We start from the raw sequence: 285,461 nt of genomic DNA on the forward strand, positions 1-285,461 counted from the left end.
CCGTGACCACAGGCAGGGGCCAGCCCACCCGTGCTCGGCCGTCTCTCGGGGCACTCACCACGGTCGGGCTCAGGGCCACCCACTTCCCAGAACTGGGGGGACTTCAGCAGACATTGTGAAGCAGCTGCCCGGGGCAGCCCACAGCCCAGGGTCTCTGTGTTTGCAGGTTGGTGGGCAATCACCAGTGCCCCGAGATGACTGTGATACTCACTACTGGGGTTCCCGGGGGCTGGGAAGGACGGTGCCCACTCAGCTGAGTGGAGAAGACTTCCAGGAGGAGCTAGCATTTCAGGCGGGAAGAACTCACCAGCTCAAATGGACAGGGCAGCATCGCCTCACACTGTTGCCCAGGAGCACAGGGGCCAATGGCCAATGAGGCGGAAGGGGCAGCTGGACCATGAGGGGCTCGAAAGTCAGGTCGTGGCCCCCGAGTAAGCCCCCCAGAACCTGTGCCAGCCCTGACCGCCCCTCCAGGGTAGGGCTCCGGGCGAAACCCCACGGCCCCTGGGAGATTCCGCCAGAACCGCTGCAGCCTTCACGGCCTCGTGTGCCGGCAGGAGGCCCACTGCGAGGTGGCCCGCGGGTTGCCTCCTCAGCCCCACACGGCCAGCCACCCGGACCAGCTGCCCCCGACCGAGCCACTGGGCTCGTGCTGGTGTGGCAGCAACGTCTGCCTTCCCACCGCGGGGTCTAGGCTCTCCACAAGCAAAGCAGGCCTCACCCAGCAAGTTATCGCTTAATTCTTTTCTTTTAATTCATAAGTACAATGTTTGTAGCAGTTTAAAAAATTAAAATGTACATCTCACGTCAGACCTCCCTTTCCTCTCGCAGACAGTCACATCTGGGACAGGCTCTGGGACAGGCTCTGGGATGCACCCATCACAGCCCTGCTGGTGCCCAGCATGGCAGGGACGGCGGGGACAGTGGCGGCGGCGCAGCATGAGCTCAAACCCCTGCCGATGGCCACTCCGCCATGGCTCAAGGCAGCAAGTACGGGCAGGTGGCCCCACTGAGCTCAGAGCCCAACCACCTTCGGCAGGTCCACGACGGCCACAATCCTCCAGGGCCAGGGGTCACCCTGCAGTGACTGTCTGGGGCCAGATGCTCCCACAAGCACTCGAGGGAAGTGGGTTGCTTCAGCTGCTTTAGAAAGTGCCAGGCAATGGGGAAGAGTGCCCCTGAACCCTCCAGGCCCCTTCCGGTTGTCACCAACATCTCAGCGGTCCCTGCTGAGCACATGCCCAGGCCCGTGGTCCCCTCCTCGCATGGGCACCCCGAGCTCCCCAGCGAGCCTTGGTGGCCTTCGGGGTGGTTTTCGCATCCCTGCCTGTTGCTCCAGCGGGCAGAACGGCCGAGTCTCACCCTGGCCAGGAGCTACATTTTCGGCCACAGAGCAGGGGGACAAAAGCCAAAGTGAGGCCACGTGCCAGGAAGAGACATTATCAAGATGGAACCGAGTCCACACCTGCAAACCACAGACAACTGGCCCACGCCACGCGGCCCCGGAGGAGTTTCCCTGCAACACGGCCGAGCGCAGCTCTGTGAACCCGTGCCGACAGCAGGGGCTCCCCTCGGCTCCATGGATGAGCCGCCCACGCCCCAGGGCTGGGCAGTGACGCCCGGCCACGAAGGGGGTCCTCTGGGGTTCAGGGCCTCCTCTGATGCCACACTGGGGGTGTCTGGAGGCGCCTCAGCGTCTTCTTTCCTCCTGAGAGAACACAGGGCTGCAGGGGTGGGAGAGCCAGCAGTAAAGGGCAGTAGGGGCCTGGAGAGCCCCTGCCTGGCTCAGGGGTCCGCCCGGGAGGCACGGCTCCGAGAAGGTGCGCAAGCGCATCGCCCACCAGCCCTACCCTGGTTTCACTCAAGTCTTTCCTGTGTCACCAGCAGGAAAACAAAAACACCCCCCCCCCAAAAAAAAACAGAAAACAAACCTGACGATCAAATCAACGATACTTTCAACACAATTTGGATCGGCAGTATGACTGGTGCTCGCCGTAGACTTTCAGGAACTTGGTAAAGTCAGTCCCTTCTGCAGAGAGCTGACAAGGGGGACTATTTTCTCCGTGGGATTTTAATGACCCCATGCAGCCAACTCCACAGGGCAGGTCTAAGGAAGGTTGGCTTCTACAGAGAACTGACGGCCATTCTTAGAGGCCTCGCCTGTCTGTGTCTTGATGAATATAGATACATACAAACACAGTACACACATACTCATCCACGGGTAAAGAGATTTCACTCATAAACTCATATCCATTTCGGGGGCACACTGGCAAGTCTTTGGGTTGGCACCTAGGGCCAGAGCTGGGCTCAAGCCCCCTCATTAAGCACTGGCTGTTACATGTCACGTGGTGACAAGGATGACCCACCAAACTCAGCTGAGCCTGGTGCTATGACTCCCAAGGGGAACGGTTCCCAGTTTTACATTCACAGTGCTATTTCTAACAAGCGTAAACATCTAAGCAGGGACGTCAGCCTGTGATGCGTCTATCTCAGAGCTGCTGAAATAACGTGGGAGCCCAAAGTGAAAAGGGAGAGAGAGCGGTGACTTTCTCAATTCTTGTTCAGAGTCAGGAGTTCCTCCCCAAGGTCCTACTTGGACCTCTGACCCGTTTCTACTGTTCACGCCCTGGCCGGGCGAGGCCTCTGCCGGGCGCTGGTGGGGCAGGCAGGAAAAGCCAAGGGCTGCTCTGAGGAGGGGCTCCCACAGCCTCCCGTGGCCGCACACTCTGACCCCAGCCGGCCTCAAACCCAGCAGCTCTGGGGGTGGGAGCGGCCTGGGTCTGCGCCTGCAGCTGTGTGTGCCGTGGTGAGACGTCACACAGACAGACGTGAGGGTAGCTAACCGTGCACCGAAGGACCCCTCCCCTTGGCAGACTCTGGAAGTCAGCTTCACAGTCATCTCCACTTGCCAGTGAAACACCCAAAACCTGACTGCACTTGAGCTCATGACCAAACTGGCCAGCATGACGGTGACCAAATGACTGGCTGCCTCTGGGGACCTGAAGAGCCCCACCCGTAAGCGCTCCACCAGCCCCTGGCCAAGGGCACTCGACTGTCCACGCCTCGTGTGCATTTGATGATGTGGCTGCTTTGGGCCCAGAAACAGCTGGTCCAGGGGCTGGGGCCTGGGGTAGAAGTGGCAGCCCTGGCTGGCCTCATTCCTGCCCCACCACTGGTCCAGTGGGCACAGATCCGCACCCTCCTGTGCTGAAAGGAGGCCCCGCGGATGGACTGAAAGGGAGCCGAGGAGGTGCTTGGGCCCTTCTCAAACAGTTGCCAGGACTCCAAGCTTTGCTCTTGACCAAGAGGGGCGCAGACAACTAACGCTGTTACACCCTTGGGGCTGCCAGGCCAGGCGAGCATCTGGGCCCCACTGTGTAGGAGGGACACGGGGGACTCGGATCCCAACACCCATCGGCCAGCCCCTGGGTAGAGCGCAGCCCCGGTCAGGACAGGAGCGGGGGGACGACAGTGTTGGTCAGGACAGAGGCTGCTCATGGCCAGGCGGGCCGGCCTGGTCGGCTAAGTGCCCAGGAGCCACCCGTCACCGGTGGGAGAGCCTTGAGAGCTGTCTGTGCCCCAGAGCTGACTGCCCACGACCAGGACAGCCACGGGGGAACCTTCCCAACTCGTAAGGGGTCAGGGGGAACTCCCGGTCAGACATCAGCACGCCAACACCTTCCTAAACTCTAACTAAACGTGAATGCACAAAAAAGGGCGGCGTGTCGGGGGACTAGGGCTTGGGCGAGAGGAACGCCAGAGTAAGTCTCGTGGAGGGAGAGGGAGGGGCTCCTGTCAACCTCCTCGGAGGCTGTGACATGCAGCACAGACTCAGCAACGCACAGACTGTACACGGGCATAGAAAGGTACCTTAAAATTAATCTCTTTACTGATATAATTAAACTTTAAATCCTGAGAAGAAAACAGACAGGGAAGAACGGCGCGGGCCGTCGTGCTCCCAGCCACCCCGCCCTGCCCAGGCCCGACGCCAGCGCGGCACGCAGGCCTGCGGGAGCCAGTGAGACCCCAGGACCCCATGCCTCACTGGGGAGATGTGGGCGGTGCTCTGGGAGGCCCGCGGTGTCACCTCCCGCCTGCGGGACAGCAGAGGGGCTAACGGCCGACCTGCGAGAGCCGAGGCAGGAGCAGCTGGGACCCGGTGACAGCGAACAGGCCGCACGCGAGGAAGTACACACCGGGCGACTGGCATTTAACGCTAGCTCTAGCACGGGGGGTCAGCAACGGCTGCTCTTGCCCCTTGCAAGGACTCAGGCTCAACCCCAAAGATTCCTGCATACGTTCCCTGCACGCGGTGAGGCCGAGCCGCGCGGTGCAGGCGGGGCCCCGAGTCCTGGCGCCACCTCGCCTCTGCCCGCGTGGGCGCTCAGGACATGGCGACCTTGTGGACGTTCCGCAAACAAGCCAGCAGGCGGTGATACGGGTTTCCTGGCACCGCGACCACCTCGAACACAGACTGGAAGGCCCTGCGGTCGAGCTCCTCCTCTATCTGGTGTCTATAGAAGTCCGCGGCTACCAGGCAGAAGAGGTGCACGTCCACGTGCTCCAGCTTGCCCATCCTGCTCACGACGTGGGGAAGGCTGCCAGGGCAGTTAAGGGTGCAAGGCTGCAAGTGTGGGGGGACCTGCCTCCCGTCCTCCCCGGGAACCCCTGTCCCGACACAGGCCTGCCAACGACCCGGGAGCGCCGAGTGCCAAGCCAAGCCACGGACGGGGTGGAGGCGGCAGCTGCCTCCCACCTTGGCTCCGGGAAGCCAGAGCCCCCCGCGGAGGGCGCTCCTCTGGGCAGCACCTACCTGGCCCGGCACCCGTGCACCGAGGGCAGAGCCGAGCTGCCCTCCCGGGCCGCTGACAGCGCCAGCACGGCTGTCTGCTCTGCGGTCTGTCTTTTGGGGCGGCTTGACAGGAGGGGAACGTCCCTTTGGCAGCCAGCATCTTGGGGGTGGGAACTGGATCTTCAATTAAGCTTTTACCCAAGAGAGTGATAGAGGCACGTGACAAAGAATAACGAGAAGCAGCACGAGGGACACACCCAGCTGCACAGGCCCAGGAGTGGGCGGGAGGAGCTCTTTGCAGGGCCGCCGGCGCCCCTGCACTCCACAGAGCAACACCCCGGCCCCGCCCCTCCTGCTCAGCGTGGGGAACACACGGTTTTCTGTCTCCTTGTCCATGGCTTACTCTCTTGGGGCTTAAGGTAAACAACACCTTGACACCTGGGCTTCCTGCAGAGCTTAGGTTTCCAAAACCTTAACGCAAACGTCAGCCTGGATGTTGATGGAAGTGCTGCCCCTGTGGGTGCTACGTCCCGCGGGGCCCCAGGACCCAGGGAAGGATACATCGCCGAAACCCACGGGCTGGTGGAAGCGCTGACAAAGAAGCAGGAGAGGCTCCACATGGCCATGGCAACCGGAGTCCTCTGAGTGAAGTTGGAGAGGGACAGCATGACCCAGTCCCGGACCATGGACGACTGCCCTGTGCTGTGCAGAGTCTGGAACACCTGCAAGGGCGGAGAGCCCCGGGGGGCCACCCCGTCAACACCAGCTTCGGGGGAAGAGCGGTGCCTGGTTTCAAGGGGAGGAACTGGCAAGTCCCCGGGGCTGGCACGTTCAGAGGGTAGCAGGCACCTGGTCTGGGGCTCCCCTGCACTGGGCCCTCACCTGGTATACTACGGTGGCCATGAACTGTGGGTACGGTTGCTGGTTGGACAGAAACTCTCCAATGACCTTGTTCATGACGTCCTGGGGCGGGAAGAAGTCATCTAGAAACTGGGGGAGGATCCGCGCCACCACTCTGGCTTCACAGGGAAACCCCTTCCTGATCCTGCAGGGAGGAGACACGGATCAGAGCCCCGACCTGCCCAGGGCTCCCCACCTGCGCGGGGGCCCCCAAGCCAAAAAGGGGTCCTGAAGTACCAAGCAGAAATGGTTGGGGCAGTGGCATTATGGGGGAATTAAGTCAGTCGTAACAGAACTGCGTCCTCGTTAGGGCCTGCCCTCACCAGTGTCCACACGCTCCTGGAACCTATCGGCGTCTCGGCCAGGCTCCCTTCTCTCTCGCCTGTCCCTGGTGCCCTCCTGCCACCTCCCCTCAACACACCCTCAGCGGGCATCTTGGGCAGCATCCTTCCAGGTGCCAGCTGGGAAGGCGGCCAGCAGGCTACTCATGCTACCGTACCGTTAGCACACACCGTTGGCCCTCCGTATCCATGGGTTCCGCACCCGAATTTCAATCGCGGTTGGCTGGATGAAGGCAGAGCCCGAGGATACAGAGGCAGATTGTACTTCACTATTTTATACCAGGGACTTGAGCATCAGCAGAGTTTGGAATCCGTGGGGGGTCCCGGAACCAATCCCCGTGGATACCAAGAGACGACTGTACAGAAAAGCTATGTGTGACTGAAAAGCACCAGAAGGGACCCAGAAACTGGCCCAGGCGTGCCTGACCCACCTGCCTGCGGACGCCAGCCGCTACCCAGCATGGGCGACACTCACAACTGAAAGTCAGCTTTGTCAAGCCACTGTCCCCCCGCGTGTCTGGAGGGTGGTCAGGCTGAACGCCGGCACTGCACTGGCTGAAGTGTTTATCCCACCAGCAGGCATGGGAACGCAAGCCCCACGTGGGCAGGGGCCTGAGCATGGGCGCCTCTGCCCACCGTGGAGGGGCCCAATGAATGTGAGGGAAGAATGACTGTAAACGCTTTCAACGCTCAACGTGAAAACAGCCCACGCGCTCAGCTTCCCACAACCCCTCACCTGGCCAGAGCAGACGGACAAAGTCCTGCTAAGTGTGCTCTTGTGAAACCCCAAATGGCCACCTGCTGACCGAGCTGACCAGACCTGCAAGGCTGAGTGGTGCAGAGTCGGCTGCCCCAAGGCCACAGACACAGCACGTCGCCTGGACCAGGAGGCCTGGGGCAAAGCCCGACGAGGCCCCTCACCCATTCTGCAGGACTGCAAATTGAGCCAGTCCTGGACACAAGGGCACACACGTCGGGGGCAGGCTCTCAAAGATGTCTGTCATTTAAGTCTGTACCACGGTCTACTGAAGACTCCTGAGCCACTGCTAATGTGGCTCCAAGACTCCTCTCACAAGGCAGCAGGTCTGACCGCCAGTCCCATTACTGACCAGGGCTGCACGCCCAGTCTCATTACAGGCCCTCCCGACACCACCACATGGCCGGCACCGCCCCTCGCCTTCAGCAGACACGCCAGCACTGGGGACAGCCTTGGAGCCAGTCGAGTCCAAACCCGGGCGCTGGGGTCCTAGGACTGCCGGCTGGAGCAGAGCCCGAGGGCAGCGCGAGCACACTCAGGGCACAGGCAGGAAGCAGGCAGCCCCCAGCGGCGGGCTGAGAGCAGAGCGGGTGTGTAGGAAGCAGCAGCTCCCTGCTAAAGCGGCAGGGCAGGGCAGGGCGGGCTCCATTCTTACCTGTCAAAAAGAACAGACACACGCTCCATGGCCACAATCACTGACTCGCTGTCAGGGGCGGCAGGGCTGGGGTCTGAGGTTCTGCCTGGACTGATTTTCTCCTTTCCTGAAACAAAGCCGTTCAGTTCTTTTCATTTGTAAAACTGGACAGGCTCTGTAAATAGGGCCTGGAACTCACGCAGGAGTTTACTAAACCCCTAGAGATGATCTGAGACCAGGTGGCAGGAGCCCCCAGCACCCCAGGGCCCAGCCCAGCCATACAGGGCCCAGGGGTCTGTCTGCAGACCCTCTCCCAGGCAGGGTTCCGACACCTGCACAGCTCTGCAACCTTGAGAACTGGAGGGGCCTGTGGTCTGCGTCCTGTGCATCCGGAGCTCGGCGGCACTGACCCGCCGGGCACAGGTGGCCCCCTGCTCACCTGTGTACATACAGGTGAGCATCAGGCCCAGGGCCGCCATGGCGCGGTGCGGGCTGTGCACGCTCACTCTGTCCACGCTCAGCTTGACCAGGGACTCCGCGTCCAGCCGGGAGAGCTGCTCGGAGAGCAGGAGGCGCTCCAGGCCCCTCAGGACACAGTGGTAAACGATGGATGGGGTGGACTCCTCGCTTCCAGACAGCATCACCCCACACATCTGGACAGGAAGGAAGACCTCCCAGTCAAAGAGCCACATCTGGCCTCCTGTCGCTCATGCTACTTCCCCCAAAAGAAAACAACCAAGGGCCCACTGCACAGGTCCAAGAGCACGGAGCCCACGCCCATTCCCGCTCACCTGTATTATGGATGCCGAGAACTCTGGCCCGACGTCCAGGGGGTAGTTCTCAATCAGGTAGAAGGCCGTGGCACACATCACCAGCACGTGCTGCTGGCTGTGGATGTTCACGCAGCTGAGAACGAGACGAGGGCCAAGCTCAGCCACGCATGGTGGCTACTCCCACCTGATGGCACGTGGTGTCCTCCTGTCTCAGTGACCTCAGCCACTGTCCCTGTGAGAAGGGTGGCCGCCTGGGTTCCTGCTGACCCCTGCCCATGATACGGCCGGGGTCTGACATACGCTTTGAAATGTGCAACATCACTTCTCACAGCCCCCCACCTCTGGTCAGACAGAAGCCCTGGAGGGAGACAGCAGTGGGAGGTCCTGGCCGCTGCCACTCACTGGGCTATGCCTCTGAGGTTGGAGAGGAGATAGTCGCTGATGACCGGGATGAGCTGCTTTGCGGTGTCGTCTAGGAGGTCACACTCCAGCACGTAGAGGACGCCATGCAGGGCTCCGATCTTGCTGGGCAGGTGGCTGCTTCTGAGCGTGCTCTCCAGCAGCCGGCTGACCGGCTCCGCCACAGCCTTGTCCTAGGGTGCAGCACACGCGGAGGCTAGCCTCATAGAGCCGGGGGGCGCCGAGAGAGGCTGGCCTCACGATGCGGTCGGGCCGCTGTGCAGAACAGAGCCCTCTGCGAGGCCTGTGTGCGGGGCTGGCCCCGGGCTGGCGTCCAGGAGCTGGGGTGTTGGGATGGGGTGCTCCCTGGGCCTACCCTGCTGTGTCTGTGCTGACACCCTTCACCCCTCCCCGGGGCTGGAGTTCAGTGTGTGCCCAGCAGAGGGGCCTGCGGAGCCTGCGGGCCTGCAATGAGAGCCCCGGTTCTGAGTCTCTGACGAGCTTCCCTGGGGACAGCGTGTTGCTTGGGGGGTGGAGTGCAGCCCGCGTGACTCCACGGGACGAGGTTCTGGAAGCTGGCGCCTGTTTCCTCTGGACCTCGCCCCCGGGCCCTCTCCCTTCAGTGGTTCTGCTTCACAGCCCTTCACTGTGATGGATCAGAGCCCTGAGTGTATGTGAGCCCTGCATGTCCTCCTGGTGTGGCCTTGGGGACCCGCACAGTAGCCTATGCTAACTTGTATGAAAATGGTCTTAGTTTCCCTCGGCAGCCTAAGCAGGATGGAGAGAGGTAGGAACCTAAACACTCAGCACCACACTCTGCACTTCAGATTGGCTTTTTATCAGAGAAGAAGACACCTTCACAAGGCAGAGATGGCGACCACTGCTTTTCACAGACCACCTTGCCCAGACACAGGCGGCCACCGCTGGCCGAGGACCTTGTCTCGCTCTGCAAAAGCCACAGAGGCTGCCCGGCCTGGCAGCACCCCCGGAACTGTCCTGTGGCCCCGGAGGAGGTGACACTGCTGAGACTCCTACCTCTCCTGCCCGCACGCAGGGCCGCCACCACCACAAGGACCCGCTGCAGGGCGCCGCTTCCACCACACTGGGCAATGGGAACACCAGTGCTGCACGGGGGTGCAGGGGCACAGGCCACGATGTGCAGAGAGACAGCGACCTGAGGGAAACTGCGCTGCCCTTCACACCGGGCCGGGAGTCCGCGACCCGTGCCATCCTGCCTAAGCCTCTTCCTGAAAACCACCATCACTCGTTCCGTTTACTGACAACACAACATTCACCTCAGGGATCTAGGCCAGAGCACAAACACAACTACCATGAAAACAGACCCAGCAGTTGAAACTCCGGCAAGGACAAAAGGACCGCTTCAAGCCTGGCTGCACATACCTCCCTCTCCACACCCAGAGGGCCGACACTTGGAAGAGCTGTCTGCTCAGCGGAAAGCTAACGGACTCATTGTTTCTGTTCCCTGGACGGTGGCCCCAGGTCCGAAGGCCACCCAGGATGAATGGTACCTGCTCTGGGCCTTGGCTCGGAGGGACAAATTCAATGGGGGAACAGTCAGGAAGGAGGGGACGGTCAGGGCTCCGTTCGTAGACCCCAGCTCACACCCCACGTCTGCCCCGTCCTGTGCGACCTGGAGCAAGTCAGCAACCCCCTGCCTCGGCATCCTTGGGAGCAGGTGGGATCATGGTGGCCCCATCTCCACCAGCCTGTACACAGGGTGTGTGGGGCGCGAGGGGGAGCTCCGCAAATGGCAGCGCAGTCAGGACAGACAACATGGGTGTGGGACGTGGGAGAGGCACCTGGGTGCCACCTCGCCCCTCGCCGATGGGCCCAAATGCCTGGCTCACGGCGGCCACCCCTGCGTTTGTTCAGGGAATGGGTCTCTATTCTAGCATAGAGCTGGATTCCAGGAGACATCTGAGTGAGAAACAGCAGTGACCGGCTGATGCCACGTGGCCTGGAGTCACGCTATTTGCCTCCAACGGCAGGGCTGGTATTTTAACATGCTCTAAGAAATGGCAGGGCCCGCGGTCAGTACTTCCTGTGTCTGTACTGCGTGGTGATGTGGCCACAGAAGGTGGCGAGTCCCGATCAGCTAGAGGCACAGCTACGAGGCTCAGGAGAAGGCCTGCCCAGGCCCTGGGCTCAGAACAGAGCACAGGATCCAGCTCCGGGGTGGGAGTGCAGGGTCACCGAGACAAACGGCCCCGGGAGGAGGCCCTGAGGACCGGGAGCACGGGGGCTGCAGCACACGGGGACGGAGAGTGGGGCGCTGTGGGCCGCAGGTGACCGTCCAGGAGGAGCCAGCTCCGCTGCCCCCGCTAGCACAGCCGAGCCCATCCGGGGCCAGGCACCGGGATAACCTGAGGGACCAGGGGACAGGAGCCCCAGCCGAGGCTCGCCCAGCACCACACACTCCACAGCGACGTGTGCCAAGGCCCCACGCCGCCTCCCACTCACCATCCCAAGGACAGCGGCCGCCTTGCAGGTGGCGGGTACCAGGTACTGTTGGAGAATCTCGTCTTCCGAGGGGTGCACCCTCCGTAGCTCTGTCAGCGTCAGGTACATCGTCTCAAACTGGCTGCGCTCCGTAAACAAGTCTGAGACCACGAGGAGCTGGCGACGGGACATTCGGGCGGGAAGGGGTGAGTTACACTATGGGAAGTGCGCGGCGCAGGACTTCACAGGAGCCCTGACCGGGAAAAGCAACCAACACCACCTGGAAACCTAAACTACACTGTAACCCTGTGTCCGCACGTCCTCCTAGGGCCTGTACGCACACAATGCTGCCGTGTGGGAACCCGCACCCAGGCCGCCGCCAGCAAATGGCTACCCAAAGCCCCGGAACGGAGAAATGGGTGATCATTTCGGAAATTAATGCTTTGGCGATGATTCTTTTTGTCTCCCTGAAACGTTCAGGTTTCACATTAAGTCTAAAAACAAACTTTGATTAGGCATGAAGGCCCTTTTTCTTTAGGAGTGTGAGGGAAGGCTGGGGTTGGCCCTTTCTCAGAGGCCCCAGGCGAGCTGAACCAACAAGCCAGCAGGACACTCAGCAAATCATCTAAAAGAGCACTTCTTAGGTGAGCCTCTCAGGGCCACAAGGTCAAAACTATTTTCCTAAAAATGCTAAGACCCTACTTGCATTTCTCTCCTGTGCTCTCCCAACTGTACAGTGGTATTTTCTAGAAATTACTTAATATTGACAGACTGAATGCAGAGGAGATACAAGAGTCTTGGCCGCGCCATGCGGCATGTGGGATCTTAGTTCCCTGACTAGGGATCGAACCCTCGTTCCCTGCAGTGGAAGCGTGGAGTCTTAACTACTGGACCACCAGGGAAGTCCCCCCAGGGGACTTCTAATGAGCCAGACATTAAAGAGATTTGCAAAAGTGTACAAAAACTAATTTAAAAAACTTATTTTAAAATAGAAATTGTTACCCTTATTATTTTTAAATGGATAACTTTTTAAAATTTAATATCTTTAGCAGTACTTAAACTTGTTGACTTTTTTGAAAAAATCAATCTGTAACTTACATTACAAATTAAAAATGAGGTTCTTAAAAATCTCAACTTGACCAGATATGAAACAATTTAGAAAACTTTAAAGGAGCATTGAGAAAAACAGACTTGAAAAAAAAAAAAAAGTTTGTCATTACCTAAAAGAGACATCTTTCGGTAAAAATAATAAAAACCCTGTGCTGAACAGGAAACAAGACGGTTCCAGTAACTGGGCATCTCTCCTTGCTGGATGGCTAACCTGGGTGACGTAGAGAAGCCAGCACTGAATAAGTAACTTTTAAACCTTCTCAGATGTGACTTCCAATACTGCAAGCATGGATGGATGTCACCGACAGACACCAACGCTCCTTGGGGTCCCCACCAATCTCAAGGATGCAAAGAAATCCCCGGGCCAACAGCTGGAGAACAACTGCTCTAAATTGGTGCTTCTCAAGCACCAATCGGTGGCTGGGTGATCGGTGGGTTGGTGGTCAGGGGACCCTCTGTCACAAGCCCCCGAGGAGACAACATGGGCAAGGACGGTGACCCTTCAGACCTTACAGTTAACGTGCCGTCCCCACGACACTCCCACTGGACTGATGGGTGTCAATGCCAGGGACTGGACCAGCGGAAACCGCTCCTTCACTGGCTCCAGAAGTACTACATCCTCCACCTGTGTCTACGCATCCCCGCACGGGTGCCCAGAGACCGGGAACCCCGGGCGGGGGTCGAGGGGGTAGGCAAACTCACCGACCGCACCACCTCGCTGATCAGGATGACGGGGGTCCTCCTGGCTGAACTTGACGGCAGGATCCAGCGACTGTACAACTCGAGCAAAAACTGCGAACAGGAATGGATGTCGACTCCAGCCCGGTGTTTCCTGCAATTTCCCCCCAACAGAGATGAGAGGTTCATTTCCAGAGGCACCCCAGAAAGTCAAGTGACTAATCAGAGCTCTCCGAGCTCCTGAACACAGAAGGCAGACAGGAACCTGGCGCTGACTGGAGACGTGGGCGGGGACGATGGTGCGGGGGCCTCAGCCTCCTCCTCCTCCTCCTCGGCCCACTCCTCCTCTCTCAGGGGCGTGATGCTGTTCCCCAGCCACACAGAGCGGATGGACACCTTCAAGGGGCACAAGACAGGGAGCCGATGCTCAGGGCCGGAGGCAAGGGGCACTGAGCCGCAGGTGCTGCCCAGGGTCCCTGAGGCGAGCAGCTCCCAGCACTCAGCAGGACTGTTCAGGGAGCTCTGCCTTCAGGACTAAGGGCCTGATGAAGCGCCGGGCGGGAGCAGCCGAGAGGGAAGGAAAGAGCCTCTAAGGAAGGACACTTTCGCTCCTAAGGGACATCTGCGTGAAGTCTCGGCACAAAATTGAACCAGAACGTGGGATCTCTTTTCAAAACTTGTCCTCACTGGTAGTCACTTGAGGACCCCGCTTTTCTGAATTACTCGCTTAACAAATCTCCCCACAAATGCAACAGAATGCCATGCTTATGCTGCAGAGGGTGCGGTGGGGAGGAACTTGAGAACCCGGACAGGCCCCCCGGTCCCCACGTGCCCCATGGGGCCTCGCGCTGGACGGAGGCCGGGGGACTGACCTGGCCGAGGCTGTAGCTCGTGCTCCCCAGCTCCCGCTCGGGGTTGGCCTGCAGCAGGAGCTTGTCGTGGCTGATGAGGGCACCTGCGGAGCAAGGGCGCGTGAGTGCCGCCCGCACGGCCGCCAGGAGCTCGGGGGTGTGCTACCCCTTCACAACCCATTAAGCTGGCAGGGCCAGTGGGGCGATGCTGAATTACCACTTTTTCTCTGTAACAAACCAGCTTCAGACTCTGAACAGGAACCGGTTGTGGGCTGAGGTGTAAAAGCTAAGAGTCAGTAGCCGCGAACGAGGCGACTACCCAGCCGGCAGCCCTCTGGGAGCCCAGCGACAGCTTTGGCGGACGGGCCCTCCTGGGACCCCGCCTTGGCGCCAGGACTGTCCAGCTGTGCCCACCAGCCCAGGGCATAGGCTGACACCCACACTCAACCCATCCTCCCCACAAGCCCCAGGGACACCCAGCCCTCTCCCCACAGGTACCTGTAGTAGCTGGAGACAGAGAAGGGATGGGGTCCCATGCCTGGTACAAATGATGGGTGGCGATATTCTCCCTCTTTGAAACCATCGCTTGAATTTCCTGCTCTACGATTCCTCTGATGATGCTCAACTTCCTCCCAAACCTCAAGTTCAGAACAAAGGTTATAGAACATCTGGTTCCTCCGAATCTTACAAGTGAAAACCACCAGGCTTCCCCCAGCTTTGCCTCAAGGAAACACAGGCACCTCCAACCCCAGTGCCCACACCCTCTGTGGGCGGTTCCCGTCTGTAGGCCCTGCACAGGTGTTCTGTCAGCTCCTTCGGAATCCGCCCTAAACACTGGACGCCCGAGTCATCAGGCCTCAGCCACCAAGCCACTTTGGATCTGCACCCCCTACACGGGGTTTTTGTCTTTAATTCTGGCAGCAAAGGAAAGGGCACCCTGGCGCCTCCCTGCTCCCACCACGGCCATCCCAGGAGACACACAGCTTCTCGGGCGAACCTGGTGTCGAGAGCTTTCAGGGGCTTGTTCCGGGGCTGCTGCTCCAAGCAGCTCACGGCTGGGTTGCCGGCCACGGGCACAGTCATCGCGCTCAGCACCAGGGAGGTGATGGCCTGCACGGCCAGGACGTGGATCTGGGTCCTCTCTGTGTCTTCCTGGAAGGAGAGCCCACGTCACCAAGTCACAACACAGGCAGCCACCGCTGCCCCACCTGTGGGCAGAAGCTGCGGGCCGTGGATGTCCAGCCACGTGGCCTTGAGGGCGGGGGCCCCCGAGTGCAACAGAGGGATGTGCCTTCCCAGCCAGGGTCCTGTTGTGTCTGCGTAAGTTCACCAGAACCCACACACATCTGTGATTTGAGATGAATCTGATGGGTAAATGGCTGCTTTTGAAAGCAAGGTCTCCTACAGGCACAAACCTCCAAATATGAATGACTTTTTAAGAAACTGTCCTTAAATTTCCTCACTGATTTTAGGGACTCTGCATATAACAACCTGTTAGTTCCACACCTGTGAAAGACAACTTTGATGATTTCTGACATATATACTCTTTGAACTGCCATTTCTGGACGTTTAATTCATGTCAGAATTAAAAATGTATCTCATGACTTAATGATTCAGGCTTTGCTTTATCTGAACATGCTTTTTATTAATATTAAAGTGACATAATATGCATTAATACCCCAAGAAGCCTGATAAAATTTTCGCAAAACAGTCAAGAGAAATGAACACAGGTACGTATGTGTGGCCTTTATGACGTGCCTTTTCATTTTGATGAAATGTTGCTACACACTGTACCCTGAATATTGAGAAACAAAACTGAAAAATATTTTCAAGAAAGGACGTAATACTACTGACCCTGAAAGGGCAGTGCACTGTGATAAAGGCACTCTGGCCGCGACTCTAGGGTACCCAGACCTTGGGGAGACTCATTCCTGCTCTGGAACACCAGTCATGACATGATCTGGCTACCTTTAAAAATACGGTGAGACAGAAAAGTAAGAGCTTGCTGCCCTGCCTCTCCCAGCACGCACGGCTCGCGAGCTGCTGTAAGTGCCCGTGCGCCGGCCAGCAGACACCGGCGCCCGCCCGCGGCCTTACTTCGGGGGGGCTCTCCTCTTGCTCCATCACGAGGGGCTGAGTCACCAGGACACCGAGGAGAGTGGCCCACGTTTCCTCAAACTGGGTACGGCTGGTCCACCCTAGAAATGCAAATGTCACTTTAGACAGAGGGTCCCCTGCTGCTCAGACTTTTCGATGCCATGTGGCAGCTGGGCCCTCTGGCTCTCACTGGCCCAGGCGCCACACACAGCCGCTCCCTGGACCCTCATGGCAGCGCTGCGACGCGGCAACACTGCCAGCCGAGCCCAGTGGTGACGAGACCGAAGCACACAGGTCCAAAGGCACACAAGAGGCCAGGCTGAGTTCAGACCAGGTAGCCCGGTGAGAGGCACCCTCTGGAGCCCTGCTGTGTAGACGCAATGAAGTAAAGGGACATCTGAGCAGGCTACACTCAAATGGGGTCTGAGCCGCTTCTGCCCTGCTCACCAGAGGGCTGGACAGTCCTCCAGAAATCACATCCCCAGACTGAGTGCAACACCCCAGACCACAGAACTGCACTTCTGAGTGGGTGAAGGGTGTGCTGTGTGAATTCCACCTCAGTACAGCTGTTAGAAAAGTCAAAGCGCTGGTCCATCTGACCCCACCAAGAAGAACAGTAGGTCAAAAAAGAATGTAAAAAAAAAAAAAAAAAAAAAAAGAATGTAATCCTAGCGGGGTGGTGGTGGGGGTTGCTCAAGCCCTCGGGGAAGGCATCTCTGAGGGGCCACCCTCAAGCACCATCGTCACAAGCTGCACTCAAGGTGCTGTTTGATGAACGATTGTTTCGAGGGCTGCGCTAATGTCCCCACCCGTGACCTTGGAGGTGGAGGCGGCCATGTCACTTGTATTAGGGCTACAAGTGACAAGAATGGGGGTGTTGAGGACAGGAAAACCCAAAGGTTAAAATGACCTGCCCCACACTACACAAAGCCCAGTGTTGTCCACCTAAAGCCTACTTCCCCCGCCTCTACCGCTGGCTCCATCTCACCCAGGCTGCTGGTTCTGCATCCGAGAAAAGGGGCATCAGTGACGACACAGGCAGCACTGAGAGGAAATCACTGCTGCCCTTCAGCTTAGGTGCTATACAAAGGCTGAATCTGGCTTAGTATCATCAATTACTAGGGTACCCTTCCTGACCTGAAACACGCCTGACACATGAAAATTTGGCATTAAACTCACACACACACACACAAACTTGGATCAAACTTTTCACCGTGACAGCTTTGTGTACATTACAGAACGTATTCACGATTATGTTATGCCTTAACTCTTTTGCGGAATAAAAGGAGAAGATGGGTCCCACTACTGCAGCCCTGGCTCCCCCAGGGCAGGCACGTGACGACATGTAACCACGCCGGAGGGGAGACTCGGACTACCTAGCGTATTGATGCGGTAGATGAACTCTTTGAAGACTTCCTTTTCCTGGAGGAACTCCACGGGGATCTCGGGGAACACGGTGCCAAAATCCCCTCCTGGTTTGGGTGACCATCCGAGTTTCCACACCTGAGAGGATGAAAGAGACATAGTCTCCCGAGTCAAGTCAGGATGGCTGAACTGCGAGGGAGCCAGGAAACACGCTTTCTCTAGGCACAGCTCCCTGGCGGACCACCTCTTCCTGAGCGCAGACACGGTGGAGGGAGGGCCCTGGGCGCCGGTGCCGCGGGGGCTCCCAGACCTGCCCAGGGCCGCCTACGCAGGTGCCTCCAACCCTTAGAGGCTGGCAGGAGCACGTGAGGTTCGGCCGCACTCAGCAATATTTACCGCGAGCGGGCACGACAAGAGCCACGCCAGCCGTTTGTAAACTCCGTCAAGTCCAGCTCTGTCGTCTGGTGCTGCCACGCACACCAGAGGGGCCGAGGCTGCCCCGGCAGCAGGAGCCCAGATCCCAACCGGCTGAGCCGACCCCCTTGGAGGACACAGGCCGCCGCCGGCCAGAGCTCGCACTCTGGATCCCCGAAGCCAGCCACGTGGGCCTCGAGGAGGTGGCCGGCTGGCCCCCGCAGCCCCAGCGCCCACTGGCCTCTGGAAGACGCCCTCTCTCAGCCTCTCACCTGCTCCCCGAACCCTCCTGCACGTCCCGTGGGAGGGTCGTGGAGCCGCGTGGGTTCAAGCCCATGCTCGCGGAGTTTCATCTATGGCGTGCGTGGTCTGGGCGGCTCTTCCCACGTCCGGGCCAGCCATCGAAGCCTCTGGACTGTGCCCGCCTGCATCGGCTCCCCGCTCCCACCCAAAGGTGAGCCGTCTCGACACCTGCAGCGATGGCCCAAGCACGGCGCTCGGGCTGAGACCCACACCTGACTCCCCAGCTCTCCCCACCCTGGGGTGCCGGGCTTCGCCAACGCCCACAACTCCCAGTTTCCACGGCGACCCCAGGACAGCACGTCACTGGGCTTTTCCCCAGAAAGAGCTCCCACAGCGAAAGCCTCTGCACCCTCGGTGTCGCGGCGTATCACGGCCTTGGTGCAGCCGCTGCGGAACCTTGCACGCACAGAGGCTGAGCCCCACCAGCGGGCACGCGCCCTTCCAGGCAGCAACAAGCGCCTGCCTCTCGGTCCCAGCCCATCTCCCCCTGCCGGCTCCAGCCCGTGGATGCCAGCCCATCGCCCCACCTCTCCCTCCAGCAGGTGTGAGGGCAGCAGCACAGCCTCCTGCGGCCCGCGGCCCGCCCACCCAGGCCCCTCTGTGATGTGGAGCCGGGTCCCATTGATGACGCCCACCTGAACCTGGTTCCGAAGCCAGCTTTAAAAGAGCAGAGGAGCTGCCCCCGAGGGTGACTACCTAAAGGGAAACGCTCACTCCAGGAGGCACAATTTCTGCTCTCCCGTTCGACAGATGAGTCTGAGGACCTTGGAATCACATCCAGCATCATGGGAGAAAAAAAATCTCATTTAGTCATGGATGATGCCCCACCCCATTTCGGAGCATTTCTACTCATGACTGAGCCACATCACGCCCGAGGAAACCAGCCCGGTGTCGTGAATGCAACCAAGGAAAGCTCTGGCCACCGCAAGTGGGCATCTGAGCGGTTTCGCGCTCTCAGAGCCCCGAGCCTGGGGCCTGCCTGTGCGTCCCCATCACCTGGGTCTTGTGTAAAGGGAGGGACAGACTCACCAGGGGCGGGACACGTGTGTAGCTGTTGACGAGGGGCAGGCGGGCCAGGCTGACGACGATGTTCTTGAGCACGGGCGTGAGGAATGCAGGGGCGCTGCTGTTCCTTTTATGACCCAAGGCCAGCACCAACGGCAGTGCCTCCACCATCTCGGCCACCATCCCACAGGCTGCAGTGACATACTGAGGGTCTAAACAGGCACCGTGGGTGACAGAGGACCATTCTGTCAAAACACACCCCAAACCCACCACCCCTCCCCCTGACCTTCCCACCCTCGCAGATAGCAGGCACAGCCCCACTGCCGGCCAGGCCCACCAGAAACGTGAGACTCTAGGCGGTCGCTGAAGGCCTACAGATCTCACCTCCTCCACATCCATCTAAACAAGCAGTCCTCTCCACATCTGTCAAGACTGGCACAAACACCTGGAACCTGGTCCCAGTCTCCCACCCATCCTGCATGTGCAGCCAGCTGACACCCAGGAGGAGGCTGCAGCCCTTCCCCAGGGCTTTGGCTTTCTCTGGCTCTCCCAGGACCCTGTGCTCACTCGCCCCTAGGCTGGCGTGTAGAGACCCACGCTGTAACCCTCAGTTCACCGTTTCCCCAAGATTAGGGGTTCTGGTGGCTGGTGGAGGGATTCTAATGGGCTGCCGAGTCCCACCCGAGAAATCCTGAGACAGAATGCTGAGGAAAACCCCATGTGCTGAGGGTTTAAGAACCACTACACCTCGAGGGCAAGGGCACATTCTTCCTCACTTTGAGTCTGGCATAGAGTATGTGCCAGAAAATTATTTGCCAAGTTCATAAATGTCTAGGGTTGTGGATGGATACTATCCACCGTCCATGAGATTCAACAGTCTAGGCAACTTCTTTATAGAGAGAAGGAATGACTAGTGGACTTAAGGAATCGAGCCCTGAACTAAGAGAAACAAGGGTGACTTTAATACAGTTTCCGGGACCATCTTTAAGAGGTACCATCCTACTGAGGTGATAAAGAAAGCGAGCTTCCTCCTCTGGCCAGGATGAAATTAACCAGCCTAAATGGGGCCACGGAGAATGAGCACAATTATATTAACCCAAACTAAATATGCTCCAGCCAGTGGGCCTGCCTGCTCTGACTCAACCACATGAAACGCCGCAACTATTTTCAGAGGAATGGAAATTCAAATTACAACTAAAATACGGTGACACTCCCTGAGCACTTATAGCAAGCCTGGCACTTGTCATGGGTTCTTTATGTGGATTAATTTACTTAATCCTATGGCAGCCCCATCAGGTGAGTACTATTCTTATAAGTACTGCAGAAGCACAGGGTAGTAACTTGCTAAGGCCACACAGCCACAAGGTGGCTGAGCAGGAAGTGAGTGTTTGCACGTTCCTCAGTTATCAGTAAGGAATCATTAAGTCACAAACTCGGGGATGGCAGAACCAGAGTCTTGAGATAGAGGCTCAGGGAAGAGCTTGGCTGTGAACAAAACACCACTGCTTCTAGATGCTGTGCAACTGTAAAACCTTGAGTGGGTAACAAGAAGAAAAATTCCTATCTTAACACCACCGACAGGAACACTCTTGTCATTAACTGGGGTTGAGCAAAAGCTGGCAAAAAAAAGACACAAAGCATTTATCTACCTGCTATTAAAAAGGCATGTTTCTTAAGCCAACAGAGCATGGATAAGATTTCGATATTCCAAGTAAGAGTGTTCCATAAGAAAGACAGCCAAGAACCGCCAGGTGGGGCATTTGCTTCCCCGCTTTGTGGGACAGGCTGCAGGTGGGCATTCCCACCAGACCCTCTGGGGAAAGAGCCTGGAGGCCCCTGGTGACAAGAAGCTTTCCTCACACATGCCTTGCCACCATTTTCAGAGTAAAATACCTGAATCAGGAGAAAGTACATGAAAAACTAAGGTACATGGCTAAATCTAGGTTTGAATGATTTTGAATAGGTTTAAATGAATGAGATGTATTATTTTTTCTTTTTCTTTTTTTTTCTTTAGGGAGAGGAGGAATTTTGATTTAAAAGTCCACCAAGGGCTTCCCTGGTGGCGCAGTGGTTGAGAGTCCGCCTGCCGATGCAGGGGACACGGGTTCGTGCCCCGGTCCGGGAAGATCCCACATGCCACGGAGCGGCTGGGCCCGTGAGCCATGGCCGCTGGGCCTGCGTGTCCGGAGCCTGTGCTCCGCAACGGGAGAGGCCACAACAGTGAGAGGTCCGCGTACTGAAAAAAAAAAAAAAACTCCACCAAAATATATGGCTGAAACAGACACTCAGGTTACCCAATAGTCACATGGTATTTCCACTAACTTTAAGTTTCTTAGTATTTTTATTCATTCATTTGTTACTCAACAAACATGTGTTGATCACTTACAGCAGTGAGAACACAGAGAAGGAAAACGGACGCCCTGCCCACAAGGAGCTCGGAGTCTGAGGTAAAGGACACAGAAGCAGCAAGTGCAGGGTGAAAACAGAGGCGAGGGGTGGCGGGGAAAGCGAGCAAGGATGGAGGTCAGGAGGCTCCCCAACGAGCGCAAAAACCCCAGCGGAGTGTGGGATTCACGGGGAGCCAGACGGCAGAGGGTGCCTGCCAGCGGGATGCGCGAGGCAGCCCCTCGAATCGCCCCTGCACCCAGGGACCAGCACTAGGACGCAGCCAAGTGAAGGCAGGCAGCTTCACACATCCACACTGACCGCTTTAAAGGTCTCTTCTGTGAATGAATTTCAAGCCCCCAAAGACACTAGGTAAGACGTACTCTGTGTGTTTGAATCCACTTCGTCCTCTCTGGCGGCCTGTGGGGTGTTCATCGTTCTTTCTGGACTAAGAAGCTGGTCCCCAGGCTGCACCACAACTAAAACCACAACAGAACAAACAGAAGAATTCCCATCCTTTCATTCAGATTTTCACATTCATGCAGCCTCATGAAGGTTTCAAAGTGACAGACTATGTCAAATGAGGTCTAGATTTCCTAGAATCAACTTTAGACCATTTTAGATGCACCAGACTCAGGTATCAATCTCTTCGTTAATCCAAAGTGCACAAGGATTTGGATTTCTACACTCGGATTTCCAAGTCCTTCCCACTGTCTGCTGTTTGCCACCTCTAACCCGGGAGGTCTTTATCAGATGGTTCATGATTCATTACTGCTAAAAGCATCAATGCAACCCCCAAGAAGTCTGGCTTTGATAAATTAGCCCCTGGATCTTTGTTTTCAAGTTGACTACAAATGCACAGATGAAAACAATTTAAACAATGACTCTTCAAAACACCACTCTTTAATGCTTAATTTAAAAATACAAAACTTCAAAACACCCTCTAACATGTAAACTATAATGTCCAATTTTTAAAAAATTGTGGCTAATGATCCTTGTTAAGGACATTGTCCCTTGAAAAGAGTAAGTCACTTTTATTTTTCAATATACTAGCATTACAATGCAGTATAGAAACAAGCTTTTCAACTATAATAGAAAACAAGTAATTTTTTGAATACAATCTTATTAATCTTGTGATCATCTAGGACTAAAAGGATGAAACAGTTAACTAGGACCAGAACTCAAAGGGACATAAATTAGAAGTATTTTTTATGAAAGCTAGAATTCCAAAATCTAAACAAAATGACTGCAAAAGCAAATTCAAGTTAAATTCTAGTGTAGATCCCAAGATACTGGAGATTGAGGCAAGGCCCATATTTCATCCACCTCTTCACCCCCAATTCCCAACTTAGCACGTGGCAAACAGGTGGCACAAAATGAACGTCTGTGACTACATTTGTGGAGCTGATTACTGGTTCAAGTGACAAAGGAAAGAAACCGTCATGGTCATGGACTCACTGGCTTCTAGGATGAACCGCACACAGTGGATGAGGGAGCAGGCGTGGGTCACCATCTCAGGGGAGGAGAGCAGGCTCCAGAGGCCGGGCAGCTGCAGAGCCAGGCAGCAGCAGTCCAGGCCCGCCTGCAGGTCCAGACTCAGTGGGATCTGCTCATGGATCAGATGCCACGACAGGGCCTGGAGGGGCAGGTGCGTGTTAATGCAGGTTTTACCCACACCTCCTTCCTGCCACAGGGGCTGGCAGGGAAGCTGAGAACCCCCTGCCGTCGAGGAACTGTCCAAAGCTCCCTCCAGAGGGATGGCTCTCGGGCCACCATCCCCAGTCCCTCTGGTTCAATCCTGACCCACCTGCTCACTGAAGTACTCCCCTTCCCCTCCCACTCTGGGAGTGGAACGCAGAATGCCCAACCTGATGTGGCTACCCGCCCCCAGCATCCTGCCCTGGCCGCATAGCCTGCGGGCTAGGCTCTCCCTCGGGGCTCCCACTGCCCAGGGCCTCGCCTCAGCTGCAGTCACAGAGGCTGAACCTGACAGCCGCGCTGGGGTTCAAATGCTGGAATGGCTACTTCCCGGCGGGTGAACCCGGTGAAGTCGCTGAGCCTCTTAAGCCCTGCTTCTCTTGTCTGTAAAACGGGGATAACAGCCCACCTCACAGGGTTGCAGTGAGAACCTGAATGAGATGCAGGGCGTATGGTCCTGCATGCAGCGGGAACGTGATGGCTGGCAGGGGTCACTCTGTACTGTAACCGTACACTTGTTTGCCAGCCTTCCTACTACACTGAAGCCTAAAGGGCACGGGTCACAGCTATCTGACTCGGCCTGGCTCAAGTAGGTGCTTGTCTGTTGCCTTCTGAACAGCTGTGCGAATGCCCTCTGGACGCTCCCCCTCCCTGCTGGGAGGCGGCAGGGGGTGTCGGCACTGGGTCATCCGTGTCCTCTGCCTCCAAGGGTGCAGGCCAAACTCTCTTCTCCAGAAGTTGTACAAAAAGGCAATGCACACACGTATGTACACGTTTTGGGGGGTGTTTATAAGTATTAACACAGAGTGTTCAATTCCCCACAGCTGAAATATCAGGTTTATTGCTCAATTTAAAATATAACAAATTTCTCAGATTATTATTTACTAAGTATCTAAAATTAGGATACATACTACATTTGCACGGCTTCTTTTTCCCTGGAAAAATTTTTTAAATGGATGGTTTATACTAAATCAGAAAAGTATCTTAGCATCAGGGAAACAAGATTCACATATAAGTGCATGACGACTCCCCATGCTATGCTCAGGAGACCCTGGGCGGGAGGGAGCCCAGGCCCCAGACCTGACTCTTCAGAGTGCCCCCCTCCCCTGCCCTGAGGCAGAGACAAGAAGGGCTGTGTTGTCAACCTCACAAGGCAACCGTGGGGAATGGAGCAATAAGGGGCGTGACAGAGCCCAGCAAAGCAGGGGACGGATGTGACATGTGACAGCGGTCACTGCTGGAAGGACAGGCCGCAGGCACCGGGCTGCACACAGCTCTGCATTTTCAGATGGAAGAGCTTCTTCCCTCTGCACTGAGCACCAAGTTCCCAAGCTGCCTCTTACCTCAAGGGTCATGACCACAAACTTCACGGCATCCCTCTCCTTCTCAGGAGGAAGGTGCAAGTGGCCGGGCAGCCTGGAGAACACCAGCAGGTACTGGGCCAGGGCCTGTGCCAGAGTGGTCAGGGTCCGATACAGCACGGCATCCCCTGAAACAGAAGGCCTCCATGGGGGCAAGAGCCTTCAGTAGAGGCTCTGACCTTTGAAAGACAGGCAGTCGGGCCCCCATCCGAGAATCTGATGGGGACTAAAGACATGGCTCCCAGAAGCACACAGGCACACAACCCACCACCCTGAGAGACCAGGACCCACATTCCCGAGGCTGAGCCTGCGTTCCTTGCAGGCCCAGAGCCCAGGCCACGTCAAGGAACAGCCAAGCAGCAAACTCACCAAAAGACACGTAGAGCCAGGGCCCCAGTGCAGGCTCTCGGTGGCCTCTGTAAGTGCCTTTGGTGTATCAGATTGACAGTGTTGACTGTATTTTCACTCAGTACAGAGCATGGCACTGGCTCTGCAGCATTTTTTAAAAATAAGGGGACTTTGATTTTAATTACCAAAGAGATCATCCAACTTGCTCCAGTAGGCAGTGGGCTCTGCAGGCAGGAACGGCTGGAAAACGTGGTGGACAGCGGGCAGCTGCTGAACCACACTGGTCACGCGGTCTAGAGTTGCCGTGCGAGCTGCTGCAAAAAGGGGGCTCTTCTGGCCCCCAAAGATCTCACGCACGCCCAGGCCCAAGCACGGGGCTAGCAGGCTCAGGTTGAACTCCTGAATCGGGGCATTAAAGGTTCAACAATGACAATTACGAGCTTTCAGTCGGGCAAGAGAAACACAGCAGAGGAGAATGCAAACATTTCTGAGATAACAGATTAGTATGCCATCCAAAACATTTGAAAGAATACCTTATTCTACTTCTGTTATAAATAAATGAACATCTCCATTTAACATATGATCAGTGAAGTATATTTCTGGTCTCTTTTGGGTACTTTAATTTTAAAGAAATATTTTTTTATGTCTTCAGATTTACTTAAAATCAAAAATTTAATATGAAGAAATTTTAATTGATGAAGATACAAAATCAAGCTGATGTGCCATCCAAGAAACAGTGAAACACCAAACATCTCAATGTTTGAAAAAGACAAGTTATGTTCAAAAGCAGCTGAAATAAATCAAAGCAGTCATATAAATGCCACAAGTTTGATTGGAAAAACAGCATTTCATACGATACTGTTTCAATTTGTACTGTGCTTTGCCAACTTTTTAAAGCCATTTAAGGATCTTTTTGGCCAATCTTAATTTAGTTAATATTCAGAAAAGCACATGTCATTGTCAGCGACCAAAATTGACCCCTAGCCGTTGCAGCTGAGCCTTTCTTTAATGCTGTTAAAAGTCTAATGAGCAAATTTGGAAAATTCAGTTGGTTATTAAGCAAATTTATCACTTATTAGCAAATCAGCTTTCACTGAATGGCTCTTAAAATGAGTTTGGCAAACTGGTTTTGGGCCAGTTCTCCTGTTTTCCCCATGTAGCTCTTACTTTCAAACTGAGGGAGGGTCAGTGCTTGGGAACACTGTGGCTGCACCCTGAAGCTCTCTACGCCACACCTGCTGGTCCTTGCCATCCCCCACATCCCTGCTTCACTCCCACTTGGCATATCTCCCGGCAGCACTATTAACACCTAAAGGTTTATCGGCTGCTGGTCCCAGGAGGTCTGAGAAGGACCCTGCCAAGGCTGTGGCTGGACAACACCATCAAGGGGGCTCCACCCCTCACAGCGCTGGTCCAGCAGCTGAGGACAGGAACACGGATGCCCTGCCAGGGCTCCTGGGCCAGCTCCACACAGCAGGCCTGTGTGACATCTAGTGAGGGTGGGGGCCCTCAATGCACACAGTGGGGGAGGGGACCCCGCTCCAGGTAGGGAGGGGCTTACTAACTTCCATAACATCATGAAAAAGTCAGTTAAATCACGCACCATGGCACCACCCCAGTACTTTTGCTCATGAGCACGAGACAAGCAATCAGAACTCATTATAACCTAAGGGAACCTATTTTCTTTCTTTTTTTTTTTTCCTTCTTTTTCCTATTTTCTTTAAATGCACGAAAAAGTGAGTTAAACACAATTCCCCTCCTTTTAGACTCTAACGTGGCTGAAATAACATCCTGTCCTGTCTGGATTAGGGTTTCTGCTGTTAAGGCACACAGGTAAGTGGTGCACATTGCTATTAGGTCATGTGACAATGAAACAAATCTAACACGTGTGAGTAACAAGAGAAAGGGTTCCCAAGGGTCCCGCGGCCCCACTGTACCGAGTTCATCATGAACGCGCTCAGGTCACCCGGAGGGATCCGGTTCACCAGCTCTGCCCCTTCCAGCAGTGCAGAGTCTGACCGCGTCCAGCACTGGGATTTAACCAGACGTACGTACCAGTCCTGGGGAGAAAAGGTGGATGACGGGATGCGACTGGGCAGGCTCTCAAGGGGCTTCAACTTGACCGGATACACCTTGTTTCTTCTCCTACTGACCCTCATGTCCTGCGGCCCCAGACCAACGGACAAGTGGCCTCCCCGGAACATGAATACAGCTTTGGTAAAACTGGACGCTGTCGCTGTGCGGGCTGCTCAGCACCCCACAGGCCTTTTCCATGGGAACTGGTACGAGGGCTGTGTCTTTGGACTTGCTGTTACCTGTCTGGACCCCCTCTCCCCTCACCTGGTGAATGCTCCACTGTCCCTCAAACTCAATAAAGTACTGAGGGTAGCGGGCCCACCTCTCTGTCCACCCCTTGTTGGGCATCGTGCTGATCATCTTCTACTGGGGAGTCTGCTTTGCTCTTCTCTCCCCAGGGCCAGTGCAGTGGAGAGGCTGAACAAACCATGCCTGAGAACAGTGGCCCAGACTCTGCTATCTACGCCTGGGATTTTGGACTCCAAGTTCATATTTAAAATGAACTCTCTCCAGGAAAGGAGCACACCAAGGCCCTACCAAGGCCCCACCAAGGCCCCAAATGGGCCCCCGGCTCTGAGGTGTGAGCGGTGAGGGTGATGACAGGGTACCAGGTCCCCTGGGGTGGTGGGGTCAATATGCAGCAGGTCAGCAGGCGTAAGGAGAGGGAGACAGGCCAGGTGGGCAAGCCGTGGCCACCCGTCTCCTGATTCTCCATTAATCACCATGACCCTCAGCCCCCTACTAATGACCCGAGTCAGCATTCCTTTCTCACCCCATGCCCCCGCTAAAGACCCAGGCTGGACCTCATGGGTCCTGTCGCTGATGTGACTGTGCCCATTGCTGGCAAGAAACAGGGCAGGTCAAGAGCCCTCAGGGGCTGTGCTGAGCACCAGGACGTCCTGCCGCCTGAGCCACCCGCTGCAGAGGCACTCAGTGCACCGAGGGGGCCCTGTGTGTCACACCCAGACGTGCTGGACACTTACTTTGTCAGGACTCACTGTCTCCAGTGCCAGGGGCCCGTCCCCGTCCAGCGGGTGGGGCGTGACCGGAGGAGCGGGGCCACGCGACGCCGGTGCAGTGGCGAGACGAAGCCTGTCCAGCAGGGAGTAGAGCCTTTGGTGTCTGGAATCCAATCACACACAGGTTAGGGCACAGCTGCACGGGAGGGAGTGAGGCGACACGTTCGACACTTTCTGTTCAGAGCTACTTCTCATCGACACTCAAGTCATGATGCAAATTCAGGCCCCAGTTTACTGGTAACAACCACAGTTTATGTCCCATAAGTATTTTTCAGAAATTTCATTTATACTCAAACACTGCAGCAGGCAATACATGGCGTAACAGCGAATGCAGGCACTCTTTATAAACACAAAACACACCACCTAAGATCCCAGTGCACAAAATCTCCTACTTTATCTCCCCACAATATACAACCTATACCAATTTCCATTCATTTCATAAAAGAATCACCTCATCTGGCACAAAATATTTTTACCCCTCCTCGTCTGCCTGAATAAGTCTAGGGTCGAAAATAGGGATAGTGTCGCCTCTCACCACCTTCTACGAGAACAACAACTTCATGATGCAAATTACAACATAAGTCACCCAGCATACTGACAAGTCACCTAAAGCCTCGTGCTGCCCAAGTCCTACCCCTTCTCGGTTAAAGAAACCAGCAACAGCTACTCTTAAGACTGAAGTCACAGTACAGTAACCAGATTCTCTCTCACACACGTTTTCCTGCTGTGGAGGAGAGAAGATAAGGGCTTCTCTTCATTTATTTTGCAGTCATGGAAATACACTCATGTAACAGACATCAGGATTTCTGGTAAAGGCCTCAAAAAGACTTTGCAAACAAAATTAGGTGATAAACAGCCATAGAGAGACAAAATGTTGACAAGATGTAGAAACAATTCTCGCCGAGAACTAGGTAACGTCTCTCAGCTCTGCCAGGTCTTATTTAGCAATTAGATCACAGGCTTTGATTTTTGCTAAGACAGAGCTGATCGATGACTCATCGCAGGTGGTGAGTGGAGGCCACAGGAACACCCGCCACCCTCACACAGCCACGGCGCATTATCGCGGCAGAGCTGACGCTGCCAGCTGGTCCTCACTGTGCACATGCTGAGATCCAACTGTGTTAATTTCAGAAGGCTCTCTCTCAAGGCCCTTCTGCAGTGAACCCACCAATACAGCACGCCAGCCTCTCATCCTGTGAGTCTGTGCCCTCACAAACCCTAGTCTTTACACTCAAAAAGCAAGGAGCACCAGGCCCCGGCGTTACCTCTGCGCTAACCCGCTGCTCTGCAGGTGCTCTTGGATCCTGCTTAGCTCTTCCGCCGGCAGCTGGGCCGTGCTGTTCTAAAGCAGACAAGAACACGTCAGTGGGGTTGCAACGCACAAGAGTCAAAGTCACCTGTGCTCATTTACAGAAGATAAAGGGGCATGTCCGGCTCTGGTAGAAAAGGCGGACTAGAAGAAGTACAGGAAGCACCCATATCGGGCACACAAGGAATGACCAGTTCATCCGTGTTGCACGCTCCCCTCGGTGGCCACATGAAGACTATCCCCGTGGGGGAGGAGCCAGCCAAGTGTTTCGCCTGCCCTGCCAGGTTTTCAGTAAAAAACGATATCCGTGTTTTCTCCCAGTACCTGTAAATTTGCAGCCAGAAGCATCTCCACCCGGCGACAAGCAAGGGTGTCGACCATGTGAGCCAGCACACGGAATGGAGTACACAAAAGCTTGTCCACGTACAGCGTCAGCACGGCGCCCGACTGGCTCAGGTGGATCCCTTCCAGGCACTGGAGGGTCTTCTTCAGTGTGGTGGGCTGCGGTTTGAGAGAAGGAGAGAAATGAGAGCAGAGGGTTTTGCCTGCTGGAAAGAGCAGTTTAAAAATGCCAGCCCTCCATTTTTAAGGCAGAGGAAACTGGTGACAGCTGGCACCAGGGAGACTTACAGTTGAAAGATTTTCACAACGAGACTGAATTGCCTGGATGAAAAGGCCACTGGCCGCAGAATTCCGATGGACAGCACTAATGAAGTCCTGCACGGGAGGCTCGTGGGACAGGCTGATTAGGTCCTGAATGTGGTTGACGATGAGCCATGTTAAGTGCTCTGAATCGTGCAGGTTCTGGCACTGAGGACAAGACAACAATGAAAGGCCATCTTCTAGTGGACAAGGCAAGAGCAGACACTAGCGCCATAGAAAAGGCCAGAAGTGGTAGGAAGGAGAAAACCAACTCTGAATTATAATCCTCACTGAAAGTATTTAGTGTTTGAGCACCATAACCGACGAGGTGACGACACACTTTACAGAGCCGACACCCGCAACTGTGCACTGCAGCCGAGCTGCCCAAAGTCAGGCCCCAGGGAAGTGCGCCCCAGCGGCACAGCTCAGGGACACAGGAGGAGAAAAGCGTGGCCCAGGGCCGCGGGGGGTCTGGGGCACCTGAGAGCCCGGCGCCTCCCGAGGGCAGCGGGAACGGCGTAACTGGCCCGAGCTGAGACACGAGAGCAGGTGGTGCTCCCGTCCAGGGCAAGTCCTGCCTCGCCCAGGCCTCAGTCCAGCCTCCTGACGGGATTTCTCCAGTTACCCTCGCTGCAGCTTTGTGACAGGTCAGTGGAAAAAAAGAATTTCCTGTAACTGTCACAGTTTTGATAGATTTCCTGAATCCAAAATATGAATGGTTCCCATAGATCAAATGGATCTTAAGGGAAGAAATTTCATGTAAGATTTATAAGGAAATGAGAAAAATACAGTTTTAAATTTTGGGTTGGCCAAAAAGTTTGTTTGGTTAATGAATACGTTGTTCAGTAAAGTTCTTGGTGGGACGTCCCTGGTGGTCCAGTGGGGGCGGTCTGCGCTCCCAGTGCAGGGGGCCCGGGGTCGATCCCTGGTCGGGGAACTAGATCCCACATGCTGCAACTAAGAGTTCGCAAGCCACAACTAAGAGCTCGCGTGCCACAACTAAAAGATCCTGCATGCCGCAACTGAGCCCTGGTGCAGCCTAAATAAATAAATAAATATATATATATATATATATATTTTTTTTTTTTTAAAAAGTTCTTGGTGAAAATGAAAAATGTTATTTTTACTTAACGCTGAACAAACTTTTTGGCCAGCCCAATACATATGTTGCCTTTTCATTGTAATTCCTGACCCTAGGCAGAAATTATAAAACGAGATAAATTTTTTGGCATCTGGTTAATGTTTAATACTTTTCCTGTGGGATAATTTGATAGTATTAACTTATAAAATAAATATTTTTCTTACTTTTCTGTGAAAACAGCATTATATAACTATATCAAATTATTTCTCAAAAGTGGAACAAGATAGAAAAACTATTTCAACATCAAGAATGTAAAGCAAGGGGCTTTCCTGGTGGTGCAGTGGTTAAGAATCCGCCTGCTAATGCAGGGAACACGGGTTCAAGCCCTGGCCTGGGAAGATCCCATATGCTGCGGAGCAACTAAGCCCGTGAGCCACAACTACTGAGCCCGCATGCCACAACTACTGAAGCCCGCGTGCCTAGCGCCCAGGCTCCGCAACAAGAGAAGCCACTGCAATGAGAAGCCACACTCCACAACGAAGAGTAGCTCCCGCTCGCTGCAACTAGAGAAAGCTCACGTGCAGCAATGAAGACCCAACGCAGCCAAAAATAAATAAATTTACCAAAAAAAAAAAGAATGTAAAACAAAACATGAATATTAACAAATTGCTATCATGGCCAAAAAGATCTCAACAAGCAGCTCAGGTGAAGAAGTCTAGTCCTTTTCTGACGCGCTACTAAGTGACAGCGGCATTCATGGCACCGTGTCTGCACCAAAGGAAGGCAGCGCTTTCTATCAGCCTGGAAAAGGTATCAGATCCCAGTGAGAGTGGAACAACGGGTTCTCTCTGAGTAATACGATTACAGATTTTATTTTCTTCTGTTTACTTATTTGGTTTTTGTAAATTTTTTGTATTAAACAAGAGATGTTAGTTTTATGGTCAAAAATTCCACAGAAGTTATTTTTAAAACGAATGTCATTCAAATAGGTATCTAAAAATGCAGCAATTAACATTCTAACACCTTTTCCACAGATTAAAAAAATGATTTAATCAGAAGCTCACTCAGTCAAACCTGTAACTTCTTTTTATTATTACTGTTACTCCACGGTGCCCCTCAAAACAACAAAGGCGCCCAGCACTGCGAGCGGTGCAGAGCAAGTGACTGCCCACGGAATCGTTTACAGACAAACTTAAACTCCCAGGCTGGACGCCAAGCCTGATTTCCAATTATACTTGGGAGCAGGATTCAACTTTAATTTTAGTCTTTCATTCTGGTGGAGTGACGGACAGTGGAAATCAGACTGTAGAAGTATCATCCGCACGAGGTGTTTTCCAGCCCCCAACACTCCCCTTCTCACAATTTCAAACTTACAACATAATCGCAGAAGAGAATGAGAGCTCCTCTTCGTACTATTTCTCTATTGCACATTCCCAGTTTGGAAGCCACATCAGAATCCTCGTCCTCTCCAGACATCTGGGGACTAAGTGACTTCGTGCTGGACAGACTGCGTCTTCTAGAAGGAGCAACAGAAGCTCTGACAGCGTTTCTGAGATGACAGCAGCTTATTTTCAAAACACTGAAGATGACTGTCGTTTAGTCCCAGTTCTAAAGCAGACAGTTACTTTAAATACTGCCACATCAGCATGATGTGTAAGATCTACTCTTAGTGGTCTCTTTCTGAGCTATGATAAAGCACATATGGAAAACTAAAATAAACAGAGGATCTAACAGGCAGAAAATTTAAATGCTTGACTGAAAGGCAAAATCCACCACAAAGTTGCACATTCAATCAGCGCTCTTATCTCACTGGCTATGTCTGATGGCACAGCTATTGCTTGCTTTTGAAATTCCTGGTTTTAGCTTGCTATGAAAGCCGTCAAGTGACAGAAGAAAACCTTTGCATTTCCATACTTTACTCTTCAATTACCAATGAAAAGTTACAACCCTAAGCATGCCCACAGTGTCTATGCTATTATGGAAACCCTGTTTAAAAGCATTTCTGCAAAATTAATTCCCCACTAGTGAAGGTTATTTCACTTCATCTTTATTTCTTCTCACCTTGTCTTTTTTCTTTCTAAGGAGATGAGAATTGCAAACTTTGGGACTCTCAGTACTGGCCACAACTCTTAAAACACAGTAGCTGCCATGCTCACAAACAGCCCTCTGACTTGAGTGTAAGACAATTCCCTCGCCTCGGCGGCCAAGAGCCTAAAAGTCTCTGCTAAGGCTTAGTGGAGACGAAGATGACACCAGGACTAGAATATTCTGAAATGTGCCAACTCTTCCTGTTAACACCTCAGGATTTAGAAGAGAATTGTTTAAAAACTTCTATCACGACAGAACATGGATCAGTGGTTACCGAGGGAGGGGCAGGGGGAGGGGGTGGCTGCACAAGGGACAGGAGGGAATTCTCTGAAGCGATGACACTGGTCTAACTCTTGATTGTGGTGGTGGTGACCTGACTATATCGGGTACAAAAGAGTACATTCTACTGTACTGTAAATTATATGTCAATTAAAAACTAACAAACAAAAAACCTTTCCTTTCTCAGTCAGCCCTCCTGCCAGCCCCAACATGACTTACATTCAAGCTGTAATTCTGTGTTTTGCAATAGTATAGCTATAGGGGGAAAAAGCCTCTGAAAGAGAAGGGGAGAATTTGCAGTTCAAACATTAGCAGTGGACACAAAGAAGGTCCAACGTCAACCCAAATTTAGTCCTAGTTTGTAGGAGGGCAAGCCCCCAAGACCTCAGGACAGACACTGCCAGCTACTGATAGCAAATGAACTTCCCAAATAAAAGATGACTGCGTATGCAGGACCCTAACCGTCCACCAAAAGGTAGGACAGGTAGAAAGCAAATCATAAGACTCTGATGATTTAATCCCCAAAATAAGAAGCAGACAAAAGCAGACCCCACTGTGGCAACCATGGGTAGTTCCAGGAAGTGTGGCCTGGGAGCCCGTGCTCATCTGAGAGCCAGCACTGAGCTGCATACAGAACCTCTGTAACAATTGATAGAGCAGTTCTATATCTGCTGAGTACACAGATAGAAAATAAGGACTTGTACTTTTGTATTCCAAACTTCTAGTAATTCATTTTTATTATCTTTTGGAAAGAGACACTCATCATCAAAACCAGACAAGGACACCACAAAAAAAGAAAATCACAGGGCAATATCCTTGATGAACATAGATGCAAAAACCCTCAACAAGATATTAGCAAACTGAATTCAACAGTACATTAAAAGGATCATATACCATGATAAGTGGGATTTATTCCATGGATGCAAGGATACTTCAGCATCCATAAGTCAACTGATAAAATACATCATGTTAACAAAATGAAGAATAAAAAATATATGATCATCTCAATGGATGCAGAAGCATTTGACAAACGTCAACATCTATTTATGATAAAAACTCTCAATAAAATGGGTACAGAGAGAACGTACCTCAACATAATAAAGGCCATATATGACAAGCCCACAGCTAACATCATACTCAATGGTGAAGAGCTAAAAGCTCTTCCTTTAAGATCAGGAACAAGACAAGGATCCCTACTCTCGCCACTTTTATTCAACATAGTATTGGAAGTTCTAGCCGAAGCAATTAGGCAAGAAAAAGAAATAAAAGGCATTCAAGTCAGAAAGAAGTATAATTTTCACTACTTACAGATGACATGATACTATACATAGAAAACCCTAAGGAGTCCACTAAAAACCTGTTAGAAGTAATCAATGAATTCAGTAAAATTGCAAGATACAAAATCAATATACAGAAATCTGTTGTATTTCTATGTACAAATAAAAAACTATCAGAAAGAGAAATTAAGGAAATAATCCCATTTACAATTGCATCAAAATAATAAAATACCTAGTAATAAATTTAACCAAGGAGGTGAAAGAACTATACACCGAAAGACACTGATGAAAGAAGCTAAAGAAGACAAAAATAAATGGAAAGATATTCCATGCTCATGGATTAGAAGAATTAATATTGTTAAAACGTTCATACCACACAAAGCAATCTACAGATTCAATGCAATCCCCATCCAAATTCCAATGGCATTTTTCACAGAACTTGAACAAAAAATTCTAAAATTTGCATGGAACCACAAAAGACTCCAAACAGCCAAAAGCAATCTTGAGAAAGAAGAACAAAACTGGAGGTATCACGCTCCCTGATTTCAAACTACACTACAAAGCCACAGTAATCAAAGCAGTACAGTGTTGATGTAAAACCAGACACACAGATCAATGGAACAGAAAACAGAGAGCCCAGAAATAAACCCACACTTATATGACAATTTCAGCTATAATAGGTGAAAATAATTGAGTTGGGGGATCGTGCATGCACACGTCTGTTAAGGTGTGATAGTGGGCAAGTTATTTAACTTCTCTGGGAAAGAAGTTTCCTTGTCTATAATATAGATGCATTTCGAGAGATTTTAATAACTTATCATAGTGGAAAGCCCACGGAACAATATCTGGCACATAATGCTATATAAGTGCTAGTGATCTATATATAAAAGGTCTTTACCAATACATTATTATTATTTCTATTATCAGGGTAATTAAATCACTAACTCATGTTAGTGCTGGGAACACAATGAGGGCCCTTGTGGGAATTATGATCTAGAGGGAGAGATATTAACCAAATTATCACACAAATAAATGTCAAATTACAGTCTCAACACATGCCACAAAAAAGAGACAAAGGTTGGGGTAAGAGCAGATAGTGAGACTTCACCAATCAAAGAGAAGTCAGGAAGGCTTCCCTGAGGAAATAATGACTGAGCTGAGAACCCAGAATCAGTGAGTTTCCCATATCTGCTAATATATGGAGAGAAATCAGGAAAATGTAAGTTGAACTATAAAAAGCTGGCAAAAAATATATCAATATCATAAAGCCAATGTCTGTCCCTTAGATCCCATCTGCTCTTGCCAACTCTAGGATAATGCTCTCTTCTGTAAGGGGTCATCCATGCCATTCGTTCTCTCATCTAGAAACTCTCTCATGTCCTCATTTCCCATGTCTCTATTTCCCTCCAGAGCGAACCTCCTCCTAACCGTTGTGTAGAGCTGCTCTCTAAATGTCCCTCTTCCGTCATCTTTTTTCCTTAACTTTTATTTTGAAAACTTTCAAGCTGATATAAAAGCTCAAATAATAAGTCAATTAACAGTGACATACTCTTCACCTAGATTCAACTACTACTAAGTCACCACCTTTGCACTCAGGCACGCACGCCACACACATGCACATGCTCCACACATACACACATACCCTACATACACTCGACACTCATGTACACTGTACACACATGCAATTTGGGGGGCTGTACCATTTGAGAGTAATCCGCAGGTCAAGAGACTGCACCCCTAAATATCTCAGCAAGTGCGTCCCCTAAGTACTACTCATAACCAAAAGCAACAGGTTATGTAGAGCTCACATTCAAATGTAGCTTGTTGACCCAATAATGTCTTTCTAGTGGTTTCATCCCCCAGATCCAGAATGTAATCAAGGATCATAAAACTGTACCTGTTTGTCATGCACTCTTAACGTCTTTTCATCCAAGCAAACAGTTCTGTATCTTCCATGACACTGACTGACACTGCTGGAGAGCCCATGTGAGTCTTCTGTGGAAGGCCCTCCATTCATCACACTGGGGTCTACCCTCCCATTTCCTCTTGAACCCACTCCAGGTCGGCCTCTGCCCTCACCGCCCACCATATGTACAAAGGCAGAGGAAGAGGAGGAGGAGAAGGCGGAGAGTGGGGGAGAAGCTAAGAAACACTGGCTGAGGGATCCATTTGGGTGGTGGATGCCTTCTCACTTACCGTCCACCCACCCAACATCTGTTAGTATTATCAGCTAACTCAAGTCCTGCCCTTGGTGTCCAGGGAGGCTACTGGGAAGGCTGCAGTAACACAAGAGCCCAGGACCCTAATTCCTACGGTGCCCAGCCATCTGGTCCGACAGTGGGCTGGAGCATAGGCTTGGTCCTTGGAACAAGCCCCCTAGGTGCTCTGAGGCAAAATCCTCCAGGACCCAGGGCCTCATTGCTCAGAGCGTACTCCATGGATCAGAGCACTGGTACCCCCAGGAGCCTGGCAGAAATGCAGAGTCCCAGGCCCCGTCAGCCATCTACTGAATCAGAATCTGATTTGAACAAGCTCCCCAGTTGATTTATATGCACAGTGAAGAAGCTCTGAAGTAGAAGACACCGATTTTCTGTTTCTGACTCTTACAATACTTAAGTCATCATGACAGGCTTAAACTGTTCTCTAAGCATGTCAAATGTTTTCACTGCTCTGTCCTCCCCAACTAACTGTAAGCACTTGGAGGGCAAGAAGCAGCGATTATTTTTCCTTTGCATATCCCACAACATATAGCACAGGGCAGAGGTGTAATACTCCTGCTCACGTTGGCTTTTCCACCTGAGAGCACTGGACCAGCCAATGCGGGACCCATGGCCTCACTTGGCTGTCTTTCTATGCTGAGCAGAGAGGAGCTGACCTCAACCGTGCAGCCCCTGCAGTCTCCTATTTCCAGAGCTTTCTCTCCTCGCCATCGGCTCTTGAGTCTTCCAGAAACACTGCACGGAGGACTCAACTGCGGGGGGATGGGGGAATCAAATCTTTTCTTTTCACATATGTACAAATGGCTGAGCAAGAGGGTGCCTAGAAACAGAGACTCAGACCTGACAACTTTTTGCAAAAAGAGGGCCACCCACAATCAGATACTTAACAAGTCTTCTTGAATGATTAAAAAATAAGGTAGTTCCAAGTAGTTTTGAAAGGCTGCTAAATAATTTCTTCATTATCTAAGAATAACCGGAACCACATTTAACTTATAACGAAGTTAAGCCATTGCAACATGTCTGGCTCTGGAACCAATTTAAGGATGAGAACCCAGCAGGAGGGACAAAGCATGACAAAAATGGCCCGTGAGATGGAACAGTGTCAAAGAATTTGTCAAAGAAATCACATGTGAAAAGCAGCGGCTATTCTGAATGCCTGTAGTCGGACCACATTTTCCCTACAATAGTGTGTCCATGAAAGAAAGATTAACATGCAGTGGAATCTTTACAAAGCCTCGTGAAAATGGAGACAGAGCTTAAGCTGCTCTGAGCCTCGGCACACGAGCCCGGGCTGGCCTCCCGGGGAGCAGAGCGCACGTACTTGGGGGTCTGCTGCACCTCTGCCCACCAGCGGTAGTCGGTGTGGCTGACGAGCAGCAGGATCTGACACCAGAGCAGCACGAGGGCCGGGTGGGTAGGGACCATGGAGCGCACCCACGCGTTCAAGCTCTCCAGGCCATAGAAGCTGCCGTCCGCACCGTCTGTCAAGAGTCTCGAGGCAGCTGCGGTGATTCTCCGGAATGTCCCTAGAAACAAACCAAAAATAAAACCGATTACGGGGAAACACATCACGGTCCAACACTTCGCAACCACGTGAAGCTTTTACACAAGAAAGATACACACAGGGCTCTTTCCTACATTAACACGTTCACAGCCTTTGGCACTTAGAAAATTCCAGCTTGACATTCTGCTTCCTTAATGGAGCAGCCAAGGAAGCCAGTGCTCCCACTGTCCCGTCCTCCCCACTGAGTAACCAGGCTCTCCAGGGGCTCCAAGCCGGGAGCCTCAGTGGTGCTGACCGTGGACGCAGCTCCACCGAGAAGGCAGCAGCCACCATTCAGCCCATCAGGTCACAGTACCCAGGACAGCCCAAGCCACAGCCGCACGGGTGGGAACGGCAGGTCCCTGAGAGCCGAGGGCCAAGTGGCCTCTGCACCCAGCACGGGGTGACCACCCAGGGCAAGGCGGCCACGCAGGCAGGCACCCATACTCAGACCCGCACATCAGCAGCAGACCCAGCCAGGCTCTGCCCCGGTTTCCCACAGCATCCTCCTTAGGGCCGGGAAAACTCTCCCCTAGAAGAGAGTGCGTTCACGACTTCATTCTATCCCACCTCTGGAACGACATGAAGCCAGCTCCACAGGCCTGTCTCTCCACCCTGCCCCGGATGCACCCAGACTGGCCCTCACCCCAGGGACACGGGGACACGTGCATACTGTGACGTGCAGCCTGGGATGCAGCAGGACTGGACATGACAGGAGGTGGCCAGGGGCTCCCTGTCCCCCCAGCTGAGGACTCCTGGCATCACTGCTGGCGAGTCAAAAGCTTATTTCTGCTCTAAATTTCAACACATCCAAACACAAAAGGGCCCTACATCAGGCAGAAACAAACAGACCACAGACTTCTTCTCACTCCTCATGACTGGTTACACCTACGCCCTGAGACAAGGGGAGAGCTGACAAAAGCTAGCCAAACAGAAACCCGACGAGAAGTTTTCCAGCGTTCGCCTCCTCTCTGGCCACGCTGGCTGGGTTCTCTCCAGTTGCTGCCGTGCCAGCATTGCCCACCTCAGGCCCACCCAGCCCTGGCCTGTTCCCTCTCATGCCTCCGTCACTGAGTGGGCTCCCTGTGGGTCATGGACACGAGCGAAGAGCCAGGTGCTGCCCCAAAGGAACCCTGGAGCCAGGCCAAGGCACGCGGGGAATGGCAGACCACGGACGTGGGGTTTTACTGAACAGGGAGCAGGAAACCATGGTCAGAGCTGAGATCCAGTGACGGAGTGTCGAGGTGGGCTTTGAAATGAGACTGTGGCTCTGCCATGCCTGCTCAGTGACCCTGGCCGTACGTCCCCTGCGGCCTTAGTTTCCTCGCTTGTAAAATGGAATTCAGAGCACCAGCCGCTCACAGGGCTGCAGTAAGGATCAAATCATAAAACCCAAGTGAAGGGCTCAGTACAGCGCTGGACAGAGCCAACGACCAGCAAGCGGCTGCTGCTGCCGGAAGGACGTCAGGGAAGTGCCCGGCCTTGGGGGGCAGCGTCCCGACAGCAGGAGGAAGCCGCTGGCGGGACAGGACAGGAAGTTAGGGGTCCACCGGGGGGCGACAATGACGCTGGGGTTTGAGCGTCTCTAATGACAAATGCCGAACAAGTCAACAAGAAGAGGAAGCTGGAGAAGAGCAGCTGTGCCAGGTGACAAGTCCAACCTTAAGTGTAAGTCTGAGGTGCTGGCAGGACATCAAGCATGTGTCTAGAGGATGGAAACGAGAGACCAAGGCAGCCATGATGGTGGAGTGACAGGACCTAAGGAGGCAGTTACCAGAGTCATCTCTGCAATAACCGAGGCAGGTCACAAAGGAGGCAGCCCCATGGAGGGTGAGCAGGAGGGCGGGAGACAGGGAGACAGAGAGACAGAGGGCGGGAGGGGAGAACAGAGAGAGACCAACAACACTCAATGGATGAAAGACAGCCCCTTCAACAAATGGTGCTGGGAAAACTGGGTCTTCACATGCAAAAGAATGAAACTAGACCCCTAGCTTACACCGCTCACAAAAATTAACTTGAAATGGATTAAGGACTTGAATGTAAGACCTGAAACCATAAAGAAGAAAACATAGGTATTAAGCTCCCTGACATTGGTCTTGGCAATAATTTTTTGGATATGACACCAAAAGCAAAGGCAACAAAAACAAACAAACAAAAAAAGTGGGATTACATGAAACTAAAAAGCTTCTGCAGAGCAAAGGAAACCATCAACAAAATGAAAAGGCAACCTACAGAATGGGAGAAAACTTTGCAACCCATACATCTGATAAGGGGTTAATTTCCAAAATATATAAGGAACACATAAATTAATAACAAAAATAAATCCAATTAAAAAGTGGGCAAAGTGGGATTTCCCTGGCGGTCCAGTGGTTAAGACTTCGCCTTCCAATGCAGGGGGTGTGGGTTCAATCCCTGGTCAGGGAGCGAAGATCCCATATGCTTCATGGCCAAAAAACCAAAACATAAAACAGAAGCAATACTGCAACAAATTCAATAAAGACTTTAAAAATGGTCCCCATCAGAGGACCAATGTGGTGGGGCAGGGGGACGGGGAGCTTGGAGGGTGGGGGACCAGGCCTGGGAGCCCAGCAGGCTCTCCGGGCCCGAGTGGGCGGGGCGAAGCCCTCCGCTCCTTCTCCTGCTCCTCAGGTCCTGGAGTGCTCTCCCGCCTGCCTCCCTCCTACGCCCCCAAGACCAGCGCAGCCCGGAGGGGAACTCTGAGGGCGTAGGCCCCCGCCCGAGAGCCGGGCAGACTTCCCCAGCCAACTGGGCAGGGGAAACGCTGGGTGCGCTCCCCTCACCCCCCGATCTGAGCCCCCAAGGGTCCCTCCAGGTGTGGGAACTCCTCGCCCCTCTCAGCCACCCCTCAGGGGTTCCGGTCCTGTCTGGCCTCCACTTTTCTCCCCCCCTCAGTCCCCCCACGTCCTACCAGTTTGCTTGGGGGTTCCTCCCATCTCCTTGGGCCTTGAGGTCCCCCACCAGCATCCACCAGGTGCCCTAGTTGTGGGGAGACGTTGTAGGGAGATGCAAACTCCGTGTCTTCTCACACCACCATCTTGACTCCGCCCTCTTGAGAAGCTCAGGATTTTATTTTTAGTAATTTTCCAACAGTACATAATCTGCTTACTATGCCTCCTGTTCACTATGTCTCTCCCCCTAGAAGCAATGGCAGTCAGGCCTGGAGAGGAGACCATGTACACCTCAGCCTCCAGGGGCCTGCCCCCCGGGGTCCCCGCTCAGGACCCCGAACCCAAGGAGGCGCTGGGTCTGGGCCAACTGTCATCGGAGCTGCTTGTGATGGTGCTGAGCCATGTGCCCCAACATATTCTGCTCGGGCACTGCCGCCAGGTGTGCCGGCACTGGCACGACCTGGTGGACTGCCAGGCCCTGTGGCTGAGAATCCTGGCCCAAGGCCACGCCACCCTGTCACCCATCCTCCACACCTACCTGCCCCCGCCAACGACCCCAGGCCCTGTGTCCTGGGCCGCTTCTGCGAGGGCACACCCATAGGACGCAACCTCCTCCCGAACCCCAATGGCGAAGGCTTCCTGAAATGGATGGTGCCGACTGGAGGAGATGCCTGGGGGGCAGAGGAAAACTGGGAGGTCACTCCCAGGGCCTGTATACAGACCAGCTTCCTGTCTTCCTACAGGTGGTGTCAAAAGAAGCAGGTGTCGGACCTGGAGGAGGAGGGTCTGTGGCCGGAACTCCTGGACAGTGGAAAGACAGAGATTTGTGTCTCTGACTGGTGGACAGACCAACAGTACACTGACAGTTTATACAGGCTAACTGTCCAACCTCCAACCTCTAGATGCCAACCAGGCCATCCTGCATCATTACTCTCCTTTGCCTTTTCCCATCCAGCAGTGTAGAAAGAGTTTCTCCTTTGAGGCTAGTCATGTGTTCTCCAACCTTAAGAAGGTTGTCCGCTTTGTGTCTTTTGAACACTTGGCCCAGGACATTGATTTCTGGTCTGAGCAGTATGGAGTCTATCTGTCCCACTCCAGTGTGATTGTGCGGGTCCATCTGCCCTAGTCAAGGGCTGCCCTTGCAAAACTACCTGACCGTGCCTTCCAGTAGCTGGGCCATCTCAGTAATCAAGGGCTTGTAGCTCCCAGGCATCCGGGGATCTCATGAATCCAGTCAAAGTTCCTACTGGGCCCTGTCTTCAGGTTCTGGAAGCTACTAGGAGAAAGTTCCTCCATCAGATTTACTGGCTGCTGCTGCTCTAAGGCAGCCCCTGTTCTACTGACTGGAGACGCAGGGGTGAGCACAGGGAAATGCTGGATCGGGAGAGGGCTCCTCCCCCTCCCCCCACGACAGGCCCCTCTGGTTCAGCCGCAGTGCCCTCTGCCCTTGCTTCCTCATGTTTCTGCATCAGAGGCTTTATTGGTCCCATGCAGAAAGCTCTCTCCTCCCATATGAACAAGAACCTCATCCCTATGGCTGAGAAAATTCCAGCCCCTAACTTTCTGTGGTTTCAAGACTAGGACCAGGACTCAGAGCTGAAAGTTAAACTAGCTCAAAAAATGTTTGGAGACAGAGGGTTCTGCCCACACTGTGAGCAACGAAATGGTCCCGAGCCCAATCCTACCCTGAATTGTATGGTGTATAAAATTATTTTGTTATTTTGAAATTCTTTTTTAAACATGGAGAGAATAAGTGAGCACTATATCTGCCAAAAAAAAAAAAACATGGTCCACAGCAAAAAAAGTCTTCAAAAAAATTTTAAAAAGTGGGCAAAGGATCCGAATAGACATTTTTCCAAAGAAGATATTCACATAGCCAAGAGGTACATAAAAAGGTGCTCAACATCCTTAATCATTAGGAAACTGCAGGTCAAGACCACAATGACATATCACTTCACACCTGTTAAAATGGCTATCATCAAAAAGACAAGAAATAACAAGTACTGGTGAGGCTGCAGAAAAAAAGGGAACCCTTGTGCACTATAATAGGAATGTAAATCGGTGCAGACACTGTGGAAAACAGTACAGAGGTTCCTTAAAAAATTAAAAATAGAACTACCAAAGGAGGAGTCAAGGTGGAACGGTGGGAAGACGCGGAGTTAGCCTCTCACCACAACTAGGGCGCTTGCCAGCCGCTGGTGGGGGACTCTGACCCCCAAGGAGACAGGAGGAACCCTAGAGTAAACCAGTAGGATGTAGGGGGACCATGGGGGGAGGAGAAGTGGAAGCCAGACAAGATCGGCATCCCTGAGGCTGGGGAGATCAGGAGAGGCAGGTGGGAGGGACTCTCCAGGAAGAGCAGGAGAAGAGTGGAGGGCGATCGCCCGGTCTACTCGGGCCAGGGAGCCTGCTGAGCTTCCAAGCCGCTCCCCCAGCCCCCAAAGCCCCATCCAGGCCGCATGGGTCCTGGGGGCATAGGAGGGAGGCCAGGGAGATCAGGAGTGGCAGGCGGGAGGGGCCATCCAGGAGGAGTGGGAGAGGAGCGGAGGGCGATTGCCCAACCCACTGGGGCCGGGGGAGCCTGCTGAGCTCCCAGGCCAGTCCCCCCTGCAATGCAAAGCCCTCTCCAGGCCGTGTGGGTCCTGGGGGCATAGGAGGGAGGCCAGGGAGATCAGGAGAGGCAGGCGGAAGGGGCCCTCTGGGAGGAGCAGGAAAGGAGCAGTGGGCAATTGCCTTGCCCCCTGGGGCCCAGGGAGCCTGCTGAGCTCCCAGGTCAGTCTCCTGTCCCCCAAAGCCCCCTCCAGGTCACATGGGTCCTTGCGGACACAGGAAGGAAGCCGAGGGGAGAACAGGAGAGGCAGGCCCAGGACCAGATGGCTTCACAGGCAAATTCTATCAAACACTTAGAGGAGACCTAACACGAATCCTTCTCAAACTCTTCCAAAAAATTGCTGAGGGAGAAACACTCCCAAATTCATTCTATGAAGCCACCATCACTCTGATACCAAAACCAGAAAAAGATATCACAAAAAAAGAAAATTATAGACCAATATCACTGATGAACATAGATGCAAAAATCCTCAACAAAATACTAGCAAACAGAATCCAAGAGCACATTAAAAGTATCACACACCATGATCAAGTGGCATTTATCCCAGGGATGCAAGGATTCTTCAATATATGCAAATAAATCAATGTGATACACCACATTAACAAATTAAGGAATAAAAACCATATGATTATCTCAATAGATGCAGAAAAAGCCTTTGACAAAATTCAACACCCATTTATGGTAACAACTCTCCAGAAAATGGGCATAGAGGGAATCTACCTCAACATAATAAAGGCCATACATGACAAACCCACAGCAAGCATCATACTCAATGGTGAAAAACTGAAAGCATTTCCACTAGGATCAGGAACAAGACTCTTGCCACTTTTATTCAACATAGTTTTGGAAGTCCTAGACACAGCAATCAGAGAAGAAAAAGAAATAAAAGGAATACAAATTGGAAAAGAAGAAGTAAAACTGTCACTATTTGCTGATGACATGATACTATACCTAGAAAATCCTAAAACTGCCACCAGAAAACTACTAGAACTAATCAATGAATTTGGTAAGGTTTCAGGATACAAAATTAATGCACAGAAATCTCTGGCATTCCTATACACCAACAATGAAAAATCAGAAAGAGAAATTAAAGAAACACTCCCACTTACCATTGCAACAAAAAGAATAAAATACCTAGGAATAAACCTGCCTAAGGAGGCGAAAGACTTGTACTCAGAAAACTATAAGACACTGATGAAAGAAATCAAAAATGACATAAACAGATGGCGAAATATACCATGTTCATGGATTGGAAGAATCAATATTATGAAAACGACTATACTACCCAAAGCAATCTACAGATTCAATGCAATCCCTATCAAACTACCAAACTACAGAATTAGAACAAAAAATCTTACAATTCGTATGGAAACACAAAAGACCCCAAATAGCCAAAGCAGTCTTGAGAAAGAAAAACAGAGTTGGAGCAATCAGGCTTCCTGACTTCAACCTATACCACAAACCTACAGAAATCAAGACAGCATGGTACTGGCACAAAAACAGAAATATAGATCAATGGTACAGGACAGAATGCCCAGAGATAAACCCACGTATATATGGGCATCTGATTTATGACAAAGGAGGCAAGAACATACAATGGAGAAAAGACAGCCTCTTCCAATAAGTGGTGCTGGGAAAACTGGACAGCTACATGTAAAAGAATGAAATTAGAACACTACCTAACATCATACACAAAAATAAACTCCAAATAGATTAAAGACTTAAATGTAAGACCAGACACTATAAAACTTTTAGAGAAAACATAGGAAAAACACTCTTTGACATAAACCAAAGCAAGATCTTTTCTGACCCACCTTCTAGAGTAACAGAAATAAAACAAAAACAAACAAATGGGACTTAATTAAACTTAAAAGCTTTTGCACAGCAAAGGAAACCATAAACAAGACAAAAAGACAACCCTCAGAATGGGAGAAAATATTTGCAAATGAAACAACAGACAAGGGATTAATCTCCAAAATATACAAACAGCTCATGGAGCTCAATATCAAAAAAAACAATCCAGTTAAAAAACAGGTGGAAGACCTAAATAGACATTTCACCAAGAAAGACATACAGATGGCCAAGAGGCACATGAAAAGATGCTCAACATCACTAATTATTAGAGAAGTGCAAATCAAAACTACAATGAGGTATCACCTCATGCCGGTCAGAACAGCCATTATCAAAAAAACTAGAAACAATAAAAGCTGGAAAGGGTGTAGTGAAAAGGGAACCCTCCTACACTGTTGGTGGGAATGTAAATTGATACAACCACTATGGAAAGCAGTATGGAGGTTCCTTAAAAAACTAAAAATAGAACTACCATATGACCCAGCAATCCCACTACTAGGCATATACCCTGAGAAAACCATAATTCAAAAAGTGACATGTTCCACAATGTTCACTGCAGCACTATTGACAATAGCCAGGACATGGAGGCAACCTAAGTGTCCACTGACAGATGAATGGATAAAGAAGATGTGGTACATATATTTACAAGGGGATATTACTCAGTCATAAAAAGAAACGAAATTGAGTTATTTGTAGTGATGTGGATAGACCGAGAGTCTGTCATGAAGAGTGAAGTAAGTCAGAAAGAGAAAAACAAATACCGTATGCTAACACATATATACGGAATCTAAAAAAAAAAAAAATGGTACTGATGAACCTAGTTGCAGGGCAGGAATAAAGAGGTAGACATAGAGAATAGACTTGATGACATGGGGTAGGAGGGCGAAGCTGGGGCGAAGTGAGAGTATCATTGACATATACACACTACCAAATGTAAGATAGTTGGCTGGTGGGAAGCAGCAGCATAGCATAGGGAGATCAGTTCGGTGCTTTGCGATGACCTAGAGGGGTGGGATAGGGAGGATGGGAGGGAGGATGGGAGGGAGGCTCAAGAGGGAGGGGATATGGGGACATGTGTATGCATATGGCTGATTCGCTTTGTTGTGCAACAGAAACTAACATGGTATTGTGAAGCAATTATACTCCAATAAAGATCTATTAAAAAAAATAGAACTACCATATGATCCAGCAATCCCACTTATGGGTATATACCTGAAAGAAACAAAATCACTAACTCAAAAACATACCTGCGGGACTTCCCTGGTGGTGCAGTGGTTAAGATCTGCCTGCCAACGCAGGGGACACCAGTTCGATCCCTGGTCCGGGAAGATCCCACATGCTGAACAACTAAGCCCGTGCACCACAACTACTGAGCCTATGCTCTAGAGCCCGTGAGCCACAACTTCTGAGCCCACGTGCCACAACTACTGAAGCCCGTGCTCCACAATAAAAGCCACCGCAATGAGAAGTCCGTGCACTGCAACAAAGAGTAGTCCCCACTCACCACAACTCGAGAAAGCCCGCGTGCAGCAACGAAGACCCAATGCAGCCAAAAATAAGTAAGTAAATGTTCCTTAAAAAGAAAAAAAAAAAAAGATACCTGCGCTCCCATGTTCACTGCAGCATTAATCACAGGAGCCAAGACACGGAAACAACCCAAGTGTCTACTGATGTCAGAAGCCATCCTGGAGCCATTGCACCATGACAAAGTCATGAGCAACGGAAGGCGAAACTGCAAGGCAGCGCCGTGCCAGGAAGGTGGACTACAGCTCCGTTGTTATGTTTTATGATAATAAATTTACATCCAGGGGCAATTTTGGGGGGATGTTGCTCCACGTGAAAGAAAAATTCCTCTAGGACTCCCCCTCCTGAAACTACCATAGAATGGGAAGTACCCACTAAAGCCCCGGGGAAATGGGTAAAGAATTAAGAGCCTGGAACTAAGGGGATGTTTTTATGAAAAACACCCTCTAGTATGGAGTTATGGCCATGGGCCGGAGTTCCTGATGACATAGGAAATTTATGGTTCTATTATAAAGGAAGATTAATTATAGAAAAGCAAATGACTAGAGCAGAATTGGTTGCCAGGATAGGGAGAAAACACTGTCTCAGTTGAAGGAAACAATGAGAAAGAGCATGCAGGTACATTGTAAATATTTTCATGGAAACATTGTAAAAGGTTGCCCATGCAAGAAGAGAAATAGGAACAAGTAGCTCCAACTTTTACAATTGAAATAATCATATAACTGCTTGGCTTGGTTACTAAGAAACAACCTGTGATTAATGGGAACTTGGGGAAATATTTTAATAGGACATCTAGAAACTAGGGGATATTTAAAAAAAAATCTTTATAGAACATTTTGAGGTTTGATTGTGCTAAGATTGTTTGGCCACGTACCTGGTAATGTAATCAACTACAATATATAAACCTGTGATTGTAAACAACAGAAGAAGAATGAAGAATAAAGACATGAGAAAGAGAAACATGCAATGCTGATACTTTAAGTGTAATAGAATTATTTCCTTCGCTGACGCTATCCATCCCTCGGGTATCCCTGGACTCGCTGGAGCTGGACTCCGGCACACTGAAGCATGAGTGGATAAAGAACGTGTGACACACATACACACACAGGAATATTATTTAGCCATAAAAAAGAAGAAAATCCTGTCATTTGCAACAGCATGGATGGACCTTGAGGGCATGGTGCTAAGTGAAATAAGTCAGAGAAAGATGAATACTGTATGATCTCACTTACATGTGGAATCTAAAAAAACCAATCTCATAGATATAGAGATCAGACTGACAGTTGCCAGAGGTGGGGGCGGGTGGCTGGGGAAATGGGTGAAGGTGGTCAAAAGGTACAACCTTCCAGTTACAAGTGTGGAATCAACCACAGAAACCTCAGCTCAAGTTGGACTTGGGACAGGACTGTAGGGGAAGCTCTCACGTCTACTGAAGAAGGTCTCTCCTTCCTGCTGGAGAGTAAGTAAGGGACGCCAAGTAGGCGCACATCTCCTCCTGTTTGGGGTGATTGACAGTGCACAAGAACACATGCAATTAAGAGGCTGGAAAGAGAAGACTGAAGGAGAAGTCAAGGGACGAGGGAGTTTCAGCGAGCAGAAGTCTGTCCACGGAATTGGGCTGCAGGGTCCGGGAAGATGAGGACCTGGGAAAGCCCACACGTGGCCTTTGCACAGGCATTTCTGGTAATGAGATCAAGAGGCAAACCGCTGAGGATGGAGAGAAAGAGGGAAAGCAGAGCACTAGAAGCAACAACAAGAAACTCCTGAAACATTTCTTTTGAAAAACTGTGTAGTAAACAAGAAGAGGAGGACAATTCAGGAAGCTGCAAAGAAAGGGTTTGTTCCGCCTCGTAGGCTGGATCAGCAGCGCAGCTCTAGGTGAGAATGAAAGACAGACATATATGTCTTGCAGCGTGGAGTGTGCAGCGAAGACAGCGTGAGTGAGTGAAGGAGACACTCAAGACACAAACTGGAAGAACTGATCATGGGAAGAGCAAACACAAGAGGGGATGGGGACCAGGATGGGGGACGAGATGTTAGACGGAGGAACTGGACAGGCACTGGTGGTAGCCTGGGGCTAGACTCTCGCGGGGGAACCGGCACTGCTGATGGTGTGCGACGTACGAGGACTGGCCCAGGCTCTAGACACCTCCCCCCACCATCCCACCACCTGGGAGCTCACACATTACGACCCCCGTGACTCAGTTACTTCAGCTAGAACATGGATATCACGGTGTGTGCCGGGGCCACAGCAAGTGCTCTGCAAACATTAGCTGCTACACTTACCATCACCACCCCAAGAAGCAGCATGACATAATGGGAAACAAAAAATTCTTGGGTTTTCACTCTTGGTTTTATCATATGACCGTTCAGAACCTGAATTCTCTCGTCAGTAGAAATGGGGAACTATCTCATAGAGTTGTTCTAAGGGTTGATGGGGATAATCATGTAAAAGGTACCACACACCCCTAAGAGAACACCACCAGCAGCCCCATCCTGGCCCAAGCATGAATCTGAATCAGTACCCATTTTATCACTGCAGGAAGACCATTTTCTCCTCCTTCTAGTAATCCTACTTTGACCCACACATAAAATACTGGGAAGAGAGCTTTGCCTGCAAGGAAGGAAGGGAGAGGGTCAGGAATGGCTCCACCGCCCACTGCTGCCCTCGGCTGGGTGAGCCCTGGACGGCAGCGGGGAGGGCACACGGTGGGGGCTGGCAGAGGTGCGCGGGGGACTGGAAAACATGGTGAGCAGTTAGGAAGCCTTACTGTGGCCACAGGCCGGAGGACTCAACCCAGCCCTGCCTGCAACAAAGCAATGGACGCTGTCAGCCTCCTGCCGTGGCTCCACCTTCTGCTTCTATCTGGCCTGTCTCAGTGGAGAGGACGAGGTGTTAGTTACCCAGAACCTATAAAATGGAGACTAGGTAACTTTCTTGGCTCTTCTGTTTATGCTGGATTGAATGTGAAATAGGCAAACGACTTTGGGATTTATACCCCGCCACAACAACAGGGGTATCAGAAAATGAGAGGTCAAGGCCATTACTCAGACTAGTTCCTGTTCTAAGAAATGATACCTGAAATGGGCAAATTCAAAGATCTCAATTTTCAACGGAGGGGTGAAATTATTGTCATTGTTTAAGCAATGCATAAATAAAAATTACCAACTTTAGATGCTAAAGACACCTTATTTATATAAAAGACAAGATGATTTATTTTATCTCAAAACCAACCAACACAGTAATTCTGCTGCCTGGTGTCTTTAAAAGAAATGGCATCAAAATACACGAGGAGATAGAAACAGACATTTGTACACACCCATACACCCCTTATTTACAAATACTGGACCAACTGAACAATGTCCAAAGACACGAGTGGCAAAACCCACATGCCCCGATACCCAGCCCGGGCCCCGGAGCTGAGCACGGCCTTCTCGATATTCCACTCCATGCATGGCTGTTCAACTTTAACCAAAATTAGATTGAATAAAAGCTCCTCAGTCACAATACCACACTTCCAGTGCCCATCAGCTATGTGTGGCCAGAAGCAACTGGGTTAGTGCAGACACAGAACATCTGCACACTGCAGGAAGCTGGACTCGACAGCACTGCAACAAACCATAAAAGTATTTCCCCTGATTTCTGAGAAAAGGAAGAGGAAGTTAGAGCAACGGGTGAGTGAACAGCACGGAAATCCACTTGGATGCGCCTAAGGCCGCAGAATGCACTGCTCTTATCCAAAGAAGGTAGAAAGCCGTCCTTCGATGTGAACTGGTACCCTTCTGGTGTCAGATCCAAACCAACCGATGGCCAAATATTAAAATGGCCCATATACTAAAAACAACTTATTCTTCATATGGCTTAATTATTTCCTCAACTTTACACTTATCACAGTGGGTGGGACATAAATCAAAAGATCCTCAAAAAGAAAATTATTTCAATGGTAAGTAAACAAGGTGGCTTGAAGCTGTAAACCATCATCAAAATTAAATTCTGGCCACACTCTTGTGCCGAGGGCGACAGCAGGTACGTGAAGCAACCATGAAGAGGTGTTCTTCTTTATCGCTCCCAGGCCGCGTGAGCCCAGGTCCCTGCCCACCTCCTCAGCCCCTCCGAGCCCTCACCCCTCTCGGCAGGAACACTCTCTCCGAAGGGCCAGCTCCTTCTCCTTCAGGCCTTAGCTCAGCAGCCCCCTAGGAGAACCAGCCCCTACTGCCCGCCCCTGTGCTGGCTGTCACTGTGCTTTTGTTTCCTTCTCAGGAGATAGCAAGACTTGTGGTGACATACCTGTGTATTGTCTGCCCTGCTAGACTGAGCACCACAGAGGCAGGAATCACGTCAGCTGTACTGACTACCGCACACCCAGGGCCCAGCGCAGTGGCGGCAGACTCAGGGCATCTTTGTTGAATGAATAAAGGTTGACAGTGGTAACTATCTTCTGCTCTAATGGTATGTATGTGGGTATGTGTGTGTTTTAATTTGTATTAAAGTAATACACACACATGATTTTTAAATCCCATAACAGACGGGGTCTTCTGATTTTACAGGTGCCCTGCCCCATCCCTCTTAAGGCGACTATTTGTTATCGTTCTGTTTTCAGTTGTGGTGGTTACCTCCAAACTTGCCTTGGTATGCTTTCATCACTTGCAGTGGACGTCAGTTATTCCGTCTGCTCCCCTTACCTTACTACTGGAAAGTAACCATTTCTCCCAAAGGAATGCTGTCCAGCCTCTCACCCAGCCCAGGCTGGCCAGAGCACCCAGGGCTCACGAGTCCCTCACAGGACTCCCACAGGGGCTGAGACCAGAGGCCATCCTTTCTGCCACGGGGAAGGAGCCCCACAGAAAACAAAGCCAACACAGTAAAAGAGCTGAGACGTGGAAATACACGATGCGGCAACAGAATTAAACACACCAGAGGCAGTCACACCCAAAGAGAGCACCTACCCCCACACTTCCAGGACTCAAACCACCTCCAGATTTGCTTCATATTTGGACCATGACTTCCTTGCTGTTTGTTTTTCCTAGAGATTAGAATTGCCTTTCATTTTTCTTGCTGAGAAAAGAAGGATATGCCTATAACTAGCAAGACATTCCTTTTGAAAACACTCATTCCTGTTGAAAAACACTGACTGTCCTAAGGTGGGCTGGTTGCTTCCTATGCTTGCTACATGGCTGGGATCTTGTGACTTCTCTCTTGAGTGCACTGTTTTTTTAAATCCAAAATCGTATGTAAAGGTAACAAAAACATTTTGACTTTCCAAATCTTTAAAACAGGAGGAAGCACCCAGGTTTACTGTTTTCATCAGCACAACGTCTTCAAAGGCACACTGAGCGGAGCAGAGCTCACACTGGGCAGCACCTCCTTACATCCTGAGAGTGTGCAGGGCAGGGCAGGGCAGGGGATATACAGATGCTCTAATAAGACTAGTGTGATGCACCTACCAGACTTGAAGATGTGGATCAGACACATGAGCAGCGTGCCTAGCTCCTGGCAGTAGAAAGTATGCTGCTGTTCACTCATTTCCACTCTTAGCTGTTTTGTAACAATGTCCTCTAAAAGGATGCCAACCAGTTGTAGCAGAAACCTTCAAAGAAAGGGAGGAGGGTGACAGTGAAGTAGGTGCCTATTGTGGAGCACTTCTGGGAGGCACACACGTGAAAGTAATATACACAGTAGATATGGGTAGGGTAAAAATGCAAGTACAGTGAAGTGTTCAATGTCAGCCCTCTGGATTAAGTCACTTTACCTCTCTGCGTATCACTTTCCTCACTAATGAGATGGCAGGAATCATACCACCTTTAAAGGACTGTCAGGAGGGTAAAATGACCTGCAGTGTTTCTTCAAAACTTTATAAACCATAAAGTAGGCTGATAACCCACCACAGGAATTTAATGTATCCTCCACTTTAGCCCCTTGCTTAAATGTAACAGCAGGAGCCACAGGCTGCCTTGCTGAACCTGCGGACAAACGGGTGTCGTGCAGTTTCACTGGATTTATCTCCACAAACACAATGGCGCCCCAGGCCCTGATGACCAACCAAGGGCAGCTACATGGACATTACGGTGGACCCGGCAGGAAGGAGCAGGTTTTCAGGAACTGTGCTTCCTGGACACGCTCTACGAGGTATAAGTCAGCGTGCACCCCGAATCCAGCAAAGGTGGATACACACTTGTCTACACAACAAGCCTTTTCAGTGCCTGAGCTGTGATCGGCACCCTCAAGGAGCTTCCCAAGAACTGGTAAGGGCAGATGTGATTTGATGCCACAAGTACACCCAGGGGAGCACAGTACAAGCGTTCCACCCTGGCGGGGAAGGGGATTTTACTACTGACAGTGTTTAGGGTGGCCAGCACCCAGTGGGAATAAACATAAGACTGACTTTTAGTGGGTTTTCCTAGGTTTTCAAATTCTCTGCAGGCAACCACGCCCTTATCGCCTGCACCCACCCGCTACCACCGTGCAGTCTTAACGAGGGTCTGATTCAGGATGTGACAGAGCCTGCAGACAGGCATGACCAAGGGCCACAGGTGAGGCTGGGCAAAGAAAACACACCGACACAGACTCAACCCACCTCGCAGAGCCGAAGCGAGACTCAGTGATCCCAAACACCGCACGACGGCCTGAGGACATGGACTAGCGGAAGGCTCAGATTTAGAGCATACCTGGAAAATGTTTCTTCTGGCAAATTCTTCGTTTGTCTCCCTTCACTGTGTTCTTCCAGTACTGAATTACTGTCCCCATCTCTTAACCTATTAATTATCGGACAGCAGAGTAAATATGGAGAGAAGGAAAGCTCCTGAATACGAGAAAGAACAATATCTTCAGTTGACTGGGAAATCAGAACCCTCAAAATGGCTAGGATTCCGGATATCCATAGTTGAACAGTGCTCACAGATGCCTAAAGGAAGGAAAATAAGTAAGTTATAGCTAAAGAAAAAAGAGGATTAAGTTTTTCCTGATTGCCAATTTCATTTATGAAAATCATCCTGATTTTACATTTCCACCAGTAAGTCTGTCTCATTGGTTCTCAAAGTGTGGTCCCAGACAAGCAGCATCAGTACCATCTGGGAACCTGTTTAAAATGCAAATACTAAGGCTCCACCCTGGGCCCAGCAGAAACCCCCAGGTGCCCACACAGTGGTGAACCCAAGATGCCATCAGGAGGCTGGATACTCACCAGGGTATCTGGGGTGACAAACATACTCCGTAAAAGCATGTCCACGGGACGGAGGGAGGAAGGGGCCAAAATCTCAAATAACGTATTTAACACTCCAAGTGCTTCGTGAGAATCAATGTGCATCTGTTGCAATTAAACGTCACAGATGTTTCCCCGTAAGCCAACTGAAATGCCAACTTTTATATCTCATATCAGTTGTCTCAAGGTCAAATGACCTTGACCATGCATCATTCCCACCCCCACATTTAAATACATTTTAACTTCAGTAGTGAACCAAGTAAACGTTTTTTAGAACAACACTGTAACACAGCTGTATTTTTTCCACGATAGAAATCTTTGCATTTAGATTTTTATTAAATAAACCACAGATGCTTTGTGTAAAAAATTCAAATATGTAAAAGTATGAAAAATATCAACTGAAACCTCACCGCCCTGACCCAGTCACCATCCACACTTCAGGAACCAGCCTCTCTCGCATCTCTTTACACACATGTAATGTACCTAAATGGGTATCATACACACTGTATCTTTTTTCTTTCTTTACTGGCACCCCATCCCTACCCCACTATGTAGTAACAAATGTTAGCAAATTAGTGTATTTCTCATTAACTTTCTCCACATTCCTATACGTGTAGAGAGATTTTTGTTTAAGTTGTTTTGAAAAATCATGTTATAAATGTCTCTGCTTTTTTCCATTAAAAATATAATGGAGAACTCCGAAGGCAACAGGTTTTAAAACCTAACATTTTTAAAATTTTGTTGGCCTCTCCGTGCGGCATGCAGGATCTTAGTTCCCCACCCAGGGATCGAACCTGGCCCCCCCAGCAATGGAAGGGCAGAGTATTAACCACTGGACCGGCAGGGAAATCCTCCTAACATTATTTTTAAAGGTTGCAAAATATTCCAAATTAAGTCTCTACCACAGTACATTCAACCACTCCCCTACTGATGATTTTCATCACTACTAACGAGTGTGTATACACACAGTAACATCTCCACAGAGGGCAATTTTCTCAAGGTGCAGGTCTGAGCCCTGCCTGGCGTGGAGCCGCCCCTCTGCGGTGGGAAGAAGCCTCTTCCTGGGGCCCACCCACCGGCTATGACCCTCTGGCTATGACCTGTCAGCTACGCAGCCACGGAGCCCTGGGTCTGGTGGTGCTCAGGGACGCCACGACGGCACAGCCGCCTGTCCTGCAGAGGCAGTTCCCCTCTGCTCTTGCCCTCGGGGTGGACACTGGCCCTCGTCCCCCCCAGCTTGGCCGGCTGCCGCCACGTCTCTCCCTCTCTCCTCCTGCTCTCTCACCAGCGCATGCTGGCTGGGCTTCTGTTCCCTCCGCTCCACCAAAGCCGCTCCCCAGGGACCTGCATGCGGCCAAGTGCGGGTCAGCTCCCAGGGCCCGTCTGCTTGGCTCGGCAGCAGCTCCCAGCGATCAGTCCTTCCTCCGGGAAACACCTTTTCTTCTCGGTTGTAAGAATACCACGCCGCCTGCTCCTGCCTGTCTCGTCCATGGGCCCCCTTGCCTCCCGAGGCTCGGCCTTCTCCCACTGCCCAGCTACCCTGGGCCCCGCAGCGACCTCGTCCACCCTCAGGCCTGCCCTCCAGTTCTCACCCCAAAGGCCTCCTCCAGCCTCCCTGGCGCCACCAGGTGTCCCAAACAAACACATCCAAACCAGGCTCTGACCTCCTCCCGAAACCCGCTCCTTCCATGGTCCCCCCAAAGCCATCACGCTACAGCCACCTGCCCGCCCCTCCTCTCACATCCCTCACCCCACCTAAGCCGTCAGCAAAGCTCACTGGTTCTGCATCCGAGCTGCGTCCAGCAAACGCCCCTTCTCGCCCCTTCGCTCCCACCCCTGGTCCACACAGGCCCTGAGCCACGAGTGGCTCTCCCTACAACCCCGTCCGCCTGTTCAACTCTCAAGTTCACCCTGACCCCCTTCGTACCAAGCCCTCCGAGGGCTCCCCCAGTCCTCCACCCGGAGAGCTCTTCCCCAGGCATCTGCTTGGCTCATCCCTCACCTCCTTCAAGTCCCCGCAGATGTCACCCATTCAACACTGTCACCCCCAGCCGACACACCTCCCCTCCCTCCAGCACGCTCGTCTGACATTTTCTACACTTCACTAGTTTACACCCCTCTGCTGTCTCCCCACCCCATTCCAACTAAACGCTCACTCTGAGAGCGCCCGCTTCCCTAGCCGGGCCGACCCAGATGAACAAACAGGCATCTGCTGACTGTACCCAAAGTGCTTCAGACCCAGAGCTCTGCCAGCAGCTGGGACGGTTTCCTGGGGGGACCGTCCTCAGCGCGTCCCTGCTGCCTGGTTCCCAGGGTGGCACAGCACCCGGAGCACGGCGTCCTGCCCTCAACGCCGGGGGTTGGGGGGACGGCGGGTGGGGGCAGAAGTGGTTCAGAAGGCATGCGACTACTGGGCTCCATCCTACACATACAGCCAAACCAGTGCCGTCCACTGCGCTTGTGGAAACCACTGGCTGCATCATTTGACCACAGAAATCTTGATTAAATGACAGATAACTGCCAACTTACTTTATACGTGATAAGGAAAAACACTCCCCTACAGAGCAAACAGAAGACGTTTGACTGAGCAGAATGAGGGAGACAGGGTGTAAGCAGGAAAGGACGCAGCCCTGGAGGCACTTCCCAAGGGCGCCTTGGGACCCAGGGGACGTCTCTACCTCTGGCCTCACACTCGTCCAGATGGCACCAGTAACGACCATAAAATGTACCCACCATGATCCGACGAAAAGCCCACCACAAGCGCCCACCTCTCACGAGCATCTTCACCCAGTTCCATGGTGCCACAGTGACCCCACACGCGGGGGGAGGGGGACAAACCTGTTGCCTGGCCAACATCGGGAGGATGATGTCGGCTACCTGCCGAGACAGCCGCTTCCACTTGTCCTCGCTCTCCTTGTGGCACTGCTGCAGGACCAGGATGAACATCTCCAACACCTGCACAGAGGGAACGGCTGGAAGACACTCGGACCCCAGCCCACGTGCCCCCAGGAGGGCCAACGCAGCCCTGGCCCCGGGACACGCAGGAGGACCACGGCACTGTCATCTCTATGGCTTTACAAGACTCACAACCAGAGGAAAGGCATGAAAGGAAAGCCAAACTCATCTCAGCCTTTGGCAGGACACAAGCACAGCCTTGACTAAACTGTTGTGCAGACACCTCTGGCTTTTGTGTGTATTAACATCTCTGCAAAGGTCACCTTCTACTGAGGACACCATACTTCAGAAGAGTTGGCCTTGGGTGAGCACGAGTTTGTTAGTGATCCCTTCTAAACAGAGACCCCTAAAAGCCTGTTTTGGTGAACACGGTCTCCCTGGCACACGACCACCGTGAAAATGCTGCCAGGAAGGCTTCCAGAATGACAGCAGACACGAGGAGCTCCTGCAAAGCTGAAAATGCTTATCACCCGCCTGTTCGCAGAAAAGCCTGCAGCCTGATCTATGAACGTACTGGCCAGGCTGAGCCCGTTCCCTGGAAAGCCGCCCGGCCGCCTCCACAGCTACCTCTCCCTTCGAGAGGCACTTCGGGCAGCACTTGCGGGACAGCGGCCACTCTGCACTCATCCCGACTCTCCTAACCCAAGACCCGCCCTCTCCGTTCCGTAAACCAGGCCGGGAGCTCTGGGGACGCTGCGCTGGCTGAGCTGCCCTCCAGGCCTCCCACTAAACTGCATGCTTGCCAAGAGCCGGTTATTGGTTCTCAAACCTCTTTATGGTAGTCATACTTTTTATTGTAATTACGGGATTTAATTAAACACTAAGCATTTAATTAAACATTACCTAGATTAACCAAAATGAGAATGCACAAAGAAAGTGCTTCTATGAGAAAATCTTATGATTTTATAAAGATTCAAAGACAAATAGCTAAAAAGAATTACCAAAATAAGTGAGGGCTAGGCAACTGTACCAGCTACAGAAGAGAATTCATTAAAAAGCCAGACTTCTGTTTTCAGACTGCCTCACACACCACCTGAAATTCCTACTCCACCTTAAGGAAAACGAAGCCAGAAATCAGCACCAAGAAAAAGACTCTGGCCCTCCCTCAACATAGTGGTAAATAAATGTACAAATAAAGTCATTAAATTATTTCACGTTTTTAAAAAAATCATTCTTTAGAACGCTACCATTTTGATCGACACTGTTGACTGGTATTTGATCCTCATTTTGGAAAAGAGGGCCTCCACCATGTTTACCGCCTTGAACGACCTTGTGACCGTCGGCCAGGCCACACTGCCTTAAAGACAGACACCACCAAGCCTTATGTCCCCCTGCGTCTTCCCGCCCGAGAGCCCAGGGCTGGCACAAAGCCACACTCACTGACAGCAGACAGCGGCCACGTGGCATTTCCTCCTGTCCCTGCAGGGACAAGGAAGGGTCAGTGACCACCCCACACCTCCTCTTACCTGATGGTACTGGATGAGTCTCAGTAACATTGACACCACCACCTCTTTCTGGGTTTCGAGCTCTTTTCCTGCATCAGCTTTATTGGTTCCTCTTAAAACGAAGAGGTCGTGGACTATAGGCTGCAGGGCTGGTATGGCTGTAGGCACAAAAGGGCCCACTGAGAAGGAAGTATGTGACAGATGCATTCGGAAGACAGCACTAACACCTCCAAATTATTTTCAAGAAATAAAGAAAACCCTGACCCATACTTGGCTTTGTGATAAGAGATAAATTAAGGTTATCAATGAGTGCCGTGAAATTACCTGTATACCATCCTGGAAGGCCATGGGTCTTCCTCTGACACTTGATAATGTTGTGAAATTTTTAAAAAACTAGGGTTTCTGTGACATAACATTATTTCTGACACAAAGAGACACAAATTCAAAATAATAAAACCTAACTAACCAAAATAGCAACATTCTATCCTCATGCATAATCTACTTAAAGATTTACCTGAAGAGAGAACAAACGCTTTTTCAATGGAAAACATTTAGTCAAAGTATTAGATTTCTATACTGTTTCAAGCAATTAAAGTCACTCTCTCAAATGTGTTTTCCCCCAAGTCGTGTCTTTCTCCAAAAGAGCAAAGTAAATTATTTTGCCTCACACCACCACTTGAATAAACTAAGAAAGGCCTTTCATTGAGAAGGATCAGCCCAGTCATGTCACCAAGATTACTGAAAGGCACACTCTCTCACCCTCAGTGACGCACACACACACGACACACTTGATGAGTTTTCTACAGACAACCAGGCTTCCCAGTAGAGAGCAGGGTGGTCTGGCTGCCCATCAATTTTCTATCCAAAGACCCTCTGATCTGGGAAACCTGAGTCATCCCTCTATTTGCCGTTTGCACTTTCAACTCTATCCAGTGACCCCAAGTCCATACGTGCAGTCATGTACCCCTGTGCTGAAGCATGGATTTGAGCCCTAGCAAGGCCATGGCTAAGGTGACCGTCTTGCTAGTGTGGAAATGGTGATTGCCGAGCCCCTCCACACCCCCGGCACCATGGCTCACTGGTCACCCTACTGCAGTATGCGGAATGGGGACCCTGGGTGCAGCAGCCAGCCGAGGTCTTGGGAGGCACCCCAATCACAGTTCAAAAGCCTACAGATTCCTGACGATGGAGCCAGAGAGGAGTCAGTAGGAAGTGCAGTTTAAAAAGTGCAAAAAAAGATTCACAGCTCCTTCCTAAACCACACCACCTCATTCCACAGGTGGGAAGGAGGCTGCCTGAGCAGCTGACTGTCACCTGTGGACCTCACTTAACCTGCTATGAAATAACCAGGCAAAACAGAAGGCCCTGAATCAAGGCCAAACTATATCTTCTAATACCACTGGACGAGAAATCCCATGTCCTTACAGAAGCTGGACTTTAAAATTCTTTGTTTCACACGGATAGACAAGAGTATTTATGTCAGACTCTATGTGCACCTTAGATTACCTCACTGTCTGTGTTTACCTAAGTGGATCATACACTCCTGGGAGTAAAGAGTGTGCTCTCTCCTTTTTGTAAACAACTCTAACCAGAGTGCACATGCGCACGCGTACACACGCACAGCCTACAGAGCACTGGGCAGCTGTCCACACAGGTGGAAGGTGGTGTCAGCACATGATGACCACTGAAGACCACAGTGAAAGGCTGTCCCGTTACCGTGTGTCACAGCTTTCCTCCCGCTGGCCATGATGCCGTCACAGAGCTGGATGATTTTAGGAATTCCAATGATCTGTTTTGAGTGATAGCGTTCATAAGATAGTAATACCAGGAAGAAAAAGACGTTTGGAATAATTGCCTCTGACTCCCTAGAAACAAAAACATCCATTTAGATGCTTCCTTTTAAAGTGAAGAAACGTAATCAATATAAACAGCATGAAATTACTCTCGATTCAGAGTTGAGAGAGCACATGTGAGAAAACGGAAGAGCACGAGGGGGGATGAGCGGGCACTGAGCTAAAGGACCCTCGGGACCCAGTTTAGTCCAGCTGACGTCCCCTCCGTGTTCCCGGCTTGAGGTGGGGCCAGCATGTCCTCTGGGGTGCCTGGGCTAAGTGAGGGCCTGGAGAAGGCGCCCAACAGCAGAAAAAGTAACTGACACCCAAAGGAGAAAAAGTAACCTCGAATCACATGGTCGAGAACAAGAAACTGGGCCTCCAGACCCAGGGGACTCTCAGAACACTTTCCTCTGCACTATGTTTCCCTAACTACTTATCAGTTAGTTCAGAAACTGAAGAATTTTAATTTTCTATAATTATACTTATAGGAGGAAGTATTCAAACCTAATAGTCTAGCAAAGAAAAACTGCAATTAATATAAATACAGTGCATAATAATTACCTTTATTAAAGAAAACTGCATTCAAAAACTGTCTTCTCTAAGATTAGAAAAATTAGTGCTCTATCAAGTGAGATTTCATTTAGAAAACTATTATAAATGCTTTGAAATATGAAATGAAAACTGACAACACATGTGATTATCAGACGCAGAACTACTTCTCAACGCGTCTTGAGATACTTATTCATTAATTTTTAGAAGAAACAAAAATCCACAGCATGTTAATCAGATTTCCATTAAAAATAATGCTTAGTAAAAATGCCTAACAATCCTTTAAGACAAATGCTCATCCTACATGTAGGGAATTCCCTGGCGGTCCAGTGGTTAAGACTCCATGCTTCCACTGCAGGGAGCACGGGTTCGATCCCTGGTCGGGGGAACTGAGATCCCGTATGCCGGGCGGTGCGGCAAATAACATAACATAATATAAAATTACATGTAATTATGTAACAAGGACAAGAAATCTAAAATAACAAAACGCTATTACCTGAACTGGCCTACTTCAATGTATTCAAACTGCTTCAGCACAAATCCAATAAACACCTACAGGCAGAAGAATAAAATTTTTACATCAATAATTAAAATGTGCAAACTAGGTTATTTTTCTTCATACTCGTTTGTATAAACCTTTAACAAGTTTCCTGACAGTAAATTCGTTTGTGTACAAGAATTCAAATATATTCTACTGTCACAGACTAGATAATTTCAAGACACTTCCAGAAATCCCTCTAAACACATTTACTGAACACTGAGGTGAAACCTGTTGGGAAACACAGATGATGAATTCCAGGAGCCACCAGGCAGCACCCAAAAGGCACACCAGCAGGCCTCATTCGCTCCAGCTCACGGCAAGCCGCACAGCACGGATTTCCTGAAACTGGCTTAGGAATAAAGATGCCCAAGTGAGTCCAACTTCTCCCCCCGCCCCAACATTCAAAGGAGCTGGGTACCGAGGGGTGCGGAGGGGAGGGTGGCCTTGAGAAGCAGAGGCAGGACTTCACAACTGGCTTACAGCCAGTTCTGTGTCACGTTCCAAGTGCCCAAATTCACTCTCCAACCTGAAGCATGGAGCTTATCTCCAGTTTCCTCCTCGCCCCCGGGTGTGATACAGACACACAGCAGGTGCTCAGTAAATCACTATCTGAACTGAGTTAAATCACTTGCCTGTTCTATTGATAGTTTTCTATCCTTGTTCATAAAAACTGTCAAGGTACTGAACCCTAAGAATTGGGGGGAAAGGGTGCTGAGTGACAGAAACAAACCGGAACAAACGTGGGGCGAGAGTACCCATGGCAAGAAAACCTAACGCCACCAAGTAAGAGGCAGAAAGTGCTGGGTTCGCGGTGAGGCCCGCGCGTCAGACCACCTGTGCGCGTGCGCGTGCACAGAGACGAGCACAGCACGGAATTCTCTCTCGACGCTTACGTATCAGATGGGGACTTTAGAAAGATAGAAGAAAGCAACAAAAATCATTCCGTTTTGGAGAAGCGCTCTGTGTAGAATGACTAAAGACAGAATTTGATAAAGGCCTGTCTGACCAGGGTATGGCCGAGTGGGGAGCTGTGCTCTTTCTCTGTCCACTGACAGCAGCCCCAGCAGAGACCGACCACCACCTGAGAGAATCAGTTTCCTCCCACAACGAGTCAGAAGGGGGAAACCGAGAAAGGCGGCCCGTGTCCTGATGAGAGTGCAGCCAGCCCGGGCTGTGCTCTCCCCTGGAGCAGCAGGTGCTGGGGAAGCCCTGGGAGGCCCCACCTTCCCAGGCTCCCCTCGCATGCCCGCGCCTGCCTCCCTCTCGGCCACGGCTGCCCACCACTTCAGGTGAGGGCCTCTCCCCACCCAAGCCCCTGCATCAGAGCACGGGAACCGTCCCGCAGTGAGCGTCGTCCCCAAGGAAGAAAACAGCTCTTTGGATGATTTTCCTCGGAGAACCAGAGCAGAGGGCGGGACAATGAAAATGCTGGGTCAAAACAGAGCCCCTGCCCCAAGCCCGCTCTCATCAGGTGACCCCCCAACACCACCTGTGGGGAAACGAGCGTCCTGAATGTGTTTGCTTGCTTCTCCTGGTGAGTTTCTCAAGGTGCGTGGCTGGTGGGTGGTTAGAGACCAGTCTCTGCTAGGGCTGCCGTCAGTGGACAGAGAAAGAACACAGCTCTCCACTCAACCGTACACTGGTCAGACAGGCCTTCATCAAATTCTCTCTTCAGTCATGCCACATAGAGCCCTTCTCCAAAACGGAGTGATTTTTGTTGCTTTCTTCTATCTTTCTAAAGTCCCCATCTGAGGGCCTCCCTGGTGGCGCAAGTGGTTGAGAGTCCGCCTGCCGATGCGGGGGATACGGGTTCGTGCCCCGGTCTGGGAGGATCCCATATGCCGCGGGGCGGCTGGGCCCGTGGGCCATGGCCGCTGAGCCTGCGCGTCCGGAGCCTGCGCGTCCGGAGCCTGTGCTCCGCAACGGGGGAGGCCACAACAGTGAGAGGCCCGCATACCGCAAAATAAATAAATAAATAAATAAAGTCCCCATCTGATACGTAAGCGTCAAGAGAGGATCATCTCAACAACAATGCTACACCACAGATACAGTGGTGTCTAGAAGGGAATGGAGAATTGCAGTATTTCCTATCTCATAGGAAAGTAGCGCCAAATCACAGCCCAACAATGACAGTCACATCTTGACGACCTAAAGGCAAACTTTCTTTGCAGTGAACTTGGCTGGCATGACGCTTGCTTTAAGAGAATTCGCATCACAAAATGATACAGCTTTCCAGAGTTGTACCCGCCAGAGGAAGGCGTGGCAGGGAGGTCTCACTTGGTGGAAGCAAGCACAGACACTCAGGGCCGGCTCAGACAGCCGCCATGCGGGGACCCAGGGGCCAGGGGTCAGCCACTGCCCAACAGATCACATTCCCTTTTAAATAGGTGAGCTAACTTTAGATCGCTTGAAATTGATCTTCCTTGATAAGCTGTTTAAAATAAGACTCTGGATCCTGAAAATATGTCCCCCCAACAGTAAATCTCAATTACAATTTAAGTTCGAATTAACCTTGGAGTGGGGGAGGGTGAGTGGAGGGGAAGAGCCGTTGGCAGATTTGTAAAGGCTGACCCTAGCCTGGAGAGCTTGGGTGAGGGTGCAACGCTTGCTGAGGCCTGTGCACGCCAGGCCCTCTGTGTCAACCAGTGAGTGAGACAGATGAGACACAGCCGCTGGTGGGGGAAAAAGAATGGCGCATTTCTTCAAGGTAGACTTCAGTGTCTTTTTAAGTTCGTTTTTATTAAATTATGAACAGGTACAGTAGATGAAAGATAAAAGCGACAAACCTGATCCGAATCCAGAAGGCAGTAATTAACCCGTAACTGAACCAGCTGTGCCAGCAAATCCAAAACCTGCTTCTGTAACTGCACAGAGGTTGTTGTCGTGTACTGTTTTAAAGCTTTTATAACAAGAGGCTCAAATAAACGAATGTGATTGTGAATAGCATTCTACGAAAAAAAAAGAGAAAGCAAGAATCCATAAGTGAGTCTTCCATTGCAGCCAGCTTGAAGCCCCCACCCTGGAACGTGCCCAGCATGCAAAGCGTGCACCTGTCAGCTCCCAGTTACCTTGTCCGCGCGGTTCTTTGAGACGCTGGTGAGGTTTGTCTTCAATTGGGTAGACACTTTCTGGAGTACGTCAAACCACCTGCCAGGCAGAAAGAAAGGTGAGCAAAGAATACCCTTAAATACTCTCCTATGTATCCAGCTATAGTCCAGGTCAAACTAATTCAAATTCACAAAATCAGAGCGTTTTAGAGTCAGAAAGAACTACAATAGCCACTCAATGTAGCAGCATCAAACTCTTCTTTTAGTGAAGATAATTAGGTGAAACAGAGTTTACAGCTGACCAACAGCCATCAAACCTTGTCACTTGTATGTAGCAGGCTACCCGAGACAGAGCTTTCCTCTGCTACAGGAAACTCATCACTCAGCCCCGTGTGTAGTGGGGCCAGAGAGGTGATGGTCATTTGAAAGATTCAGTGATTTAGAAGATACCACTTGATTTCCTTGGGAAAAAATTTCTTTACATCAATTATACCCTTTTCTTTTTAAGAAACACAATATTAAATGACAGTAATCAGACACTTGCTTGTTTTATTTATACCCCATATTATTAGACAAAGTATTTAAAGAACTTATTCCTGAGACTTGGAAAAATAGTAAGTACATGACCAATTAAAGCTCGAAACGTGGACATTTTCCTAAAATACTCTAGTATTTTAACTGTAGCTGTTTCATCACTACATCTATATAAAGAAAAATCAGGAATTCTATTGTTACTACAGAGTGGTAACTCAAATATGCACTAATAATTGATGGTAATTTAAGAAACAACTACTGTAATTCCAGGCACCATAAACAACTATAAATTTGAGTGAAAATAGACTTTTAGCCATAAAGTTACAAAACAGAGAGTAATAATACCTATGCCCTCTACACACTAGCACTACTGAGCCACCTGAGTTACAGGCCCCCAAAGCGCCACCAACACACAGGAACTTACTCTAAAGGGAAATGTCACGCACCCTGGGGAATAGAGTGTCCCCTTTCTGGCTGGCTGACGAATCAGCAGTGAGTGCACTTCCCGGGAAGCCCGCTCAGCACTCCTCTCCCCTAGCCCAGCCCTGCCAAGACACTGAAGTGCTCGCAATCTCGCCCACTGGACCACATGCTTCTCTAGAGGCAGGGCCATGCCTTCAGCATCTTTGCAGCAACCACATTTTCTAGAGTTCTCTGAACACAGGAGACTATCAGAAGGTTACCCTGAGGTGTCGTGGTCCTGTTCTGCCTGCACCATGTTCCTTAGGCTGGCGTCAGCTAACGCCTGGGTGAAGTGGGTGTACGGAGCCATGAAGCAGTAGTGGTACAAGCCCGGCCTCACGCTGGAAGAGCCAAGGCGCTGAGCACGGCCTTGAGACTTGCTGGGGTTGGAAGATAAGCCATCAAACTGGGAGGCCAAGTTTGTCCCAAAGAGAGTCTTCAGCAGCTACAGTGGAAGAATTGAAGCCATCAACATCTGAAGTAACACAGAATCTCCCACACAAATATCAAACCCACCTATACATAACTGGGTATGTTAGCACAACTTCAGATTGCGCAGGACAGGGGAGGGATACTAGGACACCAGTTAAGTGATGAGAGGCCAGCACAGCTTCCAAGATCCTCTGCCCCTGTGAGGGCGAGCCACCTCCTCCTGGACCATGAGGGAGGAGCACCCCTCTTGGCCGGAGCACAGCGGAGTGAGCAAAGGCGGGATGGGGGCTGCTGGACGCGCCACCAGCACCACCTTCTGAACGACAGGCAGCATTACATCAGCATGCCGGGTTGAAGGGCTTAAAAGAAACTACTTTCTGACCTGCTGGACACAAACAGTTGCCATCACTGGTTCTCGACTGAAGCAGGATTTCAGGTACCCCAGGATCTCTTCAACACACTGCAAAGGACAGGCAGCAAGACATTAAAGAAAGCAATTCACAGATACTTGTTGTGAATTCTGCATGGAGAGCAGGACACAGGACAACTTCCGTTTAAACTGTGTACAACAGTACACATCAGAGGACAGTGAGAAGAAGGTTTTCATGTACTGCGAGCAGAAGAAGTCAGTAAAAAGCATGGAAATCTAAGCAGCCATGTCTCACCCTTCCTTTCATGTGTTTATACATTCTTTCTTTCTCTCACTCATCCAGGAACTGTGCATCCAGGATCTGCTGTGCCCTCGGCATCCAGCCCTGTTGTCAGGGCAGGAGCTCAGCGTCTACAAAGGAGTGAAAGCCCTGCATTTGTGGGGCCCCTGCAGAGGTTCAGCTGAACGTAGCACATACTACATCAAGTGTGATTTACCATAAAAAGCCCTAGACATTTCCCTTTAGCGTAAGGTCCTGTGTCCGACAGCAACCTGCAAAAATGACCAAAATGACTGCCTTCAAATGACTGTTCTCACAAACTATTTTTACCAGCCTCAGAAATGAGGTCCATGTACAACCTGGAAGAAATGGACAAATTCTTAGAAATGCACAACCTGCCAAGACTGAATCAGGAAGAAATAGAAAATATGAACAGACCAATCACAAGCACTGAAATTGAAACTGTGATCAAAAATCTTCCAACAAACAAAAGCCCAGGACCAGATGGCTTCACAGGCGAATTCTATCAAGCATTTAGAGAAGAGCTAACACCTATCCTTCTGAAACTCTTCCAAAATATAGCAGAGGGAGGAACACTCCCAAACTCATTCTACGAGGCCACCATCACCTTGATACCAAAACCAGACAAGGATGTCACAAAGAAAGAAAACTACAGGCCAATATCACTGATGAACATAGATGCAAAAATCCTCAACAAAATACTAGCAAACAGAATCCAACAGCACATTAAAAGGATCATACACCATGATCAAGTGGGGTTTATTCCAGGAATGCAAGGATTCTTCAATATACGCAAATCAATCAACGTGATACACCATATTAACAAACTGAAGGAGAAAAACCATATGATCATCTCAATAGATGCAGAGAAAGCTTTTGACAAAATTCAACACCCATTTATGATAAAAACCCTGCAGAAAGTAGGCATAGAGGGAACTTTCCTCAACATAATAAAGGCCATATATGACAAACCCATAGCCAGCATCGTCCTCAATGGTGAAAAATTGAAACCATTTCCACTAAGATCAGGAACAAGACAAGGTTGCCCACTCTCACCACTCTTATTCAACATAGTTTTGGAAGTTTTAGCCACAGCAATCAGAGAAGAAAAGGAAATAAAAGGAATCCAAATGGGAAAAGAAGAAGTAAAGCTGTCACTGTTTGCAGATGACATGATACTATACATAGAGAATCCTAAAGATGCTACCAGAAAACTACTAGAGCTAATCAATGAATTTGGTAAAGTTGCAGGATACAAAATTAATGCACAGAAATCTCTGGCATTCCTATATACTAATGATGAAAAATCTGAAAGTGAAATCAAGGAAACACTCCCATTTACCATTGCAACAAAAAGAATAAAATATCTAGGAATAAACCTACCTAAGGAGACAAAAGACCTGTATGCAGAAAATTATAAGACACTGATGAAAGAAATTAAAGATGATACAAATAGATGGAGAGATGTACCATGTTCTTGGATTGGAAGAATCAACATTGTGAAAATGACTCTACTACCCAAAGCAATCTACAGATTCAATGCAATCCCTATCAAACTACCAATGGCATTTTTCACAGAACTAGAACAAAAAATTTCACAATTTGTATGGAAACACAAAAGACCACGAATAGCCAAAGCAATCTTGAGAACGAAAAATGGAGCTGGAGGAATCAGGCTCCCTGACTTCAGACTATACTACAAAGCTACAGTTATCAAGACAGTATGGTACTGGCACAAAAACAGAAAGATAGATCAATGGAACAGGATAGAAAGCCCAGAGATAAACCCACGGACATATGGTCACCTTATCTTTGATAAAGGAGGCAGGAATGTACAGTGGAGAAAGGACAGTCTCTTCAATAAGTGGTGCTGGGAAAACTGGACAGGGACATGTAAAAGTATGAGATTAGATCACTCCCTAACACCATACACAAAAATAAGCTCAAAATGGATTAAAGACCTAAATGTAAGGCCAGACACTATCAAACTCCTAGAGGAAAACATAGGCAGAACACTCTATGACATAAATCACAGCAAGATCCTTTCTGACCCACCTCCTAGAGAAATGGAAATAAAGACAAAAATAAACACATGGGACCTAATGAAACTTAAAAGCTTTTGCACAGCAAAGGAAACCATAAACAAGACCAAAAGACAACCCTCAGAATGGGAGAAAATATTTGCAAATGAAGCAACTGACAAAGGATTAATCTCCAAAATTTATAAGCAGCTCATGAAGCTCAATAGCAAAAAAACAAACAACCCAATCCAAAAATGGGCAGAAGACCTAAATAGACATTTCTCCACAGAAGATATACAGACAGCCAACAAACACATGAAAGGATGCTCAACATCTTTACTCATTAGAGAAATGCAAATCAAAACTACAATGAGATATCATCTCACACCAGTCAGAATGGCCATCATCAAAAAATCTAGAAACAATAAATGCTGGAGAGGGTGTGGAAAAAAGGGAACACTCTTGCACTGCTGGTGGGAATGTGAATTGGTACAGCCACTATGGAGAACGGTATGGAGGTTCCTTAAAAAACTACAAATAGAACTACCATATGACCCAGCAATCCCACTACTGGGCATATACCCTGAGAAAACCATAATTCAAAAAGAGACATGTACCAAAATGTTCATAGCAGCCCTATTTACAATAGCCCGGAGATGGAAACAACCTAAGTGTCCATCATCGGATGAATGGGTAAAGAAGATGTGGCACATATATACAATGGAATATTACTCAGCCATAAAAAGAAATGAAATTGAGCTATTTGTAGTGAGGTGGATGGACCTAGAGTCTGTCATACAGAGTGAAGTAAGTCAGAAAGAGAAAGACAAATACTGTATGCTGACACATATATATGGAATTTAAGAAAAAAAAATGTCATCAAGAACCTAGGAGTAAGACAGGAATAAAGACACAGACCTACTAGAGCATGGACTTGAGGATATGGGGAGGGGGAAGGGTAAGCTGTGACAAAGTGAAAGAGCGGCATGGACATATATACACTACCAAACGTAAGGTAGATAGCTAGTGGGAAGCAGCCGCATAGCACAGGGAGATCAGCTCGGTTCTTTGTGACTGCCTGGAGGGGTGGGATAGGGAGGGTGGGAGGGAGACGCAAAAGGGAGGGGATATGGGAACATATGTATATGTATAACTGATTAAATTTGTAAAATAAAAAAAAAATATTTTGAGAAAAAAAAAAAAAAAAAAAAGAAATGAGGTCCATGTTATCCAAGGTCCCGGAAGACATGAACCGGTCTAGGCACCAGCATCAGCAGCTCTCCCCTCACCGCCCACCTGGTCCCCAGACACTGCTTCTATCAGACCAACTACATTGAAAAGGCCCCTCACTTCATTTGTTTGGTATATTTCCTGCACTAAAAAGCAACAGATTTCTGTAGATTTCACATACTCAAGACCATGTATTTTTAAGATTCTGATTTATTCCTATTAGACTACATATCCAAGGCTATACTCTGCAGGGTTGAATTTGTTCCACGTCACCTTGTTTTCACTAGCTCATAGCAGGCAACTAAGAAGTGCAAACCAGAAGAATTACAACCAGAGCCTTCACATCACAAGTTGCCTAACGAAGAACCATGTCTCTTAACAAACACGTATGAAATGCTCCATGTGCAACAGAACTGAGTTAGGCGCTGAAAATAGGTGAGAAAAGGATGCTGCTGTTAGTGGCCTTCAAGGAAACAAGTCCCAGGCATGAATATTAACATACAATATAATGAAGGGAGACTTCCACTCCTGGCCAATATGGAGTAAGAGGGACCACGTTTACCCTACAGCCAAACAACCAAAAAAACCCAATATATGAATATATGAAACCATGGTTCCAAGACAGTGACCAGGAGGCACTGGAGGACAGGGATCCCTGAGAAATGGGAAACCAGCAAGTCAGCCCTACAACTGCCCCAGCTCACTGCCCTCAGAGAGCTCCTGGGTGGTGGCACAAGGGCGAGGGACAGAGCAGAGCTCAAGGGACCCCCCGAGTTGAGGAGGAGCTGAGAGTCCGGGGAAGCAGAAACAGTGAGGGTTCCAAAGAAGAGAGAGCTCCCAGAGAGGACTCTGTAGACCGGGGGAGGCCCTGGGAGCCGCTTAACATGTGCGTAAGGAAGGGTGAGAGGGCACAGCGCTCCGAACTCACACAGGGCTGGAATGGTGACTGCTCTCCTCACCAGGGTTTAAGGGGCACTGGCTAGAACCAGGGAGGTCTTACTTCGGTGATGGAAGAATTAGCCCTGGACTAAGCACTGCTCTGACCCACTGAGTTGACATGTGGAAAAAGTACAAGGGACAGTGAGGAGAAACAGAAGACAATGTGTACAATGATTAAAGCCAGATAAGCTTTATGCATATCGAGAAAAAGATGGAGAGAAATGAAAACACAGGAACTTCACTGTATTCCACTTCTAAGAGACACACGTTTAAGGAGGGCTATTGGTAAACTCACTTTGAAATTCATTAGAAACTAAGATGCCCCGGTAGCTGGACAGGTGGATCCAAACACAGCAGAGCAAGTGGACAAAACGGTAACTGCTGGATCTGGTCGTGGACACGACACGGGCACTCACCACACGACCTCTTAACTCTCCTGTGTGCTTGAACATGTCCCCACAACATGAGGGTGGTGCAGGAAGGTTACTGGGCTTGGAACCGAAGTCCACGAGCCTCAAGCACAGCTCTGCTGCTTCCTGAGGCACCAGAGGAACAAGCCACACCCCAGAGACTGCTCTGACCTCGCCATGTGCAAAGGTCAAATAAAGTAAAGGACTCTGCCAACAGTTTTAAACCCACCAATTTTTTAATTCATCTGGGTCTGAGCTAATTTACAGCAAAAAGTGAAAACAAGACACAAATAGAAGCCCGCCCCCGGCAACTTCAGGCTAAGATGAGAATCAGACCCAAGTGCCCAGACCGCAGAACCTTCTCCCACTTTGTGAACATGCCGGGATGGTGGGGTTTCGCCCTGGGCACTCAGCCCAGGGTACACTTCAAGCATGCCAGCTACAGCTCAACGAGAAGAAAGGAAACACAAACCTTCCCGATGTCCTGCAGTGTTGCCAACTCTAGAAGCTGAGAGAGAACATCCAGGGCAGAGCGCAGAAAAGCCCCAAACTTTTCGGTGTTGCTCTGAAGATCCAAGGTGACCTTGGGAAAGTGGAGGGAGAGAAGGAACACATGATTACTGGCGGCATCCGGTCACCTGACACAGACACACATGGTCTGCTGTGCTGTGTTCCGCTAGGCAGCGCGACACTCACCATGGGCGGGTGGGCTGGGGGGGGTTCTGTTTGTTTGCTTGTTTTTAGCACTGGGAAATGCCTTGGAAAGGAAATTACTCTTCCAGATAGCTATATAAACACTATTTTCAAAGGCATCTTCCAACGTATACTGACGCTACTGAAAGAAATAATTCCTAATCTTCTATCATAATGAGAAAAAGAATGTTTAATGCCCGTCATAACCAGTGCCTGATAAGCAGCATATCAAAAAATATAGAACACAGGCCCTCTTCCACCATTAAGATCCCTGGGGGAATCATTAGCAAGTTCAGACACAACCTTTTAGTCTGGCTACAACAAAACATTAAATTAGTCTTAAGAGGTATTAAGATCCTAAAGGACCCAACTGAATTAAATTATGTAGCAATTTCCCCCATTTAACAGACTGAGAGAAGGGTCAGGGCCAAAGATATAATATGTAAGAACAAAGGTGAGGGGGAGGGATTGACCGTGAAAATAAAAACTGGCAAAAATCCTACAAAAACATTACAATAAGAAGAAAGGAATTTGCTCAGTGAAATAAAATCTAACCACCCCTGATGAAAGAGAAAACACTCTCTGGGCAAAGGGAGAGGAAAGCAGGTGAGAGACAGACACAGAAAAGGAACAGTAAGTGGACCTCAGCACCGTGACCACTGTCACGTCAACCTGAGGGTGTTCCCAACAGGCCAAGGAAGGAAGGAAAACTCTAGGAGTGAGACCCCCAAAGACCCAGGGACAGGCGACTGCACGACGCCAGGTCCCAGGGAAAGCAGGAGGGCAGGGGCTCACCTCCAGCAGGCACAGGATGTTGAGTGGGGGTCGGGGAGAGAGCAGGGAAGGCCTTTCCTGAATAGCGAACAGATGTGAGAACTAGGGTCAAAGGGCTCTGAGGAGAGCTGAAGAAGGACTTGGAGACTGGAAATAAAGCAGGGGGGAGCCCAAGGGTCAAGCAAACAATGGAGAGCAGGACACCCAGTGGGGCAGCGGAGGAGGTGAGGAGGCAGTGGTGAAAGATCTCAGGACACGCCAGCCGCTCCAAACACACACACAGTCTGCGCACAGCAACTCAACCAGGAGGCGGGACTCCGAGACTCCAGGGAGGCCAAAAGTAAAGGGGTCCACCCTGGAGTCCAGGGCATTCAGGAAGGGAGACGATGGAGAGGGAGGAGAGGATGGAGGGATGCTGCGGAGAACATGGGTGGGGGGTCCCCCAGAACTGAAGATGACATACACTGAAAACAGGTGGAAAGAAAACATCTCCTCTGTGTGGGATTTTAAACATACCCTCCTCTACTTTAGAGCTTGACATGAGAAACATCCAGCTAAAGAGAGCCTCAAAATCTTTTATCTTTAAAAATTATCTATATCCTTCAGAAAACAAACCAGATAAAGTTTGTAAGTGGTTTTTAAAAAATTGAGATGTATCTATTAGTAATAAAAAAAAGGATGACAACGGTCACATTTATGAAAAAATGTGCAAGATCTATGTGAAGTATCTTTTAAAATTACTTTTAAAATTCTTTAAATTTCATGTGCTTCTGAGGCACATACAGGAAGTTTCCAACACAAAAAAAAGCATCTCATACTCTGGACAGGCAGGCTTAACATCTAAGATATCAGTTCTCCTCAAATTAATCTACAAATTTAACACAGTCCCAATGGAAAAACTCTCAACTTTCTTTGGAATTAGATAAGCTTATTCTCATGTCCATATGCAAAAATAAATAAGAATATCCAGGGAAATTCTAAAGTAAAATGGGGTAACTGATCTCCTCAAAAATACATTATGAAGCTACAATAAACAGGAAGTGTGCTTCTAATGGATGAACAGATGGACAGACTGATATAATAAAGCAGTAAATGGAAATATACAACTATGAGAATTTAGTATGTGATAAAGGTAGTATTTCAAAACCCATTAGTGGGGGCTTCCCTGGTGGCGCAGTGGTTGAGAGTCCGCCTGCCGATGCAGGGGACACAGGTTCGTGCCCCGGTCCGGGAAGATCCCACATGCCGCGGAGCGGCTGGGCCCGTGAGCCATGGCCGTTGAGCCTGCGCGTCCGGAGCCTGTGCTCCGCGACAGGAGAGGCCACAACAGTGAGAGGCGCGCATACCGCAAAAATAAAACAATAAATTAAAAAAACCCATTAGTGCCAGAAAATGGACTATTTGGGAAACTGTAGGGGCAACTGGTTAGAGAGCTGGAAAAAAAAACCTGTTAGATGCATATAGTCTAAACACAAAAAAAACTGAATGGAAGAAAATAATGAAAAGCCCTAAATGAAACCATGGGAGATTTTCCTTAATAATCTTAGAATAAGAGGAGTTCCCTGGTGGCCTACTGGTTAGGATTCTGGGCTTTCACTGCTGTGGCCGGGATTCAATCCCTGGTCAGGGAACTGAGATCCAGCAAGCCATGCGGCGCAGCCAAAAAAATAAATAAATAAAATATAATAATAATCATCCTAAGTAAGAAACATACCTATGCAAGAGAAACAACAGAGCAGACCGCTATCCTTCCAGAAAGCTGCTTGCAAGGTTGGCCCTCGGGGGTGCCGGGAAACTCAGCCACTAAACAGTTCCCTAGACTGACGTCAGACTCGCCCTGAGCACTAAGGGTGGCTCACTGTGCCTGGGCTGCCTTAGCAAACAATGTGTTGATGCTGGACCCCTGCTCTCCTCTGCGAGTGTGAATTTTGGTTTGTGAAGGCAGAGGGAGCCTCTGTAACCAGCACGCAGCTGCACTTTAGTTGAGGGCGGGGGCGGGTGGGGCCCTCCGAGTGGCCCTCATAGGGAGCAGAGGTTGCTCCAGACTCTGCCAGCATCCTTCCCCTCAGGGGCTGGCTGTGTGTCCTGTCCGCCCTGCCGTGAGGAACCCTCGCTGTGAGTACAACCACATGCTCAGTCCCACAAGACCTTCTAGCAGATCTCTGAACGTGGGCCAGAGACGGCATCAATAAATCATAAAGACATCACTTTTCCAATGAAAATCCCAAACTTTTGTATGATGGAAGCTACCGTAAACAAAGCTGAAAGACAAAGTTGAAAAAGCTAACTGTAACTCATATCCCAAAGGCCTAACTTACTTACTTATATATGTATGTCTATAAGCTACAATCTTAAGAAAACCATCCACAATCCTCTGAAATGTGTGAATGAGTGTATTTTTACAAAAGAAGCAGTACCTTGTAGTTTGCATGTGTAGCTTTCAGGACATCGTGCAATTTAAGGTAAGAAGGAAGGTGACAGAAACTCCCCAGTGACGAGGACTTGGTTGCGGCAACAGGCCCTGAGGTTTCAGATGGTCGAGAGGCTTTAAACACACCACACAAAATAAACTTTTAGATCAAAAGTAAACACACACCAAGTTTAAAAAAGATTGCTAGTAATAATTATTTTTATAGTATTCTAGTAGGATAAAATTCAAATTTTTCCTGACTTTTTGATTAATTCACAATAACAAGAAATTGACTAATGAACATAAGTAGACTCTGAGTACCGCCCAAAAGATGACAAATAAAATAGAAAGAAGAAAAAGAAGAAAAGCAGTGTGGTGCTATTATGTGTTTGCTTTGGCCTGGCTGCCTGTTTGTGAGTCAGAGGAACAACTGACGTGACCTTCAGTCAATCTCAAAACCTCTCGGAGCACAAGGCTCCCAGGGGCACGACGGGGTTGACCTCTGGTCGACTTAGGTCATGAGCCCTGTAAGCAATCAAACAGGGGTGACGTGAACATGCTCTGAACACCGTAAGGGTACACACACTATCATTAAGCTGATATTAAATGCCAAGCACCGTGTAAGGTTTTAAAGATTTGTGATTTGGGGTCCTTAGTTTATTTAATCCATCAGAAAGATGATCAGTCACATACTGATAACTTTGCATTTATAAAGTTCTGAAGCTTTTTAGTTGGTATATCTTCCACTGGTATCGTCATCAATACTTAGAAAATAGTTTCTTTTAAAATGCTTTACTGCTGAACTGAATGAATAAGAAAAAAAAAAAAAAAGTTTGACATAGGGAATTCCCTGGTGGTCCAGTGGTTAGGACTTGATGCTTTCACTGCTGGGGCCTAGGTTCAATCCCTGGTCAGGGAACTTAAGATCCCACAATTCATGTGGTGCAGCCAAAAAATTAAATAAAGTTTTAAAATTAATAAAATGCTTAACATAAATGCTTTATAAGCAAAATGAACGGGAGAGTCATGTCTGGCCCCGGCACTGTGAGGTGGCATGTGAACGGACTTGGTGGCAGCACAAGCAGACAGGCGTCTGGTCGCCTCTGCTCTGTGCCCACCAAGAGTGGCATGGACCGCATACGTCATAGGCAAAGTCACATGGTCACTCTGGCCCCTTCTATTCCAAGATCTTCCCCTCCAAGTGTCTGTCAATTTCTCAGGTTCGTCTCACTCAGATGATTTTATCCCCACTTTACTTCTCCCTCAGCCCTTCCACAGGTAAAATTTCCATTTCCTATTTCAGAATTCTCCACACATCAGAATCAATGATGTCACCCCACTCTATTCCTAGCCATCTACACCCCCTCCCTTACTGAAAGTCAGTGAGAAGAGGAGAAGGGAGGAGGCACAGCATGGGAAGCACGGGGCACAGCGCCTTGCTGTGGGCCAGACGCCTGCAGACGACTGGGACCTCACATTGGCAAGCAACACTCAGACCAAAATGTGGTCTGTGTACACTCAGTAAGTAATATTCAATACCTGAAACCACACCTGGGGAAACCATTTCTCTGGCTTCATTGTTATGTATTTTATTTCCAAAAACTACCAAGTTGTAATATTAACCTTGACACGAACATAAGCTTTAGTCCTAAACCACTGTAATACAGACAGGCACCCCCAAGTCCGCCCCCTCCCCCTCTCCCGCCGTGGCCTCACACCTGGACTGGCTTCACCGCCTTTCTTGGGACTCACGGGTACAGACACCTGCTCTCCAGGTTCCTTCTCTTTTCCCTTCCGTCGGATTGGACTCAGGGAAGGCGGGTTTGTTAGAGACGGCAAGGCTGCCTAAAATAGAAAACAAACTGTGAAGGAAGTGTAACCAACACAGAACTGAAAACTATGGTATGTGCTTCTACCATTCACCCGTGCAATCCATTTCTCTTCTCTGAATTCACATTTATGGAGCTCAGACTCCGTACACGTACCATCCACTTTAGCCCACACAACAACTGCACGTGGTGGGAACTGACCCAGCACTTCCTAACGGGAGCACCATGAACGCTCAGAGATGGAGGAGCCCTCAGGCAGTCAGGTGGGGTCTCAGGAGGCCCCCGGAGCCCCGGCATGCCACCTCCAATAGCAAGCAATGGGGCTCTCTCTGGGAGCCAGGGCGTGAAACGGTACAAAGCAATACTCTGAACTCCGTTTTCAAATGAAGAAATAGGCTCAGCGATGATGAAGTGACTTATTCAAGGTCACAGATAACAAGCAGCAGATGTAGGAGGCATCAAACCCGGACCCTCCACAAAGCCCACACTCTGCACACACAGGACAGTAGAGAACGCCCCAGGCCCACACGGCAGGAGGCAGTGGCGTGGGCGCCTCAGCTCTGCTGCTCACCCCCTCCGCGATCTGACAGAGGCCACCCTACACCTCGGAGCCTTGTCTGCACAAAGGGCACAGTGGCTGACAGGGAAGGGCTAGAGAGACCGGGAAAGAAGCTGCTGCACCTGGAAAACACGCTATGTGAAAGGAGCCAGTCACGAAGGACACCAGCTGTGTAGCTGAACTGACATGAAATGTCCAGAACAGGCAGATCTATAGAAACAGAAAGTAGCTTAGTGGTTGCCTGGAGCTGGGGGGCATGGGAGGGCTGGGGGGTGACAGCCAAATGGTACAGCGTTCCTTTTTGGGCTCTAAAATGGATTGTAGTGATGGCCAAATAACTCTGGGTGTACTAAAACAGTCATACACTTTAAATGGGTGAGGTGCATGGTATGTGAATTGCATTGTACCTGTCTGATATGTTAATAATGTTGTTTCAGCAAGGCCACTGCAGTGGTGCAAATGAGATACTACATCAGCTTGGACCAGAACAGCGGCAGTGAGCACAGAGAAAAGTGTGTATATGTGTGTGCACCTACATGTGCATGTATGTATATATGTAAATGTATATGCATGTATGCATATACATATATGGGCTTTCTGCAAGATACTTAGGAGAGAAAACAAAGAATTTGGTGAGCAATATGAAGAGTTGTGATGACTCCCATTTTCTAGCTTGAAAAATATGGAGTGAGAGACGGGGAGAAGCGCCAGCTGAGGAGGAGACCAAGAAGTCCAGATTTAGACCAAATGAGATTCCTATGGATTGCCCAAGTAGAGGTGACCCGTGGCAGCTGGCCACACTGGACTCTGAAGACAGGTCTGGGGTCTCCCCTGCTTAGATACTGAAGACCTGAGAGTAGACCTGACTGCACTGAACTGCCCGGTCCCACGCTAGAGCCACGATCTACATGTGGCTACTTAAATTTAAATTTAATGACAATTAAACAAAATTAGAAGTTCAGTTCCTCAGTTGCCCTAGCCGCATTTCACGTGCTTGGTTGCCACATGTGGTTGGTGGTTACTGTCCCGGCTGGTGTAGATGGAACGTTTCCAACCTTACAGAGAGCTGTACTGGAGAGCCCTGGCCCGGAGAATAAGGAGAGGGGCCAACTGAGAACAGAGCCCTGGAAAGCGCGAATGGTGGGAAGAAGACTCAACTAGGAAAGTGCCCAGGCAGTAGAAGGGGGTGAGAGAATCCGGAAGCCAACCAGAGAGAACGTCTCAGTACAGGAGAGGTGGTCCTGGGAGATGCAGAGGGGAGGTGAGACAGGGTCTGCGAAGCACCGACGAGAGTCAAAGGCGGGTCTTGGCAAGGAGCATTGTTATGGGGAGCTGGCAGAAATCAGGCTAGTAGGGGTTAAAGAATCGACGGCCGAAGCAGTGGACTGAGTCCAGGGCCCGAGAGGTTTTGCAAAGAAGGCCAGCGTCAGAGAAGCAGTACACTAATTCAGGGGTTAAGCTGGGAGAAGGGACTCGAGAGAAGCTTGTAGCAGCAGGGGGACCAAACTGGCAGCTAGAGGAGAACCTGAGCTGTCAAGGTGGAAGAGACAGGAGAGAGAGTGAACCATCAGATACAATTACAAGTGAACTGATCCACCTTAAATTCACTGCGTGAATAGTTTTCACTGAACTGTACTTCAAAGAAAAGCAAAACATTTCGGGAGAGACCAACTTCAATGCTGAGCTTTCTTGGCCAACGTTGAAAGCCCAAGAATAAAGCCAGGTATTTCCCTCTCAGAGGTGATAGTAAATGACAGACGATACCAAACGGGCTGTAAATTGGATGAGCACATCTAGGTGTTAAATCTAGTGTCACGATATGAGAAATTTTGTTTATTTAAAGCAAAAGAGGATAAGGAAGGGACAGATGAGCAAACAGAGGCATGCTTGGAAGCCCACGGAGCCATCTGGACCAGCTGAAACAGCTGCCCAAGCAAGGAGTTACCTTTATTGCTGGTCCAGGAGCCACATCATCCAGGACGTGTGCACAGATGTTGACCACCTTCAGCAGGTGGGAGAAGAGCTGTTCCACCATGGGCACCAGGGTCCGGTCACCCAGAGCCGGCCACACCTCTTCCTGCTTGATGGCTGCAGGGCTGGCCTCTTCTTCGGAGGCCCACGAACTCCTCAGAGATCTGGGGGCACTGGCTGTGATACGGGCACACAAGTTACCTCCCCAGCTCCACAGCATGGGGCCAAGACGTAAGTCCTTCAGACCCGTCTACGTCGAGAGTCTGCTGGACACCTCCACCTGGGGGCCCACTGATGCCTTAGGTTCCACAGGAAACCAGCATCTCCCCCTGAATCTGTGTCCCCAACCTCCATGAAGGTCACCATCACATACCCACCCAGGATGTGACAGTCCCCCTCCTGATCTTTACAACTGAAGTTCAACTGGTGATCCAGACGTGCTGACTCTGCCCCCTTCACTCTCTTTTAATGGGCTTCTTCCCACACAACCCACAGCCATTATCTTGTTCAGACTCTCCTGATCTTGCCTTAAGCACGGGTTTCCCTAACTCCTCCTCCAATCCACATTCACGTCAGCCGAGTGATCTTTTTAAAACACTACCCAGACTGTTTGTCCCCTTCATGAGGCTCTTCGATGACCTCCCAGAGCAAGCAGACTAAGTCCTCATTAACGGAGACGGATCCCTCACCAGCCACATTTTCCATCGTCGTCCTCGTCCTCGCCCTCACACGATATCCAAAATTACTTAGTTCTCAAATGTCACACAATTTCTCACGTCTCCATGCCTTCACATGTGCTGTACCCTGTCTGGTGTTCCCTCTCCTGCCAGCCCATAAATCTTGCTTCCTGTCCTAATCCCCAACAGAGAGTGATTACAGCCGCTCTGTGCGGCCACTGAACTTGTGTTGACATGTGTCGCTACAAACTACATTCAACTTGAGAATGGAGCCCACACACCATACTTTCTCATGGCCCCCGTGCCTGAGACAGTACCTGCACACAGTGCCCGCTAAAATGAAATGAGAAATGAGTTTACCTATAGCTAACTGAGGGGCTAGATTGGGAAAGGGCTGCTTTAAAATACTCGGCACAGGATAGCTGCCTGCAGTACACGTTTATGTCTGTCGGTAATGTCTGAAATTCTGACTAAAGGAACAAGCCATCCCTGGCAATGACCTCAATACTTTTCCTCCATGCGCTCACTGCCTCCACCCCGCAAAGGAAATCAAAAGTTAAAGACCTAGAATCCCTCTTTCAACTCAGTACCAATACCTGCAAGCAAGTTCCCAGCTAAAATCAAAGCATCTTGATGGGCTGAGAGATCCAGTGGGAACCAGGCTGATGAAAGCAGGGTCAGGATCATCGTGACCATGCCCACAGTACAGCTCTTTCTAGACTCATCAGAGGCGCTCAGTGGGGGCACTCTGAAAGCAGACGTTTGCAAGATCAAATTACAGAAATATTTTAAGATAACAGCCTTGCTTTCTCTTATGAACCAAAAGGAAGGCACATCACTGTTCATTTCATGCCAGCTCATAAAGCGATTTTACTACTGTGAACTAGCATCTTTCTTGTAACCATAGTCCCATGAAAGTCATCCGAGAGAGGAAATCAGGTAGCAGATCTGACTGGAAGTATTGGAACTGGTTACTCTGGTAACTTTTACTCTCTTTCGACTCTGACTAATTAGCACGTTTACCCCAACACCAGAGTTGCTCTGAAGTCAGGTCTAATGCTGAATCTATGACACAGGAAAGCCATCACCCAGGACCAGAGAACGCACCCACTTCAAGCAAAGTTAGTTGGCCCGTACGCTGACACACACAAGAAATCTGCAGATTTCCTTCCAAATGTGACGGTGAGTTACTAACTTTCTCTCAGTTATCAGTATACATAACAAAAGCTTACTCCTTAATGCTACAGAAGACTCAGAATTATTTCACAGATGAGGGCCATCTACTTGAAGAAAATCATTTTTAAATGAGAACTGCTAATATAAATATAATAGTTCCTAAATTACTCTTGTAATTGATTACAATTTTGCACGATAGCTCACATTTGATTTCAAACGAAAAATGTTTCTAAATTTTTAATACATAGTGAATAATTTTGGAGAGAATCAAGCCAATTAGAAAAGTCTTTTGCCAGCATATGCAAATTCCCTTAAATTAACCTGCAAATCACACCCTCAGATCCTCCAAAATGCTTAAGAGTGAGCATCTGACATCCATTAGAATTACAAGTAATTCGGTATTTCCCAATAGCTCCTTCTCTAGCTTCCCACACAACTAACAGGGCAGAAGCAAATATTCCAATTGGTATTTTTCCAAAAGGTGAAACTGTTAAGGTGAGACTTAAAAAGAAAGAAAGAAAGGGATCCGTATAACTATGTTTGTATCACATAATTGTAGACAGCCATGCGCCGAGGAAAATACATACCCACAATGCCAACCTAAACTCCAGATGCAAACTGGAAAGGCAGTTGAAAGAAGACACAGAGCTTCACAGCATCCAAACTAAAGGAGAAAGGAATGAGAAAATCACACTCAAACACCAAAAAAGTTTATTAAATTGAACCTCCTTTTTCCCTTTATAAAGAGTATGAACAATGAAAACAAAATTGGGATCTGTATCTAACGATAAGACATCTGTCCTCCCATGATACAAGTTCACACCTTAGAAGATACAGCTGGACAACTGAGATACAGGTTTAAGGAGGGTCTATTATAGCCCAGTGAGGAGAGGCCAGGAGTGATGCACCTCCTCTGCCTCGAACTTTAATCATCGTGCTCCCCGCCCCCACCTGGAATGCCCTTCCTACCCCACCTCACCCCACCCCATCTGCTCCAGCGCTTGAGCTAATTAATGTCCATCTTCCTAACCAGACTGAAAGAACCACAAGGGCAGGGGTCCTCTTTGTTTTTACATCCCAAGCCTAGAACAGTGTCTGACATATGTAGGACACAATAAATACAAATAATGTTTATAATATTTTGAACAAATCAAGGGAAGACCAAACTGCAGACAGCCTAAACAATATTTAAGTTTGAAAGGCACTTACATACTTATCAAGATAGTCTAATCATAATTGTCTGAGCTTTCACAACATGAAAGCATTCCTTCTGTCACATAAAATAAATGACAAGATTTAACCTGGTAATCAGCAAATTGGCACTACTTTCGTACAACATTCTTTTTTTCTGATTATGGATGTTAGACTTGTTCATTTTAGAAAATTTGGGAATATCTTAAAAAGCATAATCATTCATAATCCTAAAATTTATTTTGGAAATTTTCTGCCAATCATTTTCTTGAGTATGTAAGAAATGTGTTTAATGTGAACATTATTTATCATAAGCAAGATCTGTCTGTACACAAGCATACACAGTTTTGTACTGTGCCTTTTTTCACTCATTATAATCCAGATGATCACTCTACAGATGGTTAAAAATCCTCCAAAGCATCATGTTAATAAGTGCATAATAAACATATCACCATCTATATAGAATTTAGTTATCATCAGAATTTAATCAGTTTTGGACTCTTGGACATTATGGTTCTTTTACAATTTCAGCACCACAAATAATGATACAGTTAATCACATTACACAAAAATCTTTGTTGGCATTTCTGATTTTTTTTCCACTTCGTGTGTGTTATAAAGTCACTGAGTCAATTATTCTAGAGATATTTTAAACTTCTGATATACTACCAATTCAGATTATGGTAGTTTTTCTTTTCTTTGTTATGTCTTCCTAGCCTGGCTGATTGACTGATTGATTGATTGATTTTAATTTTTTGGCCGCGACGCGCGGCTTGTGGGATCTTAGTTCCCAGCCAGGGACTGAACCCAGGCCCGCGGCAGTGAAAGCGCTGATTCCTAACCACCGGACCGCTGGGGAGTTCCCGTGGCTAAATTTTTTTTACGATGAACATATTTAATGTTCAGAAAAAAAAAAAGTTGTTTCCATTCCCATTGGAATAAACCCAGGTTTTATTCACAGAAGCACAATTTCTTAGTAAGCCGCACATATAAGAGCTCTAATACAAGCATCCTACCGTTAAGAATTGACCACACAAACTACTGAAAAGTAACCTCATTAAGACCAACCAAAAGAGTCTTACTGTGAGCGCCCTCGTGGTTGATGTGATTAGCTCATGAGAAACTGCTGCAATGACTCTCGAAAGGTTATTTTCCATAGTGACGTCTGTTATGCTTGGTAGTAGGTTATAGCCTCTATATATTCTAATGAGAAAGAGACGTGGAGACTTATAATCTACCACTGAAGCTTATGACATTTTCAAAATTCAAATGGCACTTAAAATTTTAAGATTAAAGGCTACAAGAGGTTAAAGCAGTCTTGACTTTTAAGTTAAAGAAAGACTGGGAATAAATGTGGTCATTATTCTAGGAAAATGGCTGAAATCACCCCTCTCCTCCTCCAATTCCCAATACCACAGCACTGGAGCAATGCTCTCTTCAACACAGCCTTGCCTGCAATCTCTCTACGTGTCCAAAGCTGCCCATTTTTCAAGCTTTAAGTTAAAAGAAATCCTTCATGACTCTACTCCTGATTCAGGACAAAAGAAAGTCCTTTCCCACTACAGTACTGCCATTTTTCCATACTCCATTCATGGCACATGTCAATTTCAATCCCTCCTTGTAGCTACATACAAATTCTAATTCCCCAACTATATAAATGAAGCCCAAGCAGGATTAGCATTGATTCACTTTTGTTTCCCTCAGTGTCCTGTCTTCAACAATAAAAAACATAGTCTATGTTAGTCTTCTAGTCTAAAAGACATAGAAAAGAATGGGCTGTGTACAACCGTTTGAAATTGTATTTAAAAGACTCTCACAAAAAAATGTGAATAATAATAATTGCACATCACTGAACTAGTGATAACCCTAAATAACACTGACACTCTTTAACAACCTGCTCACCTAAACATTAATGTCATGACATAACTATACTCTTCATAGGAAATACAAATAAAGTGAAAATTTTAAGGACAAGTTTTTAGAGAAGACATAGCATTAGAGTCCTAGAGAAAAATACAGCTGTCGGTATGCGGCTCATAACAAACAGATCATACGATTTACGAGGTCACTGCTGTGTGGCTGCAGCAGAGCTTAAATAAAGAGGCGGGGTGGTAGACCCTGAAAAAGAGAAGCGCCCCATCAAGGGAGGAACGCCTATTCCAAGCGTTTTCTCTAGAAAACATGAAGCTTTAGAGTGAGCCCAGGGCACGCTTTCTTCGGCTAGCAGGGGTACCTGGTTATGGTGCTGGCGGAGAAGTGAGATGGAGGCTGCGCCTCGTGCATGAGAGGCTTCAGGTGAACGCTGCTTTGACCTCTCGCCATGGCCACGACTGCGTCAGCCTGTCCTTGGTCGCACTTATAAAACAGCTTCGGGACAAGCCTGACATAAAAGCAAGGTTTATTTCCCTTAGAAAGTACCTGAAACCCACCTGTGAGCCCCTCCCTCCGGCTACCCACAGACACTTCCTTCGTCAGGGGAATTAAGAGCAGAGGCACCGATTGCAGGGCCACTCCCACACACACCTGCTCTGAAAAGACCAGGCGCTGGACGCTCTTCCTGTCTTTCATACAGTTACGTACATCTCTCTACACATAATTAAATGCTTTGATTTAAAAAACCTTGAAAGGTCTCTTTCTAACCATCTTGATCAGCATCAACAAGTGCGTGAAGCCAAGGTGCACAGGAAGCACTGAGTACAGGGCAGATCTGAATGCCAGGGGCTGTCCCTTACTCACTTCTGCAATTTTGTCTGCAAAACCATCCCACACACTCCCAGGTGCAGAGCTCCAGCTGAGGTCCCTCACAAATCCAAAGTGAACTCAGAGGCAGAATGCAGGGGGCACATGGGCTCCTCCCTGCAATCAGCACTCGGCACACACCCTGTGTGAGCACTCACACACCTACAGACGGGCCCATAACTTTTAGAAACAGTCAACTGTTTTATCATATTAGTTTGCAAACCCAGTGTCTTTAGTTAAAGTCTCTTTCCTCCATGAAGACCTGGTCATAAGTGTAATTTTTTCCTAAGGTTTAATAAACTACTATCATTCACAGAAAATGGTAAAGATCCAAGATCTTTGATCAAGTAAGTCATATAAATCCAGTTAAATCCATGAAAAGGTACACCTCACAAGTAATCAAAGAAATGCAAATGACCACATTGAAAACCAAAAGAATATCCACCGAAATGTAACTGGTTTTCTTTTGAGTAGTCTGATTACAAAGATTTTTATTTCCTTCTTTACATTTTTCCTAAATTTTGTTCAGTAAACATGCATTACTTTTAAAACAAGATAAAAGTTATTTTAGTAAGAAATACCAATGACTGCCTGAACAACTGACACATATTTAACTTCTTTTGAAATACTGTTTTGGTGAGAAGAATCAGGCACAATCATATTCTGGGAGTGGGAGCATAAACTGATCTGTTTCTGGAGAGTAATTTCACAGTAAGTACCAAAACCCATAAAAATCCACTTTAGGTATCTACCCATGAGAAATAAAAAGCAAGATTCATAGTAGTCAAAAAGTGGAAATAATAATACCACCTGGTGAATGTATAAATAAAATAGAGTATTATCTATGTAACAGAATACTATTCAACAATGAAAGGAACAAGCACACCATGTAGCATGGATGAATCTCAAAAATAAGCAAAAGAAGCCAGATGCAAAAGTCCCATCTATTTATTATGTGATCTCATTTATATAAAACGTGTAGAAAAGGCAAATCTTTAAAGTCAGGAAGTAGATTAGTGGTTGCCTGTGGCCAGGTGGGAATTGGGAATTATTGCAAATGGGCACAAAATATCTTTTTGAGATGATGGAAATATTCTAAAATTGGATTGTGGTGAAGTTTGCACAACTCTGTAAATTTACCAAAAATCATTTAATTGTACACTTAAAATGAGTAAATTTTAAGAGATATAAAATTATACCTCAATAAAACTACTAGGAAAAAAAATCAAAAAGCTTGCTTGGCCTAGTAACTCAACTTCCAGGAATTAATTCTAAGAAAAAAAATTACACATAAACATTTATGTATAACAATAGTCACTGAACCATTATTCATTATTTAAATCAATAAAAATTTAATATCCAACCAAACAATATTTATATAAAAATTTATCACAACTACATAGTGAAAAAGTGGCCACTAACTAAAAAAAATTTTAAACAGTATTTACAGGCTTTACTTATCTCACGCTATATGAAATGTCATGCACTTCAGTATGGAAATATGAATATATTAGAATAGAGGGTGCCGCCCCAGACAACAATGCCAGTTAAAATTTCTTTTTTAGAAGAGTATTTCCAACAGGAAGATGCTAATAATACATTATGTGGAAATTATCAGATAACAGAACTGCATGTACATTTTGTCCCAATTTTGAAAAAGAAACTTGTACATAGGATATACAGGAAAAAATGTTAACAGTGTTTATCTCCAATGGTAGAACTGAAGGGGATTTTTCCAGTGCTAGTCTCCATATTTCAAAATTCTGGCCATGAAAGTGCATTACTTTTATAATATGAAGCTAGTACTTTGTTGTTTAAATTTTCATTTTAGACCCTTGAGGTAGTGAAAAATATCTTTTTTGATAGTTTAAGAGTAGCTGACAGTGAGCTCAAAAGATTTAGGAATACTGCCTCACGTCCTCTGAATTTTACCCTCTCTTCCCATTCTCACATCATTTAGTACTTTAACCAAGAAAGTGAAAAGAGATAAAATACTTGGTAAGTACCTCATTAACGAAGCCGCAGCAACATGGCGCACCCTGGGGTCTTCGTCCCCAAGCAAGTAGATGACAATGTTATTGAGCGCTCGTTCTTGCAGCTTTAGAAGCTTTGGAAAGAAGGAAAATAAAAACAGATGTAATCTCTGTGTTTAACTAAGTTTTAGGTCAGATACTTTGGAAAGCCAGTGAGGAAGAACTCAACATCACTAGTCCTAAAGTCACGCATACAATCACAACTTTCATGATGTCAATAAATACTTCATGTGAAATAAATCTAAGACAGAATGCATTCCAAGACATTCTACTCCACTAGGAAAGTGCACTTCCTGGAAGGTAAATCACGGCCTCACAAAAATGAAGGGCTTACCCCTGTATAATGATGGGCCCTTCTGTGTAGGTTTTCTGCTTTTGCCTCCAAAAAGCTCACCAACCTAACACAAAAGAACATATTTCACAATGAAACAATTTAGTTACTGAACAAACACCCGCTGATGGCCTGCGCAACTGACAGAGCAAGGAAGACGGCCGGTTCCAGCACATTAACCAAGAGCCAGGGAAGGCTCTGAGGCAGCCTTACTTAAAACAGCAGAAAGACATGTTTTCCAAACAAGTAGAATTTACACTGCTCTCCTGACTCCAGACTCAGTCAGACACTACTCAGGAAACTATTTTTCTTCAAAATGGATATAAACAGCTGTTATTTTGAAAGACCCCAAGTGCCCTACAGAGTTAGCTCAGACGCCTACTGAAGAAGGCGGGAGGGCAGACTGTGGGGAGGGGGCTGAGACTCTGGCGCCTCCCGAAGACCGGAAGGTCCCCACCCGCCCCGCTCAGGGTCCTGTCTGTGAGACGTAGGTGAAAGCAACCCCGAATTCATGGAGATGTTGTGAGGTTGAGAGAAGGTAACCCACAGAGGGCACCTAGCCCAGCCTGGCACGCAACAAGCACTCTATAAATGGCGGCTTAAAAGCACAATATTCCTGGACAATAAAGGACAATTTCCCGTCTAAAAGAAAGAATAGAGAGAAATCATCTGGAAAGAAGACTTACTCTTAGAAAATGAAAAACTGCAAGGCATCAGAAGTTATTTTTAACTGCAACACAATACACATCAGCTAAGTTCAGTACAGTGCTAAGTACACTCGTTTAAACAAGCACAAGTGACACAAGCTTCACTGTCTTAGAAGTTCGAGCTCTTTTATTCACACCATCCGGAACTTAGATGACTAAGACTACCGGAAAACTCCATTCCTCTGTCTGTACGTAAACATTCCAGGAAGGGGGCAAAGTCGAGGAGGAGACGGGCGGCGGCAGCCGTGCAAACCACTCCAATGCTGACACGGGTCACTTGATAAGTGTCACTACTGGCACCAGGGGACCGGGCCTTCCAACGCCTGTTCAGACTTGGGAGCGGCTGTGGTTCGCCGACCCGACGAGCCCGACTCACTCACCTGAAGTCGATCTCTGCCACAGTCTCCAGAAGCTCCGTCCTCACCAGCCAGTAGGAGCTGCTCCGCAGGGCCAGCACGTCGGTGAGGAGCTGCAGCCCCCACTCGCTGTAGCTGCTGCTGCAGAGACTCATGACGCAGAGCTGGAAGGCACGGCGGGCAGCAGGTGGGCCTCCGCCGACCCCTCCCACGCTGACCCCTCCCACCGCCCCTGCTCCATCTTCCTTTAACAGCGACAGGGATGCTGCCCTGTTTCCACATCTCTCAGAAACGCTTATCATATACACTCACCTCCGTAAACTCGAGTTGCAAAGTAAATGTGTTCCTTCCACAAAACTGTTTTCTTCCCCCCGTCTCTGCCTCTACCCTGGCCTCTCCTCCCAGACACCAACCTTGCCATCACCGACCACACGCCACACCGCCACCGCTAAACCCAAGCTCAGCTGCAGGCCTGGCACTCGGGACACAGCACCCGAGACCTTCCTGACGTGACCCTGCCCTTGGCTGCACGAGCAGACAGGACGGGGCTTCTGAGGCTGCACCCTCCCCCGAGCCCTGAGCACACTCGTGGGCAGTTCCACACACGGCCTGCTGCCTGCTGCCAACCCCCTTCCTTCTGCTCCAGCAAAGACAGACTGACTGAAACTTGGCAAACAGCTCAAACTAAGGAACAATTCTGGCCAGGCCATGAAATTTTAAAAAGGGATGGTATCCCATAAATCTGACAATTGTAGGGTTTTTGTTTTGATTTTTACTGGTTAACTTGGACTGTTGTTGACTAGCCAGCTGTGATTTATGAACCAGCTGATAGAAAGTTTCCTACCACATAAAGGACTGGGGCTCTCCCTCGACATAAAAAACAAAGGGGATTAAATAACCCCTATGTCTCACTTTAACTCTATCCATTCTATGGGCCTGAAAGAGTTGTTGTTTTTTTAATTCAACAGGTTTTACACTTAATGTGAGCAAGGTATAGACACCCTTTAGAGAAGGTATACTTCAAACAAATATTCTGAGATTTAAATCAAAGTCTATTAAACCTTAACTGTTGGCAATGTTTTCCTTCTAAGGCTGAGTGGTGGATACACAGATGTTTATTATCGTTTAGAATGTCTGGAAATATTTAATGTTAAGCTCCAATTTTAACTGTAACATTGGTAAAATTTCCATTAATCAAAGAAATGATTTCCACAAATGATTATGCTCACCCTCACAGCTGTACAAGCCAACTTGCAAGTAACAGAAGATTCGTCCTTCAAAGTTTTCTGCAGCAGGGGAATGCAGTCCGCCAGAGAAAATGTATTTCCTGATCGGAAGAGCAAGGAACAAACACCTTCATGTGAACCTGAACATGAGAATGCCATCCGGAAGAGACAACACTGAAAACTGAACACTCGATGTTACCTGTCAGAGTTCTGACGGTGCCCATCCAGTCTCCCACGTGGAAGCGGGACCTGCTGAGGATGGAGGAGATAAGGGTCCCACAGAGGATAGCTGTGGCTCCTCTGACCTGTGGGTCCCCATGGTCGATGTAGTTCAAGATGTCTGACACGTACTGCTCCTCTGTGGAGAGAGACAGCCGGCCACTGTACAAGTCCCTACCGTCAACTTTCTAACTCAGGGCAAAGGCTGAATTCTCAGGAAAGAAAAAGAGGGCGAGGCAGTGATCCTAATCTAGAAAAGACTTGAATATAATAACCATCAGTGGTAAAAACGTTTCGGGGTTTAAAGATTCTATATTCATCCTTCAACACAATAGATTTTCTGGATTATAATTCCAGGTTGCCAGCCAATAATCAAAATTCCAAGGTTTCATCTCAAAAAATTACTAGAGAACCTCAAACTTGTCCATACTTACCTAATATAAATTCAAAAGCATGGGTTGTCCCCTTGCCCAAGGAAAGACAGAGAGCAGGCAGGAGGATAACTTTAGGAGAGCAAGTCTTCCCACCGTTCACCCCACCGTGAGAATACGCCCCAGAACATGCATGACAGGAGACTGGCTTGCTGCTGCCCCAGCTGGTCTCAGTGCCCACTGGCTCTGAGTGTGAACACCTGGCCTGGGTGGTGTGGCCCAAAGCAATTTTGATTATATACAATTTGTGTTTTTGGTATAAATCCAATTCATATGCAAATCAGCTCTGACGTTCCCAGATTTCTATCACTTTATTGTATGTGTTTCAACTAAACACTACATCTATAGGGAGTCCAGGAAGCTAAGAACATGACTATTTATGTGTTTTATGGAGAACACACCTCAAATGCCACAAATTAGCTCAGAAAACTTAGTGCTCTAAAACTAAAATAGTCAAGACGGTTTGAAATAGTTTTCAAAATAATGATTAAATGTGAGGAATAAGATACAAACTTTGAACGTACCAGGGTATTCCATGGTGTCAAGCGGTGCTCTGTAAAGTCTGCCGAAGAAAGATTCAGGGTGAAGGGCCACAGCAGCTCCAACACAGCTGAGTGCCAGTGCCTTCACGCTGACCCTCACATCCCTATCCGGAACCAAGGCTGCAAACAAATACAGATGGGTCACCTTCAGCTTCAAAGCAGCACATGTCTAGCTTCCAAATACACAAAACTAGACCCACTAAACCAGCTGCTCCCGTCTTCCCCTCCCTCCCCCACTGGTCAGTGAAAGCCAAAGCTCGTCCCCAGATTCTACTCTTTTCTGCTGCAAACAGGCACAAAGCTGGTTCCCAAGATGACCTCTGAAACCTGAAGTCATTCCCTTCAACTCTGCACCTGCCTTTCTACACTTACCGTGTTTTTCCCCAGTTAGCAAAAATGAAGCGGACAGAAGGCGGACACAATGGACAAGAGGAGCAGAATCTTCATCACTGGACTGGCCAATGTCGCCTTTGATCCGGCAGGGCTGGAACAGAAAAACTGACACTTGTTTGTCTTATAATCATGGAATCCACCCATTGATTCGTTAGTTCATCCAACAAATAGTTCCATAACAGCAGCTGTGCCAGGCGCTTGGGATTCAGAGACGTCTACCTTCACCCAGAGGTGCCCAACCTCACGGGCCATGGCAGAGCAGAATCAGACCAGCCAGAGGGAGTCCTGACCTGGGGCCATGTGGGCTGTGGCAGGGATGAGCCCAATGTGCAGGGAGGGAGCCACACAAGAGGGCAGCTGAGACCTAGCATCCGGGGGAAGCTCCTCGGGCAGAGGAAAGAGCCTGGGGGAGCCCAAAGCTGCGAGGGGTGGGCCTAGTGCAAGGGGGCCCAGAAGGAACAGCCGAGGTCACTACAGTGACTGAGCATCCAAGGAGGGACTAAGTACGAAACACTACTTCTTGCCCTCAAGGAATTTAAAATTAACTGGGAATACAGGACACTTACATGGAAAAGGTAAGCAATAGAGATAATTTTAAAATAGTTCAATGGACAATTGAGCAGCAACAAAAAACCCCCAAACAACCTGATTAAAAAATGGTCAAAGGACTTGAATAGACATTTCTCCAAAGAAGGCATATGAATGGCCAATAAACCCATGAAAAGATGCTCAACATCACTAATCATCAGGGAAATTCAAATCAAAACCACAATGATACACCACTTCACACCCAGTCTGATGGCCACTCTCAAAAAAAGCAGAAAATAACAAGTGCCGGCGAAGATGTGGAGAAAATGGAACGCTGGTGCACTGTGGGTAGGAATGTAAAATGTTGCAGCTGCTGTGGAAAACAGTACAGTGTTTCCTCAAAAAATTAAAAACAGAACTATCACATGATCCAGCAACTCCACTTCTGATATATACCCTAAAGAAATGAAATCAGGGTCTTGAAGAGGTATTTGTACACTCATTGATAACAGCATTATTTACAACAGCCAAAATGTGGAAGTAACCCAAGTGTCCATCAAGAGATGAGGAGAAAAGCAAAATGTAGTAAACACGTTCTGACACCTGCTACAACATGGATGAACCTCGAGGACATTCTGCTGAGTGAAACAAGCCAGTCACAAAAGGACAAATCCTGCATGATTCCACATATATGAGGTCCCTAGAGTCATCAAATCCATAGAGACAGAAAGCAGAATGATGGGTGAGAGGGGCCGGGGGCCGGGGGAACGGGAGGTTAGTGTTTAATGGGGACAGAGTTCCAGTTTGGGAAGATGAGAAACGTTCTGTGGACGGATGGTGGGGATGGCTGCACAACAATGCGAATGCACTTAATACCACTGAACTGTACACGTAAAAACGGTTATGATGGTAAATTTTATGTTATGAGTATTTTACCACAATAAATAAACAAACAAGTAAATCAATTCAATGGAAAAAAACCAAGAATGTTGCAAGGCCATGCATGACCACCAGATGGTGAGGACGCGCTCACACCTGGAGAGGCAGAAAAGCAGAGCAGACCCGGGAAGAGGTCAATATGCGAAGGGGAGACAGCTGAGCAGAAGCTCAGCGACGGGAAAGCCAAGAGCTCGGTGGCCAGGCAGCAGCCAGGGCGGAGCTGACCACTCACGGGAGCTCGGGATGCTGAGCAGTCGCGGGCCTGAGTGTCTCACCTTGTTTTCTTGATCTCCTGGCTCAGCAGCTTCATCTCTGGAGACAAATTTATCCATACTGCTGTCAGAGGGCTGCCTGCTGTGGCCCATGCTTTTCAACAAATGTGCTTGTTGAAGGGCTTCAAAATCAGAGAAAGAGAGGTTAATTGACAAGTTTCCAATTAAAACACAAATACACATATTTACACAAAGTCAATATGAAACCACAGGATTTAGATCAAAAAAAGGATAATAACTTCTCAGCTGATTTTCCTCATTTGCTCTTTACACCTCAGGAAACAAAGACACCAGAAGATTTCTTCTCAGAAGCTGAGATATAAGAGGTCAGGGTTGAAGACAAGGCCGCTCCGTAGTACACAGCCTGAAGTCAACGTACCGATGGAAGAGCTTCTGAAAGCCTCCGCGTCTTCATCAGGAAGAACCACAGCAGCGTCCTCGTCCTCGTCCTGGGGCTGCCCCGCCTGCATCCCTAGGTACTGGCTGTCGGCACCATCTAACACCTAAACAGTTCAAGAGGGGCTGTGAGGGTTCTGAAGTGCGACCACCGAGGGGCAAGCCCTCCAACGTGGAAGGCAAAGGCAAAACCCCACAAATAACACAGACCACATCTCACACGCCAACACGAAGGTCACTTCTTCAAGCACACATGGGTTCGTGCGTGTACATTATCAAGAGCTGACTGACCATGCATTACTGCTACATTACAAAAAGCTTTCGTAACTCTAAAAATTCCAAAACAATTCCAATCTGAACATTTCTCTTTTTGATTACAAAAAGAAAAAAAATCCAAACAAAAGTCTTTGTGTTCACAAGCAAATTTTACAGTAAGTCAAAAATGAAGAAAAATCTTTTAGACAAAAGTCTACCAATAGGTTATCCCCTAAACTGCTAGAAATTACCCAACTAAGTTTTGGGAGCAATATTTCATATATTTAGCCATATATGTGGGTTATGGTTTCTTACAGCAAAATTTTTCACATCCAATTGTAATTGACCTGAAAAACTGAGTGATGTACCTTCAGTATGCTAGTTAAATTATTACTGAAATAAATTCTATATCGTTTTAAAAATCATCCCAAATCCCTCCAATTAAATTAAAAAGAAACTGAGCTACTTGCTCAAAAACAACCAAGAAGGCTTCCCTGGTGGCGCAGTGGTTGAGAATCTGCCTGCTAATGCAGGGGACACGGGTTCGAGCCCTGGTCTGGGAGGATCCCACATGCCGCGGAGCAACTAGGCCTGTGAGCCACAACTACTGAGCCTGCGCATCTGGAGCCTGTGCTCCACAACAAGAGAGGCCGCGATAGTGAGAGGCCCGCGCACCGCGACGAAGAGTGGCCCCCGCTTGCCACAACTAGAGAAAGCCCTGGCACAGAAACGAAGACCCAACACAGAAAAATAAATAAATAAATAAGTTAATAAACTCCTACCCACCACATCTAAAAAAAAAAAAAAAAAAAACCAAGAAAGAAATGATTTCCTCCACTCACCACAATAAAAAACAACATTTTTTGAATATCATACTACACCCCAGGCAGGCTCAAAAGTACTTACATGTATTATTTCCCTTATCCTCATAAGTCTTACAACATAAGTACTGTCAACATCTTCATTTCATGGATAAGAAAACCGAGGCAAGAAGGGCCATAACTGTGGTAGGCTACACAGCTAGTAAATGGCTGAGCCAGAATTCTCATCGTGGTGGGCTCCCTCCAAGACAAGCCCCACACTGGGCTATCTCATGAGGACAATCCTGACCCCCTACAGTTGGCTTATTGTTCTCTATGGCACTTATTGCTATCTGACTATGTGTTTATTTACCTGTTGATTACTGGCTCATCATCTGCCCCACCCACACAGGCACACACTCTAGAACAGAGGCAGGCAAACTACGTCGGTGTGCCAAACCTGGCCCACCAGCTGTTTTTGTAAATAAAGTTTTATTGGAACACAGTCATGCTCATTCATTTATATATCTACGGCTGATCTGGCACTTCAACAGCACAGATGAGTATGCAACACAGGTCATATGGTTCACAAAGCCAAAGATATTTACTATCTGGCCCTAAATGGGAAGAGTTTGAGGACTCCCACTCTAAAATATTAGCTTTGGGCTTCCCTGGTGGCGCAGTGGTTGAGAATCTGCCTGCCAATGCAGGGGACATGGGTTTGAGCCCTGGTCTGGGAAGATCCCACATGCCGCGGAGCAACTAGGCCCGTGAGCCACAACTACTGAGCCTGCGCGCCTGGAGCTTGTGCTCCGCAACAGGAGAGGCCATGACAGTGAGAGGTCCGCGCACCGCGATGAAGAGTGGCCCCCACTCGCCGCAACTAGAGAGAGCCCACGCACAGAAACAAAGACCCAACACAGCCAAAAAATGAATTAATTAATTAATTAATTTAATTAAAAAATAATAATAATAATAAAATAAAATATTAGCTTTGTGTGAGCAGTTTTGTATGTTGTGCCCTCTACTTCACCTGCGGCTTGTAGGACAATCCCTGGAACATAACAGATGCTCAGTACATTTGTTCAGCAAATAACTAATGACTAAATAAAGGACATGGAAGCACCTCATAAATCAGAAAGAACTCTGCCAGTGTGAGAAGCATCAAGGGAAGAGGTTTAGCTCCCTGCAGGCCACAGCCCGGCATGGGTCCCTGGCCCAGCCCTACCACACAACACACAGCTGCTGCAGCACTCCCAGACGGGACACTTTTGCAACCTCCTATGGTCATTCAGTCCTACTTCTAGCAAATCTGCCCAGAAATTATCTACTGTAAAAAGGCAAGATGAAAGCCGGGGCAATAAGCAAACAACAGAAACGTCCTCCGCACACTTAACATGCTACTGAGCCCAGCACTTTCCCAACCTTCTCTTCTCCCGGCCTACTGGTTAGCACTCTTCACCCTTTCCTGACTTAAAATCATTTCCCACCGTTCCCGTTATCTGTCCTACCCTCCTCCAGGTCTTCTAGTTAAAAACCCCAACCGTGAGCCCACTTCTCCAGCCGAGTAAGTGGCAACCCACTCAGTCATTAGGAACCACATCCACATGACAAGTGGAGAGCTGCCAGTGCTTTAGCTCGTGATTTGTAATGCACAGTTTCTGTATTTATTTAAGTAAAACATATATATATATATATATATATATTCTTAATAAAATACATTCAGTAGTAGCAAAACAATTAATAGTACAAACTGTTTCAATAAAATGGGGCTGTAAAATCTGGTATATACCTGGACCAAACTTTAGACCACTCTTGAGGTGTGTTTGTACACTAACTCAGAGACAAGAGGCACTCAGATCCGTGCTCAAGATGGGATACGTTGTAAAAGGTTTTGAGAAGTCAGAAAGTGTTAAAATAATGCATAGTATTAATGTTATTAATCATACTGCATTAAGACCACAGATCTGTTAATAATAGGCTCCTCAAGGACTTTCAAAATAATGACTTAACCTGTTCCCAGCAAGATATTAAGAAATTTTTAATGCACTTTTGACCCCCACGTTCGACACAAAAGACACTGGGCTGTTTCCTTCAGTGAAGGACTCAGATGGGGCCGAGCTGCCTGTTAAGGATCTGTACTGGTGACCTCTACACTATTATCAGTGGGTCAAATGAATGGAGGGAACCAGCAGGAGGGTTCAGGTCTGGGCCTCCAGGGAAGGTCCCTCTGAAGAAACTGGGCTGCACCCTCCAACCACTCACAATTTCAGAACTGTCGGAAGGGGTCACGGCTGAATCGGGCCCCTCGGTGGTGGTCTGGGAGCTGTCACTGATGGGAGAGGAGGCCTGGGTCCCATCGTTCAGGTCCATGGCAGGGTCAGATGGGATGGCGCTCATCTGGCTGGAGCTGTGGCTCAAGATGTCCTCCTCATCCCCGTCAGCAGCACCACTCGACAAGTCACAGCCAGTCAGATCCACCGAGTCCGTCTGAAGTGTGTGCTGTGACCGGGGCTGCTCAGTGATGATGTCGTGACCCACAGAGTCGGCAGCTGAGCCAGGAGTGGAGACCCCAGAAGAGGCAGACAGCTCACCGCCAATCTCACCCTTGACTGAGGCTGAAGACAAAGAAACACTCACTCTTCAAAGGGTCAGGAAAAGCATTCAATATGGGACCAAATATTTGCAAAATACCCCAAAATTCACTATCAGCAAATGTTTTAACTGCAAGAATCCCTGAAATACAGTGAAAATATGAACTACTCAATTTCAAAAGCAAGACAACAGTGCATCCTTCAAACATGTCTACTGTATTATTTACTTACCTTTTACTATATTACAGTATTGATAAAATAAGGATCACAAGTAGGTATTTTTTAAGTGCTGTGAATATTCTCAAATGGCATTTCAGTGCAAAACCTGAACCCTGCCCAGCAACATTACCACCTCCAGTTCTTAAGCAACTGCTCCAACCTGAGCGTGGAGCAGCAACGAGACTTTGGCGATTCCTAGGCAGCCTGGTCAGGGGCACAGGCTGGGTGGTCACAAATGCCTGGAGCAGGGCTTCCCTGGTGGTACACTGGTTAAGAATCAGCCTGCCAATGCAGGGGACAGGGTTCGAGCCCTGATCCAGGAAGATCCCACATGCCACGTAGCAACTAAGTCCGTGTGCCACAACTACTGAGCCTGAGCTCTAGAGCCCAAGAACCACAACTACTGAAGCCTGTGTGCCTAGAGCCCGTGCTCCACAACAAGAGAAGCCACTGCAATGAGAAGCCCGCGCACAGCAACTAAGAGTAGCCCCTGCTCGCCGCAACTAGAGAAAGCCTGCACAGCAACAAAGACCCAACGCAGCCAAAAATAAATAAATTTATTTTAAAAAACCAAAAAACAAAAAAAAAAACCCAAATGCCCGGAACTCTAAGCAAGCAGTGCTCTTGGAGGCGGGCTTTCCTTCTTCCCAGACCCTGTTCAAGAACTCTAAGCCAGTCCTACTCTTCGGTAGCATAAAGTTTCACATTTTCCTAGTTTAGTTTTTAAATTCCCATTAAAAAAAAAAAAAAAAACCCATCATTATGGGGACTTCCCCGGTGGCCAAGTGGTTAAGACTCTGCACTCCCAGTGCAGGGGGCTTGGGTTCAATCCCTGGTCAGGGAACTAGATCCCACATGCATGCCTCAACTAAGAGTTCATATGCCACAACAGCTGGCAAGCTGCCACTAAGGAGCCCACCTGCTGCAACTAAGACCTGGTGCAACCAAATAAATAAATAAGTAAAATTATTTATAAATAAATAAATAAATACACCACCACTACATAAAAATCTACACCAAGCTGTCGGCAATGTCACTCCTGTAGGCCAGTGGGTCAGTGAGCACTTGGGCTTTATAATGTTGTTTATAGCTGTAATTTTTTTTGTTGTTTTAACTTTATTTCTGTAAGTTAAAAAAATCAATTTCTATTTTGTAGACTAAATCAATAAATAAGTAATCACCACTGAAATTATTCAGATTTTCCTTCCCCAGTATTTCAGCCTCATTTTCAGTTATCTAAAAATATTCTTTTGCATAGGGTTATATAACCCAAACCACTCTCATTTATCCAATTATTAGTATCTTACTAAATACTCATCTTTCACAAGATGAATAAAGGGCTTAATTAGATAACTATTTGTAAACAAATGTATATTTCTTTCAAGTTCAATTATCCTCAGACGATTTTTTTAAATTGAGGTATAGTTGACTTACAATGTTTCAGGTGTACAGCAGTGATTCAGCTACATGCATATATATATATATATATATATATATATATATATATATTTTTTTTTTTACAGATTCTTTTCCATTATAGGTTATTACAAGACATTGAATATAGTTCCCTGTGCTATACAGTAGGTCCTTGTTTATCTATTTTATATATAATAGTGTGTATATCTGTTAAACCCAAATTCCCAATTTATCCCTCTCCTGCTCTTTCCCCATTGGTAACTATAAGTTTGTTTTCTTTGTCTGTGAATCTATTTCTGTTTTGTGAATGAGTTCATTTGTATCATCTTTTTAAGATTCCACATATAAATGCTAACATACGATATTTGTCTTTGTCTGTCTGACTGACTTCACTTTCATCAGTGTCTTATAGTTTTTGGAGTACAGGTCTTTTGCCTCCTTAGGTAGGTTTATTCCTAGGTTTTTGTTTTTCTTTTTTTGATGAGATGCTAAATGGGATTGTTTCCTTAATTTCTCTTTCTGACATTTTATTGTTAGTGTATATTAATTTTGTATCCTGCAACTTTACCAAATTCATTGATGAGCTCTTGTAGTTTTCTGGTGGCATCTTTAGGATTTTTTAAGTACAGTATCATCTGCAAACACTGACAGTTTTACTTCTTCCTTTCCAACTTGGATTCTTTTTTTTTTTTTTTTTTTTTTTTTTGCGGGTACGCGGGCCTCTCAGTGTTGTGGCCTCTCCCGTTGCGGAGCACAGGATCCAGACGCACAGGCTCAGCGGCCATGGCTCACGGGCCCGGCCGCTCCGCGGCATGTGGGATCCTCCCAGACTGGGGCACGAACCCGTGTCCCCTGCATCGGCAGGTGGACTCTCAACCGCTGCGCCACCAGGGAAGCCCTCAACTTGGATTCTTTCTATTTCTTTTTCTTCTCTGATTGCTGTGGTTAGGACTTCCAAAACTATGTTGAATAAAAGTGGCGACATTGGGCATCCTTGTCTTGTTCCTGATCTTAGACGGAATGCTTTCAACTTTTCACCATTGAGTATGATGTTGGCTGTGCGTCTGTCATATATAGCCCTTATTATGTTGAGGTATGTTCCTCTATGCCCACTTTCTGGAGAGTTTTTATTGTAAATGGATGTTGAATTTTTTCAAAAGCTTTTTCTGCATCTATTGAGATGATCATATGGTTTTTATTCTTCAGTTTGTTGATGTGGTCTATCACATTGACTGATTTGTGGATACTGAAAAATCCTTGCATCCCTGGGATAAATCCTATTTGACTACATCTATGTTTGTCAATGATATTGGCCTGTAATTTTCTTTTTTTGTGGTATCTTTGTCTGGTTTCAGTATCAAGGTGACAGTGGCCTCATAGAATGAGTTTAAAAGTGTTCCTTCCAATTTTTTTGAATAGTTTCACAAGGACAGGTGTTAACTCTTCTCTAAATGTTTGGCAGAATTCACCTGTGAAGCCATCTGGTCCTGGACTTTTGTTTGTTGGGAGTTTTTAAATTACTGATTCAATTTCAATACTGATAATCGGTCTGTTCGTATTTTCTACTTCTTCCTGGTTCAGAGCCTCAGACAATTTTTAGTCCCATTTTCCCCCTCACAACCCATGCAATTCATGAGACACTTTACCCACTATCCTCTTATCAAAAAGACTTATACTCAGGGAGTATAAACCTAATTTTAAAACAGCTTAAACCAGGGAAAACAGCAAACACCTGATGCAAGAAAACATACACATTTCAAAGTGAACACTATAAAAGACGCCTGAATTATCCACCATTTGAGCAAGCTGGCTTCACTGCTGCCTCCAAGGAGCAAGATCCATGGAGGTGCAGGGGAGGGGAAGAGGTGGGGGCAGCAGGGGAGAGCAAGGAGGACACCACGGTCACTCCGAGAGAGCTACCTGCAAAGGTGGGGCTGCTGCCGTCTGACCTTGACTCAGGGTCATCCTCCAAGGCTGCTGCTTCTCCAAAGAGCACTTTCCCTAGGAAATGATGTAGCGAGAGTCCTTTTAAGCTTGCTAAAAGGACGAACTTTGAAAATCAAATAAATGTACATTCCAAGAGGAATATCATAAGTATATTTAATTCCTGCTCTCAGTCCGTCATTATATATAAGTTCCTTTATATCTCTAGAGTGTGAAACACAAAAAATGCAGAGATATCATACTTAGAGTATTATTAAAGTCAATAAACCTACATGGAAAAAGAATTAAAAGCAATGATTCTCAATCTGTACTACAAAGTACTTTAATAATTAATATTTATTGACTTAGACTACTGTTAATGTTAAATAATTTATATTACTATTTAATCTTAAAAATGGTAAGTTATGGCTAGAACCAATTCTATTAGCCTTTAGAATATTCATGTCATATCTCCAATGGCACATCAAAACTTATATATAAAACTTTTATAGCTAAAAGTCACTTTTATTTTATTATCTTTTAATCTGCTAGATTTCTATCATTGATAATCAGTACTCAGGTACTGTTATGATCTGCGAGGATGGAATAATATTTCATCTTTTGCAAAATCCTAAAAATACATTTTACAGTTCATGGTTTCTAAATTATATTAATAAGAAAAAAAGAAAACAAAAGTCTTAACATGATTTAACTGGGATCATTAAATCATTTTGGTTATATTACATATAAATGTCATTAAACGACACTATCAATATAATTACTGGTAAGTTCCAATTTCTGATTTCACTGCTCTTCAAAGATTAAGTCATAAGGGTGATAACTTCCAGAAATTCCAGAAATAATGATGAGACATTAAAGCCCTCCCCCCACCCCAGAAAAAAGCAAAGGAAACTCAAAATCTAGATGAAACTAACACAGCAACTTGGCTTATCTACTAAATAACAGGGTCCTTTATTACAGAACAAGTGATTTACCTTGAGAAAGCAAATAACATTCCAACCTGTGAATTCAGAGTTAATGAAAGCAGTCTCTGTCTTTGGAAACAGTAGTTTGCAAATCTGTTCCAAGGAGTTCTCCCGAAGAGGGGGCAAGGGCCAGGCTGCTGCCAAGATGCCAGGCCACAACCCCCAGCCCTCACCCTTACATCCAACAACAACAACTCTGTTTTTCTCTCTCCTATGTACTGGCATATTTCACTTGAAAAAAAGAATTCTGCAGCTATGACAGGTAACTGTGAAAACTGCAGCTCTAAATAAAAACAACAACAACAAAACACTGGATAAACAAAAAAGAGATTGAGGACAAATCGCATGTCCTAGCCCCAAGAAAACAAAATACATCTCTACCAGTCAATGAGTCATCTTCTCATCATCATCAGAAAGAGTGACAGAGAAACAAACAAGGCAAGTGCCGGAGAAATCTAGTCACATGCCTGAAAATCTCTTCCTAGTCCAAGAACAGAAAGGCTAGCTTTTCCTAGAACCCTTTCAGTTTTCAAGCAATATCAGTGTTTTCACCAAAATCTCAAACTTGACTAAGTATCCCACACTATGACGGCCCAAATATTATTAATTCTAAGTACTTCTAGGAAATGCTTACTTAATCCAGTTAAGGCTACAATATTATTCCTGTTACGATCCCAATCAATACTACAAATAATATTAGGCATTAGGCTCTCAATACTCAACTCATGACACACAAAAAAAATTAGTATGTTGTATGTAAAAGATTAGCTGTTATATGTCAATTATACCACCAAAAAAAAAAAAAAAACGGTATAAGTCTTTTAGGATTTCAAAATAGAAAACACCAGCAATTCTTCCCTATGGAAATCTAGACTGGAACAGAACATCATTGGTGCTATAAGTGATGACGTGTACCAAAGCTATCAGACCATGTCAGACACACTTCGATTAAATAAAAATAAACAAACTGTATCAGAAACTTAGGTATGTACAAAGCTAAATATGTCTGAAAAATGACAACCAGGCCCAAATTCACCAAATAATTAACCAAACATTATTGCTAATACTAAACAAAATTCATTGGGAAGATGAGTTACCTTTATAAACATAACATTCCCTAAAGCAGGAGAAGGCAAACTCCAGCTCGCCCAGTTCTATAAAATAAAGTTGTACTGGAATAAAGTTGCACCCATTAGCTTAGTATTGTCTATGGCTGCCTTCCTGCCACAGGACAGAGTTGAATCATTGCAAAAGAGACAGTAAGGGCCACAGGCTAAAATGTGTACACCTGGCCCTTCACAGAAAACATTTGCTAACCCCTGGCCTAAAGCATTAGAAATTTATGACAGGGAATTCTGTGGTGGTCCAGTGGTTAGGATACGGTGCTCTCATTGCTGGGGCCCCAGGTTTAATCCCTGGTCAGGGAACTAAAATCCCATAAGCCACGTGGTACAACCAAAAAGAAAAGAAAAGAAAAGAAAAAAAAATGGAAATATATGACAAACCAATTCTGATACAGAAGCAACTTTTAAAACCCATCCTAGGCACTTCCCTGGTGGCACAGTGGTTAAGAATCCACTTGCTAATGCAGGGGACACGGGTTCAAGCCCTGGTCCGGGAAGATCCCACATGCCGCAGAGCAACGAAGCCCGCGAGCCACAACTACTGAGGCCTGTGCACCTAGAGCCTGTGCTCTGCAACAAGAGAAGCCACCGCAATGAGAAGCCCGCTCGCTGCAACAAAGAGTAGCCCCCGCTTGCCACAACTAGAGAAAGCCCACACACAGCAACAAAGACCCAATGCAGCCATTAATTAGTTAATTAATTATTCTTTAAAAAGCCATCCTACAGGACTATTCAGGCCTGGTTATCAGATTCCAGCAACATTTATACATATAATCACCCTGTTGAGAAGAGTTATAGGCATAGCCAATTACATTACAGAAATACGGAAAAAGCAGTAAGATTCAAAATAAGAATAATTTCTGAAATAATCACCTTTTTGTTTTCTTGAAAGGACTGGGCTGCATGAAGAACCCCCTCCAGCTGTAAATCATAGAAAATGACAGATGAAAGTAAGGTAACAAGCCGCTAAAATCCAGAAGGAATTAGAAAATCTTTAAGGTTGATTCAACTTTAAAACTAGAAAATATGTGAACATATTTCTACAGGTGGTGCTAAACTACCATACTGTAACGTGAAAACTGCATGTTACAATTTTAATTTCAACGTGAAAATTATATTAACACTCAAATATACAGTTCTAAAGATATGACCTAAAATGCAAAAGAGCTCAAAGTGCATTTAAAAAGTGAAACTAAAAACATTAGAAATCTCGGATTATTTGGTCAACTAATAATTAAATACAAATTTTCATTAGAAACAATCATTAGAAATTAGTATTTCCAGCAATCATTTGTAAAGCATGCATTCCACAGAGAAAAGGATTGTTCAGTACGAAGGACAGTGGACAGGCAGATCAACATTTTCTACTCATGGTTCAGGCAAACACTTGCTTTCAAACGAGGCAGCCCTCAGACTTCCTGCCCACCTTCCCTGGTCTGCAGATGCTGTGGGTAAAGGCCACACCGCACCCACGCTGCACTAAACGGACCCTATGTGTCACGCCTAGTCAGCGCAGTCAGTAAAGGCTGCAGAAAGAAGCCTCTGCCACTGTGCCAAACCCAGTTCTAGAGGCTGCGTGCGACTCAGGAACCCATCTCTTCCAGCTCCCCAGGGGCAACTCCACATTAGACTGGTAGGTCTGCAGCAGCATCCTGCGCCGGGATTAGGGCCCAGTGCCCAAGAGCATGGGGAAGAAGAGCAGAGATGGGGCGGAGGAGGTGCCATGAGAAGAGGGACAGAGGGGTTTTCTAGAATCAGGCGCGACAGCAAAAAGGGCCCAGAGGGCAGAAAAGGAGTCCAGAATTCCAGGAAGACTTGAAGACCCCACCTTTGGCAAAGGGACACAGGGTCTGGAAATCCCTTCCCGAATGCTTCCACTTCACGACAGATGAAATGCCGCGCAGAGTCAGCCCAGTCAGATGCAGGAGGCGGGTTTCACGTGCTGGCCTCACCCTGCCACCTAGCCTTCCCACCTCAGCCCTGCCCTGTCTACACAATAAGAACGACACCTGCATCTACACAATAAGAACAACACCTGCATCACAAGTCTCCTAAGGAACTGAACTGTCCGTTGCTCAGCATGGCATCGGAGCAAGGGTCAGGAGAGGGGCCAATAACACTGCAGGGTGGACTCCAAGAGTCACCTTCCTAACGCCTTACCTATAAGCTCCACGATACTTCCGCTACGACTTCGGCAACCGGGCTCATCCTTAGCAGCGGTGAGCTGCCTGATGCCGCCCGCCGTGGTCAGCGCTCGCAGGAGCTCAGGTGGAGGCGTTCTGAGCAGCTGCTGCAGGAGCTCCAGTGCCCCAGTCACAACATTGTGGTCTTGGTGCTGAGTATAATGCAAGGTCAATTCATACACCTAGAAAGAGAAACACCAGTGTTATTCCCACGGTTTTTAAAATGTGTCCTAGGTTTCAGGTTTTTGTTTTGTCTTACATTGGGAAAATGTGTGCCTTAATTTCACTCTCTAAAAACTTCTCTCTCCCTTCTACCAGTGTGATCATAGCTTCCATGCTGTTTTCTAAAGTCCCAGGATTTTTGTCACTGTTACATTAATTCCTTAAAAGCAAAGAGAACACTTCCACAAAAGCAGAAGCATGCTAATGAAGAGCTCCAGCTCCCTAAACTGGTGACTAGTAAAGGAGAGTAAAGCCCAAAATACACGGGGCGCACAGCTAGTTGAACACACACTTAAGAAGCAAGAAGTACTGTCATGAGTGCCACTGAGAAAGGGTTTCCAAAGCTTTTAAAGGCACTACATTAAACTTTATTAATGCTTTCAATGCTATGTCACATTATATGAACATAGTGTATTTATCCTTTTCCCCTTTAATTAGAGGTGCCAGATAATATACAGAGCACCCAGCTAAACCTGAATTTCAGATAAACAAATAATTTTGTAGTGTAACTGTGTCCCATGCAATTTCAGGCATACTTACACCACAAGATTACTGATGATTTATCTGAAATTCAAATAACTGGTACCCCCTATTTTTATTTACTAAGTTGGGCAGCCTTATCTTTAATATCATAAAAGTCATATATACGTTTTTTTTTTAACAGACAGTACAGCAGTTTATAGAATAAAAAGTAAAAGTCTCAAAGGTGGCTACTTTGACTGACTTTTTAGTTCTTCTGATGGTTACCTCCATAACTCTAGGTCACAGATCTGCAAACTACAGTCCACAGGCAAATCTGGCCCTCCATCTGTTTTTGCACATAAAGTTTTACTGGAACACGGCTGTGTGTGTACTGTCTGTGGCTGCTTTCCTGCTACAGTGCTGGAGTTGAGTAGTTGGCCCGTGAGCCCTGCTCTAGGTAATCAGCTTGACACCGTGATTTCTGAGCCGTCTACTCTGAGCAAAGAATCTCTTGACTTCTTACTATGTAAATGGGGGAAAAAAGCACCCAACCCACACTCCCTCACCTCATCTGCCTCCTCCCAAATTCTGTTAGCAACCTGAGTGCTTTTATATTAAGGGTTACATTTATCTACTACGATGTAACTTTTAAAATCACATGTGCTTTGCCTAGATGTTGAGCATCTGTCATACAGAGCAAAGTCAGTCAGAAAGAGGAAAACACATAGTGCATATTAATGCATATATGTGGAATCTAGAAAAATGGTACAGATGAATCTATCTGCAGGGCAGGAATAGAGACGCAGACGTAGAGCACAGACGTGTGGAAACAGTGGGCAGGAAGGGGAGGGTGGGATGAATTGGGAGATTACGACGGACATAAGTACACTACCATGTGTAAAACAGATAGCTAGTGGGAACCTGCGGTACAGCACAGGGAGCTCAGCTCGGTGCTCTGTGATGACCTAGATGGGGGGGATGAGGGGGAGGGGGAGGTCCAAGAGGGAGGGGATATATGTATATGTACAGCTGATTCACTTCGTTGTACAGCAGAAACTAACACAACATTGTAAAGCAATTATACTCCAATAAAAAAAAATCAGTATGTGTCTCATCATGTGTACATTAACATCCTTCACTGCAAAGCCTATTAATGTGACTGGACCCAAAAAGAAAGAAGTATTTCATTATTACTAGTCCTGTGTCACTTGAAAGAGAATGTCCCAAGGATAACCATTAAATGGATTCTCTTTTATCATAATCTCTTACTTGCTTAAAATTATTCAACATGTTGTTTCATAATTGGATAACTTACTTTTATAAATCTTCCTGGTTTTCCCCTCCTTTTAACATACACACATGCCTTCCCTTTTTCCCAGCACTTAATCATAACAATGGTCACAGGGAACTCCTTGGACTCCCTGTTTCTAATCTGAATGGCACACAGTACCAGTCATCTTAGAATTGCTTCTAACACATTCCTGGGTTAGGTGCTTTGTTTCTTGGACTTCAGGACTTCTTTTTTTGTTATCTATTTCTCATTTTGCTGGAATACATCTTCAAATAATTTTTTCAAAAAGCATACATGAAAAAAGTAAGTGCACGTGAAAATCGAACTGAATTCTTACATATCTAGAAGTATCTATATTTTGCCCACACTTGCTTAACAGTTTAGCCAGGCTCAGGATTATTTTAAATTCTATTTAAATATAGCTAGCCAAACTATTATTACATTAGCTGAGCTGAACTTCTTAATCAAAATAATGTAATTCAAAATGGCCAACAGTCAAAAGAAAATAGATTAGATATGTTTTAGAGACAATCTTATCTAGCTTGCTAATGCAACAAGGTGCCATGTTGTTTAACCATGTGGAAGAAACATTAACTATTAAGAAAATCTGTAAGTAATTAAGCACCACATCCCATACCCCTTCACTCCATCCTCCCAGGATTACTGCTCTCTTAGTTTAACACAGTTTTCAATATCCCTCTAGCCGCATCTTCCCCCAGCACCCCTACTGACCTGTGAGAAAGCCCGGAGACCTTTACAGGACCCAGCTCACCCTCACCCGCACACTCTCACTCTCTCACTCTGTGGACTTGGCAAAGGCTGTAGCTTCCGTCTATAAAACTCTCTTCTCCCAACTCCCTGTGTCTGGTCAAATCCTACTCACGCAAAAGCATCAGCTTGTAACAGCCTGCCCAGCATGCCTCCCTGACCTTGGTCATGCACACCCCCTGCCCCCCGCCATGTACTCTACAGTACCCTATACCCCCTGCCTTGCTAGTTAGTAACTGTTTGCTTGCTTCCCCCACTAGACCAATGGTCTCCAAACTTTTGACTAAGCAGTCTTCTTTTTTAAAAAAATCAGAAAAAAATTCTGAGCATGCAACTCCAATAATATATATTTTAAAATACTGTACAGGTACTACCGAACTCAGATATTACGTATATTATAAAATATGCACCAAATCTGACAAGTCTCTAGCTCCAGTTATTGGTTTACAGGAAATACAGACAACAAAGAAACATGTTAATTTATACAACGGAGAGTCAATTAATAAAAAATCAGATTGCCGGGAGTTCCACAGGACAATCTGTTTCTTCAAAAAATGAACTCTAAGGGAAAAATGGGGATAGAAGGCAACCATAAGATCAAAGAGAATCACAATCCTTATCAACCAATCTTATTTGGATACTGATTCCGAAGAGCAGAAGAAAAAACTGACAGGGGATACGTGGGTATTTGATGTTAAGAAAGTGTTCTTTTTTTTAGGTATGACAAGGGCATTGTCATTAAAATTTTTAAAAAGAGTCCTCATCTATAGGGACACATATGAAATAGTTGCAGATAAAATAATACGATGGTTGGGGTTTGCTTCGAGCAGGTCTACGTAAACAGTACCCTCGGTGACCTTGTAAAGGGACGCCTTCATTTTTATCTGACATCACTACCACACACAGGTCGAGTAGCCGGGGTCATGACCTAGGATCTGAACCACGGGGTAAGGCTCCAGAGTCCACACTCTTAAGCCTCGGCTCTGCCACTTCTCTTCCAAATTAGTTGAGTCTCTGAACGTTGGTCACGTGTGCACAAGCACTAGAGTAAAGCACGGGGTGCCTACCTGGACAAGCTGCTCCGTCGAGGGAGAGACCTCCATCTCTTTCCGTGTCACCCCAAAGCTGCCTTTCAGGCTTGTGTCCTTGACCTGCTGCTGCAGCAAGGGCACCAAATACCTCAATGTGAGCAGCACTCCGAGAATCAGAAGGGTGGAGTGCTCCTCCTCCACGGGAACCAGCAAACCTATAAAGGCAGCAACAAGATTTTGTCACATCGGATTCGCTGCTGGGAGACTCGTGGCATCCTTTGTTAACAGGAAGAGATCCAAAGCAGAACCCTATCGTGAGGCTGGCAGGGAGGGATACAGATGGCACAAACATTACGGTAGCAGCCAAAATCCAGGAGTGGCTCTACGGGGCAACATTTAAAGCCGCAGCTCAGCAAGGTCCTGCACAGTGAGTGAGTTTCACTGCCTCTGAAAGCCAGGCAGCTCTTTCACGTCGACTGTCCACGTGCTCCCGGCAGCACCTGCCAGCACGGATTTCCACAATTGCCCCCAGTAGAGAAGAAGCCTTCACCAGGCCTACACCCGTCCAGAGAGGCCCCTCACAGGGACCTGAGCCTCCATTTCCGGCCACAGGGACTCCCTGCACTCAGGGCCTCCGCAGAGGTGGTGCGGTGTGCTGCCCAGAGGGCCAGACCCGGGAAGGCTCCCGCCCACTGCCCCGCCAGCTGTCCGAGGGCCCAGCCGCATCCACACCACTGCACCGAGGAGGAGGAGCCTTCTCCGGACCCTCACCAAGACCCCATGGGGGCTCGTTCACATTTAACAGCCAGCCAGGGCTAAAGGGCCTGGTCCAGAAGTTGAGGGGCTGCCTGATTTTAAAGAATTTCAAAGGCCTGTCTCAAGTAAACACTAGTGACCACCCCCGCACAGGGAGAATCACTAACAGGCCTGCGCCTTACCTAAGAGCACACTGAGCAGCCAGCTGTAAAAGTACTGCGTCCTCCTGGAGTGCTGGCAGATGCTCACCGCCGAGCTGGCCGCTGTCCGCCGCACGGTAGGAGAGCTGGACTTCAGATTCGCTATGAAAGCCTTTAACAGAACCTGTGGAAGCAAAGTCCAAGTAGACAGAAGATGAAGCTCCTGTGAAACTCAGCATGGGCTTCCCTGGTGCAGTGGTTAAGAATCCGCCTGCCAATGCAGGGGACACGTGTTCGAGCCCTGGTCCGGAAAGATCCCACATGCCGCGGATCAACTAAGCCCATGCACCACAACTACTGAGCCTGCACTCTAGAGCCAACGAGCCACAACTACTGAGCCTGTGTGCCACAACTACTGAAGCCTGCCTGCCTAAAGCCCATGCTCCATAACAAGAGAAGCCACTACAATGAGAGGCCCGCACACCGCAACGAAGAGTAGCCCCTGCTCGCTGCAACTAGAGAAAGCCCGCACGCAGCAACAAAGACCCAATGCAGTCAAAGATAAATAAAATAAAATAAATAAATTTATTTTTAAAAAAAAGAAAAAGAAACCATCATGTATTTCAAAAAGCATAACTTGCTCCAAATTCTTGCAGAGTATAAAGTATTAACAATATGAGACCTTCCTAGAGCTGAATGGAAGCACACCAAATCTGGCATATGTCAGAGCAGTTTGCAAATATGTAGTCAATTTATTTCCTTATAAACTGAGTAGGGACTTGCTCAGCATCTATGTCCCTACACGAGAGTAAAAGCCTTCACTTCTAGAAAAGGTGTTCCCACAATAGTTGGGGCCAGGGTCAGTGTATAACACTATGTAAAATAAATGCAGTAAAAAAAAAAAAAAAAAAAAAACCCACAACAAATAATGAAGTCCAGGAGAAAAGCGCTAGTCAATCACAGCAAGGTCCCAGCCTGAACGACGGCTTGTAAACGTGCTGCTAATGCCACCAAGAGACAGTCTCAGGTCTGGAAAACGTGTGCAACGTAACTGAGCTGAGACCACACACTCCTCACAGCTATTTTCCTAAGAAATCAGAGAATAAAACTTGTTACCGTGCCTCCAAGAAAACCCAAAGGAGGGGTGCTATAATTCTAGGGGTGCTATAGTGCTAACGATGACCGTTTAAGTCTTCACAAAAATATCCAAAGAATGAAAGGGGGTGACCATCCAGCTGCAGGAATTTGGTGACTACGTTATTTAAGAACGTCTATTTCCCTTCATTCTAAACTATGCTCTGAGCAATGATTTGGCCCAGTTACTGTTGGGCATGTACGGAGCCTCGCTGAGCAAGTCAGGGACACCACTGGGGCCCTACCGGGGGAAGTCTAACCATCGGCAAAAGAGCAGCCAATTAACAGACTGGCATCTGACTTAAACAAGCTTCTCCCTAACTGCGTGTTGGCATAAACTGGTTCTCAGAGGCTCATCAACGCTCAGTGAATTCACAGATTAGACCTCTGGAACCAGAGAGGTGGAGGACCAGACCCCCGGCCACAGGACACCCTTAGTAGATTGTGGCCTCCAGTTTCTCCCCAGAGACAATACCCAGAGAAACCATTCAACTTATCTCTGACAAACTTTTTTAGCTTCAAGGAAAGACACATCTTAAAGAACTCCTTTGCGTGAGAACACACACACACACACCAGTGAAACGGTAAATAAAGAAACCTCCTATATTAGTCCAAACTTCTAAGCAGAATGAAAGCTAAACATTACTATGAAGAGTCAGCCCATGGTGAACTTAAAGTTTGGAATAATAGTAAAATGGAATGAGAGCTCGAGGGGGCTTTCTTGGGTCTAAGTCCCACAATCCTGAGAATGCCCTGTAGAAGGCTGCTGGCCGGAGGTTACCTAGACCATCCTTAAAAGCTCTTCTCATAAGAGGAGGAAGTGCGCTAGACTACAGGGCAGATAGCTCCACTTTTCTAAACATAGGCAGGACATATATTTAAGAGTACTTCATTCCACTTCAGAGTCAAGAGAACTTAGTGAGTGTAAATGGAAATTAAACTAAACTGTGACTCCAGAACACACTCAGCAGATGGCTAAACTTAAAATGACCAAAATTCCAATTCTGTGAGGACAGAGAGCTGCTGGAATTCGCACACACCACCGATGAGGCGTAAGCTCGTGTGTCCACTGAGAAAAGCTGTTTGGAGGCATCTACCGAACGTGACATATACACACCCCACAATCTCCGTTTCTAGCCATCACAACCTGTGCTCCAAGAGACACGTACAAGGACAGGCACAGCAGCGACGCTCGCGACAGTCAATACTACAAACGACCCAAGGTCCAGCTGCAGTAAAATGCTGAGCTGAAGCACATTCGTCCGAGGGAACAGTACACAGCTCCGAAAAACCGCAGGATCTAGCGACACACGCAGTGACATGGGAGAATCTCACGAGCTTAGTGCTGAGCAAAAGAAACCAGATGAAAAGTATACATACTGTATGGTCCTACATATTTACAATTTAAAAACAGACCCTCTGGCATTAGAAGCCAGGTCAGTGATCAGCCCTGTGGAGGAAGGAGGGAGTAGTGACAGGGAGAGGGTGCGGAAGCTCCTGGGTGCCGGTAATGCTCCATAGGTCCAGACCTAGGCAGTGGCCGCAAGGGCAGATTTGCTTTGTGACCACTCATCAAGGAGTACATGTATGATTTACATGCTTCTTGTATGCACATTACACACCAGTCAAATAAAAGGTTCGGGAGTCTCAATATTTAACAGGCAACCCTGAGAATAACACACCAGGGCCCCTGTTAGGAAACTTCTGATCAAACATGCTGTACTGGACATGAGAACGTCTACTTCCCAGACACCCCACCAGAATCACATGTACAAGGTTTAAAAAGCATAAACTCACAAGGACAAAAAGAACAGAACAGGGACAAGGGCAGGCTAGAGGCATTAGCAAATTTTGGAAGCTAGAAAGTAAACAAGTGGTAACTGACTGATTTGCAGCCCTCAGGCAGAAGTTCCCACCAAGCCTTTCTGGGAGCTGGGGAGAAGGGCTGAAAGCCACCAACCAAAGGCAAGCTCACTCAAGCCACAGAAATCCAAGAAAAGCTCAGGCTTAGGAGTACCAGAGACATCTGAAAGTGGCGTGGATATAGGGATGAAACAGCTGCTCATCTAACAGTTCCTTGGGGAAACTGCCAAGCCCCTCTCCCACCCAGGCAGCCCAGGATGTGGTCTTCACCTCCCCATCTCCCGCAGAGACAGGGAATCCCCAGAGATGCGGCCACAGCTGAGGACAGACACGAGGCACAGACAGAAAACAGAAATTAGGAAGAAGTCTGCATTCTGACCAGTGAGACTGTTAGCACCATTCCATCCAAGGGTCTCAGGACAAATGCAGCTGGGCTGATGCCTCCAAGCAGGAGAATGAGGGATTTTTCTATAGAGATATTGACTGGCCCAAGAGGAAAAGACTTACTGACACTGACATTTAAAGACCCACAGTGTAAAAGCAGGTTCACCACCCATTACCTGAGGAAGTCCACCAGGGGACAAAGCTTGCCACACACTTGCTTCCAATAAGCTTTTTAGGGGCTCACTCAAATCTATGCGGACAACTGCTGACATAAAAGAGAAAGGCAGGAAATAGAACAGAGGAAGTCAGAAGAAACATACAACGTGGAGGTCAAAGGAAGTTGTCAAGCGACTATCATCAGTATCCTCAGAAAGATAAAAGAGTGTATTCATAAAACAAGAAGAGGGTGCCAGAAAACATGAACATTCTGAACAGAAGAAAGCTCTTAGAAATTAATAACACAGCAGGAACAAAAATTCCAGAGAAGAGTTTGAGGTGGACATCTCCTAGAAAAGTACAGAAAAAAGAAATGGAAAATAGAAACAAAAGATAATACAAATGTACATCAGTCCAGGAGGACCAACAGCTAACTAACAAATTTCAGAAAGACAGCACAGAGAAAATAAAGGGGGGAAATTGTCAGAGAAATATAAGGACATCTTCCAGAACTGAAGGCTAGAACGTTCCAAATTAAAAGGTCTATCAATCACCCAGCACTCCCCCCTACACAGAACAGTAAAAACCTTCTAGAGAAGGACACATTCAGAGGCTAAGAGATCAGGTCATTCGACTTCTCGGATGCCCCGCTGGAGACTATGAGACAAAGGGGCAAATCAAAGCCTGTACATTCCTAAGGGAAGACAATTTCCACCCTAGAACTCTACACCCAGCCAAGTGTGAGGGAGAAATCAAGGCATTTTCACTAATGCAGAATCTCAAACAATTTACTTGCCAGTTATCCTTTCTCAGGAAGCCCCCTCTCCAGGAGTAAGCCTAGAGAGACAAAGACATGGCAGCCAGGAATCAGGCATCGGACAAGGGAGCCAAGACACGACTGTGCGACAGACCTAAGGGGCGCCCTGACCAGGCTGGAGCAGCAGCTGCAGAGCCCAGGACGACCCCAGTGGAGGAAACGGGTCCAGGAAACTACCCATCATGTGCACAACTGAACTGAGACACACAGCGCCGGTGGGAGGTGTGAGAAGACGGAAATTGCCAAAGAATAATAAGTAAATGAAAAAGAGGCAATTACTGACTCTGGAAATACCAAAAAGTTATACAAGGAAACATAACCATGGCACAGAACATAACTAGCTGTGACTATTTACTTAGGCGTAATAATGTACACAATGAATACTGATATAACTGTAGTAAAAAGAGGGAAGAAGGGTTAGAGCTGAATTCATCTTTTCCATTGTAAAAAATAAAAAAATCCAAAACCAGCAGTATAAGCAAGTTATTTAGAAATGTGGCGGGAAATACCAAGAAAAACACTAACAAAGGACTGACCCACTAAAAGGAGGAAGTCAAGAATCTGTAATCCTCAGACCATGTGACAGGGTCATGATTTCTGGACATTATAGACAAAACACTGAAGAGGGTTTGAAGGTTGCTGGTTGGGGCAAAAACAAACAGGAAGTTGAGTGGTCCCCGACAGCTGCAGGGCATTCATATGCACAAGGCATCATCGGTGAGCTTTCTCCTACCTGCAGTCCAGGGACAGTGGCCTTTCTTCAGCCAGGCTAAGCAGTCAATCTTATACCCCCAAACCAGTCTGCTCTGGCAAAATGCCTTTTGATTTTGCATCTATAAACCATCTCCCTATTCCTCTTTTTTTTTTTTTTTTGGGGTATGCGGGCCTCTCACTGTTGTGGCCTCCCCCGTTGCGGAGCACAGGCTCCGGATGCGCAGGCTCCGGATGCGCAGGCCCAGCGGCCATGGCTCACGGGCCCAGCCGCTCCGCGGCATATGGGATCCTCCCAGACCGGGGCACGAACCCGTATCCCCTGCATCGGCAGGCGGACTCTCAACCACTGCGCCACCAGGGAGGCCCCCTATTCCTCTTTTCACCCCACAATAAGAAAGCAGAAGTGGAAAGAAACTCTCAGTGTGCCTCCAAAGAGCTCAAAAGATTTTAAACTAAATTATGAAGCACAGCCTAACTCAAGAAGTACTCTCAAATGCCTGCCTGTGCAAAAGCCCAAATCCCACGCTTGCGACTTGAGGCAGTAATCATACCTTAATTTCATTGTCGTTTGCAAAATTGCCAAAAGAAGCCATAATCTTAGGGACAGCTGCAGCCAAGGTCTCCTGGACAGACTCCTCGGGTCTCTTGCTTGTGCGAGTCAGGCAAGGCAAAAGGTTTACCAAGTAAGGCCTGCACATGTGAGAGGGACACTAATTACTCTTCCAGGGCCTACCTTAATGAGAAACACAAGCGATTAGTTCAGTGTCTGTTAGGGAAAAACCAGTTTTTACATGCAAAAGAGTCCTTCCTGGAAGGTAAACAAACCTCTGCTAGAAGACTAAAGGCAGATGAAGCCCAAATGCTGGGAGGCTCTCATCCTTCATTTCTCCTCTAGTCACACACGACTCTCAAAAGCTTGTTTTAAAAATTCTTTGCAGTAAATTATAATAGTTATTAAAATAATCAGATTTTAAATTAGAAAATAACATAATATAAGAAAACACCATTTAAAAAATAAAGAATTAAGAATAAAGCTTTCTTGAAAAGGGAGCATTACAAAATTTTTTCTAAGCATTGAAACTGAATAAGGCCTTAGAGAGAAGCCTGGCCCTCTACAGAGAAGTAGCAGACCACGCAGGACTGAAGAGGAGCAGTCACAGGACAGATAAGCCGAAGCCACGGGACAAGCACTCGGTGGCGAAGGCGGCGTCCTCTAGTGGCAGAGACGGGCAGCAAGCAGGCGTACCCCTGGGACTGTACAGGGAGGGAGGCAGGCCCTTCTAAGGAGATGACCCAAGGGAAAACAAAACAGACATCAGAAGGAAGACATGCCCAACTTTTCAAAGAAGTCAGGCCAATGAGTCAACGGAGTGTTTGAGGTGACGGGGGCCACTGGGGGCCAGATCTCCCTGGGCCTTGGTAAGGAGTCTGGATTTATCTGAACTGCTCTGGGAAATGAGTAAAGAGTTTAAGTAAAGGAATGACATGACCCAATCATATTTTTTTAAGGTCACTTCGGCTTCTATGTGGAGAACTGGGGATGTGTTGCTTCAGAAATATAACAAAGTTTTCAAAACAAGGATAGTAAAAGAAAAAGGTTATATAAAAAGAAATTTTCTTAGTGACTGTATGTCCGCAATCATGTAAGACTCTTATTACAGTCAGGCTCAGTGGAATAGATCACTGTTTCGTATTAAAAGAGAGGGTTTCTGCCATTCCACCAGTTCCTCGGGGACAGAGCCAAGGGCTCCACGGATGTCAGCACGTCTTGCCAGTGAAGGAGAGAAGGAAGGAGTTGAAAACTGTGGCCCTTCTTTTGTTTTTCAATCCATTAAGATACAACTGGTTCACTCAGTCAAAACTTTATTCACAGTTTAACACTCATATTTTTAACCCACATAATAGACAAAGGCATAGTTTTCTATAATCCCTAGAGTAAGCAACAATGAGGTGGTACTCAACCTTCAACCACCTGGCAAGTATCTTTTCGGCAAGTACCACGTGCAGACGCCGTTATCAGTGTTGGGCTGCAGCAGGGACCAGACAGGGATGCCCCCACTGTCCTGAGACGTGCATCTCCTACAGCTCTCGGGGGAGGGTGGGATAGAAAACGAACAAGCACGCTGATGAAGTGTGCGACAGTATTCCTGAGAGCCGTAAGTTTTACGCAGGAAAAGGATCAGGACAACCTGTACTGCAGCTGGAGAGGCAGAGGTGGGCAGCTTCAGACAGAGTGGACAGGGAAGACCTTTAGAGAAATGACATTTCAGCCAAGATGGCAAGAATCCACCGGAGCTGGTCCCCCACCCAAAATAAGAATAACAGTAATAACCCAGAGTGTCCACTTTACCTGCATTTCTGAGGCCGAACGAGGTGAGCCAGCTCGGCAAACCTCCACAGGGCAGCGCGCAGGCTCCGAGGAGCGCCGTTCTGAGGGATTTAAGAAGCAGCGTGTTACATTTAAGAGTCGCAGACACGAGTCACCAAGAGGACTTCAAATAAACAAAAGCATTTTTTTCATTGCTAATTTCTATTTTTAGAGAAAAGGCCATTTAAATGTGTAACTACTTTTGAAATGTTAAGGTCTAATGGGATGCAATTATAAAGATATTTTTTAAAGCTACCATTTTAATTCCCATCCCATCTAATAAATAATGAGGAGCAACCTTTTGAAGAAAAGTAAAACAATAAAGTCTACTTTACCAAACAGTATTTATTTCCTTATCAAATAAAAGATAAAATTTCACATACACTGCTCAATACAGTGAATCAGTAGCACTTTTTCAATGATGGAAAACAAAAGCCTACCTTTTTAATTTCCTTATAGAGTTCTAACTGTAACCTTGGAAGATTAGAATCCATCAAAGCCTACAACAAAATACAAGAGATTTGTTCACGGAAGACACATTCTACTAGCAATTCTAAAGAAAGCTAAAAGGCAGCTAAAATTTCAATTTTGGGGCAAAGTAGAATATAATAGCAACTAAACTAAGAATCTATTCTTTAAGAAAGAAGCATATGTATGCAGGAAGTTACCAAACAGACTAGATACAGGTCATTCACTTTAATTTTAAAAATGGAAGGAAAAAATTTAACTTTCATTACAATCAAATACTACACAATATCAAAATTAAACAGTAGATAGTTCAAACTCATTCTAAAGCTCTTACATTCAATTAAAGCACATTCTGTTGGACGATCCAACATTAGCAATGCCCTGGAGTCTGCAGGGCCAGCAGGGCGGTGGGTGGGCATCCCAGATCAGAGCCCCTAGCTCTGGCGTGGGAATACTCCTCTCCACGCAGAAGCCCAAGTCCTTTCCAAAGGTCTGGTCCACCAGTGATACACGGGTGCTCCCCAGGGAGCAGCAACGCTCCGAACCTGCTGGAACCATAGGCTCCTCAGAGCCATTTCTTGACCCTTCTGCTCACTTATGGGCCAAACCAAAAAATGGCCACACAGCCAATTTCAACCCAGTAAGAACGGCTGATGGCAACCACCACCAGTGACACAAAGTCCACGTTGGAGACGGCTTCTCAAGACAGAAAGGAGAGACTTCTGTGCCCTGCTCTCAGCCATGGGAACCCTCTCTTCCAAAACAGTATTGCCAATGTCTCGTCCACAAGAAGAGCAGAAAGACGTAACCAAGCCTCCATAGAAAAGCCCTCCTCCTTTCCTAAGATGTACAGCATGTGATGTCTATAAACCAAGCTGGTTTTAGTAAAACTCATGGAGGTTCAGCAAGCTTGAGAATCAAGAGAGTCACTTTCTGGGAGGTTCCAAATAATGTCTCAGAAATTTTTAAATCCTAATTCTGCTGTTTCAGTGTGTACTGAAATTCCTTAAATGAGCACACCAAAATGGACAAACATATATTAAAGCACTACTTTGCCAATAAAACCAGAAGGCATATCAAAGTTTTGTTTTACTTTATAAATGTTTTATAAACTAATATCAAACCTATTTTATTACAGGAGGAAAGTAAACCTCAAGCCCCTGCAACAGCACTGAACGGGCCCTCACAGTCATGGGTGATGGTAAGATGCCATCTGATCCCTCCCTGCTCCTGACCCAACCTTCACACTGAGGCGAACACACACAGCAGCCAAGTCCAGCCCATGACGGCCCCCTGTGCCTCACAGGCCTCCCTGGTTAAAGGCCCCCATCTCTCCTCCCCGGGTTACTCAGCCTCCCGCGGGGATTCTGGGTACACAGTCTTTCTCCATTCCAAGGTAGGCTACACGGCATCCCCAGGCTACTCTTCCTAAATAAAGCACTCCTCTGACCAGGTTAAAGATCTTCACGAGCTCTTCCTTTTCTTCATCCTCTACCAAATGAAGTACAAACCCCTTGAATGGATCCTCAACACCTCCCATTCTCTGCTAGCACACACGTTCACCCTCCTAGGTGGGTCTGCAGGGGTTAAGAAAGTCCTGACCTCCTCACTCACCTAACAGCCACCACCTCCAGGAAGCCTCCTCTGCCTCGCCAGACAGAAATCACCTCCACTTCCTGACCGCCACGATGAGTTGCCAGCATGTCTCGGAACTTACACCACGCATTAAGCCATTCCTGTACAAACATGCTTCCCCCTCCCCAAGACTGTAAATCATCTGAAGGCAGGAGCATGCTGTCAGCTGAAGCACATCCCCAGTGCATCTGCTACACAAGTGAAAAGCAGAGCATGCCCCATTTTCTTGGGTCCTTATCCTAAGCATATAATGATACTCTGAAAAACAGAAGGCTCAAGTCTAGGACCTGACTCCTAAGCGACCATCCATGTGTTCCTGTCCACCTCTGACACCCAGGCCTAGGGCCATCCAAGTTCTCCCAAGCCTGTCCTTCCTGTGCCACCGTGAGAGCACATCAGCCAGACCCTGACCCCACCCCCAGCCTGCCAGCCTTGAAGACCAGCGCATCTGAGGAAGCAGACATCAGAGCACAGCCAAAGCCCGGGATGTCCGACTTTAAGCAGAAAGAAGAGGTTCCGAGAGACTGACCTCGTCTTACGCTCAGGGGTGTAACATGAGCAGTTGGAACCTCTGCCCTGGGAGGCCAGACACAGGCAGAGGAAATAGGAAGGCAGTAGGGAGGTGGCCAGGAAGAGAAGCCAGCACCTAGAGCTCTGACCAGGCCATGGCCCAAGCCCCCAAACACACACACCAGGCTAGCTGGACAGCAGTTACAGAAGCAGATCTCTCTCTGCAGCATGTGCCTCCATGTAAAACGACCACCTTCTTTGTTTGTTTGTTTGGGGTCATATTGTCCTCTCTTCCCTCCTCACCTGTTCTTGTCATGACCAAGGCAACCTGTGGTGACTTCTTTAGGTTTCCTGATTCTAAAGATCAGAGTTCAAGAACTGAAATATCAGAAAAAGCCTAGCCTGGTCCTGCCAGTGGGAATTAAAAAAAGCAGCAAGGATGTTGAGACCTAGAGAAAAGCAAGTGTAACTGAAAAAGTCCACCTCCAAACGTGCTGTGGACCCATCACACCTGAGTGGTACCCACACACTGCCGGGCAGAGAACAAGGTCAAATGGCCGTGGCTACTACAGCACTGTGGCGGAGGGGGTGGCGGGCGGGCGCGTGGTGACATGAAATGCAGGTGGAGGGAGCAGACCAGGCAACTCCCAATGGAGAAGCCAGAACCCTGTGTCTGCAGGGAAGCCGGCACCCGAGCACAGAGAGCATGGCCCACAGATCCACATGCCAGAAAGCGGGGAGCAGTGGGGCTCTGGCATGCCCCTCGCCCTCTCTGGTTGAGGAAGCAGGAATCTCACTGTAAAAGCACCCCTTACCACTCCAAGGCCAAGCAAGGGGCAAGATGACGCTAACCCGTCACACACGTCACTGCACTCGATCCTCACACTCACGCACACCTCAAAACGGTGTCCGACTCCCTCTATGGTTAAGGAGACTGAGGCTCGCAGAATGAAGCACACCTCCCGAAGCCGCTCAGCAGTGGGCAGCAGAGGCCAGGTTCAAGCGCAGGCCTCCTTCACTCCAGGACCTCCCTGCGCTCCACCTCCTTAACGCAGGAGTAAAGGGTGATCGTCTTCCCGAGGAAGCTGGACCCGTGACAGAAGAATGAAGGACAATTTCTTGGCCAATGTAAAATGTGACCACTCTCCAGAGAAAGCCCTTGGGGAGACTCCAAAGAATAGTTTTGGTTTTCAAGATCCTAATAAGGAGGGAAATATTCAACTAACCTATGTTAGGCTGGACTTCTTGGTTCATCTGGCCAAGTAAGTATTACTAGGAAGAGAGCCTTCAAGGAAAATAAAAAGATGTGGCCTTATCTAAATTTCATGGGTGGAACTCAAAACAGTAAGGGAAAAATCAGGAAAAACTGGAAAGATCCAATAAGCAGGGATTCCATGCAGAGAAGGGAACAAGATACATTTTCTCCTTAACCATCATCAAGAAATCGTTTTTGGAGAGAGCATCAAGAACTATGTCAGTGAACCTTCCTCAGCAATGGTTAGCCTATGGTGGGAACAACATATAAGCTTAGACACAAAATTCAAAAGGCTCATTCACACACTCAAAGGTGACCTGGAAGAAGGTGCCCAGGGTGGTTGAGGATACAAACTAGGAGAATGGCAGAATGAGAAAAACAAGGGTTGTTTTCCAACACCGCAAGAATTGTGGAAGAAAGACTTTATCTTCAATGGCAGCAGAAAACAAAAAAAGGGAAAAGTGGATTAAAGCTACAGTGATCTTGGGTACTAACTCTGCACTGGGAAGCAGTAAGCGAAGAGGACAGGTGTCCCCCGCCCTCTCCTTACCTCACCTACCACCCAGGTAGCTCTGGCTTTCTGGCTTCATCAACCTTTTCTGGGAACTCCTATCTCTCCAGTCACGTCACACTAACTCCAGTGAAGCTACCAGAGAAGGCACGTCTTTACCTGCAAACAGTACTGCCTGACCCAGGTCTTAGGAGACGAAGACACCAAAAGCAGATCCCACTCCCCGTCCCCCTGCCTCTCAAGGCCTCATGGTTTCTCAACAAAGTGATGTTTCCCCCAAGAGCACCCAGTGGCCACCATCAGCGCCCACCCCTGACCTATGCCCTGCGCAGGCACGAGGGCAAACCCACTCCCTCTGATGGGGCAGGTGCAGCCGGCACACTGGCACACAGCAGAGAGCCTCCAAACCACACACCATAAATGGAAACTGTGCAGATGTCCTAAGGGACTTTGCTACTCAAAACAAAAGAACCCTAAGTCATGGTTTCTTCTCTTAGCTACAATGATCACAGCTCGTAGAACACCGTCCACAGGGCTCTTACTTTTATGACTTTGTTGAGGCACTCGTCAGCCACCATCCTGACATCTGACTCTGCATCATCACTGCACAGCAGAAAAAGTTCCATAGCAATGCCCAGAAGTTTCTGAAATTCTGGAGAATTTCTAAGTAAAAAAAGAAGAGAGACTGTCACAGCCAAAAGGAACCTCAGAAGACACGACGACAAAACAAAGTGAAGTTTCTGGTATCCTATGTGGGATTCTGGAACAGAAAAAAGGACATTACATAAAAATTAAGTCTAACAGTATACCAATATTGAGTCATTAATTGTGAAAATTGCACCACAGTAATTGCACCACAGTAATGTAAGATGCTAATAATTTGGGTAACTGCATGTGGAGTTTATGGGAACACTCTATACTATCTTTGTAATTGTTCTGTAAATCTAAAACTATTCTAAAATTTAAGAATTTCTTAAAAATAGAAGTGTACTTGCAAGACAATCTTATTTTGTTTGTTTTAGTCAAAAAATCTTAAAAAGACACTGCTTTGTATGTACTTTAACTCAATTTAAAAAAAGAAAAAAAGACACGGCTTCAGATACTTAAATCTCAGATAGCCATCTGCCCTCTGCCAACAAGTTACTTCTACTCTTACAGTATTCTCAGGACCTAGAAAATCAATATACCAATATAACTCCTTTACTCCTTTTTCATCTTGCTTTCAATATGTTCCAAACTCAACATGATCATGGTCAGGCTGTGTTTTTGTTGCGCCATCAGTCTCAAGAACTGGAATCTAGGCGATGCTTGTAAATGATTTTTAAAAGTTTAACTGAGAGAGCCTGTCAGGCAGTTGTGATCCAATTGGCTAAACACAGCCAAGAGAGAGAGACCCATGGCCATGTGCATGAAACTGACTTCACAGCACAGTGAAGGATGGCCTGGCAGTAATACAGCCCCTGGACAAAGCTGCTATTCTTGAAACATCTCAGTCTGGAGTCCTCTGAAATAAAGGGCCTCCTCCCCACTCTCTCTCTACCTCACAATTCCTACCAAGAGTCAGAAGAGCCAGGAGCCTAAGAAAAAGCAAAGAACCACATTAGCAGTGATCAACAAACAAGTACGAGCAAGAAAAAAAATGTACCCCTCAGCAATATTTCAGACCTCATCTCTGTGGAATACAGCTGTGAATAAAGAGGAAGGGTCCCTGGGATGATGGCACAGCATCCAGGCGCTGCTCAAAGTGGTGCTACGGAAATACAATGTGAGCTTCAAGTGCAATTTTATACTTCCTTATAGACATAAAAATAAAGAGAAACAGGTAAAATTAATCTTAATAATATATTTCATTTAACCCAATATATCCAAAACATTATTTTAACATGTAATCAATACGAAAAAATTACTGGGATATATAACAATCTTTTTTACAGCACATCCCAATTCAAACACAAAATTTTCATCAGAAGTATTTTATTTGTATAGAGATTCCATAAAATTCAGTTGAAAAAGTAGGTTTACTTAAGTAAAACCTAGAGATCTAATGCACAGCTTAGTGATTATAGTCAACAATACTGTATTTTAAACTTCAAAGTTACTAAGAGACTAGATCTTAACTGTTCTCAACACAAAAAAAGAAATGATAATGATGTGACATGATAAAGATGTTAGCTAACACTATGGCGGTCATAGTGCATTATACAAATGTATCAAACCAACACGTGCACCTCAAACTCAGTGTCATATGCCAATTATATCTCAATTTTTAAAAAAGAAAAAAAGAAAAAAGTAGGTTTATATACCATTTCTAACCATCCTTAAAAGGTCTCCAATAACTAAATCAAATATTGATTTTTTAATTTTAATTTAATAAAATAGATATAGGGCTAATTAGATTATCTATTTCTTTTTGAGAGAGCTTTAGAAGTTCATCTTTCAAGAAACTGTCCATTTCATCTAAGTTACTGAAGTTCATAATATTCCTTTACTATCCTTTTATATCGATACAACCTATATCGATAGTTTGGAGGGGCTAGAGGCGCCGACCCTCCACAAAGTCAAAAACCCAAGTATAAATTATCTGCAGGCTGGAAACCACAGATTCAACCAACCGTGCATTGTGTAGTACTGCAGCATTTTCTGAAAAAAATCTGCATATAAGTGTACCCATGCAGTTCAAAACCATGTAGTTCAAAGGTCAACTGCATTTCCATTTCTGCTCTTGCACCCTTTGTGCTATGGCTGTCATATATTTCACTCCTACGTGTAAACCCCAAAATACATCATTATTATTTTTGCTGTAAACAATCAATTATATTTTTGAAAGATTAAAAGTAAGAGCGGGGCTTCCCTGGTGGCGCAGTGGTTGAGAGTCCGCCTGCCGACGCAGGGGACAAAGGTTCGTGCCCCGGTCTGGGAAGATCCCACATGCCGCGGAGCGGCTAGGCCCGTGAGCCATGGCCGTTGAGCCTGTGCGTCTGGAGCCTGTGCTCTGCAATGGGAGAGGCCACAACAGTGAGAGGCCCACATACCGCAAAAAAAAAAAAAAAAAAAAAAAAAAGTAAGAGCGAAGTCTTATATTTACCCACTATAGTTACGATTTCCATTGCTCTCCAATCCTTTATGTAGATCCAGACTTCTATCTGGTACCATCTTCCTTCTACCTGAAACACTTTCTTTCCCATTTCTTATAGTAGTTGCCTGCTGGACATAGATTATTTCAGCCTTTGCAAGTCTGAAAAAGTCTTTCTTTCACCTTTGTTTTTGAGAAAGAAGTTTCTACAGGATATAGAATTCTAGGGTTTTTTCCGTTTCAGTACCTCACTGATAATGTTGCACGGACTTCTGGCACTTTTTTTTTCCAATGAGAAATCCACTGTCACTCTTACCTTGGTTCATTTTAGGTCTTTTTCATGTCTTATCTCTACTTAACATATTCAATCTTTTCTCTAGCTTCTTGAACTAGAAGAACAGTTATAGTTACTGTTTTAATGTTTCTGTGTACAAATTTTACCATCTGTGCAATTTCTGGGTCAGCTTCAATTGATTTTTTCCACTGTCAATCACGTTTTCCTGCTTCTTTGCATTCCTGATAATTTTTGACCAGATGCCAGACCTTGTAACTTTTATCTTGTTGGGTGTTATATACTTCTGAATTCCGATAAATATTCTTGAATTTTGCTCTGGAATGCAATTAAGTTACTTTGAAAGAGTATGATCACCTTGGGTTTTGCTTTTAAGCTTTACTAGGCAGGACTGGAATGACATCTTAGCCTAGGGCTAAGTGAGCCCTGTAGCGAAGGCAAACCCTTCTGAGTAGCCCACCCAACGCCCCAGGAAGGATGGGGTTTTCCACTCTGGCTGGGGGGAACACGAGCTCTTCCTGCACCTGTCTGAGTTTAGCACCTGTTCCCTCCAATCCCTTCGGGTGGTTCCACCCCCAGCCCCAGGGCACTGAGGGACCCCTGCAGGTCTCCCGGATCACTCAGTGCAGCTCCCCCCTCTCTGGTATTCTCCCCAATGGGCCCCAGCCACCCTGCCTCCTGAGGCCATCAGCTCTGTCTCCCCATCTCAGCAGCCACTGGGCTCTGCCTGGGTTTCCCCTCCTCACATCCTGGCTGGAAGACTCCCTCCAGGCAGTAACCTGGGGAAGTCATAAGGCTCATCGCAGTAGTTTTCCATTTTTCCAGAACTGCCTGATGCCCGGTGCCTTGAAAACCATTGTTACATATATTTTATCCATTATCAATTGCTTTAGGCAGGAAGGTAGATCCTGTCCTTGTCACTTAGCCAGAAGCAAAAATCTTTCATGATTTTTTAAATTTAATTTTTAATATATTACTAATACCTTTTCTGGTCACAAATATAAATATCTATAAATCACCTTTTATAAAGTTAGCTAATATTCCTTTCTATAAATGTATCTTAATTTTTCAATTCTGTGGGTAAGTCATTAAGATTATTTTTAATTTTCTAATGGGATGAATAGCACTGCACATCATTGTACACCTTCCTCAGGATGAACTCCTGAGGTGAAACAGTTAAGTCAAACAGATAGTGTCTGCCAAATTGCCTTTTAAAAAAGTTGTATCACCTCTGAAAAAATCCTGAATATTTTTTAATGTTTGTCACTTTGACAGGTAAAAATGTTATTTCTGTTTTAGTCTCATCCCACTGATCACTAATAAATGTGAGCATGCCTCCACAGGAAGCACAAAGTAAATGTTAGCCATTATGCTCATGGGCCCCATCTCATGTCTTCTTTTCCCAAAGGCCTATTCATAGCCTTTGCCTATTTTCCTATTAGGATGATAGTCTTTTTCTTCATGATTTATAACTGCTCTTTAGAGAAGCTATTAAACCTTTGATACATATGCTGTCAATACTTTCCCCAAGTTGCATTTATGTAATTTCCAGTTTAAAGTGGATTTTGACATACTGAACTATATTCCAGATGAAACAATTTTTTCCTTTATACTGCTAGCATTCCACAGCCTGAGATTCAATGCTCTTTTTATAGTAATGATTTCACTTTTTTGTATTTAGGTAATTAATCTGGCACTTATGTTTGTTTGCAATATGAAGAAGAAACATAATACCCCCCTAAATAGTCAAGTGGTTCATCATTTCCATACCAATACAAGATGCTACCTTTATCATAAATTCATACACACAGAGACACACATACACTTTCCCACTTTCCATTCTATACCTTCTTTAATGTCTAACAGCTATTTTAATTTCATGTACGCCAGGTATCACCACATTACTGATGGTTTCAGATTTTCTGTGCAACAGTGATGTATTTATTCTTGCAGATGAACAAGTTCAAAAACATCTATACTAGAATTTTGATCAAGATCATTTTAAATTTATGGATTAATTTAGAGAAAATTTAACTTTATGATAAAGAAATCTTCCCATGTAGAAAGGGAGGTAGTAATCTGTACCTTTCAGGAAAGTCAACAGCCCTCCTTACGTAGTTTCTGCAGGTCCCTTGTCAATTCCTTGGAATTTGATACGTTGGTGCTACTATGAATTGGATCTTGAACCATTACATTTTCTAACTGATTTATGCTAATATTGGGGAAATCTAGAGATTCCTGTATACTTATTTTTACCCAACCACTTTATCAAGGTACACTTGCTTAGATGAGGGTTCCTAAGTATTCCCAAGAGGATACTTGTAAAAAACAAATCCCCACACTCCACCTGAACAGAAAATATAAGTGTGCTGGGGAAAGAGGGCAGTGAGGTATCTTTGTTACTATATTTTTGACAAATCTTCCGGGTGATTTTGATGTTCATGTGTATTTAGGAACCAGTAGGACAGACCACCAACTTGAGAGCTTAGGTAGACCAAGAGTCACAATACACATTGAAGACTTCAGAAGCTGCCACTGAATAACCCCACTGGAGAGAAGGTCAGTGCATCACAGAAGCTGTAAGAACGCACCAGAGGTTACTTACACTCAGGAGAGATGACAGGAAATACCAGCCATCAAGAAGATTTCATAAATCATTACATGCATATAAAATATCCACTTCAGCTCTACACTCCAAAAGTCCTAAAAAGTATGGAGAGTATCTTAAAACAAACTTGTTCTTTGATCTGATGGGACCAGAAACAACCTCTCTGGGTCCAAAAAATACCCTATTCTTATGCTCCTGTGTAGAACAAGCAGTATAATGACTATCAGCACTACTCCATAAAAACATAATAGACATACGAATGTAAAAACTATTATCAGCCACTACTGTGATTTAAGATAGCAAACTGAACCACAAATCAGTCTTAACGTATCTCAACATACTTTACTACCCATGTGTGAATCTAAGCCAACATCCCATCAATTCCATTGGGAACTGTCAAGAAACAAACTAAGTATAATGCGTGAAGCACTAAGACTGAAAGAGATCTATTTCCTGGGTCCATAAGCTTTCAAAGTGAGGTGCTACTCCCTGAGACCCGGATGCTGGGGGTCAGCTGAGCACAGCAGTGCTACAGCAGCAGCAGGCACCAGGGGCCTGTCGGGCATTTACCGTCATTTCATACAGAAGTAATGACAGTTTGTAGGACAATGTGCATCACGCCGGGATGTATTTCTGGCTCTCAGTAGCTAAAGAACACATCTATGTAGCTCTCAACAGTGTTTCACAGGTGTCACCTCATCCCACAAGAACCCTTATAAACTGGGTTTACATTTCATAGATGAGGCAACAGTGGCTCCAAGAAGTTAAACTTATCTAAAACCACCTGACTGATAAGGAGTGGAAATAGAATTCAAGCTTTTTTTCCCCCTACTTTTATCTTAGTATTGTTTTCTAAGCTATGCTAACAATAGCATGCTAACTTAGAATTTCTATATTTTTATTTTCAGCACATATTCTCATTTGTCACTTCATTTCTTCCCACAACATTTCTACAAATTAAATAGAAACAGAAATCATCCACTGTCCTTCACAAACTGAATGAGTTCAACTAAAATGAAATACTCTATGTGAAATTGCTTTGAAAGTATGAAATACAAAAGCAAGGTGCCACTAAAATTAAATGAATCACCAAATTTCTGTCAGTACTAAAATCAAGATTATTATTCTGAGCTTTTTCTAACAGATTATAAAGAGCTCTTTCCAACAGGAGAATAACATGAATGATTTATTCCAAAGGAAAGAAAAGCCAAGAGAGAAGTACTTCACACATGCCCATGTGGGTAACAGAATTCTGAAATCATAAGTACATCTGTTTCCTACTCAGCCACTAGAAACAAGCTTAAAATATTTACCATCCACAGCTACTATGAACAATGGTCAGAAAAAACGACAGTCAAAAGTAAAGAGAATGAGGAGAATTGGCAAAGAAGCTACACAAGAAGGTGCTCCTAGTTCACCACAGAGGAACCGTTGAGCCAGGGAAGCAGACCTCCAGTCAATGCCCACGATCCCACTGGCCCCAGAGCCTTCATGAGCAGGCAGCAGCCATGCACTCCCACAGGGTCGGACAGGGGGGCAAAGTGCGGAAGAAGAGCAAACAAAAGACCACAAGAGTGCATTTATGTCAAACCTAATCTCCCAACTCATCCCACCCCTCACCGGGGTCCACATGTCCGTTGTCTACATCTGCATCTCTATTCCTGCCCTGTAAGTAGGTTCATCTGTGCCATTTTTCTAGATTCCACATATATGCATTAATATACAATATTTGTTTTTCTCTTTCTGACTTACTTCACTCTGTATGACAGACTCTAGGTCCATCCACATCTCTACAGATGACCCAATTTTCCTCCTTTTTATGGCTGAGTAATATTCCATCATATATATATATACCACATCTTCTTTATCCATTCATCTGTCGATGGACATTTAGGTTGTTTCCATGTCCTGGCTATCGTAGACAGTGCTGCAATGAACATTGGGGTACCATATGTAAAATAGATAGCTAGTTGGGGGCTTCCATGGTGGTGCAGTGGTTAAGAATCCGCCTGCCAATGCAGGGGACACGGGTTCAATCGCTGGTCCAGAGATCCCACATGCCACAGAGCAACTAAGCCGGTGGGCCACAACTACTGAACCCGCGAGCCACAACTACTGAAGCCCACGCACCCTAGAGCCCACGCTCTGCAACAAGAGAAGCCACCTCAATGAGAAGCCCGTGCATCGCAACGAAGAGTAGCCCCCGCTTACCACAGCTAGAGAAAGCCCACGAGCAGCAACGAAGACCCAACGCAGCCAAAAATAAATAAATAAATTAATTAATTAATTTTAAAAAAAATAGCTAATTGGAACCTGCTATACAGCACAGGGAGCTCAGCTCAGTGCTCTGTGATGACCTAAATGGGTGGGATGGGGGTGGGGAGGGAGGTCCGAGAGGGAGGGGATATATGTATACATAAAGCTGATTCACTTCATTGTACAGCAGAAACACAACATTGTGAAGCAATTATACTCCAATTAAAAAAAAAAAAGACCACTATAATTGGACAGGCTCTTGTTGTTCCAAATACTGCAATAAGTAAAATATAAACACGTTCAATTATCATAATGGTTACAATGATACTACGTAAGATTATGGAAACATTACTCATTACAGTGTCTGGACATCCTCCATATATGTAGCCAGAAGTATGGGGAAGGGGGTCCTGTAAAGGTTTTAAAACAATTGGGGAGACAAAGAATATTCTAGCCCATTAAGAATGAAAATATAGAAATTTTTAATTTTCACTAGGAAGTTCAAAGTGCAGTTACCTGAGAGACTGTGCCACTATGTTTTCACATATTGTCAGACAATGATTCACACGGTCTTTCTTGGTGGCTGAGAGTTCTTTCTTTCTAAAAGGGAAAAAAAAAAAGAGTAAAGGAAGTTTGCATGTGTTGTGTTATCCGCTCCATCTATTTCTACAAGGCATTCATTCATTCAATAGTGCTTCTTGGGCTTCCCTGGTGGCACAGTGGTTGAGAATCTGCCTGCCAATGCAAGGGTCACGGGTTCGAGCCCTGGTCCGGGAAGATCCCACATGCCACGGAGCAGCTAAGCCTGTGCATCCCAACTACTGAGCCTGTGCTCTAGAGCCCTCGTGCCACAACTACTGAAGCCCGTGTGCCTAGAGCCCATGCTCGGCAACAAGAGAAGCCACCGCAATGGGAAGCCCACGCACCGCAACGAAGAGTAGCCCCGGCTCGCCACAACTAGAGAAAGCCCACATGCAGCAATGAAGACCCAATGCAGCCAAAAATAAATAAATAAATAAATTTATTTTTTTAAAAAATAGTGCTTCTTGACTCCTAGAAGTAAACCACCCATTCCTGCTGGGGGCAGGGTGGCTCAGAGGTCAGGGAGGAGGGGATGAGCCTAACCCAGGGTTCCCTACAGGACAGGGCTCCATAGAAAAGTCAAGGGGTGTTACTAACGCACCCGCTTTCTCTATCTCAGAGAGAAGGAGAAACTGCAGTGCAAACAGCGTTCACCCAAGATCACATGGATGGACGGAGTGTGCAATTCAATGAAACACAATGATATCAATATAATACTCAACATACCAAGCTGCTGTCACTTCTCAAAGTCGTATTTACTGACTACAGTCAGCATATCACACAGACCTCACACTCTTAGGTGTAAAATAACGTTCAGACAATGGCTAACTGCTTCTATATCCCCAAACGGCTAGAAACAAGCCCTCTGCCCAGAGACTTTCTCAAAAGCCTCCTAGTAAGACTTCTCAGCCCCCCAAAAGGAGATAAACAGGAGATAAACAAGAATCAGATAAAAGGTGCTTGCTTCCCACCCAAACCTATGACTTGAGATGTCTCTGAGGTAGGCATCACAGAAATAAGGTAGAGAGGGTCAATCCAAAGAGGAAGCCAAGGGCTTCCCTGGTGGCGCAGTGGTTGAGAGTCCGCCTGCCGATGCAGGAGACGCGGGTTCGTGCCCCGGTCCGGGAAGATCCCACATGCCGCGGAGCGGCTGGGTCCGTGAGCCATGGCCGCTGAGTCTGCGCGTCCGGAGCCTGTGCTCCGCAACGGGAGAGGCCACAACAGTGAGAGGCCCGCGTACTGCAAAAAAAAAAAAAAAAAAAAAAAAAAAACAACAAAGAGGAAGCCAAAAAATAAATCAGGCTTGATAACTATATCCAAAAAGAATCTGAGTGTTAGCAGGTCACCAGTACATGGTACTAACTAGAAACACCTAAACCAGAAGACTACTAAGTTTTGGAGGGAATTCTAGTACCAAAGAAATTTTAAAACTAACCAACAAACACTTCTATGTAATCCCTAATGCAACGTCAGTTTCCAACAAGTACACCTGAAGGAACAGGCTCTTACAATTATGCAAATCCACGAAAGACACACCCTCCAAAAGGCACTACAGATGTGGCCAGGGAAGAAAATGGACAAGGAAGAGCCTCCAAAGGGGAAAGTCAGGGTCCAAAAAGGACAGACAGAGCCTGAATGAGAAGACAAGCCCAAGGCATGCGGAGAGGGGCTTCCCGATGACTGGTCAGTAAGAGTCCATCACCACATGGACTGGTGACTGTGTATCTCCCACTGGTCTCTTTCCTAAAAGAGACTCTTACTGATAAGCTATGTTGCGAACTGCTAGTCATCCACCAAGATGCCATGCTTCCCTTCTCAGACACACGCCTCCTGGTTAGAAGCTCCACAGCCTAGCTTCCCTGCAGTCGGGGATAGACACGTGACTTAGTTCTCACAGATGAAATGGGAACCGAAGTAGCAGGTGGAGCTTCTGCCTTGCTGGCTCGCCCTGGGCATCCCCCTTTTAGTTCCCTCCCCCTTTTAGTTCCCTCTGACTGGAACAAACATTCCTAACACCCAGTTTTTGATTATACAGATAAAGACAACAAGAGGCTGCAGAGCAACAGGATGGAAGAAGCCTGAGTCCCAAGTGACCACAAGAGGCAGAGGCCCCTCACCACCCACCCTCATGAGTCACTCACTTCAAAAACACTGTGATGGAAACAACCCAAATGTCCCAGTGGATGGAAAAATGACACAGCCAAATGACGGAACACTGCTTGGCAGTAAAAAGCAGCGAAGCACTGATTCACACAAGGATGAATCTCAATGTATCAGCTTCAAGATACATTAAGGATAATTCCATTTATGCCACGTTCTGGAAGACACAAAACCAGGGGAACATAAGGTGATCAGTAATATCCAGGGGCCTGGCAGAGGAGGGGGGAGTTGACAGCAAAGAGGTACGAGGCAGGGGGAATCTTTAGGAGGTGATGGCACTGTTTGTTCTAAATCTTGATTGTGGTAGTAGTTACACAGCTTTATGCAACTGTCAAAATTCACTGATCTGTACATTAAAAAGGGTACATTTTACTATATATGTGTGTGTGTGTGTGTGTGTGTGTGTATATAAATAAAATACCTCAATTTAAAGAAGAAAGCGCTATGAGAATTTAAATGCTCTCTTCTTTGAGCCACCACATTAAAGTCTCTATTACAGCAGCTCAGAGGTTACCTAGTTTAAGACAGCCATCAAGAATATTAAAGAACACTGACCACTCCAAGCACGTTAGGAAGCAAACTAACTCACTTATCCACTACTATTTTCCAAAGTGAGAATCTGACAAAGGCCTTAAGTGAACTGAATTCATACACCCAGTCTCCTAGCTACATAGGTAGTGGCCCCTCCCTGGGTAGCCTCCTACCGTGAGGTCTAAAGTGATTCCTAGGGGGACGGTAATCAGAAAAAGGTCGACAAACACGAAACTGAGTGGACTTCACTACTTGACAATGGTCAGAATAGAAAAGTGATAAATACAAGTATGAGCTTCAAGAAGAACCTTGCCTCCCTCCTCACATGTGGAATAAACCACAAAAGTACAGGTAACAATAAACAATCCAGCTCTCTGGACCTGCCGCCTGATCTCCTTAAGACCTACTGTGCTGTTCCCCCAAGCCAGAACTTGAGCAAAAGTTTATGAAACTAGCAGAAAGTCAAAGAGAAAACATCATCTCACCCACCAAAATAAAAATACATTCTTCTGTTGTCTGTTTGGGTCTAGCTCCTCCTCCAAGCTATTTGTGGGGAAAGACTGCCTTATTCACCCGGGACCCTGCCCTAGGCCCGGCCGTCAGCCAGCACCTCCATCACACTCTTTGGTAGTAACTGTTCCTGCAATTTCCTCCCCAGGGATGACAGACTCACTAAGAGCAAGGGCCATATGGTGTCTCTCTCCCTGGCACTCAGCACAGCACCTACACTGGAGAAGGTGTTTCAGACAGACAACAAAGGAATGGATAAGTAAGCTTTTGCTGTAGGAGAGTAAGTTACATACACGTTAAAACTGACTCAAAAGTTCTTAAGTCAGTCTTACAAACAGGATTCAGAAGATAAATGATAATTACTTTAAACTTGAGTTTGCAGAACCAAGAGATGGAAAGAAAAGTTGAAACAGCAAAGCTTAAAAAAGAGAGAAACTGTAGGGCAACCCCACAGGCTTGAGTTCAAGCACTTCGTGGAGCCCGAGCTGCACAGCCCTCAGCCCCTCTGGCTGTGACCAAGACATCAATCACAGCACGTCTGATGACCCTGACTTTCACGACTTTACTGCCAGAAAGAGGGCAGCACACATTCTATCATGGTCAGCTACAAAGAAAGCACACGTTTTTAAGTTTCTCTTCCTAACTCATCCACAATCATTTTCCAGCAATCCAAACACTTTTGAGGGGGAAAAAAAAAATCTACCGTAGTATATTTAAATTTTCATCTTTTCCACACTCAATAGATAGCCCTAAAATCATTAAGATTCTTCAGATAGACAGTCAAAGTCTTCAGTGGTTCCTAGTCTTGCTATTAAAATTTAAACAATAATTACTAAGTACCTATTTTGGGTGAGGAGCATAAAAACCAACCACCTGATTGCTACCAAAATACTTATCCTGTAAAATCTTCTCTTTTATCACACTGAAGAATACCCACATTTTAAAGTGTGAGGATCAGACTTTACCCTCAGACACCCCAACAAAGAGGCATTAACCAAAAATATCAGAAACGAAATAAACAACCCTTCCAACACTACCCACTGAAAGATGTCAGGGCAGCAATGTAGCCCCAAAGTAACAAACACTCCCACCCAGTGCAAACACCAACCTGGCTTAAGCAGGCCCAGCATAGTCTGGCCTCAGGCTACTTTCCTCTGTCAGGAAACCTGCGGGGGGGAACTCTGGCCACTGGAAATAACTCAGTCATTTTGGTCATGCACCTTCAAACTCAGTTCTTGTACATGCCATGGTCCCTGCTTCAAATACCTCCTTCCCGTCTTATTTTGTCCAATAAACCAACTTGGAAGTTTAAGAAAACTACAACTATTTCATTCCCCCATGGAATTTAATTAGGCTGATGAACTAAGATGTCAAACTGACTTGTTCTACAAGAAGAGTAAGTATGGAAATTAAGGTGAAAACGGAACAGCCTTACTCTAGGCAGGAACTGGATGAGCAGGATAAGAGCTGGATAAACAAGGTAAGAACAGTCCTGATCCTTCAGCTGTTTTTGTAAACGTGCTTATTTTAACTCCACCTTCAAAACTGTGTAATGAAGCGATCTGTACACAAACATGCATCTGTAAGGAGGAGGAACATATAAAAATCAAGGACTCTACAGGCATACTACAATCACGTTAGAACGATTATCAAAGAACTAATTCTGAAAATGGGAATTCAAGCCCTCTCATCAAAATTCTTATTTTTAGAATTACGTATGAAAAATCTGATTCCAGGTTGAGGGTGTGCAAGGGAGGACCTAGACTACCCCAGGAATTGAAAATGATCACCTATCTTGCACTTGTCTTGCTATTTGTGGTCACAGGTACTGTCACATACACATGGTGCCTACACACACCACACGATGAGTAAAACTGAGATCTAGAGGCTGCCCCGCCTGCAGGAGCAGGGCAGTAAATGGCCGGGCAGAGATCCAGGTCTTCTGATTCCTCATCAGCTGCTCTTTAACTTGCACCAAGTACTATACTAATGAGAGTGTTCCTAGAAGATTAGGACTCTTTCGGATCTTTTTTTTTTTTAAGAAGGAATGGAACACCGAAGTCATTTTGGAATTACGTTTCATACACAATTTTAAAATAAAAGTACTGCTTAAGGGAATTCCCTGGCAGTCCAATGGTTAGGACTCGACACTTTCACTGCCAAGGGCACAGGTTCAATCCCTGGTCAGGGAACTAAGGTCCCACAAGCCGCTCCACACGGCTGAAAAGAAAAAGTACTGTTTGATTAGGGGAAACAAGGCCTACGATTTCCCCACCACACAGTCTATATCACAGAAAAGGGCTGTGAAAGCCTTTCTTACTAGTAATTCAACTGAGTACTGTAACAATTACTAATAGAAGAAGGTGCAGGGCTTCCCTGGTGGTGCAGTGGTTGAGAGTCTGCCTGCCAATGCAGGGGACACGGGTTCGTGCCCCGGTCCGGGAAGATCCCACATGCTGCGGAGCGGCTAGGCCCGTGAACCATGGCCACTGAGCCTGCGTGTCCGGAGCCTGTGCTCCGCAACGAGAGAGGCCACAACAGTGAGAGACCCGCGTACCGCAAAAAAAAAAAAAAAAAAAAAAAAGAAGAAGGTGCAATTCAAAATGCGATCTATACTAAGTGAAAAAGGTCTGACACAAAAGGCCCCATGTGTATGATTCCATTCACAAAAAATGTCCAGAACAGGCAAATCCATAGAGACAGAAATAGATTAATGGTTGCCAGGGGCTGGGGACGGGAAAATGGGGACTGACTGCTAATGGAGAGGGGCTTTCTTTTCGGGGTGATGAAATGTTCCAGAAATCAGACAGTAGTGATGGTTGCAGAACCTTGTGAATATATTACAAACCACTAAGTTATACATTTTTAAATGGTGAATTTTATGATATGTAAATCATAATCTCAATTTTTTAAAAAATCTGTCTGCAAATCCCAGCAGCTCTTCCTCCCCATAGGAAGGAATGTGACCACTCCTCGCCACCAGCACTGTTGCTCCCAGCCTGGCACAAGCTGCCAGCACCTCTAGCTTTGATTACTTCAACAGCCTCCCAACTGATTTGATTACTTCAATCAGCTTTGATTACTTTAATTGCCTCTTTCATTCCTGCTCCCTGTCCACCAGGGTGGCCTTTTTTCTTAATTAAAGTTTTTAATGAGGGGGACTTCCCCGGTGGTCCAGTGGGTAAGACTCCACACTCCCAATGCAGGGGGCCCAGGTTCGATCCCTGGTCAGGGAACTAGATCCCGAATGCATGGCACAACTAAGTCTGCATGCCGCAACTAAAGATCTCCGGGTTGCAACTAAGATCTGGCACAGGGGCTTCCCTGGTGGCGCAGTGGTTGAGAGTCCACCTGCCGATGCAGGGGACACGGGTTCGTGCCCCGGTCTGGGAAGATCCCACATGCCACGGAGCGGCTGGGCCCGTGAGCCATGGCCGCTGAGCCTGCGCATCCGGAGCCTGCGCTCCGCAACAGGAGAGGCCACAACAGTGAGAGGCCCGCGTACAGCAAAAAAAAAAAAAAAGATCTGGCACAGCCAAAAATAAATAAACAAATAAATATTTTTTAAAAATCTTTTTTTAGGGCTTCCCTGGTGGCGCAGTGGTTGAGAGTCCGCCTGCCGATGCAGGGGACACGGGTTCGTGCCCCGATCCCGGAAGATCCCACATGCCGCAGAGCGGCTGGGCCCGCGAGCCATGGCCGCGGAGCCTGTGTGTCCGGAGCCTGTGCTCCGCAACGGGAGAGGCCACAGCAGTGAGAGGCCCGCGTACAGCAAAAAAAAAAAAAAAAAAAAAAATCTTTTTTTAAAAAAGTTTTTAATGAGGTAATTGTAGATTCACATGCAACTGTAAGAAATATCAATAAAAGAAAGCCAGTGTATACTTCACTCAGTTTCCCCCAATGCTAACATTCTGCAAAACAATCACAGCCAGAACGGTGATACAATCCACTGATCTTTATATTTCCAGTTTTACTTTTACTCACCTGTGCGGGATGTGTGCATTTAGTTGTACACAATGTCATCAGATGTGTAAGTTTGTGTATCCACCACCACAGTCAAGATAGGGAACACTTCCATCACCCTGAGGATCCCTTGAGCTGCCCTTTGAAAACCACACCCATGTCCCTTGGCCCTCCACTCTGTACCTCCACGCAGCCCTAACCCCGGCAACCACTCATCTATTCTCCACTCCTAGAACTATGTCATTTCAAAAATGTTCCATAAGTAGAATCTGCCCATATATAACCTTTTGGGATTGGCTGTTTTCACGAGTATAATTTCCTCAAGATTCATCTTAGTTGTTGCATGTATTACCAGGAGTTTGTTCCTTTTTATTGCTGAGTAGTTTAACCATTCACCTGTTGAAGGACATCTAAGCTGATTCTAGTTTTTGGCTATTATGAATAAAGTTGCTACAAACGGTTGTGTACAGGTTTTTATGTGAACAGTTTTCACTTCTCCAGGATAAACACCCAAGAGTGCAACTGCCCGGTCATATAGTAACTTTATGTTCAGTTCTACAAGACACTGCTTGTTTTCCAGAGTAGCTGTCCATTTTATAGTCCCACCAGCGATGACTAAGTGACTCAGTTCCTTCCAAGCCAGCAATTGGTGTTGGCTTAGCATTGTAAGCTATATCACTTGTTTGACTACACAAGTAAGCATCTGGTCAGAGTAAAATCCAAAGTCCTTATATTGGGGTACAGGCCCTAAACGACTACCCTCATCTCCTCTTTCTGGCCTCCTTACTACTCCTCCAACATGGAAAGCACTCCCACTCATCTGTTCCCTCTACCTGGACCTCACCTCCTCCAGATACCCACCCCCCTCCCCCTGCTCCAGCATCACCTTCTCAGTGCACTTCGCACCCTAAACAACACCACAAAGCCCCTCTCCCCCTTATTCTGTTTTGTCTTTCTCCATAGTCTTTAACGCCACTGGCCTTATTCACTGCTGTAACCCAAGGACCCAGAACAGGCCCTGGCACACAACAGGCACCCTGTTGAAAGGAATCCTTCCAGGTCATCTAGTCCAGTCCCCACTTAACTGCCCATTCCCAGTAGCTGGGAGCTCTTAATGCCACCACAGCTTACTTGTCAGTGTTACACCGTACTTTACAGCTACACAAATGCTCCATGGCCCTAGGACAGAGAAATGATACTGACTCAGCTACACCTGGACAGATGTAAGCAACGTAAGTCTTCCCTCCCAAATGCTGATGGAATTTTATATTATATTATATTATATTATATTATATTATATTATATCAACAGAAAAGTAGGTCCTGATCATCTACAGTGGAGCTTCTCAAGCTTTAATGTGCACATAAATTGCTCACAAACCTGGTTAAAATGCAGACTCTTGATTCAGTAGGTCTAAGGTAGGGCAGAGAATCCGTACTTCTTATAAGCTCCCAAGTGATACCAAATTGCTGGCCCTGAGACCACACTCCGAGCAGCAAGGATCTATGGCATATCTCGTCTCTAACACATATTCTAGCACCCAAACTGATTCAAGTTAACACAACATTAAACAGTATCTTATACTGTGTTAATTTTTCCTTCTTGCTATCTGAATAAGACTTCCATTCCAAGGTAGTTTACTGAGAGGTTGGCTCACTTGCAGGGACCAGAGGTAATGGGGGTGGGGCCTCTGAAGGAGGAGAGAATAGGAAAGCCAGGACACTGTAAGACCTTTGCCTTTACATCTCCGTAAGTCCTCTTTTAAAAAGAAATTCTACAGTATTATATAGCAGTTAATAAGAATGATAGGTACTGCTATGAAACAATGTCTTTGGTATACTAAGTGAAATAATATAGTGTGAGCTCATTCATGCAAAAAAAAAAAAAAAAAAAGGACTTGTACATGCATTAAAAAATCAGAGAAAACGGGCTTTCCTGGTGGCGCAGTGGTTGAAAGTCCGCCTGCCGATGCAGGGGACACAGGCTCGTGCCCCAGTCCGGGAAGATCCCACATGCCGCGGAGTGGCTGGGCCCGTGAGCCATGGCCGCTGAGCCTGCGCGTCCGGAGCCTGTGCTCCGCAATGGGAGAGGGCACAACAGTGAGAGGCCAGCGTACCACAAAAAAAAAAAAAAAAAAAAAAAAAAAAAAAATCAGAGAAAACAAAAGAAACTTAACAATTGTTATTTTTAGGGAATGAGACTAGGACAGCCAGGGAGGAAGGCTTTGCTTTCCATCTTCTGTGCTATTTGAAGATGTTGTTACAACGTATATGTGTAATTTTTTTTAAGCTAGTTAACAAAAAGCAACCAAAAAAGAAATGATTCCCCAAAGTGGTCCTATCATATCTAATCTAGGGGTGGACAAACTACAGCCTACCTGTTTCGGCCAGTCTAAGAAGTGTTTTTACATTTTTAAACGGTTGACCCCCCCCCAAAAAAATCAAAGAATAATATTTTATGACGTGAAAACTATACAAAATTCAAATTTCAACGTCCTTAATAAAATTTTATTGGAACAGAGGCACACATTCACTTACATAGTGCTTCTGGATGCTTTTTTTCTACAATGGCAGAGTTTAATGGTTGCTACAGAGATGTACCATTTACATAAAATGTTTGCCAATGTTCAAGAATCAGAAGACTTAATATTGTTAAGATGCCAATACTCCCCAAACTGATCTACAGATTCAATGCAATACCCATCAGAGAATCCCAGCTGGCTTCTTCGTAGAAACTGACAATCAAATCTTACAATTCAAATGGAAATGCAAGGCGCCCAGAATAGTCAAAACTATCCTGAAAAGGAATAAAGCTGGAGGACTCACATTTCATGACTTGAAACTGTGATACAAAACTAATGGCAAGGACTTCCTGGTGGAGCAGTGGTTAAGAATCCGCCTGCCAATGCAGGGGACACGGGTTTGAGCCCTGGTCTGGGAAGATCCCACCTGCCGCGGAGCAACTAAGCCCGTGCGCCACAACTACTGAGCCCGTGTGCCACAACTATTGAAGCCCGTGCACCTAGAGCCCGTGCTCTGCAACAAGAGAAGCCACCACAATGTGAAGCTCTCGCACTGCAACAAAGACCCAACGCAGCCAAAAATAAATTAATTAATCTTTTTTAAAAATTTAAAAAAAAAAACTAATGGTAATCAAGACTGTATAGGGACTTCCCTGGCGGTCCAGTGGTTAGGACTCCGCACTTCCACTGCCACGGGCCCGGGTTCGATCCCTGGTCAGGGAACTAAGATCCAACAAGCTGCCCCAGAAGCCGCAGGTCGGGGCCAAAAAAAAAAAAGTGAAGAGGGCTTCCCTGGTGGCGCAGTGGTTGAGAGTCCGCCTGCCAATGCAGGGGACACGGGTTCGTGCCCCGATCCCGGAAGATCCCACATGCCGCGGAGCGGCTGGGCCCGCGAGCCATGGCCGCGGAGCCTGTGTGTCCGGAGCCTGTGCTCCGCAACGGGAGAGGCCACAGCAGTGAGAGGCCCGCGTACAGCAAAAAAAAAAAAAAAAAAAAAAAAAAAAAAAGTGACGAGACAACCCAAGAAAGGGAGTATCATTTTACAAATCATGCATCTGATAAGGGTCTAGTACCCAGAATATTATGAAAACTGTTACAATTCAACAATAAAAAGACAACCCAACTTTAAAAATGGGAAAGAATGAGGATGAGGGTTTGCAAGTTAAGTATAAGAAAGAAGCTGGGTCCCTAATCACTGGGGAGCTTCCTCAAGCAGACACTGCTGTCTTATAACAAATTCCTTCCTATTTAAGTTATGGCAGCAGAGTTTTCCATTACTTGCAGTTGAATATAACTGATAACACCAACTATAGCTAAATTATGTCATGCTTAGCAGACAGAGATGAACAAGTCCTGTCGGTTCTACCTTCAGAATTCAGTCAGTTCCCACCTTGCCACCGCCAACAACCTGACAGAATTCACCACCATCTCACCTGAGCACGTCGCTCACTTCCCATCTGCTCTCCCGCTTCTCACCCTGCTTCCCCCACCCAGTTCTCAGCCAGTATTCATTTAAAAATGGAACTCAACTCCTGCCACTCCTCGGACCAAACCCTCCAATTACTTCCCACCTCACTTGGAATAAATGCCACTGTCTTTAGTCCACCTTGAAGGAAGGGCCTACCGATCTATCTGGTATGGCACTCTCTCTACCTCTCTGACCTCAGCTCCTACTAAGAGTCTCCCTCTGGCTAATTCAACGGGCCACACTGTCTCCTTGCTATTCCTCCATCAGCGGGCTTTGGACCTGCTCCCTCTGCCTGGAACGCCCCTCCACATACCTTTATGGCAATCCCTGAGTCTCTTCTGGTCTTTACTCAAAAGACACCATCTCAGTGGCCCTTCCCTGGACACCCTATCTAAAACGTCAATACCTTATTAACCCTGACATTTCCTAGACCCCCTTCCCTGCTTTGCTGCTGTTCCTCCTTTGTTTATCACTGTCTAACATACTGTGTATTTTTCTTATGTATCCTGTTTCTGGTCTATGTTCCTCACTAAAATGTAAGCTTCATGAGGGCAGAGCTTTATCTGTTCATGGCTGTAGCCCTGCACCTATTAGGATACTGGCTGGCACACATTAGACATTCAGCAAATAATTAAAATCAGAGAAAAACTAGGAGGGAATCTGAAGGAGAGTGAGAAAGTGCCAAAGGCCAATGTCAACTGCCTCATAATTGCAGTTAGGACCCTGCCAAGCTCTGGCACTGCCCTGCACGTCAGCTTTGTACCGCCCGGAACCCCTGTATCCCATACGCTGAGCTGGGAGTAGGCACTCAGATCCTTCAATTGAAGCCCAAGCGTGGCTGGTGACACTATAGTTCCACAGAGAGCAAGAGCCATAAAAATAGAACAGTTACCTTCTAATTGCTTTTGGCCAATCTTACTTTGGGGAATGGATTTTTCAGCTGAAACATCTGAACAGAAACGCCAAGATCCAAAGTTGAAAGCAGTGAGTTCGTTACTCAAAATTAATGAATACTTGCTTTCTGAACAGCAAAATACATAAAAATGTAACATTTGTGCATTTTATTTAAAGTAACTATAATTAAGCCCAATGCAGTTGATTTCAGAGCATGCTAAGAACCTTTCAAAGTTACTATTCTGAAGTACTTTTGTTTTTAAAAATTTTTTAATCTATCTTCATATATATAATACATAGATTATATCTGGTAGGATACACAAGGAGGAAGCTTGCCTCTGGGAATGGAGTTAGGTACTCAGGAGAAAGGAATGGGAGAGAGACATTTTACTTACCTTTTTGCAATTTTGGAATTTGTACCATGTTAATGTATTATTTATGCAAAAATGATAGACTAAATTTTAAAAATAAGTCAATCATACATTTCCTTACAATAAAGTAATGAAACAAAATGTACCTACTTTGTCAAGCTGGCTTAAGAAGGAAACCTCTTTACACCCATATTTTGAAGAAGATAAGCTAATTCAGGTTCTGTCAAATCAGCATAAGAAACAGAAAGCATATTTTCAGACTGACCAAGTGTTTGAACAAGCAGACAGGGACGGAAGTAAGGTCTTCCTTCCCACCCAGAGCCCTGCTTGGTGCTTCCCGCCTTTATACGAGATCACACAGGGCATGGACTTCCACAGCATCTAACTCCAGGAAAAGCACGACCATAAAAGTCTGGAATGGATAGTTATGGTTATAAATCACCTGCTGCAGAGAAAAATCAAATTGTCAAAAAACAAACAAACGAACAAAAACCAACTTTTTCCTCCCTCTAAGTATCCAAACAGGTTTTTCAGCTTTTAGCAGAAAACTTAATTTGTTTCTAGATTTTATTTTAACAGATAAGCCAAAATTACTCCCCAAATTCTCAGTTTCTAATGAAACCTCAGGACACAGCAAGGATCATATCAGAAGCATAACGAAGAAAACATTACTAAAAACGAATCAGCCTGAAGAAGGTACGCTTCTTAGAGGGGCGGCTTCGCGAAAACTTTCCTCGTTAAATGCCATCCTGTACTCACCCAGATGAGAAAGAAAGGCCCGAACTGCAGCAGAGCACACACCCTGACCTCTGCTGAACACCCAGCACACAAGACTTCAAGGGAAAGTACTCGGTTCTCTTAGACGGTGTCGTTAATGGCCTCTCTTCTGTTACAAAAACTTTCCCTGGCACAAGCAACGGAGACCCCCTGCTTCCAAACAGTAGCAGATGTCAGCAACAGGAAGCGTGTGTGGGGTCCGCAGACACCACTGCTCCGGCAAAGCTGGACTGCGACACTCGTGACAGGGACATCACTCGCCCCCAGCGATTAACCTCTCCCTCAGCAACACGTCATTTGTTTCCAACTGAGGACAAGGCAATAAAGGGCAGTCAACTCTTCCTAATATTTAAGCCAGTTTTATTGCTTCTCACGTGTTAACAACAACCGTCTAGACAGTTCACCGCTTACTTGGCAACCACAGCTCATTCAAGTGCCCTAAGGCCAACCTGAGCTGAGACAAGCCGGTCTCTCCCTGATGCTCAACATTCGCTGCGACTCCCGAACGACACGAAATGCCCTGAGGCTGCGGGAAGACAGCCCCGAGCCACAGGCTGCTTAAAGGGGCCCTCGCAGGAGGCTCTCCATTGGGCCGCGCGCGCTCCCCCGCCCTCCAGCCCGACGTCCCATGGCATGATGTCACCACTGTCCCCGCATCACTCCGGCTCCAATTCCCGGAGCATGCTGCGCCCCCAGCCTCCTCCTCTCAGACCAGGAAGAGAGGGACGGGACGCGGTCTCGGCTCTGCCAAGTTCTGCTCGCAACACAGCCCCGGTTCCTCCCCTAACTTCGCAGCCGGGAGAGCAGGGGACTGGGGCCGGGGCCGCCCCGGCGCCTCCGGGAGAGGCCGGCGAGGCTCCCCGCGCCTGCCGAGGGCCGGAGACCACGCGGGGTCGGGGAACGGGGTGGGGACCACGGGGCGGCCCTGTCGCCGCGGGCCGGGGAGCTGCAGCGGGCCCGCACTCACGGTCGGTGCAGCGGCTCCTCGGCCACGGCCGGTCCGGGCGGCGGCGGCGGCGGCGGGGGCGGCGGCGACTGCGGCTGAGGCGGCGGCTGCGCCTGCGGCGGCGGCTGAGGGGGCTGAGGCGGCGGCGGCGGCGGCTGCTGCTGTTGCTGCTGCTGCTGCTGCTGGAAGGACTTGAGGGACTCGAAGGCCTTCATCAGCTTTTCCAGGGTCGCCATGGCGGCCTCCCGCCCCGCGGGAACAGCCCCCGGAGCCCTCGGACCTGCTCGCGGTTCCGCTCAGCAGCGCGGCAATGAATGAGGCTCGGGGCCGCGGGCAGGAGCGTATCCGAAGCGCTCGGCCATCTTGGGTCCGTCCCGGCAGCCCCCGCGGCCCTGCGTCCCGCGACGCTCCGTCGGAGGGGCGGGGCCCGGCTGGCGAGATTGACAGCCAGAGGCGGCGGCCTCCGCCATTGGCCGGGCGCGGTGCTAACCAGTCCCCCGCGCCCGCCCTCTCGCCTCCTAGGACCGCCGCGACCACGGAGACCCCAGCGCTCCTCCCGGGCGAGGATTAGGAGCGCGGCGAGGAGGGGCGGGGCGGTCGTGAGCGTCATGCTTCCTCGGGAAGAAACCCCTAGTCGAGGAGACCCCGGCCGACGCCCGGCGGGTGGCAGGGAGGGCCGGCCGTGGACTCGGAGCTGGAGACCCTGCGAGGGTGCTTGCTCACTCAGCGGCCCGGGCGGAGGGAGGGCTCACGAGACAGCCTTGCAGAGGAGGAAGGGGGAAGTGGGTCGCCCCGCGCGGAGCCAGAGGACCCTCAGGGCGGGAGCCCAGGTGTGGCCCCCAGAGAGGAACGGAGCCCTGGAGAGCCAGTCTGCAGCTCGAGGAGGAGCTGAGGGGCTTGGCGGAGGGCCTGGGGCAGGGACGGGTGGTAAAAACCTGCCTGGTCAGTGCCTGCTGCCCGGAGAGGCCGTGGCTGGTGCAGCGAGAAGCAGCTTTGATCCCAGAGACTGCCCCACAGGCATGACTGCCCGGTCCAAGGGTGTGCCACCCTTGAGCGAGGCCGGCCTTGAGCGAGGCCGGCCGGCGTGGGAGGGTCCCGGACTCCAGAGCCTCGCCACCCGGAGGGGCGGCGTCCGCTTGCCCGCAGGGAGTGGGTGGCCCTCAGAGAAGCCGCCTGGGGCAAGCAGCATGAAGCCTCCAGAGCCCACTCAGGGCAGCGACCTGTTCTAGGCCACAAGCCACGTCTCCGCCTGTTGTCCCAAAGCAGTCAGGCGAACCCAGCATCGCCACAGGAAGCCTTGTCCCCAAGGGGACAGCAACCGCCCCCCCTTCAGGGGAAGGACCTCAGAGAACCTTGCCGCAAGCCTTGAGGTCCCAGTTCCCTGATTTAATAAAGGCCCTTGTCTACAGGCCAAGCCATGTGCCAGCCCTCACACAGGACAGGCCACAATGACGGGGCTCCAGGCTGTCAGGTACTGTGGTTGGCAGACTTCTCGGATGACCTAGTGACCCCCTCCTGAGATTCACCACCTTGTATAGTCCCCTCCCCTTGAGAGTGGGCTGTCACTGGTGGCTGGCTTCTGATTAAGGTTTACATTTTACAGCAAGACAAAAAAGTTTGAACAGAAAGTTCTCTATGTCGTTTGGGCCTCCTCCCTCCCTAACGTGAAGTGTGCATCTGCATTACCCATTAACCAGACCTCCTCCAAGATGAGAACGCCTGCTGGACCGTAGAGATCAACTTTTCTTTTCCTTTCTTCTGACCTAGCAATGTAACTTCTTACAAGATTAGCATTCTTTCCCAACTCTGGAGGGGGCCGTACTGACTTACTGCTCACTGCTTACTGAAGATGTACCATTTTCATTACTCTTCATCCGTGCCTGCATCTCTAATCTTCCATTTTGGATCATTTTCTTCTGCCTGGAAAACACCCTAGAATTTCTCTTACAGTGGATCTTCTATTGCTGAAATCTCTCAGTTTCAGTTTATCTGAAAATGTCTTCCTTTTTTTTTGCCTTCATTCCTAGTGGATTTTTGGTTGGGTATAGAATTCAAGGTTGGCAGATACTTTCTGTCAGCAGATTAAAGATCCGGACATCACAGTCTTCTGCTTTTCATTCTCACTGTTGAGAAGTCAGTTGACTTGTAAGAGTTCACCTGGACTATGTATCTTTGGTGAACTCTCTGTAAAATGTCAGTATGTCATTTCGATGTATGAGCCTTTGTCTCAAAAATATATATGATTGTGTCTTGGACTTCTACCAGGCGGAACAGCTTTCAGAGCTTCTGAGAGCCTGCCTTCTGGCTTATAATCCTCATTTGGCTTGAATAAAATTCTCTTTTTTCTTCTTAACTTGATTGTTAATTGAATTTTCACTGACACTTCTAAAATTCTAATAGGCAAAGGTGGCACTCCTGGGATTAAGTTACAAAAGACTGAGCCTTCCGTCCTGCTGGCTGTCTGCACCTTGGCTTGCACACGCGTTCTTGAAGCCAGGGCTGCCACGTTGGGAGGCCCACTCGGCCAACAGCCCAGGGAGAACTGAATCCTGCCAACACCACATGAATTTGGAGGTGGATCCCTGCCCAGTTGAGCTTTCAAGTGAGAGGCAGGTGGTACTTAAACGCAGGCTTTTGAGAGACATGGGAGTGAAGGACCTAGTTAAGCTGTGCCCAGATTCCTGGTCCGAATTAACTATGAGATCCTGTGTTGTTAAGCCACCATGCGATTGGTTACACAGCAACAGATAAGTGTATTAGTTCGCTAGGGCTGCTCTAACAAAGTCCCACAGACTGGGGGGCTCAAATAACAAGAATTTATCTTCTCAGTCCTGGAGGCTGGAAGTCCAAGATCAAGGTGTGAGCAGGCTGGTTCCTTCTGAGGCCTCTCTACTTGGTGTGTAGATAGCCGTCTTCTCCCTGTGTCCTTGCATGTTCTTCCTTCTATGCACATCTGGGTCCTAATCCTCTTTTCTTGTAAGGACAATGGTCATATTTGATTAGGGCCCACCCTCATGACCTTATTTTATCTTAATTACATCATTAAAGACACTTTCTCCAAATACAGTCCCATTCTGAGGTGGTAGGGGTTAGGACTCAACGTATGAATTTTCAGGGGGCACAATTCAGCCCATCACATTACGTAGTACAGTTGTCTCCTAATAGCCACTCTGACCTTCTTCAATAATAGGACTTCAGTTTTTATCCAGGCACTTTTCCACCACATTTCCCTCCTTCCTTTTAGCTAGCTGTAGCCATGTGACTAAATAAGTTCTGGCTGATAAGATGTAAGCAGAAGTGATGTGTGTTATTTCTAGAAAATCTCCTTAAAAGGAAGGGGTACCCCTGTCTTCTTCCTGCTGCCTGGAATGGGCATATAGTAGTTGGCACTTGAGCAGTCATTTTGGATCATGAGGATGAAAGCCACATCCCAGGACAATGGAGCTGGCAGGACTGGGTGGAGATGCCATTCCAGCCTGGCCAGACCATCTCTGGACTTCTCACAGACAAATATCTATAGGAGAGAAACAATTCCATTTTGTTTAAGCCACTTTTACTTTGGATTATTCTGTTTATGGGCTCCTAAACCCAAATTCTGACCAGTCCAGAGAGGGTATGAGTCACTGAGACTGTATATGGCCACAATAGATCAGGCTGTGTTCGCTGAGGCAAGAAGAAACTCATCTGCTGAGAACTTACTATACCCCTGACAAGAGGTCTTAGAGGAAAGCCTATTGAAAGGGACCATTCAGAAGGCAGATTTATTTAATTCAGAGAAAAGTTTGGCATAGTCGCAAACTAATCAAAGATTACACAGCTGGGAAGGCAATTTGGCTTCTTGTCTCCAAAGACTTAAAATGAACGTAGCCTCTGAATGAACAGCAAATGCACTCCCAGTAATTTATCCTCGGAAAAGAATCACGTGTGTGTCAGGATGGTCACTGGTTACAGCAATATTTAGGACCAAAAGAAAAAAAAAGGAAACATGGACAGAAGGAGATTGGCTAAGTGAAACACAATATATCCATATGACAAAACTGTGCAGTTATTCAGATCCTGTTTTAGAAGAGCATTCATGACATGGAAAAAGGTGTGCAATGCATTAGCAGGTTACATTACTGTGTATAGCACAATCCCCCCTCTTTTTAAAGAAAAACGATACATACATAAATAGAGACCTACTCACCAAGTCTATAACAGTGACTCTCTCTGTGCGGAGCAATTACAGGAAATTTAATCTGGGTGCTTTTCTGTATTTTTCAAATCTTCAGCAATGAATGTGTACTATTCAGGGGAAAAACATGTAAAAGAGGTTTGAGTGGAGAACTAAAAATGAAAGCCTAGCAACACACTTGTGACTGATTCTTCCCAGGAAAAGAGGGAACCCAACACACCCACACATAAACGGGGTACACTCCAGTTGGGGGGCAGGCACCTGCCCTAAATCCAAAACCAGGTGGGAGTTCATTGGGGGTGAGGCCTTGGGTCAGAAAAAGGAAACGTGAAGCAGAGACATGAGGAACAGGATGAGCGGACTGGCAGCTCCTGAGGGTGCTTTGGTGGCCTCCCACCCGTCCCCCGCAAGGGGTTCTCTCACTTTAGAGGGAATTATTGCCACGTTATTTTAATTCTACATAAATACACATACTGCAAAAGATATAGATACAGTAATTGTTGTTTTGAACAGTCAGCTCTTGTTTAAATTGACTCCCAGATGTACCATTTTCATTACTCTTCATCCGTGCCTGCATCTCTAATCTTCCATTTTGGATCATTTTCTTCTGCCTGGAAAACACCCTAGAATTTCTCTTACAGTGGATCTTCTATTGCTGAAATCTCTCAGTTTCAGTTTATCTGAAAATGTCTTCCTTTTTTTTTGCCTTCATTCCTAGTGGATTTTTGGTTGGGTATAGAATTCAAGGTTGGCAGATACTTTCTGTCAGCAGATTAAAGATCCGGACATCACAGTCTTCTGCTTTTCATTCTCACTGTTGAGAAGTCAGTTGACTTAATGTTTGCTCCTTTGGAGGTAAGTGTCTTTTTCCCTCTGGCTGTTGTTAAGATTTTCTCTCTGTCTTTGACTCTCTGTGGTTTCAGTGTGCCATGTCTGGGTGTGTAAGGAGACAATCACTTGTTACAGGATGCCCCTGGGGATCCTGTCGAGTGATCTCCCCATAGGCTGCTCAGCAGGAAGGGCCCAAAAGACTGGCCAAGACCAGTTCTGAAAGTCTTGGAAGTACACGTTCCCCTGGTGAAAGATGTCCGGGATCTGGATGGTCTTTTCACCAGCAAAGCCATTCCCCAGAGCCTGAAATCTGCCATGGCTTCAGGATTGGCCAGGGACTCCCTGTCCCCTTCCAATTCCCCTATAAATACACAGAATGACAGGGAGCAAGGTCCCTCTCCTGGGGCACTACCTATACTGTGGCCACGCGGGCCTGGGGCTAACACAATGCTCCATGGGATGCAAAGAGCTCGGGAGACAGGTGTTTTTGTATTTTTTTAAAACATATTTATTGGAGTATTATTGCTTTACAATGGTGTGTTCCTGCTGTATAACAAAGTGAATCAGCTATACATACACATATATCCCCATATCTCCTCCCTCTTGACAGGTGCTTCTTCTGATGACCTTCGGCCTCCAAGTTCCCCCACTGGCTCCAGTTTATGGCTGCACCATGTGTTGTTTATGGTGTTTGTTATTATCCTGGCTTGGTTTAACAGTAGAATTTCTTTTCATTTAATCTGCTTGGAATTAGTTGGATACTGAACGTGTGGACTAATGGCTTCCAAGTTTTGGAAACTGCTCAGTCATTATCTCAAAATATTGCCCATTTGGGGCTTCCCTGGTGGCGCAGTGGTTGAGAGTCCGCCTGCCGATGCAGGGGACACGGGTTCGTGCCCCAGTCTGGGAGGATCCCACATGCCGCAGAGCGGCTGGGCCTGTGAGCCATGGCTGCTGAGCCTGGAGCCAGTGCTCCACAACGGGAGAGGCCACAACAGTGAGAGGCCCGCGTACCAAAAAAAAAAAAAAAAAAAAAAAAAATTGCCCATTTCTCTTCTCTCTTCCTGGTGTTCTCACCACATCCTAAATTCTAGTTTCTTTTTTTTCCCCTCTCATTGCTTTATTCTGGATAGTTTCATCTGATTTATTTTACTAGTTCTCTTTTTAGCTGTTTCCATTCTACTGTTAAACCCTTAATGTTAACCATTCAGTTCTGGAATTTTGTAGTTTTCAGTAATGGAATTTATATCTCTAAAGTATGCTATGTCACTTTTTATAAATAATTTCTAGTTTCCTGTCAAAATTGTCAAGCTATGCAACTTTTCTCCTTGAACATAGTGAGCACAGTGTTTAGAGTCTGTGCCTCGTATATTTCCATTATCTAGAGCCTCTGAGGAAATTTTTTTGTCTTGTTTGTTTTTTGGCTGTCCCGCGCAGCATGGGAGATTTTAGTTCTCCGACCAGGGATTGAACCTGTGCCCCATGCAGTGGAAATGCAGAGTCTTAACCACTGGACCACCAGGGAAGTCCCAAGGAAATGTTTTTCATGTCTGAAGTTTCTGCTAATTTTCATTCATTTGCCTCATCTCATGTGCCTGGTTATCTTTGATTATATACTGGACATGTTATCTGAAAATTATTATAGAAGAGATTTACAGCTTAGGGTATTTTCTTCCTCCAGGCAAGATTTTTGTTTGCAATGCTACTCTCCTTGGGACACTAGAAGTTCTAGGTCATGTTAATCCGAATTCCAGTTTCAGAGTCCTCTGGGCCACCCATTTAATTTTTTTAATTTTTTTTTTTTTTTTTTTTTTTTTTTGCTGCATGTGCAGCATGTGGGATCTTAGTTCCTTGACCAGAGATTGAACCTGCAACCCCTGCATTGGGAGTGCAGAGTCTTAACCACTGGACCACCAGGGAAGTCCCTATGAGGATTTTCTTTGTGCCACAATATACGGTCCCTTTTCATGAATGTTCCATGGGCATTGGGAAAAAACTGCATTTTTTAGTATCAATATAGAATGTATTACCTATATATTACATCAATACATTATCTATCTATCTATCCATCCATCCACATACACACATGTTCATAAAATGCACCTTACCATGCTCTTTAGGTCTGATCTGTCTGGGACTGACAGCTGGGTTAAACCTCTCAGCTCTGCTTTGGGAAAGCTATGGCTGTTATTTGGTGAAGTTATTTCTGACCATTTCATCTTGTTTGAGAATTGTACCTTCAATTACAAAGTGTCCCTGATGCTTGGCTTAATGTTTTTTGGCCCGCATTCTATCTTGTCTGATACTAAGATTGTGACTGCTGCTTTTATTTTTGTTTGCATTTTCCTGATACACATTCTCAATGGTTGAATTTTAACCTTTCTCACTCACTTTGTTTTAGGTGTGTCTCAGATACAGCACAGAGTTGGGTTTTGCCTTGTGACCCAATCTGAAAATCTCCCTTTAATTGGTGAGTTAAGACCATTTATATATGGTGGGGCTAATGGCAGACTCTGGGAGGGCTCACGCCAAAGAGTGCTTCCCGGAGCTTCTGCTGCCAGTGTCCTTGTACCCACAATGACCCACAGCCACCCCCTGCCTTTGCAGGAGACCTTCCAACACTAGCAGGTGAACTAGGTAATTTCAGACAAACCCTCCTCCCACTAAGAACAAGTAAACTAGGGGACAAAATTTTAAAAATCATCTATTTGAAAGCATCAGAGAACTATTAAGGCAGAGAAATATAACCAGGGCAAGAGGTGGTTCTTTGAAAAGACTAATAAAAAGAACTGGACCAGAAGGCAGACAGCAGAAGCAAGAAGAACTACAGTCCTGCAGCCTGTGGAACAAAAACCACATTCACAGAAAGACAGACAAGATGAAAAGGCAGAGGGCTATGTACCAGATGAAGGAACAAGATAAAACCCCAGAAAAACACCTAAATGAAGTGGAGATAGGCAACCTTCCAGAAAAAGAATTCAGAATAATGATAGTGAAGATGATCCAGGACCTTGGAAAAAGAATGGAGGCAAAGATCGAGAAGGTGCAAGAAATGTTTAACAAAGACCTAGAAGAATTAAAGAACAAACAAACAGAGATGAACAATACAATAACTGAAATGAAAACTACACTAGAAGGAATCAATAGCAGAATAACTGAGGCAGAAGAACGGATAAGTGACCTGGAAGACAGAATGGTGGAATTCACTGCTGTGAAACAGAATAAAGAAAAAAGAATGAAAAGAAATGAAGACAGCCTAAGAGACCTCTGGGACAACACTAAACAAAACAACATTCACATTATAGGGGTCCCAGAAGGAGAAGAGAGAGAGAAAGGACCTGAGAATATATTTGAAGAGATTATAGTTGAAAACTTCCCTAACATGGGAAAGGAAATAGCCACCCAAGTCCAGGAAGCATAGCAAGTCCCATACAGGATAAACCCAAGGAGAAACATGCCGAGACACATAGTAATTAAATTGGCAAAAATTAAAGACAAAGAAAAAGTATTGAAAGCAGCAAGGGAAAAATGACAAATAACATACAAGGGAACTCCCATAAGGTTAAAAGCTGATTTCTCAGCAGAAACTCTACAAGCCAGAAGGGAGTGGCCTGATACACTTAAAGTGATGAAAGGGAAGAACCTACAACCAAGATTACTCTACCTGGCAAGGATCTCATTCAGATTCACTGGAGAAATCAAAAGCTTTACAGAGAAGCAAAAGCTAAGAGAATTCAGCACCACTAAACCAGCTCTACAACAAATGCTAAAGGAACTTCTCTAAGTGGGAAACACAAGAGAAGAAAAGGACCTACAAAAACAAACCCAAAACAATTAAGAAAATGGTCATAGGAACATACATATCGATAATTACCTTAAATGTGAATGGATTAAATGCTCCAACCAAAAGACACAGGCTTGCTGAATGGATACAAAAACAAGACCCATATATATGCTGTATACAAGAGACCCACTTCAGACCTAGGGACACATATCTTTTCCCCTGAAAGTGAGGGGATGGAAAAAGATATTCCAGGCAAATGGAAATCAAAAGAAAGCTGAAGTAGCAATACTCATATCAGATAAAATAGACTTTAAAATAAAGAATGTTACAAGATACAAGGAAGGACACTACATAATGATCAAGGGATCAATCCAAGAAGAAGATGTAACAATTATAAATATATATGCACCCAACATACGAGCACCTCAATACATAAGGCACCTTGTTAACAGCTATAAAAGAGGGAATCGACAGTAACACAATAATAGTGGGGGATTTTAACACCTCACTTACACCAAGGGACAGATCATCCAAAATGAAAATAAATAAGGAAACAGAAGCTTTAAATGACACAATAGACCTGATAGATTTAATTCATATTTATAGGACATTCCATCCAAAAACAGCAGATTACACTTTCTTCTCAAGCGCGCACGGAACATTCCCCAGGATAGATCACATCTTGGGTCACAAATCAAGCCTCAGTAAATTTAAGAAAATTGAAATCATATTAAGCACCTTTTCTGACAACAACACTATGAGATTAGAAATGAATTACAGGGAAAAAAACGTAAAAAACACAAACACATGGAGGCTAAACAATACGTTACTAAATAACCAAGGGATCACTGAAGAAATCAAAGAGGAAATCAAAAAATACCTAGAGACAAATGACAATGAAAACATGTCAATCCAAAACCTATGGGATGCAGCAAAAGCAGTTCTAAGAGGGAAGTTTATAGCTATACGAGCCTACCTCAAGAAACAAGAAAAATCTCAAATAAACAATCTAACCTTACACCTAAAGGAACTAGAGAAAGAAGAACAAACAAACCCCAAAGTTAGCAGAAGGAAAGAAATCATAAAGATCAGAGCAGAAATAAATGAAATAGAAACAAAGAAAACAATAGCAAAGATCAACAAAACTAAAAGCTGGTTCTTTGAGAAGATAAACAAAATTGATAAACCATTAGCCAGACTCATCAAGAAAAAGAGGGAGAGGACTCAAATCAATAAAATTAGAAGTTAAAAAGGAGAACTTACAACAGACACTGCAGAAATACAAAGCATCCTAAGAGACTACTACAAGCGACTCTATGCCAATAAAATGGACAACCTGGAAGAAATGGACAAATTCTTAGAAAGGTATAACCTTCTAAGAGTGAACCAGGAAGAAATAGAAAATATGAACAGACCAATCACAAGTAATGAAATTGAAACTGTGATTAAAAATCTTCCAACAAACAAAAGCCCAGGACCAGATGGCTTCACAGGTGAATTCTATCAAACATTTAGAGAAGAGCTAACACTGATCTTTCTCAAAGTCGTCCAAAAAATTGCAGAGGAAGGAGCACTCCCAAACTCATTAAATGAGGCCACCATCATGCTGATACCAAAACTAGACAAAGATACTACAAAAAAAGAAAATTACAGACCAATATCACTGATGAATATAGATGCAAAAATCCTCAACAAAATACTAGCAAACAGAATCCAACAGCACATTAAAAGTATCATACATGGGGCTTCCCTGGTGGCACAGTGGTTGGGGGTCTGCCTGCCGATGCTGGGGGCGCAGGTTCGTGCCCCGGTCCGGGAGGATCCCGCATGCTGCGGAGCGGCTGGGCCCGTGAGCCATGGCTGCTGGGCCTGCGCGTCCAGAGCCTGTGCTCAGCAACGGGAGAGGCCGCAGCGGTGAAAAAAGTATCATACACCATGATCAAGTGGGATTTATCCCAGGGATGTAAGGATTCTTCAATATACATAAATCAATCAATGTGATACACCATATTAACAAATTGAAGAATAAAAACCATATGATCATCTCAATAGAGGCAGAAAAAGCTTTTGACAAAATTCAACACCCATTTATGATAAAAAAAAACTCTCTAGAAAGTGGGCATAGAGGGAACTTACCTCAACATAATAAAGGCCATATACGACAAACCCACAGCAAACATCACTCTCAATGGTGAAACACTAAAAGCATTTCCTCTAAGATCAGGAACAAGACAAGTATGTCCAATCTCACCACTATTATTCAACATAGTTTTGGAAGTCCTAGTCATGGCAATCAGAGGAGAAAAAGAAATGAAAGGAATACAAATGGGAAAAGAAGTAAATCTGTCACTGTTTGCAGATGACATGATACTCTACACAGAGAATCCTAAAGATGTCACCAGAAAACTACTAGAGCTAATCAATGAATTTGGTAAAGTTGCAGGATACAAAATTAATGCACAGAAATCTCTTGCATTCCTATACACTAATGATGAAAAATCTGAAAGAGAAATTAAGGAAACACTCCCATTTACCACTGCAACAAAAAGAATAAAATACCTAGGAATAAAACCTACCTAGGGAGACAAAAGACCTGTATGCAGAAAACTATAAGACACTGATGAAAGAAATTAAAGATGATACCAACAGATGGAGAGATATACCATGTTCTTGGATTGGAAGAATCAATATTGTGAAAATGACTATACTACCCAAAGCAATCTACAGATTCAATGCAATCCCTATCAAATTACCAATGGCATTTTTCACAGAACTAGAACAAAAAATCTTAAAATTTGTATGGAGACACAAAAGACCCCGAATAGCCAAAGCAGTCTTGAGGGGAAAAAACGGAGCTGTAGGAATCAGACTCCCTGACTTCAGACTACACTACAAAGCTACAGTAATCAAGACAATATGGTACTGACACAAAAAGAGAAACATAGATCAATGGAACAAGATAGAAAGCCCAGAGATAAATCCACACACCTATGGTCAACTAATCTATGACAAAGGAGGCAAGGATATACAATGGAGAAAAGACAGTCTCTTCAATAAGTGGTGCTGGGAAAACTGGACAGCTACATGTAAAAGAATGAAATTAGAACACTCCCTAACACCATACACAAAAATAAACTCAAAATGGATTACAGACATAAATGTAAGACCGGACACTATAAAAAGTCTTAGAGGAAAACATAGGAAGAACACTCTTTGACATAAATCACAGCAAGATCTTTTTTGATCCACCTCCTAGAGTAATGGAAATAAAAACAAAAATAAACAAATGGGAACTAATGAAACTTCAAAGCTTTTGCAAAGCAAAGAAAACCATAAACAAGATGAAAAGACAACCCTCAGAATGGGAGAAAATATTTGCAAACGAATCAACGGACAAAGGATTAATCTCCGAAATATATAAACAGCTCATGCAGCTCAATATTAAAAAAAAACAAACAACCCAATCCAAAAACGGGCAGAAGACCTAAATAGACATTTCTCCAAAGACATACAGATGGCCAAGCAGCACATGAAAAGCTGCTCAACATCACTAGTTATTAGAGAAATGCAAATCAAAACTACAATGAGGTATCGCCTCACACCAGTTAGAATGGGCATCATCAGAAAATGTACAAACAACAAATGCTGGAGAGGGTGTGGAGAAAAGGGAACCCTCTTGCATTGTTGGTGGAATGTAAATTGATACAGCCACTATGGAGAACAGTATGGAGGTTCCTTAAAAAACTAAAAACAGAGTTACCATATGACCCAGCAATCCCACTACTGGGCATATACCCAGAGAAAACCATAATTCAAAAAGACACATGCACCCAAATGTTCACTGCAGCACTATTTACAATAGCCAGTACATGGAAGCAACCTAAATGCCCATCGACAGACAAATGGATAAAGATGTGGTACAGGGCTTCCCTGGTGGCGCAGTGGTTGAGAGTCCACCTGCCGATGCAGGGGACACGGGTTCGTGCCCCGGTCCGGGAGGATCCCACATGCCGTGGAGCAGCTGGGCCCGTGAGCCATGGCCGCTGAGCCTGCACGTCCGGAGCCTGTGCTCTGCAATGGGAGAGGCCACAACAGTGAGAGGCCCGCATACTGCAAAAAAAAAAAAAAAAAAAAAGATGTGGTACACATATACAATGGAATATTACTCAGCCATAAAAAGGAAAGAAATTGGGTCATTAGTAGAGACGTGGATGGATCTAGAGACTGTCATACAGAGTGGCGTAAGTCAGAAAGAGAAAAACAAATAAAAAACAAGTATATTAATGCGTATATGTGGAACCTAGAAAAATGGTACAGATGAACCAGTTTGCAGGGCAGAAATAGAGACACAGATGTAGAGAACAAACGTATGGACACCAAGGGGGAGGAAAGCCGCAGGGGGGTGGGGATGGTGGTGTGATGAATTGGGTGATTGGGATTGACATGTACACACTGATGTGTATAAAATGGATGACTAATAAGAACCTGCAGTATAAAAAAATTTTTAATTTAAAAATTTTTAAAAAAGACCATTTATATGATGTGTTTACTCTTACTTGTGTCAAGTTATTTTATGACTACATATACATAACCCCCTCCCAACTGTAGCTCATTTTCTTTCCATAATGCATTTTGACAATGTCTCTCAAGGAAAAGGTGGGGGGAAATGTACCCATGTAGTGGGAGTTTGAGTTGGTAAATAATCGAGCAGCCGTACCAGCTGAACAGGCAGTGTCGGTCAGTGGGGCTCTGTGGGGTGTCCTGGAGCTCTGTCTTTACCAGTCTTCAACATCTTCCAAGGCAACGTTCATAACGACCAAGAAGAGAGAAGAACCACATCTTTACATGGCAGAATGCTCTTTGCATGATGAACTCCCACCCCACATCCCCGCCTTGCATCCCCAACACAGAACCACTGTGTTCCTGAGCCGCCACTCCTAGAGGTACGCTGGTCTCCACTGCATCGCTCCTCCACAAGGCAGGGTCCTCCCAGAGTAGGAGCGCAACAGAAATCTGGTGAATGACATAGTTTAGAGCCCTGTCCTCGTGACCTGTCAGCTCTTTCCCTAGGTGTGGTCAGCTCTTCTTCTTGTACAATTTTTATGACTTTCAAATCTAATTGTCCCATGGTTTCAGTTTTTTTTTAATACAGCTTTCTTGAAGTATAACTGATATACAAAAAAAAAACAAAACTGCACGTTTAATGTATACAGTTTGATGAGTTTGGACCTGTGCAAACACCCGTGAAGCCATCACCACAGCCAAGGCAACAGACACACCATCACCTCTAAAAGTTTCTTTGGGGCTCCTCGGTTTTTGTTTGTTTGATTTGTTGTTGTCAACATGGTTTCAGTTCCATTGCCAGTGGCCTCGTTACTTTTTAGACGGAAACAAGGTTTACACCCTAGACATGTGGGTGGGGAGTAAAATATCGATACAATAAAAATAAAGCACTTTCCCTTTTGGATAACTTCTATCCTTTAGTTTTTACTTTAAATACTGGTTAGCAGTTCAGTTGACTTCAACAACCATTTGTGGGTCCTTACTACGTGCCAGGTGCCGGGGATATGATATAAATAACACAAACCCCTGTCCCTAGGGAGCTCACAGCCCAGTGGATGAGGCTGTGCTGTAATAAATTGCTGCTTCTACATCTCAAGTGTAGCACAAATCTGTCCACTTCCTCGGGCTCCACGTGTCCAGCCGGCCTAGGCCACTGTCAGTCCGAACTAGCTCCCTACGTCCACTCCTGCTGCCTCAACTGCATCCTCCACACGACAGACTGGGGGCGCTTTTTATTTCTCTCCTATACACACAAAACAATAAAAACATAGGCCACACACTAATATGTATAAAATAGATAACTAATAAGAACCTGATGTATAAAAAATAAAAAAAATTAAAAAGAAACATAGTCCAGGGACCACCCAGTACACCTTTCCTCTAAATTCAACAACTATTAACATCGTGTCATATTTGCTTTCTCTGCATGTAGACACCCTCCTCCATCATTTGAGAGTAGGTTGAAGACATTGTCACACTCCAGCCCTCAATACTTCAGCAGATGTTTCCAAAAGTAGGAGCCATGATACCACCTTCTCCTAATTACCTGATATCACCTAAAATCCAGGCCTGGGACTTCCCTGACATTCCAGTGGTTAGGACTCCACGCTTCCACTTCAGGGGTCACGGGTTAGATCCCTGGTTGGGCTACTGGGATCCTGCATGCTGCACAGCGCGGCCAATAAATAAAATAAAATAGAATGGAATGGGGCTTCCCTGGTGGTGCAGTGGTTGAGAGTCTGCCTGCCGATGCAGGGGACACGGGTTCACGCCCCGGTCCGGGAAGATCTCACATGCCCAGAGTGGCTGGGCCCGTGAGCCATGGCCGCTGAGCCTGAGCGTCTGGAGCCTGTGCTCCACAACGGGAGAGGCCACAACGGTGAGAGGCCTGCATACCGCAAAATAAATAAGTAAATAAATAAAATAAAATGGAATGAAATGAAATAAAATCCAGGCCTGAGTCAAATATCCACATGGCCCCATGTCTTTTTTAAGCTTTTTTTTAAAACAAGGATCCAATCAAGTTTAATGCTCTGCACTTGGTTGGTTGTGTCTTTTTATGTATAGTTCCCCTGTGGTGGTGGTGGTGGTGTGTTTTTTAAAGGACGTTGACTTTCTAATGAGTCCAGGCCAGTTTCTTGCAGAACACCCTCATTGTGATTTGATTGCCTCTTCATGCTGTGACTTAACTTGCTCCTATGTCCCTTGTACTTTCTGTAACCTGGAAGGTAGGTGTGGAGCTGTGTGGCCTGATGCTTTAGCCACTAGCCACATTTGGCTATTGAGCGCTTGAAATATAGTGAGTCTGAATTGAGCTGTGCTGTAAAATTTCAAATTCATGCCAGATCTCAAATACTTAGTACAAAATAAAGAATGTAAAATATCTTATTATGTTTATACTGATTACATGTAGAAATAATATTTGGGTATATTGGGTTAAATTTAAAAAATTATTCAAAGCAGTTTCTTTTTACTTAAAAAAAATCACATGTGTGACTTACATATTTTATTGGACAGCTCTGGTCTGGGGGTCTGACTAGATTCCATCAAACCCTTTAGGAAGAAAGCTTCACAGGTGGGCCTGCCCTGGTATCAGGCTGCCCTTGGTCTGTGGGGCTGAGTTTGGTCACTCAGTCAAGGGGGTGACTGCCAGATCTCTCCAATGTAAAAGTACCTTTTCTCTTTGTAATTACTAAGTCACTTGGGATAGTTCTCTGGACCTGTGAGAATACCCTATTCCCCAAAGGCCTTCCCCCAGTGGGTCTGGCACTCTTGATGCTGCTGGCCTGACTCACGCTGGGAGTTGCAGATTGGTGAGTGTCATAACCCCTCATTCCTTCTGCCCTAACCGCCCGGCACTCTTTCATGAGGAAGCATTTTCCTCCCTGTACACATCTATTCCGCTCTTCCTTTTCTTCTTTGAATCTTACTATAGACACTTAAAAAATATATATCATTATCAATTTCACCATTATTCTTTTATTAATGCTCAAATTGTCCCAAATTCAATGGAAGCCACTTCAAGGTGACTTCTGTGTCCTTTTGACATGCCCATTATTTTTAAAGCACTTTCTTATTTTATATCACAAGATGTTCCAGGCTCATCTTTGCCTCCTCAGACGTGGAACCAGCCATTTCTTTGAGGAGCCCTGACTCCTTTTACTGGAGAATGGTATTTAGAAACCAAGATCCAGGCAGCAGGTGTGCTCCCTGCTACCGGGGTGTCATTGCTTCTAGGTCTTTCAGAGCACAGAGCTGGGAAATAATGAGTTTAAACTCAATTCAACTTTTTTCATTCTTTTTTATTATGGTAAATATACAGTACATAAAGTTGACCATTTTTAAAGTTTTATTTATTTATTTATTTGGCTGTGCTGGGTCTTAGTTGCAGCATGCGGGATCTTCATTGCCACAGGCAAGATCTTCGTTGTGGCTTGTGGGATCTTTTTAGTTGCGGCATGCGGGCTCTTAGTTGTGGCACGCGGGATCTGGTTCCCTGACCAGGGATCGAACCTGGGCCCCCTACACTGGGAGTGCAGAGTCTTAACCCACTGGACCACCCAGGAAGTCCCTAAGTTGACCGTTTTAACCATTTTTAAGTATTCGGTTCGGTGGCATTAAGTACATTCACATTCACATTGCTGTGCATCCAATTCAAACGTATACAAGTTTCTTTATGTCTTTAAAATGTATACCACAAAGAATATAAAATCAGAGTAGCTCTCATTTTCTCTCTGATCCTTTCTGTCCTTATTTACTATTTTCTGTTCTCTTGACTGCTTCCATTCTTCCCCTCTTTGCCGCCTCTATTACTGTACTTTGTACTGTACTGTGACCAAAATGTCATAAGTTCTATCTCTTGGGAACCTGGTAATTTAGTCTCCAGTAATAAGATGAAGATTTTCTTCAATATCTTTCTATGGTTCACTCTACTTTCATTGTAAATCATCATGTTATTTGTCCATTACTCAGATAATTAGATGAGGTCATGATGGTAGAGCCCCCATGAATGGATTAGTGCCCTTATAAGATTCAAGGGAGAGCTTGCTTCCCCTCTCTGTTCTCTGCCATGTAAGGGTACAGCAAAAAGTTGGCAGTCTACAACCCAGAAGAGGATTCTCAGCAGAAACCACCCTTGCTGGCACCCTGATCTCAGACTTCCAGCCTCTAGAAATGTAAGAAATAAATTTTTGTCATTTATAAGCCACCAAGTCTATGGTATTCTGATATAACAGCCCAAACAGACTAAGACATTACCCTTAGTTATTGGTAACTAGAATATGAACAACATGAAGGCTACAACCGTGTCTCTGATCCCCTGTATAAGCTCCAGCCCAGGGAGGGGCCCTTCACGTGGCCTGGGAATGAGGGTCGGGAGACTTTTTTTTTTTTAAAGCATTGAGATTGACATGTTTTTGTTTTGTTTGTTTTGTTTTTGTTTTCATTTATTTATTTGGCTGTGCCAGGTCTTGATTGCAGCACATGGGATCTTCATTGCGGCATGCAGGATCTTTTTTTTTTTTTTTTTTTTTTTTTTTTGCGGTACGCAGGCCTCTCACTGTTGTGGCCTCTCCTGTTGCGGAGCACAGGCTCCAGACGCTCAGGCTCAGCGGCCATGGCTCACGGGCCTAGCCGCTCCGCGGCATGTGGGATCTTCCCGGACCGGGGCATGAACCCATGTCCCCTGCATCGGCAAGCAGACTCTCAACCACTGCGCAACCAGGGAAGCCCCATGCAAGATCTTTAGTTGTGGCATGCATGTGGGATCTAGTTCCCTGACTAGATATCAAACCTGGGCCCCCTGCATTGGGAGCACGGAGTCTTAACCACTGGACCACCAGGGAAGTCCCAGGAAGACTTCTTGAAGGAGATGCCTGGCCAGCACTGACTGCTATATTAATTAAAATGAGGTCTACATGGGGTAAGACATTCCTCCCAGTAGGAGAGCTATGTTTTTTCCTCAGCAAAAACTCTAAAGCCCAGTTGTTTCCTTATTAGAAAATCAAGACTGTAAATGCTCCTTCCTATTTAAAACCACAACTTGAATGCTGCCTGGCCCTCAAAGTAAGAGACACGAAATACAAAAAGCAGCACAGCCCACCCCCGCCCCACCTCCCTGCCACACAGTGCAGGCTCTTTGCTGGGCTCATCCTCCAGTTGAGAAGGGAAAGAAATGTGATGGAAAACAGTAAGAATTCAGCCCAGTGATAAAGCAGTGTTTAAAGAATTTCACTTAAGCTCAGCTGTGAGCAGTTAAGAGGAATAACACAATGAAGCAGAAGAGAAAGAGGCCAGGACCTACCCGAGCAGAGGTCCTCTGAGATCTCAGCGCTGAATTCAAAGGGTATAAGAGGGGGAAAGTTTGACTTCAAGGAACGAGCCAAAGGGAACACTCTCACTCCACATGCCTCGCTTCATGGATGACAAAGCACAGAGCAGGAGGGGAAATGTCTGACCCTGGGTGGCATTTCATCACAGGCTCTGAAGTCCTGGCTCAGATGCTCCAGGGTAAGGCGGGAAACTCTGAGTTAGCAAATTATGAAAACAGCATAAGTTGATTCAGCAAGAACCCGAGAAAAGGTGAGTAAAGAGAGTGCTAACCAGGATTGATGAGGACACAGGAAGCAAGGCCTTGCAAAAACTGCTAGTTATAATACAGTCTTGTCACTCTTCTGAAGAGTAATTTGGCAACATCAAAAGATGTGGATCTATCAGCAGATTTAAGGGGACTTCCCTGGAGGTCCAGTGGTTAAGACTCTGGGCTCCCAATGCAGGGGGAAAGGTTCGATCCCTGGTGGAGGAAACTAACGTCTCACATGTTGCATGGTGTGGCCAAAAAATAAATAAATAAATGAGATGATATGAGAAGATTTAAGTACCTGAACCATTTGACTTAGCATATACCTATGGAGCGTCACTCAGGACGTTATTAGACAAGCATTTGAAGACAGAGCTACAAAGGTGGTAACTGAAGCAATATTAATAGTATCAAAAAGATGAAACAACGTAAATGTCCAACAATAGGGAATTGGTAGAAACATTAATACTCTAAAATATTGGAGGGACTTCCCTGGTGGTCCAGTGGTTAGGATTCTGTGCTCCCACTGAGGGGCCCTGGGGTCAATCCCTGTTTGGGGAACTAAGATCCTGTAAGCCGTGCAGTGTGGCCAAAAAGAAAAAATTAATAAAATATTGGAATAATGCCAAAAAGCCATTAAAAAAGATGTGTTCAGAAGGATATGGAGAAACTGGAACCCTGTGCACTGTTGGTGGGAACATAAAATAATGCCGCTGCTGTGGAAAACGGTATCATGGCCCCTCAAAAAAAATTAAACCAAGAATTACCATACAACCCAGCAATTCCACTTCTGGGTATATGCCCAAAAGAATTGAAAGCAGGGTCTCAAGGAAATATTGTACCCCCAAGTCCATAGCAGCATTATTCACAATAGCTAAAATGTTGAAACAATCCAAGTGTCCATGAATGGATGAATGGAGAAGCAGAAAGGAATGTTATTCAGCCTCAGAAAGGAAGGGAATTCTGACACCTGCTACAACATGGATGAACCCTGAGGACGTGATGCTGAGTGAAATAAGCCCGACCCAAAAGACATACACTGCATGATTCCACTTATATGAGGTCCCAAGAGTCGTCAAATCCATAGAGACAGAAAGTAGAATGGTGGGGGCCCAGGGCTGGGGGATGGGGAAGAAAAGGGAGTTAGTATTTAATAGGGACAGAGTTCCAGTTTCACAAGATGAAACAGTTCTGTGGACACGCGGTGGTGATGGCCACACAACAATGTGAATGCACTTAACACCACTGAACTGTACACTTAAAAATGGTTAAGATGGTGTTATGTGTATTTTACCACAAAAAGAAAAGAAAAATACTTAGTTTCTAGTGAAACTCTTCATCGAAACTTAGTTTTTGGTGAAACTTAGCAAGGAACTGTTAAACATTGTTGGTGGGAGGGCAAATTGTTAAAAATTTTCAGGAGGGCAATTTGTTCATAAAGGCAAATCATATATATTCTTTAAAAATAATCATATACCTTTTTAGTGCATAGCTGTGCTTTATTGAGGGGAAAGTAAATAATCCTTAAAATGTCACATTTATTTTTATCTTAATAATATATAAACATGGTCAACAGAAAAAGTCAAAATGCAGTGCTTATAAAGAAAACAGCATCCCTCTGCTCCATTTCTGCCCATCCCAGTGAACCTGCTTTCTAGATATAACCATTTTAACCATTTTAGCTCTTTCTTGGAGTATTTATGTCAATTGTTCATACCCTTTTACTAAGGGATCCCCTGGTGAGAATCTACCCTAGAAATATTATCAGGTGTGTGCACAAAGATGTAGGTGCCGGGCGTCCGTCCCATTGGTATTCATATTAACAAGAAAAGTGGGAACGACATTTGTTAGGACTGTTTAAATAAATGATGGTCAAAATGTGCCATAAAAGATGAAGCAGTCAGATATATTTAAGCGGCATGGCAAGAAACAACTATCAATTATATAAATTACAGAATAAAATGCTGATAGGGATTATCTCTGGACAGTGGCTGATATTTTTTTTTTTTTTTTTTTTTTTTTTTTGTGGTACACGGGCCTCTCCCTGTTGTGGCCTCTCTCGTTGCGGAGCACAGGCTCCGGACGCACAGGCTCAGCGGCCATGGCTCACGGGCCCAGCCGCTCCGCGGCGTGTGGGATCTTCCCGGACTGGGACACGAACCCGTGTCCCCTGCATCGGCAGGCGGACTCTCAACCACTGCGCCACCAGGGAAGCCCAGTGGCTGATATTAAAGACAAATTTTCCTTGTGTACTCGTCTTAATTTCAAAATTTTCTTTAATAAATATACATTTGCTTATAATCAGAAGGAAAGAAAGAAAGAAAGAAAAAAGACATGTTCAATCTATTAAGTTACCAGATACCCTGCAAAAATTCTTACCTGGATTTGTTGTCTCTGTCAGGGCTCTCACATGGGCATGGAGACGTGCAACTCAGACTAGCTTAAGCAAATAAAGAAAAGAGAAGAAAAGAAAAGAAAAGAAAAAGAAGGACTTGACTGGTTCCCATAGCTGTGCCCCCGGGTGCGGACGACCCCCCAGGCTCGGGCCGTCCCTGCGGCTCCCCCTCCTCCTCACTCTGCAGGCAGGTGGGCTGCACCCCAGCCTCCCCACCTGTGACAGGCCAGGCCCTCCCACGTCCCCCAGATGATCCACAGTGGGAGGCAGGAGAGCCCCAGGAGGGGAGGAAGGAGGCCTGGAAGAAGTCAGAATGTAAACAGGACTTGGGAATAAAGGTGATTCCTATTTTCTTTACGCTCTCCTGTGTTTCTTACGATGAGCACGTATTCCTTTTCCACAATTAGTAACCTCTTTATGAGCAGGTAGCGTGGACCAAACCCTGCTGCACGTCCTCCCAGCCCCCAGGAGGTTGGAACTCCTGCCACCTTCCCTCTAGAGGCAGGATGAGGTGGGGGAGAGGGGCTCAATCGGGAGAGGCCGAGCCACTTCCCTCCCGCCAAAATCAAGGCCCCAGACCCCAGATAGCTCTCCCTTCCCCTCACCTGGTCTGTGGTAGTCGCCTGGGAGGGACTCTGCTCTAGACACGGGCCTCCACGCTACTGGACTCCCCACTGCAGCCAGCAGGCGGCATACAGCTCCATCAGTGCAGATGCAAACCGCACCTCGGGACGCGCTGGGTGGGGCAGATGACCCTTGGGGAGAGTGACCCAGGACCAGGCCCTGGCGGTGGCTTCCCGGGTGTCACGGCATCTGGACCAAGTCCCTGCTGTTCAGTTAGCCTCCGTGGCCCGGCCCCTGGAACCCACACGACAGGTGGCAAGGGCTCCCTGGCAAGCCAAGGGACAGTGACCTCGGCCTCAGCCCGCCGCGGAGGCAGGGCAGCCAGCGGGGTCGCAGGACACAGGAGGCTTCCCGGCTCTTCCCTCCACCAGCTCTCACCTTGCCAAAGGCTGCTCTGGCCCCAGAAGGCCCTGCCGAGGCCCGGTGCACATCGGGCGCCCCCTCGCCCCGACTCCAGGGCCCCTCCAGCACGTCTGGCTCTGGGATCCCAGCCCCAGAGACTCACAGGCCGTGGCCACAGAAACCCATCCAAAACTGCAAGGGTAGGGAGAGCGGCCCCCGACAGCCAAGCTCTGACCTGAGGGTCCTGGCAACACCTTCCTTCAAAGGATGGACAGGAGCGCCACGGAGATGCCCGAGGGTGGGTGGGGGGAATCTCGGTGAGAGGCACAGGAGCGGTGAACACGAAGGGAAAGGGGCCAAGATCTTCTAACCAATGCCCACCCACGGGAGGAGCACGTGAAGAGCCTCGGGCGAGGAGCAGGGCCTTCAGTGCAGACGCCGCAGGGCCGGCACCCAGGCCTCTCCCCTCCTCCCTGCGGGGACACGCGGAGTCCCCGCCACAAGGCGTCCGCAGCTGGGGCTTTCTGGGTGTCACGAGTCCTCAAGGGGCCTTTTCCTCCATCCAGCTTTAGTGAAAAGACAATTCAGGTATGAAAGTAGAAAAATGGACAGACTCATCAGGCACGTTTCAGGGTGTGTCCCGCGCGGCTACTGCAGTTCACGGGCAGGATGCAGCCCAGGGCATGGGCTCCGTGGCGCCGGCAGCTGTGCAGCGAGCGCTCGCCATCTGGAGGGCAGCTCCTCCTTCTCGCTGGGGCTGGCGTTGATGCAGCCCGCAAGACCGGCACAAGGTCTGTCAGGCGCCTTTCTGATGCAAGTCGCTGACCTGCCTTAAGTGGATGTGAAAACGTGGCGGGGGGTGCTGACTTCAAGGCAGAGAAACCCTTAAATTCCCTCCCGTGTGCTTCACGTCCTGTGGGCTGCTTGGTTCACGCAGAGACAGCGTCGCCCACACGTCCTGCACTCACTCTGCGTACCTCACCCCGCGCTCACCACCCAGCTCAGCAGCCTGGGGTGCGCGCCTCCTTCCGGAACGACCGTATGGATTCCACCGGCCCGGAGACGACTCGCACTGAGACACACTCGGTCCCAGAGAAGGATGGGGTTCACTCCCGCCCAGCCCCCAGTTTGCAGAGGAAACGTGGTCACACACTCTGGGTCTATACTGAAAAACCATGGATGTTAGTGGACAACCTCGGCATAGATCCCTCAGGAACAGACGGGGTTCACAGCAGGATAATCCACTGGTCCAAGGAGACATGGAAAAAATTCCTAAATTTAACGCTACCACAGAAAGTCTCTCCAAACCACTCTTCCATGTTCAAAAGAAAATCAGCTTTCCCTGTGATCACGGAGAATGATGTGACAGCTCTAAGGATCAGAACATGGGGACTTTCCTGGTGGTCCAGGGGTTAAGATGACACCTTCCAATGCAGGGATGCAGGTGTGATCTCTGGTCAGGGAACTAGATCCCATACGCCACAGGGCAACTGAGCCTGCGTGCCGCAACTACTGAGCCACAACTAGAGAGAAGCCTGTGTGCCCGAACGAAAGATCCTGTGTGCCGCAGCTAAGACCCAATGCAGCCAAAAAAAAAAAAAAGAATCAGAATACGTAAGGCAGAAATTGAAATGATGTGCACTGTTTTATGGTTGTTCTACAAGATGCTGATTTCTGAGCCTAGTGAGAAATGCTTTGTCATCGACAGACGGATCTCCTTTCGAGTGTTGTAAGCCATTTCTTCTTTTTGCATCAGAACAGTTTTCATAGCAATAACAAACATCACTGTGAGGATTCTTCTCGCTGGGCTCAAACTGCGCCTTACAGCTGGCTTTCAAACTATGTAAATTATCTTATATAACAGGCACTGAAAAAAGAAAGCTGAACAAAGAAAGTTTTACCTTGGTGAAATATTCCTTTTAACACATCACATTATACTGTGATAATAATAATAACAGAACGTGTTTCACCCTTACCCCTCGAGTGAAGACTCTGTGGAAGAAGCCTCTCTTCTGTTTGGGAGCTGGTTGATATGTTTTCTCTTCTGGATCTAATGCCACATTTCCCCTTTCGTTGATGTCCTTGAAACATTCAGACTCGATCATCTGCATCCACAGAAGGGCAGGACAGAGGAGTGGTGGAGGCGCCACGCGGCCGGTCAGCATCGCCCACCCGGCCCCCAGCCCAGCACTCAGCGGCCACTCCGGCTCCCGTCCTCGGCTCCTACTTCCCCTGCTTCCTGACCTCCTCTTGGGGGAGGTCACGTGGCCTCCAACGTGGCCCCCAAAGCAGTGAACTCCCGTCCAGCCAGCCCCGCTCAGGGAGCAGGACTCAGGGCGGCAAAAGCCCAGCAGACCCGAGAGGGCCACCAATGTCCACCCCCCGGGAAGGGACCAGGGGCAGCTGCCACATATAATTTTACCTCCGAACATGCACACGTGCACGCACACACAAATGAATGTGTATGGAAAATAGCTAAAAAGGTATCTTAAAGAGGAAACTGTTAATTCTACACACATTAGGTTCTTCTTGGTCGTTGTAACTAGTTAGGTGGGCCGTGCTGCAACGGGCAGTACCTCGTTCTGCCAGGGGTTGGAGACACAGCCCGTGACGAACTGGCTGTAGAAGGTGTGGTCGGTGCTGTCCAGGTGGATGCCCTTCACCTTGGAGAACTGCTCGATGTCCAGGACGTCCCTGCAGTAAACCACCTGCGGCTGTCACCGAGAACAGAGAGGCGCGGCTGAGACGGCAGCCGCTGCATTTGTTTCCCTCAGCGGCGCTCAGGACGCCTGGGAAGCCGCAGCACACACACCTGCACCCTCCTTTCCTCGCCATCCCTCCCGGCGTGAAGCACGCCCAATTTTTGCTCTAGGAACCCCCAGAGCCACAGGCCCGGCGGCCCGTCTGCTCCAGCTCCCCACTCTCTCACCCACAAGCCTCCCGAGGCCCCCGCTTCTCTTTTCTGCACGGAAACGGGCCAAAGCAGAGGCTGCAGATGGAGAAGGGCGGACGGGGTGCCCCTGCTGGGACATGGCGGAGGAAGCCTCCAGCCCTCGGCCTCCCTCGCACATGTGCCCGTCCGCCTGCTTGGCCCCCGTCTGCGCTGGGCAGGACCCCAGGCCCCCTGCCCCACCGGGCACTGGCGTCCTCAGGCGCAGAGTCAGGCCAGCAGGTGGGTCGTGTGGAGCCCGGGCCGCCGCCTCTGGAGCAGGGAAGCCAGGGCTCAGGGACACGTGCTCTGAGCGACCGAGCTTGGGCACAACAAGGAAGGAGCGTGCGGATCCTGGGCCCCTGGTCAGAACTTCTGAGAGCAGCGGGGAGGTGGGAGCTGCCGGGCGGGCCGGCCCTCAGGAGACTGCATGGGACGATGGGGAGGCCCGAGCCCAGGCCAGAAGCCCATCTTGTGCCCCTGCCAGGCTGCCTGACGCCCTCAGACACTGCTGGCAGCGGGCCCCCGGGCCCTCTGGTTAAATGCAGAAGAACCCCCGGAACAGCCCCAGTGCCTCTGCCCCTCACTCCCCAGCCGGCGCCCTCCTCAGGGAAGGCTGCAGCCTGCGGCACGCAGGGCCTGGTGGAAAGAAGGCTCTGAGAAGCCCTGGCTGGGTTTTCCTTGTCTTGGAGCTGGTCCTCCCCGTGACTCTAGTACCTGGAGCAGGTGGGAGGGCGCTGCGAGAACGAGCGCAGAGGGAGAAGCTGCTGTCATGACACATTCCATGCAAACATAATGAATCCTGACTTGTAAACTAAAACTATTTTAACCGCGCGTTTCAGGCCCATCCTATCCTGCAGAACGATCGAATCTCCACATTTCCATCACAGGCCTGCAGCAGCTCAAGGCCAAAGAGGGGGCTACTCCGGCCCAGCTCCGATGTGCGCGGGGCCTGCTGGGCACTGGGGACGTGGCCTCGCATGGGCCCCACCATGCGCTCACCAGGAGGCTCGAGCGGCCACTCCAGGGCCCTCAGTGTGCAGCCAGGACCTTGTGAGACCCCGCGTGGGGAAGCGCATTCTGGGCGGGGGAAGGGGCCGCAGAAACGTGGGGACCCTGGCAGGGTGCCCCAGGGAGGGTGGCGGGTACTGCTGAGGTTTCTGATCAGGGCAGTGACCTGGGTGGGCTCCACCAGCCAGGGCGGCAGCGGGCCGGGAGGGCCTGTGAAGACGGGCCAGGGGGCACTGGGGGCGGGACAGCTGGTCCTGAATCTACCTGGAAAACATCCGTTTTCTCAGACACCCCAACACCCCACTGCACTTTGGCAACACACTTACGTCAGGACGGAAAGGGGGGTCTGACGTGTGGGCCTCCAGCCTCTTGAAGTTAATGTCCTTGAACACAGGGTGTCCCTTGACTTCAGCCACCGCTTCGCCCCTGCAGCCCAGGCGTTGCTTGGGATCCTTGGTGAGTAGCTGTGGAAGAGTAAAAATGGAGTCAATTGAAGCTCCAAGGATAAAAAAGAAAACCCAGAAAAGCTCCATAATGATGGCCAGAGAATTCAGGATGGCAAAGAGCACCTCCATCTAAACAAAGTCACTCAAATTTCAAAGTATCAACAAAACCTCGTTACTTCAGGTTTTACTGATTTAGAAAACGTAATGCTTCAAAAAGGAGTTGAAACTGAAGTTTTGCCTTTGAGCTATCAATAAATAAAGAGGTGGCTAAATAAATCCTTAAGAAAAGTTTACCCATGTAAAAATTAGGGGAATTTTTTTCAAGAAATAGAAGCTCTTGGGAACTTCGCAGACACCACTTTCATGCCAAGTTATGTTGATAATTAGAAACTATTTTAATCTATTAAACAGATCACTAAGGACCTCAGATGAGGCCAAAATTTAGTAAACCTACCTCTAATAGTTGTATATTCTTAAAATTAATAGAAAGTGTTTCTTTCAAAAGTATTCCTTACTTATACATTTAAACAGGCAGACCTCGGAGATACCGCGGGTTCGAGTCTAGACCACCATAATTAAGTGATTATTGCAATAAGGCAAGTCACATGAATTTTTTAGTTTCGCAGTGCATATAAAAGTTACGTTTACACTCTACTGTAGTCTGTTAAGTATGCAATAGCATTATGTCTAAAACAAATTGTACATAATTAAAGAATAATGCTGCTAGGAAAATAGTGGCAATAGACTTGCTCAACACAGGGCTGTCACAAACCTTCAATCGTCAAAAACACACTATTAGTGAAGCACAATAAAAATGAGGTATGCCCATTATTGCCAAAAGTTCAGATAGGCCTTCTTCCACAATTAGCAGTCAAAGAGGTCTGCCTCTGCTCAAAGCGACACAGGAAAGGTCTGGGCCTCCAAAACCTAGCCTAGGCCAGGGGCTGGGAAGCTGCAGCCCAGGGTTGTACCCCACCCGTGCCTGCTTCTGTAAATAGGGCTTTGTGGGAGCAGAGCTGGCCGTTAGCTCAGGGGTCTGTGGCTGTTTGCACTGCAATGGTGAGCTGAACAATGCGAGAGAGACCTGCAAAGCCCTAGTGACACCACCTGGTGCTTCACAGGAACGCTGGCTGACCCGTGGCCTTGACTCCCAGTGAGCACCCACGTGCGGCTCCCGGCTTGTGTGCGACGCCCCGGCACACACCTGCAGCCCCTGAGCCGGGCCCTGCCCGCTTGGCCGTGCCGCACACACACTGAGGCTGTCTGGTCTCTTGGCCAGGCTGACTCCTACCAGACACCACCGATGGGAATACACCTGCGTAGTTGGCTCAGTGCTGGAAGCTTCTGCAGGCAGCTGCCGTGGGAACTCCAGCACAGAGCCAGGGCGGGGCTCAGTAAGACAGGCTTCCTTAATTAAGACCAGACACGAACATTGTGTCAGGCCAGATGCAATGACAGCACCGCAGGGACTCCATGCCTCTGTCAAGCCTGCTGCCAACTCACGCGGTCCAGGGGCCTGACCGGGCAGCGCCGGGCAGCGGAAAGCACCTTGTGCCCGTGCTGCCTGCTGCCACTGACTATGGGACACCATGGAAATCAACTTTTAACTTTTCCACCATGCGGCTCTAAGAATATCCTAGAAAGCCACTGTGGGGTTGAAATGAGAAAACAGAGAGCTCTGAAAATGACCCAGCGGTACCCGACGCCAGGTGTCACGGCAGGGGCCCGGCAGGGACGGGCAGAGGAGGCCAGAGACCTACAGAGGCGGGAGTCCCCTTCGCGTGCGGTCAGTGCTGGGCCACATCCCAGACCCCACAGGTGCCCACGCTCCCCTCTCTGTGCCCTGTTTACATCGACCTTGCACCTGAGGTGGCCTCTCCTCCAGGCCCTGTCTGTTGGAATTTCACAGACTCTCTAAGAACTAGCTGTTGCTCCGCTCAGCAGTTACCGAGGATTCACGTGGGACTAAACACTTCACGCGCACTCTTTCATTTTATCCCGCTGGCAATTCTATAAGGTAGAAGTTATCCACCGTCTGCATCTTCTAGATGAGAAACCCGAGACCCGGAGGGGTGAGCGTCTGCATCTTCTAGATGAGAAACCCGAGACCCGGAGGGGTGAGCGCGTGGTGGTGGGAGGCTGGGCCTCCGCCCCGGGCCCTGAGTCACAAGGCTGGGCTTCACTCAGACACCACCATCTTTCCCACGAACAGCACCCCTTCATCCTGAAAACCCTGAAGACTTCGCTTCTATCTTGTTTACGTACCCGTCAAGCTCTGCTTTTGACCCTAGTTTCTTTCATGTTATTTTAGGCCTGCCATTCAACTGTGAGCTCCTGAGGGGCCGGCCCCACTTCTCACATCTGTATGCTCCTGCAGCCCCATCGGACTGTCGCGTGTGAGCAGACACTGTTTACCAACTGAACAGCAACAACAGGGTGGCCAGGAGGCGGTTACGGAGGAGCTCCAAGCAGGGTGAGCAGCCCGAGAAAGGCCACCAGCACACGTCCCTTCACACGTGGACACAAAAGGAGAGGGACCCCGAGGTACTTCGTCCGCAGCCAGTGTCAACTCCCGCAAGACACACCGGCTGACCCCAGCACCCACTGGGGGACCACGCCCCGCGCTCTGTGGCCGCTGCCCTTTGGCCTGGTCCTCCGTCCCCCACCCTGCCACTGCCCGCCCCCGGCAGCCCTCCCCCCGCGGCGCGCGCCCCCGTGTGTCTGACTCCAGCAAGGAGCCAGCCTCCACCTGCCCTGTGTCCGCACTCTCCTCTGTGACCCGCTCACACCCACGGTTGCTCCTCCAACCGCCCCTCTGCACCCACCCAGCCCCGCGGCCTCTCCCCTGCTTCTTAGACCCGCTTAAGCAAGCCCGACTCCCCGCCTGCTGCGAGCTTCGCGCGTCCTGCCTGCCGAGCGCTCGCGGCAGGGGCTCCGCGCACCACCAGCCACCGACCTCCCTGGACCCCCACGCGGCCCCTGGCGCGCCGGAAGCACCCTCCCTTCTCCGCACACCTCCAGCGGCTCCCCCCCACCCTCGCGCGCCACAGGAGGAGGGGACAAGCGGCCCGGCCCGCACCGAGTCCCCCGCCTCCGCGCCAGGGCTTTGCTGCAGCCCCTCCCCGCTCCGTACACGGCTCACAAATCCTGCGGGCGCGGCTTTGCCGTCCACCCGGAGTCCGACGGCTTCTTACTCGCTCTGCCACCACCCAGGGCTCAGACTCCCACCTGAATCTCCACAAAGCCCGGGCCGGCCCCCCTCCTTCTGTCCCATGGGTCTCTTCCCGGGAGTCCCAGAGCATCGGCCCCCGGCCTCCTGCCCCGGTGCGGCCCCTCCTCGCCACCCCACCCGGCGGCAGCCCCTCCCACCTCCCTGACGAAGATCCCTCGTCTCCCAGGCCGCCTCCCCTGAGTGGGTGAGAGCGCTGGGCTTGGGGGCAGAAGGGCTGGGATTACTGCCTGTTTTACTCACTGCTGGGGAAGGTCCCATGGGGGATGCTCAATACATTCTCGCTGGATGCAAATGAATTTTAAAATGTGCTCAGAAAATCCTGAGTATTGGCTTAAGAGAAGTTAAGTGACAAGGAGAGCTTCTCTCATCCCCTTACTGCCAGGACGGCATGGGGACTGACAGTGCCAGGCGCATGGCAGGCCATCAGGGCAGGGTGTCTATAGGACCACAGTCCCTGGCGACCAGTTAAAGGGAGTTCTGAGGAACGTGGTCAGAGAGAAAAACCTCACCGCTGCAAAGCACCCCGAAGATTCTGTTTCATGTTTAGCGTCCTGTGAAGTTGGCCAGCTGTGCTCTAAACAATGACCCGACACCACCCTTCCCTCTCAGCAGAACCTTTGGGGAAAGCAAACAACGAACTCTGCTCTGTGTGATCAGAACCCCCTGCGAGGAAGGCCCTGTCCCTGGCACCGCGGAGCATCAGGTGGCCCCTCCTGAGCCCTACGGAGCGAGGGCTGGGTCTGAACGGCGGTCGGTCGGAAGCCTAGCCCCACTCCCGCCCTCCCCGAGCGCGACCCACCAGGCTGCAGATGGACTTGGCGTCCTCGGAGAACTTCTCGGAGTACCGCTCTGCCTCCTCCTTCACTCTCCGCTCCACCTCCGCCCTATCGACCTTCTCTTGGAATTTTCTGAACGGAGACTGTCCCTGAATCATTTCGTATATCAGACAGCCAAGTCCCCACCAATCAGGACTAAATGTATACCTTTCAAGATTGAGAACTTCGGGAGCTACATAACAAACACAGGAAATTTAAATTAAATTAAATGTCCTCTTACTTAATTCCAAACAACACATTGTAAATTTAACGTCTGTTACCACATGGATGACCCTCGCAAACATGTTAAGCCAAAGAAGGCAGACACAAAAGGCCAAACAGTGCATGAGTCCACCTGCGTGAAACAGTCAGAACAGACAAGTCCACAGAGACAGGAAGTAGATTAGCGAGCGGCTGCAGGGCTGGGGGTGGGAGGTGAGGAGTGGGGAGTGATTGCTGACGGGTGCGGGCCTTCTTCTTTGAGGTGATGAAAAAGTTCTGAAATCAGACAGTGGTGATAGTTGCACATCTCTGTGAACATACCGAAATCCACTGAACTACACGCTTCGGGTTGGTGGATTTTATGGCATATGAACTGCATCTCAGTAAAGCTGTTATTACAAACCATTTCTACTACTCGTGGAGTAACTACCGTGGGGAAACCCCACCTCCAAACAGGCAGAGCCAGGCCCCCGGGCACCCCTTTTCCCTCAGAGCAAGACCCCAGCAGCAGGTGACAGCAGCCACAGTGGAATGGGGTGTGGGTAAGTACAGGACTCAGCAGAGGCCCTCAGGGTCCCTCATGTCAGAGGCCCCCCTGTGTCAGGCTGGGTCACTGCTCTGGAGCTGCGCGAATAACTCCGACAACCTTGTGAGGGGTGTGCGGGGCCCGTGAGCACAGCGGGGAGGCCCGCTGCCCTGTCCCTACTCTGGCCCATCAGCAGAGAGGAGGGCAGGCCGGGGGGCCAGGTACGCTCCCCAGAAGCAGGCCAGGGCTGACCCCAGGTCCCTTCCCATATTCAGTTCTCTGTGTCCTGAGGGCAGAGGTGTGAGCACCCCGGGGTGGTCCATTACATACCCATGTAGCCGAGCGTTCCGACTCTTCCTTGGATGGTCTCCCCTTCCGGGATCTCCATGGCTAAACCAAGATCTGAAATCCGGATGTGTCCTGCGTGTGGCCAAATACATGAGACAAATCACAGGGGGCGAGCTGACACTTTACCAATAAAGGATGGGAAAAAAATCTAAAAAACATGGATGGAAATTATAGCAATTCATACTTGGAAACATTTAGATATAAAATTACATTTAGGGAATTCCCTGGCAGTCCAGTGGTTAGGACTCCACGCTCTCACTGCCAAGGGCATGGGTTCAATCATAAATAAATAAATAAAAATAAAAAATACAAAAAATAAAATTACATTTAACTTTTCCACATTTAGTAAAATCCTGTCGTGTGTTCAGTTCCACTACCTGCAGGAAATTAGATTTAGGCCTGGATGTTGATCAGGAAGCCCTTTATCCATAGAAAACCACAGGATAAGATAGGAGCATTACGTTTGTTATTTTATTTCCATGTAACTACCAGACACATAAATAAAACTATAATGGAGGACTTCCCTGGTGATGCAGGGGTTAAGAATCCACCTGCCAATGCAGCGGACACAGGTTTGAGCCCTGGTCCTGGAAGATCCCACATGCCACGGAGCAACTAAGCCCGTGTGCCACAACTACTGAGCCTGAGCTCTAGAGGCCACAAGCCACGACTACTGAGCCCACGTGCCACAACTACTGAAGTCCGTGTGCCTAGAGCCTGTGCACAACTACTGAAGCCACCGCAATGAGAAGCCCGTGCACCACAACGAAGAGTAGCCCCCCTCACTGCAACTAGAGAAAGCCCATGCGTAGCAACGAAGACCCAACACAGCCAAAAATAAATAAATTAATTAAAAAAAAAACTATAATGGATACTATATCAACTATGAAACAGCAAATAAACACTCCCTGTCAGAATACCAAGAGGCTTATACACAGGGACAACAAGAGACAAATAATATGGAGTTTTTCTCTAAAGAACAAATGGTAATAGGGTCAAGGAAATAATAAATAAAATGAAGGAACTTCGTTTAAAAACCTATGTTATGTGTTAATGCCTTTACATAGGAAGATTAAAATAGTTATTAATTTCCTTGTGAAAATAATAAATCATAGAGAACATTCTTTTGAGTGTCTAGAAAGAGAAACCAGCCCTGGAGGCAGGCGCCCTGTTCAGCCCACTCACCACCATATCCCCAGCTCCTAACACTGTACCTGGTGTCTTGTAGGTGCGTGACAAATATTCATGGAATAAAGTAGATAATTAATGAGAACCTACTGTATAGCACAGGGAACTCTATTCAATGCTCTTTGGTGACCTAAATGGGAAGGAAATCTAAAAAAGAGGGTATAAATGTATACATATAGCTGATTCACCTTGCTGTACAGCAGAACCAACATTGTAAATCAACTATATTCCAATAAAAATTAATTTTAAAAAAGTTATGGAAGAACTGAATGAATCAACCAATAAATATTTGCGGAACACTAAAAATATGCAACATGCCCTCCAAGGCACTGGAAGAGTTTAAACAGTCTCCGTTGTGCCCCCCAACAGGAAGACTAACCTTTGGCTTGGCCAGCTTGGTGGCCTTGCCCGCATGCCCGCCCGCCTGGGAAGGAAGGAGGGTAGAGGGCTTAAGAGCACACCCAGAGCCACACAGCCTGGGGCTGAGCCCCAGCTCTGCCATTTATTACTGTGTCTCAGGATCCTCCTTTCAAACACAAAGATTCTCTCCATAACGCACCTTTCACGTATTTCATGTCTAAGCAGAGGACTGGCATGTTGTGAAATTTTAAGTATCCCTGGTCTTATTTTTTTTAATTAAAGTGTGTTTTTTAAATTGAGAAATAAAAAGTAAAACTACTGACAAACTGGCAAAAACTCCAAGTCTGAGAACACAGTCTGCTGGTGGGGCCCACACAGGCACGCCACCCTCGAGAGCAATCCGGGATGTCTGGCAACACCGTGCGTGAGTGCAGCCCTTGCCTCGCGCTCCCACTATTCCTTGCGATAGATTCCTGAGGAAACACCCGAAGAAACAAGAAACGGAGAATGCCTCGACACAGGCTGCCCCCTGCAGCACTGACCAAACCAGCAGGAGCCTAGGGACAGCCCCCCACCTATCAGTGGGGACTGGGCACATCAAGCCTGCTCTTCTGCTGGCACTTAGTGCTGTAGAGTGATCTCTGCTTAAAAAAAAAGTGGAGAAAAATAGTGTAATTCTGTTACTGTCATTAGGAACTAACGTTTTCAGCGTTAGGATAAAAAAAATACAAAAGTGAAATGAAGAAGTTGATGAGATTTGGAAATATCAATATGAATCCACGATGAATGTTTAAAAAGGAACAGCACATTTTTTTTCCTCTGTCCACTGAACAGGTCTAGGAAGAATGACCAACAGGGCAGCAATGAGCAACCTCAGTGCCCACACAGTGGTCTCACGATGCGGCTTTCCACACAGAGGACCGGGGCCCTCTGGAGAAATGGTGGATCCCAGGTCTGGGTCAGCACGTGGGCAAGACAATCCTGGAACATCTCCTTACAGCAGAAGACAAGGAAGTTAGCAAAGACTACTGGACACCCGCTGGCCAAAGATGGGACAGTCTCAACATCAAAAGGAATAATGACTCCAAAGGCCCGTAACGTACGTAAGTGTTTAGTCCACACATTCATAATGATACCAAAACAGAAAAAATAAAAACCTCGTTTGTCATCCTGGAGAATGACAGAGAACTAACATATTATTCTGAGAAATGAAAATAAAGGGAAGTATTCAAGTGTTTCCCCTGCTTTTCCTGAACAAACAGGTAAACAACTATTTTTGTTTTGGCTGAGTTGGGTCTTCGTTATGGTGTGCGGGCTTCTCATTGTGGTGGCTTCTCTTGTTGTGGAGCACGGGCTCTAGGCGCATGGGGTTCAGTAGTTGTAGCACATGGGCTCAGTAGTTGTGGCGCACGGGCTTAGTTGCTCCGCGGCATGTGGGATCTTCCTGGACCAGGGCTCGAACCCGTGTCCCCTGCATTGGCAGGCGGATTCTTAACCATTGCGCCACCAGGGAAGCCCCAGGTAAACAAATGTTGATAAGGCAAAGTTCTTTTTTACAGATGAATCCCAACAAATAAGAGCAAAAGGAATGACAGCGTAAGACTGTCATCATTTTATCGTGCGGTGAGTCCACTGGAATGAGGTATCCACTGAGTGAAAGGCTGGTGGGAACTGGAGAATGGATGGGTCAGGCTGACAGCAAAGAGAGACACTCGGCCATCACACGCCTCCTGATGTCATGTAACAGGAAGGACACACCAAGTTTGCTCACCAACGATCAAACCTGGACCTAGTCTGGCCTCCAGATCTAACTATTGGCTTACAGGAAAAACGGGGATAGGGAAGGTACTAAATCCAGAGTATGGGAAATTCTATAGCACAAATGTCTGTGGACGTCTGCCAGGGCTGCCATAAAAAGTACCACAGACCAGGTGGCTTAGACAACAGAAATTTATTTCTTCACAGTCTTGGAGGCTGGAAGTCCGAGATCAAAGTGTTGGAAGGCTTGGCCTTTGTCCCCTTTCCCCGCGTCTTCACATCTGTCTCCCCACCCCGTGTGTCTCTGTCCCAGTCTCCTGTTCTTATAAGGACACCAGTCATATTGGATTAGAGCCCCCCGCAAAGACCTAATTTAACCTAAATTATATCTTAAAAGATCTTATCTCCAAATACAGTCACATTCTGAAGGACTGGGGGTTAGGGCTTCACCACATGAATTTTGGAAGGACACAATTCAACCCATAACACCTGGTTTCACAAATAAATGACAAAAAGAAGCAGGGAGGAGGAACCTATGAAATTACAAAAGACCCAACAAGATATCAACCAAATCTAATGTAGACTTCACTGGACATTAAATACACAACTATAAAAACACTTATGAAATAATTAAGGAAGATAAAGCCAATGGGATATTAGGTGATATTAAGGAATCATTAAATATTTTTGGATTTAATAATAGTATTGTAGGGACTTCCCTGGTGGTGCAGTGGTTAAGAATCTGCCTGCCATTGCAGGGGACACGGGTTTGAGCCCTGGTCCAGGAAGATCCGGCATGCTGTGAAGCAACTAAGCCCGTGTGCCGCAACTACTGAGCCTGCACTGTAGAGCTTGTGAGCCACAACTACTGAGCCCGCATGCCACAACTACTGAAGCTGGCGTACCTAGAGTCCATGCTCCACAACAAGAGAAGCCACTGCAATGAGAAGCCCGCGCACTGCAACAAAGAGTAGCCCCTGCTCACCGCAACTAGAGAAAGCCTGAGTGCAGCAACGAAGACCCAACACAGCCATAAATAAATAAATAAATTTATTTTAAAAAATAGTATTGTATTTATATTAAAAACAGTATCTGTATCTTTGATAAATATTTTTATAGATAGAAGAATATGATGCATAGGATTCCCTTTAAAACCACTGTCAATAATAAAATGCTCCTGGTTTTTGCAAAAACTCACTATTTATCCCAGTCTTTAGGGATATATCTATTTCATAAAAATAGGAAGGCCTCTATAGAAAATATAAGCATCACAAAGTTTTCTCTGTTATCTCAACCACCAGATTAATTTCATAAACCAAATCCCCCTTAATTTATAAGTTTGCAAAAAAGACTGCTTCCATATTTAGGATGGACAAATGGTAAATGGACCTCACAACATAGAATAGATGATAAACAGCTTTTTTAAAAAAATCTAGGGCTTCCCTGGTGGCGCAGTGGTTGGGAGTCCGCCTGCCGATGCAGGGGACACGGGTTCGTGCCCCGATCCCGGAGGATCCCACATGCCGCGGAGCGGCTGGGCCCGCGAGCCATGGCCGCGGAGCCTGTGTGTCCGGAGCCTGTGCTCCGCAGCGGGAGAGGCCACAGCGGTGAGAGGCCCGCGTACAGCAAAAAAAAAAAAAAAAAAAAAAAAATCTAAATTCAATCCAAATGTCAAGTTCTACTTTACAGACGAAAACAGAAAACCTAACAAGCTGTCTATAAGGGAAGTGAAGAGGTACTTACAGACAATCCTGTTACTCTTATGTTCTATGACTTACTGGTGCAAATTAGTTCTTCGGAATTTTTTTTTTCTTGTGGTACACGGGCCTCTCACTGTTGTGGCCTCTCCCTTTGCCGAGCACAGGCTCCGAACGCGCAGGCCCAGCGGCCATGGCTCACTGGCCCAGCCGCTCTGCGGCACATGGGATCTTCCCGGACCGGGGCACGAACCCGTGTCCCCTGCATCGGCAGGCGGACTCTCAACCATTGCGCCACCAGGGAAGCCCAGTTCTTCGAAATTTTAATTCTAAGATAGTAAACATCCTAAAATCAATTGCATTTTTTCAAGTCAGAGAAACTAAAGTACAGCTAGGATTACATTTTTAAAAATGAAAAGAGTAGGAAAACACCAAGAAATGATTAAAAGTCTCCTGAAATCAAGAAAAGCAAAACAAAGCTTTGTCATTCCTTTCTATGCTTAACTGGAACGGGACCAGGTCCCTGGTGTATAAAGAACAAGTAACACAGTAATTGCCACAGACATGATTCTGAGCGCCTGCCTCAGGGCAGGATGGAGAAGGCCACGGCAGGCCTGCGCTGCTACTGGCCACAACTAGGAGCCACGTGACCAGCCTGGATGGACCAAAACGTCTGAGCAGGAGATCCACACAAAGGCGCCCTGCTGGGGCAGCAGGTGTTTCCCTCAGAAGCATTTGCAAAGCCTGGTCAAGCCAGAGGCTGCCGACTGGGGATGGGGGACACACAGAGGCTCTCCAGCCGCTTCCACCTGGACACCTACGGAGGCTGGGAGCAGCTGGATGCCGAGAGAATCGAGACTTCTGAACGCCTGGAGACTGTTGTAGGGACAGAGACACCAGCTCAGATTCTGACGCTCGGGCGGAGTGCGCCAGAGAGACCGTGCTGGAGGTGAGGGGCCTCCTCAGAATCCAGCAATCCAGGGAAGAGAAGCATGCTGTGCCCAAGCTGGATTTATTTCAGGAATGAACGATTAGTTTAACACTGGAAAATTAACTGGTGGATTAACTATATTAAAAGGAAAAAAAGTACAACATACAGTCATTTTGGTAGAAAAAGCACTGACAAAATTCAGCCACCATTCTTTTTTTTTTTTTAAAGGAAAATTCTTAAATCTGAAAGAGAATTTCTATGAAAATACTACAGCGGATTTCACACTTCATGGTGATACACTGAAAGGCTACCCCTGAGATCAGAAATAAGGAAAGAATTCCCGCTATTACAACTTCTATCCAACATTGTATTGAAGGTCCCATCCGGTGTCACGAGGCAAGAAACAGAAACAAAAGGCTGAAGAATTGGAAAGGCAGACATAAAGTGGCCAAGTGCAGATGGCATGATGGTGTCTGCAGAAAATCCTAAGAGTCTACAAACTTTTAGAATTCAGTGGATTTAACATGGTCACTGGATATAAAGTCAATTGCAATTGTAGCCAAAAGCACAAACCATGGAAGAAAAAATTGTTAAGATGGACCTCATTAAACTTAAAAACATTTATATTTGTTAAAGGAAAGGACTGGTATCAAAAATAAACACAGAACTCTTAAAACTCAACAATAAGAAAACAAACAACCCAATTAAAAATGAACAGAAGACCTGAACAGATACATCACCAAACAAGATAAACATCTGGCAAGTAAGCATATGAAAAGAGGCTCCACATCACGTCATCAGGGAAACGCAAATTAAACAAGATCCCACTCCACACCTGTCAGAACAGCCAGAATCCACAACACGGACAGCGCCACGTACTGGCGAACCCTCATCACTGCTGGTGGGAACGCCGAATGGTGCAGCCACATTGGAAGACAGTTGGTGGTTTCTCACAAAACTAAGCATACTCTTATCATATGATTCAGCAATCCCACTCCTTGGTATTTACTCAAAAGAGCTGAAAACTTATGTCCACATAAACTTTACACAAATATTTATAGCAGCTGTACTCACAGTTACTGAAACTTGGAAACCACCAAGATATCCTTTAGTAGGTGACATAAACCGTGGTCCATACAGACAGAGAAATATTACTCGGAGCTAAAAAGAAATGAGCTAACGAGGCGTGAAAAGACGTGGAGGAACCTTAAATGCATGTTATTAAGTGACAGAAGCCAATCTGAAAAGGCTACAGACTGTGTGATTCCAAATCTACGACATCTGGAAAAGGCACACCTCTGGAGACAGTGACAATATCAGTGGTTGCCAGGGGTTGGGGGTGGGGGAGGGATGAACAGGTGGAGCACAGAGAATTTTTAGGGCAGTGAAACTACTCCATAGGATACAATAATGAACATATATCATTTCACATTTGTCAAGACCCACAGAATGTGTAAAACACAGAATGAACCCTCATACGTGCTATGGACTTTAGTTAATAATACTGTACCAATATCGGTTCATCAGTTGTAACAATGTATCACACACTAATGTAAAATGTAAATCCTAGGGGAAACTGTATTTTGAAATACCAGCAACAGGTAAATAGAAAATGAAGTTTTAAGAGCAATACCATTAAAAAACATCAAATAACAAAAATGTGTAAGAACTTTACAATGAAACTACAAAGTGATATTGAGAGAACTTAAGAGACCCAAATGCGTAGAACTGTATGTTATGTTCATAAATTCAAAGATTCAATATTAATTAGTTCTCTGAAAATTATTCTATAATTCAATACAATTTCAATCAAAATCCCAATACGTTGTTGCTTTTCCCTCTAGAAATTGACCGATTATAAAAATTCATCTGGAAATGAAGGAGTCTAAGAATAGCTAAGGCAATCTTGGAGAACAATAATGATGCTGGAGGACTTTAACAGAAATCAAGACTCACTAGAAAGCTTCAGTCGTTAAGGGCTATGGTGTTGGTTCAAGGATGAATAAAATGATCAAGGAAACTATAGAGTCCAGAGAAAGATCCACACATATAGAGACACTAGATTTATGTAAAATGTGACACTCCAAAGAAAAGGGGAATAGATGATCTTTGCAATGAATGGTGTTAGTCAACTGGTTATATATTTGAAAAAAATGTGTCAACCTTTACTTCATATCATGCAAAAAAATCAGTTCCAGAGGGACTAAAGAAGTAAATGGGAAAGATAAAACAGTAATATTTTTATTTGTTTATTTATTTTTAATTAATTAATTTTATTTATTTTTGGCTGTGTTGGGTCTTCGTTGCTGCACGCAGGTTTTCTCTAGTCATGGAGAGCAGGGGCTACTCTTCATTGCGGCATTGCGGTGGCTTCTCTTGCTGCGGAGCACGGGCTCTAGGCGTGCGGGCTTCAGTAGTTGTGGCACGCAGGCTCAGCAGTTGTGGCTCACGGGCTCTAGAGCACAGGCTCAGTCGTCATGGTGCATGGGCTTAGCTACTCCGTGGCATGTAGAGTCTTCCCCAACCAGGGCTCAAACACGGGTCCCCTGCATTGGCAGGCGGATTCTCAACCACTGCACCACCAGGGAAGCCCAACAGTAATGTTTTTAGAATAAAACATAGAACATTTTGAGGTTCAGGCCAAGATTTCTTAAACATAACACAAAAGCACTAAACACACTGAGTCCAGGGCAGCTGCGGACCGTGAGTCCTGAGAGAAGAGAAACAGCAGGCTGGGCCCTACAACCTTCTTGGCACCCTAGCCGGGAGCAACCCTCAGGTCTCAGCACAGTACGGGGGGCCCAAGCAGAGCAGACGGCCTTGCTAAGCTGAGAAGATGGAAGTTAGAACCTGGGAGAGAAAGGTCAGCTCAAGTTTGTGGGAAAACGTTCTGGAGAGGAGGGAGCCATGCAGAGAAAGATCTGCAAATATATGCACGGAGTTCCCTCGAGTCCACTTAAAAAAAAAAGATTTTTAATAAGTGATATGTTCACATGGTACTACAATGAACACTACTACAAAGTAATAGTGAGAGAAACTGAAGGAGCCCCAAATATATAGAACTGTAGACTATGTTCCTAAATTGGATGATCCAATATTAAGATGTCAATTCTGCACAAGTTTGCTATAGATTCAACACAGTTCCAATCAAAATACCAGCATGTTGTGGGTGTTTTGGGTTTTTTTGTTTTTTGTTTTTTTGCAGAAATTGAATTGTATACTAAAAACATATATAAAGGTGTCAGTATGACTGGAAAGTCTGCTCCCCCTATGCTATTTTAACTCTTAATAGTTTCTTTTTATTTTTTATAAATTTATTTATTTTTTATGTATTTATTTTTGGCTGTGTTGGGTCTTCGTTGCTGCGCGTGGTCTTTCTCTAGTTGTGGTGAGCGGGGGCTACTCTTTGTTGAGGTGCGCGGGCTTCTCATTGTGGTGGCTTCTCTTGTTACGGAGCACGGGCTTTAGTAGTTGTGGCACACGGGCTCAGTAGTTGTGGCTCACGGGCTCTAGAGCGCAGGCTCAGTAGTTGTGGCGCACAGGCTTAGTTGCTCCGCAGCATGTGGGATCTTCCTGGACCAGGGCTTGAACCCGTGTCCCCTGCATGGGCAGGCGGATTCCTAAGCACTGTGCCACCAGGGACATCCCTCTTCATAGTTTCTAATGACTCTTTTTTGTGTGTCTTTATGTATATACGAGCAAATACAAATATCCCAGATCATTTTCCCCTTTTTACATGAGAGGAAGCACACTCCCCGCTGCTCTCACCTCACTCTTTCCCAGTTAACAACATATCGTGGAGACACTCCTCATCCCCACATGGGGCATGAATCCCTGCTCTGGTTCACAGCACAGCACGAGGAATGAACCACGGGCTCCGAGCCCAAAGCTGTGAACACGCCCTTGGGCAACACTCTTCCAAATCTCAGCATCATCTCCCACGAAGTGAGACTCCACTCCCTCCGCACAGGTGGCTGCTCTGTGCACACGTGTCAGGCAGCACGTGGGAAGCACGTGGCAGAAGAAGCAGAGGAGTCTTTGCACTGAACACGCCCCACGCCACCTTCAGGATTCTTTGCCCTCAATACCGCCGCCCCTCTCCTCCTCTGCAGGAGCCACGCCGGCCTGGGTTCATGCTCCACTGGATCGTGAGGGTCCTGAGACAAGCACAACAATCCCCTGAAGAAATCTACCTCCCGACGCCACCCCGGGCCGCTGGTCAACACCTGGCCGCAGTGCACCTGCCAGCGGGCCATCCATCCTCAGGCTGCCCCCGAGGGCCGCTCCCTGTCCACCATCACAGGGCCCCCAGCCCCACGCCTGCCCCGACCCATGCTCTGCGGGGAAGGCGGCCCCCGAGAGTAGCCAGGGTTTAGGAGGGCATGGACATACCACTGAGAATAGAGCAAGAGGTGGGCGAACAGCAAGAAATAAGAGAGGGGAAAATGTTCCTCCTTTGAGTTTAACTGAAAATTAGAACCATCTCTACTTCTTGCCTAGATACAGGGGAATAATGATGACGTCTTCATTCTATTTTTTTTTTTGGCCACACCGCACGGCTTGTGGGATCTTAGTTCCCCAACCAGAAATCGAACCCAAGCCCCCTGCGGTGGAAGCGTGGAGTCCTAACCACTGGACCACCAGGGACGTTCCTCCATTCTGTCGTTAAAAGAGCGCACACCGCAGGGCGTCTCCTGTTGCTGCTCCCCCTCTGCACTAGCTGGCTAATTGCACACTAACTTTCTGTCCCCGAGTCCCTGTTAACAAAGCCTGTGCTGCTGACGGGAAAGGCTCGCTCACTCACCATGATCATCAAGGAGAACGTTCTCAGGCTTTAAGTCTCTGCAAGGGAAGAAACAACAACAGAAAGTCAGTTGTTCGGAATTTGACGCTGGGATCCGTTGGCACCAGCGGAAAGGCCCACAGACACCTCTGTGCTCTGAGCCACGGCAAGAAAGGCAGGTAACAGAACCCCCTCTGTGGGTCCAGTGATGAGCCCTTGGTGTCGTCATAAGGCTCCAGCGGCCACATGAAGGAGGAGGATCCTATAGGCAACGTGCACAAAGCGCACCGTTCTGCAGACTTAACGGAAGACGTTCCGGCCGAGAAACGCGCAGCCCAGTGGTGAGGGGTCAGCCCCTAAGGAAAGCGGCTCCATTTCCCTCATCATTAATATACTGTTTAAAATGTCAACAACTGAAAATTCCCCACACTAGAAGAATTCCGTCTGGGGGGCGTCAGACAGGCATGGATTCAGATCCTGGCTCTGCCACTTATCAGCTCTGTGGCCTCAATCTCTCCAAGCCTGTGTCCTCACCTGCAAGACACAGTGCTCAGCACCCGCCCACTTCCCCGGGCTGTGCAGGGTTTGGGCAAGACCAGGCCTCGTGGCAGCAAGCACATAACCAACAGTAGTGACTGTTGATCACAGTTCATGCGAAGGCAGAGCAATGCCACAAACTTCAAATAAGTGTGTCTCACCAAAGACTAAAATATCTTAAGCGTGATATCTCAAACTACTTGTCTTTTCCCTTAGAGAGAAAAAAATTAGTTTTCAAAGATTTATATTTAAATCTGATTTCAAGTGTGGCTCTGTCACAAGAATCCATCTTCCTGAGCATCACCCCTCCATCTGTGGCTGCATCACTGGAACCTACAGAGGGGACAGAGCCAGCAGAAGAGAGTGGCAGCTCAGAGGAGGCTGGTCTCAAGGGGGCGCTCCCAGCCCACCCGCCCAGGGGCTGTAGTTACTATAACACCTCCCGGGGTCAGAAACCACAGCCCAGAAGAGACACGAGAAGTTATCCTGCCCAGAAGCTCAGAGAATCAAGAATGTGGGCACGGGTCGCTGCATAGAAACATTCTCTGGAAAGATGCCCCTGCCACCGTCACTGGCCTCCCTGGGGAGCAGAGGGGCGGGAACGGGTGCCTTCTGCTTGCACTGCCCAGCCATGTGCACACTCTTGTTTTTTCTTTCATTCTTTTCTGTATCTAAAAATTCCTGGGCTTCTCTGGTGGCGCAGTGGTTGAGAGTCTGCCTGCCAATGCAGGGGACACGGTGTTCGAGCCCTGGTCTGGGAAGATCCCACATGCCGCGGAGCAACTAGGTCCGTGAGCCACAACTGCTGAGCCTGCGCATCTGGAGCCTGTGCTCCGCAACAAGAGAGGTCGCGACAGCGAGAGGCCCGCGCACCGCGATGAAGAGTGGCCCCCGCTCGCCGCAACTAGAGAAAGCCCTCGCACAGAAACAAAGACCCAACACAGCCAAAAATAAATAAATAGATAAATAAATATTTTTTTAAAAATCCAAGTAAATGCAGTTGAAAACAAAGTAAGCCTCCTTGTATAGAACATTCACAGCCACACTCCACATCAACAGGACAGCTGCCCACCCACCTTACTTCAAATGTCTCTCGAGACCTCCTAAAGCCCCGATGCTCTGAGCGAGGGCCAGCACCACTCGGGAGGTGGCTGGAAGCAAATCGAGGGCCCGCCCGAGACCTACTGACTGCCTGCCGAGCCACATCCTCTCCTGGTCCCAGGGCTGGCTCGTTGAAACGTGAGAAGCCCGACCTAAACAACTCCCCGCCCAGTGCCCCTCTCAGCTGTCAGGTAAGCGCCAGTCACCTGCTCTGAAAGGAGGTGTGCTGTGTGTACTGCACAGGATAATCGCGGTGGTAGCAGTAATGGTGTCGGCTAACTCCTCCCGGATGCTCTCTGGATGCCAAGATATGTGCTTAAGCATTTGACACGCACCGACTCCTGCGACTGTCCCAGAATCTCTGGAGTACGTTCAGACACTCTTGGGCTGTAGCTAAGTCAGCGGGTCACCAGGATGCCAGACGGCAAGCTGGGACCAATCCCAAAGCCGCCGTGCTCCCACCCTGCCCCACGCCACACACTGGGTATCTGTCCTTTCCTGAACCTTCCCTCAAAATCCACTTCCGCAGGCTCTTCATCAGCCTCACAGTTCTGTTCACACCTCTCTGAGTTTGGGCCCAGGGCGCTCAGCGGGAGGATGCCTCACCATGCTGAGGTGACTCACCCCCGGGGCTTGGTTTCCTCAGCCATTGAGTGAAAGAGTTTTACCAGATGAACTTTTCAGCTTCTTTTGTATTGAAAAGTGATGCTCTCATCATAACCTTAAGCCAGGAAGACAAACAAAGTTCAGCACATACGCGAGGGTCTGACCAAAGCTGAGGATGAAAGGAAATAAGGTTGTCTTCTGACTTTTTTACACCATCCCCCAACCCCGGTGCTGTCCTGCTGCCTGGTGTGTAACTGGTGTGCTCTCAGGCCGTTGAAAAGTCACCTTTACCTGCATGTCCCGGTTCCCTGGAAACTCGGGTTGCTGGCTTCGTGCCCTTCCTCTTCTTGTTAAAAAAGTACTTTCCCATCTGGATCCCATTTCCCGACCTGCTACTGGGTCATGAGTTATCAGGAAATGGCAAAGTTGAAGACGATTTCTGGAGACTGAGGCTGGAGCCGCAGCCTGGTCCACGGCTCATGGGCGGGCCTGCCCTCCCTGGCACCCTCTGTCTCCCACGATGGCCTCAGTCACCCAGCCCCTCCCTGGAGGGAGACGTGAGCAGATGTGGGGAGGACCTGCTGGCAATAAGGTGGAGAGAACAGCACGGCCACAGGGAAGGTGTCTAGAGCTCTGGCCTAACTAGCACTTTAGTGCGGCCTAAATAGTTCAACCACAATGTTGAAAAATTGGCTCTGCTCCAATCCAAAGGCATCTGGAGCAATGTTCCTGGTGGGAGTGTGATGAGAAAACAGCCATCTTGAGTTGGTGCCCAGGCACGTCACAGGATGACAACCTGCTCACACCTGAGTCTGGATAAGACAGAGATGGCCCACTTGCCTCAGGGCAAGACTCTGAGGTCCTGGTCAGTCAGTGGCCCTGTCCAGAAGGCCGACTGACCTAAGAGAGCCACCAGGAAACAGGCTTCTTAGCTACTATTGCTTTTAGAGAGCCAATCACCAAGAGGCAGAAATGTCCAATCTGGAAGAATGTGGGTCATATACAGATTAACAGTCCCTATAAACATTAAAATCTGCCATTCTTACTATAAACATCCATGTTTCAAAAAGGGTAGAAAACAAGAGAGATCATCCTTTGAAGCACTTATCATAAATGGTAATTATACCTCCACTTATGTGTTCACACACACACAGCCCTTCAGCTTATAAGCTTCCTGAGGACAAGGACCTCAAAGTCTGATGTCCCCAGGACGTGCTTCAAGCACACAGCTCAGGAGCATATAAACCTGGGACTCAATACATATTTCTGGAATGAATAAATGAACCTTTCAGCTACTGATAAATCTAATGTGACAGCAATAATCTGTAGTGTCTAAAGGCCTGCATGCCCCAATTCAGAGCTGAAAAAAATTACAGGTCTGAACTGTTCCCCTCTCCCCCATTGTTCACCTGCACACGAGCTGCCTTCTCCTTAGAGTGGGGAAGATTCACCTGCTTTCCAATCCCCAATTCATCCAATGCACAGCTAGACGTCCCCCTCCCTTAGTGTCATTTCTAATGGCATTTTCTCTTGATCATTTCCAACTACAGCATTCCAGACGAGTGGAAGTGTCATGATTCAAATCTTGTTTAATACAGGATGAGTCAGAGTCAAGTCGCTTCAGAAATGTAACAATCCAACGAAGAAGAGGTTCCACTTGCCCCTCCTACTACGGAAAAGAGGGCAGAACACAGGACCTCACCGGGTAGCCATCACTCACCAGGAAGGTTCATGGATGTGATGCCTTCCTCACAAGACTGCTGGGAAGATGGGATGACGGTGCACGTCAAAGTGCGCTGAAACTGTTACGTGTTCTACTAGTGAATGTAATTGGTATCGATTTTGACCAAAGCCAGCAGCATATTTGGCTAGTCATATCAGGGGGGTGGTTTTCTCTAAGCACAGTGATACACGGAAACAAAGCCAGAGTTCAATGTGTTTGCCATGATGAGCTCTGACGCTGCAGGAATCACCCTGCCTGAGTCACCCCTCCTGCTGGCGGACACGGACGCTGCTGCGTCACCACGTGTGAGCACCCAGCCCCAGGTGCGTCTCCAGGGACCCTAGGCTGAACACACCTCCTCCCAAAGCAACGGCTGCGTCCTTCCTCCTCTAAGAAAGCAGGAGGTGGAGCTTCGGTTTTAAATAATTACAAATCTTAACAAACCCTGCACTCTTCCCAGAAGCCAACCTAATCGCTCTGAGTCACACGTACCCACCTGGCCACGTAATGTCGCTCTCAGAACACAAAGAGGCCATTTCTTTTTTTTTTTTTTTTTTTAATTTTCTTCTCTTTTATTTTAAATCATAATTTACTCGACCCTTGAACCACTGTCCTATCCTCCCATAGTCACTACCATCATATTTTTCAAGGTACTTCTTAAAAACTATATTTTCTCAGATACCTTTTTCTATCCCTCTAATGAGAAGTCAGCTTATTTTCCTTTGCCTCCCCATAGCATTCTTCTCTTGTGCTATCTTTGCTTATTAATACTATTTGTAACTTTCCTTGTGTGTGTGTGTGTGTGTTTTTTTTAAATTTTATTTTACAAATTAAATCAGTTATACATATACATATGTTCCCATATCCCCTCCCTTTTGCGTCTCCCTCCCACCCTCCCTATCCCACCCCTCCAGGCGGTCACAAAGAACCGAGCTGATCTCCCTGTGCTATGCGGCTGCTTCCCACTAGCTATCTACCTTACGTTTGGTAGTGTATATATGTCCATGCCGCTCTTTCACTTTGTCACAGCTTACCCTTCCCCCTCCCCATATCCTCAAGTCCATGCTCTAGTAGGTCTGTGTCTTTATTCCTGTCTTACCCCTATGTTCTTGATGACATTTTTTTCTTAAATTCCATATATATGTGTCAGCATACAGTATTTGTCTTTCTCTTTCTGACTTACTTCACTCTGTATGACACACTCTAGGTCCATCCACCAAAGAGGCCATTTCTGATCCTTCAGAAAGCCACCTGTCAGCTCAGTCCCAACTCCCGTGAGCAGCGCAAAGTATCCAAATGCACCCAGAACTCCTGAAAGATGCTGTGGTGGTCAGGTCTAGTGCCAGAAAAACACCTGGTCTGAATGCTAGAGAGACCATCGCACTAGAGTCACTTTTAGGACAAGGAGATTATCTTCCAAAATTTCATTAAACCATAAATGATTCTCCTGGATTCCACAACTACTTCCAGTTTGTGGATGTAGTATGAGCCCTGCAGACTGGATTTTCTCTTTTTGGAAAGCAAGTGCCCGACTTGAGCTTTGATTGCCGAGGCATCCACTTGAAAGAGGGCTATCTCTAATAAACACACTGCCAGCCACTGGCTAGAGACAAACACACTGCCAGCCACTGCCCACACCCCCAATGAGACATCTTTTTTTTGTTGTTAGAGAGACCTTGGTTGAGTTCCATAAATGACTATTTGGGTGCCTTGCCTTTTCTCTTCCTGTGCTTTAAATTCTCGCTCTCACGTTTTACATTCACCAGTAAACGGTGAGCCCTGGAAACCCTAGGCCCCGACTCTAGACCCCAGTAAAAGCAGACTCCCAAGCCTGCGCTCTTGCTTCTTCCCCTGCCCCACCTGGCTGTAATTTCCAGGCCCTGTGAGTAATAAACCTCATCTCTTTCAGCATCTCCTGACGGTTGCTGCTGAGGGTGTCCTGCAATCGTAGTAAGAACCACAGGGCGGGTCCAGCCACAACACTGGTTACCAATGGGCTGAGACTGGCACAGAACAGTGGGTTTATCAGAAAAAGAGCGACCCTAAAGCTGTCACTGCAGAGAAACATCTTGATAAGGTTCTGGATCAGAAATTTTATTCTCCACCAAGACAATGCAAAATAATTGATTTAATGGTTGAGATAAGTAACAAAATTTAACTCCCAATCTGAGAACTGAACTTGTAACCTAAAGAATCTATGCAAAGAGAAAACACAAAACAACACCAAACCTAAGTAAGTGAGTAGTGACCGAAGGCCTTCTCATCTACTGAACATCCCCGAGAAACCGCAGCCTCCACGTGCCTCACTATAAAAGAACGACAGTCTTTGGCTTGACCCTGTGGTATACAAGCTCTGTGAACTATAGCTCAGATTCTGCCTCTGAGAGTGACATAGGATACCTGATGAGAGAGCTGGCCTCTGGGACACCAATCTCAAATTGCTTTCTTTATATTCACTGTCTATAAATACAAACAGCATTTACCAGGCAGATTTTTAACTATCGATTGTTCCAGTCTGTTTCAGAAGACTCATGAGGGTGCACTGATGCAAGTTTTTGTACATCTATCCAAAACTTCCCTCTCATGAAGTACCAACAGAAGCAGCAGGATTCTAGTGGGGAGGAAAAACAAACATACACGGGCTCTACTGTCTTTATTCACAGACGACATGATTCTGTACGTAGAAAACCCTAAGGAATTCACAGTAAACTCCTAAAGCTAATGAGAGTTCAGCAAGGACACAAGATCATTACCCAGAAATCGATGTGATTTCTACATACTAGCAATAAACAATCCAAAATGAAATTAAGAAAACAATTGCATTTGAAACACTAACAAAAAGAATCAGACACTTAAGAATAAATTTAACAAAAAAAGGACAAGACTTATACACTGAAAACTACAAAACATTGCTGAGAGAAATTAAAGAACATCTAAATAAATGGAAAGACATTCTGTGTTCATAGATCAGAAGATTCAATATGGTTAAGATATCCATTATCCCCAAATTGATCTATAGATTCAATGCAATCCTTAGCAGGTAAAATATACATACATATATATGGATATTTATATACATATGTTTCTTGTTTTTTACAGAAACTGACAAGCTGATCCTAACATTTATATGGAAATGCAAAGGACCCAGAATAGCCAAAATATCTTGAAAAAGAAGAACAAACTCAGAGACTTCATACCTCCCAATTTCACAACTGACTACCAAGGCGCAGTAATCAAGACAGTGTAGTACAGGCGAGAGCACAGACACAGACCAGCGGAACAGAACTGATGGAGTCCTGAGTTCTCCCACCCTCTAGCCCCTGGCAACCACTTTTCCACTCTATTTCTGTGAGTCTGACTTTTTTTTTTTTTTAGCTATGTAGCCAGGAGTGGGATTTCTGGATCATATGGGTGTTCTATTTTTAATTTTTTAAGGAACCTCCATACTGTTTTCCATAGTGGCAAAACTGAAAACATTCTCAGAAGCCAACTCTTTAAAATTTTCATAGTCTTTTTGCCATATCTACCTGTATACATATTGCACTTTGTTATGAAAAATAATTCTTATAATTTAAAAGAAATCACACTATCAAAATGACAGAGGTAATTCCCTGGCGGTCCAGTGGTTAGGACTCCATGCTTTCACTGCCAAGGGCTGGGGTTCAGTCCCTGGTTGAGGAACTAAGATCCCACAAGCCACGCGGCACAGCCAAACAAACAAACAAACAAACAAGCACCAAAAACAACAGAAAGCAAAGCACACCATCCCCAGAAAGGCTGCCCAGCAGCCCGGCCTGGGCTGTACTGAGCCTCAGGCTCCTTTCGTGGCTAGTTGTTTCAGGCACTTTATCTGAATGAACAGCAGAGAAGTATAGAGAAAAGAAATGAAACACTCCAGGAAAACTACATCTGGAATAAAAGGCCCTCAAGGATGCTATGGTTTTTAACTAACTTCTTAAGCTTTTCTCCAAATAAATAAATGCAAAAAGGCACAGCCTAGGGCCTGGTAGGCAACAGAAAAGCAACACACACTTGCTCCTTCCTTCCCACTCTCTTTACAAATGCTCTGCTCACTTTCTCCAAGATGCAAACACAACTCACGTCTCAGCTCACGTCTCCCCTGGAAGAACCACACTCTTCCCCCTGCCCAGATCTTCTTAGCCATCCTTCCAAGCTGCAATCTAAGTTCCAGCTCCTCCAGGAAGCCTTCCCTGATCAGGCCTTGGCCTAATTTGAAGCATTAATCCATTACATTTAATTGCTCATGAAACGCAGGCCCCTTTGGGAGACTCCTTAACTGCACCGCAGCATCTGCCTCGATGCCTCCATGGAGGCTGGAGGCTGCACTTGAAGGCCATGCCCTCCCCATGCTACCGGGACTCTCAAGGCAGCTCCGTGGGCAGGAGGGCAAGGTGGCCCGAGGCTCTCAATTCTGACTGGTAACAAGGTCTTCCCTAAGGATGCTTAAAGCCCAGCCTGAGTGCCCCCTCTTTTCAGACCTTTAAACTGCTGAAATAGTAGAGCATTTTTATTTGTACTGTCTCTGTGCAAAAAGCAAGACCATCTCTCTAGGACCTGGTCTGATAAAATCTGTCAAGTGGCAATCTCTGAAAATAGGTAAGAGTACATAAGAACCCCTCTCCTTTGAAGCATGAAAGCCATGCTTTCACAGGTCCTTGTTTAAAGTGGGTGGGGACGTACCATTAGAGCCTGAAAGCCATCGGTCATTCACTCGACACTTGGTGGCACCTCCTGATGGCAGGTGTTGTGGACACAGTAGGGACGAGACAGACCTGCTCAGCTGGAGGGCAAGTGGGAGCCCACGGTAAAAGGATGGGGGAAATGAAAATCTTCCAACGAATCCAGGAATGCATCTTAACACCAGAAGCAAGCAAAGGCGGCTCAACTGTACTTAACTGTAACAAACTAATTTCCTCTAGCGGTGAAACCGGAATCAAAGCTCCTCTAGGCTTGGGCCATGCTTCAGAGCCACTCCCTGTAAGGACGATGGCCAGGCCGTCTCCATTCAGACGCCCCCCTCTCCCTCTAGGGCAACCGTTCCCAGGGCAGCAGGCCACCCCTTGCTCCACAACTCACGGTGGGTGGGGCCATGTCAGTCCCTCGGCCCAGCCTGGTGGCTGATCCTCAAGAGATACTTAACTTGGCTCTGGGCTACGAAAGACAAGGAAAAGTCAGAAGTTCGTCAGAACTGGGATGGATAAGATGAACGTCTCCTAAGAAGCTAGCCAGCCAGAGGGACCCTGCCTCCAGGATGGGCGACATGGAGTGCTGTGAGGATGTGGTCAGAGGAGGCAGCTTCTGGAAAGAGGACATCCGTGTGCTAGCTCTGCATGGTGGGCAAGAGTTGCTCAGGGTGAAGCAGGAGGGGCCGCAGTGAAAGAAAGGCATCCACATGGGGAGCCGCATGAGCAAAGGGGTGAAGACAGGAGGATGCTGGACAAGTTCCAGGAGAGCAAGCCGACCTGAGGAAGATGTGATCTAAGCCACTGACCCTAAAAAACAGAGAGTAATTTGAGAAATATTCAGGAGTGAGTTGGTGACCGAACCCGGGGAGGATTTGGACTAGACGGGGAGGACTGGGGCAAGGGATGGGCAGACCCCTTGGGAATTTAGGAGAAAGGGCAAGGATAGACATGCCCATCAGGGAACAACGTGCATACAGCCGGTAGGTGGACGCACAGAGATGAATGCAGGGAGCTGCCCAGGGAGTGGCCAAGAAGAGCATCAGAGTCCAGGACTCCAGCATCTAAAGGGTGGTGGAGGGACTGCTTTCCCTAAAACTTGATCTATTGATCAAACGAAACTAATTCCAACTATTGTGCTCAATTTTCTTTACTGAATTCTAAGACGAAAAAGTATTAAAACACGTATTATTATTTTAAGACATCTGTTATTTTGTTGGGACCCAGTCCCTAGTCCTTAGCAGAACTGTCAAAATGTCTAAGAATCTTGGAAATGGGTTCTTCTCGTGCTTATGTGAGTAACAAGACCATATTTGACCAACTTAAAACTATTATACTTACTAGAGATAAAAGAGAACTAAAAAGAAAACCAAGGTCCACCACTGATTGGCCATATTTCCAGCAGCGTGGGAGCACAGCCCCAAGGGACCACTGCCAAGCGGCTCACCCACGGCCCTCCCGCCCAGGTCCCTAAGAGCAGCCAGCAGGAGCTTCGAGGTGGCCTAAGGCTCAGGAGGACCAGGCTTCAAGGCCCCCGAAGTCCATGCCATTCTTACCTGTACACAATTCTTTCCCTCTGCAAATCCTCCAAGCCACAGCACAGCTCTGCGGCATAGAAAATAGCTCTCTGCTCATCGAAGCCGGGGTTGCCCAAGTTGTAAATGTGAAAGTTCAAGTCACCTCCGTTCATAAGGGTTAGCACCAAGCACAAGGAATCTTTGGTTTCGTAAGTGTAGCATAAGCTAACCTAAAGACAACAGCATCATAAAAAACAAAACACAAAAACCTGCTCATTCATTGGGGATTTACTCCATTTGCTAACAATAATAAAATAATCCATGTTAGATTTATAATTAGAACACCCAACTACTGCTTGCTTCAGGGAAACGTACACCGTGTATCATCTTGAACCTTCAACTACTGAAGATTTTACAGCTGCTCAGTATTGAAAGCAGAGAAACTTCTATGTCTAACTGAGTCAGTGTCAAACCTTCACAAAGTCACCTGGGGTCATGATCCTCAAAGCTATGGTCTACTCACAGAGCACCGACAGTCCATACTTGTGGAATGTCTGTCTGCATTTAGCATAAAATTTAAAGACAGCTCCCAGCAGTGCAAGAGGGGTCTTGTGCTGCACACCCTTCCAACGTTTTGTGCCGTCAATCAAGACTGGTGGAGGTATGGTGGTCTCTTATTGTGGTTTTAATTCTCATTCCTCTGTATATGCAAATATGGAGTTTTCATGTCTAATACTTATTATCTACTTGGAACCTCTTTTGTGAAGTGCCTGTTCAAGATTTTAACCACTTTTCTATTGGTCTGTATGCCATTTTACACACACGAGTGCACACACGCACACACCCTTCTGGGATTTTGATTGGGATTGCATTTAATTCATTTAATCTATATGTCAATTCGGGGAGAAGCGACATCTTCACGGCACTGAGTCCTCCAATCCATGAACATGGTACCCCCCCATTCATTTAGGTCTGCTTTAATTTTTTGTAATGGTATTTTACAGTTTCCAGTGTAGAAGTCTTGCACGTTTTGATTTTTCCCTAGATTTTGATGTTTCTTGGTGCTACTGTAAATGGTTTCAATTAAAAATTTTCATTTTCTAATTGTTTCATATCTAATTGGTGCCATATCTAATAACTTGGCCAAATTCTCAATCAGTTTTCTAGAAAGTCTTGGACTGTCTACGCACACAATCATGTTGTGGTGGGGTGGGGGGAACTGGGGAGGAGGAGGAGGAGATGAACTCGACAGAGGTACCGGTCAGGACCTGATGATGGACCATAAGCAGGAAGGGAAAAATAGAATCAAGGACAAAGGAAAATATTTCTAGGTTCCTTGGGAGAGGCCAAGAATATAGAAACCAGAATGTTTTATTTAAGTAGAATAAACCCAAACTATTATTTTTGTCCCTTTCATAAAGCTAGATCGTTTCAAGGTAGTTACAAAAATATGTTTAAAGCAACTCCAAGATGAGCCCATTTTATTAAAGATTTTCACATAATGCACATAGGACCGACACATCATACACATAAACTCTTTTTTTTTTTTTTTTTTTTTTTTGCGGTACGTGGGCCTCTCACTGTTGTGGCCTCTCCCGTTGCGGAGCACAGGCTCTGGACGCGCAGGCTCAGCGGCCATGGCTCACGGGCCCAGCCGCTCCGCGGCATGTGGGATCCTCCCGGACCAGGGCACGAACCTGCGTCCCCTGCATCAGCAGGCGGACTCTCAACCACTGCGCCACCAGGGAAGCCCTACACATAAACTCTTGCTATCACATTTAGATGATGGCTGTGAGGGTCTCTGTTTTGGAAGATTTGTGCCCCAGCACAAAGCAGCTGACCTCAGTACTGAGAAATAAATGACACCACGAATCCTTTTATAAATTGTCTTTCACGCTCCCCCTTTGACATGTAATTAGGTGTAGAGAAAGCAGGTTTGGAGACGAAAACCACACTACTTGATGCACGGCCTGGAGCCAGCGTCCCTGGGCTCAGTCCTCACCTGCAACAGTAAGGGTGAGGTCTGAGGCCTCCTACAAATTGGGATGTGCTAGTTGAGGGCAAGCAGTAAACCTGCTGGTGTCAGAAAGGGGACAGAGGTGGAGACACGAGGCCCACCTGAGGAGCCAGACGGGCAGAGAAGTGTCTTCAAGCCTGTCGCTCAGCTGGAGGCTGCAACAAAGCGCAAGGTGAGCTCGGCCGCTGCCACAGAGGATGGGGCGCCTCGCCAGCGAACAGTCACTGCCAGACAGGGCGGCGGGGGACAGCAACAGATTCATAACAAATCACCACTGTTTGTACAGGTATGTGTCCAGAGAGGACTGAACAGGGAAGAAGAGGGCTCCTCCCGGCACCTCTCCCCATGAAGAGCCAGGACAGCAAAACCCTGCACACGCTCAGCTAAGAAAAGGCACAAACCCAGCAGCAGGTCTGCTGGAAAAATGCCACTTATCCTGCACTCCACAGCGAGGACGGAGAGGAGATACTTACTACAAATCTACTGTGCACTTTTTCTAGGATTCTTTTTTCATTGAGAGCCATAGCTTCCCCTTTCCTCCTCTTTATTCTTTTCTTTTCTAGCTTTTTACAGGCATACATTTTTCCCGTGGCTCGCACTTGACAGGCACAAACCTAGTTTAAAAAGAGAAAAAAAAAAGCTTATATCTACCTGACAGTTCTTAGGCTACAAAAAGAAACGTGTGTTCTCCATGACAATTCCCTCTGGTAAAGAGAAGCCTATGGGATCTGCTGAGTCAAGACCACTGCAGTCATGGTCACAGCAGGGTCCCGAGGCAGCTCCTTCTCTCACACCCTCGGGTCCCCATCTACGAAGGTAGCTGAGGCCACCAAGGGCTTTATGAACTCGAGGATGGTGACAGTGGAACTCATTCACATGTGATCCTGCTGCATCTGCTTAATTTAAATATGTCTCCCTATTTCTTTCTACTTTTTGTACAAGAATAAAAGTTTTTGAGACTAAATATTCTTGATTTTTAAAAAAATTCAAGAATAAGTATAAGAAAATGTACTTCATAGAATCCATAGACTTTCATGCCTTTATCTTACTTAATTAGTTCTTAAAGTAATATTTATATGTTACCTCACATTATGAAAATTTTCAAACATAGACAAGTGGAGAGAATAGTACAGTAGGCCCCCAGGTACCAGTCTTCCAGTTTCCAGGCTATCAACGCCTGGCTGTCGTGTTTCCTCCGAACCCCACCCACTCCACACCTCAGACACACACACACCTCACAGACACACACACACACCACAGACACACACACCCCACAGACACACTCGCCACAGACACACACACGCCACACACATGCACACAGAGGATTACTTTAAAAGTGAGTATAAGACATGATATAATGTTATCCATCAATATAATAATTTTGATGGTAAAATATAAAGCTCATTGTGGAAAATATTGAAAGTATTAATAAGGACAATGATAAAACACCCAAAATTCCAAGATAACTATCATTAATATTTTGCTGTATAAGCTTCTAAGTGCCCCTTTGTACATGTATGTGCAAGAATATATACCTTGCTCCCACACAACCTCTGGCTTTTAGGGAAAATTGGGCTTATGTTACAGAATAGATAATATTTTATAACCTCCTTTTTTCACCTTACAGTGCGACTATTTTCTCATCATTAAACGTTCTCCAAATATGTGACTATTCCAAAATTTATTACATCATTTTCCTACCACTAAGTCTCTGCACATCTCTTTATCGTTAACTTAAGTCCCTTTAGGTGGAGTTGCCAAATCCACTTGGCCTGAGGCAAAGGCGACAGGCACCGCAGGACCAGCAGGACGCAAATCCTCAGCGGCAATTCACAACAACCAGTGAAGCAGGGATCAATGTCCCCTCTGAAGGACGAGACCAAGGTGGGGAAGCCAGATCACACAGCTGGAAGCGGTGGCACAGGAGCTTGACCGCAGGGCTGCATGGGTCCTAAGGACGTGCTCTCTCCACTGCACTATGCAGCCTCCGAAGCCACGCACAGGGATGCCCACCCGGCTCCCCTTCCACTGCGCCTGACTCAGGACCCTGCAGACCTGCTTTAGAAGACTTAGATCTTAAGCGAAAGCACTGCTGTTGACAAAATAAGACCAAAATGTTGGCCTTTCAAACGCACTGGAAGAGGTGGCAGTATTTGGAAAAAGTAAATGCACTACTGGCATTCGGACTGAAAGGACCCTGAGGCTGTCTGTCTTAGTCACAGGGTTCTTCTAACAGGCATTCCGAAGAGAAATGGACTATTCGCTCCCCTCCAGGACTGATGCAGCTACAGCACATTCAGAACAAGTCTGTGAAAAACCACAATGGTTTATTTGTCCATACAACCATCTGTCTGGAAACACACGTGACTGTGTTGAAGAGAAATCCATAAGATCATAAATACACCAAGTCTTTTCACAACCGTTAAAACTTGCTAACGTGTTCCCACTGAGTTCACTGTTAAAACTTGTGTGGCCAGAGCTAGAACTTCATTCTTTTGTAAACACAAGACCCATGTGCTTGAAACCTTCCTCTGCTGTTTACAGAGTGTGAGCTCTGTCCTCGCAGATGGAGAGGGGCAGGATGGCGTGAACCCAAGCGCTCCAGGAGCGACAGAGGAGGGTTCCCACAGAAGTGGCTGCTAGGAAGGGTTACAGCAAGCATTTGGCCGGGTGATGCACAATGTCCTAAAAGCTCTCCAGAATGTTATCAGAGAACAACGCTGCTGACTCTCCCGGGGCAGTGGCCACGTGGACCAGTTTCTTCCCACGTCAACTGCGAGTGGATGACAGATCTCCCTGGTGGTGTGACACCTCTGGGGCTGGTGCTCTAATTCATGTTAAGGGAACTCTGGTGGCTTTCGCTCTGGCCTTCAGTTGGAACTTGGGAGCACACCTGATGCAAATCACACGCAGACAGTACAACGTGCTCTGACTGGACACACACTCTCAGCTCCTCTACGGCTCGCCTGGGTCTGGGGACTTAGAAAGGCTTGAACTGAAAGTGACCACTCCAGATACTTAGTGAGGCAACTGACATCTGCTTAAGTCACCTAAGCAGAACTGCACGGGACTCTCTGTCCGCCTACCACAGTGGTCTCTATCTAGGAGTGCCATCATATTTAAAGACCATCTCTCATGAATTTGTGGGTAGTTTCTTTAGGATTTTCCCAAATGTACACATTTTCTAACACCTTTCAATGTAGGTGTAAGGTACATACATGTCCGGAGTTGAGTTAAATGAGCATATTTAATAATATACTTTGTACTACGTGAACTTTTAGGCTAGTCCTAAATTATGGAAATGCAGTAACAGAAATTCCACCATATGGAAACAGAATAATCTTTTCAGTCAGGACAACCTTACTGAGCTTGAACACTGAACATGAGAAAACAACTTAAGAAATATGAAGTGAAATGTAAAATCACAAAGATAGTGAATCATTTTTTTTTTCCCGGATCTCTGAATTTTTTAAAAGCTTGTACCTTCTGCTCAAAGTTCAACATTAATTCTCATGGTTGCTAAAATTATTCCCAAAACACACAGTAAGGAAATGAATGTATTGGTAAAAGTTGATACATTACCTGAAGATCATGCTTTTCAGTTACCTTGCTGTCTACTTTTCTAGAAGTATTGCTCATAGCTGGTCACATACTACTTACCTCTCCAAATCCGCCTCTTCCTAGAACTCTGTAATGTCTAAATGTGTTCTTTGTTACTGGTTGCCTAATTAATTAAAAAAAAAAAAAAAGCTTAAGGCCTCACATCACACTGCTATTTTGAAAGAGAAAAGCCAACCTAGCTCTTGTCCTAGCCTGAGTTAGGGAACCCCACTGCTCCAAGAGGGTGCCCAGGGCAAGGGTGCTTATGCTCAGGGACTGTGGCTCCCTCAGTGGGGCGGCTTTTAAGAGACAAGCACGTCAACGTTTAAAATTGGTTGAAAACACTGAAGATAGTTGCAGAAAGTCCAGTTATCCTTACTAACTAAACACAAGCCCGCAGCCAGCCCACACTATGAAATATTTCTGTGTTCTTCGGCATGGCTCTTGGGGCCTCTCAGAAAGCTGCCGAGGGAAGTGACCTCGACAGTGAGCTGCTTTTTGAAAAAAGAACCTCAAAGGCGATGTTTACACTAAAGCCTCAAAAGAAACCTGTATGAACAAGAAGTGGAAATTTAATAAATCAATAGTAATTGTAATAATAACTACAACAACAACAGTAGTGGCAGCTAACACTTTCTGAGCACTTATTTTGTGCACCAAGCACTGTGCTAAGCATTTTACACACATTCCTCCGGTGACCCTAGCAGTCCAGGGGTGTGGATTCTATAATTACTTCTCTTCTCTTACAGAACAAGGGCCTATAATTACTTCTCTCCTCATACAGGCTATGTCACTGCCTGAAGACACACGGCCAGTAGGAGGCTGAGCAGAGGCTGAGCCCGCAAAGACCCAACCACCACATCGGATTACGTTTCTGTGAATCTAGGATATGGTTTACTTTGTAACTACTGCACCAACAGGGCTAACCGCCATTTTAAAAAGAGAAAACAGAGTCCACTGGATCCAAAGAAATTGTGTAATGAATATTAATAATTTCTGTACAAAAATGCCACATACAACCCAAGATTTCCAATAGTATTTTGACAGATGGAAAAGTATACATAAATCAGTATGCAGTAATGGAAGTTACTACTTGTTTTTACTGAATTTTAAATTAGAACATACCTTTCCAGCCATTTCCACTGTAAAAATCGAGAAAAATATGAGCTTTCTTGGTATTCTTCAAATGATTCTCCACTTAAATAGTCATGGACAATTCTAGAAAAAGTTTTTATGCAATTATGTACATTTGTTGCATTACAAAATGAAAACAAGTGTGTTTTAGTGCATAAATGAGCACTGGATATGGGAAAGGGAATCATTACACACAATTCAATACATTGAATTTTGCAGTTACAGAATTCCACACTAGTTTCTAATGCTACCAGTAAAAATATGAAGGCAAGAATTCAAAACAAATAAAATCAATTTACCTTCCCAAAGTCAGAGGTTCTTTTTATGTGTATGAATATTAGTGAAATAATTACTTGATAAAAATAATCTACCAGTAGAAAGACAAGAGTTTAAAATATATTCAGGGACTTCCCTGGTGGCACAGTGGTTAAGCATCCGCCTGCCAGTGCAGGGGACACGGGTTTGAGCCCTGGTCCGGGAAGATCCCACATGCCGCAGAGCAACTAAGACCGTGCGCCACAACTACTGAGCCTGCGCTCTAGAGCCCACGAGGCACAACTACTGAGCCCACGTGCCGCAGCTACCGAAACCTGTGCACCTAGAGCCTGTGCTCCGCAACAAGAGAAGCTTCCGCAATGAGAAGCCCGTGCACAGCAACAAAGAGTAGCCCCTGCTTGCCACAACTAGAGAAAGCCTGCGTGCAGCAACAAAGACCCAATGCAGCCAAACATAAATAAATAAAGAAATCTATTTATTTTAATAAATAAATAAAGCACTCAATATATTATTTTATGCTACACATTTCTTGAAGAAATTGTATGCAATTGGCCATGCTTCTGATATTTATGATTTATTATAGTAGTAATACAAATTTTACTTGGGGAGTAGACGAAGGACAGAATGCAGCCTGTCATTTAAAATGGCTCTTTACTCAATGAGTATTCACTGAGTGAAGGCAAGCACTGTGCTGACGCGGGGTGGGGGTGGGGCGGGGAACATCACCTCGGGCCGTGCTGAAGGCTCTGACGGCTGGTCAAGAAGCTGCCTAAGTCAGCAGCCAGCTAAGAGCCAGGTGTCACCAGGGTTCCCACGGCTGCACCGGGGGGCTGCAGCACATTGACCCTTGGCCAGGAGGCGGAGGGAGATGGTCTGAGCTGAAGCAGAGTCACCCCGATGGAGAGAGAAAGGAGCCATGTCCCGGGCACGGCAGAGTCCAAATGGGAGCGATCACAGCCGCCCGGAAAGCTGCTACTGAATGGTAACTGAGGAGGCTTTGGGGATAATGCCAGCATCCACACTGCTTTTAGAATTCTGAGCAAGTCATATGATTTGCTTCACTTGATTTTGCAAAAAAGAGGTTATTCAGATGTTCTTGGATTGACCAATGTTACAGCACAGTGATTCTCAAAATGTGTTCCGAGGATCCCTATGGATTCCGAGACCCTTTCAGGGGGTGTTCAGGAATAAAACTATATTTATAATAGTACTAAGACATGAATTACCTTTTTAAAACCCCATTCTCACAGAAGGGTTTTCCAGAGGCCACAAGACAGGTGACAACGTCTTTGCTCTGAAGGATAGTGGAACATCTGTGTCATTTTATTTCTTAAGAACATAACGCACACAAACGAAAGCTCTTTGGGTCCTCAATAATTTGTAAGAGTGTAACAGGGTCCTGAGATGCTGCCACACCAATCCTAGAACTGAACTTGTCCGGAGGCCAAGCCGTCACTTCCCAGTGGGGTGAGGACAGGGCCTGGCCTTGCCTCTGGGGCTCCTTTCCATCCAGATCATGTGGGCAGCTCAACTCCAAGGCTTTCTGAACCAGTTTAAGAATTCCGACACTATCAGCTCAGCTAAACCATCTTTATAAAGGTACTTAGGTGTCTCCATGAAGGAACAACACAAATACCAACCAATTCTAATACATTTGTATACTTCAGTGTATATACATTAATAAGGTTAATGACTATAGTCAACTTACCAGTGTATCTCAATTTCACTTCCCAATACTCCTTACCTCAAAAACAACAGACTCTGCTCCAATGCCCTATTCTGGCAGATAAACCTACTGCACACAAGTTTTAAAAATTATGACATTTAAAACTGTGCATCAGTTCAGCATTGGTTTTTAATATGTTCATCTTGATGACCCCCACTAACCATTGCGTTGTGCTGATTCTCACCACAGCTTCATGTGGAAAACAGGGAGCATAAAGGAACCATTTATATTCATTATGCAGCATCAGGATTCTGGGATCCAGAACGAGAAAAGAAGGTTTGAGGGGAAACAAAGGTGTAACAATACTGAGATGAGACAGAATAATAGAAAACACTGAAACTCCTAGATTATACATGGTATTGTGCTGAAGTCTCCAATTAGCCGACACCTTGCAATAGCCGATGGTAAATGACCATTAATAAATACCTAGAGAGTGAGAGTCATCAGTCGAATGAACTAAATCAAACAGAGAGATGCCTGGGTATCAACACTCGTTTAAAGATTAGCAACTGTTAAGTCGACGTCTTGAAATTTACGCACAGAGAAGGCAGAATTTCTGACCAGTCTCATACGTGCAACGCCCATGTTTGTCAGTGTCAGGATAGAATTTCAGCGTCAGAAGCTGGAATAGGAAACAAGGATCCTCTCCAGAGCTCTCAGACACACGGCCCTGCTGACACCCTGACGTCAGACCCCTCGCCTCCGGAACTGGGAGATGGTGCACCCGCTTCCTCAGCCACCCAGTGTGTGGCACTTCGTCACAGCAGCCCCAGGAAGCCGACACTGGTCCTGACAGAGCAGGCTCTCAACAGACATCTGTTGAGTGAATGGATGAGTGACAGCCGAATGTCTGTGTAAATATACAAATGACTCCATGTTTTGGGCCAGGTCACCTCAGAAACCATTCTTTCTTCCTAGTACACAAGGAAGCTGAATTCAGCCAATGTGTTCTGGCTTAGAACTTTCCTGTCCTTATTGCAAAGATCTGCAGAAAAGATATTTTCAGCGAGGGCCAAGGTCTAAAAACAACATTTTATGGGACTATTTTCATCCCAGAACAAGCACTGTGGAAGGCTGTGCCGAGTGGCCAGGGCAGCAAAGCCACGCTCGTGACCGGGCGCTCCAGTGTGTCATTATGTCGTGTAGTTGTCACTCTTCACCTGCCTTTCTGGTGAAGGGGACCACCGTCGCCTGGAGAGGACACTCACGCAGAGAAGCTGCTGTGAGCCCCGTCTCGGGCGGAGCCCCAGGCTGTGTGCAGGGCGAGCTCCATCCACTCACCGAGTGCACTCCTTGAAGACGTCTTGGGAAGGGTCCTCCTGCAGCTGTAGTCTGCACTCCTGCACGACGTGGGCCGGTATTTCTGGTAGAGGGGTTGCCGAACTCTTAAGACAGCACAGACCAAATGCATGACAATTAGTGATTTCATAATTTACCAACTGAAAACAGAATCTAACGCTTATTGTACCACGAAGTATATGAAATAACAGGTCAGAAGGCCACCTTCACCCTCCACCCCAGCCTCATTCTCCAGAATTCAGTGTGTCACCTGTCTCTTCAGACCATTCCTATGCAGGGTCCCCAAGGGATATCTGCACACCCATCTTCACAGCAGCATTATTCATGATACTCGAAAGATGGAAATAACCCAAGTGTCCGTCAATGGGTGGAGAGATAAACAAAATGTGGTCAATCCCGACAACAGAATATTATTCAGCCTCAAAAAAGAAGGAAATTCTGGGACTTCCCTGGTGGTCCAGTGGGTAAGACTCCGTGCTCCCAATGCAGGGGGCCCGGGTTTGATTCCTGGTCAGGGACCTAGATCCCACATGCCACAACTAAGAGTTCACGTGCCGCAACTAAGAGTTCACGTGCCACAACTAAGAGTTCACGTGCCGCAACTAAGAGTCTGCATGCCACAACAAAGATACTGTGTGCCACACAACTAAGACCTGTCAGAGCCAAAATAAATATAATAATTTTAAAAAGAAGGAAATTCTAATACCTGCTACAACCTGGATTAACCTTGAGGACATTATGCTAAGCGACATAAACCAGTCACAAAAAGATATACTACATGATTCCACTTATATGAGGTCCCTAAACTAGTCAGATTCATAGAGACAGAAAATAGATGGTGGGTGTCAGGGGCTGAGGGGAGGAGGAAGTGGGGAGTTAGTGTTTAATGGGACAGAATTACAGTTTTGCAAGATGAAAAAAGCACAGGAGATGGATGGTGGTGATGGTTGCCCATCAATGTGAATGTACTTAATTCTACTGAACTGTATACCTAGAAATGGTTCAGATGGTAAATTTTGCTTTTTTAATCATAATTAAAAATGTAAACACACACACTCAGAAATACACGCATTTTTCCCTCATAGAAATGGGATAAATATATATACAGTTTTGTAAGTATATGATGAATCCTACAAAGCTACCTTGCCTTCTTTAATGACTACATGGTTTCCCAGAGCATGGGTTTCTGTTCCTCTTAACCATTCTAGTTGCCAGTTTTCTCCACTGCAAACACCACTGCCATGAACATCTTTGTACAATTGTGTTTTGTTTTTGTTTTTTAAAATATTTATTTATTTATTTATTTATTTATTTATTTCTGGCTGCGTTGGGTCTTCATTGCTGCGTGTGGGCTTTCTCTAGTTGCGGCGAGCAGGGGCTACTCTTCGTTGCGGTGCGCGGGCTTCTCACTGCGGTGGCTTCTCTTGCTGTGGAGCACGGGCTCTAGGCGCACGGGCTTCAGTAGTCGTGGCTCGCGGGCTTTAGAGCGCAGTCTCAGTAGTTGTGGCACACAGGCTTAGTTGCTCCGTGGCATGTGGGATCTTCCCGGGCCAGGAACTGAATCTGTCTCCCCTGCATTGGCAGGCGGATTCTTAACCACTGTGCCACCAGGGAAGCCCAGGATATACACGCATTTTAAACGTTGATATTTATTGCAAAATTGCCCTCCAGAAAGGCAATTTCCTAATCACTCTACATTCTCGTCAATATGTCCCCACGCACCAGTTTCCCATTCTCTTAACCCTCATCCAGAGGATTCTAGAAAAAGAAAGCACATAGCAAAAAAACTTGTCCAGATTTATTGAAAAAAACACACAGATCACATTCAGCTGTACATTTAATTTGACATTAGAAATGAGCAGTGCATTCTACACTCATTTCTGCCTATGGTATAGCTGAGTAACTACAGCAAAACTTTGCATTTTCTATAAATCAAAGCAGCTATCTCATCAAAGATGCTGAACTACTGATAGACATATACAACAAGTAGACTCACATTTTCCCCCCAAAACCAATAATATTGTTATAACTAATAATGATTAATAGCTGTCATTTTTTTTTTTCTGGTACGCGGGCCTCTCACTGCTGTGGCCTCTCCCGTCGCGGAGCACAGGCTCTAGACGCGCAGGCTCAGCGGCCACGGCTCACGGACCAGCCGCTCTGCGGCATGTGGGATCTTCCCAGACCGGGGCACGAACCTACGTCCCCTGCATTGGCAGACGGGCTCTCAACCACTGCGCCACCAGGGAAGCCCAATAGCTGTCATTTAAGTTGCCTAATACAAGTGAGGCATTATGTCACTTAGCCTCATAAGAACCCGAGGGAAGAAGCTCAAGGAGCTACAGACATTCTTGTACAGCCACAGCAAACAGTGGGGGAGCCAAGCCTGAACCATGCTCCCCTGAGACCAGTTCCTTCCTACGCAGCAAGGCTGTGATGAGGATAAGAGGGATCCATTCACTCCACCATTTCAGAAAAGAAGTTTGTTCACTCATTTACTCAACAAATACACATTGTTCCAGCCTAAGGACAAAACAGAAAACAAGACAAAAGTTCCACAGAAGACAAAGCTAAATTCCCACGCTTGTCTCAAAAATACACATTTTACAGAAGTCGCTCTCAGTATTCTCCATAGTATTACTGCCCCTCCAAAGGTCTCAATTTCCTGAAGCTAAATTAAATAGCAGGCTAGTTCTATTAAGACTATTTAATGATTTATTCCAAATAGTGATCCTTTTTCAATACCTTAGAAAACATTTATATTAATAGAAATGTATTTCCACAGAAAGGAAAAGCAATGCTTCTAGTCCCCCATGAGCGGGGAAGCAAGGTAAGCTAAAGTATAGCAAGCTAAGGAATGGTACCACTGGCCAGATGCTAAACATAAGCAAAGTGGGACACAGACATCTGCAGCGGCTTTAAATTAAGGAACAAGAATTATTTTTCAGAAAAGGTAGTCACACAGGGAAAATTTACCAAATGACTCGGTGCCTTGCTTTTTAAAGTTCTGGACACCGAGAACTCTGATAGGGAAGTCCACTGATGGGGAAGAAGAGGTGGGTGGATTTTGCAGATATATGCTTATTTTTCTCTGTTGAAAATATACATCTTTATTGGGTTGTCTTTTTATTGTTGAATTGTAAGAGTTCTTTGTATATTTTGGATACCTGATCCTAACTGGATACTGGACTTGCAAATATTTTCTCCCATTCTATAGGAGGCCTTTTATTTTCCTTTATAGTGCTCTTTGAAGCACTATTTTGATGAAGTCCAATATATCTGTTTTTTTTCTTTTGTTGCTGTCCTTTTGATGTCATATATGAGAAACCACTGTCTAAATCAAGGTGAAATGAAGATTTATACCTAAAAGATTTTCAGCTAAGATTTACACCTTAGAGATTTCCTCTAAGAGTTGTACAGTGTTAGCTTTTACATTTAGGTGTTTGATCCATTTAAAGTTAATTTTTATATGGTATTAGATAAGGGTCCAACTTCATTCCTTTGCATGTGGATATCCAGTTGTCCCAGCACCATTTATCGAGAAGACTATTCTTTCCCCCACTGAATTGTGCTGGCAGCTATACTGTAAGTCAGTTGACTGTTTCTGGACTCTCGATTCTATTCTATTGATCTGTATGTCTGTCCTTATGCCAGTACCATACTGTCTTGATTACTGTAGCTTTGTAGTAAGTTCTGAAATTGAGAAGTGTAAGTCCTCCAACTTTGTTCTTCTTTTTTAAGATTGTTATAACTATTCTGGATCCTTTTAGTATGTGTATGAATTCTAAGATCAGCTTGTTAATTTCCTCAAAAAAAAGGAAGTTAAGATTTTGATAGGGATTATATTGAATCTACAAGTCAGTATTAAGTCTTCTAATCCATGAACATAGGATATCTTTCCATTTTATTATACTTCTTCTTTACTTTCTTTCAATGGTGTTTTGAAGTTTTCAGTGTATAAGTGTTGCACTTCTTTTGTTATGTTTACTCCTAACTATTCTATTCTTTTTTCTGTTATTGTAAATGGAATTGCCTTAATTTCACTTTTGGATTTTAATTGATAGTGTATAGAAACACAACAGAATTTTGTATAGCAATCCTGTACCCTGCAACCTTGCTGAACTCATTTATTAGCTCTAGCAGCTTTTTTCCCCTAATGTGTGTGTAGATACTCAGGACTTTCTATATACAAGTGCTATGATTTGAAATGTGTGCCCCCCAAATTTACATGTTGAATTCCTAACCCCAAAGTGATGATATTGGGAGGTAGGGCCTTTGGGAGATGCGTAGATCATGAGGATGGAGCTCCCATGAGTGGGACTGGTGCCCTTACAACAGAGGCTCCAGAGACACCCCACACCTCTTCCACCATGTGAGGACACAGCAAGAAGGTGCCGGCTATGAACCAGGAAGAGGGCCTTCACCAGAAGGTGACCATGTTGGCACCTTGATCTTGGACATCCCAGCCTCCAGACCTGTGAGCAATAAATTTCTGTTGTTTATAAGCCATCCAGTCTGTGGTATTTTGCTATAGCACCCTGAATGGATTAAGACAAGATCATGTTATCTGTGAATAGTCTTACTTCTTCCTTTTCAGTCTGGATACATTTTATTTATTTTTCTTGCCAACTGCCCTAGCTAGAACTTCCAGTACAACGCCAAGTAGAAGAGATGAGAGTAAACATCCTTATTTTGTTCCTGATCTTAGGGGGAAAGCATCCGATCTTTCACATTTAAGTATGACGTCGGTTGTGTTTTGTATATGTCCTTCACCAGGTTGAGGAAGTTCCATTCCACTCCTAATTTGTTGAGGGCTTTTATTGTAAAGGAGTCTTTGGATTTTGTCAAATGCTTCTTCTGCCTTTTCTGAGATGAGATCATCATGTGAGTTTTTTTGTACTTTATTAATATAATGTATTATATTAATTTGATTATCGGATATTGAACCAACTTAGCATTCCTGGGATAAATCGCACTCGGTTTTGGTCATGTTTTTTTTGTTGTTGTTTCTTTTTTGTAAATTAAGTTTGGCTGAATTTTAATATTTGGGAATCTTGAAAAGAAAACTAAGAATGACTGAGTGAAAGGATAAAGAAAGATAAGACTGAACACATACAGTCTTGCCTTACTTTTAGGGGCTTTAGGTATTCGGTGGTGTTGAAATTTGAGTAAAGGAGTTCCCTTTTTGATATGTAAAAGAAAGAGATTTTTGTTGTTGTTTTTAAAGAAAGGACAACAAGAAGAAAAACTACAATGGTGATGTCACTCATTGTCATTTTTTTTTTAAGTAAGGCAGAAGGATAGCTACCCCCAGTTGACAAGGAAAAACAAAAACAACAACACCATCTTCAGGCAGCCCAGAGACATCTCACTACTACTGAGCCACAGATGGATATCTGCTGTTCCCTCCTGCTTCTATACTTGCTATATCCACCAGGATAACTTTTCAAATTACGTCTTTCTCCTTGACAACCTCTCTTGCTATGTGAGTATTTCTTCAGGAACGGTGAAGAAGGAAAAAGAAGTTAACAAAAAAGACTTTAAAAACTACATAAAGGAAACTTCTCTTCTATAGCTCCCAATTAGTGTCCTGGGGGTTCCTACAAATATGTAGATGCTGTGAACAACTGTGTTTGAAAAGAATGATCTATAGCCAAGGTATTGAGGCCGGAGGCTGGGGTAGACCCAAGCTTTGGAGTCAAAACCTATTTGGGTGTGAATCACATCTCTGCCAGCACTGGCTATGGGAATATCTTTGTGCCCGCTAGAAAGTCCACTGGTCTTTCCCTCTGGCATTCAATCTTTATGAGTGAGCCCCCCTCCTTGATGGCCCTGCCACCTTCATTAGCTACGTTCACAATTGGAATGTTCTGAACCCATTCTCACCACACTATTTTCCAACTACAGTCTCTCCACGTTTGATTCCTGGCTCAGGTACTTACTAGTTGTGTAATCTTCGGTAAGTCATTCACCCATTCTGATTTTCAGTCTTATCATGTGAAAACAGACATAATAATACACCTACCTCACAGGTTTGTTGTGAGCATTAAGTAATGTGTTACATGCACAAGGCTTAGAGCAGTCCTCACTACATGTTAGCCATCACTCCTCCAACTCTGCAACAGAGTTACCTGCCCAGGGTTTAGGACTTCTAACGGCCTGCAAAAAGCAAGCCATATGGAGGGAAGCAGGTTATAACTCTAATTTCAGGGACACACTAAACTGTAAGAACCAAGTGACTCAAAAAGTATAAAAATGAAGACCCATTAAAGCTTTTAAGAGAAAAATGTTATTTTCAGTCCAAGAGAAGAAAGTAAAATTCTCTAAGCCTATATTCTGTTTGAGGACACATAGAAACTTTAAAATTCTTTAAATCAATTTCCTAAGAGATTTAATTATTAGTTTCCTCAGTGAATCAAAAGAAAGTGCAGAAAAGGAACATTTATAAGAAATTAAAGATTTTAACACACTTATTCCAACTAAGTAAAAATGGCTATGCACACTGATTATTTAAGTAAGTTATTGACAAATCTTTACACTACAGAAGAAAACACACCTCCTCAATGAAGAATGTGTCTAAGACCAGGAGCCCACAGTCTCTTCTGTCCTCATCAGCAGCCACTTCATATTCCGCCTGATTGCAGCAATGAGAGAAAAGAAAAATGTTAGTTAAGCTTCTTCATGGACTTCGTGATGTTTCAAAAATCCTCTGACTTGTGGAATTGACTTGGTGCCCTAAGAACCAGAGCGCAGCTCAATTGGTCAAGTGTCTGCAGCTCTTCTTTGGAAAACTAATGGCCATGAGGGGAAAAAAACTTTTTTTTTTAAGGGATTAATAAGGTAGTAAAGTAATACATTCCACAATGCTCTCTACATCATACTGTATTTTCAGCCATTAAATGCGGCCAAATAAAATGGAATAAAATAAACAGCTTGGGCTGTTCTAGGCAACTGCATTTTAGAGGGGTCCAAGAGGCACTAGGACACCTGCGTGCAGTGCTCCCAGGGAAGTCAGACTTGGCAATACCTGAGCAGGAGTCATTCACACACAGGTGTCAGGAGAGAGACCGTAGGAGTGGATGACACCAGGCAGGCCAGAAAACAGAGAAGTCAAAAGCAGCACCTGATCAATATCTAAACATCCATAAAGGACAAGCAAGGAGGAAGAAACAGAAAAGAAAACAGAGGAGAGATCACAAAGGCCTAGATAAGAGAATGTCAAGAAGAAGTTGCTCAACAGTGTCAAGAGCCACGGAGCCTCAAGCATGAGGAGGCCTCAGTGAAGCCCCGATTTTGCAGGTTGGGGCCTTAGAAGAGCAGTGAAGCTAAAAGCCAGATGGAGCTGAAGAGAGAAGGGAGGAAAGGAAGACCCAAGGAAGCTGATCCACTGAACACGTGAAGGGGACTCCAAGACAAAGTGCTGTGGGTTGGAGTCCACCCTCACCCCTCATTCCGTACCCTTCTCAGGCCCAGCACAGGGGCCGTGACCACCAGGCTGACCACCCAGCCAGAGCCAGCTCCACGCTCTGTGTTCAGGGGATGGCCCTCTCCAGCACACTGACTGGCACACTGTTCAGCTCAAGCCCCGGGAGCTCTGGACACTACACGGCAGGCAGTTAATGGGAAAGAAAGCTGTGATTCTGTGATGGTCTTTGGACACATGCCAACTTGATGGGCACCAATCTCCAGTTACTCAGCCGTTAACCTAGTGTTGCTGTGATGCTGGTATTCATACAATAGATGCGATCAGAGTCTCTATTGGTTGGCTTTAACCCTATGTAATCTGTGTGGGCCTGACTCAATCAGTGGAAAGGCCGTACAAACAGAACTAAGGCTTCCTAGAAGAAACTCTGCCTGAGGACAGCAGCTTCACCCCATTTCTGCAGAGTTCCATCCTGCCCTTCCTGATGGTCTGTCCTGCAGATCTGCAACTTCCCTAGCCAGATCTCACAGTCATGTAAGCTAGTTCCTTGCAGTAAATTTCTCACTATGTATATCTTATTGCCTTCATTTCTTTCATCGGCCCCTGACTGATACAGACGCTATTAATTCACTCAACAAACACGAAGCAGGGAACAGGGCACACAACCATGTCAGGGGGCATGAGGGGGAGATGGATAAGATGCCCTCTCTCCGCTCAAGAAGTTCAAAGAACCTGCCATCACCCACTACGAGGAGAGTCGGAGCAGTGAGTGCTGCACAATGGCAGGGGCAGGCATGATGTATTCACCCACTCGGCTATCATCCAAAAGCAAAACCTGCTGCACCTAGTAACTAACAGGTAGGACAATAGCAGAAGAGTTGGCTGTGCACCTGAAACTAACACAACACTGTAAATCAACAGTAGTCTAATATAAAATAAAACAAAGAAAACAAAGAAAAAAAAGATTTGAACCTAAAAGAGAGTTTTAACAAGGCAGTTTAGCCATTTTAGAATAAAGAAGAATTGTAGGTCCCTAAATTCTTAAAATACAGCAGCTTGGCAACTAGAACCCACACATGAAGACATATCGACATTCTAGTCCCCAACTCAGTAGGCTACTGCCTCCGGGTCCACTTTGAAACAGGACTGCCCCCTTTCCCAGTCCTGCCTTATCCCATCAAGGTACCAGGAAGGAGAGGCCTGGGGAGCTCCAGGGGGTAGGAAGCAAACAACAAAACTGGCAAGAGCCTCAAACGGTTTTCTGAAAAAATACATTACAAATACATATTTTTAAAAAGCTATGTCAGGGAAAAAAATGAATAAAAACTCCAGGATATAGGATAGTACTCTGCATACAACAGGAGTCAATACATATTTGCTGATGTAACTAGGACAGGCTAAAGCAGAGAGAGGAGGTGTCACAATCTTGGTGCAAATAACTAAAAGTAAGAGAGCCTTTTTATTAAATTCTACCAATCTTCTGTTAAGCTGTTGCTGAATTTCATAGTTTTGAAACTTCTAGGCTTGCCAGTGGTATCTCTAAAGTTTCAGAAACACAAAATTTCTTTACCTAAAAGGAAATCACAGTAAATACCAAGCTGGATACACAGGAATGTGGGAAAACTTATAAATCATAGTCAGTTCCATTTGCTGCGACCACGCTTCTTGCACGAGCTTTCTTCCCTCCACGTGCTTCTGGGTTAAAGGGTTTTAAGTACACAGTGTTGCTAGGGGAAGGCAGGAAGGGGGCCTTTCAGGCAGCGGTACAAGCACACCGTCTTAATCAGCCCTTCAACCTTCTTACAATTTAAAGCAGCATGTTTCAAAGTTATGTAGCAAATACCTTTGATCCTCCAATACTTGACATGTAATCTATATGAACTACCACTTTACCCACTTTACCCAAACCAAGATAACATGACACACCAAGACAATAGTTTATCCGCTCTTACCTCACTGCCAAGGTCTAATTAACTTAGAGAGCGCACATCTTAGTCTTCAGTTTTCAAAAGCACAAGATTGGGTGGTTCAACACTGAGATAAATTACTTACCACTGCATCCAGGAATTCAATGCACCTCTTTAGATCATGCTTTGTATTACAGAACTGCCTGAAGAGAAGTCTTCCAATTGGCTGCTTGTCACAAAGACTGCTATACTCCTTCTCTGGGTGAAGAGGGACAAGAAACAAACAAATATAAGGTTTTCTGAACCTTACTGCTTCTACCTGATAGATAAAAGTAAAAAGCAGTAATTGCAGTATTATCTTTGAAACCAGTGTTTTGTTTACTAATTTACACTGGGTTATCAAGAATATTTAAAATTGAAGTGCCAAAGGCAGCTGGAAGAAAAGGGGGGGGAAGGGGGGGGAGGGGTGCTATTCCCCGGGGAAATGAGGGACAGGAAAGTGGACTGGGTCTGCCTTTCCACTGCTTCAACCACTCTGTGTGTTTGGCACAAATTACATGCATGCGAAATATACCACAGGAATGTACTAAATTAGATTTTTTAAAACTCTTTTTCATCTTGATACCTTTCTATTCTTTTACAAGTTAACAAATATTATATATGCTTAATGATTTTTTAACTTTTTTTTTTCTTTTTGGTGGGATAATCTGTTGCATACCTTACTTTACCCCAAACACTGATACTGTTTTGAGATCAAGGCACTAATATTTGGTCAAAGTGTCATGAGGGATATAAAGCAAAATCTTATGTTCAAAATAGGTTCATTAAAACTTCAGCAAAGACTATACTTTCAGAGATCATTTGATTCACTTTGTTATACATCAGAAACTAACACAACATTGTAAAGCAATTAGACTCCAGTAAAGATGTTAAAAAAAAAAAAAGAAACTTCAGCAAGAAAATCAGTTGCTCTTTTAGCAGTGCCTCTGAAGTTGAGCATAATTATGTCCAAGTACTCCTAGAGTAGCTCTAAAGCTGAAGAATTAAATGAAATTCATGAAAAGAAAGCAAGCCATAACAGTATCCTCAACTAAAGGCTTTATTAATGTCAAGTATATGTAGGAACTAAATCCTGTTTTGGGTCACTGGAGTTTGCACATGGAAAATACAGGCAAGGATATAAACACTTTGGTTGCCAATGCACAACTGCTTGATTCAACAAACATCTTGCCAATGCACAACTGCTTGATTCGACAAATATCAGCACCTGTTTTGCAAAAATTCTACAACCCACTTTGTCTAATTTTGCTACCACATTTTACTTTAGGGATACTCACTAACTACGTTTAAGAAACAAAAGACACAAGGCAGTCAAAAAGTGATGTTTTTAAAAAGTTGAGAGTTTTTAACTCTTTCCTCCCAAACTCAAAGGTTCAGAAATGTTCCTGGTTTCCACTGAGGTAGATGGAGCTTAGGTCTGCCAAACTTCTTACCCAGCTTCCTACTGAAAGGAACAAAGACAAGATCACAACAAAAAGAATGAAACGTGATCTGGAAAAAGAATACGAGGCACCCTCAAGAGTGAGAAATTTGAGGATTACCTGGAAGAGAGAAAGCCTATGGGGCTGGATTGTTAAAGGAACCACCAGCTGAATCTGCAGAGATAAGCAGGTCGCCCAGGTGTCTGGGTCCCAGAAGCCCCTCCCAGGCCTGGACACAATTGTGGACCAAGGGACTTCTTCAGGCTGAAGCCACTTGGCAGAAAGTTGGGACCCCAGGGGGGAGGCAGAGCACAGCTGAAGAACTACACACTCTGCTGGCAAAGTGGAGCCATGCTGTGGCCACTGGAACGCAGGCCCTGTCTGGACGGCACCCCGCTGACACACCCGCCTTCCAGAACACCATTCAAGAGAGGGGTACAACCACAGAGGAAGCCAGGCCGCCACCGCACAAAGAAACACAGCCCTTAATATAAACCTGAATAATAATTGCATGTCTCTAGATACAGGGGAAAAGCAGCAGGTAAAAACTAAAACCAAAACCAACTAACCAAATAAACAAACAAAAAAAGCCAGCAGAAAAACTGACCCAGGAGAAAAGGTAATTCAGGCAACAGAAAACTTATCTTTTAAAACCCTAATTAGTATCCTCTATACTAGAGACTGAAGGGACTGCTAGAACATAAAGCATGAAAGAAGCAGTCACAGAACAAGAGTGTGGGCTTAGAAATTAAATTAAAATATGATTAATGACAAAACACAGTGTGATGGGCTGGATAGTACTTTGCATGTGCATAAAAGCATGGATGTTTATCTGGATAATAAGGAAATCTCCTAAAATGAATGGCAGGGACTTACCTGGTGGCGCCGTGGTTAAGAATCTGCCTGCCAATGCCGGGGACACGGGTTCGAGCCCTGGTCCAGGAAGAACCCACATGCTGAGGAGCAGCTAAGCCCGTGCACCACAACTACAGAGCATGCGCTCTAGAGCCCGCGAGCCACAACTGCTGAGCCCGCGTGCCGCAACTACCGAAGCCCGTGTACCTAGAGCCCATGCTCTGCAACAAGAGAAGCCACTGCAATAAGAAGCCCGCAAACCACAACGAAGAGTAGCCCCCGCTCGCCACAACTAAAGAAAGCCCGCACACAGCAATGAAGACCCAACGCAGCCAAAAATAAATACATTTTTAAAAATAAATTAATTAAATTAAAATTTAAAAAGACTGATCAGATTTTCAAAAAGCCTTGGTGCCAGACTAAGGAGTTTCTCTCTCTCCTAGAAGGAACAGATAAAAATAATAACTACACGTAATATTTTTCACCTCTTACTGCGTGCCACTATGATTGTAAGTCCTTTCCGTGTATTATTTCATTTGAACTTCACAATAATACTTACAAGTTGGGCATTGTGAGGACAGCAGAGACCTTATGGGACCTGCTCACTTCTGAGGGTCGTCTGGATCTGGGGCCGTGGAGGAGACGGGAGCAGCGGGGCTGGGACAGGGGGATGGGGCAGGGGACCAGCCAGCGGATGAGCAGCTGCTGCCAGAGGGAGGTGGTGAGTGTCGGAAGGAGAGGCCAGCTTCCGGTGACAAGTGCATCTCAGAAGGCGACTCACTCCAATTCTGAGTCCCCTCGTGGTGAGGAGACAGCAGCAGGAGGGAGCCTACATTCTTAAAATTTACGTTCTTAAAATGGTCCTTTTGGTTATGTATATTTTACCACAATTTAAAAAACATTTGTACGTCAATCACTGTAGTCACTTTATTCATAACAGACCAAAAATGAAAACAACTCAATGTCTATGAAATGCTGAATGGATAAATAAAGTGTGATATGTCTATACAATGGAATATTATTTGCCAACAAAAAGGAATTAAGTTCTGATTCATGCTACAGCATGCATGAACTTTGAAAAGATTACATTAAGTAAAAAGAAGCCAGTCACAAGAGATCACATAGTATATGTTTCCCATTTATATGAAATGTCCAGAATAGGCAAGTCCATAAAGATAGAAGTAAATTAGTGGTTGCCTGGAGCTAGAGGTGGGGGAGGGAATGGGGAGTGGCTACCAATGGGTATGGGATTTCTTTTGGGTGATGAGAATGTTGTAAATTGAAAAATTGATTGTGATAATGGTCACACAACTCTGAGGATGTATTAAAAAACATTGAATTGTACACTTTAAATAGGTGAATTGTATGGCATGTTAATTATATCTCAATAAAACTGCTTTTTTAAAACATAATGAGGGAAAAAATGTAATGACATTAAAATGGCTGGATAGGTCTTTGGGGAAAAATACTCCCACTTTATACTATCTGGAATTAATTTTTTTTTTTTTTTTTTTTTTTTCTTTTTGCGGTATGTGGGCCTCTCACTGTTGTGGCCTCTCCCGCCGCGGAGCACAGGCTCCAGACGCGCAGGCCCAGCGGCCATGGCTCACGGGCCCAGCCGCTCCGCGGCATATGGGATCCTCCCAGACCGGGGCACGAACCCGTATCCCCTGCATCGGCAGGCGGACTCTCAACCACTGCGCCACCAGGGAGGCCCTGGAATTAATTTTGATAGTTAAAATATTTAAACTTTCTTAGAAAGGAACTATAATAGTACTAAAGAAGAGATAGATTTTGAAAAAAATTATCTTAGGGAGTAAAGGAGTCCTCCCTAAGTACAACATAAAGCTCAGAGACTAAGAAGAAAAATATTGATATAGTTGTCTATATACAAAATTAAAACTGCCATATTGAAAAATACTGTAAGCCAAGAGGCAAAAAGCATGAATATAAAATGTATTCACAATGAATATAAAAGGATAACTCCTTTCATATATAAAGAACTTTTAAAAATGAATTCGAGGGCCTCCCTGGTGGCGCAGTGGTTGAGAGTCCGCCTGCCGATGCAGGGGATACGGGTTCGTGCCCCGATCTGGGAGGAGCCCATATGCCGCGGAGCGGCTGGGCCCGTGAGCCACGGCCGCTGAGCCTGCGCGTCCGGAGCCTGTGCTCCGCAACGGGAGAGGCCACGACAGTGAGAGGCCCGCATACCGCAAAAAGAAAAAAAAAAAAAAAAATGAATTCGAAAAAAGCAAATTGAAAAAACCCAATGAAAATGCTCAACCCCATCCATAATTAAAACAAGAGACCACTTTTCAAATTAGTTTAGTAAAGGTTAAAAACATTGATAACGACCAGTGTTAGCAAGGTCATAGGCAAGGGTAAAGCTATACAGCCTTTTTGAAGGGTAATTTGGGAACATCAAAACTTTGAATGCACATACCCTCTGAACTGGAAATCATGTCTCTAAAAAAAATACAGGGCTTCCCTGGTGGCACAGTGGTTGAGAACCTGCCTGCCAATGCAGGGGACATGGGTTCGTGCCCTGGTCTGGGAAGATCCCACATGCTGCGGAGCAACTAGGCCCGTGAGCCACAACTACTGAGCCTGCACGTCTGGAGCTTGTGCTCTGCAACAAGAGAGGCCGCGACAGTGAGAGGCCTGTGCACCACGATGAAGAGTGGCCCCCGCTCGCCGCAACTAGAGAAAGCCCTCACACAGAAACGAAGACCCAACACAGCCAAAAATAAATAAATATATAAATTAATTAATTAAAAAAATACAATTATGATTGCCCTTAGACATGACTCTACTTGTGACTTCTTGTGCTCATGTCAGGACCTGTAGCTAACTCTCTCATTCTTTACATTGCAGAGTATTCCATGACCCCGCCATACCTTATTTTTTATCTGACTATTCCTTTCCTAAAGTTCTCACCAGTAATTCCTGTCCATACACATAGAGAACTGTATGGAAGGAGACTGAGAAACGGTTACCAGTGTTCACTTCTAGAGAGGATTGCTACATTTCTCTTCTGTTCTACCTAGAACAATGGGTATATATCACTTTTTTTTTGGCCGTGCCCCACAGTATGTGGCATTTTAGTTCCCCGATCAGGAATCGAACCTGCAGCCCCTGCACTGGAAGCGTGGAGTCTTAACCACTGGACCACCGGGGAAGTCCCAGTTCTTAAAAAAGGTTTTTAATGAAAAAGTCAATAGCCATACTTTATAACTGCACATTAGAAAATCTACAGGGTTTTTTCCTGGGAAGAATCGTGACGATATATGGAGAATCTATTAAATAGCATTTGAAGCAAATAAAGGACTAAGGAAAGACCAACATCTACCAAACGAAACAGCACAACGCCAGCCATGACCTCCAGACTCGAGCAGGTGCGGCTTCCTTACTCACCAATCAAATGTCGAAGCTTGCTGCACTGGATGACGGTGGGCAGCTTCAGCATCTCCCTCCATTTTTTACTACGACCGCTTTTTTTGCCATATCCTCCTAAATTTGAAAAAAGCAACGCCTTTTTGTAACAATCAGAAACATCCATTTTTAAAAATTAATTTATTTATTCATTTTTGGCTGCCTTGGGTCTTCGTTGCTGCGCGTGGGCTTTGTCTAGTTGTGGCGAGCGGGGGCTACTCTTTGCTATGGCGCGCAGGCTTCTTATTGCGGTGGCTTCTCTTGTTGCGGAGCACGGGCTCTAGGCGGGTGGGCTTTGGCACGTGAGCTCAGTAGTTGTGGCTCACGGGCTCTAGAGCTCAGGCTCAATAGTTGTGGCGCAAGGGCTCAGTTGCTCCGTGGCATGTGGGATCTTCCGGACCAGGACTCGAACCCGTGTCCCCTGCATTGGCAGGCGGATTCCCAACCACTGTGCCACCAGGAAAGTCCCAAAAACATCCATTTCTGACAACTTCTTCCACTAATGTATTCTGTTTGAGTAGCTTGGGTACCTACGATGAGTGATCTGGAACGCACCCTGATGAAGTGTGAAAATCCCACCGAGGCAATCAGTCACTGGCTCTGTCCTTTAGAAATCAGGTAACCTGGACCTTCGTAAGCAGCTCTGCTAAGCCTGTATCCAAGTTTGTAAACCGGACCTAATATCATGTCATAAAGGGCTGCTTATAAATATTCGTTCAACAATTATTTATTAAGCACCCACTATATACCAAACACCTTCAAAGTGCAGGAAATACAATGGTAAAAAAAGACCATTCTAGTGAGGGAGAGAGATTAAAAATCACTTAATGACAAGTGATAAGAAAAAAATTAGCCAATCATATAGTGATAAACGGTGTGAAACAAAATCAAGCAAGGCACAGGCGGAGGGTGCTCTTTGGGCTGAGGCAGGACCAGGAGAGACCCCTCCGGAGGGTCACGCTTAGGCAGTGACCCGGGATGTGAGGATGTGAGCCTTGGGAAGGTCTGGGAGAAGACTGTCCCTAGCGAGACAAGAATGGTGGGAAAAGCAGTTAGATGATATTTTAGAAAGAGGTTTTTAAACAACTGACCTTTAAAAAAAGTTTAACTCCGAGAAATTAGAACCTTCGATTTTAAGCGTTCTGAGGAACTGAAGTTTTACTGAATTTTATCCAAGAGAAAACATACAGTTTTTTGTTTTGTTTTGTTTTGGTTTGGTTTTGTGATTATTTTTTTAATTAATTTTTATTGGAGTATAGTTGCTTTACAACGTTGTTAGTTTCTACTGCACAGAAAAGTGAATCAGCTATGTGTATACATGTATCCCCTCTTTTTTGGATTTCCTTCCTGAACTCTACTCAGAGCATTGAGTAGAGCTCCTTGTGCTATACAGTAGGTTCTCATTAGTTATCTAAAAACATCACAGTTTTGGCTGGTGACTAAAGCCTCCAGGACTACTGGGAAGAACAGGGAAATCAGGAGGAAGGTCCTGTTTCTCGGGGAAGTGACGTGCTCCCAGTTTGGAGAGGAAGACACCAGAAGGTGGGGGGCTGTCTTAGGCTCAGGAGGGAAGGCCTGGCTGCAGACAGAGATTTGACAGTGGCTGCCTAGTGGGTGCAGGTGGGAGACACAGGGCCTTCCTCCTCAGCCTTCCTTTCTGCTCTACTACTCCCCCCATTTCAACTGAGATCGTGAGCCCTGGACTTGCACCCACTCTCCGGACGTCCCAGAGCACCTCAAGGTCAGCTTCAAATTAGACTCATCACCCGCTCCAATCCAGTCCTCTTTCCACACTGAGAATCCTGCCAACAGCTACCATCTACCAGGCGAAGGAAGCAGGAAACTGGGGCACCATCTAACTCTGCTAAGCACCGCAGTCAGTCACTCAGGAGGGGTGCGCTGCTGCGGTCCCGCGTGCAGGGCCCTGTTGGGCACCAGGCACACCGTGCAGAATCACGGAGGCCAGCCTGGCCTTCCGAGGCGCTCCCGCCCTCCCCACCCCCGCCCTCTCTACTGTCCTTTCACACCAGGGCTACCACTCTCCTCCACCTCCCTTCTAACTGGCCTTCCGACCTCTTCCTCCCTTCCAGACCCTCCCCACTGCCTCTCAGGGTCACCTTCCTAACATGCAAATACAAGCTCACTTCTCCACCTCCTACAGACCCTGAAGGTGTCACAGAGTCTGAGGATGAAGTGAGAACAGAGCGCAGCCCTGCCTGACACCATCCACAGGCACACCATACCCAAGCCACGCCACTTACAAAATCTCCACTCGGCTCAAGCAGGACCCCCTCCAGGAAGCCCACCCTGATTGTCCGAGAGAGAGGCAAGCCTCTCGAGGGCTGAAAGGAGGAGAGTTAGGATTTTCACAGGTCCACAATACCCTTACCTCTCTAGGACCTTCCCACCTATGGACTCGTTCAATCGCCCCCTCAGATGTAGGTACTGCTACTAGTTAGTCCCTGTTCTCACATAAGGGACCCAAGCTAAGAGTAAATAACTTGCCACTGTCACACTGCTGGCGAGAGAAGAACCAAGACACACTCAGGCCTGCCTGACTCCAGGAATCCCGCTTAAACAGTACTGTCTATTAAGAAGCAGTAAGCTGAAACCAAAGCAGGTTTTTTTTTTTTGAAGTGCAAAAGCATCTAAACTAAAGATTTGCCATGAACACGTTTAGAAATTAAGGTATGTTGGGACTTCCCTGGTGGTCCAGTGGTAAAGAATCTGCCTTCCAACGCAAGCGACGCGGGTTCGATCCCTGGTCAGGGAACTAAGATCCCACATGCAGTGGGGCAGCTAAGCCCACACGCCACAACTACTGAGCTTGAGCGCGCCTCAACTAGAGAGAGAAAACCCACGCGCCACAACTAGAGAGAAGCCCATGCGCTGCAACGGAAGATCCCACGTGCCGCAACTAAGACCCAATGCAACCAAATAAATAAATAAATATTAAAAAAGAAAAAAGAAATTAAGGTATGTGTGAAATGAAAATAAGAGTAAACCAAAACTCCCAAGATGTCAGAAATGGTTATGGTGATGGCCATAATAATGAGTAGCCCTTATTAGCATTTACTAAAAGCCAGATACTTTTCTAGAAGTTTCACAAGTCTACTCTCACTAAATCTTCCCATCAGCCCTACAAGGCGAGTACTATTGCTGAGCTCTTGTTATAATCCTCATTTTACAGGTGTGGAAACGAGGGCACAGATGTGTGGACTAATCGGCCCAAAGCTTTACAGCCAGTAAGCAGGGAGGCTGGGATTTGAACCCAAGTAACCGCCCTGGAAAAATGGGGATGCCACCTCTGTCACAGCGGCTGTTTTTCCATCCATAACCAGGACTGCCAAGATAAATGCACAACGTGAGGAAGAGCTGGCCCCCGTGGGTCCTGGATATTGAGGGGCTTGTGACATGGTTTTATACCTTGAATGCCATAATTATTTTTATAACATATTTTGTGACATTACACACCATCCAACTACAATCATGAATTTAGTGTGTATTATTCCATTTGTAAATATCTGTGTGTGTGTGTGTGTGTGTGTGTGTGTGTGTGTGTGTAGCCATGAACAATATCGTATTGTTTTAAAACAAGATTCTTAAACTGGGATCCACAGCAGATATGGGGTGTCCCTGAATTCAAATTGGAAAAAGAAATCATCTTTATTTTCACAAACTTCTAACCAAAATTCATCACTTCCTTCTGCTATAAATATAAGCAAAAGTACAATCATATTAGCAGTGCCTGTGACTTCATCACCAGGAGAATTCAGATTTTCATGTCACATCATAGTTATTAGAGGTAACTCAAAATATCTTGTATCTCAAACGACTTTGAAATTACAGTATAGGTGCCAGGCCAGCAGCCAGACTGTCTACAAGCACTCATGCGACACGGCCAACCAACTCTTAGGCAGCTCTGTGCCTGGCAGTTAATTGTTCAGACTCCAGGTGGCCAGGTCCCAAGTTCTCACATGGGTGGTCTAGCTACCTACTTTACTCTCTACAATTCCCTACAACTGTATTGATCAACACACGGAAGTAGGTAAGTCAAAGGCCATCCCTCAGTTTACAATCCCCATTTGAGCTGATTAGCAAGAGCCCTCACACTGACAGATCTTTAAAAGATGACACCTTAACCTGCCTATGTTTTACATGTATTGCCTTGTCACTTAATGCTCTAATAACAAAGCACATATTGTAACACGAATCCATTAAAAATTTTATATTTTAATATAATTGGCTTCCTTTACAACTGTAGGTAATTATTTAGATTAAGAAGCCCTATTCTGGGGCTTCCCTGGTGGCGCAGTGGCTGAGAGTCCGCCTGCTGATGCAGGGAACACGGGTTCGTGCCCCGGTCCGGGAAGATCCCACATGCCGCGGAGCGGCTGGGCCCGTGAGCCATGGCTGCTGAGCCTGTGCGTCTGGAGCCTGTGCTCCGCAACGGGAGAGGCCACAACAGTGAGAGGCCTGTGTACCGCAAAACAAACAAACAACAACAAAAAGAAGCCCTATTCTAAAGGTTGTTAAATTAACAGGAATGGTGTGTTACTGCATACATCACTCTACAATTTAATATTTTTTCAAGCAACTTGGTCCATTTTGACACAACTTGCTTACTCCGTCCCACTCCGTTCCTCCCCAACCCCCAGCCTCAGGACCTTTGCCCTCCTTGTCCCTTGGCCTGGAAAGCTCTTCCTCAGGGCTTTATTCCTGGTCACCCCACCTAAACAGTCATGCCCCACCTCATGTCCAATCCTTAGCATCTCCCTTCTCTGCTTCATTATTTCTTCTCAGCCCTTAACACTATCTACTACACAATCTATTTTACGTACCTTGTTGAGGACCTGTCTCCCCACTAGATTATAAACTCCGTGAAGAGAGGGGTTTTACCTGCGTTATTCATAACTGTACCCCCCGATATCTAGATGAGTATCTGGCATAAAATAACCACTCAGTAAACATTTGTTGAATGAGTAAATCAATTTGTTTTAATTACTGTACAGCAATTTACTCTATGAACATCCACCCAATGTGAGAAAACAGTTACAAATCATATATCTGGTAAGGGATTATTATCCAGAATATATAGAGAACTAAAATCCTACAACAACAACAAAAGGCAACCAATTCAAAAATGCGCAAAGGAGTTGAATAGACATTTATTCAAAGAAGATACATAAATGGCCAATAGGCACATGAGGAGATGCTTAACATCAATAATCATTACAGAAACCCATATCAAACCTTGTACCACCTCGTACCCATGGAGAGGCTAAATCAAAAAAAAAAGAAAATAGCAAGTGTTGATGAGGATGTGGAGAAATTTGAACGCTTATGCACTGTTGGTGGGAATGTAAAATGGAAACTGTTGGTGGGAGTGGAAAACAGTATGGAGGTTCCTCAAAAAAATTAAAAATAGAACAACCATAAGATCCAGCAATTCCACTTCTGGGTATATACCCAAAAGAACTGAAAGCAGGATCTCGAAGAGATATTTGTACACTCACGTCCATAGCAGCATATTCATAATAGCTAAGATGTGGAAGCAACCCAAATGTCCATCAGCAGACGAATGGATAAGCAAAAGAAGTATATACTTAGAATTATTCATCCTTAAAAAGGAAGGAAATTCTGACACATGCTACAATATGGATAAACCTTAAGGGTATTATGCTAAGTAAAATAAGCCAGTCAAAAAAAGGCAAATATTGTACAGTTCCACTCATATGAGGTATTTAGAATAGTCAGCATCATAAGAGATGGAAAGCAGAACGGTGGCCTCCAGGGGCTGTAAGGAGGGGAGAATGGGGAGTTATTACTAACGATGGGGACAGTTTCAGTTCTATACTATAAGATGAAAAGGTTTCTGTGGACGGATGGTGGTGATGGTTGCACAACAATGTGAATACACCTAATACCACTGAACTGTACACCTAAAATGGTTAAGATGATACATTTTGTGTGTATTTTACCACAATAAAAATTTTTTTGAAAAAAAAAAAAAGAGAGATCTAGTCAAACAACAGAAAGTCATTTGTGGTTTAAGTACTGAAAAGGTATCACCCAGCTCTCTATACGCCACCAGAAGTGAAGATGACGTGCAGATGCAGCAGCCTTGGTGAGGGAGTCATTGGCTGTGACGACTAACGCCGTAGAAAACTCTCCAAGCACAGGGCAGAACGTAACCAGAACTGCTGAAACGGCAGACCGGGCCCCAGCTTCCTCCTGTACGACGCTCCGGGGTTATCTCTCTTCCCTTCCTGCATCCAGTGTCAGTGTTTACCTTAGCACGGTCACTGCAAAGACGCAGGAAAAAATGCCTCTCAGTCCTTCCTCATCCCGTGAGAAAATCCCAGGGGAGTCTTTCAAAAGGGGGGATGAGAGAAGATACATCAGATTTCCCTCTAAGTACCTTACCTGGCCAAGTGAGGGGAAAAGAACACCTCGGCTCTGGCCCGTTTGTTACCACAGTACTTCCTGAGAAAGGCTATTCTGATGCAAAAGAATTGCTATAAAATCTCAGAAGAAAGGGTGGTCTTCTTACTTGCACCCACTACACTGTTTGTGCCCTGGCACTTCTGTCCCAGGGGAAATGGAGACGACAGGCCCTCTGCTCCTTTTGCTTCTCTACCTTTACTTGCTTGTCCACACGGGGCTCCCCTTGTTTGAGCGCCGTCATCTTCTGGCTCCGAAACAGCCCCTTCCCCTCATACTGCCCAACAGTAATCCTTTTTCTTAGTGTTCCTCTAAAATGCCTGCAAAGAGGAAGGAAGAGACCAGCAAAGTCACAGCCCCAGTGCTCCTGATGCATAAAAGCCAGTGAAGTGGACAGGCTCCTCCCAGGGAGGGTCACAGGCCAGAGGTGCAGGTGCTGCAGAGCGGTGGCCAGGACTCAAGGCTCTGTTTGAACTCTGGCTTCTGGGCCAGAGCACAGGGTGACAGGAGGTCATTTCCAGCTCCACACACTGACGAGGAGGCAGCCTATACCTGCCAGGCCAGGTCCTCCCTTTGCGCCTGAGAAACCTTGATCACAGGATATCCGCTGACTAGTAGCAGCAGGGCTGTGACAGAAATGGAGCTGGCACAGAAGATAAGCATCTTATTTGTCATTTTCTTAGGAAAGACTCCTAATTCAGACTTCCACTGAGTCATACTGGCTTGATAACTCATGTGAACTCAAGTTAGTGAAATTTTGATGTACTTGATTTAATGTTGATGTACGTAAAGTCTTCGGAGAAAAAATAAAGTTGTGTTTCAGTAAAAAGCTATACGTTGTATTCACCTGGCACCTCCTGCTAGGTTATCCAATTCTCGGCTTCCTTGTCTCTGAGCTGTTGTGCAGCTTTCTGTAAATCATAGGTGATGATGGGCAGACATTCGAGTCATCTTATCTGGTAGTTTCCATGGTCTTCTATAGAAAAATCATTTTGCCTCCATTTGCAACTCAATTCCTTTACTCCATAGACCAGGGGATCGAACCTGGGCCCCCTGCATTGGGAGCACAGAGTCTTACCCACTGGACCACCAGGGAAGTCCCTGATTTGATGTTTTATGCACAAAAGTAAAAACACTTAAAAATGTCAATTGGGCTAAAAGTGAATGTTCACAATATAGTATATACAGTGAGAAATGGGAAGGAAACAGAATTTCCACAAGCTGTGAAACCACGTTACTGTACTGATGAGAAATCTTAAGGGTTATTTCAACCGTAAGGTTAAGGTGAATGTTAACATAGCTGACACGGCTGTTGGTCTGAAGTGGTCAAACAGTAAAATGACCTGAACAGCTGCAGGTCTGGAAACTGTAGCACTTTAACACGTTAGAACTCAATCTCTGTTGTTATTCTGTCAAAGGAGAGCATTTAAAAGCCACTCCCCAGCTCAAGTGCAGACAGAACACAGAAGACCCAGGGTGCTGAGACTCAGGGAAGTCCGAGGGCTGCAGGGTCCCTTGTCTAGAAAGAGGACCATTCCCTAGTGACCAGTGGTGGGCAGTGGTCATTGTGCAGAGGGTACTGGACAGGGGAAAAAGCCCTGACGATGCAGGTGATGATGACACAAGCAGAGGCGGAGGACAAGGCTTGGAACCCAGGCAAAGAGCCAACATGAAACAAGAATGATGACCATCTCCAGTGAGGGGACAGTCCAGGCAGAAGAGAAATAGCAACTACATCTGACCAGGAACTGGAAATATATGTATGTCTATGATTGCTGCCTACTCTATAGAACTGTGCTTAATTTAAGCAGAAAGTAAACTGTATTAAGTCTTAGTTCATCTAACAGTTATCAGTACGAACAGTACACTAATCACAAAGTTCTACTAAGTAAGAGATTGGCAAATATGTCTAGGCATGGGTGACCTGATGCAGAAGCTTATTAGTTTCTGGTCTCAGTTCTTTTTTTTTTTCTTTCAGAGATCATTGAAATTTAGTTAATCACATTGCATTTAGTCATAAGATGCTTGTTTCCTCCACTTCCCTGTTACCCCAAAGGCAAATTTTCTGTCGAGTTTATGGCTCACTCCAGTACCTACCACAGTTCCTAGCACAAAACAAATGGCCAGTAAACTCCTGATGAAGGAATGGAAAAAAAGAAAAAGAGAAATGGATTAAGCATTCAGCTCAAGAAGGTAGAAGCCAATCAAAATAAAGAGAATAATAATATAAGCAGAAATTAATAAAACAGAAGGCAAACATACAATAGCATATGAAACCAAAAGCTGGTTCATTGAAAAGACTAATAAAATAGAAACATCTTTTTCAAGTCTAAGAAAAATGACAGGCACGGGCTTCCCTGGTGGCGCAGTGGTTGAGAGTCCGCCTGCCGATGCAGGGGACGCGGGTTCGTGCTCCGGTCCGGGAAGATCCCACATGCCGCAGAGCGGCTGGGCCCGTGAGCCATGGCCGCTGAGCCTGAGCGTCCGGAGCCTGTGCTCCGCAACGGGAGAGGCCACAACAGTGAGAGGCCCGTGTACCACAAAAAAAAAAAAAAAAAGAAAGAAAGAAAGACAGGCACACACAAATAATACTCCAAATAAAAAAGATCACAATTGTAATTGTAAAATAGTAAGAAAACGTTACAAATAACATTTATGCAAAATAAATTTGAACACTTAGAGGAAAATATTTTTCTCAGAAACCACACATTACCAAACATAGCTCAAGAAGAAACAGGAATCTTGAATATCACAATAACTATTAAAGAAACTAAACAGATAATAAAAAGAACCATTCCCATCCCTTCTTCCAAAGAGAGGAAAAGGCACCAAATCCAGGCATTTTCACAAGCAAGTTTTACCAATCCTTTAAGGTACAGAGAGTCACTATCTAATGAATTTGTTTTTCCTTTAAGAACAAAACTTTTACCAGATATAATTTGCACAATAATATGCACTAATCTTAAGGCTATTTCTTTTCTTTTTTTTTTTTTTTTTTGCGGTACGCGGGCCTCTCACTGTTGTGGCCTCTCCCGTTGCGGAGCACAGGCTCCGGACGCGCGGGCTCAGCGGCCATGGCTCACGGGCCCAGCCGCTCCGCAGCATGTGGGATCTGGGGCACGAACCCGTGTCCCCTGCATCTGCAGGCGGACTCTCAACCACTGCCCCACCAGGGAAGCCCTTAAGGCTATTTCTTGATGAACTTTTACAAATGTATGTATGCACACAGTTACCACCTGGATCAAAAAATAGAACATCCTCGTTGTCCCCCAAAGCTCCCTCCTGCCTCTTTTGTGTCACGCCTCCCCTTCCTGGAAGCAATCATGACTCCCATTCAGATGGCCGTGGATTAATTTCACTTCATGCTCATGAAATCATTGATTGTATTGAATAGTTTCTTCTGATTTTCCCCTCAACATAAGGCTCTTCAGATGTGCCCAGGCTGTTGCATGTGTCAGTAGTTAACTCCTTTCTATTGCAGTGTAGTATTATACTGTTTCATTATTTGTTGATCCATTCTCTTACTGAGAACACCTGGGCTGTTTCCAGTTTGAGACTATTAGGAATAAAGCTGGTATAAACTAGACTTTTTGGAGACGTATGTATGAATTTCACCTGGGTATATCCTGAAGGGGAATCACTGGGTCATAGCATAGGTGTGTGTGTAACTTTATTAGAAACTGCTATTTTCCTGTACTGGTTCGACCATTTTACACTCCAACAAGCAATGTGTGTGAGTTCTAGTTGCAGCTACTTGGCATCTTTGCTAACACTTGATATATTGTCAAGGAACGCAAGCAGCCTCTAGAAGCTGGAAAAGGCAAGAAAATAGATGGATTCTCCCCTAGAATTTCCAGAAAGGAACGCAACCCTGCTGACACCTTGACTTTAACCTAGTAAGACCCTTTTCAGACTTCTGACCTGTTAGATAATAAAGTTTTGTGGTTAATTTGTTACAGCAGCAACAGGAAAACTAATATGGCAAGTCAGAAAATGGGAGACTTGTGCAAGCATATTTAGTATCCAGATTATACAAAGAGCTGCTACAAATCAATGAGATACTCTCCCCTGACTGGGCAGAAGATGCAAAGAAGCAATTCACAAAGAGGAAAGCTGAATCACCAGTCAATGTGAAAAGATGTTCAATCTCCCTGGTAATTAGGAAAACACAAATTAAAACAGTGTTACATGGACTGACCTGTATCCTCCCCCTCCCATTCACATGTTGGAAGCGCTGATCTCCAATGTGACTGTATTTGGAAATGGGGCCTTTAGGGTAGTAATTAAGGTTAAATGAGGCCAGAGGGTTAGGACCCTAATCCCATAGGTGTCCCTGTAAGAGTAAGTTACCAGATCTCCCCCTCTCTCAGCCAACACAGAGGAAAGGCCATGTGAGCACACAGGAAGAGAGCCCTCAACAGAACTCAACCATGCTGGCACCTTGGTCTTGGACCCCTGGCCTCCAGAGTTGTGGGAGAATAAATTTCTGTCATTTAAGCCACCCAGTCTGCGGTATTTTGTCATGACAGCCCAAGCAGACTAATATAAATGGTAAGATAACATTTCATGCCCTTCAGCAACAAAAGTTTGAGGGTCTGATAACTCCACGTGCTAGCAAGAGTTGAAAGGAAGGAATACGAGGGAGGGAAAAGAGGAGGGAGGGAATAGAGGAGGAAGGGAACTTATACATCAACAAGGATAACAAAACCACACACACACACAGAGCAACAGCACTGACCTGAAGTTTAAATCATGTAAAACAACACTCCATATTGTTACCTACAAACCTAAACAGCCAAAGTGTAGAGAGACCTTGGTTATCTCTGGGGAATGAGGGAAGGGCCTGGGATCTTGGAAAGATACACAAAGTGTTTCAAGTATATCTGCAATGTCTTTTTCTTAAAGAAAGAAATGAAATACAGCAAAACGTTAAGATCTGTTGGGCAGTGAGCACTGGGGTGTTTGTTATATTATTTTCTACACTTTGAACTCTTACACAATTAAAGAAACCACATTCACATTAAATTAGGAACGTTTATCAAAACAGAAACAGATTCATAGATACCGAGAACAAACTGGTGGTTGCCAGAGCGGAGTGGGGTGCTGGGGGGATGAGTGAAATAGGTGGGGGAGGTTAAGAGGTACAAATTTCCAGGTATAAGATAAATAAATTATAGGGATGTAATGTACAGCATAAAGAATATAGTCAAGAATATTTTAATATCCTTGTATGGTGACAAATGGTAACTAGGTCTATCATGGTGATCATTTTGTAACATACAGAAATACCAAAGCACTATGTTGTACACCTAAAATTAATATAATACTATAAGTCAATTATACTTCAAAAAAAAATTAGAAATGCTCTTTCCGCCATCTTTCCGTGCCACCATAACAGTGGGCACGAATGCCCCGGCTGATGCCCTTGAGAGCATCAACAATGCCGAAAATAGAGGCCAAAGCCAGGTTCTTACTAGGCTGTCCTCCAAACTCATTGTCCACTTTCCAACTGTGATGATGAAGCATGGTTCCATTGGAGAATTTGATCCCATGTGATCCCACGATCACAGAGCTGGGAAAACTGTTGTGAAGCTCTCAGGCAGGCTAAACAAGTGTGGAGTGATCAGCCCAGATTTGATGTGCAACTCAAAGATCTAGAAAAACGGCAGAGTAACCTGCTCCCGTCCCGTCAGTTTGGTCCCTTTGGACTGACAACCTCAGCTAGCATCATGGTCCATAAAGCAAGATGAAAACACATAGGAGGGAAAATCCTGGGATTCTTTTTCTAGGGATGTAATACATTCATGCAAATAAAATGCCTCAATGGAAAAAAATCAGAAATGTTTATCAATGTTTCAATTGTCAAAAATGAAAATACTTTTTCCTTTTTTTTTCCCATGCCGCATGGCTTGTGGGATCTTAGTTTCCCGACCAGGGATTGAACCCGGCCCTCAGCAGTGACAGTGCAGAGTCCTAACCACTGGACTGCCAGGGAATTCCCATACTTTTTCTTTTTTCTTTTTTCTTTTTATTTTTTATTTTTTGATTTATAACAAATTTAATCAGTTATACATATACATATGTTCTCATATCCCCTCCCTTTTGCGTCTCCCTCCCAACCTCTCTATCCCACCCTTCCAGGCGGTCACACAGCACCGAGCTGATCTCCCTGTGCTATGCGGTTGCTTCCCACTAGCTATCTTACGTTTGGTAGTGTATGTATGTCCATGCCACTCTTTCACTTTGTCACAGCTTACCCTTCCCCCTCCCCATATCCTCAAGTCCATTCTCTAGTAGGTCTGTGTCTTTATTCCTGTCTTACCCCTATGTTCTTCATGACATTTTTTTTTCTTAAATTCCATATATATGTGTCAGCATACAGTATTTGTCTTTCTCTTTCTGACTTACTTCACTCTGTATGACAGACTCTAGGTCCATCCACCTCATTACAAATAGCTCAATTTCATTTCTTTTTAAGGCTGAGTAATATTCCATTGTATATATGTGCCACATCTTCTTTACCCATTCATCCAATGATGGACATTTAGGTTGTTTCTATCTCCAGGCTATTGTAAATAGGGCTGCTATGAACATTTTGGTACATGTCTCTTTTTTTTTTTTTTTTTTTTTGCCGTACGCGGGCCTCTCACTGTTGTGGCCTCTCCCGTTGCGGAGCACAGGCTCCGGATGCGCAGGCTCAGCGGCCATGGCTCACGGGCCCAGCCGCTCCGCGGCATATGGGATCCTCCCAGACCGGGGCACGAACCCGTATCCCCTGCATCGGCAGGCGGACTCTCAACCACTGCGCCACCAGGGAGGCCCGGTACATGTCTCTTTTTGAATTATGGTTTTCTCAGGGTATATGCCCAGTTGTGGGATTGCTGGGTCATATGGTAGTTCTATTTGTAGTTTTTTAAGGAACCTCCATACCGTTCTCCATAGTGGCTGTACCAATTCACATTCCCACCAGCAGTGCAAGAGTGTTCCCTTTTTTCCACACCCTCTCCAGCATTTATTGTTTCTAGATTTTTTGATGATGGCCATTCTGACTGGTGTGAGATGATATCTCATTGTAGTTTTGATTTGCATTTCTCTAATGAGTAAAGATGTTGAGCATCCTTTCATGTGTTTGTTGGCAGTCTGTATATCTTCTGTGGAGAAATGTCTATTTAGGGCTTCTGCCCATTTTTGGATTGGGTTGTTTGTTTTTTTGTTATTGAGCTGCATGAGCTGCTTATAAATTTTGGAGATTAATCCTTTGTCAGTTGCTTCATTTGCAAATATCTTCTCCCATTCTGAGGGTTGTCTTTTGGTCTTGTTTATGGTTTCCTTTGCTGTGCAAAAGCTTTTGAGTTTCATTAGGTCCCATGTGTTTTTGTCTTTATTTCCATTTCTCTAGGAGGTGGGTCAAAAAGGATCTTGCTGTGATTTATGTCATACAGTGTTCTGCCTATGTTTTCCTCTAAGAGTTTGATAGTGTCTGGCCTTACATTTAGGTCTTTAATCCATTTTGAGCTTATTTTTGTGTATGGTGTTAGGGAGTGATCTAATCTCATACTTTTACATGTCCCTATCCAGTTTTCCCAGCACCACTTATTGAAGAGACTGTCCTTTCTCCACTGTACATTCCTGCCTCCTTTATCAAAGATAAGGTGACCATATGTCCGTGGGTTTATCTCTGGGCTTTCTATCCTGTTCCATTGATCTATCTTTCTGTTTTTGTGCCAGTATCATACTGTCTTGATTACTGTAGCTTTGTAGTATAGTCTGAAGTCAGGGAGCCTGATTCCTCCAGCTCCATTTTTCGTTCTCATGATTGCTTTGGCTATTCGGGGTCTTTTGTGTTTCCATACAAATTGTGAAATTTTTTGCTCTAGTTCTGTGAAAAATGCCAGTGGTAGTTTGATAGGGATTGCATTGAATCTGTAGATTGCTTTGGGTAGTAGAGTCATTTTCACAATGTTGATTCTTCCAATCCAAGAACATGGTACATCTCTCCATCTATTTGTATCATCTTTAATTTCTTTCATCAGTGTCTTATAATTTTCTGCATACAGGTCTTTTGTCTCCTTAGGTAGGTTTATTCCTAGATATTTTATTCTTTTTGTTGCAATGGTAAATGGGAGTGTTTCCTTGATTTCACTTTCAGATTTTTCATCATTAGTATATAGGAATGCCAGAGATTTCTGTGCATTAATTTTGTATCCTGCTACTTTACCAAATTCATTGATTAGCTCTAGTAGTTTTCTGGTAGCATCTTTAGGATTCTCTATGTATAGTATCATGTCATCTGCAAACAGTGACAGCTTTACTTCTTCTTTTCTGATTTGGATTCCTTTTATTTCCTTTTCTTCTCTGACTGCTGTGGCTAAAACTTCCAAAACTATGCTGAATAAGAGTGGTGAGAGTGGGCAACCTTGTCTTGTTCCTGATCTTAGTGGAAATGGTTTCAGTTTTTCACCATTGAGGACGATGCTGGCTGTGGGTTTGTCATATATGGCCTTTATTATGTTGAGGAAAGTTCCCTCTATGCCTACTTTCTGCAGGGTTTTTATCATAAATGGGTGTTGAATTTTGTCGAAAGCTTTCTCTGCATCTATTGAGATGATCATATGGTTTTTCTCCTTCAATTTGTTAATATGGTGTATCACGTTGATTGATTTGCGTATATTGAAGAATCCTTGCATTCCTGGAATAAACCCCACTTGATCATGGTGTATGATCCTTTTAATGTGCTGTTGGATTCTGTTTGCTAGTATTTTGTTGAGGATCTTTTTCTTTTTTATTGGAAAACATTTTGGCTAAAATTATCATTACCAGAAGAAATCAAAAATTAAAAATCTAAGGTTTTTTTTTGTTTTTTTTGTTTTTTTTTTTTGGCTGCGTTGGGTCTTTGTTACTGCATGGGCTTTCTCTACTTGCAGTGACTGGGGGCTACTCTTCGTTGCTGTGCACAGGCTTCTCATTGCGGTGGCTTCTCTTATTGTGTAGCACGGGCTCTAGATGGGTGGGCTTCAGTAGTTGTAGCACGTGAGCTCAGTAGTTGTGGCTCGCGGGCTCTAGAGCACAGGCTCAGTAGTTGTGGTGCACGGGTTTAGTTGCTCCGCGGCATGTGGGATCTTCCCAGACCAGGGCTCAAACCCATGTCCCCTGCATTGGCAGGTGGATTCTTAACCACTGCTCCACCAGGGAAGCCCTAAGCTTAATTTTTTAAGTTATAAAGATAACTAATACAAGATTAAAAACAGTGATATAACTATATTGGTAAGGGAAAAGAAGATGGAGTTGGTTTAAGTGAGCTATCTCCTCATGAGGCTTAGAAAAGTCTGAATTGATCAACACTATACTTTAGAAACGCAACAGTAATCAGGAAGATAACTAAAACAGAACCCAAGAAAAAAATCAATGTGGCTGCACCTGGGGAGGTGTCTTTGTTTGGGCCACTATAATGGAATACCATAGACTGGGTGGCTTATAAGCAACAGAAATTTATTTCTCACAGTCTAAGATCAAGGCACTGGCAGCTTGGTGTCTGGTGAGGACCTGCTTCCTGGCTCATAGATGGTGTCTTCTGTGTCTTCACGTGGCACAAGGGGCAAGGGAGCTCCCTGGGGTCTTGTTTTAAAGGGACTCGTAGCATTCACGAGGCCTCCACCCTCATGACTTAATCACCTCCAAATACAATCACACTAGGGATTATGCTTCAACATATGAATTCTGCAGGGACACAAACATTCAGTCTATAGTAGGAGTAGAATGGAGAAGGTTAGGGCTCTTTATCAAAAGTCCTTCTATTCTCTGATCTTCAAAAATTATTGGTCATTTGGAAATGTTTTTTTAAACACATAGAACAGAAGCAGTGGAGCTGATTTTGTCCTTGGCTCTATGAGAGGCATTCCTACAAGCCTGCACCATGTTTAGCCCACGTGAATGTGGGAACATTGCTTTTGAAAACAACACTCAGAAAAAGAGATGTAGGTTTACAATGCAAAAGCTAATAGCACAGTGTCTCTGCCAGGAAGTGAGACTAGTTAGCACAGCAGTAAGGAGGCAGCAAAGGTAACACTGTCCTGTGTCCTTTGAACTAGGACTCTCTTTCAATTTGGTGGAGACAAAGATTTACCTTCTGGAAGAAAAACACGCGTGCCTGGCCTTTGGCTAACCTCGTAACTAGTTCTGGTTGACCCTGCTGTCTTTGCTAGTGATGAACATATACACATGGAGAGGGAACCTACAGGTTGCACTGCAGATACAATTAAACATTTAATCCTGACTTAATAAGAAATTAACACAACAATAAATCATCCATGCTTCAATAAAAATTTTTAAAAATGAATAATAAAATAATACTGATTTAATAAAAACAATAAAAATGTTCATTCAAAACAAAATAAAAAGCACTTAGCATTTACAAGTATGGAGCCAACTGACATCCCAAAGTTGAATAAAATCTCAGGTTTTGCTCCCTATTTCCAGACTGCTAGTCTAAAAAGATAGCTTATTTTGAAACTTCAATTTCTGGTTATCACCAGTACTGAGAGACTTCCTAAGATGTGCTCTTTTGTCCTTCAGCCAGCATTTGGAATTTGCAGAGAAGAGACTGAGTGCCATTACAGCGCTGGGTGCCGGAGACACAGAAGGGGAGACCCAAAGCTACCCCTGGGGATGCCCAGTGCAGCAAGAGCTCCTCCTGGGCACAGCAGTGGCTCAAGGGATGGAGCTCAAGGGATGGAGTGACCAGGCCTCCTGCAGGAATGTGGACGTTCCCCAGAAAAGACTCTGGAGCTGGAACAGGAAGGAAGAAGAAGACTGCAGGCAGAAAAGAAAAGCCTGGAGGTGTGAAGTGGTGTGACACGCTCAGCTGCTGTGGACAAGGACAGGAGAGCAGGCCAGTGGTCAGACAGGACCCTGTGGGCCATGATGAACTAAGGCGTTTGCACTTGACCTGGAATGAAGCTCTAGGGCCAAATTTTAAACAGAAAACAAATCTGTGTTTTAGAAAGTGTTCTAGCAGCATTGGGGATGATAAAAGAGAAGAAGCTCTGGAAACCACTGCCCTCAGTCAACTTACAAGGTGTCGAGAACCATCTAAGGGGGTACTGGAGACAGAGACAAAGAAATGGACAAGAGAAATAACGAAGCTTAAGGATAAACGAGATTCAAGGACCTCCTGCACGTGGGGATTCAGGAAGAGAAAAGCTGTGCTTTTGGAAAGTCTAAGAATGAGACAAGGAATCAGGTTCAAGGTCAATTAAATGATCACAACTGCAATGTTAAAGTGCCAGCTTTTCATCATGACTCTGGACATAATAAAATCTGCAACCACAACTACTATGATTATTTACTGAGCACTTTCTAAGAGCCAAGCACTGTACCACGTTATTCCACGCAGTCCCCTTGTCAACACCATGAAGCAGGATTGTTTTAAGTCCAGCTTCACAAGAGAATGAAGCATAGGAACTAGCTGGGATAACGCCCATAAAGAATTGAGCAGGATGCCTGGACAAAGCAAACCCTCACTAACGGTAGCTATTCTTAGCTATCAATCCTGAGGCTCTGCAGCCAAACTTGAACATGCTTTATTCCCTCCGTATCAAGCCAATCCTAATCAAGACCTTTCCTCTTGAAGGCACTTGGGATACAAACGGGAAGGGGAGGGGAGCTTAAAAAGAAAACAAAACCCCCAAATCTGAAATAGTTGTGTTCCAGGTTAATTTCTCTCACAGAACGTTATACACTATTCTAATCACAAGATGAACTTGTTGATGCTTCTCAACAGCATCCAAGTCACCAGGAGCACCACTTGGCTGACATCGGCGCCCAGGAATCCTGAAGCCCTGGGAGATGGAGCATACAACACTTCTTCCAGGTTGTCTTAAATATACATCCTTCGGTGGGCACTTACGCTGTTCCCAGCACAAACATGAAGCAGCTGCTCCCACCCGGACTCCCTAAGAAGGAAGCCGCGGAAGAACTATGGGTGGTCTCTGCTGCTCGCTCTCCCATCTCTCCGGAGGCAGAAGAAGGGACACTCGGTATTCCACAGAGAACTCTACTCCTGGGGTCTCTGAGCAGAAGGGCTGCGCCAACTGCTGCTTCTACGTTGCTATCAGGGTGAATTGTAACTAACGTGCTCAACCGATCTCTAAATCGGGCTAAAACCCACTCCATACACCGTAAAGTCTCAGACACCACCAAACCTCAAAACCAAGAATCGATGTTAAAATAACACTCTAAAAACACTAACGGAAGGGTCTCCCACGTTAGTTTACAGGATTTTCTTCTTGGTCCTTTAAAGAGCACAAAGGCACGGTTCTTGTTTGCTGGCTTCGCTCGCTGGTGCGGCTTTCTCCCTCGGGGACAGAACACGGCTCGCCTGGTGCTGAAGCCACACTGCGACCCGAGGTTCCGGAGGAAGAGCAGGACAGGGAACAAGCTCACCCTAACAAGAGCAGAGCACAGGCCACCTTCACTTGGGTCCGGTGGCGCCGAAAGGGGACGGGGCGGCTTAAGCTTTACGTGCCCAAGCTGACCACTCGCCGACTGACCACTCCTGAGAGTGAGGCTGCGCGGACCCCGGGTCCGGATTCCACAGAAAATCTGGGGTCCGCAGCAGGGTCGGGGTTCTGCTTGGGACCAGGGTTCCCCAGCAGGACTGGGGTTCCACGGGGATCAGGACTCCAGCGGGGGTCGGGGCGCCGCTGTGCACCCACCTTGGCGCGCTTTCAGCAGCATCGAGTTGGCCAAGAGGTTCTCGAGCTCCATTGACGACCGCCGCCGCCGCGACCAGGCTTTACGGACGCGAGGAGGCGAGGGGGCGGCCGGGGGCGGCGGCGGGGCAGCCTCCGCGCATCGCTCGCCCAACGCCAGGTCCGGTCCTGCACTGGGCCGCCGCTCCTCCTCGCCCTCCTGCTGCTGCTGCAGCTGTTGCTGCTTCTGCCGCCGCCGCCGCCACGGCCACCACCCGCGCCGCCGCCGCGTCGGACGCTGCCGGCGCCGCGACGCCTCGCCCTCAGGACCCGGGGCTGCAGCCCAGGAGGGGGCGGGCCGGGTCCCCGCGGTCACCCCCGCCGCGCCGTGGCCCGGGCTGTCGGCCCCATCGCCCGGGGAGGGGCTCACTGGTCGGGGAACCATCCCCCGGCGGCGACGGTTCCGGCCAACGGCTTCCCAGACGAGGGAGCCAGAGCGCTGCGCTCCGCGGACCTGGAGGATAGGGCGGTACCGCGCGGGCCAGGACCGCTCCCAGAAAGCCCCGCGCGGGGCGGAGGCGGTGGGGCGCCAGCACGGCCTGCTGGGAGTTGTAGTCGCTCAGCCTGCGGGCGGGTAAGCTGAGCGCGGGGCGTGTCAGTATTTTACCCAAAGTTCCTACGTCTCGCTGGCTCAGTTACCGCGAGACGGGGGCGGCACTCCTAGGCTGCTGGGCCGCGCGTGTCTCCGGAGGGAGCCCGCGCTCTGGCTGCCACCTCCTCGTCAGCGCCCCGAGGTGCAGCGCGTGTTGCCATGGGGAAGGCCAGGTCCGCCGGAGCGCGGGGGAAGGCTCCCGGGGCCCCAGCGGGCGCGCGGGGCGGCCGGGCGAGGCCCAGCGCCAACCCGTTCGAGGTGAAAGTCAACCGGCAGAAGTTCCAGGTCCTGGGCAGGAAGACGCGCCACGACGTGGGGCTGCCCGGGGTGTCGCGCGCGCGGGCCCTCCAGAAGGTGAGCGGGGCGCCGGGCCCTACGGTGTGGGTCCCCCCGGCCCCGCCTGCCGGCCGGGACCACCCACGGCCCTGCTCCTCGAACCCCTGCGGCACCGCGGGGCTGCCGGCAGGCTTGGGCGAGCTACGGACTTACTTCCCGGTGCCCTTTTCCCCTTCTGTAAATCGGCCATGATGGTGGTACGTACATCCTAGGGCTGCCGGGAGGATGGGAAGCGTCCACTTAAAGTCCTCGGGACAGTGCCTGGAGCAGTGAGACGTCGTGTATCGTGTATGCCATGTGTCAGCTGGACTGTTTTCATCTTCGTGCCTCTGCCTCTGCGTGGGCGGGGACGACATTCCCCTGCAAAACCGACGTCCCTCCTTGGAGACCCACACACAAGTCCAGCTCAGGCAGAGTTCATCATTTCCGCGCTGCCGCGGCCCCTGTGCGAACCTCTTACAACCTGCTCTCGTTGAGACTTTGAGCTCTGCTGGTTAGGGACAAGATAGGGGATTACATGGCATGCTCAGTAGATGTTTGAAGAAGGAATGTATCGCTCCTTTGAAGCGCACAACCTTGTCCCTTGCAGGGTAACTGAAATGCTGCCTTCTTGGAAAGTCTCATAGCTTTCCTGTGCTTACGGTTCCAGAGTATTCTGTGCTTTGAAATTCAGTTCGGGTGGCATTCTCTATGCAGCTTCTGAGACATGCTCATTGGTTTGTTTAACGATATTTATTGTTACTCTGAGGAGGAGACATTAGTAAGTTAGTGAACAAATTAAAGCACATAAAGGTCAAGTAAATTTCCCGAGGTCACACAGCTGGTAAAGGCTGGGGTTTGCACTGGGTTTGGACACCTGTGAAGCCTTTATGTGCCACTGAGCACTTACGTTTAAGCTGTGTTCTAGCAGGTGGAGAGGTAAAGGTAAAGTAACACCTGGCCCTGCCTTCATGGGCTCATAATCTGTGTTCTGTCCCACAGCATGTAATCCAGTTGATCTTTTTTTATATATAAATTTATTTATTTTATTATTTATTTATTTTGGCTGCCTTGGGTCTTTGTTGCTGCACACGGGCTTTCTCTAGTTGTGGCAAGAGGGGGCTACTCTTCGTTGCGGTGCGCAGGCTTCTCATTGCGGTGGCTTCTCTTGTTGCAGACCACACGGGCTCTAGGTGCACGGGCTTCAGTAGTTGTGGCATGTGAGCTCAGTAATTGTGGCTCATGGGCTCTAGAGCGCAGGCTCAGTAGTTGTGGCACACGGGCTTAGTTGCTCCGCGGCATGTGGGATCTTCCCGGACCAGGGTTCGAACCCATGTCCCCTGCATTGGCAGGCAGATTCTTAACCACTGCGCCACCAGGGAAGTCCCCCCAATTGATCTTTGAATTGAATCAAACATCGTCCTTATTGCAAGGAGCTGGCAGTAGTAGTAGACAAGACAAACTTATAGCCGACTCCGATGCACCCCTGCATCACACACCCCAGGGCAGGCTTGGGGGGGCAGATGTGGGGATGGGGATTGCATGGGCTCCAGAATAGACATGGTTTCCTTTATCACGTAAGCCTCAGTTTTCTCATTTCTCCTTAAGAGCCTGAGGTAGGAACTAACATTCTCTCCTTTTTACAGGTGAGGCTGTAGGCGCTTCCCAGAGTCCTCGCTGGCAAGTGGTGCAGCTGGTGGGATTCTGAGTCCTCACTCTTTTTTTTTTTTTTTTTTTGCGGTACGCGGGTCTCTCACCGTTGTGGCCTCTCCCGTTGCGGAGCGCAGGCTCAGCGGCCATGGTTCACGGGCCCAGCCACTCCACGGCATGTGGGATCTTCCCGGACCGGGGCACGAACCCGTGTCCCCTGCATCGGCAGGTGGACTCTCAACCACTGTGCCACCAGGGAAGCCCTTGAGTCCTCACTCTTGACTGCACCTCCTGGGCATCACATGCATGTCCATGAATGACCCAGAAAGTGCTGAGAGTATTGGTTTGCGGCTACACGTAAATTTTACCAATAGACAAATACATAAATACAGAATCTGCAAATAACAAAGACTGACTGTATATATACATAATGGCACGTATATAACAAGCAAAGAGAAGATAGGCAATGCTGCTGCAGTCTGTGTCTGTAATTGATCGTGACGTCGTCATTGACATAAATGGCCTTTCAGATCATTGTTCCCTGCTTCCCTTACTCAGCTAGAACCTGAACTCCTCTGGCTTCTTCACCTGGGTGGAGTGACCTCTGCTCGATTGTTCTGCTTTTTTCTTGGTTGCCGTCATTTTACTTTAACCTTTGGTATTAGGCATGGAAGTACTAACACACACCCTAGAGAATTCCCTGGGTTCCAGACATCGTCCTCTTTGCTGCCATTGTATGGCAGCGACCCAGTTTCTCCTCGGTAATTGAGATCAGTCTTTCCAGCCAGTAGATTGGCCTTTTTTGGACTGTGTGTCTCAGTGGCCTGAGGCGTAGAAAATGGCATTTTCCAGTTCATTAGAGCCAGCATTGTGTCCCCTTGTGGAAGCACCTCCCCTTTGGGGACTAAGACTGCCAGGCCATCAGAGCTCAGAGTTGCCAGGACCAGTGAGAGATTGTTCTATGATCTGTTTTTCAGCGCACCCAGACTTTGCTAAAGGAATACAAAGAAAGGGATAAGTCCAACGTATTTAGAGATAAACGCTTTGGAGAATACAATAGCAACATAAGCCCGGAGGAGAAGATGATGAAGAGGTTTGCTCTGGAACAACAGGTATGGAAAACAGTCTTTTGCTGTAGTTTTACATAGAAGTCAAATACAAAGAGAAGGCCGTTTCCCCCTTGTTTGTTTATACTTTTGTGAGTGCACAGTGGGTGGGTCTTCAATCGTGTATCTTGCCTGTCAGACCAAGGGGGAAGCAGCCTCTTGCACATACTAGTTAGGTGGATAAATATCTTAACCAGAGTGCCCGGCAGTGATGCATCCTGGGTTTCTGGACTACACTGCTGCCTTCAACTGGGTCTGGATTGTGGAGCATTCCTGGTGGGTAGAGCTGCACGATTTCCCAGTGCCTTAGGGTGGCCCATTGATTTATTTACCTTCTGTGGGTTCTGTTTATATCCGAATCATTGTTCAAATGACCCAGAATAATCTTAAAGCTACATTGTCACATTGCACAAAAATGGGGAAAAAAATCATTCTTTTTTTGATGTTAAATGGATGTGGAAATTTTAGGAGACCGATTTTCAGTTTTTCTATTCTGTCAGCGACAACACGAAAAAAAAAGCATCTACAACCTAAATGAAGATGAAGAACTAACTCATTACGGCCAGTCTTTGGCAGACATTGAAAAGCATAACGACATTGTCGATAGTGACAGTGATGCCGAGGACCGAGGAGTGCTGTCGGGTGAGGCCTGGGGTCAGGGGCAGTCTGCTTAGCACTGACATTCTTTCTGCCCTGCTTGGACACCTAGAAGATGCGGGTGTAGATCTTTAAGAATGTGTATATGTAGATAAGATAGACAGACAACCTTCTGTCTATCACAGAAAGCACTTCAGTGTCCCTCCTCTTGTTTGAACTTCACCCCAGCTCGTTTTACCCGTGAGCTCAGAGAAACAGTATGATTTGTCCAACCCGTGAGTCAGAGTTTTGGGTAAAACCCACCTCACTGACCCCTAGCACAGCTCTTCTGTACTAACCCACAGTGCTTTGCTACCACTGTTACCAGTTCTGACCCAATGTGTGTACTAACAGTGTTTACTTAGTTCTTTTAGTCTTTGTTTACTCTGGAACCGCTTATGACAGTTTTGTGGGGGAAGTAACATTGAGCTTTTTAATTTCTTTTTAAAAATTTATTTATTTACTTATTTCATTTTTGGCTGCGTTGGGTCTTCATTGCTGTGCACAGGCTTTCTCTAGTTGCGGCAAGCTGGGGCTACTCTTTGTTGCGGTGCGCAGGCTTCTCATTGTGGTGGCTTCTCTTGTTGCAGAGCACGGGCTCTAGGCGCACGGGCTTCAGTAGTTGTGGCATGTGGGCTCAGTAGTTGTGGCTCGTGGGCTCTAGAGCGCAGGCTCAGTAGTTGTGGCGCACAGGCTTAGTTGCTCCACAGCATGTGGGATCTTCCCAGACCAGGGCTTGAACCCGTGTCCCCTGCATTGGCAGGCGGATTCTTAACCACTGGGCCACCAGGGAAGTCCTGAGCTTCTTATTTATAGATAATAATGAAGGGGATTAAACTGTGGCATTAGTTAACACTGATATACAACTGAACTGAGTTAGGACTCAGTTCAGGTCTGGTCACCTTGGGCCCTTTTATAAAGTCGGGGTCATGTCGTAAGCTCGCATCTTTATGAGTTAGAATACCCTCTATTCAGCATCTTCAGAACAAAGCTGCACAAAACTGAAACCGACTCAGCAGTTTTTCTGGTGTGTGGAAAGCCAAGCCGTTAACCCATGACTGCCTTTTGGTATTTGGGTGATGGGGGGGCAGAAGGCCTAGGAATTAGGGTGGCCCGTGGTTCTGTCCACAGCACCGGGAGGTGGCCACACCTCTGCTGAGGCTTCGTGGTTGAGGAGGGAACATAGTTCATCTTGAGGGCCTTCCTCTTCACACTTTCCATCGTTCAGGACTTTTTATGCACACCTCGCTTTAAATGTGTTCACCTTCACTGTCACTGAAGGGGACTCTGCCGTGGCACCTTCACGTTGGGCGGCCTGGTCGTTGATCACAAGGTGTCGGCCTCGTTGGTACGGTAGGCTGTGACGGTTGGCTGACTAGAGGAGAAGTTGGATTCCCATTCTGCCAGGTGTTGGGTCCTAGGGACTCAACTGTTTATTTGAGGTTTCCTATCCTCTGATGTTTAGTATGAGCTCATCAGAATCCAGGTGACTTGCACATTTCCAGGTAACCTCTTATATTTGAAAATAAATATACTTGCCGTACCTTTTAAAATGAATCATTAGGAAACATTCTGTTTTGTTCAATTACATAATTTATATGTTCTCCTAGATTAGGAGAATTTCATCTTAAAAATCAACCCTAATTTTCTAATTAAATCCTATCAATATAAACACACTGATGGATTTTTTTTTTCTTTTCTCCGAGAATCCTTTTTGGAATCTTTTGTATAATACCACCTCGTTAGTTAATGTTTTGTAAATTTTTATTTTCAGAAAATATTGTAAACAATCTTGAATTAGTAGAATGCTAAATGATAGTGTTTTCTAATATGCTAAGCTTTGCAGGAAGCAGAGGAATCACTCATTTACTGATTCATTTATTCAACAAATACTGGTGTATGTGCCAGGCAGTGCTCTTGGTTCTGGGGAAATAGCAGTGACTAAAACCTACCAGAAGCTCAGTTTTCTGGGGAGACCCAGACAATAAACTAAATAATAACTAAATCCCGCAGGCCTTTCGGAAGTAGAAGTGCTGTGGGGGAAATGAAGTCAGGGCGGTCTGGGACACGCCAGGTAGTCCTGATTAGGGTCACGAAGGAGGTGGCGGTCGTGCAGGCCTCTGGTGGTGTCACGGTCTGGGACCAGCCGGGAGCCTGGTAACTGGAGGGGGCGATGGTACAGACAGGTGGGCTGGGACCATGGGAACGATTTTGGCTTTTACTCAGGAACGGGAGCTGGAGGGACTTGAGTGAGGAAGGACAGAGTTGGCTAGGGCAGGCCAAGAGGTCTTCCTGAAATTCTCTTGTAGGCGCGGGAGGTGGAGAGGAAGCAGGATGCGCAGGGCTGTTTGGGGTACCTGTCAGCCCAGGGGAGGCATCAGAAGGGCAGTGGGGGCCCGAGTCCACAGACAGCCTTCCCTGGAGGAGGGAGCTGCTGCCCAGAGGAGTGGGTGTTGGCTTTTAAATCGGGCCAGAGTCCACTGCAGGGGGTGCGAGAGCAGCTTCCAGAAGGAGGCATGATGGGGGTGGAGGAGCGCAGGCGCGGAGAGCTCAGCGCAGATGGCGAGGTGTGGGCCTGACGGGGTTAGAGGGCTACAGGCAGGAGCTGTTTCTCTTACCGGATGAGATCTGAAGTCAGTTGCTTAGCGTCTAAGCCTCTGTTTTCTCTTCCAAGAAATTGGATTTTTTAAAAGTTTCTTTCTATTCCAAAATCGATGATTCCCAGTGTTTTGTTTCTCTCTTCTTCCCTGGTAGCTCGGGCAGCCTAGGAATCAGTGACTCTAGTAGCTGGCTCCGCCCCCTGCTCCTGGGACTTTCTGTGAGACCCAGGGAGGGTGTGAAGTGGCCCTGGTCCTGGACACGCCCTCTTAGGACTCAGGTGCGAGCTAGTTTGCTGTGTTTGTCCATCTTCCGTGAGACGTTAACCCATTGGAAAACAGGTTCTTGGTGTTTCCAGTCACTTGGATCACAGCCGTTTGGTCTTTTTTTTTTTCTTTTTTTTTTTTTTTTTTTTCTTTTTGCGGTATGTGGGCCTCTCACTGTTGTGGCCTTTCCCGTTGCGGAGCACAGGCTCTGGATGCGCAGGCCCAGCGGCCATGGCTCACAGGCCCAGCCGCTCCGCGGCATATGGGATCTTCCCAGACCGGGGCACGAACCCGTATCCCCTGCATCGGCAGGCGGACTCTTAACCACTGCGCCACCAGGGAGGCCCCGTTTGGTCTTTTTATGCCTCTGGGTTTTCTCGGAGGGGCTCCTCTTGGGGGTTTGTGTCGCTGTGCCTGTAGTCTCACCTGCCGTGGGTGAGAGTTTTCTCTTAAACGTGGAGTCCGCTCTCAGGACCATGCTTGGAGAAACGGCAGAGCGACTGCAAAACCCACTTCGCAGCCGGGCCTGGCTTCACAGAGGGGTTTTCTGCTCTCTGTCTGCAGCCGAGTTGACGGCAGCCCATTTTGGAGGAGGTGGTGGGCTGCTTCACAAGAAGACCTCTCAACAGCAAGGCGAGGAGGGGCAGCAGCCAAAGTCACGCAAAGAGCTGATTGAGGAGCTCATCGTCAAGTCAAAGCAGGAGAAGGTGCGTCCGTTAACGTTCTCGACGTGGAGCAGCACCGTCCTAAGACACGCTGCTAAAGGGTTTCAGGGTTTTTCTCCCTGTGCATTTTTAAGCTGTATTTAATATTTTCTATGAATTTAATAAAAGTATTCACTTTGAATAGGAATACAAAATGCATTTTAAGTTTCATCAAGCATGTACTTCCTTTTTTAAAAAAATTTTATTTATTTATTTATTTATTTTTGGTTGCGTTGGGTCTTTGCTGCTGCACGCGGGCTTTCTCTGGTTGTGGTGAGCAGGGCCTACTCTTCGTTGCAGTTGGCAGGCTTCTCATTGCGGTGGCTTCTCTTGTTGCGGAGCATGGGCTCTAGGCACACGGGCTCTAGAGTGCAGGCCAGTAGTTATGACGCACGGGCTTAGTTGCTCCATGGCATGTGGGATCTTCCCGGACCAGGGCTCGAACCTCTGTCCCCTGCATTGGCAGGCGGATTCTTAACCACTGCGCTACCAGGGAAGCCCCAAGCATGTACTTCTGATGGTTTCTTGGGGTTTTGGTTTTGGGGGAGGGTTGGTTTTAGTGTTTTGGCACATATCAAGAGTCGCAAAACATCACTGCTTTTGCTAACGGCAAACTGCTCAGAGCATCTAGAAGAGCAGTTTTACAGCAGGAAATTCGTTCTGCATGATGGGATCCTGAGATGCTAATTTCTCGTGGTCTCTTGCCCTGTCAGCATGTTAGGCTGAGCAGTTGTCCAGTGGGGCTTGGACGTCTGCTGGAGGCTGGCAGTAATGGGGTGCCTTCTGTTCTTTTTCCCCAGAGGGAGAGACAGGTTCAACGAGAAGACGCCCTTGAACTCACAGAGAAGCTAGACCAAGACTGGAAAGAAATCCAGACTCTCCTGGCCCGTAAAACACCCAAATCCGAGAGCAGAGGTGGAAAGGAGAAACCCAAGGTGGGGCCAGCACTTCATAGGCAGCCTGGGCTCACGACCATTGACCCAGCCTTTCTCTGCAGAAGAGGGGGAGCCAGACATCTGTTCTCCCTTTTAGGACTTAAGTTTTCTATTAAACTTTTATATTGAGGTATCTGACGTGTGTTACATCAGGGTGGAAATAGACTAAAAGTTACTTCACTATCTACTCCAGAATAATGAAAGTAAATGGTTGTTTCTTGTTTCTTGGTATGAGAAGACTTGGTATGTGTATTGATATATACGTTTACTTATTTTTCCCTCTGGACAATATTTGGTTCCTATCACATTGCTTTTAGTCTAAATTGTCAGAGAAGGTGCATTCGTTTGAGTTGCTGGTTTCTAGAAAATACTTGGATTTCACCAGATTACCTTGCCGTGTGGCCATCTGCACATCTGTGAGTCGACCTTACTGTTGCTTCCCCCAAAATCCCATTTGGGGGGCTTAATGCCTAGATGAGCAAGGTTTAGTTTCCTTTTTTTTTTTTTTTTTTTTTTTTGTGGTACACGGGCCTCTCACTGTTGTGGCCTCTCCCGTTGCGTAGCACAGGCTCCGGACACGCGGGCTCAGCAGCCATGGCTCACGGGCCCAGCCGCTCCGCGGCATGTGGGATCTTCCTGGACTGGGGCACGAACCCGTGTCCCCTGCATCGGCAGGCGGACTCTCAACTGCTGCGTCACCAGGGAAGCCCAAGGTTTAGTTTTCTTAAAGCAGATATACTTGGAGAATTTTCGAGGAGCAAATAGTTGTATATGACCTAAAGGCGTCCTCGAGACTGATTAGAACAGGCCTCTGTCACACAAGAAGAAAAGACTAAGGCCGTGGTTTAGCTTCTTCCGTAAAGATGTCCAGCCACGACTGGGATGTGCAGGAAACTCATTATGCAGGTCTTTTCTTTAAAAAAACAATTTCTTCTTCTGCCTTAGCCTGACGCGTACGACATGATGGTTCGTGAGCTCGGCTTTGAAATGAAAGCGCCGCCCTCTAACAGGATGAAGACGGAGGAGGAGCTGGCCCAGGAGGAGCGGGAGCGGCTCAAGTGCTTGGAGGTGTCAAGGGGGCGGGGCAGGGGCAGGGGCAGGGCCCCTCTGGGAAGCTGCTACGACCCGGAAAGGCCCTTTCCACCTTGTTGTGTTCGATGGGCTGGAGGTGTTTTGTGTTTTACCAGTGGAATCTTTTTAGTCTCTAAACAAGTTTGTTTTACTTTTTTTTTAACTATAAAAGGAAAAAACAATGCAGATAATACCCAATATAACAAATTAAAATGACTTTCTTTCTAATGCCTTTGCCTCAGAACAGCTGCTAGCGATATAGCGCACTACCTTCTCACCTCTTTTCTCTTAAAGGTTTTTTAAATTTCCTTACGTTACAAAACAAAAATGAAGTGGAGGCGTACTGTCATGCATCTGGCCTTTTCAGTACCCACCTCGTGGGCCGTCTCCTGTGGCCGTTGCATGGTTCAAAAGGACAAAGTAGCTGACCTGCTTGTTAAATGGCATGCAGACCTCAGTGTAAAGTGTCCTGTTCCTCTTCTGGGGCCTGGTGGTGAGTGAAGCTGACAGTTGGCCACCATCATTTGGCCAGAAAGCCCTCAGGGTAACAGCTTTTCCTTCCTTGTGACGGGAACATATTTCTGCCGCAGTATTTTTATTTTTGTTAAATAAGTCTTCCACACGATGCTTGCCAAGGTTTTGCATGTCTGGTTGAAGACTGAAAGCAGAAGGCAGGCCTGAAGCAGCTGTGACGGCCGAGGGAACCTGGAGCGTGCGTCCCTGCCATGTGCTCACAGCACAGCAGACAGCTTTTCTGTCTTTCCTGCTCAGGCTGAAAGACTCCGGAGGATGCTTGGAAAGGAGGAGGATGAACATATTAAGAGACCAAAACACACGTCGGCGGATGACTTAAGTGATGGCTTCGTACTAGACAAAGATGATAGGCGTTTGCTTTCTTACAAAGTAAGATGTTTGCCTTCGTTTCCTTTTTTTTTTTTTTTTAATTTAAAGCAACACATTTCCTGGTTTTTCACTTGCTAGGTTTACCACAGGTGGAAATTGTGAGTCTTCTTAGAAACAGTTTCTCTGTGGCTCTTTCTAAAGCTGGTGAGGTTTTTCATTCCCGAGCCCCCTTAGCTCTATACTTGTCTCCCCTTTCAGAGCGTCGGCCCCGCTCAGGGCAGGAAGATAGGAGAAGGCCAGGGGTCTCGAGCAGAAAGGGTTCCAAGACGGGAAACTGGGTGCTCGCAAAACACTGGGTTATCTGGGGGAGTTATCAGGGGTCACCCTCTGATGTGGAGGTCCCACCACCTCCGCGTGCAGCCCACATGCCAGGAAGCCCCACCTGTTCCCCAGCCCCATGAGCAGCAGGGCTGTCAGACACTCACAGCAGCTGGAGCCTGTCCACTGGGGCGCCTTCCGCATCCTGGACCCCCGCCACTCCCCGACAGAGACAAGCCCTGCCCAGAGTCCTGGCGGCAGGGTGTGGGGACTGCGGTTCCCAGGCCTTTAGCCCCGTGACATGTAGCAGCCCCGAAGGAGGTGGGAGAGAGGCCCCACGCCCGTGGACAGCGCAGCACCGGGCCGCGTGTTCCTAGCAGACAAGTAGCATAAAGCGTCTGCGTGTGCACAGCCCTCAGACACGGTCACAGGCTGTGCCAGCTGCTGTCCCGAGGAGTGATGCCCCTGGTTCCCACGTTCTGTTCCCAGGATGGAAAGATGAACGTTGAGGACGAGCCAAGCGGGGAAGCCAGCAGCAGTGAGAGCGAAGAGGAAGAGGGCAAAGGCTTGAGCGAGGGGGACCCAGAGGAGAGTGATGGCCCAGATGGCCCCTCGGGCCTGGAGTCTGACGTGGAGAGCAAGGACGGGAGCAAGAGGACCCAGGAGGAGCAGCCTCCGAACCCTGGGGAGCGATCGACAACTGATGACCGGGAGGCTGCCAGGGCCAAGCTGCCCTATACGTTCGCAGGTAGACAGACAACCGGGGAGTGACTGCAGTGACCTGGCGGCGTCTGCCTCACGGGCTGCGTCATGGAGTGGGACAGGGTACGGGCCTGGACACACAGGCACAGCCCGTCTGTGCTGTCCTGGCTGGCAGACTGGCACGGTCATCCTTCTCCGCGACGCCCCCGGGATCTGACCCGAGTGCTCTGGGCAGCACGTCAGCCTCTGCTGTGTGACTGCAGCAGTTCTGCAGGCCACCAGCAGGGGTCCCTGCCACTTGACAAGTCGGCCCTTTGTGGGCAAGGGTGGCCGCGGAGCCGGGCTCAGGCCTCGTGACGTGGCACGTAGCACACGGTGGGCTGCTCTGTCCCACGTGCAGACACCCCATCTAGTTCCAGTCCGCAGGCCTAAGCTGTCCTGCGACTTAAGGGTGTTTCCAGAGCGGTTGAACCGGCGGGTGGAGCTGGCTGCCGGGGGCGTCTCAGGCGTGACACTGCTCTGCTCGCGGGGCTCCTTCCAGCTCCAGCCTGTTCTGAACGGTCCCAGCGGCCACCCCACCCGCGCCTTGTCCCCTCCGCCCTCTCCGTCTCGGGCATTGGCGGGATTCCGCCTAGAGGGGAGCTTGGGGTCGTCTCTTCGTCGAGGCTGGTTGCAGGCAGCCCAGTTTCCTCGAGCCTCACCCTTGGCGGGCACGCAGGCACACGCTGGAAGCGGTGTGGTAATTACACAAAAGGAGTGTTTCTATAAAATAGGCGGAAGTATTTCTTTGGGTGAAGTAAAAGAAGTTCTATTATTTAATTTGTGTTCAGTTTTTTTTTTTTTTTTTTTTTTTTTTCTTTTTGCGATATGCGGGCCTCTCACTGTTGTGGCCTCTCCCGTTGCGGAGCACAGGCTCCGGATGCGCAGGCCCAGCGGCCATGGCTCACGGGCCCAGCCGCTCCGCGGCATATGGGATCCTCCCAGACCGGGGCACGAACCCGTATCCCCTGCATCGGCAGGCGGACTCTTAACCACTGCGCCACCAGGGAGGCCCTGTGTTCAGTTTTTATCTCCGTTACCAGAAATGTAATTCTCATTTTACAAGTTAAGCGTGGCGTGTGTTTTGTATTTTTTTTGATAGCTCCCGAATCCTACGAGGAATTGAAGTCTTTATTGTTGGGAAGATCGATGGAAGAGCAGCTTTTGGTTGTGGAGAGAATTCAGAAATGCAACCATCCAAGTCTCGCAGTGGGAAACAAAGCAAAACTAGAAGTATGCTGGAGTCGTTTGTCTGCAGTGTTGGGAGTGTCAGGGAAGAGCCCTGGTCTGTGTGGGCATCGTAACCGTGAAGCTGGTGGTCCCGAAGTGCATCCCGTGCTTACGGCCGCGAAATTTCACGGTGGGGTGCGGGATGGGGGGCAGAGAGCCAGGCCTGGATGTGCGTCAGCTCCAGGGCCACGGCAGGCCCAGGAGGAGGCCGAGCTGTTAACCTCAGTTTACACTGAGTCCATCGCGCGCACCCGTCACGCAGCAAAGCCAGGCTTTGGGGAAATACGTAGCTAGGAATGTGCCTCGTCCTCTTGCATAAAGGCCGCACGTTTACCGAACGAGGCGCCCGGCCAGGCGCGCTCCTGGTCTAGGGCTGAGGTGTCACCTGCTGGCCGAGGCAGCACACGCCCGGACCCTGTGCTCTTCGCTCCTGTGCCTGCCTTTGGGTCACACGCCCCCATTGCTGGCCCTGAGGCCCTCGCCCCACCCAGTGCGGGGGCACAGGGGGCAGGGCGTCCTGTGCCGCAGCTCCGTTCTGGGCTTAGCCCTGAGCTCTGGCCCCAACCCTGTTCCTACAGAAACTGTTTGGCTTCCTTTTGGAATACGTCGGAGATTTGGCTACAAGTGATCCAGCAGACCTCAGCGGAATCAATAAATTGGTTGTGTAAGTGAAAACAGGGTGCGTTATCTGGAACGTGGGGCTGAGTTGAACAAATTTTGTGCCTTTTAGTAAAGTCATAGAATAACTTCGGAGTTATTAAGGCAGCCTTGCAAATGGGCCCACAGCTCGCACAGCTGCGGTGATTTCCGTACGCCATCCTGCTCCTAAGTCGTGTTGACGTGTTGCTCCCATCGCCCTAGAGATGGGACCTGTTTTTAACTGCAAACGAATCGACTTTAAGACAGTAGGGCCCCTTCAGGTTTATTTATATTTGACGGCTAATTTTCTGTTTCATTCGCCCGCCTGCTGCTGTCCTGCGCGGGGGCTCCGGGCCGGGCTCTGCACCAGGCCCCCGTGAAAGCATGGTGGCTCTTGGCCCCGTGGTGGCTGGAGCAGGGCACAGCGGGCAGGGTGCTGAGTTGGGAGGGTCCGTGAGAGCAGGTGCCTGGTGGTACCCTCGGGCTGGCCACCTGCACACCCCTCCGCCCCGTGCCAGCCTCTGCCCCCAGGAGTGCTTGTGAGGCATCACTGGGTTCAGGACTGTCAGCCACGTCTGGCCCTTAGAATATGCTCCCCGTGCTGTTACTTATATAAACAGAGCTACTTCTGCCACCACTACTGAAAAGTTATGACCAGGTTCTTAGCAAATAGCGAAAATGAATATAGGTTATTATAAAACACTATTAGAAAAACTACCTGGATCACCGAGACGGACAGCCAGGTGTCAGTAAGAGGAAAAGTGCATTCATCCAGGGGCTTCCAGCTCTAGCTCAGTTGGCAGGTGGCTTCACAGGAAGATGATAAACGTGGGTGGTTTGAGGGGGTTTTCTATGTTTTTGTTACCTACGGACATTCTCCCCGACTTATGTCTCTGATGAACAGGCAGTTGTATAACCTTTGCCAGATGTTTCCTGAAGCTGCAAGCAGCGCCGTGAAATTTGTCCTCCGAGATGCCATGCACGACATGGAAGGAATGGTTGAGACCACAGGCCGGGCGACCTTCCCGGGCCTGGACGTGGTAAGCCAGGGGCGTGTCTCATCCGGCCGTTGACCTGCGGCCACCAGCTGTCCAGTGTGCTGCCATGGCACAGGGGCTGGGGGCTTCAAGAGGGTGGTCTGCCCCAGAGCCTCCGCAGCCATCTGGAGGGCACACGGCCAGGCCTGGAAGGACTGCTGACCTGTTAACAACTAGCTAACGTGTGCTCAGGAGCAAAGTTTCTGGTTTGACTTCTCAGTGAACGGTGCCGTGTTTAGTCTTGATGGCAAACCCAGGGTGTGTTTTCCTGAGGACCTGTGGGCTGGTTGCTTCACCTGCTTGTGCACAGCGACCTCTGACCTCTCTCAGGTTTCTGACCGTTTCACGACAGCCGTGGGCCGTGTCGTCAGCTCTGGTCACTGAAGAAGTACTGCTCAGTCCGTTCCATTTTCTGGTCTTTGGGTTGAAATGAACTAACGGCAACTGGCAGGAACTTAAAAGTTTGGCTTTAGGGCTTCCCTGGTGGCACAGCGGTTGAGAGTCCGCCTGCCAATGCAGGGGACACGGGTTCGTGCCCCGGTCCGGGAAGGTCCCACATGCCGCAGAGCAGCTGGGCCCGTGAGCCATGGCCGCTGAGCCTGCGCGTCCGGAGCCTGTGCTCCGCAACGGGAGAGGCCACAATGGTGAGGAGCCCGCGTACCACAAAAAAAAAAAAAAAGTTCAGCTTTATGTTGATGGGTCAGTAGACTCCTCAGGAAGGCACCTGAGCCAGTGTCCGTGGCCTCAGCCCCTTTCTCTGTGTGACCTGGGGTAGGTGGGTGCCCAAGCTGTGGCAGAGGGTATCCAGCCTGCCTCCCCGGAGCCTGTTCCCGGCGAGGAGTAGTGGGGAGGCCAGGGGGGTTGGCAGGCTGCCCGGGCTTCAGTCCTGGGCTGTGTGGGCCTGGCCTCTCTCCCGGCTGTAGGCGGTAGTGATGGCTCAGTGGTACCTGTCACATAGGCTGGCATGAGGATTCATGAGTTGATGTTGTTACTGAACCAAATTGGGGTCCACCCTTGCCCAGCGCACAGCAAAGCCAACCGACTGACGCCGGGTTGTGGGGAAGGAAAGTACAGCGTTTACTGCAGGCACCCATCAAGGAGCACAGGCAGCTCGTGCTCAAAAGACACGGACTCCCTGATGGCCTTCAGGGGAGGGGTTTTAAAGGCACCATAAAGGGTGAAGGTCACAGGGTGTGTGATCAGCTCGTGGACTTTCTTCTGAGTGGTTGGTGGTGAGGTGACAGGGTGATGTTTCCGAAATCTCAGTAATCGCCATTTGGTTCCCACCCGTCTGGGGTCTAGTGCTCGTGGGCAGCCTGCAGTCAACATCCTCGGTGGGTGGTGGTCTTAGTTTCTGCAGAACAGCCCAAAGATATGCGTCAGGTTGTGTGTTTCCCTTCTTCAACCCGTGTGATGGCGCTTTCTTTCCAGCTCATTTACTTGAAAATTGCTGGGATATTGTTTCCAACCTCTGACTTCTGGCATCCGGTGGTCACGCCTGCGCTGTTGTGTCTGAGCCAGCTGCTAACCAAGGTACGTCAGGACATCCCCATCGGAGCCAGCCCTCCCTGGGGCTGAGCGGGGCCGTGGATACTGGCCCTCCCTGGGGCTGAGCGGGGCTGTGGAGACTGGCCCTCCTTGGGGGCAGGAGTAAGAAAGGCTCGTCAACGAGGCCTGCGTAGCAGCTCCTTCCCAGAGCTCCCGGGCGAGTGGCAGAGGGCGTGACCCCAGAAAGCGCATGAGAGCATCGTCTCTGATCTGTTCCCCTTTTGGCTTTAAAAGTCCAGATAGTTCTGTTTTCCTTGAGGGAGCATATGATCAGTGCCCACTTGCTGTGGTAATTATCAGTGTTCCACTACGAGAGGGTGGGACCTTACGATCACAGAGCTCTTTGCCGGATTGCATCTCACGTGCCTCCACCCTGCCGTGTGGGGCTGTGCTCCCCTCCGTGCAGAGGAAGGTCGGGGCCTGTGGCCCCCGCGGAAGCCAGGACATGTGCCTGGCGCGGTGTTCCGAATGTTGTTCCCAAGTGGACACTGTGCCCTGTGTTCCTTTGCCAGTGTCCCATCCAGTCCCTCCAAGACGTGGTGAAGGGGCTCTTCGTGTGTTGCGTGTTCCTGGACTATGTGTCTCTGTCCCAGAGGTTCATACCTGAGCTCATCAATTTTCTTGTTGGGATTCTTTACATCGCAACTCCCAACAAGCAGAGCCAAGGTGAGTTGATTTGAGGTAGTGTTTTCAAATATATTGTACTTTAGAAATTTTAAGACTTTTAATAGTAATTGGTATTCATTGTAGAAAGCTTAGGATATGGGGAAGTTAGAAAGAAGACAAAAAAATCTCAAGTCTTATCATCCAGAGTAGCATCCTTTTTTCCCTCTGTGTGGATGTGTGTATATACCCACATTTTGAAAAAAATCAGTATCCCACTTTTATCTGTCCAGCACAGTAGCCCATTTCCATGTGTGGGGAGTCTGAGCTTAGTGTAAAGTACCCCCCAGATGGCAAGACTAACTACCAGAAATATATAAAATACTGCGGTTTACTATATTGACTGTGTGTCGAAATAATATTGGGGGGGGGAGGGTAAATAAAATACATCCATTAAGATTTACCTTTTTGTTTTTACTCGTTTTGTGTGGCAACAAGGACACTTGCACTTGCGTAGCTCGCGGTGTATCTCTAGTCGGCAGCACCGCTCCTGGAGTTCCTACGATGTTCTGAATGTTGGCAGGAGATCGTGGACAGCAGTATTCTGAGGGGGGGGTTTCAGCAGTTGTTGCTTTTCTGAACCATGACACCCTCCCCTTCCCTGCCCACACAGGATGCCCACACTCCTCCCCACGCTTCCGCCCACTCACTTCCGCCCACTCACGGCTCCCTCGCCCTCCAGGAGCTGCCCACCTTTGTCCCCTCGCTCCTCCGTGTCTAGAGGGTCTGCTTTCCCGGCCTCCTTTTTCCTTCCCTGCCCTTCCGCTTTCCCCTCGTAACCTCACATGGACACTTGCCTGCGTGTGGCTCTTGCCCGATTTCCCTGAGCCCAACGCTGCAGGCTCCTCTCTGCCAGCCGTGGGGATGGGCACGGGGGTGCAGCCACACCCCAGGGAGACATCAGGGTGGCTGCAGTGCTGGAGGAGGGGCCCCGGTGGAGGGCACTGGACGCTGGAGTCGGGATTGGCCAGCAGACTGGCTGTCGCCCGTACGCCCCCCTCCCTCTGCCCAGCCACCACCCACTCTGCCGTGCCTGGACCACGCCCGGCCTGACGCCCTCCCCGGCAGTCCCTTCCGTCTGCTTCAACTGCTCCTCTGAGTGACGGCGGGCTTAAGTCCTGCTCGCTCCCTGGGTCTCTGGAGCGGGCTTTCTCTGGCCTGGTGAACTCTGCACCCTGTCCCACCCTCCCAGCTCTCCTGACAAACCTGCCTCACCCTCCTCTGCTTTTTCTTTGTCTGTCGTTTCTTACTGACACTCAGTCTAGTCTGCCCACGAGGGCAGGGGCCTGGTCTGTGCTTGGACTTGGCCCAAGCACCCGTCAAAGCTGTCGCTTGTCTCTGGTGGTAAGCAGTGCATGTTTGTTAAAATTAACTTCCAAAGGCTTCACCCTGCAGAGCCTGCCCTGCGAGCCCGGTAGCCTCAGAGGCCAACTCTGTCCCTGTCCCACTTGGAATCCAGGTTACACTCTGGTGCACCCTTTCAGAGCACTTGGGAAGAACTCGGAGTTGCTCTTGGTTTCTGACGAGGCGGCCGTGGCCACGTGGCACAGGAGAAGCCTCCCCCTCCAGTGGGCAGGAGGACTGAAAGCCCAGACTGAGACAGAGGCCAACCACACCAGGTATGTGCGGGCCCGGGGCTCTGGGCCGTGGCGCCAGCTTAGACCTCAGAGAGGCCAGGCTGGGAGCCAGACGTGACCCAGCACCCAGCCTTGAAGATGCACCCGTGTTATCTCTGTGCGCAGATGAAATGATTTTATATGTAGAAAATCCTAAAGGTTCCACAGAAGAGCTATTGGATCTGATAAATGAATTCAGCAAAGTAGCAGGATACAGAGTCAATGTACAAAAGTCAGTTGTATTTCTACACACAAACAGTGAACAGTCTGAAAGAAAATTTCAAAAACAGTTCCATCTACAATAGCATCAAAAGGAATAAAATTACTTAAGAATTAGCTTATCGGGCTTCCCTGGTGGCGCAGTGGTTGAGAGTCCGCCTGCCGATGCAGGGGACACGGGTTCGTGCCCCTATCCCGGAGGATCCCACATGCCGCGGAGCGGCTGGGCCCGCGAGCCATGGCCGCGGAGCCTGTGTGTCCGGAGCCTGTGCTCCGCAACGGGAGAGGCCACAGCAGTGAGAGGCCCGCGTACAGCAAAAAAAAAAAAAAAAAAAAAAGAATTAGCTTATCCAGGGAAGTGGAAGACTAGTATGATGAAAACTACAAAACATTGCTGAAAGTAATTAACAAAGACATAAATAAATGGAAACACATCTGTGTTCCTGGACTGGGAGACATAATCACCTCCAAATACCACCACATTAGGGGTTAGGTTTCAAAAAGGGAATTCTTTGGGGTCACATCCTTCAGTCTGTAGTAGAAGTAGAATGAGGGGGCTAGGACTTTTTCTTGTAAGTCCTTCCATTCTCTGATTTTTTAAAAAAATTATGGTTATTCGAATTTTTTTGTTGATATTTATTTATTGTGTTAAAATGCAGATAACATTTACCATCTTAACCATTTTTCAATGTATGGTTCGGTGGCATCTTAAGTACATTTCCACTGTTACGGAACCGTCACCACCCTCCACCTCCAGAACTTACCTTCCCCAACTGAAACTCTGTCCCTGTTAGAGACTAATCCCACACCACACCCCAAGCCCCACCGTCCTCCTGTCTGTGGATTTGACTCCTCTGCTGCACCTCATATAAGTGGAATCACACAGCATTTGTCCTTTCGTGACTTATTTCACTGAGTATAATGTCCTCAAGGCTCATCCATGTGTAGCAGGTGTCAGGACTTAATTCCTCTTTAAGGCTGAATCATACTCCATTGTGTGGATGGACCACATTTTGTTTATTCATTCATCCATCAGTGGACACTTGGGTTGCTCCCACTTTTTGGTTATTCTGAATAAGGCTGCTATGCACATGGGGGTACAAGTATCTATTCCAGTTTCTGCTTTCACTTCTTTTGGGTTTATACCCGGAGATGGAATTGCTGGGTCAGATGATAGTTTTATTTCTAATTTTTTGAGGAACCTCCATGCTGTTTTCCACCACAGCTGTACTATTTTACATTCCCACCAACAGCGTATGAGGGTTCCAATTTCTTCACATCCTTGTCAACACTTAGTAATTTCTGGATTTTTGATGGTAGCCATCCTCATGGGTATGAGGTGGTATCTCATTATGATTTTGACTTGATTTCCCTAATAATTAGTAATGAGCATCTTTTCATGTGCTTATTGTCCATTCATAATCTTTGGAGAAATGTCTGTTCACATCCTGATGGCCATTTTTTTCCATGAAAAAATAACTTCCCAGAATGTTATTTTCAAAGTATATCTGCTTGATATTGGAAATAGTTTTAGTAATTTAAAAACTACAACGGGGTTTATTTAAGATGAGGGCTCCAGCCATTGTAGTGAGTGAGTCAGTTTTCTTGGGTCTCTCCCAAGAAATGTATATGTGTTACTAAACTTTGATTTTCTTCTGTTTAAAAAAAAAAACAAAACACTGAGTACTCTTTCCAAGTTGTTGCTGCATTTCCTGCAATGTTCTTTCCTATTCAGGGAAGCAGGATGTTTTCTTTAACTCCTGATCCCATTGGCCGGACGGCTGCAGCCGTTGCCCAGGGCAGATGTTTGACCTCAGGGTCCGGCGGCCCAGGCCCATGAGTAGAAGGTTTTCATCTTTGCCAAGATGATGGGCTTTGTTGGTGATGGGGAGGGGCCCGCCCTTCCTGTTACCCTGAGGCCGGGTGTCACCCCTGCAGGCTGTCCTGCTTGGCCGTGTGCCTGGCTCTGGTGCAGCGCTGTGTGACCGCCTATGGCGCCCTGCCCTCCTTCCACGATATCGTGCAGCCCCTGCGAGCCCTCCTGATGGAGCACCTGGCTGCCCGCAGCTGCCCGCCCGAGCTCCAGGTGAGGCCTCCCTGGCACGGCCGTGTCCCGGAGTTGGGGCAGGTTGGTGGGCGTTTCTGTCACGGGGGTTCCAGCACTAGGAATCAAGGCCGGCCGCCTCCATCAATCTGGGCAGCGGCTCCAGGCCCCGCGCCCCTCCCAGGTCACTCGGGTTCTGAGGATGGTCCCACTGCCCTGCACCAGGTGACAGGAAGCCGTGAAGGGCACCTGCCTTTTGGCCTGGGGGCTCCCCTGTGTACAAATGGGCTGGTCCCCATCGTGTGCTCCCCACGTTCCTCTGGGAGAGACCGTTCTGTTCTGTTGCTCGATGGGTCTGTGGGTCTGAAGTCCCGCCAGACCAGATGCCATGAGGACGCTGCAGGAAGCTGGAAGCTTTGTGAGAGCCGGGCCTTCTGGGCACAGTGGCTCTGCACCTGCAGCCGCCGGGCCCAGGGGAAGGGGCGGCCTGGAGGGAGGAGCTCCGGAGGCCACGGTGGGCAGGCCCAGTGGCGTCAGCTTTTCTCACGTCAGGAGCTGAGTCGGAGCATTTTGACGGAAATGGAAAAGCAGCCGAAGCAGTATTGGCCGCTGGTCTGTGAGAAGAGCAAGCCGGTGCCGCTGAAACTATTCACCCCCCGGCTGGTCAAAGTGTGAGTACGGAGGCCCCCCCAGCACCCCAGCCCTAGAGGGGCCTGGGGAGTCCGGGGCTGTGGCTGGGGGCAGCCTTGACCGGAGGCCTGGCAGGCTCTGAGTGCGCAGACCCTGCGCCCTCAAGGCCGGCTTTGCACCTTGCACCTTCAGCCTCGAGTTTGGGAAGAAGCAGGGCTGCACAAAGGAGGAGCAGGAAAGGAAGAGACTGATCCACAAGCACAAGCGAGAATTTAAAGGTGCCGTCCGGGAGATCCGCAAGGACAACCAGTTCCTGGCTCGGATGCAGCTCTCAGAGATCATGGAACGGTGAGGGGTGACGGGGTCTGGCAGGTGCTGGTGTGGGTGCTGGGCCGGGGTGAGGGCAGGCCAGGCGGCCTGCTCCCCTCACTTGTCCTCCATCTGTCCTGGGTGGAGTTGCAGGCCCCACGCGGATGTGAACTGCTATTGGGTCAGATAGGAAAAAGGGCAAGATGTCCTCCAAAAAGTATCCAAAAATGGGCTTTTTTTTTTTTTTTTAAAGGGATGCGGAAAGAAAACGAAAAGTGAAGCAGCTTTTTAACAGCCTGGCCACACAGGAAGGTGAATGGAAGGCTCTGAAGAGGAAGAAGTTCAAAAAATAAATTATGTTTTATAAATCAGACAAGGAGATGCTATACAATGAATGCCATAAGGGATGCTGTAACGTCAGAGTTTTTTTCCTGTACTTTGCTTCACGTTAAAACGCCGCTCCTGACATATTGCACTTCGGGAACAGGGCCAAGCCTCCGTGGGAGCTACATGCCGATAAACTGTAAATCACCTCTGTTCGTCACTTCCAGACAGTCCTCAGTTAATCACAAGGCTGGGGACTGATGGGATTCAGGCTAATGTTTTTGGTCAACCAAGCATATTTGCCTTCAGGTGTAGAATTCAGTGTTACTTAATGTTACATAAATTTTCAGTCATAAGTGAAACAAGTTTGCACATAGTTTAGAAATCAGAAAAGAAGGAAATCACCCGTAATCCCGGCACCCCAGCAGCCACGATCGGCTTTGTCCCAATCCATACCCAGTCTTGATTAATGCTTTGGAGTGCCAGGCCGCTGTGAAGGCAGGAGGGGTTGGGCTGCATCTGCATTGACCCAGGAGGCTTCATAAGGACACAGGAGCCACCTGCCTGCCCTCGCGGCCCTGGGGGGCTACGGCCTTGAACAGAATGCTGCCTCCCTGCAGGGGTGCAGAGGTGGGCAGGTCCCCCAGACCCCATGTCCCGCCCCAGTCTCCGAGGGCGAGGCACTGGTCCTCACACCCCTGGTGTCGATGTGGCACATGGTGGAGGCCTCGCCCTCGGCTGGCAGCCCTGCCTGGTGGCCCTAGCACTCACATCAAGAAACCCATCCTTGGGACTTCCCTGGTGGCGCAGTGGTTAAGAATCCGCCTGCCAATGCAGGGGACACGGGATCGAGCCCTAGTCCAGGAAGATCCCACATGCTGCAGAGCAACGAAGCCCGTGCACCACAACTACTGGGCCTGCATTCTAGGGCCCTCGAGCCACAACTCCTGAAGCCTGCGCGCCTAGAGCCCGTGCTCTGCAACGAGAGAAGCCACCACAACGAGAAGCTCGCGCTCGCCGCAACTAGAGAAAGCCAGCATGCAGCAATGAAGAGTCAATGGAGCCAGAAATAAATTTTAGAAAATGAAGCCCATCCCTGAGGTCACAGCCACAGAAGTGACCATGGAGAGACTGGAGGATTAGCCAGACTGGACATGTGGGAAGAGGATGACTGATTCTGGCTCCCCCAGCAGGGAGGCTGGTGGGAAAAATCGGGAGTTTGATTTGGGGCGCTGTTAGGCCGTGTTAGGGCTCAGAAGGGCAGAGGGACGGGGCCAGAGCGCTCCCTGGTGTCAGGCGGAAGGGACAGATGAAGAGGCCACGTTGGAGATTTCTGCATCTTTACCTCCTTTCTAGGATTGTTCAGAGACGGTTTGCCAGGTGCGTGGCTCCACAGATCTCGAAGGCCCTGGCAGGTGTCGGGGCCACAGACGGGGCTGGCTTCACCTCGCTGTGTAGGCCTGGCCTGCTGTTAAGATCGTGCAGACTCAAGACCCCACCCACACGTAAACGCTCCTGCAGCTGTTGCTACTTAAATTCACCACACCGCTGATCCCGGGGGCCTTGCTGATGAGTTCTGTGGCTGTGGAACGTGCCAGCAACAAGCTGATAAAGCCTCAGCTTTGGGTCCTGGGTCGCCCGAGCATACCCACCTCTGCCCACCTTGGCCTCTCCACCCCACTGCAGGCACAGTCCTTAGAAATGTCAGTATCCACGTGGATGGCCCGTCCCAGCCCTGCCTCCTCCTACTTGCAAAGGGGCGTGTGTAGAAGGGGTCGTGGAAGAAGGTGGTTATGAAGCCAGAGTGTTTACATGTGAGTACATTTGCCGACATATTCCTCCCCTCTGCCGCGCGCCCACCAGCTCTTACCTCCGCTGTGTCACGTGCACGGCTCAGGTGGAAGAGGCGAACATCCCCCGAGCCTCCATAAAGGAACGCGTGTCCTTCTCAGGGAGAGCTAACACGTGTTCTCTTTGGTCGTAGGTGGAATAATTATACGTTAAGCAAAGTGACTGCTTGGATGTTTGAAATTTAGTGTCGTTTTCGGAGGGGTGTATGAGTGCTGAGCTGACGGGGTGGACTGTCCTTCCGGATAGTTCGGCCACAGACGCCTGAATTTCAAGGGACGGAAGGGAAGCAGGGGGTGCTGGCAGGTCCTGAAGTCCGGAACCTCCAGCTGCCGTGGAGTCTACCCCGGCGCGGGCCCAGGACCGAGCGCGCCCAGTCCTGACCTCACGGCTCCTCCTCCTCGCCGGCCCGGCCCGGCCGAGGCCCCAGGGTGGGCCAGCCCGCGCCCCCGCACAGACGCCGCGTATCTGCGGGTGTACTTTGGACGGAGGCCTCCGACGGGAGTGGACGATGCGAGGAGGGTCCGGTCAGGGTGGACCCCGCCCAACGGCCCTCCGGACGGAGCGCCCAAAACCCCGAGGTCCTCAGCGGGCGGGTCGTCACTCGGGCGCAGAGTCCGGGGGCAAATGGGACTGTGGCCTGTCAGGCGCCTGCGGTTGGATCCCTTCCTGCTGGTAAGCCGCTGCCGGAGCCGATATCGGGCTGAGTCGCGCGGCCTTGGAGGACCGGACGAGGCCCCGCCCAGCGGCCGGAAGAGGGCGCGCAGGGGCCGCCCACTTCCGGGCGGGCGTGGCGTGGTCGGCGTTCGCAGCCCGCCGGCCGGTTCATTCCGCCTCTGTCCGTCCATCCGTTTGTGCGGAGCGCGGACCCCGCAGGTGCGGGACGGGGCGCGCGACCAGGGGAGGGCGGGTGTCTTGTTTTCCGGCTCGCGGGGCCGCCCCCGCCGCCCGCCCGGGCCTCAGTTTCCCCGGCCGCTCCGCCCGGGACCGTGGGGTGGCGGCGGGGGCGGGGAGGTGCCGGGGCCGCGATGCCCCACCCCGGTCCCTGGGACGGTTGGCCTCCGGGGCTGCGGCTTCTTTGCGTAACCCCCGCAGCCTGCGTTTCCTGCTGCCCAGGGTCGGGGGCAGGGTGCACAGAGGGACTCCTGTGTTGGGTCACGGGGCAGGCAGACCGTTTAGGCGCTCGCTGGCTCTTCGCGGGTTGGGCCACGGCGGGAGCTGGGGTCTGTTTCTCCCCCAGGTAGGTGGGTGTGGGGCTGGGGTACCCAAAAGTGCCCTCGTGCGACGTGCCGTCTTGCAGACCTGCCACACGCTCAGCCAGGCCGGACCGGAGCGGCCCCCATCATGGGCTGGGGAGCCGGCGGGAGCTGCACCCCGCGCCCGCCCATCCACCAGCAGTCGGCACCCGAAACCCGAGTGGTCGCTGTGGTGTTCCTCGGCCTCCTGCTGGACCTCCTGGCCTTCACCTTGTTGCTGCCCCTGCTACCTGCGCTGCTGGAGAGCCACGGCCGTGCGCAGGTGAGCACCCCCAGTCCCGATGCCGCTTCACCCCCGATGGCTGTCCATTGCTCCAGGCCCCTCAGGGTCTCCCCAGCCGGTCACACTTCCTTGTTACCTAGGATCCTCTTTATGGCTCGTGGCAGCGCGGGGTGGACTGGTTTGCTGCAGCTATTGGGATGCCAGCCGAGAAGAGGTACAACAGTGTCCTGTTCGGAGGTATGGTTCTTGAGCCGGGGCTGGGGTCCCATTCTGCTCCTGCCTTCCTGGTTCCTCCCTCCTCAGTCCCAGGTCCTGGTCCTTGTATCCTCGCTCCTGGGCACTGTCTGTTCTTTCTCCAAGTGGGTGGTTTGGGGGCCATCTCAGCTCAAGGTTCGTGGCCTGGGAGTGTAGGGCCCAGCATGGTCTGACCCTTGGGGACTGGGCAGTGTGGTGACTGTGATCTCTGTCTCTTCCAGGTCTGATTGGCTCCGTCTTCTCCTTCCTGCAGTTCCTCTCAGCGCCCCTCACAGGGGCCGTCTCTGACTGCCTGGGGAGGCGCCCGGTGATGCTGCTGTCCCTGGTATGGGTGCTCATAGACAGGAGCCTCTTCCCGCCCACCAGCAGCCCTCTGGGGAGGCAGCTGTGGGCCCTCCACGGCCCTTCGTTGGCCCTCGTTGCCCCCTGGGGTTGGTGTTTGGGGGGGCGGTGGCTTCTGTGGCTAAGCGAGGCTGTGCCAGAGCTGCTCCTGCCACGGAGACACTGGGAACACAAGTGGCCCTTCGATGCTCCAGAACAGGGCAGGGTCCCAGGGTATTGTTCAGGCTTGCTGGCCCCGCTGTGGGTCCCTCCTGGCCTCAAGTGACCGTGCCTGCCCTTGGTCCCCGCCCTGAGGCAGGCAGGCCTGGCCACCTCGTATGCCGTGTGGGCCACTTCGAAGAGCTTTGCGGCCTTCCTGGTCTCCAGGATGATTGGGGGCATCAGCAAGGGGAACGTCAGCCTCTCCACCGCCATTGTCGCCGACCTGGGCTCGTCTCCTGCCCGCAGCAGGGGCATGGTGAGTGCACTCCGGGGGGCTTAGGGGTGGAGGGGCTCCCGGGCCTGGGTCTCCCTGCCTGGCTCAGGCAGTCTTCTCCCCAGGCAGTCATCGGAGTGGCCTTCTCTTTGGCCTTCACGCTGGGCCCCATGGTTGGCGCCTCCCTGCCCGTGGAGACGGCGCCCTGGTTGGCCCTGCTCTTCGCGGTCTCCGATCTGCTGTTCATCTTCTGCTTCCTGCCGGAGACGCTGCCCCCAGAGAAGCGGGTAAGGTGGGAACCAGACAGGCACAGGGGCTCGCTTCCGGGGCCTGTGGGGAGGCCCGTCGCGGTCCCAGGTGCTGGGGAGGCCGGGCCGCCCGCTTCTGGTGTCCAGACGCTCTTGAGACCACAGCACCTCCTGGGTTCCCTGCGTTCCCCAGACCCCCTACCTCCAAAGCCTGGCAGGTGGACTGGGGGCCGGGCCTGCCGGGGCCTTGCAGGGGGCAGAGGCCAAGAAGGTTCGGGTCAAGCCCACCCCCAGGCTGCGAGGCCTGGGGACGCCACCAGCTTCGTCGCAGGCTCCTCAATCCTGTCCCCTCCAGGCACCGTCCATCACGCTGGGGTTCCAAGCTGCTGTTGACCTGCTCAGCCCCCTGGCCCTGCTTTGCTTCTCAGCTGTGGCACGTGGCCCGGACCCGCCCACCGGAGTCAGTAAGGAGCAGGCCCCCTCGTGAGGGTGGGGCTGTGGCTCCCTCGGGCTGCCCAGCGTCCCCCCCAGCTGCTATCGGGGCCCTCTTTCCGCTGACGTCCCTTTCCCCTGCTCCACAGGGCTGGGCAGCCTGCGCCTGCTGGGCCTGGTCTACTTCCTCTATCTCTTCCTGTTCTCGGGCCTGGAGTTCACGCTGAGCTTTCTCGTGCACCAGCGCTTCCAGTTCAGCAGGTGGGAGCGTGGGGCCCCTTCCAGGACCCCGCCTGGGCACGCCCTGCCCTCTCCCCATCCCGAGGCCCCGCAGCCCCGCCGCTTCAGGGCTGACTCCCACCTTGGCCCGTCCCCGGGGCCCAGCCCGGGATCCCGGGGCGGGCGGTGCCTTGCGCCGAGGACGGGTGACGCACGGGCCGTCACCCAGGCTGCCTGGCTCTGCGTGCGAGCAGCACGGGCGCAGCAGGGAAGGGGTGCTGACGGCTTGCCCCTCCCAGCCTAGAGCAGGGAAAGATGTTTTTCTTCATCGGCCTCACGATGGCCACCATCCAGGGCGCCTACGCCCGGCGGATCAGCCCTGGCGGGGAGATCGCAGCTGTGAAGCGGGTACGGGGGCTCCCCCGGGCGTGGGGGCGGGCGGCGCCCCGAGCTCTGTGGAGGCAGCGGGGTGGTCCTGAGACCAGCTGTGCCGCCCGCAGGCCATCCTGCTGCTCGTCCCCGCCTTCCTCCTCATCGGTTGGGGGCACACGCTGCCCGTGCTGGGCCTGGGGCTGCTGCTCTACTCCTTCGGTGAGTGGCCTTGCTCAGGCTGGCGGGGGTGCAGTGAGGGGCTGGCGGCCAGGAATCCTGGAGGGTCGCACCCCTGCCGGCCCCTCCTCCAGGCTGATGGGCGCCTCCCTGATGTCCCCCACCAGCCGCTGCCATCGTGGTGCCCTGCCTGTCCTCCGTGGTCGCCAGCTACGGTAAGAGGCCCTTCCCTTGCCTGAGGTCACCCTGGGTGGCCCACAGGCACCTGACAGCCTCTCCCCTTTCCCCCACAGGCTCTCCCGGGCAGAAGGGCGTGGTCATGGGCACGCTGCGGAGCTTGGGCGCCCTGGCCAGGGCTCTGGGGCCCATGGTGGCCGCCTCAGGTGAGGGCTGCGCGACAGTGCTCGGGGCGTGCTGGGCGCCTGGAGAGGCCCTGCCAGGCCAGGGGGCTGCTGGCCTGATCTGGAGGCTACACAGCCCCTGCTGGCCGCCTGGGTCCCAGCCACTGAACCCCCGGCTCAGCCCCGCCGTCCTGTGGGCGGGGACTGTGGCCATCACTCCCTGCTGTCTCCGCAGCGTACTGGCTGGCCGGGGCGCAGGGCTGCTACACCGTGTGCGCGGGGCTCTTCCTGCTCCCCTTCTCCCTCCTGCGGAAGCTGAGGCCTCCGGCAGGGACGCTCAAGGCCGAGTAGCTGAACCACGCCTACCCCAGAGCGGGGCAGCCCACGCAGGGAGTGGGAGGGAGGCCTGGGCCTGGACGGCTCGCACTGCCCGTCTGGCCCCTTCCTCCCCGCCCCCCAGCCCGGGGCGGCCCAGGACTCGCACCTGTGCCTGTGACGCTCCTGTGTGGACCTGCCTGCTGGGATCAGACTCCAAAATCTTCCAGGCTTTCTGTTCACTTGTCTTTTATACTTATTGACACACAGGGTATCAGCCAGGCCTCTGAATGACCAAATAAAGCAGCTGTTTTATACCCAGTGCCTTTCTCCAGTGCACAACTCTGCCTCGACACACTCACTGCCCAGGGAGACCCCCCAGGCACCAGGAGAAGCAGCTTGAGCTGAACATGTGTACAGCTGCACGGTCCGGAAGAGCACGAGGCTTTGCCCAGGCCTGTTTCCCTCCCTTCTGCACTGTAGCGAGGGATGGACAGGCAGATGAAGGACCGTCCCCGCCCCGGCGTCAGCACTTACCAGGTGGTACTTGGGGGGTGTCCTGCACCCTGGCAGACTGGGGAGGAGCGACCCCTCTGCTGGGCTCCCTCCCGCCTCGCCTGGACCCTGCCCTCCACCCCCTGTGGAAGAACAAGTGGGCACTGGGGCAGGGCACTTCCAGGTAGAGAGTCCTCCGTGGTCCAAAGTGACAAACTGCCTGGGATCTTTTTTAGAACATAAGATAAACTTCTGAAGTCCTATTTTAAAGGAACAAAGAAAAGGAATTAAGATGCAAGACTGCTTCCCAAGTTTAGACAAGGAAACTGCTTAAAGAATTTTATTTGTGAGTAAAACATGTTACAATGAAGAAAGGCTGTAGAACTTGTCATCCCAAGCCTGTGTCTGTATATGCAACTAAACTTCATGTTGTAATACAAAGAGTTAAACTACAAAAATGAAATTAAAGTCATTGCATACATGGGGTCAGAGGAAGGGATAAAAGGAAGAGCCCATGGTTAACTGAGGTGCAGGGTGAGGCTGGAGAACTCTACCACCATCTTGGCAATGGAATGATACACAGGAGAGAAGTGGCTTGCCTGCCAGTAAGCTTGAAGCGGAGGTCAGCGCCGTGCAGCCGCCTCAGGTCCTGCCTGGGTGTCAAGGGTGTGGGACCTGAGCCCACGTTGGGCACTGGGTCCCCCGAGGGCCCCTCCCCCCTCCTGGGGACCTGTCCGGGAGACAGGCTGGCACTGGAGCTCCTGGGACAGGTCACTGTCAAAGAGACACCGGACCACCCACTAGTTCCCACTAAGTAGCTAGCCGCCATCTTCCAGGGATGTGAGTGCAGTGAAATTCACCATGGCGCTGGAGGGCGGGAGGTGGGCTCTGCCAGTGACTGCACAGGGCGTCAGGTGGGACCCCTGGGGCCAAATCCTACCCCGAAACTGCCTTCTAGCAAAGTGAGGGTACCCTCCAGGCGGAGCCGAGCCGAGCTGAGGTTAAGAGCAGACCCCCCAGGACAGCACATGGAGCCCTGGGGAGAGAATGAAGCACAGCGCAGACCGCTCACAGCGTGTAGGGTGAACTGCAGACTTTCTGAAAGGACATCTAGAAAGCACTCTTGCCCTCCTGATGCACCTTCCCTATGACAGGGATCGAGAGCCCCCAGTGAGTAAGGAACGGAGCCCCAAGGCTGGTTTTGGCCGCGGGGGGCCAGTGAGACCATGCATAGGTTACCTGGGTGTACACAGGCCCGTCTGCTGCTGGGACTGCCGGCTCAGCCCAAACCCACCTCTCAAAAGTCCGCCACGGTGGCCTGGGCCATTGGCGGGGACATGAGTGTTCTCACAGGACCAAGGCTTTGTGTATCCGAACAAATGAGATCACTGAGCAGATAATGCCAGCAAGAAGCTACAGGTCTTCTTCAGTCACCGGAGACCTTGGGGTGAAGGGAGCCTAGCAGAGATGGGGCATGGGTTACTTCACAAGAGAAGGAGAGCAAGAGTGGTCGAGGCCAGAGCTGGCAGGGCCACCCCCCATCCAGCCAGAACCTGGACTTAGCTAAGCCCCTGGGGACAGCGTGTCCCCGAGGGGCTCATGAGATGGGCCGAGGTGCTGCTCCCTGCAGGGCAGGGCTCGGAGGTGGACGCAGAGACCAAGTCTCCCCCAGCACCTGAGGCTGCAGGCCGGGCCGCTGCGCACACAAGGTTAGCACCGGTCTCCGTGGGGATTTGGTCACGCCGCGAGGGGAGCGCTAGCTACACAGGGGTGGGCCTTTTGCATTCCATTACACAAGAAGACAGGGCACAAGACACAATCGGGGACAGTCTGGTGGCATCGGTTTGTGCAGGAAGGGCCTTCAGGAGTCACTCCTCTTCTTGCTCTTCTTCAGGAAGGAGGGAGTGCGGAATTTCTTCTTCTTTTTGGAGGGGGACTTGCCCGGAGACCCATCACTGCCAGGGTCCACAGCAGCCCCCTCCTCGGCAGCTGGGGAGGCGACCTCGTCAGCCACCTGGGCCGTGACTGGCTCAGGGATGGCCGCTGAAGGGGACCTGGTGGGGCCTGGAGGGCCCCCGGCTTCACAAAGCCCCTCTTCCTCCTCCTCCTCCAGTGTCGGGAAGCAGAGCGCTTCTGAAGGCTCGTCAGGGGACAGGTCAGGGAGAGCTGGCATGACGGCAGCGGCATCACTGTCCTCTCCTGCAGCCGGCTCCTGCGGCAGGTCTGGGGGGAGGGGTGGGAGAGGCGGGGTTAGAGGGCCACTGCCTGGACCTCCAAGGGGGATCGCAAGCACCCTGCACCAAACAAGAGTGAGAAGCTGTCAGTAAGATCTACTCTGCTTCAGGCTGGCTGCAGCTCACAGTGCAACACGTGGGCTCAACCTCAGGGCGGTTTTTAGCTCCTTCTCATGGACAACATGCTGACAAAGCCAGACACAGTCCCAGGGCTTCGGTCCCAAGTCACAGAGACGGTGATTAAGGCAAGTGGAAACATTTTCAGTATTGCAACGTCTGCGTTAAACACTTGAACCCTTTTAAAGGACATGTGTTAGTAATCCTGAAATCAAGCCTAAATTTGTATCCACGACACCTGGTCTCCCCCAAGGAGAAAACTATGTAAAGCTGTGGCAGCTGGTAGAAAACTACGAGTTGATTCCCAGACCCCCATCAACATCAACACCAAACAAAGGCCATTTTAGGCTGGAGAGTTAAGAGATGAACGCTAAGGTAAGGGACAGTCAAAAAATTCAAGCCCCCTTAACAATTTGAACATGGAAGCATAAAAGAACCAAATGGAACTTATTTTAAAGAAACAGCCTGAGGACTGGTTTCTACACTGACCTTGGGGGAAACCAGTTTTGTAGATTTTTAAAAATAGTCTACCAAGTTACCAGCCACTGGCAGGTTAGGCAACAGCAAACCTTCAGTGCCTGGAAATCTAGCCAAACGTCCAGAGGTGACCAGAGGCTGGGCTGAGCTGCGGAGGCGCGGCTGCACGGGACTGGGTGGGAGCAGTTAGGACTCCCTCCGCGAAGCATGCAGAGGTGGCCTGTGGGTGCTCAGGGGAACTCTGACCATCTGACAAATGTCACATTGGGAAAACAGCATTAAATGTCACTCTTCCACCCCCTCAAATTAAGCTTAAGCACCCAGTTTAAGCAAAGATCCAAACACATGCGACCCCCGTGCAGCAGGTGGCAAAATCCCAGCCTGAGTCTACTTTAGACTTGTCTCGAAGGCTCAACAGGACCACGTGGTCCCTCTGAAACTTCTGAGACCCAGAGTGCTCGGAGCAGTGCCACCTCGGCCCTGGGGGCACTCGAGGACAGGCTGCCCACCGCAGAGCTCAGGGGACCCAGCCCCTTCCAGGAAGGCCACTGCCCAGAATGGAGGAACTGGGTAAAAGAAGGGCCTTTGTTTTTATTTTGAATAAACAAAAAACAAAAATTAATAAGCAACAAAGAAGCAGAAGAATGAGGCAAAGCACAGGGAAATTCCGATTGAACAGCAGAGGGCCAGGCAGCAGGCAGTACTTACTATGGTAACAGGTACTCTTTAGCACATCCACCTCCTGTTTGTAACGCAGCCACAGGAAGAGAAAAGCACAGGTAGAGAATCTATGCATTCAGTCACAGCCATCGGGTTACAGAAGGAGAATGGCCAGGCCATTCTTGTGGACACAGGAAAGGGCAGGAGGTGAGCCACAGGCTCCCAACAGGCACAGGAAGCACACCGTACGAGACCGAGGGACAGACAACGCAGGCCACACGTCACAGAAACACAGTGGGTGGTCTGAGAGGCCAGGGGAGGCGGGCACTCTCCACGGACTGGGAAATACGGCCAAAAAATGCAGCCCTGTGGCCCAGACACAACAGAGGACGTTTCCGGGGCTGATCCGAGCACAGGAAGGTTTAGGAAACGTGCAAGCAGTGGGCAAAACTGACATCGTGAATGAAGACAGGTTCCGATCCCCAACGACTGTCCTCCCACCTGTGACGTCACGCTAACGAATCTGTGTTGCCTCAAGTTACCCCGGACAGAACCAACATGGGAGCGGAGGAGGCTGGGCAAGCTCAGAGCGGATGATGTACTGGTTTCCATGCAAACACACTCGGCTGTTAGTGTCCGTTCAACTACTGCCACACTCAGCTGCTTTTCTTACACAAAGCCACGAAGTTCGGCCCCTCCTGGCGATGCCGCCCCGGGCGGCCGTGCACCACCCTCCCACACGGGGCAGCCACACACCCACCTCCACCTCAGAGCTCACCTTCCTCCAGCTTGATGGGGGCGCTGGGGGGAGTGTGGGGGGCAGCAGGGGGCTCTGGAGGGCTCTCTTCTTTGTCTTCTCTAGTCTCGTCCAGATTCTCTGCAGGTGCACAGAGGGCAGAAAGAGCACGGTGAAGGTCTTTGGACACGGCGGGCCTCCCCTCGCCCCCTCCCAGGCGGACGGGCCCTCCCGCCCTGCCCATCGGGCTGCCTCGGGGAGGGCGGGGGGCTGCTGCTCAGGGTGCAAGCAAGAGCCCAAGAAGGGAATGGCTCGCAGCCGCTGGCCTCAACCTTTTCCCCATTCCTACCCAAAAGAGGACAAAGGAAGCCACTCCTGACTGGGCTGTGGATCTCGGTTTGAGAATCTGCAAGAGCTGCCTCTGTGATGGGCTGTGCCCCGTGACCCCCAGCCTGTCCTCTCCTGTCCTCTAGTGAGGGGCCCCTCCCCATGTCCTCACCGTCCTGCCTCTCCCACTGCTGAGCAAGAGCCCAGGGTCCCAAGCCCCCTCGCCCTACTTGCCACCTCAGGGAATGTTACAGGAGCATGACCTTGGTTTTAATTTGTTATTTAGAGCATTTTCTACCAATAATTTAAACTTGGCAATCGTAACACGTATTTTTATTTTCTATAGTAAAGTATGCTAAGGACCAGAGGAAAAATTACAAGAACTGGCCGCCACTCCCACTGCTGACAGCTCTGTGATCACACAGCATGATCACAGCTGTCCCCATCCACACCCACTCACTTGCTGTGACATCACTCCTCATGGAACCTCACATATAGAGGAAATATTTGTATCTTGTGGTTTAACTCAAAAAAAAAAAAAATCCAGGTTTCCCAGACACTGGAAGGGTCTGAGTCCAAAGGGAAGACACATATATGTGCACAGGAACTGGGATTAGGCTACAGGACCAATAGCTCAGGCCCACACACCAGTTCTTACTCTAAGGCAAGTAATTACGGCCATAGCTCAGACAGAGCTTTCTGCAGGGCTGCATGCACCGTTCAGGAGATGATCAGAATTAGTGCTGTGACCAGAAGATCAGGCTCACTCTGAATCTATGTGCAGCAAGCCTTAATTTTAATGCATATATAACAAAGTGACAGGCAGTGATGGTGTAACACACTGAAAAACAATTCAGCAGCAGTTTTTTTGCACAACTCAAATTCCAATAGCAGCTATGTGATGCACTATGTAATTGGTCTAAAACAAGACTAAAAAAAAAAAAGTTAAATTGGGGCGAATCAGAGGTTGCATTTGAAGCAGGAATAGTTCCCAGGATGGTCCCCCATCAACCTGGAGGGTAACTGTGGGATTTCCATTCCAGGAGGGCTGCTCCCAAGAGGAAGAAGCGTGGTCCATACTAAGGTCCCAGGGACAGCAGCATGAACTTCCTGGAGGGGACGTCGTGTCCCAGGGTCTTCGTGGTAACCAACCCAGGGCAGGGACAGTGATTCAGACCCACTGAGCCTTCGTGGCAGAGGCAGTGGGAGGCTGGCTTCTCTCTTAGTTCTCAAAATGTTTGGATGTGCTTTTAAAAACCTGAAGTTTGAAACAAGCTGCTCCAAGAGGTTCTGGCTCTCAGAGCCATTTATTTTCCTTTGTTGTAAAATAGTCCCAACATGTTTTACAAAAATATGACCTGCTATGTCAGTGAGCTACCAAGAGAAACAAAGGCTGCACCAGCATTGGCCACACCCTTCACAGGGTCTGGAAAGGTGCCAGAGAGCCCTACACGCTCGCCCCTGGGCCTGTGACCATGCCCAGCCAGGGAGCTCTCGGGGCTTACGGAGAAAAAGAATCCGTCAGAAAACTCCAAGCCGTGACTTCAGCTGAGATGAAGGTGGGAGGAGACCGCGTGCAGGGGTGCAGGTCACAGACCGGGCCGGCCTCCGCCACACGCGGCCTTGTTCTTGGGAACAGAGTGCTCTATCCCGCTCTCTCCGGGAGCAGAGCAGAATGTGCACAGAGTGGCGTGTGCTGGGCTTATCTTTCATCGCCACCTACAGTCAGCCCAGGACAGAGGAGCCCACAGAGCACTTCCTTCTGCCTCTGGAACCACCGTGCCAGCCCTGCGGCACCCAGGACCCGTGAGGCTGCTCACCTTCAGGGCCCTTCTGCTTGCGCTCCACCTCTCTGCGGTAGTCCTCCAGCTCGCGGTCGGTGAGCGTGTTGAAGGGGTTGGGACCTGTGGTGCTCACGATGACGTGGGGCTGGTACTCCTTCTCAATGATGGCCTTGGAGGCCGTCACTAGCTCGCCCTGCGGACAGAAAGGGACGGCTGGTCTACAAGAGCCCTGCTGCTCCTGAATTCTCCCTCCTCCCGGGCAAGGGTGGGGCAGGGCGCACACACATCCCTGAGAGGCAGCCTGGGTATGGCCCGAGGCCCTCAGGCTTAGGCTGAGTGGCAGCCTTCAGCAGTAGAAGACTGAGAAACACATGCAACAGGGGAGAGACTCCTAGGAAAGTCCTTCAGATTTCAGAAGCAAAGGCACCAACGTGCATATCAAGTGTGTAGAGCATCCCAGGGAGAGGCCCATCTCCTCACAGACAGACAGGGATGGATGGAAAAGGGGACTTTTAAAGCCAATTACCTCCTCCCAGATCAGAAAATGTCATGATCACAACACTCAGGTAGGTGTGCTCAGAAATGTGCTTATGTTCTAAGAGCACAGAAAAGTTCTGTTCTTTTGACTGTGCATTTGATTTGTAACTAGATCCTGTAACTAACCCCAAAACATTAAGAGATAACAGAATGTCACAAAACACCAGCACTTGTCTGAGGAATTTGGAAAAGTGTAAGAATTTATACAAAAGAAAAAAGAAAGCTAAGCAAAGCGAAGCACACAGGTGGCCTGGCCCTCAAGGAGGAGGCCAACGCAGCCAGGCCGCACAGGCACGGAGCAGCAGGCAGCCCTTGGGCGCTACGCCCACCCACCCTCGCCTGCCCAGCACAGCTCTGTGCCCCGCAGCTTGCCAGCTTGGCCCCCACACGCTCTGGGGCTCAGTTTTGAGAAAGTTAACCAGAACCCAAGCACGTGCCGATTACTTAATGAGAACTTCTGAAAGCCAGTGAAAATAGAAGAATCCACAATCGTTTTGATGCCAGGCCTGGCCCGGCAGCGCTCTCCTCGGTGGGTGAACACCAGAGGGAGAGGGCGTGCCAGCGACGTGCACAAGAGACAGGGCCAGGCCGAGTCCCAGGAAATTCAGCTCACCGGCCAACTGCTCCCCTGGGAACCTGGGCTGAGAAGTCACTGTCCAGCGACATGGACCCCAGGGGAGAGAAGGAAAAGGCTGGAATCCGCAGCCTGTGCTCAGAGAGCCTCGAGATGGGAAATCAGCTGCCTAGATGGGGAGGGGGCTCCTTCTGAGCAGGCCCGAGCCCAGGTCGACTGGCTTCTCCTTCAGAAGTAGCCCAGCCTCCCCAGACACGGATCGGACCCTCGTCTGCCACGAGTTAGCTCTGTGGCCTGAGACAAGCCCCTTCCTGTCCACGGGCCTGTTTTACAGGCCTCAAGAGGGGCCTGCCGGGCTGACCACAGCTAAGATGTGCTGAGCACTAACATTCTAGGATCTATGGCAACCAGGGAACTGCGTTTGCATCCTGGTATCACCGCCAGTAAAATGAGATGGAGATTCAAGCTTTCAGAGAAATGTTTACATCATTTAAATCAAATGTTCAGTCAACTGCTACGGAGACGCCCTGTGGTCAAGCAAGGTCCTTTCTGTCTGGAACACCTGGCCCTCGAGGTGCAGCATGGCTGGTTCCTGCCCCCACCAGCAGGGAGCTCCCTCCTCCAAATTCCTCAGCCGAGGGCCGAGCTGCCTTCCAGACCAGCTCTGAACAGATACAGGGACACAGGAACCCTGTTATTCTGGAGGGAAGGAGACACAGATACGCTTGAGATGCAGAGGGACGGAGGCCCGCTGTGGAGCAACCCAGGCCGAGAAACCAGGATGCGCAGTGGCTGCTCCCGCCAGCAGGCCCCGCAGGGACTCTCGCTGCTGCCGTCACTTGGAGCCACCACCATGGGCTCTAAGCAGGACAGACGCCCAGCAACTATGTCTGCCCCGACTGACACCGCCTGTGTGGGATAACAACTCCAGCTCCGAAGCTGTGCAAACCTGGACTAGTGCCCTGACCTCTCTGAGCATCAGGTTTTCACCTGTAAAACCTATTCAGGTTTGAATTTACACTCCAGGTGCTGGGCCACACACACACTAGGTGCTCAACACCACGTGCACCGGGCGAGTCCACAAGTTGGGCCGCAGGCCTTCTTGTGTTTCTACCACGCGGCAGGGGGCTGCAGGCACACGTGGCAACAGGGAAGCTTACGCTACACAAGTTGCACAACAGAGTTCTTCCCCACCCGGACAACTTTCAGCGTAGACTTTCCCACCCTGGTCTTTAACAACTCGATTCACTCGTAATGATGTCCAGAAGGCTGCATGCTGGCTTGTGCAGCACTGGAGTCAAGCGAGCCTACAGTAGGGCTCAGCATTCCTTTCAGAACTGGAGTGTCGGGGTGTGGCTGGCGACTCACTGCCCCTCCTCCGTCAGAAGACACCCCCTGCCCTGTGTGAACAGCTATCACCATGAGGGAGAGATGGAGGCAAAGCAAAGTCCTTCCAGAAAAGCCCCAACTTCCCGAGTCCCAAACACCTGTTCCTCAAGTCCTCAAACGGGAAGCAAGTATCCATACGCTTGCCTTACTGGGAAGAGGACGTGTTTAGAATATTAACAACGCCAGTCCTTCCCTGGTCAAGGAGAACTCAACTTGTCAGCAAGCAGTGTCATCTTCCAGGAGTAATGCCACCTGCATCTTGAGGTCCACACGAAAGGATGTGGACACAGACCCAGTCAAGGACGTTGGTGGAGTCAAAGCACACTCACCACTGGAATGAGACATGCGTAGCGGGAAGAAGACCAAGGATGCAAATGTGAGCGCCAGAAGGAGGGTGATGGAGGAAAACCAGGAAGAGAAATCTGTGCCCAGGGATGTCAACATCTCCCCAGCTGGGAGCAGTCTCCTCGGCTAACCGCACCGGACACAGCACTCCCAGCGGCATGCTGTTCAGATCTGCTGTGGGGAGGACGCCGGAATCTCCAGGAATCTCCCTCCCACAGACTCTTAACTTCCCAGCCAGGCATGAGGGGGGCCCTACGTACAACACTTCATGAAGCAGTCGCAGGTGACTGTGACACACTCCCAAATCTGAGCACCACTCGGTGGAGCAAAAGCCAGACTGTAACTGGAGCCCCGAGAGCAGCCTCTAAGCCAGCTCACCAGTCCACCCTGCAGACAGCCCTCATGAGGAGCACACAGAAACCACCAAGTGCAATGTAATGCCAGAGAGACTGCACAGCAATGACTAGGAATCTGGCTTCAGCCCACAAAGCTGGAGGTAGTTTTGGGCTTTCACAGTAAGCACCCTGGGGTCATGGACTCATCACACTTGGACGCATCTGAGAGAAAGAATTATGAACTAACAAGATCACAACAGCTTACGGTCCAAAGTAGCAACATGAAAAACAAGCAACAGGGGTAAGAAGACATCTTTCTCCCTTGCTCTGAGAAGTTCCTCTAAGAATGGTAGCTGGAAGTACATTCTAAGGACAAGGAAAAATGGGGCCCACTGGATTAATATATAAATGTGCAAGAAAATTTTATCAGCAGGGCTTCCAGACAGGAATATAGAATCATTAGTGCAAATCTGATTTCTCTGGCAATGGGAACATTGATAAAATGATATTTGCATCTCACTGGAGGTGTATTAATCGAAAGAGACCCTGAAAATTCCCTTTGAACACAGGGTACACACCACTAAGACACTCAGCCATGTGGTCAGCCACTCTGGCTCTGCACACTAGCAGCAGCCTGTGTGTGTAGAGGGTTTCCTTCTACCTGGGCAAGTTACACCAGATACATTTTCCACCTACTGTACATGTCAGGCACCCACGTACACAGAGAAATTACAGTTCTGGGTTTCAAATTTTCATAAGTATTTCTTCCCCCTTGCAACATTTAAAACAATTATCTAGGTTTATTTTATTTTATTTTTTTAAGGTAAAAATACATTTCCTCAACAAGGGCTGGCAAAGACTGTCCTGTTTTATTTCCCATTCCTCTGAAATGACATCTTTTAATCATACAACCTCTGACTGCCACGTTCATTGCACCCCCATTCACAGCTGAGCAAGCGAAGGTAGAAGGTCTCACGGGGGAGCTGACACGCTCGCAGTCCACCCGTGAGTCTTCTACAATTGGCACCTTATAAAAGGCAAACTCCTAAATCCCCAAAGCATGCACCAACCAAAGTCACATGCAGAACTTCAGAAACATCCCTAAGATCAGCCATTTCTCAGCACAACGTAAAGATGCTAAAAATTGTAAAAATAACCTCATACAAAATGCTGTATTTAAAGAACCGAATAAGCAGAACAGAACCTTTTGGACGATCTCACAAATAATTGAGAGATCCGTTTAAAGCTCCTGCGGTACCTAAGACAATACCTAGCGAGAGCGACAGGTGAGGGGCGGGGCGGGTAAAGAGCAGGGTGTGCCGACAGGTAGCTGAGGACGGGGCAGTGAGTACCTTTCTAAAAGAGAGAGACTTAGCGGGACTAAAGGTCTGCTCTGTACGCTCGAGCCCTTCGATTGTTTCCGTACAGTCAGAGAGGGGCGCGTCCTGCAACAGTAAACTGAGTCGTCAGAGCCCAGCAGGCCCGGCTGTGGAACATCAATGAGAGCACAGGATGGAGCCAGCTGAGAGCATGCAGCGGGACAGCCGTCAACAGCGATGCAGCGGTGATGGCGGTACAACGTGCAAACACGGGCCACAGAACCAGGACCACAGCTGGCCAACGTCAGAAAATGCAACAAGCACCAACCCCGGTGAGCCATGTTTAAAACATTCGGTGGCAACTTAACTTGCAGAGATAACTACTTACACAATTATCTTCAATGTGCCATGAGGTACAATCCTTCTACAGAAATGCATGTAAATGTGGACCACATTTACAGGAACCCTCTGCACTTTTCCCCAAGCAGCACTTTGTTGTGGACAGCAATCTATACAAGAACCAAAGTCCACGACACCCACCCTCTTCCAGTGTTGTACACAGTTCACCGCTAACACCGGATGAACCCAGGCCCTCAGCCAGGCATGCACGACGTGGAGCTGGGCTGGAGGGGGACACGGCCCTGGGCATGCTTATGCTTGGTCTACCACTCAAGGAAAAGTGGCTGGATTACTTCTTATCATGAAGACTTTGAACAAAGAAAACTGGTTGCCTAGGACACTTACCTCACAGCCATTCTCTCCCAACTTAAGAACAATTTTGGAGCGGGCAGTCATTAGAGCCACCACCCACTACCGTCAGAGACATTCTGAGCTCTCACCTGGACGAGGCTCCTGTCCATCACTACACCACACAACACCTGGGACTGGGGGCCAGCGGTCTTAATGTCCTGTAGGTTCTGCTCTCGAATCTGAGGATGGCAAGAAGGGAAACACACATCAACAGTAAAGAGAAACCTCGCTGTGACTGAAAGTCACCGTTTGTGCGCTTGGGCCCCCCAGCACAAGCTGCTCTTCTGTTCTGCCCTGCACCCCAGCGGGTCCTGCGTGACCACCGTGCCCACTTAACGGTACTGGTCCAGCCCGATTAGTAATTCATGGGTCTGAGGAGACGGAGGGCCCCTTCCAGACGACTTCAGCAGGCACAGACCTCACTGAACTCACTAACGTGAGGGGAGGCACCCCCTGTGTGCCCATCTTTTAGTGACACTGTGAACACTGGTGGACCTCATGTTCCAATATACCAAACGTTCTAACTCTTCAAATGAACCCTGCAAGGCAGGGGGCAAAGGCTGTTCTTGCCAGGAACAGGCTCTGCACCTTCAATTCTGCCCTGCTATGTGGGCAGGTGTTGGTTCAACAACGGGGGCCAAAGCGTCTGCTGCTCACGCACTGCCACTGCACTTCGTCAGCGCAGCAGCAAAGCAGTGTGAAGGGAGGACCTCGGCAGTCCCGTGGTGGCAGCAGAGGTCCTCCTGGAGCTACACCCTCGCCCCCTGCAGCCGCAGGCCTCCTGCCCCACCCAGGGCCGCCTCCTCCCGCACGCACGTCAGCTTCCACCGATTGCTGGTGGCAGTCGGTGCACACCTTGTTCCTCATCTCCTGGACCTCTTTTGGGTTGGTGTTCAATGGGACGAACAGGTTAGGGACGGCAGAGGCGGGAGCCCTATGTCCATCCTCTTTAGTCCACTGTAATAGCAAGAACAGGTGAAAAGTCAGGATCGTGACAACAGTAAGTGACACCACAGAATCCAATCTGTCCAACTCCTGTCACATCTGGTCATGCACCGAACTTCACAGAGAGTGAACCAATGACCACACCGCCTGGGTCACTGCAGTGGCTGGAAACCAGTAATGCTGGAAGCCAGAGCTGTGACTGACTGGCAAGTGCCAGTCAGAATGCCCAGCTGAAATCTAGGGCGCGACATGGGCTGACGACAGAGCTATGCCCCATGACTCCCTTGGACAAGCCGCAGGGGACCCTTCAGAGCACACTGGTTCACCGCTCCGAGAGTCCTCAACACCAAAGCCGGCTGGAAGCATGAGATGACAGGGTCATGAGAAGCGGTGTGATGCTGCTGTCCAGGTGAGGGGAGACTCTGTGCGGTGAGGCAAGAGTGGGCATCACCAAAGTTTTGCATTAAAATAAACTACCGCACCAGAATGTACTGTTTGCGTAGCTATTTCAACCCAAGAAGATTACTGTATGAAGACCTATACAGTAGCTACCTGGTGGAAGAGTTTGGTGATGTCAAATACTTTATATAATTAATACTTTTGAGTGTTACAAAAATGTCCCAAACAAACTGAAAGCGCTCATGAACCCTTACTGGAAGGCTGTTTTAGATACCAGTGCGTATTATATCAGCATGCTGTGCCTTTCATGCGTACTTTTTTTTGGACCTCCAATCAAATATGAGAGTTTTAATCCAATTCTAATTCTTAGGCATGAGCAGGCACTGAACACTAAAACAAGCCCATCATAGAATGCAAATGTTATGCCTTTCAGAATAGTTTCAAGAGGCAATAAGATAGCCATAAACCGAGACTTTAAAGAAAGCAGCAAAACCGTCCAATGCTGGGCCGCTGTGAAGGCAGTGTGGGATGGGCATGAGCTGCGAGATACTCACTGACACTTATCTCCTCAGATAAAAGTAACTCCAGCTTCTTATTAAAAATAATTTTTAGTTAAAACATTAAAACAACCACCTCAGAAGCTTGAACAAGTTTGAAAACTTAAGAATAATTATTATAAATTAATATACCAACCTGAAAACAGTGCATGGAATTCCTATTACTCCAGAACAGTAAGAAACAAATTTAAAAGTTGAACAAAGTCTCCCCTTCAATGTACACAGTGACTAAAATACCTAAAGCAATTTAATATTTTTTTCAAGCTAATAGTAAATAAGGCTCAAAGCTGCTGCTACACATATACTTTGGAAAAATCCATCACAGCAATTCAGCACTACATATGTATGTGGTCAGCAGAAGTTGTTTTTAAGCCCACTCCCTTCAACAAGTGAAATAAGTTACAAACTAAACAAATAAAATGAAAAAAGAAAATAAGGGACAGAGGGAGAGAGAGAGGAAGTGGGTGAGAGGGAGCAAGAAAGGGGAGACGGGCTCAAACACCGACCCCAGCCATATTCACGCAGAGTCTCTGCCACGTGACACGTTTCCTTAGGAGCACAGAGGCTGTCTCAACAACTGTGCATCAGGAAAACACCAGAACCACCTGGGAAAGACAGAACTTATTTCTTTTAAATAAATCTATAAAGCAAAAGCACTGTTACAAGGGAAGCAGGAAGGCCCGCTTTGCTTACTTGGTGTCCTGTTTCAGCACATCTAGGCTGATCTCTCCTCAACTCCTATGGAACTAATCATGCAGAGACACGTGCGTCCTGGCCTCCGTCTCTTCACAGGAGGCTCCACCGAGGGCCTCTCCTACTCTGATGCAGGGGCCAGTGGCCTATCCAGGGCTAGCGCTGCCCAGAGACGTTTGAGCACCAGACGGCGGAGTAGCGTTCAGGGCAGCGTTACTCCTGACACGAAGCTCGCCTCAGCGTCTGTCGCTGGTGCCTGCGGATAGCCTGGCTGCACTTGGGTCATGCCACACCCAGCAGGAGTCAGAAGACTCTCCACTATGGCCATCTACTCACATGCAACAGTCCATGCAGAAAGTAGCTGGCTGAGAGCGTTCGGAGGCTTTGGGACAGCAAACAGGGAAGGAGGCTAATGAGAAAGGACGAGGGTCAGCTGAGAAGATGCCCATGAGCCACGAGGGAAAACTGCTTAAGAAAACACTAAGACTTTAAAGAACGGACTTAAGTTAGTGACTTAATGAAACAGCTGAGTTTACGACATTAAAGT

General features: G+C 47.9%; 6 protein-coding genes and 1 pseudogene across 13 annotated transcripts in view; 4 read left to right on the forward strand and 3 right to left on the reverse strand.

Moving 5' to 3' along the window:
- Positions 1-3,867: 3,867 nt before the first annotated feature.
- HTT (huntingtin) lies at positions 3,868-145,093 on the reverse strand. Of its 3 annotated transcripts, none has more exons than XM_060106685.1 (67): positions 144,719-145,093; positions 130,491-130,574; positions 122,288-122,408; positions 117,807-117,866; positions 117,349-117,428; positions 115,550-115,688; positions 109,973-110,114; positions 109,071-109,249; positions 105,238-105,442; positions 103,951-103,998; positions 100,965-101,045; positions 97,081-97,433; positions 93,744-93,867; positions 93,368-93,486; positions 91,605-91,716; positions 91,215-91,352; positions 90,240-90,398; positions 90,044-90,141; positions 88,839-88,978; positions 87,755-87,818; positions 87,394-87,494; positions 84,882-85,028; positions 83,731-83,851; positions 82,046-82,122; positions 80,879-81,030; positions 79,580-79,782; positions 76,965-77,091; positions 75,254-75,381; positions 71,842-71,952; positions 66,481-66,558; positions 65,888-66,111; positions 64,692-64,770; positions 64,410-64,571; positions 61,579-61,634; positions 60,415-60,563; positions 58,720-58,856; positions 57,137-57,253; positions 54,281-54,403; positions 53,766-54,001; positions 52,545-52,687; positions 37,983-38,187; positions 32,173-32,314; positions 29,706-29,885; positions 29,400-29,576; positions 29,032-29,108; positions 27,731-27,869; positions 26,609-26,731; positions 24,857-25,070; positions 24,306-24,451; positions 22,723-22,900; positions 21,648-21,743; positions 18,904-19,070; positions 17,169-17,295; positions 15,793-15,893; positions 14,693-14,847; positions 14,194-14,333; positions 13,717-13,799; positions 13,110-13,240; positions 12,869-12,998; positions 11,078-11,233; positions 8,600-8,790; positions 8,216-8,330; positions 7,864-8,077; positions 7,446-7,551; positions 5,675-5,837; positions 5,354-5,514; positions 3,868-4,598 (listed from the first exon to the last, which is right to left on the reverse strand). In XM_060106685.1, exons 1-67 carry the CDS (start codon positions 144,931-144,933, stop codon positions 4,385-4,387), a joined length of 9,363 nt encoding a protein of 3,120 aa, XP_059962668.1. In that variant the 5' UTR covers positions 144,934-145,093; the 3' UTR covers positions 3,868-4,384. The 3 variants fall into 3 exon arrangements, with proteins under 3 accessions (XP_059962668.1, XP_059962662.1, XP_059962678.1); XM_060106679.1 differs by having other exon boundaries at positions 18,904-19,091; XM_060106695.1 differs by lacking the exon at positions 100,965-101,045 and having other exon boundaries at positions 18,904-19,091.
- LOC132495323 (F-box only protein 27-like) lies at positions 41,370-42,239 on the forward strand. Its single transcript, XM_060107452.1, is given in 3 exon segments — positions 41,370-41,643; positions 41,646-41,998; positions 42,000-42,239. Coding segments are annotated over 3 exon segments (867 nt in total).
- A 23,652-nt stretch (positions 145,094-168,745) lies between the features above and the next one.
- Positions 168,746-242,208, reverse strand: GRK4 (G protein-coupled receptor kinase 4). Its single transcript, XM_060106707.1, has 16 exons — positions 241,729-242,208; positions 222,554-222,649; positions 216,949-217,061; positions 214,028-214,107; positions 207,456-207,557; positions 204,164-204,256; positions 203,099-203,162; positions 199,912-200,052; positions 197,461-197,651; positions 187,256-187,293; positions 176,500-176,589; positions 175,406-175,614; positions 171,255-171,392; positions 169,565-169,702; positions 168,965-169,093; positions 168,746-168,869 (listed from the first exon to the last, which is right to left on the reverse strand). Exons 1-16 carry the CDS (start codon positions 242,147-242,149, stop codon positions 168,837-168,839), a joined length of 2,076 nt encoding a protein of 691 aa, XP_059962690.1. The 5' UTR covers positions 242,150-242,208; the 3' UTR covers positions 168,746-168,836.
- Positions 234,377-234,804, forward strand: LOC132496058 (small ribosomal subunit protein uS8-like; annotated as a pseudogene).
- Positions 242,209-242,415: 207 nt separating the features above from the next.
- NOP14 (NOP14 nucleolar protein) lies at positions 242,416-263,889 on the forward strand. The gene is made up of 18 exons (XM_060106719.1): positions 242,416-242,710; positions 245,299-245,433; positions 245,928-246,069; positions 249,492-249,634; positions 250,432-250,566; positions 251,512-251,634; positions 252,409-252,540; positions 253,288-253,546; positions 254,642-254,772; positions 255,348-255,433; positions 256,313-256,448; positions 257,877-257,978; positions 258,506-258,659; positions 260,116-260,275; positions 262,430-262,577; positions 263,088-263,206; positions 263,358-263,513; positions 263,728-263,889. The coding sequence occupies exons 1-18, from the start codon at positions 242,516-242,518 to the stop codon at positions 263,825-263,827; spliced, it is 2,556 nt and encodes an 851-aa protein (XP_059962702.1). The 5' UTR covers positions 242,416-242,515; the 3' UTR covers positions 263,828-263,889.
- Positions 263,890-266,115: 2,226 nt separating this feature from the next.
- On the forward strand, positions 266,116-270,563 carry MFSD10 (major facilitator superfamily domain containing 10). Of its 3 annotated transcripts, none has more exons than XM_060106806.1 (13): positions 266,116-266,321; positions 266,947-267,164; positions 267,266-267,362; positions 267,602-267,705; positions 268,021-268,179; positions 268,263-268,424; positions 268,741-268,849; positions 268,967-269,078; positions 269,336-269,444; positions 269,537-269,627; positions 269,753-269,800; positions 269,879-269,968; positions 270,162-270,563. In XM_060106806.1, the coding sequence occupies exons 2-13, from the start codon at positions 266,991-266,993 to the stop codon at positions 270,275-270,277; spliced, it is 1,371 nt and encodes a 456-aa protein (XP_059962789.1). In that variant the 5' UTR covers positions 266,116-266,321; positions 266,947-266,990; the 3' UTR covers positions 270,278-270,563. The 3 variants fall into 3 exon arrangements, with proteins under 3 accessions (XP_059962789.1, XP_059962780.1, XP_059962796.1); XM_060106797.1 differs by lacking the exon at positions 266,116-266,321 and adding an exon at positions 266,413-266,522; XM_060106813.1 differs by lacking the exon at positions 266,116-266,321 and adding an exon at positions 266,413-266,522 and having other exon boundaries at positions 270,512-270,563.
- Positions 270,564-271,048: 485 nt separating this feature from the next.
- ADD1 (adducin 1) overlaps positions 271,049-285,461 on the reverse strand; it is a 74,633-nt gene continuing 60,220 nt past the window's right edge. For 3 of the 4 annotated variants that reach the window (XM_060106730.1, XM_060106743.1, XM_060106738.1), the window contains exons 11-15: positions 283,176-283,277; positions 282,410-282,499; positions 277,108-277,264; positions 275,003-275,101; positions 271,049-272,959 (exon numbers count right to left, since the gene is read on the reverse strand). In XM_060106730.1, the coding sequence (XP_059962713.1) occupies positions 272,598-272,959; positions 275,003-275,101; positions 277,108-277,264; positions 282,410-282,499; positions 283,176-283,277 (810 nt within the window). In that variant the 3' untranslated portion in view covers positions 271,049-272,597. Of the gene's footprint in view, positions 272,960-275,002; positions 275,102-277,107; positions 277,265-281,603; positions 281,697-282,409; positions 282,500-283,175; positions 283,278-285,461 lie in introns of all 4 variants that reach the window. The other variant, XM_060106750.1, reaches the window with a different exon arrangement.

The sequence above is a fragment of the Mesoplodon densirostris genome, chromosome 1, assembly GCF_025265405.1.
Source record: "Mesoplodon densirostris isolate mMesDen1 chromosome 1, mMesDen1 primary haplotype, whole genome shotgun sequence".
Taxonomy (NCBI): Eukaryota; Metazoa; Chordata; class Mammalia; order Artiodactyla; family Ziphiidae; genus Mesoplodon; species Mesoplodon densirostris.

Excerpts from the sequence above, each read along its gene's own strand:
- HTT (XM_060106679.1), bottom strand. The coding sequence starts at position 144,933 with ATGGCGACCCTGGAAAAGCTGATGAAGGCCTTCGAGTCCCTCAAGTCC. Across the intron at positions 22,901-24,305 it reads TTGTGGTCATGACCCTTGAG|GCCCTGTCGTGGCATCTGAT; the intron begins GTAAGAGGCAGC and ends CTGCCCCTCCAG. Across the intron at positions 12,999-13,109 it reads ACGTCTCCAGTCAGCGCCAG|GAAACACCGGGCTGGAGTCG; the intron begins GTTCCTGTCTGC and ends GGGAAATTGCAG.
- GRK4 (XM_060106707.1), bottom strand. The coding sequence starts at position 242,149 with ATGGTTCCCCGACCAGTGAGCCCCTCCCCGGGCGATGGGGCCGACAGC. Across the intron at positions 207,558-214,027 it reads ACATTCTTCATTGAGGAGGT|TTCGGCAACCCCTCTACCAG; the intron begins GTGTTTTCTTCT and ends CTGTCTTAAGAG. Across the intron at positions 203,163-204,163 it reads CAGTGGAAATGGCTGGAAAG|GCAACCAGTAACAAAGAACA; the intron begins GTATGTTCTAAT and ends TTAATTAATTAG.
- NOP14 (XM_060106719.1), top strand. The coding sequence starts at position 242,516 with ATGGGGAAGGCCAGGTCCGCCGGAGCGCGGGGGAAGGCTCCCGGGGCC. Across the intron at positions 251,635-252,408 it reads AGCGGCTCAAGTGCTTGGAG|GCTGAAAGACTCCGGAGGAT; the intron begins GTGTCAAGGGGG and ends TTTCCTGCTCAG. Across the intron at positions 260,276-262,429 it reads ACAGAGGCCAACCACACCAG|GCTGTCCTGCTTGGCCGTGT; the intron begins GTATGTGCGGGC and ends TCACCCCTGCAG.
- MFSD10 (XM_060106806.1), top strand. The coding sequence starts at position 266,991 with ATGGGCTGGGGAGCCGGCGGGAGCTGCACCCCGCGCCCGCCCATCCAC. Across the intron at positions 268,180-268,262 it reads CTGCCCGCAGCAGGGGCATG|GCAGTCATCGGAGTGGCCTT; the intron begins GTGAGTGCACTC and ends TCTTCTCCCCAG. Across the intron at positions 269,801-269,878 it reads CTCCGTGGTCGCCAGCTACG|GCTCTCCCGGGCAGAAGGGC; the intron begins GTAAGAGGCCCT and ends TTTCCCCCACAG.